This window comes from Arvicola amphibius, chromosome 12 (assembly GCF_903992535.2).
Source record: "Arvicola amphibius chromosome 12, mArvAmp1.2, whole genome shotgun sequence".
Taxonomy (NCBI): domain Eukaryota; kingdom Metazoa; phylum Chordata; class Mammalia; order Rodentia; family Cricetidae; genus Arvicola; species Arvicola amphibius.
The window spans coordinates 83009595-83297952 of NC_052058.2; the positions used below are offsets into that span (position 1 = coordinate 83009595).

At 44.7% G+C, this 288358-nt stretch overlaps 1 protein-coding gene, 1 long non-coding RNA gene, 2 other non-coding genes and 1 pseudogene across 9 annotated transcripts; 4 read left to right on the plus strand and 1 right to left on the minus strand.

Moving 5' to 3' along the window:
• Positions 1-50423: 50423 nt before the first annotated feature.
• On the plus strand, positions 50424-50481 carry LOC119799585. Its single transcript, XR_005282868.1, has one exon. It is a non-coding gene; the product is annotated as a U7 small nuclear RNA (small nuclear RNA).
• Positions 50482-66690: 16209 nt separating this feature from the next.
• On the minus strand, positions 66691-67736 carry LOC119828029 (annotated as a pseudogene).
• An 11616-nt stretch (positions 67737-79352) lies between these two features.
• On the plus strand, positions 79353-82992 carry LOC119827701. Of its 2 annotated transcripts, none has more exons than XR_005287707.1 (4): positions 79353-79538; positions 79649-79706; positions 80598-80862; positions 81969-82992. It is a non-coding gene; the product is annotated as an uncharacterized LOC119827701 (long non-coding RNA). The 2 variants fall into 2 exon arrangements; XR_005287706.1 differs by having other exon boundaries at positions 80598-80850.
• A 4466-nt stretch (positions 82993-87458) lies between these two features.
• Nr5a2 (nuclear receptor subfamily 5 group A member 2) lies at positions 87459-209420 on the plus strand. 5 transcript variants are annotated; one of them, XM_038349206.2, is made up of 9 exons: positions 87459-87789; positions 94942-95030; positions 99613-99750; positions 103399-103517; positions 104982-105123; positions 107426-108069; positions 160295-160414; positions 169052-169199; positions 206312-209420. In XM_038349206.2, the coding sequence occupies exons 3-9, from the start codon at positions 99669-99671 to the stop codon at positions 206557-206559; spliced, it is 1503 nt and encodes a 500-aa protein (XP_038205134.1). In that variant the 5' UTR covers positions 87459-87789; positions 94942-95030; positions 99613-99668; the 3' UTR covers positions 206560-209420. The 5 variants fall into 5 exon arrangements, with proteins under 5 accessions (XP_038205134.1, XP_038205133.1, XP_038205135.1 ...); XM_038349205.2 differs by lacking the exon at positions 94942-95030; XM_038349207.2 differs by lacking the exons at positions 94942-95030; positions 99613-99750.
• Positions 209421-282618: 73198 nt separating this feature from the next.
• LOC119799634 lies at positions 282619-282725 on the plus strand. The gene has a single exon (XR_005282910.1). It is a non-coding gene; the product is annotated as a U6 spliceosomal RNA (small nuclear RNA).
• Positions 282726-288358: the final 5633 nt, after the last annotated feature.

A 288358-nucleotide genomic window follows, 5' to 3' on the forward strand; every position in this document is an offset into this window, starting at 1 on the left:
AACACAGCGGTAGGGTGGAGGCTCCTCAGAAACCTGGCCAGTGAAGATGTGGATGGATTGACGACGGTCATTTGCATCTGTAGCTTTGCGAGCTATGATAATAATAGGCTGTAATGAAACCTGTGCCTGAGGCTATATATGCGCTGATGACCTGAGGGGCTGAGCCAAGAGTCTCTCCACCTGTGTACAGGGATTTTACAGATTCGAAAGAGCGTTAGAGAATTTGGGATGGTGCTTGTAACTTAGAGAAAGTTCTTGAGTGTAAATGAGCTGCACTGGATCTATTTGTGACCACAGGCACCTTCACTGACCGTTTGCTAATCTACAAACATGGCACGGCACTTCTTTGTATCAAATACTGTCTACATAGTGAGTTCCAGAACAGCCAGAGCTACACAGGGAGACCCTGCCTCAAAACAATAATAATAAAAAGACAAAAAAAAAAAACCTATCTAATCACAATTCGATCTTATAAGGCTGCCTCAAAATATCCGCATGGGGACTGAAGAGATGGCTCAACGGTGAAGATGGAGCACCGCACTCGCAAAGGACCTACGTTTGGCTCCCAACACCCACACAGGCTAGTTCACACTGCCTGTAACTCCGACTCCAGAGGATCCTCTGGCTTCCAAGGACACCTGAATTCATATGCACGTGAATACACACACACACACACACACCCCACATAATTTAAAAATAAAATAAATCACTCAGCAACAGTAGCACTCGAGTTTAATCCCAGCACTCAGGAGCCAGAAGCGGATGGATCTCTGTGAGCTCCAGCACTCAGGCTCCAGCACTCAGGAGCCAGAAGCGGATGGATCTCTGTGAGCTCCAGCACTCAGGCTCCAGCACTCAGGAGCCAGAAGCAGATGGATCTCTGTGAGCTCCAGCACAGCCTGGTCTACACAGTGAGATCTTGTCTGAAATAAAATAATAATAAACCTTTAAAGGATATGTGTATCAAGGATAGATGATTTCAGAGTTTCGTGTTGTTTTGCTGTGTCTGGGGTTTCCTTTGTTGTTTTGGTTCTTTGGGACTGAGTCCTGCCACCTGCCTCCGCCCCTGGAGCGCAGGGACTGCAGGTGTGAACCTTCACACCTGGTTCAGTCCATTTTGTTCTACTAGCTCTTTTTTTTGTTTTGGGTTGCGCTTTTTTGGGTTTTGGTTTTCTCTTTTATTTTGTTTGGGGGGGGTGGTTTTTGTTGTTTAGTTTTTGTTGGGGTTTTTTGTTGTCTTGGTTTGAATTTATTTGTTTGTTCGTTTGGGGGAGGGGTTACCTCTAAAGAATCATACTCATGATCTAACCCCCCTTTCTCTGTGTAACAGCCCTGGTTCTCCTGGAATTCACTCTGTAGACCAGCCTGGCCTCCAACTCACAGAGATCCTCCAGCCTCTGCCTCCTGAGTGCTGGGATTAAAGGCGTGTGCCACCACGGCCAGGCATATCCTTGATTTTGTTTCTCCTCTTAGCAGAGTGGTAACAATTTCTCATATTTTAGGATGCCAATGTATTTGTTAGTCATTTGTCGGGAACGGAGATTTCTTGGTGTTAATGATTTCTTAATGATTAACAGAAGCTGTACAAAGAGAGCAACTATTAGAGGCGGTTGTGAACGACTGTCCTCTGGAACCAAACTGCAACCACCCACTTGGGGAGTTCAGCTGCTCCCCCTTGCAAAAGGATTATCCCAGATTGGCTCATTACCTGTTTACACCCCCTCATGGAGGGGTGGGGAGGGTCATAAGACCCTCACTAGTGTTTCCGCCACTCCCTACCACCTACCACGCAACTCAGCCTTCATTGTACGTGGACTGCAGGAGGAGCTGGGGTAAGCAGGCCTGGAAAGTCCTGTCTTGGCTGGGTAAAGGCTTTCCAGGTGCAGTCTGCTGGGACAGAGTGTCCACATTGTGGTAAGTGACTGCTCAGCTGTGCTGTGAGGACACCCAATAGACTCAGGGTTCCCCACTGTGACCTCTGGAGAATAGTACCTATTTGTGCATTTGTGCCGGGACCTTAGAGAGGTAGATGTTGCTTATGTGTTGTCCCCTGCACCCCAGTAAAGGAATTTTAGACCAGAGGCTTCAAAGATGGGCAGAATCTATGAATAAATAATTAAATAAATAAATAAAACTATCAATCATTTGGCAAAAGTATTATTACATATCAACATTTCAAAATATTAATCTTTTACTTCTCTGGAAAGGCGGAATCAGATAACTTTTTAGCAGTTTGTATTTTGTTAAGCAAATTCTCGTAACTGCTAGGTCAGTAGCAAATTTGCCTCTTGAGTTCATCAGAGCAAGATTCGGGGGAAGCTGAAAGTGCAATGCTTGCTTATTAGGAGCACACGAAGGCTTGCTCGCCTCTATTTCATTCAGTTAAGAATTGGCTCCTAGACAGACGGTGGTGGCACGCGCCTTTAATCCCAGCACTGTTGCGGAGGGGGCAGAGGCAGGCGGAGCTCAGTGAGTTTGAGGCCTGGACTACAAGAACTAGTTCCAGGAGAGCCAGGGCAACACAGAGAAACCCTGTCTCAAAAACTAAAACAAAAATCTGGCTCCTACCTCTGCTCTTGCTCCTCTCCTTCCCTGCTCTCACTGGTCTTAATGGCTGGTTTTTGTTTTTTCAGGTTTGTTTGGTTGGTTGGTTGGTTTTGGTTTTTCAAGACAGGGTTTCTCTATGGAACAGCCCTAGTTGTCCTAGAAGCTGCTGTTTTTTATATACTCAGCGAATATCCTAATAATGACTGACACGCAGTGAAGACCTAGTGCAATGGAATCCCAGTGCTCAGAAAGCCAATGATGGCAGTCGCCCAAGGCAGCGGGACTCAAACCCGGGAGAACAAGACCTTTTGCTTCTACTCAATTCTAACACTGTTCACTTCACACGTAGTTCCTGCAAAAGAGTTTCCATATAGTGGAGAAGAAGGATACAGAGAAGTAATATAGACTCTTGTGACCGTGATAGAGAATCTGGGCTAGGGGCCAGTGAGATGACTTAGTGGGTAAGGGCACTTGGCACAAACCATGATGACTCCCAGAGTTTGACTCCCAGAGCCCACATGGAGGAAGGAACAAACAGACTCCCAAACTTGTCTTCTAACCTCTGTATGTGTACACATCCGCACACATATACACAAAATAAGTGTTAAGAGAACTCAGATTTTTATTATAAATACAATGGCAAACATATTTGCAATTATGCTCCATAATAAACACTCATATCTAAAAAACAAACAAGAAAGACTGTGTATCTTACCAGCTTGGAACAATGGTGTTGAAAAGAGACTGCCCCAGAAGCCCCTTGTCAAACTTGTGAATTGAAGTTGCCAGAAAAAAAAAGGTCACACTTCTGCAGAAAATTCTGCAAGACTGATTGATTAGCTGATTGATCGATTGACTAGAACTTTGCAATCAAAGAGAGTAGATCCACAGCCAGATTATCTTGGATTTTCATTAGTTCCCTTGGTAGCTGTCTTAGTCACTGGTCTATGCTGTGAAGAGACGCCATGACCAAGGAACTCTTAGGAAAGAAAGCATTTAACTGGGAACTTACAGTCTCAGAGGTTTAGTCCATGATTATCATGGCAGGGAGCAGGGCAGCACGCATGGCTCTGAAACAGTCGCTGGAAGCTACTTCCTGGTCTGCTGGCCTGGAGAGAAAAAGAGAAACATGAGCTTTTCAAACCTTAAAGCCTACCCCCAGTGACACACATCTTTAAGAGGAACACACCTTCTAATCTCTCTAAGCCTAACAAAGAGTTTTACTCTCTAGTGAATATATATATATATATATATATGCATATATATATATACATATATGCATATATATGAATATGAATATATGAGCCTATGGGGCCATTCTCATTCAAACCACCACATTTTGCTCACTGTACCCCATAGGCTTGTAGCCAGAACCTAGTGCAAAAATGCATTCAGTCTAACTTCAAAAATCCCCATCGTCTATAACAGTCTCAGCATTGTTTAAAAGTTCAAAGTTCTTTAGGTGATGGTGGTGGCCAAAACCTTTATTCCCAGCACTCTGGAGGCAGAGGCATGTTTGAGTTTGAGGTCAACCTGGTCTACAAAGTGAGTTCCAGGACAGCCAGGACTACATAGAGAAACTCTCAAAAAGTTCAAAGTCTCATCTGAGACTCATGGCAAGATTTTAACGCCTCTGTAAAACCAAAATAAAAAAAAAATCACATACTTCCAACATACAAAGGCACAGAATATTGTAGTTATTTATTTTTTACTCTTTGGCTCTTTTGGAGACCCACCACTCAGCTCCCAAATTAGTCACACACATGGAGACTTATTCTTACTTAGGAATGCCCGGCCTTAGCTTGGCTTGTTTCAAGCCAGCGTTTCTTTACTTATCCCATCTACCTTTCACCTCTGGGCTTTTTCCTTTTCTTGCTTCTGTTTTTCTTACTTTCACTCTTACGCCATGGCTGGCTGTGTGACTGGGTGGCTGGCCCTGGAGTCCCCCTCCTTTCCTCATTCCTTGATCCTTTTCTCCACCCATTTCTCCTCCTACTTATTCTCTCTTCCTGCCAGCCCCGCCTATCCTTTCTCCTGCCTTACTATTGGCCATTCAGCTATTTATGAGCCCAATGAGGTGTTTTAGACAGGCAAAGTAACACAACTTCACAGAGTGTTAAACTGTGCGACATGAAAGAATGCAACACATCTTTGCATCATTAAACAAATATTCCACAACATAAGCAAATGTAACACATCTTTTTTTGTGGTGGTGGTATATGCCTTTAATATTCCATAACAGAATATACATTACCATTCCAAAAGGGAGGAAAGGGCATGCGGTGAGAAAATACTGGACTGAAGCAAGGCTAAAAACCTGCTGAGCAAACTCCAAATTGTGTGTTTTTATATCTGGTGCCTAAGCCCTCTTCACAGTCTCCAGGTCTTTCCAGCTTTATTGACTGCAACACACTGGCTCCACACCTGGTCTGCAGTTCTTCTTGGCAGATATCTCACAAGTCTGACATCTTCAACATCTTGAAATCACCAGGCAACTGAGGCTTTACCTTCACAGCTTCAAGCAATGGTCTCTCTGGGCCTCCATGCCAAGACACCCCTGACACACATCTGGCCTCAGAAGCTTTCCTTAGCAACGGAGGGAGATTTCACAACCCCTTTCGTGTATACTTGACTTTAAAGCCAAAACCACGTAACTAAAGCTACCAAGTTCTTCTGCTTGATGGAGCTGGAACTTGGCCCTTTTGCTCAATTACATTTGCTTTGGCTTTCTGTTGTTGAAGTCCCCTTCACTGCTAATGCTTTCCTTAAAATTTTTCACAAATTTGAAGTCTAGCTACATGGGGTCTAGCTCTAAGGCCACCACTCCCTGTATTCCATTTAGCATCAGGCTTTTCTTTAAACTTTTTACCTCCTTGAGCACTGGACTTAGCTCCATTACACTTTTGACTGTTCCTTTTCTCCTCTGCCTTTAATCCAAAACTCTTCAATTTAGCCTCAGGCAAATTTTTTTGGACAAAGGCAGAAAGCTGTTAACAGAAGTTTCTGTCCCACCCAGTCCTACAGTCATTCAGTCCCAAAGAAATACACAGAGGTCTACATTAATTATAAATTGTTTGGCCTATTAGCTCAGGCTTCTTATTAACTAACTATTACATCTTAAATTAACCCATAATTCTTATCTTTGTTAGCCATGTTGCTTGGTACCCTTTATCAGTGAGGCATTCTCATCTTGCTTCCTCTGTACCTGGGTTATGACTACAGTCTGAGCTTTTCCTCTTCCCAGAATTCTCCTATTCTGGTTGTCCCACCTATACTTCCTTCCTGGCTACTGGCCCATCAGCATTTTATTAAACCAATACAAGTGACAAATCTTTACAGGGTATAAGACCATTGTCCCACAGTACTTCCCCGTTTTTTCTTTTCAAAACAAGATCTCTGACTATAATCTCCTTTGTTTAGTTTTTTCCTGACCATTATCCATAACAACTTGTAAACAACACTCTAAAAAAGACAAACATCCATAATCCATTTTTTTGAGGATGTAGGCATTGTTTTCTAGACTACTTCCAATTGATTGGGGCTGCTGATAATCTTATGAAGATCTAAAGAAAATTTAGGATTATGGTCAAGACCTAACTGGAATATTCTATAAGGCTTGATCATCTCAGCCAGCAGTCTTGAGACTGTTCTGGATATAGAACTCAGAGGAAACTCCCACAGAGGTCCTCTGAAATAGTGGATCATCTGGACCATCCACTCCTACCAGAGATTTTTCAGGGGGGTCTTCCTTGATCAAACATGATTTTTCTTAAGCTAAAATGAATCCACAGCCTCTCATTTCCTGTGAAAATAAAAGCAAAATCTTTTCTCCAAAGTAACATATTTTTTAACTTAAGTTTTGAAGTCAAGGCATTTTCAAAATATATGGGTTGGATTAAAAGACCATTGTCCCAAAATAGAAAGCAGCAACATTTTTTGCCAAAATATAATAGTCTCTAGGACACTTACTAATATGTGAGAATTCTGCCAAATTCTAGTACACCTATCCCAATTATACATTCTGGGACTAGAGAAATAGCCACATGGTAAGTTCAGGGTCCCAATGGACCTTCTGTCAAAACTCCATTAGCCACCTGACCTTCATAAGTGCTACTTTAACTGGAAGGCAAAAATGTTTCTTGGGAACTCCCATAATCAGCACTAATTCAAAATCAGTATCCAATATACCCCAGAAATTCTGATTGTTACCTTTCCCCCAGTGTATAGTTAGAGTAAAGATGGTAGGTCCCATGTGGAAGGACTGGACAAAGGCTAACAGTAAAACTTGTAGGTATTTTTATCAAGGTCCTTCTTCAGGGGAACCTGGCCAACACTTCATTCAGGGGTTTTGGGTCTGCAAACTGGTTCATCTGGAAATTGGTTCATTAGCTGAGATTCCCTTTTGCCATGATCCAATGTAGCCTTTCTTTCACTTGTTTTAGAACTTTTCTACTTATATGGACTGTTAGGATTCAGGCATTATGCTGGCCTGCCCCGTCATCTGGCAGGATGCACCCAGACAGTACCCTGGCCAGCCCAGGGTTGTAGGCTGTGGGCAGGTGCAAGAGGTGCCTTTAAGAGACAAGCCCTGCCTACTCTTACCCTCTTCTTTTCTGCCATTTCTCTGAAGAAGCAAGCAAGCCTTTGGCCCCCCCCTCCTCCCTCTGTCTCTCTGTCACTTTATCTCTCTCTGTCTCTCTCTCTCCCTTACCTCCCCTCTACCCTCCTCTCAATAAACTCTGCTCAAACTCTGTCTGCATGGTATATTTGTCTCCTACCCGTGGCTCTCACCCACCAAAAGACCACCAGAGTCCCTCTCATGTCGAAATCATAACAGAGACCAAACACTGAAGTAGGTATCTTCTCTGTTTCGTGTCTGGAAACACCATGATTGATTAGCCAGTACCAAAGTTCATACGAGTGATGTCACCATAAAATTTGCTTTGCCTATGCTGACCACTATGGGTCAGGTCATTATGGACATTGCTTTGTCTATACTACCCAGTATGAAGCCTTTAGCCGTTCAGGGCTACCACTTTGCCCCCGCTACCCTAGGACCCAGTTAAAGCCATTGCACTTAATTCATCCAGCCGAGCACCAGCGTCTCCAGCCCTAACACAAGAAAAGGGGCCACAACAAAGCTCTTCTTGTTTGTGCTGGTGCCCCTCTCACTAATAGTGTCTTCTAGAATGGAGGAAGGGCGTGTCTTCTGGGTCTTCCCATTGTGGAGAATTAGCCCTTACATAGTGTGCCCACTCTAGCATTGCAATTTCCCTGAGCCTTAACGTCCATTCAACACTACACCAAGGTACGTCAGACATCTCCAACTCCTTTTCAGTAGGCCATCTTTCGACAACCATTCCAATAAACTTTTGACCCCTTTAACTGTACACGCTTTCATGTTAAACCTAGAATCTCCACTCAGTGGGCTTGCAACAATAAACTCATCCTGACATAGTTTTATGTTCCTTCCACCATTTCCCCACACCTTTAAAATCCATTCCCACACACATTCCCCAGACTTCTGCTTGAATGAACTAGTAAACTCAGTAAGCTCTTTAGTAGTGCAGCTCACCTCCTCGTGGACTATACTTTCTGTCTCCCCTCTAGGAGCCTGCTTACCCTCAAGTCTAGTTATAGGTCTAGAGGCAACTTACTGATGGTCCCTAAGAGATATCAGTATTGTCTTGCCTGGCATCCCCTTCAGGGAAAGTCACTGTTAGTTTAGAAGACAATTAGGATTGATTTCCTCAGTAAAAGGCAGAAAAGGCAATGTTGGGGGCCTGAGTATATCTTCTGCTGAAGTTAGAGAGAATACTTCCTCGGGTGAGATAATCTCTTGATAATCTAAGGGATCCCTCACAAGTGTGCCTAGCTTTTAGTTATAGAAAAGCAATAAACCACATGTTCATCATAAATATGTCCATATACTATTTGAAGTATGCATGTATATATACTTAAAAATGGAAATATCAGCCGGGCAGCGGTGGCGCATGCCTTTAATCCCAGCACTCAGGAGGCAGAGGCAGGCAGATCTCTGAGTTCGAGGCCAGCCTGGTCTACAAGAGCTAGTTCCAGGACAGGCTCTAGAAACTACAGGGAAACCCTGCCTCGAAAAACCAAAAAAAAAAATGGAAATATCGCTGGGCAGTAGTGGTGCACATCTTTAATCCCGGCACCTGGGAGGCAGAGGCAGGTGGATCTCTGCGAGCTTGAGGTCAACCTGGTCTACAGAACAAGTTCCAGGGCAATTAGAGATATTACATAGAGAAACCCTGTTTCCAAAAAAAAAAAAAAAAAGTGTAACTGGGCATTCTCTTTCAGCTGGCAGTCCAGCTAATGGAGAGCGCCAGTGACGATGGACTTCACTGTCAACTTGGTTCGATCTGGAAACGTCTCTGGGTTAGAACAGCACACCTCCGTGTCAGTGAAGGAGTTTCCAGGGTCACTTTGATGAAGAGGTCTCTGACCTAAGAGATGGCACAATCCATTAATTACTCAGGGGTACTGGAACTGTGGGAAGCTGGGCCTCGTTGGCGGCCATGGGTCACAGAGGCTGTGTCCCTGGGGTCTGTACTTTGCCTTGGCCCCTTCCTGTTACATCATTGGTACTCTTCGGCTGCTTTCCGCCCAGCAGGAGGTGAACAGTCTCCTCCTTCACATACCGTGTCCCCGTGATGCTCAGGCTCACCTCATACCCAAAGTCGTGAAGTCAGCCGACAGCTCTGAACTGAGTGGGAAGTCAACCCTCCCTCCCAAGTCAGGTATTTTGTCACAGCAACACTGTCGTAACTAATAGATTAAGTAACCTCCTATTTGTCTTGTGCCCAGAAAGTAAATGTCAGTAGAGAATTCTGGGAAGGCCCTTGCATTCTAACAAAAGCCTGTGACAATTTGAGGAAGCTGACTTCCTTACATTCCCATTGCTGTGATAAGACATTGTGATCAAGGGAAATTGTAGAAAATTACATGGGGGTAGGGGTATGCATGGAGAGATGTCACAACAATTAAGATCCCTTGCTGCTCTTGAAGAGGACCAGAGTTCAGTTCCCAACACTCACAATGGCTGACTCCCAATCACCTGTAACATCCAGCTTCAGGGATCCAATGACTGTTTCTAATCTCTACAGGAACCCACACATATACATAATTAAAAACAAAATAAATTGTCAAAAAAGAGTTTACTTGGAGCTTGTGGTTTCAGAGGATGAATCCATGAGCATCATGGCAGGCAGCATGGTGTCAGACAGGTAGGCATGGTGCTGAAGCAGTAGCCAAGAGCCACATCTGACCCACAAGCATTAAGCCAGGAGTGCTAACTGGAACAATGTGGAGGCAGAGGCCAGCTTCAACAGAACAATGCTTTTCTTTTGAAATCTCAAAACCCACCTATGTGGCAGGCTTTCTCTAGGCTGCCAACCAGCTCCCAAATCATAACATGGAGACTTATTAGTTATGAATGCTCAGCCTTATCTTAGGCTTGTCCCACTAGCTCTTATAACCTAATTTAACCTGCTTCTCTTCACCTACATTTTGCCTGGGGGCTTTTTAACCTTTCTTTCGTTCTGTATGTCCTACGTTTCCTGCTTCTTCCATGTCTTAGTGGCTGCCTGGCCTGGCCCTGGGTATCTCCTCTCTTTCTCCCTCATTCTCTCTTCTCTTCTCCCTCATTCTCTTCTCTTGAAACTAGATTCCTCCTCCTACTTATTCTCTCTGCCCGCCAACTCCACCTATCCCTCTACCATAGTGATATTTTATTTATTTTTTAATAAATAGAGATTTCCTGAGGATCAGAAAAGTAAAACAGCCACACTGTCCAACCTTCCAGCAATGACACCTGTAGGCAGAGACTGCTCGTTCATTTCTGGGCTGCCCAGACCCAAATAATCACACAGAAACTATATTAATTACAACACTGTTTGGCCAACAGCTCAGGCATATTTCTAGCTAGCTCTTATATCTTAAATTAACCTATTTTATTATTTTGTATTTTACCAGGCTCATGGTTTGTTACTCCTTGCTTCTTGGGCAGCTACATGGTGTCTCCTTGACTCCGTCTATTGGCTCTCTATATCTCTTCTAGCCTGGCTTTACTTGGCTAAGCCATTGGCCAAAACAGCTTCATTCATTAACCAGTAAAAGAAACACATATACAGAAGGACCTCCCACATCATACACACACCTTTAATCCCAGTAGCCACACTAAATTGTCATAAAAACCAGGCGGTAGTGGTGCATGCCCTTAATCCCAGAACTAGAAAGGATTATAAAACAGGAGATAGCTCTCAGTCTCAGTCTCATTTGGGGATTCTTTTTTTGGGTTTTTTTTTTTTCGAGACAGGGTTTCCCTGTAGTTTCTAGAGCCTGTCCTGGAACTAGCTCTTGTAGACCAGGCTGGCCTCGAACTCAGAGATCTGCCTGCCTCTGCCTCCCAAGTGCTGGAATTAAAGGCGTGCGCCACCACCGCCTGGCTCATTTTGAGATTCTTGGAGGCAGGATCGCCATTTCAGACTGAGGTAGAGGTAAGAGCTAGTGACTAGCTGTTTTTCTGACCTTCAGGTTGAACCCCAATTTCTGTCTCTGAGTTTTCATTAATTGTGCTCACTCTATGGCCTAGCTATTAGCTAGCTGTTCAGCTTTTTATTAGACCAATCAAGTGCCTTAGGCAGGCAAAGCAACACATCTTTACATCCTTAAACAACTGCAGCATAAACAAATGTAACACATTTTTACATAGTTAAAGTAATATTCCGCAACATAAACAAATGTAACACATCTTTACATAGTTAAAGTACACCCTCGGTGACACTACTCCTCCAATAAGTCACATCTCCCAATCTTCCTGAAACAGTTCCACCAACTGGGGATGAAGCATTAAAACATGTGAGCCTTTGGGAGCCATTCTCACTCACACCACCACAGAAACATATATTACCTTTAGAAAACAATTTCAAAGTCTGGAATGCTAGTACATACCTTTAATCACCAGCACTTACAAGGCAGTGGCAGGTGAGTCTCTGGAAGTTCAAGGCCAGTCTGGTCTACACAGAGTTCCAGATCAGTCAAAGCTACATAGTAGTTCACCCTCTCAAAAAAAAATTCCACATGCACAAAGACATCCCTACACACATGCACATGTATATACAACACACACACAAGAAGAAGGGCTGGAGAGATGGCTCAGCGGTTAAGAGCATTGACTGCTCTTCCAAAGGTCTTGAGTTCAATTCCCAGCAACCACATGGTGGCTCACAACCATCTGTAATGGGGTCTGGTGCCCTCTTCTGGCCTTTAGGCATACATGCAGAGAGAATATTGTATACATAATAAATAAATAAATATTAAAAAAAAGAGGTTTCCCTTTAAAAAAAAAAAAAGAAAAAAGAAAAATTAAAATAGTGTGCTCTAAAGTACCATTTTTGCATCTTTTATTTTTGCTTCATGTTTACAAAAACATTCTAAGCCATTAAAATCATAATTTTACAAGAGGAACGCAGAATAATTCCTGTCTGAGTCTGGGACAGACAACATAGGAACATACTCATTAAAAGCCTCTGGCAGCAAAGGAAGTGATGGACTTCAGCGACCATAAACACAGAGGAAAGACATTAAAGCAAATGAGGAAGAAACGCTGCCCTCCTAGACATCATCTTAATCAGCCAGCCTGTGATTGACTCCACTTTATTTCCTCCTGTAAATATGATCTATGGAGACCTTGCTCTGCTCTTGGCAGAGGGGATAATATTTCCATCAGACAAGCTTCAGAGATTGCTGAAGCCAAGGAAGATAGAGACAGTGATGCTGAACCAGGTTTACACCTGGAAGCCCAGGACTTCAAAACCATAGCAGAAAGATTGCCATGAGTTCAAGGCCAGCCTGGACGATGAGTGAGTGAGTTCAAGAGACAGACAGACAGACAGATGCACGGAGATTCATGCTATTGTATATCAGGAAAGATGGTGGAAGAGGCTGTGAAGAAAATTGCAGAACTGCTCGGGGCAGTGGGCTGAGGGATGGCAGAACTTGGTCACAGCACCGTTAGCGCTCAGGTAGCTGAGGGGAAATACAATGGATAATACTGAGGAAGGCCAAAGTGGACGGCCGTGTGTGTGAGGGTCTTCCCTACACTCGGGTGAAAAGTTGCCTTCACTGAAATTCTGAGCCCCAAATCCTCCGCAGAACTAAATTGGAGAGGAAAACTGAGGTCACAGTCACCTCATCTCTCCAGTGTTTAGGAAAAGATAGGAGCAACCATGCTTCCCTGGCCCATCCTTGGGAAAACACAGCTGCCTCCAGTATGTAAACACAGCCATCCTCTCGCCTTTGACTTATAGGATGGTATTGGCATAGATAACACGGGCAGAAGGCTGCCACTGAAGGTCATCGGTATTCCTCTCCAGTTATCACAGTGGTGATTACGTTCTCCCCAGAAGCCACTTGTTAAAGAGCGTATTCCCTAATTGCTTGCGTCTGTTTAGAACATGGAGCTACCAAAGGGCAGGTTGTTCGTTACAGATAAAACCAGGCTGGGGGAAACTGACAATATTTAGGGTTAGGACATCATCTCCACGTAACACCGTGAAACAAGAGGGGTCTTGTCACCTCCCAGCACTTGGGACTCTGGAAGCTGTGCCTATTTCTGGTCGACTTCTGATTACTCAGGGTCCTGTAGTGTCACAGAACTTATGGAATGAATGTGTTAACATTGACTGGAATTTTTATATCGATGGGATTTATTGGAATGACTTGCAGCCTGCAGGCCAACTACCCCAACAATGGCTATCTGTAAATGGGAAGTCTAGGAATCTAGTAGTTGCTCAGTCCCACGAGGCCGGGTGTCTCAGCTGGGCTTCTGTATATGCTGGGATCCTGAAGAAGTGGGAATAGATGCACTAACAAGGTGAGGGCAAGAGGGAACAAACCCTTCCTTCTTCCATTGACCTTATATAGGCTTCACGCCCAGATTAAAGGTGAGCTTTCCAAGCTCAAGATTCAGATCAAATGCACGTTGTCTTCTCGCATCGAGATCCAGATCACAGGTGTGCCCTCCATTTCTGGATTGTAGTTCATTCTAGATATGGTCAAACTGACAACCAAGAATAACCATCCGGACTTTATTATTTGACTAAGGGTAAAAATGAAAAGCTCATTTTTTCATTCATCGGGGGGGGGCTGTGCTATTTAACAACTTGAAGCTCCAAGTTCTAGAAACAATGAAGACCAAACCAAAAGAATACACACGTCACTTGCCATGGACTTGGCTGGATATTAGATCCTGTGATGGATAAAGACACGAGCAGGGTCTAACCCCTGTGCTTATGAGGCTTACATTCCAGCAGCAAGCGGCTGTGTGGAAGAGAAGTACCTAGACCAGAAGCGTGGATACACCAAGTGCCCACTGGAGGGACAAAGCATTACAAGAGCATGAAAAGGAGCAGCCATGGACAGTGAGAAGCTTCAGGGAATAAAGACACTTGTTTACAATCCTGGTAGCCAGAGCTTGAGCCCCAAAACCCCACCTCATAGAAAAAGAAAGCCAACTCCTGCAAGGTGTTCTCTAACCTCCATGGGTGTGTTCACGACAATGCACACTAACCTCCATGGGTGTGTTCACGACAATGCACACACTAAATAAATAAGAGGAAAACTCTCAGAATGGGGCAGTGGTAGCAGGAGGAGGAAGAACAGCTGATTCAGGTTTTCCTGGAGGGAGAAGCTTTTTTACCTCTCTCCTCTTTATTGTTTATTTATTTATGAGCAGTAGTGTTTTGCCTGCATACGGTTGTCTGGTACTCTGGAGCTGGAGTCACAGACAGTTGTGAGCTGCCATGTGGGTACTGGCAATTGAACCCAGGTCCTCTGGAAGAGCAGCCAGTGTTCTTAACCACTGAGCCATCTCTCCAGCCCATGGGGAGAAATTTAAAAGTCTTAAATACATAGGATGTTGCTTTGCAGTGAAGGAAGCAGGCAAAAGCACCTTGACTTCAGACTCTATTTTACCTATAGGGTGAAACAAAGTTCAGTTTCCCAAGCCCTAGGGGCCTGAGAACCTTCTAATAGCTGACCCACCTCCTCCCTAAACCACAGAAATGGTTGTTATGCTTCTTTAGTTCTCTAGAAACATCATGGCTGTTCCTAACAACAGAAAGGATAAATGAATCTGATTGGTTGGACTGAAAGGCTTGCATTGTATGTCAGTTGACAATAATGGAACACACAAGGAAGCCCTTAATCTTTGATCTCTGATTGGTGAAAATTGTAAATGTAACCTGGCAACAAATGTTTGTGATTTTTATGATTATAAGCCCCGTTTCTGACCCTCCTCGGGGCTTCCAGGAGAAACAAGACTCCCAAGTCCCTGTCCTGCCTATGTGGTGAATTACTGAAATCTTTGGAACCCATAGAGTTTTCTCTCTCCTTCCTCATGGTGCATAACAGGCTGACTGTATCAGGCAGACTTGGGGAAGAGAGCCCAAAATCTTCTATGTGTATTATTTCAAAACAAGCCAAACGCATCTCAACCACAGACATAATAAGCAGCAGAGCTTGGTCACAACGCCATTAGATGCAGGGTAGCTGGGGGGGTGGGGGGATGTAATGCATAAATTTTAGTAAAAACCGTAAATAATAGGTAGTCCCACCATTTTGTTGGACTTCAGGCTTCTTTTGTTTATTTTTCTTTGCTCAGTTTCTCTTTCCAGGATTCCTTTCCCTTGGTCTTGTCATGGCACCCGATCTTTCCTTTAGGGGATCTCTCTTCTCTGGCAGTCCTGTCCCAGTAGAGCGCGAAAGATGGAATAAGAGTCCAGAAGCTGAGCATGCTGGCCAGCGCCTGTGATCACAGCACTCACAAGCTGATGTAAAAGCATATTAAGTTGGAAGCCAACCTGGTCTGTCATCGCAGGACTATACCGCAAGAGAAGAGAGAGGGAAAGGAAGAAAGCGGGGGGGGGGGGGGGGGGGGGGGGGGGGGGGGAAAGAAGGCATTTCTACAGAGCCGTAAGTCTGGAGGCTGTGCTGAGCTGAGCTGATGAGCACCAGAAGATAAGGAAGTGGGAACTTCTGGGATAGATGAATTGTTCCAACATTTTAAACCAGTTTAAAACTGTGTGCGCCTTCCTGTACTTTGGAAGCTAGCCTGCATGGAGGAAGCTCTCCAGTCCTACCAACCTGGTTTCTCCACATCCTGTGACCAAACTATGTGATATCTGGAGAGTAACCAAGAGCAATGGTGTCAACTTGTCTTGGCTGTCAATTTAACTATATCTGGAATGAACTATAATCCAGAAATGGAAAGCACACCTTTAATCCAGACCTTGAGGCTGGAAGGCACACTTTTAATCTGGGCCATACCTTCTGCTGGAAACCTATATTGGGACAATGGAAGAAGAAAGGATCAGTTCTTCACCTGCTTGCCCTCAACTTGCCAGCACAGCCATTCCTTCAGTAACATTGGAGCCTGCTTCTTCAGGATCCCAGCTCATCCAGAAGCCCAACTGAGACACTCAGCCTTGTGGGACTGAGAAGCTACTAGATTCTTGGACTTTTCTTTCACAACTAGGCATTGTTGTGCTACAGCCTGTAAGACATTCCAATAAAGAGAAAGAGAGAGACAGAGAGAGAGACAGAGACAGGCAGAGAAAGACACACACAGAGAGAGAGACAGAGACAGATTCATTCCATAAGTTCTGTTACTCTAGAGAACCCTGCCTAATACAAATGGCAACATTGAATAAAAGAAAATAAAAGGAGGGGGCTGGAGGGATGGCTCAGTGGTTAAGAGCAATGGCTGCTCTTGCAAGGTCCTGAGTTCAATTCCCAGCACCCACACATGGCTCACAACCATCTATAACTGTAGTCCCGTGGGATCTGACGCCCTCTTCTGATATGCAAATCACATGCAGACAAAACACCTATTTACATAAAGTACATACATAATTAAATCTTTAGGGCTGGAGAGATGACTCAGAGGTTTAGAGCACTGACGGCACCCATGTGGCAGCCTACAACTGTTTGTGACTCCAGTTCCAGAGGACCTGCTGCCTCGTCTGACCTCCATGGTACACACACATACACTCAGGAACACACACATACACATAAAATTAAATATTTTTTTTAAAGAAAATGAAGAATGTTATAAAGGAGAAGAGGAAAAGAATGAGAGATTTGAGAAAATGATTGCTCAATAAAAAAGTATAACATTAGATAAATGTAAAAAGGGGGAATAGAGCCAGGCACTAGTGGTGCACACCTTTATTCCCAGCACTCAGGAGGCAGAGGCAGGTGGCTCTCTGAGTTTGAGGCCAGCCTGGTTCACAGAGTGAGTTCCAGGACTGCCAGGGCTACACAGAGAGACCCTGTCTTGAAAAAGGAAGGGGGAACATATAAGAATATACTACTAAAGTAAAGGGAGAATTTAAAGGGAAAATAACACAGTATTGGAGTGCCTTCTTTCTGGTCCTCTGAATGCAGTCTGGTAAGAAGTGTCTGGTTCTTCTTGCCCCCTCGGTGAGTCCTGCACTGGGTCCTCATCTGTTTCTCCGTGATTTTCAGCTATCCCATCATTCTCTGAATTCCTGATACTCTGCCACTTTCTCTTTCTGGAATTTGGTCTGTCCTATCTTCCTGACTCTTCAAATTCACCACGACACACAGCAGTGGCTTCTCATCCCCCATCTGTACCAAAAGAACTCAAGCAGTGTCTTGATGCCATTTTCTTTATCCCTGCTTTCTCAGATAATACCCAAACTCAACTGCTGCCTCCCTCTCTCCTACCTTCTCCCCCATCCCTCCCTCCATCTTGCCTTCCTCTCCTCTACCTCTGGAGGGGAGAGCAAGTCAGTCCTTTTAGTCACTGCTTGCTAACTTTGTATTATTGTTCAAAACTATTCATAAAATCCTCTCTTCTGAACCTCAAGCTGCCGTGGAAGACTCTCTCCCCTTTTCTGTCGTTTCCAAGGACCTGTTGATATCTGCATCTAGTTCACATTTCCTCCTCATGTCCCACGTCACCACAGACAACTCTCACAGTTCCATGGAAGCAGTTTAAAGCCATGTGCTGCGCATGAAGCAGCCAGTATCTCGGACTTTCAGATACTATAGTTCGAATTGGGAACCCTTCTGCGTGCCAAGGACTGTGCTGATGCTTCTACCCAAGAACTTCTCTGATCCTCCCACGGCTCCCATAAGACATGTGCCACCTTCAATCCTGAGTTACAGATGAGAAAGTGGACGTTTAGAAACTCGATTGACTCTAGACAGAGTCAATCCAGGCTGCCCGACCCCTGAGCCACACTTTATGCCATTGCTTGCAATGCCTCTACATTAACCTCCCAGAATGAGCCCCTCTGCCATAACAGGTTCCCCATCCACATCCAGCAACCTGGGGACAGAGAACTACTCACATTTGAAATCCTAATCTTGAACATTTCACCCCCAGCCTATGCCCTGGTCCTATTCCTAGGTTTCCTTCCACATAGCCTCCACTCTAGGGGGTCCTCTGGTTATTTTGTCTGTTACCCTGAGATGTCCTTTACTTCTCTTTCTAGACCACTTAGCAACTGTCTAAGCAGAATTTGAAACAAGGAGACCTGGCCACATACTTCATCGTCACCTGCTCCCTGGGAGTCCCAATCGCATAGGCCACGGTTACCATCAGCACTGTCCCATTGGGATGCTTCCTAGGTCACTCGCCATCAGCACTGTCCCATTGAGTTGTTATCCCAGCATCACAGTGCTTCAGGCTGGGAGCTCTGCCCCCATTCGTTTCCCTTGTTTTCCTCTCTCTTTCTGAAATCCTTATTTGACTCTTCCACGCAGCCCTTCCAGGATGTGTCCCTTCACTAGCTTCTCAGAATTTTAAATTAATTCTGAATTGTTTTAAGAGCACAAAAATGTTCAAAGTAAAATATGAAAACAAAATGAAGATGAAAACAAAATTTTTATACAAAATAAATAATAAATATGGAATCCCCTTGGGTGAAATTCAGAAAAACCCTTCTCAAGCCTCTTCTCAGGGATAAACATGGTCTTGAGTATAGTGTTCATCATGCTAACGAATATTTTGATAATACCTATGCAATTTTCATGAATATTACATGTGATATAAAACTATAACTCAAACAATCATTTTTCAGGGTGAAAAACTTCATGTTATAAGTTATACATATTATTCAATAACATTCTTTTTGTTCAAATTTCCAGTATTGGTTTAAGATTTATTCATTTTTATGTTATGTATTTGAGTCTTTTGCCAGCTCATGTATACATGTGCACCACAAGTGTGCCTTGTGTCCATGGAGGCCAGAAGAGGCCACAGGATTCCCTGAAAATAGAGTTGGTGGTGATTCCAAGAACCATCTGGTTGCTGGGAACTGAAGCTGGGTCCTCTTAACCACTGACCCTTCTCCCCAGACACGTCCTGCATGGTTTTTGAGAGAACTAAACCACTTGCTTCACTTCTCTTTCTGGTGGACATTTAAGCTATGCCAGCTTGTGGAGCTGCAGAGGTGCAGCGAGTCCTTTGCGCTCTCTCTGTGTGCACCGAGGAGAGTTTCTCTTTCAATTGCTTGAGCTCAGGACAGCCTTACACCCTAGGTTTATTGAGGGGAGCGGGTTGTTTGTTTGGGGTTTTGTTGGTTGGTTTTTTTTTTTTTTTGGTTTTTTGTTTGTTTGGTTGGTTTTTTTGGTTTTTTGTTTGTTTGGTTGGTTTTTTTGGGGGGAACAGGTTATTTGTTTGGGGTTTTGTTGGTTGGTTTTGGGTTTTTGTTTGTTTGTTTGGTTGGTTTTGTTTTTCAAGACAGGGTTTCTCTGAGTTTCTGGCTGTAGCGGCGGTCAGAGGAATTTGGAAATAACCAAAAATAGTCCTTTTAGAATAAATCAGTTTTAATAAAAGGAGAAAGTGGGATACACTTACAAAGCCAAAGCTCCAGCGAAGCAGAGAGTCAAGGGGGGGGGGGGGGGGGGACAGGACGTCTATCCCCAACCCGGTTCTTTTTAAAGGTACCTTTCTCCCCTGGAGCTGCCACGCCCCTGAAAGCAGGGATTGGCCAGCTGCCCCAACATCTGGCTGTCTTGAAACTCACTCTGGAGATAAGGCTGGGCTTGAACGCAGAGATTCTCCTGCCTCTGCCTCGTGAGAGCTGAAATTAAAGGCGTGCGCCGCCACCACCTGTCTTATACTCTAGCTTTTAAAAGGGCATGGTAAACAATGTTTCCTTAAAACATTTTCTTTTCTTAAGATTTATTTATTTATTATATATACAATGTTCTGCCTGCATGTATGTCTGCAGACCAGAAGAGGGCACCAGATCTCATTACAGATGGTTGTGAGCCAGCATATAGTTGCTGGGAATTGAACTCAAGACCTTTGGAAGAGCAGGCAGTGCTCTAGCCCCTCCTTACGACATTTTCACACAGGTATGTCACCTACTTCCCTTTAGCCTCTCTTGTTCTCCCACCCCACTCCCACTGGTCCCTTCCTTTTCCAAATGGTGTCCCTTCTACTTTTATATTATATATTTTTTTCAAATCTACATTCTGTATATGAGAGGAAACATGATGTCTGTTTTTCTGAGTCTAACTGATTTCTCTTAAGATGAAAATCTTCGGTTCTACCCGTTTTCCTACAAGTCTGCTGTGTCTATTCTGAGTTTTCTTTATCCATTCCTCTATTGACACGCATATAAGCTGATTCCATAACAGTCATTTTGAATAGTGCCACAGTATACATGGATGTGCAATTTCCCTGTGATATGCTGACTCAGATTCCTCCAACTATATATCCACGAGTGGCCTAGCTAGCTCATCTAGTGGTTATTTTTTAAAGGAACCTCCATACTGTTTCCACAGTGGCTGTCATAATTCACATCCCCGTCAGAAATGTGTGCGTATCCACACTCCACCCCCATCCTCACCAATTTGTGCTTTTTTGATAATTTCCATCTGACCAGAATGAGATGAAGCCTTGAGACATGTCTACTTGCATTTCCCCAAGGAACACTGAATATTTTTTCATGTGTTTATCAACCATTTACATGTCTTTCAACAACTATTAAAACCATTGCCGTTTGTTGATTAGATGCCTTTTCTTTCCTTCTTTACTTTTCTTTCTTTCTTTCTTTGTTTTTATACTTGGTGTTTGGCTTCTTGAGTTCTTTATAGATTGTACATATTAGTCCCCTGTGAGATGTAGAGATGGCAAGGATTTTCCCCCAATATGAAAGCCATCTCTTCACTCTTGTATCCTTTGTGGCACAGAAGCTTTTTAGCTTATTCAATACCATTTGCTAATTTTTGCTACTATTTTCTAGGTTATTGGTGTTGTTTTTAGAAAGTCCTGGTCTATGCATGTATCTTTTCTTCAAAATCTAAGGGGTGTGTGTGTGTGTGTGTGTGTGTGTGTGTGTGTGTGTGTGTTGTATGAATGTGTGTAAGCTTGTACTGTGGGACAATGATCTTGTACTCTGTAAAGATTTGTCACTTGTACTGATTTAATAAAATGCTGATTGGCCAGTAGCCAGGCAGGAAGTATAGACAGGGCAACTAGAACAGGAGAATTCTGGGAAGATGAAAGGCTCAGTCTGCAGTCATTACCCAGACACAGAGGAAGCAAGTTGAGAATGCCTCGCTGATAAAAGATACCGAGCCACATGGCAAACACAGACAAGAATTATGGGTTAATGTAAGTTACAAAAACTAATAAGAAGCCTGAGCTAATAGGCCAACCAGTTTATAACTAATGTAGAGCTCTGTGTGTTTCTTTGGGATTGAACAGCTAAGAGACTGGGTGAAACAGAAACCTCTGTCAACAAGTGTGCATGTGTGGGCACAGATGCTATGACATGTATGTGGAAGTTAGGGCACAGCATGTGGGAGTTAGATCTCTTGTTCCACTACGTGGGTCCTGAGCCAGCCCATCAGCCCCTGATTCTATACCTTGAAGGGTTTTGCCTGCGTGTCCATCTGTTTCAGGGTTTTAGGTGTTATTTTAAGGTCTTTGATCCATTTTTAGTTAATTTTTATACAGAGTGTGAAAGAGGGACTCTAGTTTTATTCTTCCAAGTAAATATCTAGGTTTTCCTGCAGCATTTGAAGGGGATGTCCTTCTACCAGTGTACAACTTTGACAGATTTATACCTTTTAAAATCACCGAGGACCACAGGTAGTGGTTGCTCACACCTTTAATCCTAGCACTCTGGAAGGCAGAGGTCAGCCTGGTCTACAGATTGATTTCCAGGACAGCCAGGACAATATAAAGAAAATCTGTCCTGAAAAAAAAGTAAAAATCTCTAAGGGCTAGGCCGGTGATGTAGGTCAGTGATGAGCACTTCCCTCACCTGCAAGGCCCTATGTTGCTTCCCCAGCTCTGTAAACAAACCAACAAAGGCACCCAAATACCTTGGGATGGCAAAGAATAAACAGAAATATTTACAAATAAAAACTCCCCAGAATGCAACACATTGACCACACAGCATCATCAATCCTGAAATCTCTGGAAAACCCACTGTATGTGGAGAAAGGAGTGTGAACATCAGCTGCATCCTCGGCACCTCTATGGAGTGTTGTGACCTCACAAGCAAGTCTCAATGGGCTGTGGGGTGTCCGGATCACATTCTGAGCAACCACTTAAGGAACATTCGGATCCCTGAGTTAACATGATATGGCCAAATTGCTCTTCAAGGTGGCTGCACCAGACACACTACTAGGGAGAAATGTTTCTACCAAACTTGTAGAAATTAATGACATCTCATTCTAATTTCCATTTTTCTGTTTTTAAAGTGGTTAAACGTGTGTGTGTGTGTGTGAGTGTGTGTGTGTGTGTGTGTGTGTGTGTGTGTGTGTGTGTGCATGCGCGCGCGCGCGCGCAGCTGGGCATTGAACACAGAGCTTTTCACACATATACTCAGGTACACTCACATACACATAAAATTAATCAAGTAAGTTAATTTAATTAATCAAATTCCTAAACATAAGTTGTGACAAATGCATTTAAAGAGAAACTCTGAGAAAAGAACAGGTAGATTGAAACAAAGAATCACTTTCAGAAAAGAAAAAATATAGACTATGAAATAAAAAAACCCAGCCATTAGTTCAAACAACAGATTGACCATGGGAGAAGAAAAAGCTGTGAACAGAACAATGCTTTAGAAAAAATAATCCAGAATACGGCTCAAACACACACAGATGCACTCACAGGCAAGGAGCTGCCAACACACACAGCACCATGGGTGAGTGTCCCAAGCCGAGCACCAACTGCACCTTCCACGGGACTCTGACATGACGCCCTAGGGCGCACAAAACTACAGACACAGGAATCAGATTGATGCCCGCGCGGAGTATGAGACAGGGATTGGCTGTGAAAGGAAGGATGGATGCAAAGGTTCCGGGATGACCGCACAGCTGCGCCTGCTCATTGAACCATCGAACTTCATTTCCTCAAAACAAAGAATGAAAGTTAACTAGGCACAGTGGCGCACACCTTTAATCCCAGCACTCGGAAGGCAGAGGCAGGTAGATCTCTGTGAGTTCAAGGCCAGCCTGGTCTACATAGCCAGTTCCAGGACAACCAGGGCTACATAGGGAGACCCTGTCTTGAACAAACAAACAAACAAGATTGATAGTTGCAGTATACAAATTATATCTCAATGAAGTGGGATTTTAAAAGATTTTAAGGAGCCAAGCATGGTGGTGCACACCTTTAGTCCCAGCACTTGGGAGGCAGAGTCAGGCAGATCTCTGAGTTTGAGGCCATCCTGGTTTACAAAGTGAATTCCAGGGCAGCTATGGCTCTGTTATACAGAGAAACCCCATCTTGAAAAATTAAAAAAAAAAACAATTTTAAGAGTTGGGCTAGTGGCGTACACTTTTAATACCAGCACTTAGGAGGCAGAGGTACAAAGTCCTGTGAGTACAGGGCCAACCTGGTCTACATAGTGAATTCCAGGCTAGCCAGGGATATACAGGGAGATTAATTAATTAGTCTCTAAATAAATAAATAAATTTGAGAAAGCTAGGAATAAGTGATTCATACCTATAAACCTAGGCCTAAGGAAGCTACGGTAAGTGGATTGTCCTGGGGTCAAGGCCAGCCTGACAATATAGTAAGACTCCATTTCAAAAGAGCAAAATAAGGGTCTGAAGAGATGGCTCATCTGTTAATAGCAATTACTGCTCTTTCAAAGGATCCACGTTTGCTTCCCAACCCCCCTCCCCCCCACACACACACTGACTAATCAGCTACCTATGGATTCTCAGGGAAGGAGAGCCATTATCTTCCGTTGTATACCCACTGAGGAGCCAAGCAGGCTCTGAGAGTGAGTGCCAAACCTATGGTGGCACAGATGGGTTCTAAAACAAACAAAAGGCTATAAATGTGGGAAAGGGAGTAGCAGGGGGCTGACACGGGTGTGAGAGAAATAGAGAGAATAGCTTGACCCCATGGTGGAGAGCATTGCTGGATTCCCTGTGAAGCAGACATGAAAGGCTAGGAGACCGGCGAGGCACACCTCCGTGTGTCTGTGATGGGTTTCCAGAAAGAAATGACTAAGAGGGGTGAAGACCACCCCACAGACAGAGAGCCCCGATGGAACACAAGGGCAGAAAGGAGGGAGACCATAGAGGGCAGGAGTTCCAAATTCTCGGCATCCCGGCCTAAGTTAGTCCACTCGCCGTGCTCTGCCTGCCCTGGTGGACTGAGGAACCAGTCATTCCTTCCTTCCTTTAAGTTATCTTGTCGGGCATCTCATCATCAAATGAAACAACAGCCTAAACAACACCCTTAAAGCCCACCGTTCATAATTCTGCTGACTCGCTGATAGAAACTGTTATTTTTGCAACTTAAGAAAATGTTTGCTTGTGCATCTTCTAGAACTAACATCTGTGATCATGCATCCTCCATCGAGGGTCAGCATCATTTCATCCTCAAACTATCAGGCAAAGTGTGTTTATTCTCTCTCTGTCTATAAGCTTACATAACAGGCCCTCAGTAATGTAGATGTCACTCCACACTGCCCCACGCCAATGCCACCTCCAGCCTTACTCTATTTTTTTTTTTTTTTTTAGAAAGCACAGGGATGAGTGTACATTATCATCTCTTAGAGCAAATGGCACTCAGCTTGACCAAGTTTAATGTCCATATAAAAATCAGAAATGCTACAAATTGAGGCATATAGAAGCATCTCGCATCTCCCGTTCAGGCTCTGCCTGCCATCTGAATCCTCCATCCCCACTGCCAAGCTCCATCTGACCACTTTCTATCTAGAAAGCTCATTCTCGGTGAAATACTTGAATCAGAACTAATTACAGCAGTAACTGAAATGGTCCCGGGGACGCGTGCACTGCACAACAAGGGTACTTTTACTGGATCACTTAGCCGAGCTGCGCCGGGGTCTGTTAATGTGCTCTGCCAGGCTTCACTGCAGACATACTTCAGCAAATGTAAGTCTGCAGTTAGAGTAATAGAGGGCCAAAGGAGCCTGGAGAAATAAAGAGTCAAATTCATCTCCTTGGAAATATGTTTGAAAACAACCCCACTAATGGGAATAAGGGATTGAGGAGGTTCATTTCGGGGCAGATGGCAAAGCTGAGGCCGTTTGTCCCCACCTATTGTCTTTCTGTGTGACCTCCATCTTACTTCGGTGTTCCAAAGAGTCTGCTCAGAGCAAAATGGTGTGCTGGGGGCTGTGGTTTTCATGCTCCCCTGGTGCAGAGCGCCCGATGGAGAGGGATGATGGGCAAGGCTTGGCTTCTTTTTAACCCCATGATAAACACAGAGCTCTCGCTCTCTGGGGAGAAAATGAAATGAAAACAAGGAGAAAAAAAGAGAAAGTAACCCAGTAAGCTATTGTCAAGGCCTAAAAGTCATCAGCTTCTAGATAATGGCATTTAGAAGAAAAGAGGAGAAAACATGCAGACTGTGGCTGAGGACAGTCATGCAGCATGGGAGTCAATACTCCCTGGGCCACAAATCAGAAGGGAGCTGCAAGTATATAGTGGTGGTGGCGCATGCCTTTGATCCCAGCACTCAGGAGGCAGACAAGAGGACCTCTGAGTTCAAGGCCAGCCTAGTCTACAGAGCAAGCTCCAGAACAGCCTGGAACATGTGTACAGAAAAACTCTGTCTTGAAAAACAAAAGAAAAAGAGAAAAAGAGAAGGAAGAGGAAAGAAAGGAGGGAGGGATGGAAGGAGGGAGGGAGGAAACACCAAATTCAGGATAAAATTTACCATTTATAAGGAATTTCAAGTTTTAGTAATTTTAAATCTATCTTACCATCAGATACAGCTGGAAAACTTGGGGTGGGTGGGATTGGGTAAACCTAAATAGTACTAAACATTCCCAGCACTGGAACCTGGAAATTCAGATTACAAAATCCTTGAGGAATTCTGTTGATCAGTTAGGCTTAGGAACCACCATTCTGTCTACCCACCATTTTTTCAGTGGCCATAGATCATGTATAAATTTCTACTGTGGGGCTGGAGAGATGGCTCAGCAATTAAGAGCAATTACTGTTCTTGCAGAGGACCTGAGCTTAGTTCCCAGCAACTACATGACAGCTCACATCTATAGGCACCTGGCAAGCACATATATACATGCAGGCAAAACACCCATCCACATAACAAAACTCTAAAAGATGTTCTACTGTGGACAGACACAACATAATACAGTCTCTGTAAGCTATAACTACACTTAAACTCTTGCTGGAGGTAGGTTTCTTAAGTACTTTTTTATTGCTATGACAAAACACTATGACCAAGGCAACTTATAAAAGAAAACGTTTTATTTGGGGATCACAGTTCCAGAGGGTCAGGGTCCAAGACCATCATGGTTGGGGGCATGGCAGCAGTCAGGCAAGCAGGGCTCTGGTAGCTGAGAGCTTCCATCCTGATCCACAAACAGAAAGCAAAAAGAGATGCTAGGAACAGGCTGAGTCTTTTAAAATCCCAAAGCCTACCCACAGGGGCACACCTTCTCCAACAAGGCCACCCTCCTAGCCTTCCAGACAGTTCCACCAACTGGTGCCAAGTATTCAAACAGATGAACCTACTGAAGCCATTCACATTCAAACACCACAGTGATGGAAGCTAAAAGCTGCGCAAGAGAGATGCCATGCAACAGGGCTCACAGAGAGGAGCTTTCTATTGAGGGAAAGGAAATGGGAAAGGGGGTGGGGAGTGGAGGGAGAAGTCTGACGTCTGGCTACAGAACGAAGCAAACAGGAGAGGATTTGAGAGAGAGAGCCGAGAGAGAGAGAGAGAGAGCGAGACGAGAAGACGATGATGCCAGAGAGAGAGAGAGAGTTGGGCAAGACCCTCCTTTAAAAGGAACATAGAGAAATGCAAGGAGGTGCCTTAGTGGCTGCAGCTGAGGAGTCTCCTGTCAGGACCCCAATGCACAGGCAGGCCCAATACCAGATGCCCGAATACTACCATACAGTAGGGTAAACTTATGGTATTCTTACAATTATTATTCATTTTATGTGCAACTGCGAGTTTTTGCCCTTTCACATAGTCTAGGGAGGGTGTTGGACACCTGGACATGGAGAGTAAAGTCACAGGCAGTCAGTTGTGAGCTGCCATGTAGGTGCTGGGGAATCAAACTTGGTTCTAGGACAGAGCAGTCAGTGATCTTAACTGCTGAGCCATCTGTTGGGGCCATTTGGAGTCAGGCCTCCAGCTGCTCTTCCCTGCTAGAGATCTTTACTTTCATTCTGATTTGAGTTACTGAAAGCTGTGTCAAAGTTGTTTACCAGCTCTACTTCACGAAGCACGTGGTTGCCTTGGCCTTGAGGATCAGAGGATAAGGTTTTCACCTGTTGGCCCACCTGACTGTTGGGTATATAAGCCTCCATGGTGCTATTGATTAAGGGGCTTCTTACCAGTGACTAAAGGTCCCCCCCCCCTCTCTCTCTCTCTCTCTCTCTCCTCTCTCTCTCTCTCTCTCCTCTCTCTCTCTCTCTCCCCCCTCCCTCCTTCCCTCCCTCTGTGTGTGTGTGTGTGTTTCAACCTCTAGCCCCTTGCCCGAAGCTCAGGAACTGTATGGTGCATGGAGCGCAGATGGGGCATGTGCGCTGCAGCCATCTCTCTAGCTTACCCCCAGGAGGGAACTTTTGATAAGTTCCTGTCTCTACATGCTTAGCACTATTGGAATGCTGTTGTCATCCAGTGTGGCCTTGGTGGACGTCCTTCATTAGAGTCCGTTGTATTGCTGCAGAAAATCCTTCCAGCTGTTTTAGGATGTTCCTAGGATCTTTGCAGTTTGAACCCACACCTTCCTCAGGGTGGCGACATGGCAAGCAACATGAATCCTCCTACTGAGCATTGAGAACCTCATTCTGTCAGAAGATACATGTGATGCATGTATGACTGCCTGCACGCGTATGCATGTCTGGAACCACAAAGGCCAGAAGACGGCATCAGATCACCTGAGGCTCTAGTTTACAGATGGTTTGAGCAACGATGTGGGTGCTGGGAATTGAACCCAAGTCTCTGGGAGACCAGTCAGTGCTCTTCAACCTCTAAGCCATCTCTCTAGCCCTGACAATTTAGATCTTAGTTACTTTGGTTTTCAGTTGGACTGTTATAATGAACCTAGAAGAAGGAATTGTTTCTCATAGACAAAAAGTGGGCTTGCCTGCTGTTGGGATCCTTTTTCCTCCTCTAGGCGCCTCATCCAGCCTTAATACGAAGGTTTGTGCCTAGTCTGTCATAGCTTTTCATGCCATGTTCAGTTGGTATCCCTGGGAGGCCTGTTCTTTTCTGAAGGAAACAGAAGGCAGCAGTGGAAACTTGGAGAAGAGACTGGGCGGAGAGAAGGAGAGAAGGGAGGGGAACAGCAGTCAGTCAAATATATGAGAGAAGAAAAAAAATAGTGGTTTGAATTAGGTGGGTTCAAAGTTACTTTTTTGTAAGGCAAAAAAGAAAATGTAAGGGATAATAACACATTGGATCTTCTCAGGCTAATCTGTGTAAGGATGAAGGGGAGGGAACTTCATCATCCTGCTGGTTTGCCTAAAACTGGCTATTCTCTCTAACCCTGATTTCTCAGAAAGTTGGACTAACTTAGCTTAATAACGAGAACATAAACAGGAGTGGGCTTGCTGGGCCTGGGCCACGGCGGCCACACATCCTTTAATTACTCAGAATTCGGGAGGCAGAAGCAGGTGGGTCTTTGTGAGTTCAAGGCTAGCCTGGTCTACAGACTGAGTTCCAGGACAGGCAGGGCTACACAGGAAAACCCTGTTTCAAAAACAAACAAACAAAAATAAAAAAACAACAAAAACCAGGAATGGCTCCATTTTGATTTTGAGTCTTATCTTTGGGACTCTAATTCTTAGAGTTTAGTCCAGAACAGTTGCCTGGGGTTTGGCATAGGTGGCAAAATGCTTGTAGTTTCATGATTCCAAGTTCAAAACTTTATGTTAAAAAAAATAAAGTCTCCTATAATGACCTGACAATTCCTGTGAAGAATTACTATGTATGAAGTCTTACCAGCTAGTGCTGGTGTTTGGTTTTTTTGGGGTTTTTTTTGCCTCAAGATAGAGTTTCTCTGTGTAGTTCCGGATGGCGCTTGAACTCACAGGGATACTTTCTGCCTCCCAAGGGATTAAAGGCAACTGCCGCCGCGCCGCCGCCGCCGCCGCCGCCGCCACCTGACTTGAAATCCTTTCAAAGGGCCAGGCCTCCAGGAATTACCACACACACACACACACCACACACACACACACACGGCCTTCCTACCTTCCAACTATGCTATGGGGTTCCAACTGTGATTTACATTGATGGGCCCTGTTAAAACGGTAAGATACCTAGTGATATGCCTAAATTTCACAAAGCAGCATGATTCTGCAGCTTCTGAATCCACAATCAGGCATGGTATTGCAGGCCTAGAATCCCAGCCCTTGGGAAGCTCAAGTCAGGGAAGTGGTACATGCTGAGACTGGTCTCAAAAGTAAATAAAAAACAAATCAATGTAGCTTCAAGTAATTCCATTACTACGGCCTGCTTCCGGAGTGTCTAGCAACCAGCACTTGGACTTTGATCAAAATCTTTCACTTTCACAATGATTGTTCCTCAGAGAACTTCTACCGATTGGGCCAGTTTGTCAGAGACTGAAGGGAAGGAAGACAGCCCCTGACCCTATCCACAGCTTCGCTCCAGGAAACATTGGCAGCCTGAAGACATAGCTAATCCCCTTATAAATAGTTGTTCTTCTAAATTGCCAGAAAATTGCGAGGATTAAAACACAATAGAGCTATAAAAGTTAATGCCTCCACAGTAAATGTCAGCCACAGTTCTCCTGTGATTAACTTCCTCTCGGCCATGTAAATTACATTATGTCATTGGATCCAAGCCACAGATGGAATGGGAAGGGGGCAGAAGAGCCATCACAAATCAAAACCTGCATGAACTTCACATACAGAAACATGGATATTTAAAAAGCTTCAAAATCATTTGGTCATCACTCAGCCTAGACAACATCTTAGAAAGCTCTGGGCTGCGAGAGGAAGAGGCGAATGTGCAGCCTACCAAAAGCAAAAGACAGACAGGTGAAACACAAGTCAACTGGTTGTGGCACAGAGACCAAAGAGCATTACTAAGCAAAGACAGGATGTTGTTGACGAGAATTTGTCACCCGAAGGACCTGAAAGTCCCATCATCACTGGATCACCAAGCTCATCTGACATCACTGGATCACCATACCCACTAATCATTCACTGATCACCACGCCCACCTGCCCATCACTGGATCACCAAGCCATCATCATCAATGGATCACCAAGCCATCATCATCAATGGATCACCAAGCCCACCCGTCATCACTGGATCACCAAGCTCACCTGTTATCATTGGACCACAATGCCCACTCATCACTGCATCACCAAGCCCAGCTGCCTTCACTGGATCACCAAGCCATCATCATCAATGGATCACCAAGCACACCTGCCATCACTGGATCACCAAGCCCACCCGTCATCACTGGATCACCAAGCTCACCTGTTATCATTGGACCATAATGCCCACTCATCATCACTGCATCACCAAGCCCATCAGTAATCACTGGATCACCACGCCCTTCTGTCAATGTTGGGCCACCAAGCCCCACCTCTGGAGGACCTACTTTCCCCTGGACCTGCACTGCCTCTCTGTTATGGTTGACTGTGACTCGCGCACAATAAATCACTCACTGGGTCCCAGCTCAAAGCTGCGTCTCCAGCTCCTCTCTGGATCCGCCGCATCATTAGAGGATGCAGCTGCCAGGAACAAGCGAACCTGAGGTGGAACTTGGAGCTTGAGTTGCACTCTCTACCTACTTGGTGGCTAATAAAAAGTTGCTTAATCTACTGGACCTTCATTTCCCTACCTGTGAAGTATGGGAGGTGCCGGCTCCTCTGTTGGTAGGAAGATGAACTGGGATGAGAACCTTGATGCTTCTGGCTGCCTCCAGTGTGAATCCCAGTGGATTCTTCAATCTGGACAATTTAATTATAACATAGATCATCCTCACATGAAAAACCAAGGAACAGTTTTTTTGTTTGTTTTTGTTGCTGTTGTTTGGGGGGTTTTGTTTTGTTTTAAGGAGAGTGGTAATGAGAGCTGGCGCACAACCTTTAAGGCCCAACACTTAGGAAGCAGAGCAAGTGGATCTCTAGTTCGAGGCCAGCCTGTCTAGGGGTGAAGAATGGGACTGTAGGGTGGGGGCATTGGGCAAATGGTTCCTCAATTAATGTCACTCATAGCTAAGACTGATGCCCTCAGTTCCAGCCCCAGAACAATGGATTCCTGCAAGTTGTCCTCTGACCTGTACACTGTTGTTCTTTAAAATGCTTTAAAGTCCAGGCGGCAGCTGTAGGCAGCAAGAAATTATGTAGGTCCTAAATGGTGGTTAGCGGCCATGTGGCGGCAGACAGCGGCAGAGACGGCTGCCGGTCCCCCGAGCAGTGGCTGGTCCAAGGCAGGGAGACACATGGCGGGCAGGCAGAAGTCAGAGACGTAGATAGACATGACTTGCAGAGTGAGGTTGAATATTCAGGGGGTTATGAAGGGGGAAGGGAGAAGGGGAAGAGGAGAGAGGGGAGGGAGAGGGAGAGGGAGGAGGGGAGAGGGAGAGGGAGAGGGAGAAAGAGACAGGAGGGGGGCAGACGTGGAGAAGTGGGAGAGAGGCAGAAGCGAAGCTGCCTCTCTGAGAGGAAGAGGAAAAGAGCGCGCTGGCTGGAAGCTGAAGATCAGCCTGCCCTCAGCGGATGGGGAGGGAGTGGGCGCTGGCTTGCCTCTTAAAGGGACCAGGGACCAAAACCATAACACACACTACACACGTGTGCACACGCGCACACGCACACACCCAAATAAGTGTAATTTTAAAAATTAAAGTAAGTAGAATTAAAGTTGCGGCACATTAGAGCACATCTGTTTGTAACAGGTGTAGAGTATTCGGTCTTCCCTTTCAGTGCACCTACAGTAAGCAGGGAGCACAGGCAGCAAGCAAAGTCATCAAGTCTCGGTATGCAGCTTGCCTGCTCTCAGATCTCTTCTGAGAAATAGGGTGAGTTGCCAAGTTGTTGGGTGGACACTAAATCCGTGGGCTGGGCGAGTGTGACTAGCGTAGGCCACATGGTGGTGGGGGGAGATAATGGGTACTTTATCTAGGCTTCGACTTTACTGGGACCAGAGGGTGACAGCGGCACTCATCCTACCAGGGCTTGTCAGCAAAATCTGACAGAATCACTCTTCCGTAACACCCACAGCCTGGGCGGTCACGTTCCTATCAACAGAGCAACTCGTAACTCGCATTTCTTTTAAGGACTAATCACATTATCAGGACCATTTCAGGGGATGGAAGTCCGTCAAAGAGCCTTAGTTGTCCAGAATTCCTAAATGTCCGGGTCACATTGAGGTCTGCTCAGTTGCCTGCTAGATAAGACCGAAAAGGAAAACCCACTCGCCTGTCTAGTACCGGACAGAGCGGCGAGAAGGCAGGTGTGTTTTCCCGCTGGATCCGAGGAAAGGGAGAGACAAGAGTGCTGTGGGAAAAGATCAGCCAGCCTGGGCTACAACTTTGGGGAGTCAGACCAGCCAGCCTATGGCAGCTAGCAAGGGGGATAAACTCTTCTCTTTTCCATCAGTCTCCAGCAGGTGCCCGCCCACTGACCAAAACCAACCACGGAACCAGATGACAGGCAGTCCCCAGGAGGCCCTGGAAGGGGAGGAAGAGAAGCAGGATGAAGGGTGAACTTGCGGGACAAGCAGAAAGTATCCAACACTAGTGGAAGTCAGAACAGTTTCACCTGTCAGGATTGCACCAATGACTCCCTAGATAAAGCTACTTACTTCAATTCCCCTCTAGCAGTTCTGATGTAAAAATGGGCAAGTACCTTAATGCCATAGGAAGCATAATCTCTTAACCCCTCCAACACAAGAACACCCCAAAATATTAGTTTGCAATTAAATCCAGGGGATATTTATTTTCACCCTATAGAGAATGCCTGTTGTTGAGTGGTGACTTTTTTTTTAAGAGGATAATTAGAGCACTCAGATTTTCCTCTTTACAAACCAGGTAAGCAGAGTACTTAGTCTGAGCGGTGACAGGGTTTTGGCTGCTTGTGAGCCCTGGAAATATTGATCAGCTAAAACTATTCGGACACTCGCTCTCCTGAATGAGCTTACTGTAGCCTTTCTCCCTGGCGGCTGGGAGAGCGTCGGCATTTTTTGTTATCATGATAAATTACCCTCCCTGGTAGGTCGTTCTTTTTTACCCAAAGTCCAATTTGCTCCTTCTTTGGGTACAACCTGATTTTTCAAGGTGACAGATTAATTGCTTGCTTTGTACTCCCCAAAAAAAACAAATCGCCAACACTGCTCAAAATACAATCCTGCCACAGGATAGCCCTGGACCATCGCAGTGGGGATGAAGCCCCGGCTTCATAGGCTCTTTCCACACTGGCTCCAAGAGAGAAGGATGGGGCTGGTGTAAGTCACATCGGCGAGTTCATGCAAACTGAGCAACTGTCTGTTGATAAGCATCCCAGTGGTGCCTTCCTTCTTTGGAAGATGCTCAAAATGACACAGCAAAGAGTTTCCTCTGACTTCCAAAGCCAGATGGATGAACGCAGACTGAAGTGATGAGCCAAGCCACAAAGGAGACTGGGGAAAGTAGGGATAGCATTCCCCGCTGTTGTAAATGGCATTCTACAGGCAGGGAGGCAAAGTCAGAAGGAGGGCTGTAGGTTCAAAGCAAACCTCTGGATTGCAAGTTTCATACCCATCAAGGCTACAAGAATGAGACCCTGTCCTCGAAAATTAAAAAGTAAAACTGAAAATTAAATTAAAAAATAATGAAAGACACACAAGATGGCTCAGAGAGTAAAGGCACTGGACACCAAAGGCAAAGGGAAGAGAAATGACCCTATAATAAATTTATCTAACTTCCACACATGTGCACACACATATGTGCATACACACACATGCATACACACATGTGCACGCACACACACTAATAAAAAAAACAAAATGAAAACCATTTAAGCTAAGTAAAAAGAAATGAAATAAAATTAGGTAAGTATAAATAATTATTAGGAACTATACCTTTTGAGGTTGTAAGCTGTATGTTAGGTTATTTTTAAATTTTTAATTTGATAGTGGGAAGGTGAGTTCTCTTATAATTTTAATTTACATTCCTAAAATTACGATTTCATATCTCTTGACATTTTTCACTCATTTCTTGCCTCAGTTATTGTTTCTCTCTTCTCTCTTCTCTCTCTCTCTCTCTCTCCTCTCTCTCTCTCTCTCTCTGATTTTCATTGTATTTTAGTTGTTTTTAGGTAGGAGTCACTGTTTAACCCAGGCTGGTCTCAAACTCAGAATCTTCCAGCCTCATCTCCCCAAGGACTGGTGTTACAGGTATGCCACACACTTTGAGTCCTTTGTTATTCATTTGTTAATATTATCTATATACATGGACTAATTGTTGTCTATAAAAAAAAACCACAGTGAATGAGAGAAAGATACCATGTGACAGAGCTCAGGCTCAAGTGGGGAAGTTTTTTTTTTGTTGGGGGAAGTGAATGGGTAAAGGGGGGAGGGATAGAGGAGAAACCGGCCTCTGGTGACAGGACCTGCAGAAAAGAGAGAGGAGAGAGAGAGAGAGAGAGAGAGAGAGAGAGGACACAGAGAGACAGAGAGACAGAGAGACAGGCAGAGAAGCAGAAAGAGAGAGAACAGAAGAAAAGAAGAGACCAGAGGTGGGCAAGGCCTTTATAAAGGGGGAGTAGCCCAGAAGGTGCTGTTAGTGGCTGCAGCTGAGGAAGCATCCTGTCAGGACCTCAGGGCAGGCCAGTACAGGTGCCTAAAGACTAACACTAATCATGGGTCATTTATGTGTTACAAATGTATTTTCCCAGCTTCTCTCTACTTGGTCACCCAGTGTATGATATAAACCTATAGTATAGGTTTTCAAAAGTAAATCTGGATAGTGGCACATGCCTTTAATCCCAGCACTCTGCGGCAGAGGCAGGAGGATCTCTGTGAGTTCGAAGCCAGTCTGATCTACAGATGTGAGTTCCAGGATAGCCAGGGCTGTTACACAAAGAAACCCTGTCTTGAAAAACCAAACAATTAAAAATAAAAAGTTAAACAAATAAATCTGTATATATATATATATATATATATATATATATATATATATATATATATTTGTAGTGATTAGCTGTGGGCCGGCTTCCCGCCCGCCCCTGCTCTCGGCCACTGGCTAGCTTAAAACCCGATATAACAACACACAAACTGTATTCTTTTAAAACACTGCCTGGCCCATTATTTTCAGCCTCTTTCTCACATCTTGACTAACCCATATCTAATAATCTTTGTAACACCATGAGTTACCTTACCGGGGAAGATTCAGCATGTCTGACCTGGTGGCTTGCTCCATCGCATCTGGCATCTCTCTGAGGAGAGGCACGGCGGTCTGCCTCACTTAGGAGAGGCGTGGCAATTGACTGAGCCATCTACCTCACTTCCTTCTTCCTGTTCTGTCTACTCCACCCAACCTATGTTCTAACCTATTAGGCCAAGCAGTTTTCTTATTAATTAACCAATGAATCAACAGATTGATAGAAGACCCACCTCCATCATATATTGAAAGCTGACACACAAATAATGGAAGTTAATCTCTCTCTGTGTCTCTCTCTATCTCTCTGTCTCTCCTCTGTCTCTGTTCCTCTCTGTCTCTCTGTCTCTGTCTCTCTCTGTCTCTCTCTCTGTCTCTCTCCTCTCTCTCTCTCCTCTCTCACACACACACACACACACACACACACCAAACCAAACCAAACAAACCCTAGTGGCTAGCCTTCATAAGACAATTGCCTAAACTTTCCCCTGGACTTTTTATTGTTATTGAATCAAACTAGACCAAATATCAGAAGCCTTGAACAAACTGGGTGCCTGGGTTTATAACTGGTTTCCTCAGAGATGCAGAGAAAGGCGAGCATAGCTGCTGCAATTACCAGGCTTACCCCAGCTGTGCTGGAGGGGAGCGCGTTAGCACAGAGATCTAAAGCTGAAAGGTAGCACTGTGGTACTCAGTGGAACTAACTCTACAGGCCACCCTGAGAACGACAGCAAGTTGTTGGAACATTCATTTCATCTCCTACTGTGTGCATGGGGACTCTTGAAAAATCAGGGGAGGCAAGCCCTTGCCCAGGCTGTACAGGCCCTAAGTTAAACCATCCACCCCCCGTCACCCTCTCCTCGCTCAGCATGAGGGTGGAGAAGGCATTGAAAAGCCACTGGACAGGTGTGTGCTGCTGCTGGAACTGAATCCGACAAGGAAACGGAGGGTGATGGGGGTCCAGGAGAGCACGCCACCTGCTCTGGCCCTCGGACTCACCACACAGTTAAGTGAAGGCTTCACACATGAGCAGATTGGGCAACCTGGACCCTGTAAAAACCTCATTACCTCATCTCTACAGAAAAGTGTGGTTTCTTCATAAGAGCTCTTAAGGCTTTCAAGGCTCTTTCTATAAAAATCCTAAATGATAAACGCAAGTTGGTTATGATTATTTTCATTCTTTATCGTTTATTGAACCTAATATGACCTCTGTGGATTCCAATATTTAGCTTTAAGGTTTCATTTCGAATAAAATCATGTCTGATCATTAGTTCAATATCAACGATCAGAGAACAATAAATTTCATAAAACACCAATTCAGTCTGGACATTAAAAAAATTAGCTGAGATTGGTGGCTCACACCTGTAATTCCCTGCATCCAGAAGACCAAGACAGACCATGGCGCGGTGATGGCACAGACCTTTAATCCCAGCACTCGGGAGGGAGAGGCAGGTGGATCTCTGTGATTTTGAGGCCAGCCTGCTCTACAGAGCAAGTTCCAAGAGAGCCAGGGTTGTTTCACAGAGAAACCCTGTCTCTTAAAAACAACAAAAACAACAACAAAAAAAAGACTGCACCTCACAAAGCAGTAGGGGAAAGAAGAAGGAAGGAGAAAGAAGGAAGAAATAATTACTTGGGCTAGAGGGATGGCTCAGTGGTTAATAACACTGACAGTTCTCCCAGAGAACTCAGGTTCATTCCCAGCACCTACATGGCAGCTCACAACTATCTGTAATTCCAGGATCTTGACACTCTCACACAGACAGACATACAGGCAAAACACCAATAAAATAATAATAATAATTTAACAACAACAACAAAAAAAGAAATACATTACTCAATCCCCTGCACACCACACCACAGACACACACAATTGACCCAAATTTATCCCAAAATTATTTTTGGTTTGTCTTGCTGCTGTTTTGTATTTCTCTTATGGTTTTTGTTTTTGTTTTGATTCATTTTAAGACAGTTTCATTATTTAACCCAGTCTGACTGGAACTTAGAATCATGCCTCTATTCCCAAGTGCTCCAATTACAGGAGAGAGGCACTGTGCCCACTCAGAGTAGTAAACTGGCTGCCTCACCCTTCATGGCAGGGATTGGACCCAGGGTCTTAAAACACTCAAGGCAAGTACTCTACCACTGAGCTACAAACCCAGCCACCAAAGTTCTTGTTAGAAACCACAAAAGCCAATCACAGGAAAAAATATTTAAATTCTTATTTGACAAAGGAGTCTGTAGTTCAGCTAGTAGAGTGCTTGCCTGCCCATGCACGTAACTGGGGGGGGGGGGGGGAAGGATCACCTGCCCCGGAAAAAAGCAGAGGTGCACACCTATAAATCTCACTACTCCGGAGGCAGAGACAGGAGGACAAGAATTTAAGGTGGCCTGGCGGATGGTGGCCACAGGCCTTTAATCCCGGCAGAGGCAGGCAAATCTCTGTGAGTTCAAGGTCAGCCTGTTCTACAGAGTAAGTTCCAGGGCAGCCAGGGCTACACAGAGAGACCCTATCTTGAAAAATTAAAACAATGAATTCAGTGTGTGTCCTCAGCTACATAGTAGACGCTCTCTTAAAGACAAACAAGCCGGGCAGTGGTGGCGCACGCCTTTAATCCCAGCACTCGGGAGGCAGAGGCAGGCGGATCTCTGTGAGTTCGAGGCAGCCTGGTCTACAAGAGCTAGATCCCGGACAGGCTCTAGAAACTACAGGGAACCCTGTCTCGAAAAACCCAAAAAAAAAAAAAAAAAAAAAAAAAAAAAAAAAAGGACAACAAAAAAAAAAATGCAGAACAGACAATATGGCTCAGTGAGAAAAGACACCTGCCGCCAAGCTTTATGAACTGAGTTGGATCCCAGGACCCACGGTGGAAGGAAAGTTACCCTCTAAACCCCACACGATGTACACATATGTGTGCTTGCAAGCACACACACACACAGACACACACACACACGTTATTTTTAGACCTTCAAAAATAATAAGTAAATAAAACAAATTCTCACTTATTGTTCAATTTAACAAATGTTCAGTGACCGAAGTGCCATGCTCTGAGCAGAGCACTCCATATGAATTCTTGTCATGGTGGTTGCTGTGTGGCACCTATCTGTTCTGAGCGTTCCCTCTCTTGGAGGCCCACCTGAATTCAGATCATCTGTTAATAAGCATTTGTCACAGAACTGGAACGTTCAAGGCACTGTCCTAGGCATTTTGGAGGCTGTAAAGATTTCAACACAAGTGATTATTCTGCAAGATAATATAGAACTTGAAGTCTCGGAAGCACAGCGGGGGCTGTAGCCATTCACAGGCAAGAGTGGGCACATTTCTGCAGGAATCCACAGAGGCGCCACTGAGCTAGGACTGTGGCTTAGAAACCAAGGCAGATCTCTCTCCTTCCTTCCCCACTCCACAGAAACCACAGAGGACTTTGCAGGGGGCTCAGGGACCCCCTGCAGCACAAATGCCCCCCCCCCAGCACTCAGGTTTGAGGCATGGGATCTCTACTCTCTGCTCCCTCACCCTCTTTTTGACAATTTGTGTTCTGCTTCATAATATCACCTACTCGGGAATCCATTCCTATGTGTGTCCTGTCCTAACCCCAGCTATTCCCATGTCTGCTCAGAGCTCTTAGAGAAGCCAGAGTAAATTCTCCGGAGTTGACCCACATAAGGAAATATACATCAGTGTCTAAGACGTCTATCACCATCAGCTAGACCTGGCAGTGTGAACCAAAGCCACAGGTTCAGAGAAGAGGTTGGGGTGGAGTCTCTCATGGCCAAGTTTTAGTGGTCAACATGAACAACCCAAGGAGAACTTGTCCTGGAGAAATGACTAACCAACACACCTGTTGAGGTGACTCACACCTGGAGCCCTAACACTTGCTTGGATAGCTGCAGTGAGATTAGTCCTGAGACCGAGGTCAGTCTGGGCTGCCCAGTGAGTCCCAGGCCAGAGTAGGCAAGAGTGAGAGACACTGTCTGGTGGGGGGGAGGGGCATTTTGGTGAATTAATTCAGTAAAAAATAAAAATGAAGATGGAAAAGAAAATACTTAATCGTATTTAGCAGCAGCTGTATTTCCTCCCAGTATCTCTGGCACATAATTACACCTTTCACTTCAAACCCACTTGTGTTTTTCCAATTAACATTTTGTCAATGAACTGTAATAACATGTTATCCAAAAAGAAATGCTTCTATGGATCTGTAGAATTTTCCAAGGTCCTATCCAAACCCACTGTGCACATCCACAATTTGGGAACAGAATTCCTCCTCTCCCTCCTCCTCCTCCTCCTTCTTTTCCTCTTCCTCCTCCTCCATCAGTTGCTTCTGTTTTCTTCTTGTGACCATCAGAAGTTACCCCTGAGATAACCTAAAGACCTGCCCTGAGCAGACTTCACTGCGCATTGGTTGATGTGAAGAAACCTACCTCAGGCTAGAAGCTAGAAGCTAGAAGGGTAGAGGTAGGATGAGTCACAAGCACCTGTCAGAGTTCCGTTTACATCTCCTCTGGGCATAACCACCTCCCAGGAAGATAAAACCCAAGCTGATCCCATGACCAGGGAGCTAGAGCTCTAGTGGAGATAGCTCTTCCTCAGGATGGCATATGACAGTGACTCTCAGCCTTCCTAATGCTGCCACCCTCAGCTCCTCATGCGATCTCCAGCCATAAAAGTATTTCGTTACTACTTCATAACTGTAATTTTGCCAACTGTTATGAATCATAATGTAAATATTCTGTGATTTCCAATGGTTTTAGGTGACCCCTGTGGAAGGGTCATTCAAACCCTCTAAGGGCTGGAGACCCACACAAGGAGGAAGGATAACTTATGCAAATTGGACTCATGGACCAGAAGGCCCACACCAGGTAGATGTACAGTCTAATCAGCCATGAAATCATCATTATGGGATTCCATCCAGGGCAGCCTTGAGTGCCCCCACCCCCAACACCTACTGTGGAGCTGGTGGAGTGAAAACTCTGGTGGGGGAGGAGCGGGTCTTAACATTGCCTGGCCGCAAGCTTCGGACTGCGGTAGCGCCGCCTCCACACACTACAAGAGAAAGCCATTTCCTAAAGAGAAGGCTCTCTGAGGCACTGAGGCAAGGAAAGGCCGCGCCCTTGCAGTTTGATGGGGGGTCAAACTGACTTTTTCCTTGATGAACTCAAACTCATATTGAAAATAAATGTTTTTTTTAAGTTACACTAAGTGTTTTTGTTACTGTGCCATAGAGGCACATAGACACTTGAAGGTTTGCTACCGCGCTCCATAAAGACGCCTACCGCAGGGCTGCCCGCCTCCTTCCTTCCTGTTTACTCGCAGCCTCCTTTCCCAGATGCTGCCTTCTCTTGGTTGAACTAAGGAACAACCTATCTAGGCCAGCCATATTTTTTTTGTTTTTTGTTTTTTTTGTTTTTCGAGACAGGGTTTCTCTGTGGCTTTGGAGGCCTGTCCTGGAAACTAAGCTCTGTAGACCAGGCTGGTCTCGAACTCACAGAGATCCGCCTGCCTCTGCCCTCCCGAGTGCTGGGATTAAAGGCGTGCGCCACCACCGCCCGGCCCAGCCATATTTTTTGAACTCCTTCATCTCCAGCCCTCTCCAAGTCTGTTCAATTTTACCTTCATAGTCTTATCCAATCTTTTTTTACTTAGCCTCATCCCAATTCTTCATGTTATAATAACGCAAAACCCCATCTGATCTAAGGAGAACAAAATAGTTGAAGCCAGGGATGTGTGTTCAGGGGTAGCCTGTTTGCCTAGAGTGCTCGAGGTATTGGGTTCCTTGTCCATCACCCCTAACACTGTGTGTAGAAGAAGGGGGTGCAATGCTGTGTGTTGGTGGTGGGAGGTACCTGAATTTTGTTTTCCCAGTTTTTTCTTTTATATACTGTGACTTGCTACTTAAAAAGGGAAAGATAAATAGAAAAGAATCTAAAAATTAGTTTTAGCTAAATTCTGAAGTGCTGCTGCAGCAGAAATAACCAAGATGTGACTTTCTAATGTTTAATTAATTTATACAATATACTTATCGCTTCATGAGCCTAACTTGAAAACCTTTTTTAACAGCTGTGTGTAAACACTGTACCCATATTCCAGAAGCGGTTCCAACTAAACTGTATAAGTTATGGATAAATGTTCTCGGAACCTTCATCTTCAGTCACAAGATATTTGTATTCTTCTTCCTAAACCATCTTCAAAATTAGTTCAGTCATTTTTTAGCTTAAAATACATGGTTTTATATCCTGGATTAAAAAGGATATGTCCCTAAAAGTGCCATTGCCTACATCCTAGGGGAAGAGTCTGTGGTTTACCAGTATTCAGCAGTCAGAAATTGGTTCAGTAAAAAACATTTTTATTAAACCATGCATTATGCAGAACTTGGCAGTATTAGATAGCAAGATATAACACTGAAATCTGGCTTCTAGTAACTTCCAAGTCACTGAAGGAGAAAAAGACACATATATGGACCCACGTGCAAGACCACACCCAGTTTGCACAACTCCCTGGGTTCCATTTCAAGCAATGAAAATCAAACCAAATGAAACAAAGCAAAAGAAAAGAAAAGAAAAGAAATAAAAGAAATGTAATGATAAAGAAACGGAAGTGTGGCTGGGCAGTTGGGGAGGGGGCGAAGGCAGGTGGATCTCTTTTAGTTTGACGCCAGCCTGGTCTATAAGACCTAGTTCCAGGACAAGCTCCAAAGCTACAGAGAGAACCCCTGTCTCAAAAAAACAAACAGACAGACAGACAGACAGACAGACAGACAAAAAAAAGAAACAGAAGTGAAGTATGCACGTGGTGGAAACCCAGCTGAGCAGAAACAACTGGATCTTAGCTTTCAAAGTGAGGTCTTTTAAAATAAACAGCTTTGGGGTCAGGCAGTGGTGGTCTTAAAACCCAGCACTCAGGAGGCAGAGGACAGGCTGACCTCTGGGACCTGGAGGCCAGCCTGGTCTACCAAGCTAGTTCCAGGATAGCCAGACCAGTTACACAGAGAAACCCTGTCTTGAAAAACCAAAATAAAAAAATAAAATAACTTTAAACTAATAAATAGCTTTAAGTTAAAAAAAAAATACTAAGAAACAGCTCCCTAGAAGGTATACTTGGAGGAGGATGTAATCTCCACCCCCTCTGTTTCAGCAGCAAACAAACAAAAACAATGCCCTGTCACTAGGCTGCCATCAGTGCCTGGTTATCAAGCAGGAGGTGACCTGAGACTTCACACTTGTAGTAGCCTTAGGCTTAGAAATCCTAACCCTCCTGATTCCCAGACTTCTGCTCTCCATTAACATGTCTGAATGGTTTACCACTCCTGGGTTAACTTCCTCCTTGAGCCCAGGTCTAGGTCTCAAGAGAACGGTGTTCTTTCAATCACTGTTGTTATTGACAACCTATCAGGCGCTGGGGGGGAGGGGTATTCACTTGATTCTTAAGGCATTCACCTTTTGTCTACACGTGCAATTAATGCCTTCCAGTGGTGATTATTGATTAGAAATCTTGCATTGCACTCCCTCGAGCCTAGTGACCCGGTTGGCTAATTTACAGGACTGAGAAGTCAAAGTGCCTGAGTTCAAATCCTGGCTCTTTCACTTACTATTTGCTCTTAGATAGACTAGCTGCTCAGCCTCTCTGCACTTCAGACGAGCGTTAATAGTGCTCTTAGGTTTGCTGTGAATTGTTGTACAGAGGGGGACCAGTAAATGTCAGCTGATTTTAGACATCTCGCCTTTGGGTTACCAGTGTGTTCCTTGTATGGGAGCTTAATGAAGAAACAAGCTTGTTTATTTTGGTCACACCACACTAGGATAGAGACTAGATACTGATCATCTTTTTTACTCTCCTTTGTTTTGAGATTTATGCATATTTATTTTTACGTGTAGGTATTTTGCCCACATGTATTGTCTGTATACTGCATGCATGCAGTGCCTGCCAGAGGCCAGAAGAGGGTCTCAGATGCCCTGGAACTGGAGTTACAGATAGTTGTGAGCTGCCATATGGTAGCTAGGAACTGAACTCAGGTTCTCTGGAAGAACAGTCAGTACTCATAACCATTGCTCCATCTCTCGAGCCCCACGCACTGAATCTTTAATTCACGCAACAAAACTCTGAGTACCTGCTATGTGGCTCCAATGCGCAGGATCTAACGCTTGGGGCTAAAGAAGAGATTATAAGGAAGGAAAAGGAAATCAGGGAATCTAATCCTGGGCTGGAGAGGCAGCTCAGCAGTTAAGAGTGCACTGTTCTTCCAGAGGACCTGGGCTGGGTTTCCAGCACCCATGCGGGAGCTCAGACTTGCCTGAAACTCTGGTGCCATGGGCTCTGAGATGTTCTTCTATCATCAGGCAGGCACGTGTACACATAAGTACATGCAGATACATACACATAATTTCTCTTTTAACTTTAAAAAAGATTAAAACAATTCTGCAGGACATAACCAAAGTATTTGGGAGTTAGAGACAGGATACAGATTTTAAGGCTAGAGTTGGCTACAGAGTAAATTTGAGGCAATTAAGGGCTAAATAAGACCCACACACACACACAACCTCTCCCTCTCTTCCCTTCCCCCTCCCACCTCTCCCCCTCCCTCTCCCCATTCCCCTTCCCTTCCATAACCCACTGGATAAACTCTATACCCAAACTCTCTCTGCATGATACATCTGTTTGTCTCCCACCAGCCAAGGTGACCCGCCAAGTCCTCGGGTCACCCGCTGCTTCCCCTCGTGGGACCGGCCGTCCCCCTTAACTACCCTTATATCTTCAAAAAATAATAACACTACCACTCAACTGCAGCCCCAGCCCTCCGTTTTGTTGTTGTTGGTGGTGGTGTGGTTTGTTTGTTTGTTTGTTGTTGAGACGGGGTCTGGGTACTGGGTCCTAGCTGGCCTTGGAAGTCTGCCCAAGCCTCAGTCTCCTTAGAGCTGCAGTTCCGGTTGTGAATGGGCACTCCCAGGACGGGAAGGGACGGCTGGACGGTGCGGGTGGGGGTGGGGGTGGGGGCGGGGGCGGGGGTGGGGTGGGGGGTGGGGTGGGGTGTATGTTAGGTACTGAAGATGCCACCGACACTAGTGATCCCAAACAGTCCACGTGAATGACTAAACGTGAGGTTTAGTCTGAACCTTCTCCAGTGTGGGGCTAAAGGTATGGTTCATTGGTGAAGTACACTTGCTCTTGCAGAGGACCTGGTTTCAGTTCCTACACCCAACCTAGTACCCGCCCCCGCAGCTATTAAGGTCTCAGTACCCCCATGATGGCTCACAACCGTTGGTGACTCCGGTTCCAGGAGATCTGATGGCCTCTTCCGATTTCTACGGGCACCAGGCACACACATAGTGTACAAACATACATTCAGACTAAACTCCCTAACATTAAATAATAAAAATTTAGATAACATTTTCCAACTGAAGACCATAAAGAACGACCCATGTGGAACAGAGCTGTAAATCCAGTCTTCCCTAGGGCGAGGCCTTGGTACAGAAATGAGGGAACTATCCAGAGTGGCTGCTTGGAGTTAGGGTATCTCTTTGCAATACCCAAGAATAGACTCATGCTAGGCAAATGCTCTACCATGGAGCGATACCCCAAGTCACCAGCACTTTTCTTTTTTTTATTAAAAAAAAAAAAAAGCCAAGCGGGTAGTGGCGCACGCCTTTAATCCCAGCACTCAGAGATCAGGCAGGCGGATCTCTGTGAGTTCAAGGCCGGCCTGGTCTACAGAGTGAGTTCCAGGACAGGTTCCAGAGCTACACAGATGAAACCCTGTCTCGAAACCAAAAAATAAATACAAATAAATTAATTAATTAAAAAATCTTAGCTGGCCCTGGCAGCATGCACCTGTAATCCTAACACACTGGGAGCAGAAAAATCATCAAACGTTCAAGGGCAGGGCAGGTTAGAGTGTATCTGAGGTCAGGTTAGCTACATAGCAAGAGCCTGTCTCAATAAATAATTAAAATAAAATTAAGAAAATCAATAACTAAACAGAGCTGCCACAAACTCAGGCTATCCGGGAACTTGCTGCTCCCCTGCCTTGACCTCCCTAGCAGCTGGGATTTTTCTTTCTTGGTTGGTTTTTGTTCTTCAATTACTCAAGGTGAACCCAAGCCACCAAAGAGAGTTGCCAGGGGAACTTGCCAGAACTAGTTTGCTGGTGCTTAAAAAGAAAGCAACAATGTTGCAACTGTAAGAATTAGTAAAGGACTACCTCCTTTATCCCTGCAGCCACGCATGTGGGAATACGCAGGCCCCTCGGCCAGTATCCCTGCTAATGGTAGCTCTCTGAAGGGAAATCAAAGTGGGCTCTTTAAGGATGCCAGGCCTCTTAAAAGCTTCCCCTCACACCATCTCCAAGGAAGAGATGTAGGCAGGGAAATGAAGAGGAAGGCTGAAATTAGCCATTAAATCTCTTTGGGTAACCCCTGAAAAAATATTTAAATAAATAAAATAAAGTTTTAGCATCTAATGACCAAACATCTGAATCACTAAAGAGGTAGTCTATAGTCCCTAATGCCTGAAGAAAATAAAGTCAAAATAATAAAGTCAAAAGCAAGTGTGATGGCAATTATTCAGAGAATTCAGATATTAAAAAAGTCACTCCAAATACCTATTTCAAAAGAACATTAATCTTACATTTGTTTGTTTGTTTGTAAGACAGGGTGTCTGTGTAACAGCCTTAGCTGTCCTAGAACTCTGTAGACCAAGCTGGCCTCAAACACAGAGATCAGCCTACCTCTGCTTCCCAAGCGCCACCACCACCAGGCAAGAACTTTAATCTTTTTAATTCAATTCTTGCCTTGATTTTAGCCTAAAAGGGCGTCTTTCCACTGTTAAACGGAATTTGTAGGAAGCTATTGAGTTGGATTGTGTTCCAGCACTGGGCTCAATAGCACAAACCAACATGGTGTTGTCCGTGCTACAGGACACAGTTCCCTTGGGTGTATTCTCATCACTGAGTCTCTGTTGCTCGGAGTCTAAAGGATAAAACCCTCGGCAGCCAGGGTTCCTTTTACTCAATCACATTTCCTATCCGTAAACCTGTTCTAACTCCGATGCATACCCATATGCTAATCATTTGGGTGTTCTGTTTGTTGTTTTGCATTTTTTTCAAATAACTATTTTGTTTGTTTATTAAGACAGGGTCTCGCCCTGTAGCTCTGGCTGCCCAGCAAGGCACCATATAGACCAGGCTATCCTAGAAACTCACAGCAATCCTCCTGTCTTTGCCTCCTGAGTGCTGGGATTAAAGACATATGCCACCATGACCATCTTGAATAAATTTAAATTTGTAAATGTAAACACTAAGTTTTTCATTTTTTAGCACTACTGAGAATGGGTGGTGGATTTTTCTTCCCCCTTACTCAACAACTTTGGCATTTTGAAATAATGCGTAAGTGTGCGTTAGTTTGTTTTGTTTTTTAAGATGATTTTCTGTGTGTGAGCATTTTACTCACATGTATGTATGTGTATCACTTACATGCCTGTCCCTGTTGCCTTGTGTCAGAAGAGGCCATTGGATTGCCTGGAACCAGAGTTAAAGTCATGAGCCATCACGCGGGAGTTAGGTGCCAAATCTGGGTCCCCTAGAGGAGCAACCAATGTCCTTAACAACTGAGCCATCCAAGAGGAGGGGTGTAGGGGGCTGAGAGGCACTCAGCGGCTGAGTGCTCCCTTCTGCCTATTCTCCCCAGCCTCTGGGACCCACTGTTCTACGCTGAACTTCTCCAAGACCAAGGTTTTGTATTGTTTTGCTTTTTTTTTTTTTTAATTCCACATATAGATGAGATCGTCACCCAAGAGCTCATGGACTCGAGTCCACTCTTATACGTTCCGTGGACCTCAACAAATGTTTTTTTTTTTTTTTTGTTTTTTTTTTTTTTTTTTTCGAGACAGGGTTTCCCTGTAGTTTCTAGAGCCTGTCCTGGAACTAGCTCTTGTAGACCAGGCTGGCCTCGAACTCAGAGATCCGCCTGCCTCTGCCTCCCGAGTGCTGGGATTAAAGGCGTGCGCCACCACCGCCCCTCAACAAATGTATAGTGATTTACAGAGCAGACTCGGTGTCCCTACGGTCTCCCCTACTTCCCGTCCTGGCTCCCAGAGTGCCAGGGACACAAGAACAATGTAAGTGCCCAGTGCCAACATGGCTGCAGCGCAGCCTATGCTCAGATTCAAGAAGCTTCGGGTACGATGAATTGAGAGAACTAACACGCAGGTTTTCTCTGTTCCTTTAGCAGCTGGTCACCTAGCAGGTGAAGCTGTTCTGTCCCAGGCACAGGCTCTCCCTCCAGTCTCTCCGCCCCAGCCGGCCTTATCTAATCACTCTCTCCTGTGCGCACATTCTGTTCTTTCCAGTCCCTTGATCTGTCTTTAGGCTGCTTCTCACCTCACTGGAACGCTCCTCATTTTTTTTCTCCTCTACACCCATCCATCCTTCCAACCCAGCCGCCTCCACCCAAGCTGCTATTGAATCCTCCAGTACACAGTGTTGCCTTCCCCCAGGAACACTCTGCCACTGTGCCCTTTGAACCCCCGGTGACAGCTCCATCATTTGGCCCTGTTTAGATACTGGCTTTTACTGCTAGTTAAATTTTCATATGCACAGGTCTGGCCTCCTCCGCTGAGTTGTTAACACCTAAAACACAATGGCTCTGTTGTCCCCTCCAGGGAATGTGTAGTCCACTGCAATCGACAGAGGTCTCTGAACTCTGCACCTATGGCATTTCCACCAAAATGGCAGCAGAAGACTCGGAAGTTTGTCTCTTAATATATTTCAGTGCAACTGGGACAGAATCATAGACCTGGGTCTCTCAATTTCTTGTGGCTGATCCTGACTTAGCTTCCAAGGCAGCTTCTCAGCCAAGATTCTAGCTTCACTCAGTAACTGAGTCACCCAGAACTAGCCTTCCCCTGGCTCCGCACGCCACTGGTTCACTGTGTTGCACAGATAAATAGCTGAAATTGTGTATGGGAGACAAATTTCAAACCACTGGAATTGTGTACGGCAGACAAAATTTGAACACCCGGGCCTTTCAGCCTGCCCTGGCATGCTGTCACGAAGCCCCTGGTTCTCATGAAAAAGAAAGTACTTTGAAAGTATCTCGGTAGAAATGAATTCATCTGGGGTAATTCTCTCAGGTATTCTATAGCTGTGAAAACAGCTGTCACATAAAACACCGAAGGTTGTGTGTGCACACTGGGGGTGCCCTGGCTTGGCTGATGGAAGACCATTTTCCTCTTATGAGCTACTTAGTGCTGTCCAAAGAAACCCTTCTTCAACCCCGTACCTTAGAAGAAGAGAAAATCTGGTTGGTGACCATAGGCCAGCTTTATTTTATTTACTAAGGTAAGATTTATAGCTTCAAGTAAGACTAAACTCATGCACTACCCACAATTACCTTGCAAAACAGAATAAGCTTTCTAAGCTTCTTCGTAATCGCTGGACTTTCCAGGAACCATGAAAATTCCGGGGCACCCCCTGTTCCCACAACCTTAAAGAAATGGTCAAGTCACCGTGAGGAGTGAGTGGGAGAAACAGTGCCTGCTGGAAAGGTGGTGTGTGGGAAATGATCTCTACACAGCCTGAAAGGGGAGGGCTCTTTCTGTTGGTTTTGAGGCCCCTTGCTTGGCTTTCTCTCCCCCAGGCTCATCTCTAGCTTGCAGCCATCCTCCAGCTGAGATACAAGTGCAAGTCATCACACTCACCTGAGATGGTAGTTTTATTTTTTAATTATTATTATTGTGACATGAATTTTTGTGTGTGCATGTGCAGAGGAAGCCGAAGGACAACTTGCAAGAACTGGCTGTCTCAGTCCACTTTGTGGGTTTTGGGAACTGAACTCGGGTTATGAGTTGAACTCTGAGTTGGTGGGAAGCCCTGGGACGGTCTTGTTTGATGGCGGGTTTTGATTTATTTGTGGGTTTGTTTGTGTTTTTTTAATGTACTTATTGGTTTTTAGGATTCTTTTAATATAATATATTTTGACGATATTCTTTTCCCCAACTCCTCCTAGTACCTCTTCAGGAGGGAAGAAATAAGTCTATGTGGAAAAGGAGGCAGAAATGTTTTAAGAGCCAAAGGTGGTGGATGACTCCAAGGCAACAGAATCTTCCAGACACAACAGGACCGGTGCTCATGTGAACTCAGAGGGACTGAAACAGAAAACAAAGACCCTAATTCAAGCCAGACGAAATCCCAGCACCGAGAAAGATACACAAGAAGAACAAGCTTACTCCATCGGGGTCACTGCATCTGTCAGTCAACTCCAGGACAGGCAGCCATGTTTTTTGTGTGTTCTTTTGTTTGCTTGGTTGGCTTGGTATTGTTTTTCTTTTTGGTTTTGTTTGTTTGCTTTAATTTTTGTTTTGTTTGAGGGAGACACAAGGTTGCTTTTCAGTGCACTTAGACCAGCAGATAACTCTGTGGACAGGAGTTTAAAAAAAAATAATAGTGATGTATAAGATCAGATATCTAAATAGGATAATAAATAGGATGATTGGCTTTCAAGACCGTTAGAATAAGTAGAGAACACCAGGTATAATGGCGCACGCCTTTGATCCTGTCACTTGGGAGGCAGAGGCAGGTGGATCTCTGTGAGCTCCCGTCTCTAAATAAACAGGAAGAAAGCTGGCTGGCGGCACAGAACTAACAACCAAGCCCTCAGGAGGAAGACACAGGAGAATAGCTCAAGTTCAAGCCCAATGTTATTGGTCAACCTTATCTACGTCTGTGAGCTCCAAGTCAAGACTATCTCAAAGGACCAAAGGAAACTAAAACAAACAAACAGGAAAACAGGTGGGGCTGGGGTAGAGTCAGTCGATAGAATGCTTGGCAGGCGTGCCTGAGATTCTGGCTTTGATTCCAGCACTGAAAATAATAATAATTCTTAATAGTAGTAGTAGTAGTAATAATAATAATTAATAATAATAATAATAATACAATCATCCAGAAACAACAAAAGGCAACTATACAAGACAAAATGAAAAGACAAAACACCAAAAAGAAATATAAAATATATTCAGTGTTACAGCTCTTTAAGAATTTGTCTAGCAGATTTTCTGACTTTTGTCAACCCCCATATTTATAATATGTATATATGCCACCCACCAGACTACCACCACCACCCTCCCTAATGGATAAGACATTGTTCAACAAAGCCAGTGACATACCACTGAACTGCATCCTCATCCCCATAGTATTTTTAAAGGCATATGTTTCTTGGTTTTAATTATGAGCACACATGACTCTCCGTGTGACTATGTGCACATGGGAGCTGGTACTTGGAGGCCGGAGGTATCAGATCCTCTGGGAGTTGTAGTTGAAGGCAGGTGTTGTGAGCCACCTGATATGGGTGTTGGGAATCTGAACTCACCCCTAGAAGAAGAGCAAATGAACCACTGAGCCATCTCTCTCAGCTGATATTTTAATATATTTTAGGCAATAAATACACATTTTCAGAGTGCTGCAGCACGCTGCCTGCTCACTTTGGCCTCTGGGCTCTCAGGAGTGCGGAACACGAGCTGGACTTTCTTCAGTGACAGAAAAGCTCTGGAAGGCAGACTGTCTAGAACCACAGCTGCTGGCTGAGCCAGCGAAGCTCCTGAAGTGTCGCGAGAACAGCTGAGGAAACAAAGCTAAGGGGGAACGACTCGTTTACGAGTCTCGAAGTGAAGCGCGGGGTTGGCTCAGCCATAGACTTGGTTCTGCATGTGCAAGACCGTGGGTGCAACTCTCAGCACCGAAATAAATAAATAAATAAACAAAGCAGGATATAAATCCAGCACTAGAGAAGCTTACGGGGGGTGGGGGGGATTGTAAGTTTGTGGTCAACAGGAACTACGAATCAAGGTGTGTGTGAGTGTGTGTGATACCAACTGGGGCTACAAACCATGGTGTGTCTGCATGTGTCATACTAGTGGCTGCCAGAGCTCAAAAGTAAAGAATACCAATCCATTGCTCAATCAATGCTTTCCTGTTTTCCCAGGCTTGAGATTCTCATCTCTAGAATCTGAAAAGTCATTTTCAGTATTAGACATACATATTCAAACCACCTCAGCTCTCATTTTTCAAAGACAGCAGGGCAACTGCTTCATCTAAGATCTAGCTTCCGTTACTGTCATGTGACCATTGACGTAATATCTGGCTGGTGGGTTGCAAGCAGAAGTCATGTGTGAACATCACAGAATGGAGCCATGAGATGCACCCTGAGCCTTCTGTTGAAAAAAAAAAAAAATGAGGCACTAATGACTCATGAAAACCAAAGCGATATCTTGGCTCCTGCAGTCAAAGCACATGCCAAGAGAGACAAGAACCTTAGGTGTTTTGTATCCGTGGAGCCAGCATAACCAAGCTGGGTTAGCCATGTTGAGTGAGAGAAGAAATTCCTGTCAGCTGAAGCCACTGTTATTTTGGGCGATCACAATTCAGAGCTGAGCGCAGTTCAAACCAGCATTCTCATTATGCTTCACTCAGGAACAATTGCTGCGCTCCTTGGGAGTGTTTTAGGACAATCTTCATCCTAGATGGCATTATTATCCTCAGAAGAACTACGTTCAGATTAGGGTCTGGCTATCTGTGCTCATCAGGTGCATTAATACAATTGGGAAGGCTGCTTTCTCCTTCGGCAAGCTCCTCCAGCAGGTGCAGAATCCGGATCTGCAGCAGTGAGCCTAAAGTCAAGAAAATATCACTCGCTTACCACCCTTCCCCCCCCCCCCCCCCCCCCCAGTGACTGGGGAGACTCCGAGACTAGCTGGAACAAGACAAAACCCCCGAGAGGGAAAGGACTCCCTCCAATTGTCTGCCTGTCTCTCTGCCACCTGTCTCGGCCGCCTGTCTCTCAGCTGCTGTTTCCCTCTGTCTCTCCTTCTTTCCCACCTACCCACGCTGATTACTTTTCTCCTTAGTAATCACAGGAGCCAATAGCTCTTGCAGGTAAAGGCTGGTCCTAGGAGAGTAGGAGAAAAGACGAAACGGGCTGGTTACAAATGCAATTTCAAAACATATTTGTTTGTCGTCTTATCCTAAGATTTTTGTTTTGTTTGTTTGTTTTAGGCAGGGTCTCAGGTAGCCCTGGCTAGCCGTAGCTGCTAGCTGAGCTAGCCAAGCACCTTAAGCGTCACGAGAACAACTGATAAAACAACTCTAAGTTGAAATAACTTGTGTACACTCTAGATACAGCCTAAGTTTCACCTATGTGTTGAACTTCCAGGTAGGAGCATGAGAATTAGAATTACTGAGCAAAAAAAAAAAAAACCACAGAGATATAGGAGAAATAAGATACGGAAACACAGAACAGCATAGGGAGGGACATTCAGTAAATACTGAATCAACCTCATTTATTCTCCACATGCTTACATGCTTCTTTCCAGAAAGGGGGGGGGGGTGCAACAGACTTCATTAGCATGATATAAGGAGTAGACTTGAATCCTCTGAGCTTTGGTCCAGGTGGAGCGGATCCATCCCTATACCCAAAATACTAATTAACCACACCCTCAGTCAGAATCTCTCACACCTTTGTAGCCACACCTGTTATCAACAACTTGGAGAGAGCAAAAATAAGCTCAAACCCTCTGACCTCCAGTCAAGGCGGAAGAGGCTCACGACTGTGGGTCCTCCCTCACACCTATGGAGTCTACAGAAATACACTTTCTGAAATTGTATTCACTTACTCATGACTATCAACACATTAATGTGTGGCTTCTAGAGGCAGGTCTATGTGATACAACTTTATTCTCCTGGGATGTTATTGTTGGAAGCTGGAATTCACTTGTGTGGTACAGTTGCTTCCTGGTTTCCATAAAGGCTTGGTTCCAGACGCCTCTACAGGCACAAGGCCATACAGTCCTCTATTTTAAAAAAATGACTGCTTATGTGCAATCTATGGGACATTCTCCTGTATGCTTTAGATCATCTCTAGATGCTTTAATACCTAAGATTATAAAGGTTGCATAAATTAAGTACTAAGAACAAAAAATTGTGCCTGTTTAACACAGGGACAATATATTATTTTGAGTCTGAGGTTGGTTGAAACTATGATGCAAAGAAAAGCCCCAAGATCTGGGGCTGACCGTATCTGTGCCATGTGTAAACCAGCTGTAAAGCAACCGTATGAGAGGGAGGGCGTGCGCTTCCATCCACACGGCGTCTAGTTCGCTGTCTTCCAAATATCGGAACAGGGTATAATGGAGAACTGAAAGAGAAGACAGACTGCTTGCTATCAAAGATGTAGTATTAGGATATGTGTACAGTTGGGCCTGGTGATGGGAGGGCTGGGATTACTGTGAATTCAAGGTGAGCCTGGCCACACTACGTAGGAGATCCAGGGTTTGGTTGTTTGGTTTGGTTTGGTTTTGTTGTATAGGCATACACAGAGAGAGAACCTCTACGGGGAAAGGTGACAAGTTCACTGGAGAAGGCAGAGAGTTGGCTTCCAGCTGGGGACTTCAGTGTGAGCATTCCACTTGGAGTGACCTCTTGTTGCTGATTAACTGCCTGTGCATCTGCCTGAGCCTCATGCTCAACTGAAGAAAATTAGAAAATTAGATTTTACAACTTCCTTACTAGAGCACCTGAATACTGACTTAGAGTGAGCCCTCGCGAAATAATAATAGTGGCTGGATGGGTGGATGGATGGATGGATGGATGGATGGATGGATGGATGGATGGATGGGTGGGTGGATGGGTGGATGGATGGGTGGATGGGTGGATGGGTGGGTGGATGGATGGGTGGATGGATGGATGGGTGGATGGATGGATGGATGGATGGGTGGGTGGGTGGATGGGTGGATGGATGGGTTGGATGGATGGGTGGATGGGTGGGTGGATGGATGGATGGATGGATGGATGGATGGATGGATGGATGATGGGTGGGGTGGGTGGATGGGTGGATGGATGGGTTGGATGGATGGGTGGATGGGTGGGTGGATGGATGGATGGATGGATGGATGGATGGATGGGGTGGGGGATGGGTGGATGGGGTGGATGGTGGATGGGTGGTGGATGGATGGGGGGTGGATGGGTGGGTGGATGGATGGATGGTGGATGGGTGGATGGGTGGGTGGATGGATGGGTGGATGGGTGGATGGATGGGTGGGTGGATGGGTGAGTGGATGGGTAGGTGGATGGGTGAGTGGATGGGTGGATGGATGGGTGGATGGATGGATGGGTGGGTGGGTGGATGGGTGTGTGGATGGGTGGTGGATGGGTGGATGGATGGGTGGTGGATGGGTGGATAGGTGGATGGGTGGGTGGATGGGTGGATGGATGAGTAGGTGGATGGGTGGATGGGTGGGTGGATGGGTGGATGGGTGGGTGGATGGATGGATGGATGGGTGGGTGGATGGATGGATGGATGGATGGGTGGGTGGATGGGTACAAAGAATCGCAAACTTTCTATCTCCAGTCTTCACCCTCCTCCTCTCCTGTATGTCCTAACTAGTCCCCTAGATAAGGCTGCTAAAATCAGTCTGAATGGAAACCTCTGTAATGAATACAGACACTGACATGAAAGAACATCAAGGAGAGGCCATGAGGCCATTTATCAAAGAGAATTTCTGAAGGACCTAAGAAACAAACCCATGCTGAAGTTCAGATCTTCTATGGCCAATTAACAGAAGTTAGGTGAGAGCTAATTTGCTCTGATCTGCAGGTACCAACATCCCAAGCTTTATAGCCGAAGTGTAAAAACCTCCACAACAACAGGGTCCTCAGAGATTCCTCCCCAGGCACAAATTTGGCTACGGGAACAAAAGAGTGAGAAGACAACACTCAATGTCATCGGTATGCAACTTGCTGGTGAACTAAGACCTAGCGGGAAAGAGGTGACGCCAGGCATGATTGCTTGTGCCTGTGATCCCAGCACTCAGAGGCAGAGGTGAGAGTATTGTTTTGAATTTGATTCCAGACTAAGGCTACACAGTGAGTTGCAGAGCAGCCTTCCAGCTGTGGAAGTATATAGTCTAATATCCTGACTCAAAAACCCAAAACCAAAAACCAGTCAGAAACAATTCCGTTCCTACAAACCAAGCCCACTCAACAGAGCCAAGAATCACCCTTTCTTGAGGGTATGGGTGACCTGACCCAATAGTTTTCTCTGAAAGGAAGACCAAGTATAGTCAGATTTTTCTTTGGACTGCCGGTTCACAAATAACGACACAGAGACTTATAATTATGAAAGCGTGGCCTTAGCTTAGGCTTGTCCCACTAGCTCTTACAAGTTAAATTAACCCATATTTTTATTCATTTCCATTCTACCACATGGCTTTTACCTCTCTCCCATTCTGTGTGTCCGACTCACTCTGCATCTCGATGGTATCTCCCCTTCTTCTTCCCAGAGTCTTCTCTGTCCCTGGGAGTCCCAACTAACCTCTTCCTGCCTAGATATTGACCATTCAGCTCTTTATTAAACCAATCAGAAGGCACCTTGGCAAAAATACACAGTGTAAACAAATATTCTGCAACCTCCAAGCCTCCAGCACACAAGGTTCTGGGGGACATTCTACCCTCACACCCCAGCATTGATGCTGGGCAGCTCATTGATGGCATCTATCCCTGAGAAACAGCTAGACTCCATATCTCTGAGTGAGTAGGGAACTAAAGCACTGTGGCCAATATAGCAAGGCCAAGCCTTGTGTGTTGCTGTCATGTTTTTTGACTGCCTCACCCCGGAGTCCTGGCCTCTTTGGTTAATGTGGAAGGGGAAATGCGTTCTGGAGAGCATGGTCCTGGTGACTGCTTTGGCCCAAAATGTAACATAATCCTGCTGGGCGGTGGTGGCGCATGCCTTTAATCCCAGCACTCGGGAGGCAGAGGCAGGCGGATCTCTGTGAGTTTGAGGCCAGCCTGGTCTATAAGAGCTAGTTCCAGGACAGTCTCCAAAGCTACAGAAAAACCCTGTCTCAAAAAACCATTTTAAAAAAGTAACATAATCCTCGTATTCTTTTGGCCAAAGAAATTCAAAGTGGCGAGTGTCTGGTGTCTGAATCCAAGCACTGGGAAGGTAGAGGCAGAAGAATAAGGAGTTAAGGATCATGACTGACTACATAACAAATTCAGGGCCAGTCTGGGATGCATGTGATCCAAAAAAAAATTTTTTTAAAGAAGGTGTATATGTGTATGTTTCTGGAAATCTGGTTTTCTCTGTAGACTGGACTGGCCTCGAACTCACAGAGATCCGCCTGCTTCTCCCACCCAAATGCTGGTATTAAAGGCTTGAGCTACCACTGCCCTCTGGTTTTCTCTCGCCAACTACATGGCTCATGATCTTTCAAGAGAGGATTTTTCTGAGTAGCCCTGATTGTCTTAGAACTTGATCTATAGACCAGGCTGGCCTCTAACTCAGAAATCTACCTGCCTCTCTCTCCAAGTGCTGAGATCAAGGGTGTGCACCCCCACCACCCAGCTGAAACATCAGCATCCCTTATCTCTGCCTTTATCCTCTTTCATCTCACACTGTGTTAAAATTTATTTATTGTTTGTCCATGTTTGTATGTATATTTACCTACATTTATTTATTTTTTTTTTTTTTTGGTTTTTCGAGACAGGGTTTCCCTTTAGTTTCTAGAGCCTGTCCTGGAGCTAGCTCTTGTAGACCAGGCTGGCCTCGAACTCAGAGATCCGCCTGCCTCTGCCTCCCGAGTGCTGGGATTAAAGGCGTGCGCCACCATCGCCCGGCTCATTTACCTACATTTATATGCACTGCGTGTGTTCAGGAGCCCTCGAAATCCAGAGGACACCAGATCCCCTGGAACTGAAATTACGGACAGTTTTCAGCTGCCATGTGAAACGCTTGGAGTGGAACCTAGTTTCTCTATAAGAACATGCAAACACAGTATTTCCCAGCATGCTGTCTTAGTCAGGGTTACTGTCACTGTGGTGAAACACCGTGACACAAGCAACTTGGGGAAGAAAGGGTTTATTCGGCTCAAGCTTCCTCGACTCAGTTCATCATCAGAATAAATTGAGACTCACCAGGCAGTGGTGGCGCACACCTTTAATCCCAGCACTCAGGAGGCAGACAGGCAGAACTCTGTGAGTTCGAGGCCAGCCTGGTTTACAAGAGCTAGTTCCAGGACATCCAGGACTATCACACAGAGAAGCCCTGTCTCGAAAAACCAGTTGAGACTCAAGCAGGGAAGGAAACCAGGAAGCAGGAGCTGATGCAGAGGCCATGGAGGAGCGCTGCTTACCAGCTTACTGGCCTTAGCATCCCCTGCCTTATTGGTAGCCTCATCATCTACCATCTGTGCCGTCGGAACCACGTTGTTAAGCATCTCTGCGCGTTAACTTTATCACAGCGTAAAACAGAGTGGTGTGGTACTCAGCTCACAGGGATACTGTGAAGTCAAAAAGATCCATAAGTTAACACTCTTGAAACATATGTGGGATGTGACAATAATTAAGAAATATCCACACTCACTATTCTCAAAATTAATGGTGTTAAGTACTTCAGTACTGAACGCCATCACCAGCTGACTGCCCAGAAAAATCTGCCATTGTAGACTCAAAGCACAACGGGCTGGTGTTCTGTGCCCGTCTCTTAAACACCTAACAGGCAAAGGGACGGGTGAGGAAATAAGAAGAAGTAATAGACTTTTCCTTACCTCTTGACTTTAGTTATTTTTTTTTTCTACTCCAAACTATTCCTTTGGTCAGCTATGAACACTTCTTCCATAATGGATAAGTGTGACAGGTGCCCCCACACATCTTCGTGAACACAGCGAAGGCAGGACATGGGACTTCACACTCCCCCGGCCCGGCAGCTGACAATTTTTTGCAATGCAAATTCTACAATGCGAATTAACTCTTCATCAAGGGATCATAACCCATTACTTTAGTTATTATTATTATTTTTTTTTTTTGGTTTTTTTTCGAGATAGGGTTTCCCTGTAGTTTCTAGATCCTGTCCTGGAACTAGCTCTTGTAGACCAGGCTGGCCTCGAACTCAGAGATCCGCCTGCCTCTGCCTCCCGAGTGCTGGGTTTAGTTATTTTTTGTTACTCTATTTCTAACCAGATAAGAGGCTGCTTAAGCAATTTATAGACTAATACAAGAAATACTCTGAAACTCCGAAGCTGAGGTTTGTAAATTCTGAGTGAAAGTAGCTCAGTTTTAGTGCTAGGATGTATCCAAGCCCATGTGCACAGCAGCGGCAAAGAACCACTGGTCATGGACCCTTTCCCTGAGAGCTTTACAAAGGGCATCATCTTTCTTAAGGAATTCAGTTTCTAAGTAGAGGATAGCGAAGAATAATGCAAAATGACAGCAGATTGGCCCAGTCTATGCTCAATGAGGGGCAAATAAATTTCCTCCAACACAGACAAAGCCAATTAAATAGCTGAGCCGAAAGCAGTTTGTATTTTTGTGACTCAGTGGTTCTTACTCTAAACGCAATTACCCGGGAGCTGCCTCACAAGGGAGCGGAAGTCAGGATGGGGCCTTGGAGAGTGTGCTTTTGCTGACTCCCGGCTCCTGGATGGTGGTTAGCCTATCACCCCCAATTCAGCTGCGCTTCTATTTCCTGACCTGAAAATTGGGGCCAGTAGGTGAAACAAGCAATAGATGGGTTCTGAAAAATAATTAATCTACAGGAAGGGTGGAATGAAGCATTTCCTAACACTAAAGAAAACGCACCATGCCTTGAGTTCAAGTAACTCAAAGCACGGAGACTCCAAGGGTACAGATTAAAATCTACTAAAAATCCCAAAAGAGAACTAAGGCAGCCCCAGGCAGGTTCACAGGAGACTTCATGACAACATTTCATGGGGTTCCTGAGTGTTTCACCGTTCCAACAGGACTAATCGTGTTCTTTTGTTCTTGGTTTGGTTTACATAAATATTTTTATATTAATTAACACTCAAATGGGTGTATACAATAAGCAGGTTGGTGCTACGATACAGCCTGGAAAAGTTATGTAAAGCCTTTCAGGTAAGGGACGGTGTGTTTATTTCATCTGCAGATGATAATAAACCCTTTGTTGTTACAACTGTCAAACAATAATAAAATTAATTACCACTCAAGCATTACCTGAATTGTGCAGCTTCCCAGAAACCTAGCCACCTCCAGACTTCTACCTGACTTATTGCTCAATTAAAAATAGAAAAGAAAGTCAGGTGTTGTGGTACATGTCCATGATCACAGCAGCACAGGACAGGAGAGGCAGAGGCAGGAGGTTCGGTAGTTCAAGGACAACCTCAGCTACTGCTGAGTTAGAGGTCAACCTGGACTACTTGAGACCCTACCTCAAAAAAATAAAATAAAATAAATAATAGACATATATATGGGCTGAAGAGATGGCCCTGCAGGTAAGACCACTGGAGGCTTTTGCAAAGGCTCCGAATTCAGTTCCTAGCATTCATGTCAGGTGACTCCCAACCACTTGCAACTCCGACTCAGAGGAATCCGGTTCTGGCTTCCTAAGGCACCTGTACTCAGAGACACATACCCCCCCCCCACACCATTAAAAATAATAAAAACAAATCTTATAAAAGAAATTGAGATTTTTAAAAATCAAAATGGTAAAATTAAAAATAGAAAACACACCAAGAGAATTGTAAGGTGTGTGGAGGGATAAGGTTCAAGTGTTCTTCTTAGTCAGTTAGAGGAATAATATATCTTTTGTGGCTTGAAGCTTTCTCAAGGTCTAGAAAATAGACACCTTATATTAAATGGCGCCTTAAGAGACACTCACCTTGCGATGGGTTGGAGGCTGGTACCAATGAACATACTAATTGCCACAATGTGACTCTATCCTTGGCCAGTTGTGTTCCAGAAAGGACGGCGGTGGGATGCTGAATGTGAGCTACACTGAGGTGTGACAGATTAGCTCGAGTCAACACAGCATCCTCATCAACTCCAGTTCCTTAAAAGCCTCCTTCCACCTGAATCCTTTCCCTGTTTCTTCTTAGCAACCCATGGAAGCCTATATAATTCTCCCCGAATAAAAAGACTTCATCTGAAGGTGGCCTGAAGGTTAATGGTTAACCCCTTTGTTTGTGGTTCCATGAATATAGGTCACACCAGCAACGAGTCTTTAGACAGAAGGTACATAAAGAGGTAGTAGATGGTGCAGGACCTTATTACAACATGTCCATCAAACCCAAAGGGGCAAACAATGCGTCTGATTGATTTTTTTTTTTTAAGTGTAGCTGCCAGCTACCAGATAGCGTTAGCCTCCAAACTTCATTCCAGACTAAATCAGGAAGCTGAGCCAAAAGCTTCACTGACTCAACTCTGGGGACCAGCCTCCCTAAGAGCAAAATTCTATTCCATGCCAGATCTGATCCCCACCCCCAGTCTCCTAGCCTGAGTTGCTAGTGACTCAGAAATGTCTGTGCAAACAATGGCCCCAAGGCTGGGCAGGCTTGGTGAGAGGAAGAAGAGAACCTTCCGACAGCACAATGTGCTTCTTCTTTCACCGTTTCTTTTCAGTTCTGGGGGAGAATCCGGGGTCTTGCCTGTCCTAGGCAAGTACTCTACCACTGAGCTCCTACCCCAGCCCATAGCTGTCATTTTTGTCTTGTTCTCTGCTTCTTTGTTTGAGATGTGGTCTCTCTATGTAACCTTGGATGGCCTGAAACTTGCTCTGTAGACTAGGCTAGCTTCAAACTCACAGCTATCTGCTGGGATTAAAGGTGTGCACCACCACACTCAGATAAATCTTTTGTTTTTTGAACCTTGTCACTTTCTCTCTTTTGGTTTTCTGGTTGTTTGGGTTTGGGTTTTGTTTGTTTGTTTGTTTGTTTTTTGAGACTGGATCTCTCTGTGTAGCCCTGCCTGTCATGCAACTCATGCTATAGACAAGGCTGACCTCAAACTCAGAGATCTGCCTGCTTCTGCCTCCCAAATGCTGGGATTAAAGTCATGTGCCACTACCGCCCAGCAAGTTATCTGGTTATTGCAAATTTCTTTGGTACTTGTTGAGGTGGGATACAATTTCTCATTTCCCAAATTAATATTGTTGTGGTCCAAGGCTCTGAATCAACCCAAGCAGACACAAAAGGTTTCTGCAAAGCAAGATTTAATACAAGGCAGCACAATAAATAAATAAATAAATAAATAAATAAATAAATAAGGTCGGTACCACAGAACTGACTTAGGAGCTGAACTGTGACCCCAAATGTTAGCTGAAGCAAGTAATTAAGCACAAAAATCACAAATATCAGTGACAAGCTATAGTTACAATTTTTTACCAATCAGAATTTAAAGGTTAGGGGCTTTCCTTAAGTGTTCCATCACTGCCAACTGATCTACAAGCTTTTCAGTTCAAGCAATCAGATTCATCTTTTGTTGTTGGGCGCAGCCACAATGCTTCTAGAGAACCAAAGATGCATAACAACCATTTCTATGATTTAGGGAGAAGGTGGGTCAGCTACTTGAAGGTTCTCAGCTCACCCAGGGCTTGGGAACCTGAACTTTGTTTCACCCCACAGGTAAAATGGAGTCTGAAGTCAAAATGAAATACTTAGGTCAAGGTGCTTTTACCTGCTCCCAACAATATCCCATCTACACCCTCCTCTCAGTACCAGTATTTGGACTGTCAGAAGCGCACTGCTGATTAGTGATCTCAGCCAGTCTTGCACTTGTTATAGTCCTGTGCTGTTGACTCCCACTCTCCTCCCCGGGGTTCACATTCAGGGTGGGGATCAGAGGAGATGCTAAGTGTGTGTGTGTGTGTGTGTGTGTGTGTGTGTGTGTGTGTGAGGGGGGTGCAGCATACAGCCCCTGGGGGTTGCAGAGGCTTAGACACAGTCAGCCAGCGGTCTCCAAAAACAGATACCAAGTTTCCTTTTTCTTTGAGGTGCTATGCATGATGCTGGGGCCTTACACATGCTAGGCAAGAAGATGCCCTGTCCTAGATCCACACACAGGAAGAGAACGCCATCGAGAATGCTAGCAGAGTTACCGAAAGCCCATGGACGCGATTCTAACCATCACAGCCAGAAATGTGGAGGCCATGTCACTGAAATGAAAGTTAAAGGCGAGAGTTCTGTAAGTCTTATGAATATGTTCACATATATTTTGTGTGACAGAGGTTTCCAGGTGTGCCTTAATTATATGAAGGATGACTTTACTGTACAACAAAAGAGTTATAAAGTCAGAACTCTAAAAGCGAGTAAATAATGACCTTAGGTACACTTAGACCTTTTTTTTTTTTTTTTTTTTTTTTTTTTTGGTTTTTCGAGACAGGGTTTCTCTGTAGCTTTGGAGCCTATCCTGGAGCTAGCTTTTGTAGACCAGGCTGGTCTCGAACTCACAGAGATCCGCCTGCCTCTGCCTCCCGAGTGCTGGGATTAAAGGCGTGCGCCACCACCGCCCGGCTTAGACCTTTTTTTTGTACACTTTTCTTTTTGTACACTTACATTTTCCAAACAGATGAAAATCCTGAGCTGGGCGGTGGTGGCACAGACCTATAATCCCAGCACTAGGGAGGCAGAGGTAGGTGGATCTCTGTGAGTTAGAGACCAGCCTGGTCTACAGAGTGAGTTCCAGGACAGCCAGAGCTCCCCAGAGAAACCTTATCTGGGGTGGGGAGGCTGATATAATGAAAAAGGAAGCAAGGGCTTAGACAAATGCTAAACCCTCTCCAATCCAAGTAAGCCCTTCTTTAAACACATCTGGAGCTCTGAGGAGGTAGCCCAGGCCAGCATTCCAGCATTCCAGCATTCCAGCATTCCAGAGACTGAGGCAGGCAGACCTCTGAGCTCAAGGTTACCCTGGTCCACAAAATTAAATCCAGGACAGGCAGGGCTACACAGAGAAAATCTGTCACAACAACAACAAAACAAACAAACAAACAAAAACTGGTATCTTGGGTTTCTGTCCCCTTTCCACAGAAATGACAAGAATGCTACAGAGGACTAAACCGATACTCTGGCGTCACAGTTGATAACTCTACCATAGTTAAAGTTCATACCCAAGCCAGGTTTCTGGGCACACACCTGTAATGACAGTACTGAGAGGGCTGAGGCAACAGCACCAATAGCTGGGGGTTTGAAAACAGCCTACACTAAAGAATGAGGACCTTTCGCAAGAAACTCACAGACGTGAGCGACCAAGTCTGGCTTTCATACTCATCGTGGCAAATGTTTCTAGTGAGAATGACGGGATTTGCCCTGTCCTGTGGCACAACGGGGAGTGTCAACAAGTGACACTTAGTCTAGGGACACTAAAGAGAGCTCTTCCCTGGCACCCTGGAATACAGGTCAGAAGAGAGATCACTGGTGCTCATCCACAGGCCTGCATTCCAAAATCAAAAACAGGAAGGGCAGCTGAATGTGGTGGCTGTTATGCCTACGTCATGAGGAGTCTGAGTTTGCATGCAAAGGCAAAGAGCTTTTATTGCAAGCTCGAGCTTGGGCTCTCCATCCTTTCTGACACTGTGATCGCATTAGGAAGAGCAACGAGCTCAGCTATGGCAGGGATTTTAAGAAGTAAAGGATGGAGCCAGGCAGTGGTGGCACACGCCTTTAATCCCAGCACTCGGGAGGCGGAGGCAGGTGGGATCTTTGTGAGTTTGAGGCCAGCCTGGTCTACAAGAGCTAGCTCCAGGACAGGCTCCAAAGCTACAGAGAAATCCTGTCTCGGAAAAACAAAACAAAACAAAACAACAACAACAACAACAAAAAAAAAAGAGGTAAAGGATGGGAGGGTAGGGGAATTCTGGATTCAGATGGGGGTTGAAATCCCGATTGGGCAGGAGTGGGGTGGCAGGAGTCTCGTCAAACAGGGATTGGTACTGGCATTGCTATAAGAAAATTGGCAACCTATGTGCAGGTTAGGTAAGCTATTCTTACTGCTCTGGAGCAGCATCTAGTACTTGTTTGTCTCAATTCTGAGTGGTCCCCCTCAGGGTACAGTTATTGCAAGGGTGAGGCCTACTTCCAGTATCATTAGTCTGGAGCCTGTCATGACTGTACTAATGTTAAATTAGGTCTCTCAGTGGCCCTCATCTGTTGTGCCAGCACTTAGGGAGACTGAGGCTGGGATCATGAGTTCTAGGCCAGTCTGCACTACTTAGCAAATAAGAGGTGGGGAGAGAAAAGACAAAAACTAAACATCAGCTAATTTTCAATGGTTAAATTTGTAAATTCTAAGGTAATATAAATGCTTCAAATAGACAAGTAAACATCCACACATCCAAGAGATATTTTAAAGTGAAATAAAATGTTTAAGAGATGGTAAGAGCTAAAAGAAAATTTTTTATATTTATAAAGTATATATTTTATATTAGATGTAAAACATAATCATTCCAAGCCGGGTGGTGGTGGTGGTAGTGGTGGGGGCACAGACCTTTAATCCCAGCATTCAGGAGGCAGAGGCAGGTGAATCTTTGTGAGTTTGAGGCCAACCTGGTCTACAAGAGTTAATTCCAGGAGAGGCTCCAAAGCTACAGAGAAACCCTGTCCTAAAAAACCAAAACCAAAACAAAAAACAAAACAAAAAAAAATCATTCCACAGTGGGTTTGGGAATCATTTCCCCCCCCCCCCCCCGACCTTTTCAGAGTTCTAGCAAAGCAGATTTGTCTTGCAATAAGTTTCTCAGCCTTCTACAGAAGAACTAACATATAGGAAATAAATATTATTACAGAAAGACTTCAAATCAGAGCTCTTGAATTCTTCATTGGGACACAATCCTATTATGTACCCGAGGTTGCTGGCCTAGCACTTAGGATCCTGCTGTCTCATTCTACCAAGTTCTGAGATCTCAGCCTTGGGTCATCTAGGAACGGCTGGACTCTTGAAACCATATGCTTCAGCCTCGGTTAAGACAAATAGAATCTGGTGTTTTTGTTTTGTTTTGTTTTAAGATTTATTTGCTTGTTTGTTTTTTATGTATACAGTGTTCAGCCTGCATTATGTATGCACACCAGAAGAGGGCACTAGATCTCATCATAGATGGTTGTGAGCCACCATGTGGTTGTCGGGAATTGAACTCAGGACCTCTGGAAGAACAGCCAGTGCTATTAACTTCTAAGCCAACTCTCCAACTCCTGAATTTATTTTAAAAATGCAAATATATCATAAACACAGTTAAAGGTCTTAAGCTGTTTAGAACATGATTTGGGAGGTTTTCTGGTGAGAAGCATCATTTGAAACATATTTCATTGTAAAGAGAGAGTGTGCTTACATTTCCCGGCTTCCCAGACTTGAATAATCACACAGAAACTATATTAATTACAATACTGTTTGGCCATGGTCCATGCATATTTTTAACTAGCTCTTATATCTTAAATTAACCCATTTTTATTAATATGTATATCACCATGAGGCTGTGGCTTACCAGTAAAGTTCTGGTGTCTTTCTCCTTCAGTAGCTACACGGTATCTGCCTTTCTTTTTTTGTTTTGTTTGTTTTTGTTTTGTTTTGTTTTTTGTTTTTTCAAGACAGGGTTTCTCTAACTTTGGTGTCTGTCCTGGAACTAGCTCTTGTAGACCAGGCTGGCCTTGAACTCAGAGAGATCCTCCTGCCTCTGCCTCCTGAGTGCTGGGATTAAAGGCGTGTGCCACCACAGTCTGGCTTCTGACTCTAACGTCTTTATCCTTGCATTCAGTTTAGTTTTCCTGCCTACCTATCTTCTGCCCAGCCATATGCCCAAGCATCTTCTTTATTAACCAATGGCAATAAAACACATTCACAGTATACGGTGGGGAATTCCACACCACCTTAACTTTAACATAGAAAAATTACATGTAACAAAGTATCAAGCAAGAATTATAGTTACAATATTTCTTTGTGATTCTAAAGTTTTATCTCTAATTTATCTTTTATCATGATTAAGGAAAACTATAACTATCTGTCTTCAACTGCATCAAAGACTCCAGAAGGATATAATATTACCTAAGTAAACAGGAAGTGCATTGTAAACAACTCCCAAAGCTCTAGAATTCACAGAGACATCTCGGTGTCTGGACAGTCCCCCAAAGTTCTTCTGTAATACTGGGGCATCCATCTTCAGCCCACAGGCCCACAGTATCTGGCAGACTTTCTCACGAAGCAGGAAATTTGAAAGACTATTTTGCCTATATTGGCAGTTTGTCAGTCATTTTCTTCTGTATCCTGCAAAATGTCTCACAGACGCTTTCATGAAACAGGAACCCTGAAGGTCTATCTCACCTTCTTTTGGCAAGTCTAGCAGTCATTTTTCTGTGGGTCCTGCATGTTCCATTTTTTGCCCAGGATATTTTTTCCTTGTGTCTTGCTTTTTTTGGGGGGGGGAGGGGAGGTGGTTTTCTTTTGTTTTTAATAACTATAAATTGAAGCTTAGGGAAGCTTGTTTTTGGACTGGGAAACAAAACTAAACAAAGCTTTTATAGTACTGTGTGCAAACCTGACCTCATTTAGAAAGAGATGTAGTTTCATGGCTAGAATTCAGCTTCTAGCATGAATGATGCAGGTGTGGTTCTGGGGGTGCTAAGAGGAAGCGATGGCATTGTTGACAAGGTTATAATCTGCTGGTGGCATTGCTGAAAAAAGCCCTTGCAAATTTCTAAACGACATGAAATTCCGTGAGGGTTCTCTAATGCGTCTTACAGGCCAAAAAGGGAAGAAGGTTAGTAAAATGCCTCAACAGAGTTTGAGTAAAATACTGGATTTAAGAGTTACTGGGATTAGGTATTTAAAAATAGGGTTGTAGGCTGTGCATTATGTTTACAATAGGTCTCAAATTCAAACTATAACACACCACTTCACAGGCCACGAGCATTTCCAGGTGCTTTTCGTTTTGCTCAGTAGGTGCTGGCAGAAGGTGTGCTCAATCGTTTTCCAATATAGATGCCCAGCCCCAAAGCCACCATGTGAAAAAGGAAGAGAGACGGGATGAAGACCTTTAGGAACTCTGCAGAGAAAACTCCCCCTTTCTTCATGGCTCCACTGTTCCTCATGCTTAGAGATACAGCACGTTTAGGGTGTCTGAAACAGAACTCTTTGGGTGGGATGTTTTCAGGTCTGTTGGACCAGTCTGATACCCAGTCTGCCCTTTTCTACAAAGCCTCAACTTCTTTCTCTCCTACAACTTCTTCTTCTGACTGAGAGCTATGGTCCCTGCTGGTGTGCATCTCAACATCAAACATGATGTGTCCATCTTCTTGTGGTGAAGGGCTGTCACAGGGAGAGCTGCCTCTTGAGCGGCTCTGTCCGGACTCGTGCTGTGCGTCCAGAAGGATCTTCTCCACTGTGGATTGAGGAAGAGGAAGGGACGTGCTCCAGCCCCCCCCCATGGCTGCTGTGCATAGGTAGCTCCACCCAGGAACTGTTGAGGTTGGCAGGGGCTGCTCCTCTTCCTCATAGTTGTTGCTGTTGTGCAGGGGTGGCCGCTCAACTAAGTGAGACATGGTTGGGAGACTGGGAGCGCCTAGGCCGCAGTATGACAGTATCTGGCCCTGCATGTCCAGTTTATACAGTACACCATCAAGAAGTCCAGGCAAGAGCAGTTTCTTGCCCAATGGGTAGCCTTGTCACATTGAAGGAAACTTCCATAACGAGTTTCTTCAATGCCCATCAACTTCTCTGAAGTAATTGGTGCTGCCGGAAACAGATATGTCTCACTGTTGAGAAAAAAAACTAAGTTCTTAAAACATTTTAAATGCCATATTCTGTATTTTTGAAGTGTTGAAGATGATCTATCTAACTGAAATATATCTCTGTATATAGAGAAAATCTAACTAATATGACTAGAAGTTTGATTATTATAGATGACTATTAATCTGTATTACTACACATTTTTAAATGAGCTGCATAAACAAAATACCTTAAGCAAGAGCAGAATACATATGTACAATGTAACAAAATTGACCTTAATTTTGTATCTGTAGACCAAGATTCATACCAATACAAATATTCATCTCTAAATCATATCCCCTCTTTTTAGAAATTGACTACACCATTAATCATTTATAACCAACCCTTTTAAAATGAAAATAAACTTTTATAAACAATTATTTTGGGAATTTGGGTGTAGTTTTTTCCTAACTGCTTCCTGCTGTTTGTTGGGCAAAGTATTTTTAGGGTTCAGGGGGTCTTGTTCCATCAAATCACATTAGCTTGGAAGGAATCCACAGGTTCCTATCATCTGTGGGGAAAAAAAGCAGAACCTCATTTCCAAAGTAACATATCCTTAGACTCAAATTTTGAAGTCAAGATACCTTTAAAATATATATGTTGGTTTAGTTTAGCAGACCCCAGAACCAAATGCTTCTCTGCAGTTAGCTCATTAACAGTCAAAATCCAAAGAGAACACAATAATACAAGTAATCCAGACTCTCTGTGAATGTTCCATCTTTACATGTCTTATATTTTTCTCTATTACTTTTTAATATTTATTTTATTATCTTTTATATTTTATTTTTATCCTTTAATTTTTATCCTTTTATTATTATCCTTTAATAGTGGTGGCATGAATGGTCTGGCTCCTTTGGGAGGTCCTGCTACAGAGCAGTTAGGGTTTGTGAGCAGAGTGCCACAAGTTGCTTAATGGTGACACAGACCCGCTGCATCCCTGGAGCTGGGACAGTGAGCATGACTCTCAGAGGCAATGGACATACTTCTGCCATGTTGGACAGGGCAGAGTCAACAGGCAAAGCCACAGCATTAGCCTTAGCCAAGCTTTTTTAGCATTTAAACAAAAAAGCATTCCTGATCAGAAAATGATTACAGATATGCACAATAAAGACAAATTCAGACAATAATAAACCTCTGAATAGGTCACAGCATGTTTTAAAAATGTACTTAGGCTTAAGAAAAAAAAGAAACTGGATATGGGCAGTTATATAAAGAAATAGTTTTAAAAATAAAGTCTTTAAAGAGACAGTAAAAGTGCCCTGTAGCAGGACCTCCCAAAGGAGCCAGACCATTCATGCCAACATCATGAATCAGGAAGCTGGCTCTTAAAGAAGGCACATGTCTGCTTGCTGCCAGCAAACAGAACATATTTGGGGAAAAAATGCAGCTACCAAGAAGCTACACTTGGTTCCTGTTTTTGTGGTCTAGAAGCCCTCTTTTTTTTTAAGCATTTTTAGGTCTTATGTGGATCCATGCCCCAAATGGTGGGCGCCATTTGTAAAGGGAGACTGTACTTACATTTCCCAGCAGCTCAGACCCAAATAATCACACAGAAACTATATTAACTACAACACTGTTTGGTCAATAGTCCAGACATATTTCTAGCTAGCTCTTACATTTTAAATTAACCCATTTCTATTCATCTATGTATCACCATGAGGCTGTAGCTTACCAGCAAGGTTCTGGCATCTTTCTCCTTCAGCAGCTACATGGCATCTGCCTGACTCTAACTTCATTCTCCCTGAATCCAGTTTAGTTTTTCTGCCTACCTATATTCTGCCCTGCCATAGGCCCAAAGCATCTTCTTTATTAACCAATGGTAATAAAACATATTCACAGTATACAGTGGGGAATCCCACATCATTTCATATCATCGAATATGATGTATAGAAAATGCTAGCATGCTAGCATGAAATGGTAAACGCTGTTACCCCAGTAGGTGATAGCCTTGATCGTCAGACCAGAAGGCACCTAGATTAGTAAAGCACATTCTGATGTGCCTTCCAGAGCATTTTCAGAGGCCGCTGTCTCTAGGGCAGCAATCAAGGAAGATAGACCTGCAGGGGTTGTGATGCCCTGTCTCACAGGCTGCCCCAGATGGAGCAAGGTAGACAGAGGAAGCTCCTCAGTGCATGGGAGTATCTCCACACTTCTGGAGTATCTGTGTCTACTGCTGCTGTCACTGTCTACGGACATCAGACTCCACCTAGACTTTTGTCATGAACTCTCTGCAGGGAGCCTCAAGTTTTTCAGCCCCAGACTGTGGCTGCACTGTTGCTGCCTTTCAACGTGAGGTTCCCAGCTTGGACTACCCAGCCTTCAACTGTGTCAGGCAATGTAATAAGGGCCTTTTATAAGTTTACATGTTGGCGTGTTCATTGAACCCTGACTAAGATAATTAGCCTCTTGTGTCTCAGAAATATTGAGGAGTGGATGGGTCATTAAATTGTTTGCCAACTGGGCATGGTGGTACACAGATTTAATCCCAGCACTCGGGAGGCAGAAGCAGGAAGATGCTGAAGTCAGCCTGGTCTACAGAGCTAGTTCTAGGACAGCCAGAGATACACAGAGAAATCCTGTCTCACAATGGGGCTGATCTAATGGGAGCTCACCAAGGCCAGCTGGACTGGGACTGGTGGAGCATGTGATCAAACTGGACTCTCTGAATGTCACTGACAATGAGGGCTGACTGAGAAGCCAAGGACAATGGCACTGAGTTTTGATTCTACTGCATGGACTAGCCTTGTGGGAGACTAGTCTGTTTGGATGCTTACCTTCCTAGACCTGGATGGAGTGGGGAAGACCTTGGACTTCCCACAGGGCAGGAAACCTCTTAGGACTGGAGAGGGAGGGGGAGAGGGAGGGATAGTGGGGGGGAAATGGGAGGAGGGGAGGGGGTGGAAATTTTTAATAAAGAAAGAAAGAAAGAAAGAAACAAAGAAACCCTGTCTCAAAAAAAATGAAAAAAGAAAGAATTCTCGGGCTGGAGAGATGGCTCAGAGGTTAAGAGCACTGCCTGCTCTTCCAGAGGTCCTGAGTTCAATTCCCAGCAACCACATGGTGGCTCACAACCATCTATAACGAGATCTGATGCCCTCTTCTGGTCTGGTGGCATACATGCAGACAGAACACTGTATGCATAATAAATAAATAAATCTTTAAAAAAAAAAAAAAAAAAAAAAAAAAAAAAAAAAAAAGAAAGAATTCTCTGCTCCCCTCAAGAAACAAATGAAGTTTAATCTGAAGTACAAGTATTGTAGATTCCTAAGGAAAATAGAAATGAAACAGTATCTGACTTGGTATCCACCTCTCTTGCTCTGAAAGTCTTACTATGTCACCTTATGAAAACCATAGGCCCTGGCTCATGCCTTTAATCCCAGCACTTGGGAAGCAGAGAAGGCAGATCTCTGTGAGTTCGAGGACAGGCTGGTCTACAAGATCTAGTTCCAGGACAGGCTCTAAAGCTACAGAGAAACCCTGTCTAAAAAAAAAAAATACCCACTCAAAAAAAAACTATTTCAAATATAACCCCAAAACCTTCAGATTTATTGATCCAACCTTAGGTATTACTTAGATATCTACTTTGCTTAGCTAATAAGAACAGAAAAGGTTAGGCAATCTGAGTGGTATAGTTTTTTAATTTACTCAAATGTAGTTTTTTTCACTCTTTACTCTTTGGGGGCCTGCCACCCAGCTCCCAAATAAACAACATACACACAGAAACTTATTCTTTCTCAAGAATTCCTGGCCTTAGCTTGGTTTGTTTCTAGCTAGCTTTTCTTGACTTAAATTATCCTGACTACCTTTTGCATCTGGGCTCTTCTCTTTCTCTAGTCTATGTACCTTTCTTTACTTCTTACTTCATGGCTTGCTTTGTACATGGTTGGTTGGCCCCTATCAGCTTCCTCTCCTTCTTTTGCTCCTTCATCTCGCTGTCCTTAGATTTCTCCTCCCATTTATTCTCTCTGCCTTCTAGCCCTGTCTATCCTTTCTCCTGCCTACCTATTGGCCATTCAGTTCTTTATTAGACCAATCAGGTGTTTTAGGCAGGCAAAGTAACACAGCTTCACAGAGTTAAACAAATGCAACATAAAAGAATGCGACACATCTTAATCATTAGACAAATGTTCCACAGCATAAACAAATGTAACACATCTTAAAATAATATTCTACAATACTGGGCATGGCAGTGTGCATGGGCATGTAATCCCATAGCCAGAATAAATGCTGTGATTTCAAAGTCACCCTGCTCTACATAGAAGCCTTATTTCAAAAGTAGGAAGCAAGCCTGATGGTGGTGCATGCCTTTAACCCCAGCATTCAGGATGGCAGAGGCACGTGGATCTCTGTGAGTTCGAGGACAGCCTGGTCTACAAGTGAGTTCCAGGACTCTAAAGCTATACAGAGAAACCATGTCTTGAAAACAAACAAACAAACAAACAAACAAACAAATAAATAAATCAGAAGAAGCAAAGGAGGGAAGGAGGAGAGAGGAAAGGAGATGGGGGCAGGCATTGGAAAGGGATAGAAAATGACAGAAGTGCCCAGGTTTGAGGGCACACATCTTTAATTCCAACACACAGAAGACAGGGTCAGATGAGTCTGAGGTTTACATAGTGAGTTCTGGGGCATCCTGGGTAACACACCTTGTCTCAAAACAACAGAAACAAACAAACAAAAATCAAGAAAAGAGAAAGGGCCACTTTATATAATCTTATATCCAAAGCCACAAGCATCAAGACAGGCCATTTGGAGGTGGGTATCAACCTGCAGAGAATTTTCTCCTGGAAGGGAACAGGAGTTTGTGACAGAGAGGAGACAGCAGATGCAAAGGTTTTAGTTTATTAAAGTTAGTCAATGCCTTACTATTTCAAAAGCCAGTCTGTCAAAGAGAGCAGAGGGTGTCTGTGTCCCCTTCATCACAGCCCATCTTTCTCAACAGCTGCCATGGGCCCAGTATAGCTTTATTAGATTGCCAGCTCATTTGGAAATTAACGTTGACCTTTTCTAATTGAACCTTTCTAGGATGATAAATAAATAAATAAGTAAATGTCGAGCCTTATGTGTTTCAGGGTATTCTGGGAAACAGTGGCTGATCCATCAGACATGGTCACCACTGTTCCTTAGGTGATTTATTACCACAGTAGCGACCCCGACCCATTGGGTTTCCAGTTTAAATTTAGAAATCTTCATCAGGGGAAGGGTGGTGGAAGTGATGTTAAAAAGCAGCCATACATTGGTGGTCAAAGAACTGGCTTGTTAATGGAACGGCGGGGCTGCATCCCACCACCCGGCTAGCTTTACACCCGAAATAATTACACGGAAACTGTATTCTTTTAAACACTGCCTGGCCCATTAGTTTCAGCCTCTTATTGGCTAATTAACCCATATTTAGTAATCCGTGTAGCACCACGAGGTGGTTGCTTACCAGGAGAGATCTTAACCTGCGTCCATCTCGGAGAAGAGAGGCATGACGACTGCCTATGGCGACTGCCTCAAGCGTCTGCCTTCTCTCTCCCAGAATTCTGTTCTGTCTACTCTGCCTACCTAATTTCATGTCCCATTAAAGGGCCACGGCAGTTTCTTTATTAACCAATGAAAGTAACACATAGACAGATGACTCTCCTCCATCACTGGCTAACATGCTCACATTCTGGGATATACTTCACTAAGGCTGACAAGGCAAAACTTACTCTAGTCTTCCCCAAGATCATGCTTGCCGACAGAGACATTAGGATGTGACGAGCAAGTGTGACAATAGGCCCCACTGTTTCAGCCACCCCCAACCTTGTGATGGTTACATGATTTCTCCACCTCAGTTTTGTTTTCGTTCTGTTTGTGTTTGAGTTCAGTGCCAATGGGGGCTACGTACAGAGTTCTAGGGCCAGCCTGGGCTACTTAGTGAGACCCTGACTTTCTTTGTTTTCCTATGCTTTGTTTGTTTTTGAGACATGCTATCACTTAGTAGCCCAGGCCGGTCTCATACCCACAGTCCTCCACGCTCCACCTACGCCACACCCACCCAAATGCTGAGATTGCTGGCATAGGCCACCACGTGTGCCCAGCTGAGCACAGTTCTTCATTTTTGAAATGAGTGTGACGGCAGGGTCATAGGACTTCCATTCCAGATTGCTATGTTTGTTGTCGTCATTCTTGAGACAGGGCCTCACTGACTAGTCCTGGCTGACCTGGAGCTCCCTAGAGAGAATTTACAGGGACTCATTTCTCCTCCTGTGGAATCTTGGGACTAAAGGGATTTGCCTCTAGCTGCCTCTGACAGGGATGAGCTGCAGACAAGCCTAGCCAACTATGAGAAGTCCCTACCCATGCTGGATTTTAAAAAGAACATAAACTAGGCATGGTGACATAAGTCTTTAATCCCAGTATTCGGGAGGCAGAAGCAGGTGAATCTCTGAGTTCTGGGCCAGCCTGGTCTACTGAATGATAGCCAGGACTACATAGAGAGATCCTGTCTAAGAAGAAAAGAAAGATGAAGGAGGAGAAGGAGGAAAAGACGAAGAAACATGAAAGTATGTTTTTCCCCCTTGTAATGAATTAAATAGAGAAAAAGGAAAATTCCCCAAATGTTCCCACCCGCCCCCAGCCGAGGCTTGGGCAGGCTCTATATGAGAGTTTCAAGTCCCACGGTATCACAATGAAGGCAAAAAAATCAGGATCTGAGAGAACAGGTTCTGTCACCAATCCATGGGTTCCCCAACAAAAAGGATTTCCCACGGTTCCTTCCCTAAACTGTGACTGGAAAGCATGGGCATCCTTGGCCAAGCCCATTTGCCTCGGTATGGTGGTGGGGGTACAGAGCTGGGATCAAATCTAGGGCCTTCCACGTGCTAAGTGTGGGCTCAACGCTCGAGCTCCAGCCCTCACTCCTCCACCCTCAGCTCTAGCTTACCTGAGAACTATATCATCCTCTAGGGTTTCAGCTTCTTGGTGATGGAAAGGCATCTTGTGTAGAGATAAAATTGGTTTGTGTTTGGTCGCTTTGTTAAGGTGCCCATCTCATCCGCCACCCCAGTCTATCATTGTCCTCAAAAATCTGCTCACTGATGACTCAGAAGCAATGAGAGGGCAGATGGCAGATGTGGCTCCCTAGACCATGTAGGCCTTGCAGTGGGAGGAAGAAGGGCATGGCCACTGTGTACTTCAGCTGGGGACGCAGAAGGCAGGCTCTCTCTATCATCTCTCTAAGGACACTCTGCCCTGCTGGCTGTCATGCCCTACAACAGAACTTTGTCCTTTACAGACCACTAGATAGCTCTACAAGAATGTCAATAACCATCTGACAAACTATGAAAGGAGAAAAGAATACCGGGAACTAGGCCGGCCATGAAGTTTACCACAGAAGCTGACATACCGCTTCATGGACTTGACAAACCCTGAAGTCAGATCTGACCCACGCCCCATTAAAGGCCTGCGAAGAGGAGTGATAAGTGCCTCAACTCTCAACTGGACAGGGGTCCCAAACCAGTCCTTAGCAGCCCGTGGGCCTTGAGCAAACACCTTCACAAGCCTCCAGTTTTCTCTCCGTTAATTGTTGTGAGGAGGGACTCGGGGAAAGGGTCATTACCATTTCCCTAACCTGGGTGCTCCTAAAGATTCGGTGAGATCATCCTCATCAGAACTCAGCCAGGCATCACACGGTGGGGACTCAAAAATTAGACACGGAGGAGACTGTGCCGTTTATAATCCTTATGCTCATGAGGCTGAAGCAGGATGATCCTGGTATAATGACCACCCAGGGCCATGCACAAACACTGTCTCAAAAAAAAAAAAAAGTGGGCTGGAGAGATGGCTCAGCGGTTAAGAGCACTGCCTGCTCTTCCAAAGGTTCTGAGTTCAATTCCCAGCAACCACATGGTGGCTCACAACCATCTGTAATGAGGTCCGGTGCCCTCTTCTGGCCTTCAGGCATACATGCAGAGAGAATATTGTATACATAATAAATAAATAAATATTAAAAAAAAAAGTAAATGCATCGAAAGACTGTGCAAAAACCCATTGAAAAATGTAAGCAGCGGTCTATCATGGGTGTGCCTGACCATGCTCCGTGTGTGCAGCCACAGGAGGCCAGCATCACGTGTCTTCCTTCATACATCTCCTTTGTTCAACTTTTTTTGTTTGGTTTTCGAGGGAGGCTATGATGGATCCTTATCTGGCCTGGAACTCACTATGTAGACTAGGTTAGCTTCAAACTCACAGACATTGCCTGTCTCTGCCTCCCAGGTATGGCATCAAAGCTGTGTGTGACCACACTCTTAAATTTTACCTTATTTTCATTTGATGATGCTAGAGGTTAAACCCAAGACCTCGAACAAGCTAAGCACACAACCCGCTGCTGGGCTTTAGCCCCAGTCCTTTGTTTATTCGGTTTGTTTGTTTTATTTTGGTTTGGTAGGAGGGTGGCAGCTGTCCTGGAAGAAGCCAAAACAAATGCAGGGAGCCCTTTGGAAGCAGAAGTGATCTTCTGGGAAGTGATAGAGGGCATTTACGTGCCAGTCAGTGAGTTAGACACACCACGCCATGTCCACGTCATTGTCCCACCATCCCAAGAGATGGACCACGCTATAGTTATGCCAAGGAAATGAGTAGCTTCCCTGCCCTGGAGGATCAGCAGCAAGAGGCTGAAGCACTCTCCAGCAAGAGGTGACCCCAAGCAGGTTAAAAAAAAAAAAAAGGACTCCCCGTTAGCACTAAGTAGGTAAAACCATAACATTCTCTCCTCTTAATTATTGTGTCCATACAGGTAAGTCTGTCAGGCCATGGCTTCCCGAATAGTGCCAAGGGACTAGGAAAACTGGGATGCTAAATATTTAGTAGCTAAACATGGAAACACAGATAGATCTGAGGGTGTATCAGAAGGTGGAAGTCACAGGAAGACACTTGCCTGGTGTGTACATCATCATGGCAAGCAAGCAGCAGTGAACCTGCCACTCTGAAGAAAAGTGAGAGAGTGTTACAGGATCTGCCTGTTGCAGAGTTCATTCAACCCCTCAGCCTGCTGCCTCAGCCTCCTGAGAGCCGGGTGTACAGACTCTGCCCCATCCCTGACTCTGAAACTCTTCTTGGTTTTGTTATTTCAGATACGAAATATGCTCTGGGTTTTTCATTTTCTTTGTGCTCATGTGGAAATAGGGTGTCCCCTGGAGCTGGACTTGCAGATGGTTGTGAGCTGTCATGTGGTTCCAGGGATAAACCTGGGTCCTCTGGAAGAACAGTCAGTACTGCTACCCATTGAACCATCCCTTCAGTCTCTAGGATGTTCTGCGCTTTTAAACTATTTTTTTCTTAATTGCAGTGTCAAGAATTGAACTTGGATCCTCAAAAACATTGTGTAAGAGTTCTATTACATCTCAGACCTATTGTTTTCCTTTTTGGCTTTATTCTTTCTCAAATATACTGTAAACTATAATATAAAGTGTGTCTTTACACTATTATAGCCAGTAGATAGACATTTGACTCATCATAGATCACTTTATTAAGAAACAATTTCACACACACACACACACATACACACACACACACACCCCAAAACAAAAAGAAACAATCTCGATGGTACCCTACGCTTTTAATCCCAATACTCAGGAGGCAGAGAAAGGTGGATCTCTATGAATTCAAGACCAGCCTAGTCTACAAAGTCAGTTTCAGGACAGCTGGAGCTGTTACAGAGCAAAAAAAAAACAAAAAGAAAAAAGAAAAAAAAATATTTCACTGGGTGTGGTGGTGCACACCTTTAATCTCAGTACTCGAGGGCACAGGCAGGTGGATCTCTGCGAGTTGAAATGGTCCACATTGTGAGATCAGGCCTCATACGATGATGAGAGATGGGGGCGGGGGTGGGGAGGTGAGGAAGAAAGACAATTTCAAGGAGCAGTATTTGAGACTCCTCTTTAGCACTTGGGAGATAAAACATGTCTTTTTACCTACACTGGCCTCCAACTCCCAGAGAGTCGACTGTCTCTGCCTCCCGAGTGCTGGGATTAAAGGCGTGCACCACCACCCAGCTAAAACATTTCTTTTAAAGTACTGAGCGAAGACTGAAAATTGAGTTCTGTGACTTCACACAGATGTAGCCATATCCAGTAGTTGGGGCCGGAGAAACAACTGGCAATTGAATGCTTGCTCATGCCATCTGCCAGATAATGATAGGTAGCATATGAAGTTTAGCCCCGTGAATCAGGAGTGTCCAAGATCCACCTTGATGGGCAGTATTTAAGTAATAATGACCTTATACCTAGAGAAATTGCTTTGGATTCTGGGAAGTTCCTTTAAAAAAAAAAAAAAAGTTTAGATCCTCTGACTATTTGCTTAAATGTTTTGCTTTGGTTCTGGTTTTTCCAGGACAGGCTTTCTCTGTCTATCTCTGGCTGTCCTGGAACTCACTCTGTAGACCAGGCTGCCCTCAAACTCAGAGACCCACCCGCCTCTGCCTCCCAAGTGCCGGGATTGAAGGCGCACACAGCCACACCCTGCTCTGCTTAAATGGTTTAAGTGAACCTACAACAGAAACAAAGCAGGAGAGGGTTTGTTTCAGTTCCTCCGAATAAGGCGCTGGCGGCGGGTGTGAAAACAAGTGGAACGCTGCACAGCCTGTAGAGAGGAAATCTCCAGCATTTTGATTTCCAAAAGACTGACTAGGGCTCTGTTTAATGATTAGTTCTGTAAGAAATGAGTTGTATTTACCTATTCGGAACAGTACCGAAGAAAAGCCAGTATCTTTGCAGCCAGCTGCTCCATTTCCCACAGGTACTATAAGAACGAGTGGAAAATCTTTACCGAGTCACTTCTCGCTCGAACCCACAAGCCCACCACTTTACATAATGTGCCAGTGCTTAAGGGAAAAACACTGATAAAAAAAAACAAAAACACCGTGCCAACCTTAGCCTGGATCCTGTATGGAATCAGCAAGGGGTTCCTGGAGAAGATGAACATTTAAGCAACAAGTAGGCAGGAACTGAGCAACTCCCTGCTTCTAACCTGTCTGCGAAGCTCCTGGTGCCTGGGGTAGTCTATTGGAATGGGTGACATCGGATGCTTGTTCTTCCTGACCCCAGATAAGTCACATTCTTAAAGGGACTTGCTGGCATGTTCTTGCAGGCTGTTCGCTGTAAGTCTAATTTTACGAGGATAATAGTCCATAGTAGATATGCCTCCATAGCCCTGGAAGCGTGCACTCAGGAAGTTTACAGTGACTGTAACTGATTAACTGATCTTTAACATCCTCGTGCAATATGGGTTCAGATGACATCGTGGAGTGCCTTTTGGATTTTGGCAGAGATGCCTTGGAGTCATTAGTTATCTGTCAATCATTTACAAATCCTCTCTGAAATCAGTTAGCAAACAGAGTCACCATTATAAACGTGTGTTCTTGTAAATGTGAGTCACGGTAAGTGGCGATGTTGATGAGTTCAGAGGGCGAGGAAGGTGTTTAAATCCGAATGTTGATACAGAAGATGCCCACATTCGCCCAGGAGAAAGGGTGAGACTGTCCCTTGGTTGAGAAAGATAGTTCCAAAATCGAGAGGCTGTGAAGTATTTTGTGTTTGCCCCCAGAGTCACAGGTAAGCTGCTGAATGTTGAGGCTGAATGCTAAGCACCTGTTATTTGAGCCACGTGTGAACGACAGAAGTATCTTTCAGTCTCTCAAAAAAATGTGTTCCTTTCTCACAAGGTACCCGGGTTCCTATTTCTACTAAATTAGCCTGAGAGATAAGCTTCAAAGGACCAAGGTAACTCATTAATATGTTTCCGCAGCATGCCAGTAAATTTCATAGGAAAGCGAGTGAAGGGCGGCACTTAGCAGAGTTCTGGTGGCGGCTATTAGGCAACCCTCCAGTGATGCTGTCATTAGCCTTTTCCAAGCCCTTCAAAAAATCACCTGTTAGTCAGAGGTGGGCGGCACAGCAGGGATCCTCACAGGTGTGAGCCACGCTACGTGGTAGAAACACTCATTTCTGATGACCTTTCCACACGTATGAGGGGTACTGGGGATCACCTGTATATAGGCTAAGTCATCTAAATGTGCCTTGATCTCCTCTTTCTCACAAAACACTGTGTTCTTTATGCATGAACATGTGTATCGTTTTTCTTTATAGAGAATTTCAGGCTTAATGAGGCCAAGCATTGGAGCTGGAGAAATGGTTCAGTGGTTAACAGCACTGGCTGCTCTTCCATAGGACCTGGGTTCACTTCTTAGCACCCACATGGTGGCTCACAACTGTCTGTAACACCAGTTCCAAGGAATCTGGCATCCTCACACAGACATACATGCAGGCAAAACATCAATGCACATAAAATAAAAATAGATAAATCTGCCAGGCAGTGGTGGTGCACACCTTTAATCCCAGCACTCGGGAGGCAGAGGCAGGTGGATCTCTGTGAGTTCGAGACCAGCCTGGGCTACAAAAGGTACTTCCAGAACAGGCTTCAAAGCTACAGAGAAACCCTTTCTTGAAAAAACAAACAAAAACAAACAAAAAGATAAATCTTACAAAACAAAAAACAAACAAAACCCAGTAAGTCAAGCATTACTTTGCCCCAGGAAAAGGCAGAGCAGTGAGTTCAGAGCTTTCTTTCTGAGCCCAAATACCAAGCTGTTGACCACCATGCTCCTTGACCAGCTTTCTGCCAGCAGGGTCTCACCATGTGGAATGCTCAGAGGGGTTGCATGTGTCTACCCAGACCACCTGGCTTGAAAGGGAATGAAAGCTACCACCAGTATGTTGATGGGACCTGAAAGCCAAGGCTGGTCAGTGACTGGATGCTACGCTCAAGTTTGAGTCTCCAGAGCGAGGGCAGTGGTGGGAGAAGCACACCATGTTCCAAAGTGTTATACACATGAACACACCTGGAGAAGTACATGGCCCTTCTCAGGTCAGAGAATAGGTATTTGGTCTCAACTACAGTCTTATTTTGTAGTCAATATACCTTAATCCCACCAACTCTGGAAGCTAAAATGGGAGGATGGGAAGTTCAAGGGCTGGGTTACATAGTGAGTTCAAACCCATCCTAGACAATCCTAGATCTTAGTAAGGCCCTACTCCAAAATAAAAATTAAGGTCAGACACGGTGATGCAAGCCAGTCATTCCTGCACTTGAGGGAGGAGTGGAGGCAAGGGGAGCAGAAGTTCGAAACTAGCCTTGGCTACACATCCACCTGGAAGGTAACCTGGGCTACGTGTCTTTAAAAAAAGACAATCAGATTGGGGCTGTAGCTGAATAGTATAGTGTTTGCCTGGCATTCATGGGGGTTCAGGATGCAATGCACACACATGCAAACAAGCATTTTGAAATCACCATTTATTTATGGGCTGCAGTGTAGCTCAGTGGTGGAGCATTTGCCTAGCATGTGCATGGTCATGGGTTTGATCCCCAGCACTGGACAAAAGGTGATACAAACTATATATTTAAATAAAAACTTAGGCAGATGATGAAGAAGGGTCATCTGTCTATCTGTTGTTTCATTGGTTAATTAATAAAGAAACTGCTTGGCCTGATAGGACAGGTTTTAGATAGGCGGAGTAGACCGAACAGAATTCTGGAGAAAGAAGGCAGATGCTTCAGGCAGTCACCATAGGCAGTCGCCATGCCTCTCCTCTCTGAGTCGGACGCAGGTTAAGATCTCTCCTGGTAAGCCACCACCTCGTGGTGCTACACAGATTACTAAATATGGGTTAGTCAAGATGTGAGAATTAGCCAATAAAAGGCTGAAACTAATGGGCCAAGCAATGTTTAAATGAATACAGTTTCCGTGTAATTATTTAGGGTGTAAAGCTAGATGGGTTGTGGGACGCAGCCCCGCCACTCCAACTACAGGTAGATGAGACCTGACACAGTGTTAACACAAACAGCATGACATGCATTGATTGTGGGGATACTGGACTTAAAGCTCATAAAACAGTCTTTGCCAAGATGCTTCTCGGACCAGGGCTAACTGTTTGCTTAGCTGATGTGAGCTACCCTGTTTCAAACCGCTTCCTTTCCATGCATAGGTAACAACTAAAGCTCACCTTCATAGGATCACATGGATTCCTAACCAAGATATCTTCAACACCTGTCTGAGCCACATTCACAGCCATGGCCACTTCTAATTCCGCCGTCCAGAGTTCACCCAGATCCTAAGCCTTCCAAACCTGACAGCCTACTTTGAAGAAGCGCAGGAGGAAGGGTCAGTCCCTCTTTTCTTACCACCTGATGTCTCTCTGTGCAACATGTTTGGTACCCTGTTCCAGCATCTCAACTGAAATGGCACCGGGGGGTGGAGGAGGTGTGGGAGGTGGAAATGCTACAGAAAGCAGAACCAAGAACAAAGAGGAAAACATAGTAAATTCTACAATACAAACCTTGAGACAAATAATTGCTGGATCTATCCTGTGATGTGTAAAATGTAGTTTTCCCTAGCTCCTTCTGTTTTAAACTCACTGTGTCCCTGATGGATGACTCTGAGCTCCTTCTGCCTCCTAAGACCCAGGTGTATGCCAGCAGCTTCATGCATACGAGACAAACATTCTAGCAACTGTTGTGTGAAATTGTGTTTCAACAAATGTTCATATGCTGAGGCAAAAATTACATGTACACATACACCCGTTTAAAAGCTAGTTTAAGAGGGGTTCTGTGTAGTATGCATAGCTTAGAGCAAGGAATACTGGGAAGTTTACATACATGTGCTTTAGTTACCTGGATAAAGATTCTCTTCCAGAAGCCTGATGGAACAAAACGCATTTCAAAAACTCACATAAAACCAGGCAGTGGCTTACATGCGCTGCATGCCACTGTATCTTCACCATTTTAGAAAAGGTCCCTTCCCTGTTGACGGGCCCCACCATAGGCATAAACACTGACCTCTCTTCCCAGCCAGAGCTAATGGTGTCCCTTGATCTCACAAATAATGTAACTTTTTCCCTTGTGAGATCTTTGTCTTCATAGAAATTAAAACTAGGACTTCAGCATCATTGGAATTCTGATTTAAGCAACAGAACTACCTGGGTTTTGATGTGTTCATTAAGGAAAGAAATGTGCCCACTACTCTATCCATCTGTCATTTTGTTTGTTTGTTTGTTTGTTTTTCAAGACAGAATTTTTCTATGTAACAGTCCTGGCTCTCCTGGAACTCACTTTGTAGATAGAACAGGCTGACCTCGAACTCACTGAGATCTGCCTGCCTCTGCCTCCCAAGTGCTGGGATTAAAGGGAATTAAAGATGTCCACCACCACTGCCCAGCTTCACCTGTCACTTCTTGCTAGGCCTCACAAACTCCAAGTCTTGGATTTTTAAATTCTTGGTTTTTTTTAACATTTACTGCTTCGAAGACAAAAGAATTGCACTTTATCCAAAACCAGTCAGTCTTCTAACTAACTGACAAGGCATCCCTAAGGTTGGGAGGTGCTTGGGGTTTTTTTTGGGGGGGGGGGCGTTCTGTTGCTGTTTGTTTGATATGGGGTATTACTATGTATACCTGGCAGATACGAGATTCATTATGTAGCCCAGGCTGGCCTCATACTCATGACAATCCTCTGACATCTGCATCCCAGGTTCTAGGATTATAGTTGTGAGTCACCATTCCAGGAGATACATTTAAACATAATCATGACAGGGCTGGAGAGATGGCTCAGTTGTTAAGAACACTGGCTACTCTTCCAGAGGACCTGGGTTCAGTTCCCAGCAACCACATGGCAACTCACAACTGTCTGTAACTTCAGTCTCTGACACCATCACACAGACATACATGCAGGCAACATATCAATGAACATATAAATAAATCTAAAAAATGAAAAGAAGGAGAAAAACAATCATGACAAGAGGTGGGAAGCTTTGGAGCTAAAATCTTGGCTTCCAGTGCTGATGAATTCCGTAAACTCCAGAAAGCACTTGGATTCTCAGAAAGTTTGGGAAAGTTTCCAGCCATAGGACATCTCCTGGAGCTTTGTGTCTAGTGTCCTAGGAGGAAAGAGTGACTGACAGAAGTCATTTCAATCTCCCCACCCCATCCCGCAAGTCTCTTTAAGTTGCATCAAACTACTAGACCCGTTATGTTGTCTAGGGTTCAGCAAGATGGCTCTGCAGGTAAAAGCACCTGATGCCACAGCTGAAGCCCTGAGTCTTGATGTCGGATGCCCTTCTGTATATGTGTTGTTTTTACTGGTTAATGAATAAAGTTGTTTTGGCTTAACAGAGTTAAGTCAGATGGGAAATTTGAACAGAGATAGAGAGAAAGAATAGGTGGAATCCGGGAGATGCCATGTAGCTGCCTAAGAAGAAAGATACCAGAACCTTACTGGTAATCCACAGCCTCATGGCGATACATAGATTAATAGTAATGGGTTAATTTAAGATGTAAGAGCAAGTTGGGAATATGCCTGAGCTGTTTGCCAAACAATGTTGTAATTAAAATAGTTTCTGTGTGATTATTTAGATCTGGGTGGCCGGGAAACAAAAGTGCAGTCTCTGTCTACAGAGTCTGATCGCTGGGACCCATAGGGTAGGAGAGGACTGATACCCAAAAGATGTCCTTGACCTCTACCTCGAAGCTACACCCACCACACACAAACCACTAATACAACAACTAATACAATAAGAAATTTAGTTATGTTTTCTTTCTTGTTGTTTGTTTTGGTTTGTTGGTGGTTTCCCTATATAGCTCTGGCTCTCTGGAGCTCACTCTGTAGACAAGGATGCCGTGAACTCGAGATCTGCCTGTGTCTGTCTCCCAGTAGCTGGGATTAAAGTCATGCACCGTGGGCGGTGGTGGTGCATATCTTTAATCCCAGCACTCGGGAGGCAGAAGCAGGTGGATGGATCTCTGCAAATTCGAGACCAGCCTGGGCTACAAGAGCTAGTTCCAGGACAGGCTCCAAAGCTACAGAGAAACCCTGTCTTGGAAAACAAAACAAAACAAAAAACAAAACAACAACAAAAAACCCAAAACAACAACAACAACAACAATAACAACAAAAAGAGATAGTTCCAGGTACAGGCTCCAAAACTACAGAGAAACCCTGTTTTAAAAAAAACACCCATAATTCTTTATAAAATCATGCACTGTCACAACCTGCCTGGCCATAGTTATGCTTTCTTTTCTTTTCTTTCTTTCTTTTTTTTTTAAGTTTTTCAAGACAGGGTTTCTCTGTAGCTTTGGAGCCTGTCCTGGAACTAGCTCTTGTAGCCCAGGCTGGCCTCGAACTCACAGAGATCCGCCTGCCTCTGCCTTCCGAGTGCTGGGATTAAAGGTCTGCGCCACCACTTTATGCTTTCTAAAGTGTTACAAATGTATTCTGACAAGAATATTAGCATTTAATACAGTTACTTTATGAAGTAAAGCCTATCTCTTTTGTTTTTCGAGAAAGGGCTTCTCTATGTAGCTTTGGAGCCTGTTCTAGAACTAACTTTGTAGACCAGGCTAGCCTTGAACTCACAGAGATCCCTGCCTCTGCCTCCTGAGTGCTGGGATTAAAGGTCTGTGCCCCCACCACTACCACCACCACCACCACCAACAACAACAACTTTCCTAAATACTTTGGAAGAAAACAGCTGCTTTGCAGAGCACTGTGTCCTTTAACATATACACAGGAGATTTCTGGTGTGTCATGCTGTTGTTTGATTGTTCAAAGAAAATAACAACAAAGAACTGACAAGCCTCAATATTATAAGATTTTTTTAAAAAAATGTGTGCTTTTTGAGACTGGAGAGACGGCTCAGCAGTTAAGACCACTGACTCTTCTTCCAGAAGGCCCAGGTTGGATTTCTAGCACCCACATGGTGGCTCACAACCATCTGTAACTCTTGTTGCAGGGGATCCAAAGTCCTCTTCTAATTTCTTTGGGCATCAGACACACACCTTTTGGTTTTTGCAAGCAAAATATTTCTACACATAAAACAAAAAACTTTAAAGATGCTCTATTATTAAAAATTAAAATATGGGCTCCTCTTCCTGGATGTCTTGTAACTAAATGTCTAGTGCGTGTGTACACCCTGCCTCCACACACACAAGTCCACGCTTGCACGCCACCTCGAGGGAGTGTCCTTGCAGAAGCCCACCCTTCTCTCTCTTCTCTCCGCTTTGCCCCTAGTAGTGATGGTGGGAACTCCAGCGGCCCTTTTTGTAAGAGGAGGCAAAGAGAAAATGGTCATGTAAAAGGCTCCTCAGCCCCAGATCCCTTGACCTCTAACCTAGGGCTTCTCGACCCTCCTAAGGCTGCCACCCTTTATCACAGTTCCTCCTGTTGTGTCCGCCCCAACCATAACATTGTTTTCTTTGTTGCTTCATAATTGTAAGTTTGCTACTGCTGCTAATGGCAGTATGGATATCTGAGATGCAGTAAAGCTACCATGCCACCCCAAGGGGGTAGAGACTCACAGGTTGAGAACCACCACTCCACACTGTGTTTCTTTCCTTTCTTTTTGTGTTGTTTGTTCTGTTTGAAACACTCTCACCTTGTAACTATGTAGCTTTTATTGTCCCAGAACTCACATGTTTTTTATGACTGAAATTTGACTAAATGCAATGGAAAAACAAGAACCATTTTTATTTTTAAAATGTCTACTTCTTTTTTCATAAAAGAAGTTTACAGCCAGGCATGGTGGCGCACACCTTTGATGTCAGCGTTCTGGAGGCATATGTAGGTGTATCTCTGTGAGTCTGAGGCCAGCCTATCGACACAGCAAGTTGCAGGTCAATCAGGGAGACCCTGTCTCAGAAAAACAAAACAAAACAAAAACCCAACAAAACAAAGAAGACATTACCTAAGGAAAAAACCCAAGGTTATATTCTGGGGTCCATAAGCTTGTATACATAGTGTACCATCCGCCCCCTTCACATACAAGTGAACCCTTCCCTAATGAACACATACATAGTCATAAATGCAGAACTATTTATGAAAATACAGTGCGCATTTATCCTTTTGCCCAGATGTTATCTCAAAGTGTAAGTTTTACCTTATGGAGGGGAAGAAATTGCCCTAGCCCATGACTAGTATATAAACAAGATAGTTAATTCCTCATCTAATGAATAGACAGGATTTATTTTTATGTCAATTGATCAGATTATAAGTAAATGGCCATGAGCTTGGAAGTGCTACCTGTCGAGTTTCAAAGTGTCAATCATATCTGCAGTCATGATTTCAGGAATTAATGTCAGCCAATGTTATCATCTAAAATGAATTTGCAGAGGTCAGAAGAGGCCTGTCTGTCCGCCTCCGGGCCCAGAAGCAGTGACATCAAAGGGGGCATGTGACAGGCTGGTTTAGTTAGTGAATTTAAGGTAGTTTGGGAGTTTTACCCACTAAGTGTGATCTCCTGACCCCTCAGATTTATGACTTTCCACTCTCTGGGCTGCAGAGAACCCCTCCTTTTCTGAGTTAATCATTTCTTTGCCATTATCTGCCAAGAGTTCTTATCTCTCTTGCTGTCACTTTATAACAGGGTCCTCTTATCAACCTGCCCGGGGTCACATGACCAGTCAAAGCCTATTGAAAGCTTCCTTTCTTCTGATTAGGAACCATCATGAAACTGGAGACATGGTTTACAGCAGGTCACTAATGCTGGAAAAAGTACAGAGTCCAGGGGAACATGGGCTCGCACCTTTCTGAATTCTGGATTTTCCCCCCCTTTTTCTTAACTTTCACTAAGGGAATGAGGGTTACTGTAGTCTGAGGCTTCCTTCCCAAGGTTACAAAATATGACAAGCTGCAATTTTTCTCACGCTCCATGATTTCTGCTGTAAACCAAAGGACTGCCAATAACCTCGCTAAGAATGTCTGCTAGTTCCGATACTGGGGATTTTCAAGAATTTCTTAAGCATGGATTTACAGCTATTGGTAAGTAGGAAGCCACTGTCTTTATCGTCTGGCTGCTTTTGCTACTACTAATGGATTTGAGTTTTAATGCACTTCCTTTCCTATGGTAATTACTAAAAGCACACAATAAGCCCACACATATATCGTACGTTTACTTTTCTTGAAGTTCAATGAAGCATATAAGTATTTCAACACATTGAATATCATTTATTGTGTCCGGTATTTGAGGATGTCATTATATTAAGTCAACTCTGCTAGAATACTCTGCAGGGATTTTTGTCTGTTTGCTTTTGTTTTTTCAAGACGGGGTTATTTTGTGTAGCCCTGGTTATCCTGGAACTTGCTTTGTAGACCAGGTTGGCCTCGAACTCACAGAGATCCACCTGCCTCTGCCTCCCAAGCACTGGGATTAAAGGTTTTGCACCATCACTGCCCAGCAGGAAATAAAGTTCTTAATCATCTACTTCAGCCTTAACAAGTTCTGATCATTTTGAATCAACCATACGAAGTGAAATTTTGAACAGTTTGAAACAAGCAGATTGCACTGATTGACCATTGACCGAATGACCTACCAGGAAGTTTCTCAGCACTGGGACAGTGAGATGTGTCATTCACTGTGAAACTATAGGAAAAAATTGCCCCTAGCAAATCAAAGTCAGCACGAGAAATAAAGCCAGACAATTATTAAAGGGTTTCAGGTGGGGAGGCACTATGAGTGTGACTTGCTCGTATCGGCACATGTCCTCCCGAAGACGAGTGGAACCTAGAGTTTGGGCACTTACTTTTTACTTACTTTTCTTTTCCTTCCTTCCTTCCTTCCTTCCTAAATTTTTTTTTGTTTTGTTTTTGTTAGGGTTTCTCTGTGTAACTTTGGAATCTGTCCTGGCGCTCGATCTGTAAACCAGGTTGGCCTCGGCCTCGAACTCACAGAGATCCACCTGCCTCTGTTTTCCAAGTGCTGGGATTAAAGGCGTGTGCCTTGCCTAGAAAGGCAAGCACTCTTTCACTGTGCTACACACCTAGACAAATGAAGGAATCTTGGGTTTTGCCATTGTTTGGGGAGTGGGTGGGAGGATTGGGGCTGTGGGTTTTGTTGTTGTTTTGTTTTGTTGTTGGACACAGAGGGTTGTATTAAGTAGCTTTGGCTGTCCAGGAACCTGCCCTGTCTCCTTCCACAATGCTGGAACTGTAGGTGTGAGCCACCATGCCTGACTCATTTTTAAAAGGGGACACACACACACACACACACGCACACGCACACGCACACGCACACGCACACACACACATTTATGTAGAGTACCAAGTTTGGTTATTTAACCGCAAAGATTACCTTTAGTTAATCCTAAATTAAAGGCAAGGGAAGCGATCTCTAGTGGGCTGTGACGTGACTGCTGGAGACCGCCGCCTCTGGACCCGAGCCTGGGTAGGCCCTTCTTCGAGGTCCTTGCTCTATCAGTGGTCGTCAGCCCAGGCTGATTTGTCCTCTTCCCTGGGGGCAGCCAGCTGACTCCACCTAAAGCAGTGATTGCGGGTTTTTTTTTTTTTTTTTTTTTTATGGTTCAGCTACGCCCCAAAGTATCAATTGAGGAAATGTTCACTAAGAAACGTTCTGTACTTAAGAAAAGGAAAGCACTGGGAAGCAAGTGCCAGAGAGAGCATGTGGCTCTTCAGACGTCAGGAGGGTACCAGAGCTTTGCAAACTTTGAGGCCACCGCTAGCAGTGCACTCGCGCGGAACGCAGCGGGTGTCCCGGCTCCCTGGCGAGACGGCGCGCGCCCGAGGCTCGTACCCGCGCAAGGCTACTCGGGCTCGGTCACACAGGGCTGTCAGGGACAGGGAAGGCGGGCTCAGGGCCCACACACGTACTACCCCCGCGGGGCCCCCTACTCCATAGGGATATTTAAGATGGTAAGGCAGCAACCAAAGAGCAGACCGCAGTCGAACAGGAGCTGTTTTTCACCCACAGCACCAGCAGTAGCAGCTCGAAAGCTGTGCTGGGACTGAGGCGCGATGGAACCAAAACTGGTGATCAGACCTCCGATGGGCTGCTGGGGTCTTAGCCACCCAGAATTGTACCAGAGGAGCCTTGTCCGCCCTGGATCAGCTTACACTCAAACCCCAGGCTTGCCTAGGCCCTTCAGGTTGCCAGATACAAAAAGGACGAAGGTCGCTAAATTTTCCCAAAGGAGTTGGGCAGGGGGCGGGGAGGGGGAGTGTTATCCCTCTTGGGAGGGAGAAGAGAGAGGGATGGGGGTCGGGAGAACCTTTCCTGCATTGTCATTGCAGCCATCTAGGCATACTTCTGGCATTACAGTGGTTTGGAGGGCGTTCCCGTGGGCCACATCTCAGCAGCTATAGGAACCCAAAGGCGCATTAGTCACCAAGGATCACTCTGGGAGTCTTGGCAGCGTGGAGCTGTCTAAAAGGGCGGTGAGGCAGGAACCTGAAAAGGCTGAGCCCACTCCTGAAGGAGCCCTGAACTTTCCACGAATCTTTTTCACTGCACAGGGCAGGCCCACTGAGATGAACGGCCACCCCACCCTCAGGCAGCTGCAGTGTCGGGTGCTTGAGTAGTTGGAGGAGTTGGCCAGCGGCACGCAGCCCACGGTGGAGTCTAGGTGGGGTTTCCAACGCCAAGCTCAATTTAGTTATACATCTTTGAGACTTGAAACACAAATTCAGAAAGCAAGAAAAGACTCATGGAGAAACAGGCTTGGCCATGCTTTATTCTTTATTTGACCCCTCTATCTGGCCCATGTGCTGGGGTTATCTTGAGTTCGGTCTTGAACTTGAGCTGAGCTAGAGAAAGCCTCAGGAACAGACTCCTCAGGCATCAGATAGACACTTTTGTCTATCAGATAATACCCATCATCCCAAACCCACATGGACCTGTTTCTCTGCCTGATGCTCCAGACCCAGAAAGACAATTATCACATGTACTCACTCATAGGTGTTTTTAAAACATAAAGCAAAGAAAGCCAGCCTACAAACCACAATCCCAGAGAACTTAGACAACAATGCGGACACTAAGAGAGACTTACATAGATCTAATCTACATGGGAAGTAGAAAGTAGAGAAAGACAAGATCTCCTGAATAAATTAGGAGCATGAGGACCTTGGAGGAGGACTGAAGGGGGAGAGAGAGGGGAGAGGCAGGGAGAGCAGCAGAGAAAAATGTAGAGCTCAATAAATATCAATTTAAAAACAAAACATAGCATTGATCAACTTGTCTGGTGAGTTCAGATTATCTGGATTTCCCAGGCACAACCTCTAAAGATACTGTTGCTCGGATCCCCCCCACCCCATCCCAAGGACCTTGTCTCCTAACTCCTGAATTCCCTTGAAGCCAAATGAACCTCTCAGAGAAGTTTTCCTTCCAATAGGGTGATGGTAAGGCAGCAACCAGAGAGCAGACCGCAGTCGAACAGGAGCTGTTTTTCACCCACAGCACCAGCAGTAGCAGCTCGAAAGCTGTGCTGGGACTGAGGCGCGATGGAACCAAAACTGGGTCTGGATTACCTCACTCAAAATAATGTTTTCTAGTTCCATCCATTTTCCTGCAAGATTCAAGCTGCCGTTATTCTTTTCTGCTGTGTAGTACTCCATTGTGTAAATGTACCACATTTTTCTAATCCATTCTTCGATCGAGGAACATTTAGGTTGTTTCCAGGTTCTGGCTATGACAAGCAAAGCTGCTATGAACATGGTTGAGCACATGTCCTTGTGGCACGATTAAGCATCCTTTGGATATATACCCAAAAGTGGTATTACATTTTTTAATAGTCTTTCGGTTATGTTTTGGTTGATAAGCAAAGATATCTAACTTTTAAACTACAAATAACTTTAGCAGTCTGGCAAGCAATTTTGTCTAGGGATAATGTTATGATCAATAAGGATGGTGTCAAGCCCTACAGGATGGATAATTTAGCTGGTACTGCCCCCCCCCCCCAGAGGATCTATTTTTAGTTGTCCTAGAAGATGAGTTCCTTTTTATTCCAACTCCTAGGCCAAGAGGAGCTTGGGTGAAGTTAGGGGAAAGAGAGCCACAGCACGGCATGCTGTGCTCCAGTCTTCCGTGACGGTTACTCTGTAAAGCCCATTTTCTAACTAGATTATAGACTCTGAATGTCAGCAGAGTGGGCTGTAAATAGAACCCCAGCGAGGTATCTCCCATCTGCTCCCTCTCTCCCTTCCTTCCACTGGTATTCAGGGACTATAACTTGAAGTTGGCCAGACTTTTCCAAAAGATGCTTGTAAGTATTCCTTTGCGTCCTGTAATGGGAATCAGATTTGGATCCCTGTAGACTTCAAAGGGGTGAAATGAGAAAGAAATTGGCAATAACCTCTATGGAGGTAAAGGGAGAGGAGAAGGAAGTATTGATGGTCTTGGCCTAGGGTTATTATTGTATAGTGCACTGTGGCAATGCACATGGTCACTGTATGCTTAATAATCTAAGGAAATTCACAGTGTCTATGGTAGTTACAGGGTCAGTATGAGGATGATGGGGTGTCACTTGAGTGACCGTGTTTAGAAAAAAAATCTAGCTGGGCAGTGGTGGCACACGCCTTTAATCCCAGCACTCAGGAGCAGGTAGATGTCTGTGAGTGGGGAGAGAGAGAGAGAGAGAAGGAGGGGGGGGTGCAGGGGGAGTAAATGAGAATGAATGACACTTTTATTTTCTTGTCTTTTGTTTTGGTGGCGTGAGCCACCACCACACCTGGCCACAGTTTTAGTTTTTAAACACCTTTGATAAATCAGCTATCACTCCTATCACTCCAGTGGGGAGAAATGCTGGATTCCTTGCTCAGAATCTGAACAGTGCCTTTTTCCCTCTCAGCTCAATATCACCCCCTCAAAGGACCTCTGTAGGGACACACAGAACAACCGACTGCTAGTTTCTTCTTTTCAAGACAGGGGTTTTCTGTGTAATAACCTTGGCTGTCCCCAGTGGGACTCACATTGTAGACCAGGCTGGTCTCAAACTCACAAAGATCTGCCTCCCTTTGCCTCCCAAGTGCCAGGATCAAAGGCGTGCACCACCACATCCAGCCATACCCACTACTAGTTCTTAAAACCTTCCAGGTTTTCTAGACAAGAAACACTGCAAAAGACATCACTGATTTTGCCTCAAGTCTTGTTCACTCTTTCTACCTCTGTTTCTCTAGGTTTTGAGATAGGTTCTCAGTGGGTAATGAACTAGCCTCAAAAACTTGTTCTTGCTGGGCGTTGGTGGCTCACGCCTTTAATCCCAGCACTCGGGAGGCAGAGGCAGGAGGATCTCTGTGAGTTCGAGGCCAGCCTGGTCTACAAGAGCTAGCTCCAGGACAGGCTCTAAAGCTGCAGAGAAACCCTGTCTCGAAAAAAAAAAAAAAACTTGTTCTTGTTCTTCAGCCTCCTAAATTTGGGATTACTGGCTGGCCACACATGGCCCCAACACCCTTAGTCTTTCTTGTGCGATTCCGAGGATGGCACATTGATAGGAAGGTGCACCCCAGGTCCATCCTAGCATCTTTTGGTCACACACACACACACACACACACACACACAATTGCCTTCCACGTAGAGGAGCATTGACAGCTTTAAAATGTCTATTTATATGAGTGTTTTGCCTATATGTCTTCCTGTGTATGTGTACCTGGTGCCGAAAGACGGCCTCTGACCCCGTGGGACTGGAATTACAGATGGCTGTGAGATGCCATGTGGGTGCTCTGGAAAAGCAGTATTCTTAACTGCTGGGTCACCCCCAACTGTGAAGCCTTGGTAAACCTTCCACCTCTAAAACTATCCCTCCCTAGTTGGGTGCCCCGTGCTCAAGAGATAAGTCTTGGTTTTTTTTCCACATTGCCTTTTTTAGACAAAGGGCTTAAATTGATCTTCTCTATATTCCCTGTACATTAAGCCAATCGCTGTCTTATCTGGAGTCAGGTAGTCTCTCTCTTCTCTTTCAGCTGCCTAGCTGCCTCTCTGTCTCTCCCTCTCTCCCTTCCTCTCTCCTCTCTCTGTGATGTTTTGAGCCAAGGATTCTCTGAATGGAGCCTGTCCTGGTACTGGCTCTGTAGACCAGGCTGGCCTCGAACTCAAAGAGATCTGCCTGTCTCTAGCCTCCCAAGTGCTGGGCTTAAATTAGGCGTGCGCCACCGCCTGGCCAGGTAGTCTCAAAGTAGGGTCTCATCTGAGAAAGCAGCAGGACTCTCCCTAAGAAGATTCTTCTTGCCTCAGGATCTCTTCTTTAGTCCGATACAGATGAATTGGTTGGTATCTTAGCCTCTTGCTCTAAAAGACAAATTTCTAGTCCTCAAGGCAGGGAGGAGAGAAATGTCAGGTGTTGCCTAGTTTATTTCAGCACGGACCTCTTGGCCGGCTGGCGGACTGTCCTTGTCAATTCCAAGTGTTGTTTGGTCTGGTCCACATAGCCCAGGTCTTTTCCTCACCCCAAAGCTTTGGAGACCGGATCTCCTTTGAAGATGCGAGGCGCGCTTGGCCCCCGTGTTGAAGAAAGTTCCCAGTGACATCATTTTAATTATAAAGAGCCTTAAATTCCGAAAACGGAGGTCAAAAATCTCCAAAAGCCCTTCCTTTCTTTCAGGGCAAGGATGGGAGGGCGTCGCGGTTGGAGGTAGGAAAGTAGGGATTACTCTGACATTTGTTTGGGTTTGCCTTTTCCACGCCGTAACGCCCGGGAGGGGGTATTTATTAGAACACTCCCACAAGGGATTGTGAATCAGTGGATTTGCCCAAAGTCTGACTGGTTACCTGTCCTCCCCACCCCCCCGGGGGGGGGCGGGATGTCCACCCCCGCAGCGGGCCTGAGTAGCTTATTTGATTCTGGCAACACAAAGGGAGTTTTAAAAACATTTTTAAAGCGGGGGGGGGGGCGACTCACTTCGAGCTTGTGTTTTGTTTTGCAAAGTTTCGACGAACCCTAAGGTGTTCCACAGCCTTCAGCTGTGCTGAAACACAGCTCAGTTCTTTTGAAAACAAAGCGCTCCGGGTGAGGGCGTGAGCCTGGGAGTTCAATCCCCAGAGCCCGCAGGCAAAATGCAGTGTTTGCTCAACTGACTTTTGCTGCTTCTGGTGGGCTTTTCAAGTGGGAGGGATGGGAAAAATAAGGAAGCTCGAGCTTCAGGAGCTGATAAATTCGTTTCTCTTTTTCCTTGGACTGTCGCGGCCAGGTGAAGAAGACTTTTAAAAAAACACAAAAGCCTAGGATTCTTCCCTCGCCTGAGAAGTAAATGATACGTAGATACGTAGCACAAGAAAGGTAACTTTCCTTGCTTCTTTTTAAAACACCAGAAAAAGAGAGGGAGAGAAAGTGGGAACCGGGGAGGAAGCCTTAAGACTTTTGTTTACCAGGATAAAGTTTTGCAAGTTTGTTGCTAAATTGGGCGGGTCGCTCGGAGATTCGTCTTCCCAGGTGCTCCGGAAAGCGGTGTCTGCTACTCTGCTGTAGAGCTCAGGAAATTTGAATTGGTCCTGAAAATGTTGACTTTTTTTTTTTTTTTTTTTTTGCTGCAGCCTGGAGTTGGGTAGGCGCTCCGGGCGGACGGGCACTTAGGTCAGGTCAAGGGCAGGCTGTTCTCCGTGTGCGCTCCAACCAGCGGCGCGACCTCGGGAGGGGAGAGGGCCGGAGGAGAACCCGCGGCTCCATCCTCTTGGGTGGGGAGTGCGAGACCTCCTCATCTCCAGCCAGCTGGGTGAATGGGGCACGCACGGCCCCGGAACGCCTAGGCTGGATAAAATATGCCAGGCCTGCGCTTCTCGCGCTCATCAAGGCTGCGGGAGCCTCCCCGAGCTATCATCCTTTGTAATTGCAACCGTCAATCAACACTTGAAGACAAAGTCAAAGCCGGGAAGGGCGAGCCCCGGAGACTACCCTTGCTGGAAAGAAGGAGGTGCGGGGGAGGGGTGAGGAGGGAGAAGTTTGCTAAAAGTTGACCCCGGAGTGCCAGAGAAATTCGGAACGCTCACGGTAGCTATGGGGAGCTTGTCTTTAAGTATCTTCCACAGGAAGGCCGAGGTAAATTCCTACCTGGGCTTCCATAAAGAGGCTAAGTGGCATTTGATAAAAGATAGCCTGCGGAGGCCCAGGTTATGCTTGATGCATTCTGGGGACCATGCTTACCTTGGCATCATCGGCATTTTGGTCACAGAGGTCTTGATGTACTTTCTTTCATCCCAACTACCTCCTCTTCCCCAGCCATTTAGTCTTTTAAACCTCATTTGAAGCCGCAGGCATCTTGAACCATCCGAGGTAGTGGAAGGTAGACACCCTAAGCTCCGCTTTTTCTTGGGTCTTGGGTAGAGGGAACAGTCTTTGAGACCGACGGACGCGGCCAAAGTCACGGAACAAGCTGGTCCCCTGCTTCAGTGGGGTCGCTACCACCTAACGGAATTGAAGGGTGAAGGACCCAGAATGCGTTCGGGGGTAGTGTTGAGGGCATTGGGAGGTAGCACTCTGAGGGCTGGGAATGAGCTGGGAAGCATGATTCCCTCACCCCTCCTTCAGCGTGAGGCTCGGCCACTCCCCCCAAACTTGAGGAAGACTCCGGGAAAACGTGAGCGTGCCTTTGAATTTCTGACAAAAACCCAGCTCCTGTAGATTTCCCCACCTTGAAAACCGCCGGCGGTGGTTTTAGACCCTGGAAATCTGAAATGAGGCTGATTCTAGGTAACTCTTTTCTACTGTGGAGGTGGTGGGGGTCAGAGTCCCCTTGATTTCTAGGAAAATTCTGTCGGGTATGTGAGTGTGTGTGCGTGCGCGCGCGCGCGCGTGTGTGTGTGTGTGAGTGACAAGGTCTCACTTATGTAGCTCTGAGTGACCTGTAGTAACTATAGAGACCATGGACCCAGCTGAACTGCGAACTCACAGAGATCCTCTTGCCTCTGCCTCCCAAGTGCTCGGATTAAAGATGAGGTAGGCACAATACCTGGAAGAAAGGCAATTTCTCTATTCTTCAGATCTCTACCGTTAGAAGCACTTCAGTTGGTTGCTAGACAGAGGCTCTGCCTAGCTGAGATCCTCAGACCTAGGGAAGGCCAGAAGCACCAGTTTAATGTCTAAGGCCAGATTCTTTTCAACTTTGTCTTCAGTACTTTATTCCCTGTCCTCCCCTGCCCCCATTTGTGAGGCTTTTTCTTGGAAAGTCTACCATCGGGAAGATATGAAGGCCCCCTTTGACCTTTGGCACCCATCACCTTGTCTTTGGAAGACATGCTGGAGGGAGAGGACCACAAATTGAGCTGGACGGGGAAGCCACTAACTTGGCCTAAGCAAGTCCTTTCTGGCCCAGAAGCGCCACCGCAAAGTTCACCTCACTTGGGTCAGCCTCAGCTTCTGGTTCTGGCTAGTTTCTCTCTTCTCTCTCTCTCTCTCTCTCTCTCTCTCTCTCTCTCTCTCTCTCTCTCTCTCTCTCTCTCTCTCCTCCCTCCTTCTCCCTCTCCCTCTCTTCTTTTTCTTTCTTTTGCCACAGTAAGATCACGAGGGCCTGCCAGAGTTTTATTTCAGTTTCCTGCAAGTCTGGGAGCCCCCCTTGGTACCCCAAAGTGCAGACCAAGCTGGAGTCCTGCATTCTTTCTTGGCTGGTGCGTAGAAAGATAATGAACAAAGGCCATTAGAACTCTGAGAATTGCAGCGAGTGGAGGCTGTTTTAAAAAAACTTTGAAATAAAACTGACTTCTTAAGTTTGCCTGAACTCCAAAGTAAGGCAGGCGCTGAGTAATGATTTGAGCCTGGAGATTTGCTCCCTTTCTGAACTATGTAAGAATATGTATCTGTAATTCAAAGTGATGTCTTAAATAACGGGCAATAGTGAAAGTATATTGACATTGTGACTTGATACTAACATGAACACTTGAGCTTAATGATCACTAATATAAGCAGATTCAGCCCACTCCCCCATACAAACTAATTGGCAGTCCCCCTCAATTTTTGTAGCTAGAAGGGACTTGGTTGGGCCACATTGGTTTTCTAAGAACCCTAAAGATGCTGCAGAAACTGAAAATTAAACAGTTTGGATTCCGAATGTATATATAAAAGTAAAAAGATAAATCAGTTTAGAGAGTCAATATATTTGAATTGCTAGCCAACAGTGGATAGGCCACCTCAAATAAAAGTCTAAGCAATGATGGGGATAATTTCATATTCATTAAATACTAGACTGGGCAGTTGATGTGATTTCTATGTCATTTAAATAGAATAAATTCAAATCTTTTGAGATTCAAATTCACCCCCTTGTGGGTGGACTCTGATAATTGCCCAATTGCATGACAGACCCTGGATGTGGAGCTTTTTGAGCACGTCTTGGAAGCTAGGGAGAATGTTTTTCATTTTGTTGGGAAGAAATCTGAAAACTTTGAAGATGTGGCTGGACTGGTGGCTTAAGAGCTGGCATAACAGATGGTTCTTTTAAACTTTTTCTTTAAAAAATTCTGCGCCTTGGAGGTGTTGCGTGGATGAGCCCCACCAAAGGGACTTTAAAGCCGGGGCTGATCTCTCCATCCTGCGTGGGAAAACTCAGCTCTCACTGAAATCAGGAAGTCTTTCACCAAGATAATCTGGGACCCAATTGAAGTGTTTTTCATTAGCGGGGAGCTGGGCTGGAGAGCAGCCTGGGGAAGCAGAAGTGGTTGTCATTTACTCAAAGTCTATGCAAGTGAGAGAAATCTCAGTTACTTTAGTTGTCCCTAAAGTGAGCCCCAGCCCTTGGGTTCTTTAGGGCCCAGCCACTCCTGGCGTGACTCTCAGATTTCTGTGCGCAAGGAGGACCTTGATAGCGGGATCAACCACCCTCCATTTATAAATTCAACATACTTTTTCTCTTCTAGGTGCTTTATGTGGGCACTTCATTCCTATCGTCGGGTCTCCTCTTCCTCACACTTACGGGAGGACCACCGACACTCCCACACCACAAACCTTCTCCTTGCCTTGCCTCCCCTCTGCTCTTTTAAATGGCCTCTCAACCTTCACATCCTTGGCCGTTTCGCTCAGACACAGGTCGCTTCTCTGTAGCTAGAAACCTACTAGCATTTACATTCCCCCCCCCCTCCCCGCCCCAGGCCACTGTGAGGTGGGAGTAGATTAAGGCGGGGTGAAGAGGTTGGGGCAGGCACCGAGGCCAGAGCTTCCTTATTGGCTAGCCACTAGTGTCCGACCTGAGTCCGGAATCTGCGCCCCCATTCACTGTCTCACCTCTCACCGCCCCCACCCCCACCCCCTTACCTCTCTTCTCCAGCGGGTCTTCCCCTTTCCTCCGGCACTGTCATCCTCACCCTCGGGGCTGGAAAGGGTGGCTCTCGACCGGAGGGGAGTGGGAGGTTGGAACTTCAGAACTCCACACTTGTGTTTGCAAGCGAGCAAGAGAGACAGAGCTGAAGGAGATAGGGGAAAGGGGCGGAGAAGAGAGGAGAGGACGGTAGAGGTGGGGAGAGAAGTGAGGCGAGAGAAAGAGAGAGAGAGACCCCTGCCGATCCTGAGCCAGAGGGCGGGTGCAGGGAGGGGAAGGAGTCCTGGAGCCCTTCAGCCGCTGTAGCAGTAGCAGCTGGCGGCCGCCTCTGCTGCCCTCCGGAGCGCGGCGCGCACAGATCGCTGTCCCGGGCAGCAGCGCCCTGGCCGTCGCTGTCTCCGCCTTCGGCGAGCGGAATCCCGGCAGCAGGACGCGCTCTTCTTAGTGTGGCTTGTTAGCGGGGATCTCCCGCAGGCAGCTCAGGAACAGCGCTGAAGCTGCGAGACCGGACAGGACTCCGAAGTCCTGCCTGGCAGCTCCGGCGACCGGGTGGGTGAGCGGGCACGCTGGTCACCCCTTCTCTCTGCCTGCCGGAGTTGAATCTGTGCTGCCCGTGTCCAGGTGCTGGGCTTCCGGACCGACACCGACACCCCATTCCCGCCCGCTGCCGCCTTGTCATGCTGCCCAAAGTGGAGACGGAAGCCCCAGGACTGGCCCGATCGCATGGGGAACAGGGGCAGATGCCGGAAAATATGCAAGGTAAGGGATTGCGGTGCGGCGTTCCAGCTCCCGGCTTTTCCATCCTCGGGCTGACCCTGCGGGCTTCAGCCTCCTGCGGCATGGACACCAGGGCAGCCAGGCTGGCAGGTCTTAGGCTGCTACAGGCTGCCGGGCGGGCGGTGAGCGGGCCTCGGCCTCCTCCTTAGGAGCAAGCATAAAAGTTAATGGCACTTGAACTAGGCGGACAGTGCTTTCTCATCAATATCTAATTGGCCACTTCTAATTAAGTAGAGAATTCGAGCTCATAGCCAACTGGAGCTGGGACAGCTTAACGCTAAAGGGTAGCATGGGACAATCTTTCTGAGAAGCGGAATCTCTCACTGGGCACCCCGGTTCTAGGTTGTTCGAACTGTCGCACACATTAATGCTCCCGTGTAGAGGGAAAAGATTGACTAGGAGAGCCAAGTATATACAAGAAAAGATCACAGGAAAGCAGTTGATGTTAGAATCTGTGAGCACCCCGAAAGCCTAGCCGGATCCAGCAGCTGCCTAGGATTTGGGCAACTCTGAAACTGCTGGCATAACTTAAAAGCACACCTCAACTCCATTCCCGCCCAGCATGGTGCCAAATGCAAGGTTGTGCTCAGGATTAGCTCATTGCCTTGTCTGTCCCCCAGCTGTGACTACTGCTATCCAGTTGGCGTTCCTGCTCATGGTTGATATTAGAAAAAGATTCAAATCTCATCTGCTGTATTTTCTTCAAAACTTTTATCCTAGCTACGGGCCAGGGTAGGAACAATGCTAGGAAAGGTTCTTCCATCTTCGCCCCTACCAAAGTTCAGGATGTTCGGGTCAGCCGGCTTGTGATCCCCGAAGCTTCCTGCGGCCCTTCTGCGCGAACTTGGACGGATCAGAAGCCTTGAGAGCAGTGCTTGGGGCTATTGCATTCTATAGTTATGGGTAGGCTGTGTGCCCCCCCCTTTCCCCGCGTGCTCTGGTAGGGAAACCTAGGGTTGTCTAGCCGCACAGGATAAAGGGGTGTCAGGCATGTGGGTGGGCCATTATCTTGGGTGATCTTGGGGTCTCTCTAAGTCCCCGAGCAGCGCTGTAGAAATTCCCCGGCCGAAGTCCCCAGATAAACTTTTCGTTCTGCTGCTGCTGCTGCTGAGAGCCTGTTGGCCGAAAGAGGTGCACCTGGGGATTCCTCCGAAGTGCCTCAGGCCGGTTTCCTGCGCTCTGCCCTCCAGCCCTGCTAAATTTCCTCCCGGCAGGAGGACCGGGTTCTTGCTACTTCCTGCCCCAGAGCGGACATTTGGGATAGGCGGTTGCGGACGCGGGAAAAACAGCGCAATAGAACGAAATACAGAGTATACGGACGACTAGAGAGAGATATGCCCTGGTAGCTTTTTTTTTCCCTTAAATTTGAGAGGGCCCTTTTTGCCTCCAGCTTCCAAGCTTGCCTTTGTGCAAGGCGCTAGTAGATCCAACCCTAGGTTGCTTGGCCCTGGGTTTGAAAGTAGCGTGGGAAAAGCCTGGTGCGGCTTCAGCAGTGGTTTTGCTCTCTGAGCTGAGCGCACCCGCGCCGGGAGATTTCACTCAACAGTGTAGCTCACCCCTACTTTGACTGGGAACCCAGAAAGAATCTCTCACTAGATTCTCAGGCAGCATGGGGAATGCAATTTAAGGGAAATTCTCAGAGAACCTAGCTTTTCAAGGCTCGGTTGTTCCCTCTCCGGGCTCCCAGGGTGGATTTGGTTCAAATCTTTATTCAGGTGCCGCGGAGGAACCTGCGAGTAACAAAACAAAACCCAAAGCAATGCCCTGGCCTCTCAGATGTACCTCTCCCCACTCAGACTCTAGATTTTACCGGAAGATGGGCCTCGGTTTTTTTCCATGTGGCATCTCTCAGATGAGTACGGAGAGTATAAGTGGTTGCCAATACGATACTCTTAAATGCGAAGTTAGAGTCTACTTTGTTGTGAGAGAACACACATCTGGTAAAGCCCTGCCCCCCCCCCCCCCCCCGCTCAGAAGTGTACCTGGAACACAAGTCATTAGTTTGCAAAGCCTCTTAAATAAATTTCCCCAACCCCACAACTTTTCCCAGACCCCCAGGTCCTGGTTCCCTAGAGTGGCGCTGCCTCTCACTGAGAGTTGGAATTCAGGCTGGCAACACTGCTGAGAGGCGCGCTCAGCAACCCTTGTTTCTAAGTTTCCGAGTCCAGTGACTGCCTTTGCTGGAGCCTTTTCCCGAGGTCTTTGCAAACTGTTGCTTTCTCTCAGGCCAACTTAAGTAATAGTCTACGGAGAACAGACACTCCATCAAGACTCGGGTGTGTGTGTGTGGGGGGGTGAACTGTTTTAAAAGAATAGGGATATTACCTGGTAATTAAAGAGGCATAGTAATTTGGCTATGGGGGTAGGGGTTATTTCTCCATTTCCTTTTTAGTAAACAAATCTGAGGAAACCTCTGCCAGGCTGTGGGTACCCCTCCCCCGCCCCGCCCCTTGCCGTGCCACTGATTAACTTAAAGCAAACTCTCTTTGGAGTTTGTGCGCCTTTGGATAGAGGAGGGTTGAGCAAGGGGCCCAGAGCCCAGTGCACAGAGGGTTTAAAGAGGGTGTGGGGAGCACCGGAGCTGGCCGGTTATTCAGACCTGTCCCTTGCCTGGATGTTGGCCCACCCGTGCTCTGTTTGCCAACCATTTGGGAGTTGGGGTGGGGGCTTGACCGAGGTGGTTTTTCAGTCTCATCTGATGGGTCCTTGGGGTCTGCTGGCCACTGACGGTCACGTGTCTGGGGCGTTTGTGGATTAGTGTCCCTAGCCATAGTACTCCCCACAGTGAGCCAGGATGCCTGGCCTGATTTCTGTTCAACCGGGCAATCTCGGAGGTGTTTATGCTTTGCAGTGCTTATGGGAAACTTGTGACATTCCTTACCAAGCTCTAGAACTTTGCTAAACCGTCGTGTGTGTTTCTTTTCCTCGTCTGTTTCTGACCCCCTTCCGGGTGTCCTCTCCTCTTCCTTGTTTTTATTTTCACAGGACATTTTCAAACGTGAGGAGATGAAAGTGGCCAGAACAGAACTACAGTCAATACGGAACTGAATGTTTTGATTAATCTAACAGACTTGAACCTTGGGAGCCACAGGCTGTTGTGGGGTGGGGGGGGGCAGTTTGCTTCTGAGAAGCAGGTTTCTGAGGCTTCATTGCTCTCCAAGTAGCATGTGTAAATTAGCATTGCTAGCCTCGCAAAGTGAGGTATGCTTAAAGCCACCCCCTTCAAGAGTGTGCCAGTCACTAACAGCCTGATTTTACTCTCTTAGGCAAAGGTGACATTTTGGGATGTTAGAGGCTTAAAAGAAAGATGAGGTTGTTGCTTTGGATGGTTCAGTGCTTCTCTTCTGATCTGTTGTTGACTTTTGTTGAACAGTGGTCAGTTTAAAATGTTAACCAAAATAGTTGGAATTATTTTTAAATTTAAAAACTATGAAGTGCATGTTCACTGATGCCCAGAGGTGTTTTCCTTTTATTGTGTAAAAGTAGTTCTTTTTAATGCCAGTTGGGTAAAATTTTATATTTTTCCTATGATATTTGGTCATCAACCACCAAAACACCTTTGTTTTTCCAGCTTTATACTTATGTTGGAAATTAATAGGGCACGTGTACACATTTCTCTTTTTGTTTCAGTGTCTCAATTTAAAATGGTGAATTACTCCTATGATGAAGATCTTGAAGAGCTATGTCCTGTGTGTGGAGATAAAGTGTCCGGGTACCATTATGGTCTCCTTACCTGTGAAAGCTGCAAGGTTTGCGTTTTTTTACTGCTACCAAAAAATAGAATGTTCAGACCAGAAAACAAACCACTGGATTGTCCTTCAAAGCTAAACTTAAGCTGTTTCCTTTTCTTTTTTTCAACTAAAAAATGGAGGGAAGGGTGCCAAAGGGAGACTAGTAACTTAAAATATGTTTGACTTAGTTCAAAAGGCAAAGATACCTATGCTCTTTAGAAAACTTGCCAGTCTGGTGGCTTTAAACTAGTTTATTGTGGCACAATGATGTATCTATAGGAGGACTTCGTTTCTAACAGTCCTAAATATTGATTCTGCTTGATTTATATATATTTAAAACATCGTTCTTGAAAGGAAACATGACAGTGTATCCCAAGAACACTTTAACTTCAGAGTAGTCTGTGCTTCAAGTTGGAATCTTTTTCTTAGTCCAGAAGACATGAAAATCTGAATTCCCAACTGCATTGTTTCATCCTGATAGATTCCAAATGTAATTTAAAGTTTTTTTTCTATTGGAATTTATATCAAGATACCAAGAAACAAGATTTTTAGTTTCTGATTGAACAGTTTTCTTAAGTGTATCATGTGACTTATTTAAATGCAGGGAATTTGTGTACGGTCACTATCCTTTATTACTACTCTTGTCAAAATCTTAAGGATTTGTGTCAAGGGTTTTTATAGTTCCATAAATTCAATTTTCTGTGTTTTTTTTCTCAATATACTCTTTGAAGTAGAAAACTGCCTTTATTTCAACCACTGCTAGGAACCTCCTCCCTTCACTTTCCACAACAAAATAAGATCGTTCGTTTGTAGTCAGTCAGATAAGCAAGAATACGAGGTGTCAGCTCTGTATGAAAGCCCACACACTGTATCAAGGCAGGCATGAGCGTTGCTTCAGTTCAGCTCCGTGGGCTGTGCGCGTGTCCCTGCACGTGTGCAGATCGTTTCTATTAGTTGAATTTTTAAAACTCAGTTCCCACCCTTGAATGGGTTCCAGTGGCATTAGGAGCATTTCCCCGTTTTGCTCTTGAAGTCCTTTTCCTTTTAACTGTCGAGTGTTGACATTTGTAAAAGATCTGAGGTATTTTGCTATTCATTCTAACGCTGGCATTTTACAATGGTCTGTGACCAAAATGGCTTGATATTACCTAAAAACAGTGCAGGGCTCTGTGTCTTACCTCTGTTTGGAAACTAGATTTAAAAAAAAAAAAACATTGGTCAATACAATATAGAGTGTATTTTTTTTTGTATCAGAACAAAATGGTATGAAATTGACATAATTCTTCAGGAATATGATCCTGGGGCCAGAAACTGTTCCCTGAGGCCAGGCATTGATGTGGAGGGCTGTTCTTACTGAAATGTGAATCAACCACAGGACCACATAAGGGCTCACTGGCACATTGAAAGGGTTTACTGGCCATTTCCTTAGAGCACAATAATAGGAGAAGCAGGTTTTGCCTCACTGTTTTCTCTGTCTTGTAGGGGTTTTTTAAGCGAACAGTCCAGAACAATAAAAGGTACACATGTATAGAAAACCAGAACTGCCAAATTGACAAGACACAGAGAAAACGTTGTCCTTACTGTCGATTCCAAAAATGTCTAAGTGTTGGAATGAAGCTGGAAGGTAAGACTCTGCCCATTAAGTCTCCCGGGACATGGACTTTAGAACACTGTTCGTGTAGCATTGGGACATTCCTTTTCTAGCCTGTTAACACTATCGAGAAGGATGGGAAATATTTTTTTTTGTTGTTGTTTCGTCTGTCGTTAAAACCTGGTAACATCTACTGGGGAACAAAGAGAATATAGAAGTTGTTCTGGCCTTGTTAGTTTGGCGTATGATATATTTGATATCGAAAGTCAACAAGACGGAAGCAACTCTGCCAAGAAAAAAATGCAATTAATTTGTAAAGAATTGAAAAATGAAATGGAAAAAAAAACCTTAATTCTTTCTAAATCAAGATGCTCTAGTATTTTTTTAAGAATACTATGCTTGTCATACTTGTTATTCATTTGACAGTTCTTGAGAAAAGTTAGTTTTACATTGTGAAAGGATTTCTTATATAGACGTTTATTTTTTAATAGCAGAAAGGTAGACATCTATTTCTTTTTTAAAGGAAAAGGTAATGACTACGTCTACACAGTTCAACAACTGGGAAGCAGACAGCATGCAAGGCGATGGACTCAAATCACTAGCATTGAGCCCAAGAGAATGGTCCTTAAAAAGTCCCACTGAACTGTTGAAAAGTGTTGTGGGGTTCAGCTTGGCAGCCAGCGGGGTTAATATGTGACCGCTGTAAATAATTTGTACTTCATGACTGTTATGGCGTGCTACTATTCTCCAGCCTTTGACCTTCTGGCCTCCCACAGATTAAACAGACTGCAAATAACGTAACATGGCATCTGGGGGACCAGCACTGATCTAGGATGCTCTTCATTTGGTCGAGGAGACACAAGCTACTTTTATTTGGAGGTTTTCTGTCACCTAGAACTTATTCTTGGCCGATATCCTAAAAAAAAAAAAAAAAAAAAAAAATTTAAATGAGTTGTGTTTGGGGGTAAATCTGCCAGATTGCTAACAAATTTGTTCAACTAGAAGCAGCCACTTTGGTGAGCACAGGGGCTACTTTCAGGAGGAGAGTGAGAAGGGAAATGACGGATGCTTATTAATTTTATCATCAGTCCCTTTCGTTGCCAAACAGTGGCAGATGCTAACTCCAGGAGCTGAGGACGGAATGCTGCAACTCAGATGACGTCATTCCTTCCAGTGTCACTTGATTTTCAGTGACAGAAAAGAGACTGTGTGTTTTTAGCCTCGATATTTAGCTGTGCTTATTGTGTGTGAGTTTCCCATCATGGCCATAGAACAGCAGAAGGTTTGATGAATTATCTCATTGGAGAACGCATATGATTCTGTGTAGAATTGTGGGTGCTTAGAATTCACAGTAAATTTTTGGTGTGAATGCTAATCCTAAGGTTGAAAAGCTCAACTTGACCTCCACTCTCAGCGTGTCCCAGACTGGGAAAGGGTGCTGGGTTCTGTCCAGTCACCGCTGGCCACTGTGGTGGACCTGGAGAGCCCTACTGACAGCCACACCACTGTGGCTCAACAGTGCCTCTGGACAATTTTGCAATGACTTTGTTAACTCTGACCAATCCCACTTAAATTCAAAGCATGGCTGGTTGTTTTCTGAAGTGGTCTCATCAAGTCTAGATGAAAGGGGTTTTCCAAGAGCCTCCACCTAACTAACTTTTATAATAAAGAATCAAAAAATCTTTAGGAATGAGGAAGATACTGGGAGAAAAAACTACTTAATCTAAAATGGGCTTGTTTTCTTCTCCTTTAAAAAAAAAAAAAAGAAGAAAATGGTGCTTGCCTCATGTACACAAACCCACTCAGATACACGGCAGGTATACAGTTTTGGCTTCCATGAGAAGCCATGGCATAGCTTGCATACTAGAAGCTGGCCCACCCAGAAAGGAACCTGCCCCCCATGAATATTAAAAATCTTCTGTGAAACTTTTTAGTCCACAAAGGACTAATAGTTTCTTGGGTACCCAAAATACGTTTTGATAACAAAACCCACTTAAAGGAAATGTCAGAAGACATTTCTTTTTGTTAGAATATCTGTGCTTTTTTTTAGCAGGCGGTGGTGGTGCACGCCTTTAATCCCAGCACTCCAGAGGCAGAGGCAGGCGGATCTTTGTGAGTTCAAGGCCAGCCTGGGTCTACAAGAGCTAGTTCCAGGGCAGGCTCCAAAGCTACAAAGAAACCCTTTCTCGAAAAACAACAACAACAACAAAAAAAACCACACGTGCACACACATACAATTCACTTCCCATGAATTATCAATGTTTTGGAATGCCTAGAGATCTTGCAGAATGCTACTAACTCTCTCTTATACCCTGCCTTTCTCCTCTGTCAATAGCTGTAAGAGCTGACCGCATGCGAGGAGGCAGAAATAAGTTTGGGCCAATGTACAAGAGAGACAGGGCCCTAAAGCAACAGAAGAAAGCCCTCATTCGAGCCAATGGACTTAAGCTGGAAGCCATGTCTCACGTGATCCAAGCGATGCCCTCGGACCTGACCATCTCCTCAGCAATTCAAAACATGCATTCCACCAAAGGCCTACCTCTGAACCATGCTGCCTTGCCTCCCACAGACTATGACAGGAGTCCCTTTGTCACGTCTCCCATTAGCATGGCCATGCCTCCCCATGGCAGCCTGCAAGGTTACCAACCATACGGTCACTTTCCTAGCCGGGCCATCAAGTCCGAGTACCCAGATCCCTACACCAGCTCGCCGGAGTCAATGATGGGTTACTCCTACATGGATAGTTACCAGACAAGCTCGCCAGCCAGCATCCCACACCTGATACTGGAACTTTTGAAGTGTGAACGAGAGGAGCCTCAAATTCAAGTGAAAATCTCGACTTTCTTGCAGCAAGAGCAAGCGAACCGAGGCAAGCACGAAAAACTGAACACATTTGGGCTTATGTGCAAAATGGCGGACCAGACGCTCTTCGCCATCGTTGAGTGGGCCAGGAGTAGTGTCTTCTTCAGGGAACTGAAGGTATGCCAAGTCATGACCTACCCTCCTCTCAAGAAAGATCTGACTAGGTTTCTGACTGCCCCTTATGCTCTCGGTGCTTAGAATAGGTTTTCCTTTTGTGTATATTACTTAAGGAAGAGAGCGTTTTGTGACCATTACTGCAGGGTTACTATAGCTTGACTCGATAGGGCTTTCGTTCTGTGTAGCTCCCAGTTGGGGCATGGTGTTTAACATGACATTAAGTAGTTTTGATTTCCATATAGCAGAATGCACTCAGCGCTTTTAACTCTAAGAGACGGTTTGTCTCCCCCCCCCCCCAATATAACATGAAACAGCTACTAAACTCATTTTTTTAAAAATGGTCAAGTCACAAACCATCTTATAATGATGTCATCTTGATGGTTTCTTTTCAAAGGAGAAAAAAAATGCCTGTATTTAACTGTTCGGGTCTTGCAAAGTGCAAATGATACCACTGGTTGGTAGAGTCAAGTAGGCATTTACTGTTTGTTTGCCTTGACATTAGGGTGGTAAAACCATTGTTTTCAGAGCAGATGCCAATAGGATGCTGACTGCCGTTGCATGGGGAGTAAGTCAATGGTGAGTGCTTGTCTGCTGGGTTCCTTGCAAATCTCTGTGGTTTCAGCAAATGGATTGGTACGTTGTAAACACAGCAGCTGTTTGCATAAGGATCTATGTTTAACTACATAATTATTTTATTTCCCGAAACTTAAAACTGAATTAATACAGGAAAGTTATTTAGGAGTTTGGAATCTGAGTGATGACCAAGCCACATTTTGTGACTAATCATTCCATTCCCGACATAAGCAAAATCCTAACTTTGATTTTTCTCAGGCCTTTTCATTATAAAAAATCAACATGGTGCTTCTGCTGTCATGGTGGGGGAGGTGACGAGGAGTGTCTGTGGCTTCTGATACCCAGCGTGATGTAGACTTTCAGCCGAAAGGCTATTAAAATGGGTTGTGCAGATGGGTAGGGAACCATGAAGCTGTGTGCTGGGGGAAAATAATGTTTGTCGGAGAAGTCTTGCAGTACCAGCACGTATGTGTGTGGAATGGAAACACCAGCAGCGCCGGCAGTGCACCCTGCCCTTTATTCTCCTGACCTTTATTGCTACCCAGAAAGGTGGCTGAAGGTGAAGCGACCTGGCTGCAGGGAGCAAACAGAAAGCTCTGAGCAAGCATGATAAGGCCAGGTGCTCTCAGAGTGGTGTAGACGCACTCCATCACAGCATCCTTTATTTGAAAAGCAAAAACCAGACACTTTAATATTCTGGGTGCTTTTATATTCAGAGCCATGTCCCTAAGAGGACAGATGAGCTACTTAAAACTGAAAGTGTTTTTGCCTGCAACTGGAAGGTGAAGTGGCATATATAAACGAGGAAAGCAGAGTAGGAACAATTAGGTGGACTCGAGCTGAATGGGTCTGTAGCTGTGTCTGCCACGGGCAGGGATCAGGCTTTGCCAAGTCTTGGTGCTCTCGTCTATAAAACTGCATGTGCTGGAGAAAGAGCGATGCTTGTGTTGAGGTGATTCTGCAAGGAGGGACATGAGTGCATGCGAAAGGCGCTGAGCCCTGCAGGTCTGACATACTGAAGGCACAGTGAGGGGTACTTTCTTTATCATAGTTGCTTGATAAAAGGCTCAGTCTTGGTCTAACAATCTTATATTCAATCTTACATTATTAACGTGGCACTGGGAAACAGTATGAAGTCAAGTGTTACTGGATGGTATGATTGTATTGTAATGAATAACCAAAGCAACCCATAAAATAGCCAAGTAGCAAGTTGTATAAGATGAATATGAGGTTGAATGAGATAGATACCTCTTCCTAAGGTTTCTAATAATTTTTGTAAATAATATTTGTATGGAATTCCTGAAAGGAAAAACAAAAACCAGCCTGGTATGGATGCATAGTCTTGTGATCCCAATACTCAAAAGGTTGAGATAGGAGGCTTTCAGTGAGTTCAAGGCCAGCCTGGGGCTACAGAATGAGAGCCTGTCTCAACTCAAAACAAAAAAGAACAGCAAAGTTCTTTTAGAAACACAACTGAAGAGATGTGTGTTTTAACAATCAGCAACGGAATAGTTATGTGTATTAGTTATGATTATGTGTACACACACACACAAAAGAAAAGGTTAGTAAGTGCATGAGGCTAGCCCCCAGTTAGCCTTCAGGGATGCGGGGAAAGTAGTCAGTTTTCAGATCCTTCCGTTGCAGCTAAATCCTGGAGTGCGATTGATTCTTCCCAAAGGCACGGGACTTCAGTGTGCCTGAAACATCAGCGTCTTGGTTTGGAATGGGGCGTTGACATCTTTACACTGCTGTTTAATGCGCGTGGCCGGCTGTCATCGTAGGAAATAAATTGCAAAGGGAAAGTAAAAACGGACAAACCCCAGGGTACCTATGAGGGCTGGGAAAACCCCCAGGGGACAGAAAACCAGGACCCACTCAATAACTCAATAACTTCAGGATGGCTTAATCGAGATGCCAGAGGAGGATTTTTTCTGCTTGTGTATAAATTTACTTTGTCAAAAACAAAACAAAACAAAAACAGCAAGTTGGGTGGTGGTGGCACACGCCTTTAATCTCGGCAGAGGCAGAGGCAGGCAGATCTCTGTGAGTTCAAGGCCAGCCTGCTCTATGCAGTGCCTTTAGGACAGGCTCCAAAGCTACCCAGAGAAACCTTATCTCTAAAACCCACAAAAAAAAAGCAAAACAAAACAAACAACCAGAGCAGGTCCTTGGGAATGGGGGTGGGGTGGGGTGGTGGTGGATTCAGTTTCAAACCTATTAAAGTATGACCTTCAGTAGGAAATACCTTATCACTGGAACATGGTATACCAAACACACCTTGCACATACTCACGTACACACTCGTCCCTGAAGCGACGTGCCACATGCTGTTCTGTGACCCCCATGTCACACTCACTCTAGGACTCTCTGTTCTTCTCCCATCTCATTTATTTCATGTTTTGTTTTGCTTTTTATTCTGGTCATGACCCACTAAATTGATTTCATGACCCACTAACCACTCATGACCCGCAGTTGGAGAAGTATTGCTCCGGGGAAGGTTTTGCGGTCCAGTCCACTGGCTGTCCACACCTACCTGTCACTGCCATCTCAAACCGGCTTCTTCCTGGCACGGGCTCGAAGATATGCCTAAAGCCTGTAGTCCAAGTCTTTTTCTTTCTTTCTGTTGAAGTTGTGACTTTTAAGTCTCCTTTGGGAAAATGTATGGTCACCTCCAGGCGCTTGTTGTTTTCTTGGTACTGTCAAAGTAAATGGCCCATCAAGTGATACCCTTAAGGAACAGATTGCTTACACCCCTTACACCCCCCCCCTCCAGAAAGCTCCTGGAAATAATAGGATAATAAGGCAATTTTGCCAACGACCCCTTGATCACATGCACAGCTACACTTCCTACCATGTCAGAAGGAGAGAAGACAGATTTTATTGAGGGGAACAGAAGGGGTGTTGGGTAGTTTTGATCTTGCTTCCTATCTGGGAGGTATGTGTGAAAAGGGGTTCAGTCACAAAGCATCGGGAGTCGACCCACAACAAAAGGGGGGCTTGAAGAGCGAGCGCAATAGGAAAAGAAGGGGAAGGATCAAGGGGACACTTGATTGCCTCCGCTGGCCTGGTTTTCATTCTCAGACAAGAATAACTTTGGTCTCCAACATCCTAAACATTGGCACCTGAGTAGAGAAATTAGAACTCTGCCCCTTGTCACTTTTGAAAAAGCCCAAGTAGAATCCACAGTCCCCATTGCCTAGAGAGAGTTCGCCTAGGTTTTCAGAGCCAACGCTGTCCCTCTCTGTCTCTTAATGTGTGTGTGGCTGTGCATGTGTGTGTTTGTGTTCGCACGTGTGCATGTCCACACATGCCTGCTGCACGTGTGGTGGCTAGGGTTTGTGGTCCAGGGCCGCCCATCGTTCTCCACTCTCCAGCTTCTGTATCCAGGCTTTTCCCAGAATTCAGTGCAAAAGCAGTGAGTCTCACTGTCCGCCAGTGCCACATTTTCTGTCTCTTCCTCCTGCACAGCGATGGCATGTTGGCCATCTCATCCACTCAGCCTTTTACCTGGGTTCTCGGGAGGGGTTGGAAGCAAACACTTTATCTACTGGACTGTCTTTCCAAAGAGTGTTGTTTGCCCCTGATGAAGGCAAAACTGAGACTCGGGGTCAGAGAAGTAGACTTTCTGTTTGTCCCTCCCTAGTACACACGGGGGAGGGGGAGCAGAGAGAGAGAAAGAGGCAGAGACAGGGACAGAAACCGAAAGAGACGAGCAGACAGACAGCAGACACATACACACAAGCTCTGACCTTTGACTCCCAGACCACAGACCTTTGCCAGTAAAGCTAAACGGATCTCTGGGTTATCAGAAGTCCATCACCACCACCATTAAATTACTAATAATCAGCAAGACAGGTTTTCCCTGAGCCCAGATGACCCCGGAGAGGGAATGAGTCACTTTAGAAAGCCTCAATAATTCTTTTCAGCCACTGGGGAGCCATTTCGTGTAGATCTACCAGCTAGTGCTTCTTCTGGGCTTTACACAACCTCACTAAGCCCTCCCTCCCAGGCACTCGGGTCCCGCGAGCACGCTCATGCAGTCCTGTGCTCTCAGCTTGGGATAGGCATGTGCAGTGTGTGCTCCTTCTGCCAGAGAAGATGGGCGGAAGGAGAAGCAGGACTGAAATCCAGGTCAAATGCCAGCCATACGGGACATTAGCCTCTGGCCCTCTGAACTTGTTTCACACCGTCCTGTGTTCAGGATGGACTTAACCGCCCCATCCTGCTGGAAAGAGACCTCCTTGCGAGAGAAAGAGAAGGCAGGTCCATTTCCCTCTGTTCTGCATCACCTGTGACTTGAATATCTATCTCACAAACGTCGGTACAGTGAGAAAATGATTCCCACTTTGTTAAACAACTAACGAATCTGGAGTATCTATTTGATCTTTTAATGAGACCAGATGTCCTCAGAGGGTTCTGGGAATGGATACAGAAGACCTTCCCCTCCATGAATGATTCTGATACATGTAGGAATAAAAAAAGTCTAAATTAATCCTGACTGAAACTCGTAACTAGCATTTCTGTGGAAAATAGGTCTCAGAGACTTGGGGAGTTTGTGTCAAAGGAATTCAGTCATGTTGAAGCCAGCTCTTAAGTGTGGTTTTCTCTAAATCAAAACAGCAGAGGCGGGGGCAAGATTTCTCTTTCTCTGATCCATTACAGAATTTCTAAGCAGAGTCACATTTATTTTTAACATTAACATTTCTTCTTCCCTTTCTTTCTTTCTTTCTTTCTTTCTTTCTTTCTTTCTTTCTTTCTTTCTTTCTTTCTTTTCTTTCTTTCTTTCTCTGTCTTTCTTCTCTCTCTCTGTCTCTCTCTGTCTGTCTCTCTCTGTCTGTCTCTCTCTCTCTCTCTCTCTCTCTCTCTCTGCCTTTTCCTGACAATTGGAACCAGGAGTGGCTGAACCAGTTCCCCTGCTGAGCCTCACTTACCCCGTTTCCAGAACCTTAAGCAGACACTTCACCAACTTTTGCTTCACTTCTCTGAGTACAGCACAGTTAATCTGAGATATTAATAAGATAGCAAAGAAAGAAACTTTTAATCTTATTTTCCTACTAAATTTCTCAAAGCAAATCAAATTAAACCCTTTACTGCTAGCTGCTCATAAAACAAAAGCCACAATAAAAGAAATAAATCGTGCATAGATTTATGAGGCAATGGGGAGACTGGTTTCCTCCACTAGAGGCGGATAGTGATGTTTTCTTCCATCTTTGTAAATCTGGAGAATGGGTAAGCCAGTCAGTTTGGTACCCTGCCTTTGGGCTCCCTTTTGGTATTGAATTTCCAGGCTGATCTGAATCCTGTGCTCTTGCTGATGATGAGGGAGGGGGAGTAAATAGAAAACTTATTTGAGAATCTATGAGGAACTTGTTATCTGCATTACCTTCTCAGCTCACTGGAAGACTGGGTAGATCAGCTCTGCTTGGCACTGCTTCCTGCGTGGGTAGTTGGTGCTCTGGTTAGTTCATTGGTAGGCAGTTGAACATGCCCATCTGACAGTAGGGAGGAATATTCTTTATTATTATTATTATTATTATTATTATTATTATTATTATTATTATTATTATTTTCAAGGCAGGGTTTCTCTGTAGCTTTGGAGCCTTTCTTGGAACTAGCTCTTGTAGACCAGGCTGGCCTCCAACTCAGAGATCCACCTGCCTCTGCCTCCCGAGTGCTGGGATTAAAGATGTGCGCCACCACTGCCTGGCTGTATGTGGGTTTTAAGTTTCAAAAGTTATTTGTGTGTGCATATGCATGTGTGCAGGCGCACACATGTGGAAGTCAACAGCTTCTGGGAGCCGGTTCTCCTCCCACCATGTGGGTCCCCAGACTACATTGGTAGTCTGTTTTGATGGCAGGTGCCTTTTACCTGTTGAGCTGTCTCACTAGCCCAGTACCTCAGGGTTTCTGTGAAAGCATCACAGTCTGTCAGGGTTCACATCTGTAACCCCAGCACTAAGGAGACTGAGGCAGGATGGTAAAAGTTCTAGGCCGCCTTCCTATATAGCAAGACCTTGTCTCATACAAACAAAACAAAACACAAGGGACACCTCGAAGTTTCCATCCACTAGTAGCTCATTTTCATTAAAATACAATTTCCCAGCCCTTCCCCAAGCTTTATTATTCTCAGGATGCAGGTATGTGAACAGTTCTATCAGCCTGCAGAATTCTTCTAACTCCCTGTTAGTAAACTCCTCTCTGTAATGCCAGTCCCATGGTATCCGACACCCTCATCCAGAGATGCATGCAAGTCAAACACCTCATCCTTATCTTTTATTTTTTCTTTTCATGGTTCTTTGAGACTTTAAAATAGAATTAAGGCTAGATGTTAGATGTATGGTGGTACATGTGGATCTCTGTGAGTTCAAAGGTTTGTCTGGTCTGCAGAGTGAGTTCCGGGATAGCCAGGAATACAGAGAGACCCTGTCTCAAACAAAACAAAACAAAAAATCCCCACAAAAACAGAGATTAAATTGCTTTGATAGTATACATTTGTAAGCTGCAAGTTTCATTTAACCTTGCTAGCCTGTTGAACTTGATGTCCGCCATAGTGTAGCAAATGTAGCCTTAACCACAGGGACACAACCTCCCTGGAAAACCAGCATTTTGCATTTAAGAAGAGTCCTCAGGCTCAGCAGTTAAGAACACTGACTGCTCTTTCAGAGGACATGGGGTTCATTTCCAGCACCCACATGGTGGCTCATGACTGTAATGCCAGTCCCATGGTATCCGACACCCTCATCCAGAGATGCATGCAAGTCAAACACCAGTGCTCATAAAAAATAAAAGGAAAAACCCCTTGTTCTAAAAGCCAATATCTTACCTTACACTGGCTTGGTTTACACAGCTAGCAAACTTCCCATTCCTCTTAGTCTGTTGGTAATCTAATTGAGTTTGGGGAGAGAGCATCAGGGTGGGCACTACAGCTGAGACATCTAAGAGGAGGAAGCTAGGTCAGGGGTGTGCCGGCGGCTGATGGGGGAACAGTATGGTTTGCCTGGGTCAGGTGGTGAAGAGCAATGGTTTTTATTGGGTCTGTACCGCAAGCCGAGTGCTGTGTTGATAGACCTTCGCCTGCTGTGAAGCCAGTACAACACACCATATGGGTCTTTTTGCATTCTTGAGACAGGGACTCAGATAGCTCAGGTTGGCCTCAAACTTGAACATTGTGTGGCTTAGGCCTGCCTTAAACCCCCAGTCCTCTGGTCTCTCCCTCTCAAGTGCTGGGATCTCAGCCTGGCCTACCACGCCAGGCTCCTCCCATTCCAGGATCATATGATCTCTTTTTGTTCAAAGAGAAATAAAGAAATTCTGGGTCACAGTTCACACAAAAGATATTTATTCTCAAGGGGATATCTCTGTTCCTCATCACACTTCTGAGCCTTCCAGTTTATAGTGATAGGAGCTAATTATTTAGTAAAAAAAAAATGTAAGCTGGGCATGGTGGCGCCTACTTGGAAAGCCAGCACCTGGAAGCCTGAGGCAGGAAGATCACAAGTTCATAGACAAACTGGGGCTCGTAGGGACAACCCTGTCTTAACTAATGAATGCCTTCTCGGGCCAAAAACCATTCACTTCTTTGTTTTTTAAAAATAACTCAGGCCTTTTAATCACATAATTTGTTCTTAAAGTTAACATGGCTGACTGAATGAGTTTGGAGGTGTAGGAAGAAGGGGAGCCCTTTGTAAGCTGTAGAGTGCTTCCTGTCACCATTGCCACCACCCACACCTACGCACATAGGCCTTAGATGTTGATACTTCCTACTGTGTAGGGTTCCTTTTCCAAAGTGGGCTCAGGGATATGGAAATTTCATTGCTTTTTTTAAAAATTTTCTTCCACTTCAGGGTGCCCGTTGTAGGAAATTGAACATAGACCCATGTGCTAAACTTGCTTCAGAACAGACAAGTGTCTGATGGGGAACAGGGGTCTGTTCTGGAAACAGCTTTACGTGTAAACTGGCCCACACCTGGAGGCACAGAGAGAGGGCACCAGGTGTGCAGCAGCAGGGTGGTGGTCCTTCCTACTTGTGAATACCTGGGTGGGCTATGCCTGCCCTCTCCAGCCTCCCAGGGCCAGTGCCATTTCCTTACAGAATAGTCTGTAGGAGTGGTTTCGTCAGAAGTGGTTCCATGCCTGCTTGCTTATAGCAGTGTCCTTGCTTACTCTGAGGCATGTCCCATCCTTAGCTGGCAGATCTGCTGGTGGCGCGCCTGCTGGTGTGAGCTGCTCAGGGATAGGGAGGTGAGATTGCCCGTGCTTGAGTTCCTGGATCCTTGTGTGTGCCCAGCATCCATGGGTAGCATGCTAGCGAAACCAGCAAACATGACTGACTCATGCTTGACACCCCATCGCGCACTGTTGAAGGACTTTGCCCCCTGAACTTTAAGGGAAATAGATCCTTTTATGTCCCGGGATGACTAAAGAATGGCTTCGCACCGACTTGTTCTTCTGCAGCTTGGGGAGTAGATCACACGGGAGCTTAGCATCTGTTTGCAGGATGGCTGCATGGGAATTGGGTGTTTAAACCACTCCTGATGCTCGAGACATCCATCTCTAACCCAAGAATGCACCCCCCCCCCCCACAGTCAAACACAAGGACGGACAGTCCGTCACCTCCTCCAGCATCTGGCTACTTCTCCGATGTCTGATGGTAAAACCTGATTCTAGGCCGTCTCATCCCAGACGAACCTGGACAACCAGGGCGTTGGGAGCCCTGTTGGCTGTTTGGGATTCTGGTCTAGACTGTCATCCGCTTTACTCTCCACTCTTCTCTTAGTCGTTCAAAGTCTTCTCTCTTCCCCGCAGCTTCCTTTATTCTTTGTCTTTTCTGCCTTAGGATCCCAGGGCCTTGGGATTTGGTTATGCTGCTTCGCAGGACGGTGAACCACCATTTGTCTGGCCCCGCCCTTAGCTCTATGGCGGTAGGCACTCTCAGGAGGCTGATGGATGAGATAAGAGAAGCAGTTGAGGAGACAGCCCCAGGTCAGGTGCAGCTTTGCCACAGCCAGAACTTCCGTTCCATTCTTCTGCTGGGTCACTGTCCTTAGAGGGTGCAGTGGCTCTACTGCTTGTATGCTTTCCCACTGATGGGCCAGAGCGGAAGAAAACTGGGCATCAGGCCTAGCAAGCTGGCTTATAGACGGGGTCTGTATCACTCATAGGAAAGTGACTTTGAAATTTCCCCTCTCCAGGGCATGGACAAATGAGAACAGAGTATATATGTGTGGATGAAAACCCATTACTTCATATGCTAACTTTAAACGGTAAAGGGACTATTCTTTTAGAAAGTAAGGACCCCCCCTCCCTTTTTGTTTTTAGCAGCCTTCTGGTTTCTTTGCTTGACATGTATTTCAGTGCTGGTCTCTTCGCCATGTTTCTATCCAGTCCAGCAGATTTCTCCCTTCCTTGGGAATCACATTCAGATGCCATGTGATTTACCTACCATGACCAATTCTATGATTTTTTTAAAATGTGGTGTGTGTTTGAGCTCAGGGTCCCTTACAGGCTAGTCATGAACTCTGACACTGTGCTACTTCCCAGCCCCAGTTCGTCATGTGTGGTATGGTCTAAAGGAATAGCCAAAAACTGGGGGAGAAAAACCTGAGAACTCTAAAGTCCCCAGGCCCTTGAGTGGTACCTCCGGTCTCCTCGGACCGCACTACACAGAGGGTTAACTTTACACCCAAACTAGATCCAGCTTCTCATTGTGTTGGAAGCTTTTCCTTTATAGGAGTAATTCTCCTAAGGTCTAAAGCCTGCCCTTCGCTGAACAGGGAGAGGCCAGCAGAGTCACAGTATGGACCTGGTAGAAACTGGACTTGTGCTGCTTTCAAAGCCCACAGCAAGACCACCTGCCAGGAATTACAGTTTACCCCAGAGCAGCATAGCCAACGATTTTGCCATATATACCTGGTTAGCCTGGAACTGTGTAGACCAGGCTGGCCTTGAACTCCAGATAGCTGTCTGGTTCTGGGATTAAAGGCTAAATTTCTAGAAAAGAAATGTCTCAGATAGCAGATACATGCTGGCTAAGTATGCACAAGATTTAAGAAGAATCAGGTCGGTGGTACAGCCTGCAATTCCAACCTTAGGCAGGCAAAGGCAGGGGCGTTGGCTAGTTTCGAGCCATCTTGCTGCATGTATATAGAAAGTTCCTTCTCTACTTAGTCTCTGGCTCTTTTTCTCCTCCTCCTCCTTCCTCCCTCTCCCACCTCCTTGCCCTACCTCCTCCCACCACTGCCTGTCTGTCTGTCTCTCCCTCCTGAGGTCACATAAACGCTAGGCAGGTACTGTGTCATTAAGCTACACCCCTTATTTTTACTATTAGACAACATTAAGCAAGTATCCTGTTCTCAGTGGGAGGGAACTATCTCAAAATGACATTTTCAATTATTTGCTTTTTATTATTTTTTTACTTTTTTGAGACTTTTTAAATTGCATTGTTTGTCCTAGAACTCACTCTGTAGACCAAGCTGGCCTCAAACTCACAAAGATCCCCTTGTCTTTGCCTCCAGAATGCTGGGGTTAAAGGCATGCACCACCACTGCCCGTCTTCAGTGATTTCTGGACAAGTGCTGCTTATTTTTTTTTTTGTTGTTCTGATATCTTCAACTTAATTTGGTAGTGGATGATGGTGTGTATATACAGGTTTGGGTACCAGGATGATGGCGTGTACACACAGGTTTGGGGTACCAGCTAATTCTGCTTCTGCGTATCCCGTTTTCAGACATGTTCTCTGAACTTGGCTATCTAAGGCATGTTTTATTTTGACCACTGGATCCTGTCGACTCTGAAATCTACCCGAGCTTCGTTGCCGCACGCATCTTTTCACTGACTTGCTTGTTTGATCTAAAGTTGTGATGAATAAGAGGCTTTACTTACTGCCTAATTAAAAAAAAAAAACTAACTAAATATTACATTTCCCTTGTACAAAATAATGATATAGATTAGTGTTTGTGCAGAAGCATTGGTAACAGAATTCTTCAAAAGTTTTCCTTTGGGTGATGAAAAGCTCTTACATTATTTTGACTCGCTAATCAAATGTAATTGGGTAGCTTGAAGTGCCTTAGATTCTCCTTGTACCATTATCAAAGCAGGAAATGTAACTCACGGAGCTGATGAAAGGCGTCTCTCACGGCATTCTTTCAATTATAGATCTTAGGGAGCAAATGAAAGCTCGGCTCTGCTGCGGAAAATGCCGAGGTTTGAAATGCCCCTTAATGTTAACTGCGGTTTTAGCTAGTTAACACGTTATTATGGACTTTAATTGATTCTTACTCCAGCTCCAAGGGAAAAAGGCTGGATCTATTTGGCACGGAAATTAAGGGTGGGAAGATGCTGGGGCACAATAATCTTGCTGTTGACACTAGATTCAGATCACAGCAGCTATCTGCAATGGAAACAATAGTTCCTGCTCCCGTTTGAGATGACATGCCTTTAAAAACATTAGCGTTTGGTTGTAGCTGAGAAATGCCTAGAAATAGGAAAACACATCCTTCACTGTAGCATGGCTTCAGCTCAGACTAGCCTGAGTGATGTCATTCAAACGGATGCTAACGTAAATTTTTCACACACACACTTGTAAAACAGTAAGTTAAAAATGAAAGCCACATACTATACCTTCATCTCAATAGGAGGGAGCACTTTTTCTCGTTAGTTCACACTCAGGTCAGCCCTGAAAGTCTGCTCCAGTTGAGTAGGTGTGACTAGGCTTGATCCGTGTATTAATTCATTTGTTCACTCATTCATCACACAGATAGAATTACCATGTGTTAATCTCTGTGCTGAGTTTTTGGAGACTACGGCAAGAGAAGTCTTGACTGAACACCTGCCAAGTCCCCTGGGGTTCATTTGTTTCTCAACATCAACATACTCCCTTAACAATAGAGATGCAGCCTCTGAGCATGGCACCAGGTTCAGACTCTGACGTCCTGTTCTCATGCCTGGCTGTGTGGCCTGCGAACAATCCCGTGCTCCCATCGCGGTTCGCAGTGACATTGGCATCAGGCAATGTAATTTCCGAAGACTGCAAGCCAATGAAGATGAAAACAGAAGGAAGGCAGCTTGTCTAGAATGTAATACAAGCCCTTTGAAGAGTATCTAAGCCAGCACAGGAGGGACAGAAGTGGTCAGGGAAAGAGGGTCTGGAGAGGAGAGTCGGACTCCAGAGCCAGATGGGAAGGCAGAGGCATAGCGGTACTGCTGCCAGAGAACAGCTGGCACAAAACAGATGCCTTGGCTTTGGGGAGTCTGGTTTAGTTTCGCTGGAAGGTGGACTGTCAGAGAAGAAGCAAGGGAAAGCTGGGCAGATTCATGGGGGCACTAACATACGGCTCTGCTTTTGTTTGTTTGCAAGACAGAGTCTTTCTACATAGCCCTGATTGTCCTGAAACTTACTATGTAGGCTGGACTGCCCTTGAACTCACAGAGTTGCCTCGCAAGTGCTGGGACTAGAGATGTGCACCGCTAGGCTCAGCTCTGACATAGGTTCTGAGGTACTGATTATTGTTGAAGGCGAGGAAAGCCACCAGACATTTAGGCAGGGGACACTGGAAGGACTGAAAATATAACAAAAATACCTACTAGACAGAAAATACTTTCTCAGTATAATTTCATTTCTTTATTCGTGGCTGTTTTGGGGGAGTTGTATCTTAGTGACTTTTTTGGTGGTGGTGTTTTTATTTTGGGTCTTGGTTCGTTTTTTTGAGATGGGGGAATCTCAGCATGGAGCTCAGGTGGGTCCGGAACTCTCAGTCTTCCTGCCTCAGCCCCCAGCGTGCTGAGCCACAGGTGGGGGCTACCAGCTGACCCACCTTGCCAGCATTCAGTTGAAAGTACATTTGCTATTTGCACCTTCTGATCTGCTTAGATTTTGTTGCTGCTGTACAGAAGGAATGTATGCAGGTGACACCTTGTAAGTGCTAAATTACTCGTTATTCTATCCAGGAGTCAGATTACTGCCGGGCAAATTTTGGTTATTGGCTGACATGTAGGTATTTGAGGTCGTGGTCATTGTTTCATATTTAATTTAAACGAGTGTGATGTGTTAACATTTCTTCAAGATAGCCTTCTTTTTGACCAGAAAATATTTTTTTCTCAACCCTCAAGTTGACGTATTGATTTTTATTTATTTCATAGTCAATTTAATGACCCCAAGTTAGCTTTCCAAGTGCTGGTACACATGGAGGGGGCTGTCTAGCCCAGTGGACCTAAAGTGACCACATTGGCTTTGAAAAATCAGAAATGCTTATTGCTGCATCTGACCCCAAATGTGATGAATTACTCATTCATTCAACACATGCTAATGAAATCCCACAGTACCCCAAGCCCAAGCCCTGTCCTAGAACTGGAGATACTGCAGCTAACAGATCAACAAGGGCACTCACTGCCTTGCTCCCGTTCTAGGGGGAGGGAAGCTGATGATAGATGAGCTAACAGAGGAAATGTTAACTGACAGAACAAATAAGTGAGCAGAGCAAATGGCGGGAGGCCTGGAGCCTGCAGCCAGCGCCACTTCTGAGGTGGCCAGTAGGAAGATGTGACCCTTGAGCTAAGTTCTGAACAGCAAGAGTAAACCAGCATCAACAAAGACATGGTGTCCAGGCACAGAGCAGGCGGGGTAGAAAGCCTGGGATAGGAACTGGCTCCAAGGGCAATGCCAGGTCGAGGACAGAGGGCAAAAGATGAAAGCATTTGAAGAGGTCCAGCTCATGGATGACTTTCTTTTTATTTGTCTGGAACAAAAAAAAAAAAAAAAAAAAAAAAAAAAAATCGTGAAATTTAAGCAACGTAGTTAAGTCAGCAGATTCTCATTAAAAAAAAAAAAACCTCACTACTCGGGCTCCAGGTGCAGAGTGTGCTGCATGGGTGCTGGAGAGGAGACAAGAAGCCCAGAGGCCACCAGGGAGATTAGACAGCCCGGGAAAAGAGCAGAGCTGAGGGTGCATGGACCCGTGCAGAGGTTGAGGTAAAGCTGACAGACACTGTCAGGAGGTATGGAGAGAGGTTGAGACAGGAAAGAGTCAGTTTCTGGTTTAAAGACTTGGGAAACAGAATCTCCAGGGACTAGCCCTAACATTTCCCAGCCATGCAGAACAGGCAAACCCCGACCTGGGTCTGCTTTCTAGAAGCCATTGATTTACCCTTCTTCCCATTCTAGAAAATCTAGTGTAGCAAGTGAATCCATCCATGCCTCTGGATTCAAGCTTTCCCCAGAGCCCACTCAGAGTCCTCTGCTAGTGTCCTTTGATCTATTTCAGAGGCCAAGAAGAGCCCTCAAGATGTTGTACACACAACTCAGGTCCTACCTTCCACAGTATATGTCAGTCCCTTGGAGGCTGTCACTAGGTGAGCAGGACCCATTGTTTGGTCATTGCCTTGTATAGGATTGCTTGTTGAACTGAAACTATGGGGAAAACCTACAAAAAGAACTCGGTCACTGAGAGTCCCAGCTTCTGTCAGTAATTAGGCCTCTGGTCTGGTCAACAGGCTTAACTAGGCATAGGCACCAAATTCAGCAGGGAAGCAGCTAAGGATAGATTCTACCTGTGCCACGTGACTCTCCTGGCTCTCAGATTGTTTCTGAGCTCCAAGAAGCAAGAAGCTTTGACCTCTTGTGTTAAAATGATGATAGGCTAGTTTTTAACCCCACCGTGCCCAGTGCTTAGTTTCTTGTCAAATCGACAGAAGCTACAGTCATTTGCCAAGAGCAAATCTGCTGAGCAAATGTTCCTGGGTGCCAAGAGAGTGCAGGCTGGGCAAGCCTCGAGGAGCAAGTCAGTGAGCAGCACTCCTCCTTGGAGTCTGCTTCCACTCCTGCATCCAGGATCCTGGTGTACTTGAACTCCTCCTCCCTGACTTCCCCCAGTGATAGTGTTAACTGGAAGCCTAAGAGGAAATCTTCCCTCCCTAACTTGCTTATGATCATGGTTTATTATCATAGCAACAGAAACCCTAAGACAGTACCCATGCCCTCATGCTTGCTGGCAAGCGCTCCATCCCTGAGCCACATCACTAGCCACAAAATGGATTTCTTCAGTCTGGGTTCTCTAGAGAAATTTGACCCACAGGTTGTGTCTATGCTTTTCTCCTTATTTCTAGTTACTCTAAATGGTCTAAGCTTTTATCCTTCACCATTTGGTTTCGTTATAAGAAGTCTTTTACTTTCTGTCCTCCACTAACACATGCTATCCAAGATAGAGGAGTCTGTGGCCTCTCTCATCTCCAAGAAGAGCAGTGGCTGGTCTTTGGATCAGAAAGAAATCTGCTGGGTGTGGTGGCCTTTGACCCCAGCACTTGCAGGGAGGCAGAGGCAGTCCGATCTCTTGAGTTTGAGTCTAGCCTGGTCTATAAAGCTCAGTCTCATGGGCTACACAGAGAAGCCCTGCCTCAAAGAAAAAGCAATCAATTAATTAAATCCAGAGAATTACCTACAAAATTATAGAGGAACATAAAAATGTTGACACCAAAGTCTTTTTATATCTTATAATCCTTAGGTCTCCTGGTATTCCAGTAGGACTAATACTTGGTACTTAATTTACTCTAAGCATTTGGGGAGGTGGGGAGAGACTGTCTTAAGTTGGAAGAAAGCTTCTCCCCTATCCTCTTAGTGCAAGTAAGCAGTGGTATTTTGAAAATCCCTGGTTGTGGGTTTCTCTGCCAATGAAATAAACCAAATCCAACCCAATTAATAAGACCAGGTTTAATCTGAGCAAGGCAACCCCTGGATGATTCTCAGGGAGAGGGGGATGCAGAGGGAGAAATCATGTGGCAGGGCTATGGGTTAAGGTTATTAAGCAGGTTTTAAACATTTTAGGGTGTTTCTGGTGCAGAAATTGATTTCTGTGCTTCAGAAGAATCGCATGGCAGACTGAAGTTTGGTTTGGCTAAAATGCTTAAGCGTTTTAAAGAGTTTCAGATTTTGGATTCTTTTTTTTTTTTTTTTTTTTTTTTTTTTTAATTTGGGGATATTTGCACATACATAGTGAGATACTTGGACCAGCATTGAGTAATCTCAAACTTTGGTTTTATTTGCCTGGTTTCGCCTTCTCCATATGAGACTGGAACTGTAAAGTGACTGAGCTAAGAGGACATTGGAAAACACCTCTGGTTGTATGTGTGCATCCATGAGCACGTATGAGAGGGGCTGTTGCTGACTTCAGATTGGGAGCTAAACACATCTGAATGAGGCTCTTGGTCTTCTGAATGCTAAAGGTCAGCAAAGTTATAAAGGCAGGGCGCCCTGGGTCCCGTCCTCAGCACATGTACACCAGGCATGGCAGCACACAGCTATCTAGTTGAGGGTCAGATGGTCAGGGGCACTCTTGGCTATTTAAAGAGTTTCAATTTTATCTGGGATATGTGAGACTATATCTTAAAAAAAATCTCCAGGCAGTGGTGGTGCACGCCTTTAATCCTGGAACTCTGGAGGCAGAGGCAGGAGAATCTCTGTGAGTTCAAGGCCAGCCTGGTCTACAGAGCTAGTTCCACGACTGGCTCCAGAGCTACCGAGAAACCCCGGCTTGGAAAAACAAAACAAAACTAAACAAAAAAGTCATTTGATTCTGACATTGCTAGAAAGATGAGGCGAGCGGTTCGAGTTCCTGTAGTTTCGGAGGCAGTATAACTGACGTAAGTGTGGAAGTGACCAAAGGAGTAATTGGTACGCATCCTAAGAAATGTTTTCCTGTTCTTAATATGCTGTGGGTACACATGAGTTGAAAAACAATGCGGCTGAAGTCTCCTGCGTTTGTTGTGGACTTAGAATTCTTTTGGTCTTCGGTTTTGAGGAGTTCATTCTGTTAAAGAGAGACAACAGCTACTGGGCAGTGCTGGTGCACATCTTTAATCTCAGCACTCAGGAGGCTGAGGCAGGCAGATCTTTGGGTGTTGAGGCCAGCCTGATCTGTGGAGCAAGTTCCAGGTCAGCGAGGGTTACACAGAGAAACCCTGTCTCAACACCTCCCCCCAAAAAACCACAAGACAGATCACAGCCTATAAAAATTCTTTGAGCTTGTGTGTATGTTTCGTTTTGAGATAGGGTCTCACTACGTAGCCCTAACTGGTCAGAAACTTACTGTATAAACCAGGCTTGCCTTGAAACCGCAGAGATCTGCCATGGCCTGCTCCCTGAGTGCTGTGAGCTGTCGTACCCAGCTAAGCCAGTCTTTTTGAAGGGTCTTAATGATTCTGATTTTGAAATAGTCACCAGAACCTGCCTATTATTTTCAAATGGCCGCCTGGAGTCTTCACCAGCTTCTCAGTGTTAAAACTCTGCGCAGAAATCTACCGAATGTGTAAGTCTGAATTGGCTTTTTTGTTTTGTTTTGTTTTGTTCTGCGATTATCTCTTCCTGTGTGTGTCAAAGAGCTTGTAGGATGCATAGAAGGGTGTCGGTTTGGGTGGGTGGCTCTTACATAAATAGGAGAATTCTGAAAGAGCCTGGAAGCCATGTCAAAATGTGTTGACAAACCAAGGAACAGTTGAAGAGTTCGAACCCTGGAGCTGGAGGCAGGAGAGACATGAGAGTTGGAGACTAGTTTGTGCATACCAAGACCCTCTCTCAGATTATCCGAAAGGCTGAGTAAATAAGTGAATTACTAAATCCGCCTTTCCTCGCACACGTCCCTTTGCGAAATTATTGTCTTTGAGCAGTTAGTTGACTTTCTTTATTGTGAATTCTTTACCCAGATGGTAAACTAGTGAGAATTCTTGATTAGTCAATTAATTTGTGTTTAAACTGCTTTGTTTAATGTTCTCTGATTTGTAAATCAAATGCACCAGATAGATCACCTTCAGAGATGAGAATATCCACAAAACATCTCATGAGTTTTTTGCTGTAGGCTTTTCCCACAGCTTTGAGTCTGATCCCCCACTTCACATTGGGAAGAGTGGAGAAGGCCTAATATCAGTAATTAGCTGCGAGCGGAAAGGGCTCGGTGCACAGATGTGATGCTTCCCAGACTCTCTGAGCTGAAGGAGCATTTATTTCCCTTTAACTTCTTCACAATTAAACATCAGGCAAAAGCATACTAAAATGGTACTTAAAACAACAGCCCTCCCCCCATCTGTTATTTTCAAGTGAGGGCAAATACGACATTAAATTACCTTGTATTGAGAACTGGACAAAAAATGATTGCAGAACTGCTCCCATTTTGACTCAGTCGCTGGAAACGTTATTAGAAGAGGGCCTTTGAGACTGGGTGCGCTAATTACCTGCCGACTATTACTCTAGTAGAGCGTTTTAAATGAAAGCCCCCTTTGTGTTCATTCTCGTGGATGGTGAGGTGGTGAAAAGCAGAGGTTTTTCAGTTGGGACCGTGGCGTCAAAACCACCTGTGCTCCTCAGGCCTCCCCCTGCTAAGCAGCAGGGTCCACCTTTCTTTTTCGCTGGAGGTCTTAAAAGTTGACCAAGTTTGAAAATGCATCCAACCTGCCTCAAGTTGAGCCGTGCAAAGGCAGCAGCCCGCACTGCAGAGCAGGGCACAGTGGTCATGGAGTGCTGGCCCCGGCTGGCGGGATGTACAGGGTTTTTTTTTTTGGAGTTTTAGATGTGGTGAGGAAATGGCATTGATGTGACTGTCCTCACAAAGGGGAAAGGTGTCACTCACCAAAACCCAGTAAATGGACCAGGTATCTGGGAAATTTGTCTTTTGCTGATTCTGGGTGCTTTGTACCACAGAAGATCACTCCAGCTTCACAGGGAGTCCCAGCTGACAGCATTCTGAGGAAACATTAAATCTACTGTTACATAATAACCACATTTTACAACAATCAGACATATTTCAGTGTATAAACACATAATGAGCCGACTACAGTGGCAGTCTAAGATAAGACAAAACGGGGGTAATTTGAGAAAGCAGGATTTACCGCCTCACGTGGGACTCTGAACCAAAACACAAAATGGCCAAACACCCCCACCCGCGCCGAAACTGTTTTGAGTTAAGCCGGAAGTGGGAGTGAAATATTTTATTGATCTAAATATAGGCTCTCCTATATTAAAAAAAGCTATTTACAACCGATTTGTTGCTAAATAAAATCTTGGATGGACACTTTTAATTACTAAAAAAGCAAGAGAACAATAAACACGGGAAATATAAATGAATAAAGTGTTCGGAGTCGGGTTGTTCGCGCTATAAATAGCAGCCGAGCTCTGCCACTATTCTTAGCGAGCATGAACAAAAGAAGATGTCCCAAAATAGCAAGGCAAGCACCTCTCCCCGAGCGAGCCTCGCCGCCCTCGGCATCAGAAACCCGTGGATTCAGGGGGTTAATTGATCTTGAAAAGGACATTTCCATGCTGTCACTTTGCCAAGGAAATTCTTTTCCTGACCTGTTTGTAAAACTGGCGGGCTGATGTTTCCTTTGGGTGACACAAGGTGTGATGAAGAATTTTATCTTTACTTCCTTACTAAAACCGGCTCTGGTGGCTCGCTTTTCTGTTAGCTTATTTGGTTGTTATCAGACGTTGGGCAGTTGGCAGGTTAGCAGTATATATAATAGGCAGGCTTGGCCACTACTCACATTTCAGCTGAGCCCCCCTGGCCTTGGTTAAAACATTTATAAACACAGGTACTGTGTGCTGGGCACACCTTTCATCCCAGTACTCATGAGGCAGAGCCAGGTGGCTCTCTGTTGAGGCTAGCCTGCTCTACATAGCCAGTTTCAGGATAGCCAGGGCCACGTAGTGAGACCCTGCTTCCAAAAAAACCTAAACTTACATATACACCTAGATGTATGTTCATCTTTTTGTCTGTTTGTTTTCCTGATATGCCATGCACAGAGCTGAGCTGACAGGAAACAAGATAGATAAAAACACCTAGCCCATGCTGGGCCAGGATAACAGACTTGTAAAGAATGTCTCAAAAGTAGCTGCTGTATTACTTACTTTATAAGGGTCTTGTGTGGATCAATGACGTGTTGGAAACAACGAACAATATAAGTTTATGCTGATATTATCCCGTGGAACACACATACCACTATTAAGCCTCTGAAAAAATGACTTTATTTTAAATTATATGTGCTTGTATGTCTGTGTGTGGGTACACATAAGTAAAAGCTGTTGCTCTTGGAGACCAGAGGTGTTGGATTGGATCTTCTGGAACTAGAGTTACAAGTGGTTGTATTATTATCTGACATGGATGTTAGGAACCTAACCTGGGTCCTGTGTAAGAGAAGAACATGTTATTAACAGCTGAGCCATTATCCAGCCCCTCCCCTATTTGAGATCTCTCTCTCTCTCTCTCTCTCTCTCTCTATATATATATATATGTATGTATATAGTGAAAAGATTTTATATATTTCATATATAGTGAAAAGATTCAAATAGGAGAACGTTTAGTTCTAATTTCTGATATTTTAAATTTTTTTAAAATTTATTTTTACTTAACATACATTGATATTTTGCCATGGGTGTCAAGTCCCCTGGAACTAGATTATAGATAGTTGTGAGCTGCCATGTAGGTTCTGGGAATTGAACTCAGGACTTCTGGAAGAACAATCAGCGCTCTTAACCACTGAGCCATCTCTCCAGCCCCCCTAGTTTCTGATTTTTAAAATTAATTTCTTTTTTGACAGCTAATTATGACCCTGATTATTTGAGAATCAATCCTCACACTGTAGGTAAAAGTGAAAGCAACAAAAATTTCAAATATATTGATTGGTAAAAAAATAGTCAGTGAAAGACTGATCATTCTCAAGAATATATTGGTGGGTTTTTCAGCATTGAAATTCTATAGTAATTATAGAAATCAATATCACTTACTCATGAAGTGTATTTACTCTGGTGAGGATCATTTTCTAGATAAAACAAGTGATAGTTACTCCTCAGCAGAAGGTTGCTTGTCCCTATCTGCAGTCAGTCAGTTCAGTTTCTATTTCATTTAGAGTTCTAATCAGCAAGTGTATGTTTTTATCCCATGTGTTATGGATGTACACGTGTTCACAGTTGATTGTGCACATGTGTGAGGCTTTTGGTGTGTGCACATGCTTAGGAAGATCTCAGGTCGACAGTGGGGGTTTACTTGATCATTCTCCATGTTATTCTTTGAGGCAGGGTTTTCCTTCCTTCCTTCCTTCCTTCCTTCCTTCCTTCCTTCCTTCCTTCCTTCCTTTCTTCTTCCTTCCTTTCCTCACTCTCTCCCCCCTCCCCTCCCATCCATTTTTTTTTTTTTATTTTTAAGAATTTCTCTGTATAGCCCCTACTGTCCTGGAACTTGCTCAATAGACCAAGCTGGCCTGGAACTCTTGAGATCTGCCTGCCCCTGCCTCCTGTGAGCTTGTATTAAAGGTGTGCACCACCTTTCAAGGCAGGGCAGGGTGTTTCATCGAACCCAGAGCTTGCTCAGGTCTCCATGATCCAGTCTTCTGAGTGCTGAAATTACAGGTGGTTACGATGACCCCTGACATTTACAGGGGTTCTGAGTATTTGAACTCCAATCCTCCAGCTTATTCAGCAAGTGGGATAGTGTTTGTTTTTGTTTTTGAGACATGGTCTCTCTACATAGCCTTGGTTGTCCTGGGACTCACCATGTAGACCCGGTTGGCCTAAAATTCACAGAGATCCACCTGCCTCTGCCTCCTTATTGCTGGGATCAAAGGTGTGTTCCACCATGCCTGGCTGTGCACATCCAATGTTTTAGCCACTGACCTCAAACAAATGGGTTTTGATTATCTGTAGGGAGTCATGCCAAAGAGGAAAACAATATAGAGTAGAATTTGCTCCAACACATCTTTGTAGAATAAAACATTAAAAAGTATATATGGTTGTCATGTGTTGGTCACATACCCTGTTTGACATTTCCCTTAAGATGTGAGCCCAATTTTAACCAAGAAAATTTTAACCAATAAAGTTCCAACTGTAGCAACAGGCAGATCATCTTTGAATGTGCAGCATAGTTGAAATATGTGTTCATTCAGAATTTTCATTGAAAACAACTTTTGTTTCCAGTGTGGGTTTTGTTAAAAGTGCAGTAACAATCTGCCTCCTGCACGGGGCAGGGCTAACGACAGGCTAGCCTAGTGTCCCCACTGTCGCCACAGAGCACAGATAGGGATGCCAAAGCAGAAGACTCAGTGGGTCTTTCCTTACCCTTGAACGTGGGGACTTGAGGGCCTACTGGCCAGGTGTTTTTATTAGGCTTATGTTGCCAGATTTGCAGAAAATGTAAGCATGACAGTATAAATTTAGGGGGAAAAATAATGCGAGAGCATTTAAAAGGTCTTGATTCGTTTATTTGATTTGTTTTTTCTTTTTGCTAAGACACAATAGCATTTAGTTATTATGTTGGCTTAGAAGAGTTCTTTGGTATCCCATTCTCAATTTTTACAAGAAACTAGCTGCAATAACATCTTTAAACAGAAAACCAATTTTAAGTTGAGGTTGGGTGAGAAAGTTATATGAAGATTGAATGGGGACCTCAATCCAAGGACATAGCAGACAAGAAGTATTTTCCTCTCCCTTCTCCTCATAAGTAGTCTTCCGCATGGTTGAATGTGCTAACGTAACCCCCGTTCCACTATTTCAAAAGATACAGAACTTCCCAGCATGATGATAAAGTTTTCCTGTGTTCCAATAATAAAACCTCGTTGTACCAGCGATTTCCAGTTCCTTTGTGGCTCCGCGATTTGTGAAGACCAACTAACTCGGAGGTGCCCTGCCACAGTATCAGTGTGGGAGTCGGAAACAGATGTTCATGGGACAATGCCATTTGTTGTCACTGTCGATACTATGTGGCAGCTTTCCCAAATGAAATTGTTTGTGGGTGGAAAAGAATGTAAGCAGTGATTCATGCCCAGGCGCTTTTTTTTTTGCTGGAGTCTAACCATATTTGTTTAAATCGTAGATCAGAGAACATTGGTGGATTGAAAAACAGTTTTAGATAACTTAGACAAAAGTAGCTTCCTTTAAAAAAAAAAAAAAAGACTGTTTCAAGAAGTTTACTGAAAATACTAAATGCCTTTCTTTTCCTGGAGAGTTCGAATGACATTTGACATGTTCTCAGATTCGGTATGTTAGAGTGGACGTTTTCAAATTACATCTCTCAGAGTTTCCACTACATGTGGTGTCTTAACAGTTTTGCTAATGAAATGAGAACAGAGAGAAATATAGTCAACCGTGAAGTAGAAACATTTTCGTGAGCTCAGGTGCAGGCTCTCTCCAGTATTATAGGAGTGTCCACTGGATCATTTTAATAGAAAAATGGGTTTATCTGTGAAATTTAGATATTCACAGAGACGTTTAAAATACACCTGCAATGAACTAGATACAACAAAGAGACCTCAAAGGTAGGTCCACCTTGCCACAGAGTGCCTCAAAACAAGTGTTCTCAGGAAGAAATGAGAGTTTCTAATGAGAGTTTCAGGCAAGTCTGTCATAAAATTAATTTTATAGAAACTAATTTTAATCCATAGACAAAGGATTTTGGGCATTTATTCACACATACAGATGCCTGGGACTACAATTGTTTTAAATGCTTTAATATCCTTTTAAAAACATATAGATTTCTCAGTTTGGTCTCTGCATCACAGAAAAATTATTTTAAAGGACATAAAGCTCAAGGAAAGGGTTGGCTACTATACCACGTGTACAAGAAGAAGCTGCAGTTTTCGCTGTTCCCTCTTTCCTCATCTGCCGGATCCTACATCACTGTGCACCTTGGGCACTCTTCCTGATTCTCACAATTTTTTATTATAGCTTGATAATTTAGAATGGTTTTTAGGCAGAGGCAGGCAGATCCAAGTGGATTTGAGGCTAGCCTGGTCTACATAGTTCTAGGACAGCCAAGGTAACATAATAAACACCCTGTCTCGAGCACACACACACACACACACACACAAAAAAAAAAACCCAAAATCTTTTAAGGTTTCAGATCCTGTTCTGGATAAATAATTGTTAATATTGCTTGGAATTTCCAATGCCTCTGAATGCCAGGTGGAAGTTATTATTAATTTTCCCAGGAAAAATCCATATACCAATAATTTTGCATGCGATTATAGAATGTCACTTGGAAACCCGGCACTAAGTACAGGGACAGACAGAATCCCGTGGCTGACTAAAGCCTGGTGTTTCCTGTTTGGTAAAGATTTAAGCAGACATTTCAAATTTCTTTAAACTTTTCCAGAACTTTCTTTTCTTGGTAGTGCTGTGGATCAAAAGTTGGATTTCATGTATGTTTTGTAAGTACTCTACCACTGAGGTATGCCTTTAGCCTTTCTTATCATTTTAAGGCTGTTTATTATTGTGTGAGTGTGGGGGGGAGTGAGGGAGAAAAGAGAGAAAGAGACAGAGAGTGAGGGGGGAGAGAGAGGAGGGGGAGTATGAGAATAAACACGTGCACCAGAGAACCACAGGGAATGGTTCTCTCCCCCTTTGGATCCAGTCCTGGATTAGATTCAGGTTTGCACGGAAAACACCATCCACTGAGCCATCTTGCCTAGCTATTTGTAATTTTTTTTTCTTTTTGGCTTTTCAAAACAAGGTCTCTCTATAGCCCTGGCTATCCTGAAACTCTCTCTGTAGACCAGGCCGGACTTGAACTCGGAAATCAATCTACCTCTGCCTCCCAACTGCCGTGATTAAAGGCGTGCGCCAACACCAGCCAGCTTTTGTGTGTAATTTTAAAATAACTTAGTTGATACATAGTAATTGCACATTTATTTGAGGGTTGCCATGAGACTGTGGCATATATTCATGTGATTTTTGTGTATGTGTATGTTTGTTTTACAAGACAGGAGCTTGCATCCCAACCTGGGAGTCAAGACCTTGTGTTGTAATCAGTTTCTGTTCTTATATCAAAATTTCTTTCTTTTTTTAACTTCATGTGCCTTTGCATCTTTGTGTGGGTTAATGCCATGTGTGTGCAGGTCCCCACAGCAGCCACTAGAGGGCTTCAATCCCTAGAGGCTGGAGTTACAGGTAGGTGTAAACTGCTCTGTTTGGGTGGCTGGGGTGGCCAGCATGAGCTTGACCTCTGAACTGTGGAACTGTCTCTAACTAACTGATGTAGTTATCATTTTTAATTTGGAAATGAAAATGAGTCAGGGGCCCTAGGGTGGACTATTCTAAGGGCTTTTTGTTTTCTGGACCCAATAGGCATTATTACTTTAGCACCAGATGATAGGAAACCTCATACTTGGAGTAATACATACAAACTGAAAATTAATATTTAAGATTTATACTGGTGATTTCCTTCTGATATATATCACTCTGGTTTTTAAAAAGCCAGTGTTAGGCAATTCTACATTTTCCTAAATTTTAATCTCATTTGGAGAACAGTTTAAGACTTTTAAAAGTGACTTCACACTTTTCATTACATCTTTAGTTGTTATCACTTTTAATACTATTAGACATGATATATAGTAGACATTACAGAAAAAAAATAGGTAATTCCATTTTTTTAAGGGACGATGTAGTTATGTAGCCCAGGCTAGCCTAGAAATTACAGTCCTCCTGGGTAATAAAATTGCCCGCATGTGCCCCAACCTGACTTGTGGCTGATTTCAATGAACAGTGTGAGCGTCAGAATAACCAAAACCAGTTCTTTGACCTAACAAAAATAGAAGCTGTACCCAAACTTCCTCTCGAGGGCTAACTGGATTTAAGTACTCAAGCTAAGGAAGTCTTTATGAACTCATTGGTGCACTTTTTCCCCTTGTCTCAGCTCCCTAAGGGTGAATAGATAGGTTTGTGTTGCCTAGGGCCGGCTTCTGCCGCAACAGCCAGGAGCCATCAAGAGGGCAGAAATTCTAATCCCGGTGTGGCAGGAAAGGCCCCAGTTCTACTTGACAGAAAATGATTTCAATTAGGGGACCCTTAGTCCACCTTCACTGTTTCACTGGGAGCAGAATGTTGTTGGCACAGGGGGAAATCCTTGGACACCAGATAACCTGCTCAGCGTGTGGGGCGCGCAGTTCCTAAGAACGCTCTGAATCCCATCTTTGATCCTGGGCGATATTTTTCTCTGTTATGTCACAGAGGTCACCTGGCTCGTGTGTGACAAACTGCCTGCATAAGTCACGGTGCCACTGGCAGAGATTTGTAACCATGCCCCTGGTCCATTGCCTTTGAGTTATTTCCCAGGTCCACTCCTTTACATTTCCACTCTGTCGGAAGATGAACAGGGGACGGGAGTAAAACCAAGGGCAGGGGCTCATCCTGAAGGACAAGGGGAAACAGGTGGAAGGTTAATAGCCCTGGAGCGATTCCACAAGCCTCTCAGGCTTGATATATGGGCCTCGGGCCTAAAACGGGCATTGGCTTTCAAAGATATATTATTTCATTTGAGGAGAGGCACTCCGGAGTCCCTGCGTTTGTCTCCTGATAGATGAGCCTCTGTCCACAATTGGTTATGGCGTGTGAGTTTTCCTTGGGCCCTGCTCCCCTACATAAAATTTTTGCTGAGCCCTCCAGCCTAGCCTCTCCTTGCCTTTAAGAAGCAGACAACTGCAAGCTCCTTGGCGCAGTGCTGGGATTTTGTGGTTACTTTTAGTAGATGCTTCCCTCTGAAACGTGAGGCAAGCACCCTGTGCAAGAAAGACAGTTGTGTTCTATTATACACTACCTGACAAGGGCGGCGTCGAAGAGAGAGAGATCCGAGCATGGGGACCGGTCTCACAAGATGGGCTATGTCGAAGATTCAGCCTTTTAGATTTTAAAAGTTGCTTGTTTAGTGATGGGTACCAGTCAAGGTGGCTTTATATTGTTTGTCCCTCATCTCCCCTAATGCTTTACCCTATTTTAAGATAAAATAAAAATGTTTTCAGAAACTTAGAGGTGCTTTGGAAGGAGAAGGGGACAGTTGGGAAAGGATGATTAATTTTCTTAATAAGCCAACTACCACGCAATGTTCTCTTTCACTGTGTCTGATAGCTGAAATGCTACACAAATAAATGAAGCTGGCCACTCGCTGATAGAGACAGTCGCCTGAATTAACCCACGTAAGCCATGCTACAGAAGAATGTAAGGCTGAAAACAATAATAGTCATAATAAAGTCTCAGCCTCCCGGGGTTCACGGGGTTAATATTCATGAAAATATTTGGAATTCTAATAGGCTTCAATTTTTAGTATTTTGAAATTAATGATTAACCTGGTTTGGGGTGTGTGCGTATAAAGCCTTTGACTTTATAATGCTTGATGATTGCTATACTTGCCTTCCCCAAGATAATGCTTATTTTTATGGCCAGCATTAAGGGAAAATGAGGTCCATAAACTCACTGTCTAAACAAAAGCTGGTTTTTCTTTCCAGTTCTTTTCGTTTTATAATGCCCTTGTGTCTGGTGAGTTCCCACACCACCACCACTGTGTGAGATATCAAAATTCTATCCGAGAAGATTTTTTTTTTTAATCCTGCACAGCTTTGTCATAAACAAATTCTTGGCATGTAAAAAAAGCTTGCCACTTTGCATTATTGTCCTGGACCCCACAGTCCTTATCTGTAAGAGGTGATTTAGTCTGATATTGAGTCGCAGTATTAATTGATTCTGGAATGTGTGGGACTTCTGCATATCGAATTATCAGTCTTTTATAAGAAACCTTTATCACAGTCGTTATTTGCATGAAATCAAGACCAAGCTTGCCCAGCACATTCTAACCCTGGCTCCACTCAGCACTACAAAAACAAACACAAACAAAACAACAACAAGAAAAACTCAGGTCCCATTCTTAGCAGAAGGAGGCAGCATCTGGTTACTGGGTTCTTTTAGTAATGGAGATGTTCTTTTCTTTTTCTCTGGAATATTGCCAAGTAGAGGTTAGCTCAGAAGCAGGAAGGCTGGAAAGGCATGCTTAGTATCTCAGGGCAAAAATGGAATATATCTTAAGGAAAGATTGCTAGTCCTAAATTGCATAGAGTTGAACCAGGGGTGCCGGTAGACAAGAGTCCATGCTGCTACTTGTTGCTGGGATACGTGCAGAAGAGGCTGCTAAGCACTCCCGTCACCAAGTCAAAGTGCCACAGATAAGATTCTCCCCACAGAGAATGAGGTTCCCAGACACTCAGCCATGCCTTCCCAGCCAGCGCATCCTATGGTTATGTTGGTCCGCTCCTGGCTAATGACAGAAAGGCTTCTTTTTGCTTGTTTGAAAGTTCGCTGATTTCATTTCAGCTGTGTTCACTGTCCCAAATGGTATTTTCTGCCAGTAGCATCCAGTCCTGTGGTTTAGGTCAAACCAGGCAGAGATCAAACAGGAGAAACCGCATAGCTGGCTAAAAAGGAAGCCCGTGGAGCGTTAGTAACGCCACTGTCCCTGCATCTGTCAGTCCCCTCGCTCAGATGGACACTTCCATAAACGGATCCGCAGGAAGCAAACTGTTGCAAACAGCCTCTTAATTGCTCATTTGCAGTCGGAACAAAATGCTAAATGCAAAAGGACGGCAAAGCCCATGGCATCTTCATTGAAAAATGAGTTCTTAAGACATGTAGCTTCTTATTACCGCAGAATTAGAATAACAAATGCACCCAGCGTGGAGCCAACATAAACTTGTCTGATTTTGATTCACCCTGAGACCCAGTCAGCCGTCCTGTCTCTAACAGCAATAGACTAGGCATGCTTCACACTCTGTTTGTTATTCTATACTGTTCAGTTAATGATATATTTGGGTCTCCATCACACTTTGTATTTTTACACGTAATTACCCATATTAAAAAAACACTCATTAGTGTTCTGTTCCACTGACTTAATTATGCCCCTTAATTAAATCTTGACTAACTGGGGGTCACCGCAGTGTCAGTGGGTTTTGTCACTGTTTGTCAGCAGGTGTCTGGTTCCATCTATTACTGGTTTTCCTATGGCTCGACTCTATTGAAAAATTGGCTTTTTTTCCCCTCCCCCCCCTCCAATGAGTTCTCATTGGAGGGAAGGAATAGCACATTCATGACAGGCTGCACCAAAGCATGTGTTTGTAAAAGGAAATTTTTGCTTTCATTTGTCTGGGAAAGTTCCTTGGATTCGGAGAAAGATGCTGAACAATATAGATTGCAACGTGCTCTTTTTTTTTTTTTTCTGTACGGCTGGGTCTCCCTGTGTAGTCCTGGCTGACCTGGGACTTGTTTGTTTCGACCAGGTAGCTTTAAACTCCTAGAGATGTGCGTGCCCCCTGCGTCTGTCCCCCCCACCATGTGATGGGATTAAAGGCTTCCTCTGCCATGTCTGGCTGACATGGACTGTTGAAAAGATTGGTATTTGCATTTTAACAATTGTCCTGTATGAGTCTCTGACTCTGAAACTTCTCTGAAGAACAGACAGAGACTCTTCTCTTGGTGGTGGTTGGAGGATCACATTAGGTGCTGTGTGCCAGCATGTTTAGCTGTTGTCTTAAACGGATCTGTGACATGCCTGGAAGTGTAGTGCAGTGGTTGGCAGGAGTTCTGGGTTCAAACCCCAGCGCTGCAGAGAATTATGAATGGCGGCACACTCCTGCGGTCCACACGCGTGGGGGATGGAGACCGAGGATCACCCCACAGAGCGAATGCGGTGTTTCCGGGGACCCTGTCTCCCTCCAGCTCTTATCCCCACATAACGGGAGGGCTCAAGCTGAGAACAGAAAGTCTGAAGTGCGTTCAAGTGACCTCATTGTTTGGAGGGCCTGCCACAGTGAGCTGCTTTGCTTCCCAGTTTCCCATGGAGTGTTTTACACTCATGACTTTAGCCCGTTACTTCAGGGACACACAATTCCCATGTTTCTGTGTATAATAGGCATCTAATGTTGATCTGAATAATTGATTAGTCCGCCCAGGCTTTTGCCATTAGTTGTCATCTTCTCCACATAACCCCTCAAAACCCTGCCTGTGTACCTAAAAAGGCCCCCTTTTAAATTATTAATGGATTATGTTTTGCTTTTAAAAATTAGATTATTGCAGTACTAGTGATTGAACCTAGGGCTTCATATATGCAAGGTAAACTCTCTACAATACTAATTAGTTTTATTTTTAGCCATAATTTTTTGGAAATTACACTTTATATATGTATTTATATGTAATATATATATATTTACACACACTTATAAATGTAGGGTAAAGCTCATGCTACAGTGGGCACCTGGAGGTCAGAGGACCCCCCCTCCCCATGCAGGCCCCAGGGATAACCACTCAGGTTGTCAGTTTAATGGCACTTACCTTTATGCAGTGAGCTATCTCACCATCTCTATAGTGATATTTGTTTTTGTTTTTCCAAGGCAGAATTACTCTGTGTAGCCCTGGCTGTTCTGAAACTCACTCTGAAGATCAGGCTAACCCTGAACTCAGAGATCTGCCTGCCTCTGTCTTCTGAGTGTTGGGATTAAAGGAGTTCACTCAACTCCTTTAGTGGGTTTTTAATCTTAAAAGACATGGCAGGCTGCCTGAGAGCCATTTTTTATTTATTGTTGGACTGGGATGACCCTTCTAATATATGCTTGCAAAGATTAAACCCATACCACTTACCTCTGAGGATTTTAGTCTGGAAGATTTTGGAATTTTTGGAATACTGATTTTTAAAGTAACACATATTTTCACTTTAAGACAAGAGCTCACAATTTTTGTACCAGTTAGTACGTTCAGCTTATTAGAACTCAGATGTCTTTTTTTCTTTCCAGTTAGCAATAATCATGCCTCCTTGGCTACGGTACTGCGACTGTGCAAAGCTTAGAGCTCAGATTTCTAATAGTTTATATGAGCCAATATAGAGTTCAAATAATTCACAAACAACATAAAATAGTGTTTCAACCTCAGTGCCATCTTGGAAAAAATTGCACCTCTGTTGATTTACCTGTAATACAGTATGTATTACAGTATTACCTGTAATACAGTATGGATAAAGTAAGAAAATACATACATAGTTCAACTTAATTTATTTTTGAAATTCAAATCAATTCATTTTATCCTGGAAAAAAATCAATTGCAGTTCTCACTTGTTATCCAGGTGACTCTCCTTTTGATACAGGGACTCCCTGTAGCCCAGGCTATCCTAGAGATCACTCTGTAGACCAGGCTGGCCTCAAATCAGAGAAAGATCCACCTGCCTCTGCCTTCCGAGTGCTGGGATTAAAAGATAATTCTAAGTACATTTGAGGTTTCCCACGTTCCCGACCACCTTGGACATTGGCGTGTCCACAGACTTTTCACCAATTCAAATGATGAAATAAAAATTCTTCATGCATCTTGAGGATTCCAATGGCATCTAATTGTTGCTAGATCTGGAAAGACAGGGCCATGTGTCACAAAGCAGCAATGAGTACATATTTCATTCCGTGTCATAGTTTAATAACCACAGGATTGGCAGATACCCATTTTCCATTTGTTGTTAGTCTGTTTTGTTTTGGGGTTTCATAAACCAAGTTGGCCTCAGACTGGCTACGTATCCAAGGCTGGCCTTGCGCGCCCAATCTTTCGGCTTCTACCTTCCAAATGATGGAGTTACAGCCATGCATAACTGTATCTGGTGTGGCCATTTATTCTTTGGGTCCCATTTTTCATTTAATAAAGATCAAGCATCAGTTGTATCCAGGTAATGTTTTTGAGCTTGGAAACTAATTGCACGTGAAAAGCCTAGACCCAATACTTTGAAGAAGAAGAAGCACTTTTAATCTCTATCAGTGACTGTATGTCTTTCAGATAACGGCTCTAATGGGTTGAACCCTTTTCTAAGTTAGCAACCAGGCTAACCAGGGGGTTTAGACAGAGGGTGTGTCTGCTTCCTCTGCTGACCCTTATGACGCCGCACCGTGATGTTTGAGGAGTTGAAGCTTTTCCTGCCTATGTTCAGGGTTTTTTTTTTTTTTAATTAGTTAGTGTTCTATTCTTGTTTGGTTGATTGGTGTGTTTGCTTGCTTATTTCTTTGTTGGAAACAGCCTCTTCCAGTATAGCCCAGGCTGGTTTTTCTAGCCCAACCTCCCAAGTATTGGAATGTCAGACATGTGCTACTGTGCCGGCTGTTAGGGTTGTTCCCTGAAGGTCACAGTCAAGGGAAAAAACAGTGCTTCTAGGGGAAATAAATTTCCGTTTGTGCGTATGCGCACCTGTGTGTGTGTGCACATGCATACATGTGTGTGTGTGTGTGGTGTGTGTGTGTGTGTATACATATGCATGTGTGAGTGCCCTCGAGTGCACATTCCAAGAGTTGGCTTGCTCCTACCTCGTTGAGGCAGGCTCTCTCTTGTTAGCTAGCCAGTCCATCTTGCTTTAGAATGCTGGGATTGCAGATGTCTACAATGCATCCAGCTTCTTTTCTTTTCAGTGTTATTTTAAATGCTGGCTGTAGGGACCACACTCAAGATGTCCCACCTTCAAGGCAATCGTTTTATTCACTAAGCCATTTCACTTTTAAGTGATAGACACCTCGTTTATTTTGTTTTTTTTTTTTTTTTTGGAACACAGAGGTTTTCGCTGTGTAGCTTTGGCTATCCTGGGACCCAGAGGTCACCTGCGTCACCTGCCTTTGCCTCGCTAGTGCCGAGACTAAAGGTGTGCACCACCAGCTCAGCTGTGAATACCCAGTTTATAACTTCAGGGGAACTTAGGACAAGATGATAGACATATGAGAAGAGACAGTGGAGGTAGTTTTAATTTTTCCTTTTCTTATCCTTATCCGTGTGTGTGTGTGGGGGGGGGGCATTTAAGCCATGGTGTACATACTAAGATGCTGTGAGTTTAGTGCTGTCGTCCTTGGGGATAAGCACCTTGCTGCACGGCGCCCCCTTCACAGTGCATTTAAAGGTGATAGGCTCTAAGAATATTTCCCCATTACCTAAGATTTCATAGAAAACTCTGTCTCGTGTAATCCTCAGAATTGTCTATTGTTTATCAGATAGCAAGTTATATTATGCAAGTTTATTGACAGTGCACGCATTTCTTTGTAGTAACCTCTCTTAATTAATCTAGTTGATAACACGAGAGCCATAAACATCTTCAGTGTGTAAAACATGCAGTTCTGGGCAGAGAGCACGCTAACTGGAGAAGAAACCAAGTTCGCTTACACTGGAGGACCAGGTTTCCCGGCACAAAATAGCCGTGCGGCTGAATGTCTGGTAATCAATATGTGACGAAAGTTCCATCAGAGGGCTCCTTCAGAGAGGTCTCCAGGAGGCCCCCAGATCGTGTCCCCAGTCCATAAGAAATCCTCTGCCTAGGTGGAGGTATCCCTGGGTGTGGGAGTGCCCCCCCCAATCCTTCCTAGCTGCAGGTTATTAACTCAGCTGTTTGCAGGTTGTTTCTTCAGCTGTAAAACATGCTGTTAACCTCTTCCAGAGAGCCTACTGAGGATTAAATGACTTAACGCAAATCAAGTTCCTGGTAGATAGGAGGTATTCAAGCAACGTCAATGTTATCCAAGCCTGAAAGGCCCCGGTGCATTTGATCTGCTCAAAGAATGCTTAATGTTGACTCAAGGCACTGGGTTCCATAGCAGAGGGCTCCTGGTTTGGAAACTGCATGCATGTAAAGTCAAAATCCCGTACATGACATTTGTTTGTGTGCACGGTTTATCAAAATTCTGAGACACTGTGTGGGTGACTGGCCTGTACCTCTTGGGTCTGGCGTAAGATAAGCTGGTCACCTCTGATGGGGAGGTGGCGGGGGGAGAGAAGTTTTTTTACTTAGGAGCAGTGTGGATATCCGTCAACCTATCCAGCAAGGGGGGGGGGGGGGCGTACGGACGGACGGACTAAACCCTGCTTGGAAGTGGGAGAGAAAAAGAAAAGAGCCACTGGAGCACAATAGGACTCATTTATTGTTAAGAGCCATTTAGCCTTTCTTTTATTAGTATGCCAAACAAGCCTTATTTATGCCAAATAATTAAGTCTATTATTAATGGAAAGGTATGAGGGTGGGGAGAGAATGAGTTCCGGAAACTTTTTTAGAACTGAAAAGCTCACTAATTACCTTACAATATGGCAAGAGTATTCAATAATAGACGTCCCGTAAAGGAGGGTCACATCTCAGCAAACTCGAGTCTTTTATTTTTATTTTTATTTTTTCTGTAACCCTGACCTAGGTTAAAATCGGGGATGTACAAACAAAGAAAATTTTTAGTCTCTGAGGTAGCCAGAGGGGCTTTATTGAGTGGCCTCTGTCTCTTATCTCCCGCTGTAGGCTTCGCGGTTGTTGGCTAGGACCTCTGTTAGCTGTCCAGCATCTCTATGTCCCTGTACTCCATGTATTTAGCTCTGTTTTTGTGGTTTGTTCATAATGTTCGCAATGTTCCATTGCACGTAGAGAAAAACATCAAACACCCCAGCTAGGCAACACACCAGCCGTGTCTTCCAGCCCTTCGTTCCCCCAGACCAAAGCTCTTGGGCCAACTGAAATGGAGCCTCAGAGCTGTTCCACCTCATAGACTCCAGGCCAGGCCAACGCTGCTAACATAGCCTTTTCCCCAAGCGCCCACATAGGTGTCCCCAACCTTGCTCATGGCCTTTTGAACCGCAACCCAAACACCGTTTTGAACCTAGTTGTCTCTAGAACTCATTTATGATGATATGAAAATGATTGAGGTGGATTTAAAATAAATAGGGATCCTCAAACCTTTTGATATAAGGGTGCTTGGCATTCTTGAAAACGCCCATTCGGTGGGTCTAGGGGTGGAAATCATGTCTCCCACGTTCCATGTACTTGCTGTACAACCAAACTCCACCACACAGCTGTGTCAGTTATGACTATCAAAATTAATGTGTTAAGAGCTAAAACCAGAGAATCCCCAAAGCAAACATTCCGTTTGCCACCAGTGTGATGATGTCATTACATCCGCAGCCTCCAGGTACTCCCAAGAGGTGGAGGGTCAGGCGAGTTGAGGGCAAATGACATCTTGGTGTAATTGAGAAAACAGTTTTAACCTCTTGTGCTCTTTGACCAGATTTAGAAAGCTACTGTCTTAAATATTACCTATCACTCTTGATGTGGGTTGAAGTCTGAGAAAGTCTGATACCAACTGAATACAAACCCCTAATAGAAATTTCTTTCCAGTTTAGGTTTTCTTTTTTGTAGAGCTGGGATGTCCTGCACTGACCTTTATACCCAGTTTCCATTTTGCAACAAGCGGTGGTGGTGCTCGCTTTTAATCACAGCACTAGGGAGGCAGAGACAGGCAGACCCCTGTGACTTGGAGGCCAGCCTGGTCTACAGAGGGAGTTCCAGGACAGGCTCCAAAGCTACAGAAAAACCTTGTCTGGAAAAACCAAAGAAAAAGACTCTAATAGTGGCCGTTATTTGTTGAGCCCAAGTTTTGTCTCAAGCGCTCTTTGCACATTAGCTCAATCAGCCCTCACAACAACGTGGGGGGCAGTGCATCAGTATTTCTTAGAACTTGCCAGAAGTGCGAATAAACAAAGGCTCAGTTGGTTAATCTGTGCTGTCTGCCCAGCTTCACCCGATTCTCTTAGCTCCTTGAAGAGCCTGGGTTTGTATCCACTATTTGATCCCACAGTAGTCACCCTTGCTGTCGGAACAAATGACCTCCATCTGCATTCCTGTGCCTCAGATGTCAGTGTAAGAACACAATAGCGTGTTAGACGATGCTCACATGATCACATCTCGGTCTGTTGCAGCTTCCTACAGACAGACGTTTATTCAAAATGTGGTGCAGCAGCAGTCAGCACTGTGGGCTGAGAGTTCTGCTGAGTCACCTTGAGGTCTCAAGATGGATTGTAGGTGTATTAGGCTGTGAAAACACAGATTTTTGTTTGTTTGTTTGTTTTTCAAGGCAAACGTTGGCTGCCCTGGAACTCTGTTGACCAGTTTGGCCTCAGAGATCTGCCTGCCTCTGCCTTCTGAGTGCTGGGACTAAAAGCATGCGCCATCACCGCCCGACTAAAGCATACAGGATTTTTTATTGTTTTTATTGAGCTATATATTTTTCTCCGCTCCCCTCCCATCTTCTTTCCCCTCTCCTACTACTCTTTTCCATGGTCCCCCATGGTCCCAATTTACTCAGGAGATCTTGTCTTTTTCTACCTCCCATGTAGATTAAATCCATGTATATCTCTATTAGGGTCCTCTTTATTGTCTAAATTCTCTGGGATTGTGAATTGTTGGCTGGTTTTTCTTTGCTTTGTGTCTAAAAAGCCACTTACGAATGAGTACATATTCTATTTGTCTTTCTGGGTCTGGGTTACTTCACTCAATGATGTTTTCTAGATCCATCCATTTGCCCTCGGATTTCAAGATGTCATTTTTTTCTGCTGTGTAGTACTTCATTGTATAAATGTACCACATTTTCATTATCTATTCTTCAGTTGAGGGACATTTAGATTGTTTCCAGGTTCTGGCTAGAATCATAAAGTTTTAAGAGAAAATAAAGTCGAGCAGGACTTTTCCTGCCAAGAAATATATAGTACTTGTAATAACAGAATGAAAAAAAATACACTCTTAAAATAACTTTGTTTATGACATCATAATTACACACATATTCTTCATGACCTCCTCATTTGTAAAGACAGGATATATTTTCTGTAGTCATCTTTGAGGTTGGCCTGCAGTGTGCTTTATTAAAAGCAGGCAAACACTGAAGGTCCCCATGCAAGATTGTGGTCTGTGGGAGAGTCTAATTTGTACTCGGGAGCAAAGGTCATGTGGAAGAGCTCATCAATGCACTCACTCCAGGATGAGATCAATCTCCATACTTCACCATATTGATCTGAGGGCTCCTTGGTACTCCCCTCCTTGAACTGCTTGGATGGCGTGTGAATGGAGACAGATAGCTCTTAGCCTGAGGATTCTATCAGGAAGGATGCTCTCCCCCTCATTTAGACAGCCTGCCTGTCTCCTAGCATTAGGATCTCCTTGTTTAGGAAGAACTTGGGTTTAGCAGAAAATAGGTTGCCTTTCTACTGTGGACAGATTTCTTATTTCTGAAAAATGTCTATGAAATGCCACTTCCAGGGTCAAATATGAAAGGCAACCGTAGTCCTTTGTCATCAGAACTTTGAGAAAAGAGTACTGAGTACTCACTTAGGGAAGCTGTGGGGCTGGGGAAACGACAGGAAGGATTATACTAAACCCAGATGACTGTTTTAATATGCCAACTCCTGGAAAGGCAAAGGGTCCCACCAAAGAGGACGCGGTTTGTTCGTTAGACTCGGCCTAAGTTCCTCTGAGCTTCTGGAGCGATCGGAAGATGTCTGTGGTCCTTGATCTGAATAGCCAGGTTTGGGCTGCTGTTGAAAAATGTACCAACAGGCCAGGCTCAAATGGTGTAGAAAAATGCTGTCTTGGTGCAGGTGGCCTTGGGCTGGGAGCATGGTTACTCTCTCCTGTGATAGAACCATGATTGTTACTGGATATCATGTAGGAAAAGGTCTTGAATCGTCATGAAGACTTTAAGATACTTTTTGGCCAGGAAGAGTAACAATTGACCATAATAGCAAGTACTGCGTGCTGGATCTAGAGACAGTTTGCTTTCTAAATTGTCTGTGGTGGCCCTGTTACAAAGATGATCTCTCACAGACGACTATTAAGAGATTCTGATCATGTGATACATGTTTGTTACTCCAGTGATCAAAACCCTACCTATTCCACAAGGCTGTTTCATCCTTGTATACAATAGAGAATTTATGAGCAGCTGTATGAAAATTTGGGATGAGGCAAGGGAAGTGTGTTTTGCCCACAGTAGATGAGTACCCTAGCACTGAGGGACATCCCCAGCCCTTGGCGTGTGGAAACAGAACTGCATGACAATGGCTGTGTCATGGTTGTCTTCCCCATAGGTGTATGTCTGTCTGTCCAGTGTAAAAGCCCTTGGCTAGTTAGTTATTCGGCTTCATGACTTGACTGAATCACCTTCTTGTGTATCATAAATCAGCCAGCACACTCCGGCTAAGCAGCCTGCCAGCTCCCTCTTGGGATTCACTGAAGAGCATAGCACGGATGAACAGGCATGTGCCCGAGAAGCCCCTGGGGACCACACAGCTCTGTCCCTGAAGAACACTAGCCCTCCAGTAACTGTGTGTGGACATGGGAATCGTAAACAACTTCTTCCTGTTAATAGCATACCTGTTTTTGTGGAGCCCTACATCAAGCCGATATCTACAGTACGAAACCCAGAGGGAGGGATACAGTTCTCTCCATCCCCCCTTTTTTTAGAGGGAGCAAGGACTCCATCCTTAACCATTCCTATGAGAAAGCTATTCTTTGTTACAACCAGTATTTCTCTCCTTTTTACATGGGAATAAGTGGGAGTCCTTGTACTCTGTTCAGCTACCCACATTGCAGTGTGTGTCCTGTGACCAGTGTATTTGCTATTCGTAAATTATTAGATCTTGCTGGGTTCTCTTTCTTCACTACATTCAATGACAAAAACAGTAATTGTAGATTTTATTCTATCATTTGTCTATCTATCTCTCTGTCTGTCTGTCTGTCTGTCTGTCTATCTATCTATCTATCTATCCTATCCATGTTTTTTTGAGACAGGATTTCTCCCTGTTTCTCCTGGAACTTACCCTGCAGACCAGATTGGCCTGGAACTCAAAGAGATCCACCTGCCTCTGCATTCCGAGTGTTGGGGACTTAAGGCATGTGCCACCACCACAGTTTTAGACTTTTACTAAAGAGTGAGTAAAGAATGCCTGGACATATGAACAATGAAAGGAACTGGCTTGGGTTAAGCTACAAGATCCTTCTTTGCCTTGTGGGGACATGCCCAAGTTGGCAAACCTGTCTCATGGATGAGTTTATACTGAATGAGTGTTTGGGAAGAGAGTGACAGCATACAGATTGCAGATTCTTTTTAAAATTATTTGTTAAATTCTTTTTACATGTTTATTGACTTGTTTGGGGAGGGGTCATGTACCTTCCACAGCTCTTGTGTGGAGGTCAGAGGACAGCACGAAGGAACTGGCTTTCTTCTTCCACTGTGTGAGTTTGGGGATTGAACTGAGGTCATCATCTGGGTTGGCAGTGAGTACTTTTACTCCTTTATCTATTTCCTGGCTCAGCTTCTTTTTCCCCAGTGGTTCTCAATCTTCCTAATTCTGTGACTCTTTATTACAGTTCCACATGCTGTAGTGACCCCCAATCTTTAAATTTTACTGTTTATGAATCCTAATGTAAATATCTGATATATAAGATGTCTGATATGCAACCCCTGGGGGCTGCAACCCACAGGATGAGAACCACTCTCTTAAGATGTAATTGAAACAATATGAAAATAGAGATTATGGTAAATGTGCTCTTAGGCACACTTTCTTTACATACAAGTACAGAAGAGCTAGGCATGACTCTAAAGTTGCTTCCTTGAATGTACAGGATTTGGCTTTAATTGGCAAAGTAAGAAACTAATTGAGACTTGTGTTTGGTGAGTTCCTGATAATAGTGACCCTGCTTTAGGTCTGCACATGACTATGCCGAGCGTATGCAGCTAAAAGGACACTGATTTTGAACATAGTCACTAGAAGTCCACTCATATATAGGTCTTCTGCAATTGAGAGGTTTGGTTATTACAGTGAAGACCCCCTAGGGGACTGTCTTAGTCACTGTTCTATTGCTCTGAAGAGACACCATGACCAGGGGGTCTTCTAAAAGAGAGCATTTAACTGGAGACTGGCTTACAGTCTCAGGTTTAGTCCATTATCATCCTAGGAGGGAGCATGGTGTCATGCATGGCACTGGAGCAGTAGCTGAGTGTGAGATCCTGAGCAGAAAGAAAAAGGGGAAGGAGAAGAAAGGGCAGAGAGTAAGAACGAGCGTGCACCTGGGCCTGGCATGGACTTTTAAAAACTTCAACCACCACCCCCAGTAATACTTTCTCTAACAAGGTCACACCTACTAACCGTTCTAATCCTTCCAAGTAGCTACACTCTCTCACTCCATGGTAAGCATCTGATAGGAGCCTATGGAGCTCTCCGTAGTCAAGGCACCACAGGGACCAAGAAGCTAGGAGCCTCGCTGAAGCCATGGGACAGGGCTAAAGGTGGTTTCACATGGTAGACCATCAAGGCCCGCGAGGGCCGGGTGCTTCCTATGGGTTGCTGGTGGAGCGCCGCCCTTTCCTGGGCTGGTCTCTTAAGCTACTAGTAAAAACACACCAGGGTCAAATTAAGTTCTTACTTGTCTAAGAACCAAGACAAGAATCAGGTTAACTCTTTGTTACTTAATCACATACTGAAGTTTGGGATGTTCAGCAACAGATGGCGTGACCCTTTATCTCTGTCAGTTTCTGTCATTCCATGGAAAACTCCCTTCTTCCTTCAGAGCATAAAGCCAGACCTCCCACCCCGTGGGATTAAGCAGACACCAGCCCTCCACCCTCAACTGCCTTCACAGTCTTCCCCAGGCCAGAGAGCTTGCAAAGTTCTGTTATTTGGTGTCTGTTTTTGCAACTTTCCAAAGGTCTTTATTTCCCACGTCATAAATGTCTTTTCATTTGAAATGGAGAAATTATATCACTGTTAACATACTTCCCTCTAGGAGGTAACTTGGGATGATGTCAGCCTTCTATTATTGACAAAATGATATAACGCGCTTATTAGGAAGAACCATTTATTTTGGCTCGTGTCAGAGGTTAGAATTGTGGTCGAGCCTACTGACGTCTGGACCTTTGGTAAGGTGATGGTGCACAGAACTATTGGAATCTGCTCATCCACGATGATGGGGCGCATCTGAACAGCCCATTCAAGGGGTGTTGGCATCCCTCCTTAGGTCCCGTCCCGCAAAAGTCCTGTCACCAATCAGTGTCACCATCAGCTGTGAACCAAACCTTTATCCCAGGAATCTCTGGGGAACCAGTAAGACCCAAACTATAGCCGTTTGTAAGTGTTTTTTTTTTTTTTTTTTTTTTTTTTTGGTTTTTCGAGACAGGGTTTCCCTGTAGTTTCTAGAGCCTGTCCTGGAACTAGCTCTTGTAGACCAGGCTGGCCTCGAACTCAGAGATCCGCCTGCCTCTGCCTCCCGAGTGCTGGGATTAAAAGCGTGCGCCACCACCGCCCGGCCCGTTTGTTAAGTTTTAAGACTAAAAACAAGAAGGTTGCTCATTTCTCTATGACTGTGGAGTTAAATTGCACTTCAGTGGGATTCCTGGACTCCTCTGCCCTTTCTTGTACGTGTAGTCAATGTACTGAAATTATAGTCCACCCATCCTGAATTTCTTCTGCAAAATGAAGTCATTGAACCAAAGGTAGTTACCGGGACATTTCTGCCTTGAGCAAGTAAATACTAGTTAAGTATAAACTATAAGCACAGGGCTAGGATCAGGGTGTGACCCAGCACAGATTTTGAGACAACCTGAGTGGTAAGTGTTGGGGAATGTCATTCATATTGCCAGTGGCAGGGCATTTTCATGGGGACTGTTTGGCATTAGTGCGTGATGTTTAGAGCACTGGGATAAAAATTTCCAGACATGCACTGTTTTTTAATGACCTAGAAATGACCTTTCTGCACCTTGAGATCAGACTTCAAACCTGGAGCTCTCAGCCCATGCCCGGCTCTTTGGTGACGACCCTCATCTCTGATCAGAGCAAACGTACATTTGACATTGTGGTGACCCGAAAGAGGCATTTAAATAACGTGAAGGGACAAGTTCATCCTGTTGTGTACTCCCGGGGAACCTGAAAGAAAAATTCTCCTAGGAATTTTTGTGCCCGCCCAGAGAATTCCCATCACCGAATCCTCCCTAGGGACTGTGGCTTCATTTCTGTCCTAATTTTAGTTGTGTGTTTTGCGAGAGATGTTTAGGCCGTTGGAGTGGTGTTTTTCTTTTTGGCTAACTGCCTGATTGAAGCAGCCAGCCAAAAGGGACCAAGGACACATAAGCCTCTAAACACTTTTTTTTTTAAAAAAAAAAAAGACTGAAATGCATACTAGAAAGGACAATTGTTAGTGACTGTAGAGGGCGCAGAGGATGCTCTGGAAAATATCGCCCAGCTTGTCTCTTCCTCCCCCACCCTGTCCTCTCAAGGGCCTCAGTTGTACTTCTCTATTTCACAAAGAGTGGAGCAGCCAGAACCTTCTGCCATTCACGCCTTAATCTAAGATGCTCGGCGGTGGCCTTGTCACATCCCTGGTGGCATGTTTGTTAAGACGATGACTGGAAGGGAGAATGCAGATACAACTTCACTACCTGATTATGAAGATCTCACCATAGCCACAAATCCTTTCTTGACACTGTAGAAAGCCAACAGAAAATGCACCGTCTTCTTCGAATTTCTGTTGCTGAGATATAACGCCATGACCAATAGCAACTTTGGTTTATGCAGCCATTTCTAGGGAAGACTGTTTGAAAGCAGACTTGGTGATATCTGGCATTCTGGCTCTTACAGTGTTTCTGGCCCTTCTTTCCAGATGTTCCCTGAGCCAATGCAGGCGAGGTGGTACTGGTTTGTCTGTTGGGACTATGTTTCCCATGATCCGTTGATCTCTGCATTGTGTTCGGTTTTGTTTTGGAACAGTGACAATATAAACAGACCTGCTAATCTGGAAGAGGGAAAGTTTCAGAGGATCCCATACTCAGACAAAAAACTAGAGGCAACTAACGATGCTTGGAGAAGAATTCGCCTCTCCTAGGGATGAGACCCTGGATTGGTTATTCAGTACATAGCGGTCAGCCATGAAGCCATATCCAGAAACCACAAACTGGATCATCGTCTTTCAGCATTTGGTCCATCGTGTAGGGAAGCTAGGGCAGGAACTGAAGGCAGCACACCTGGAGGCAGGAACTGAAGCAGAGGCTATGGAGGTGTGCTCCTACCAGCCTACTTCTCATGGCTTTCTCAGCCTGCCTTTTTATAGCATCTAAGACTCCAGCCAGCAGTGGTACTGCCCTCAGTGAGCTGGGCTCTCTCACATCAACCAAGAGAATGTACCACAGGCTTGCCCACAGGGCAGTCTAGTAGGTAAATTTTCTCAGCTGAGGCTCCTTTTCCCCAAATGACTCTACCTTGCATCAAATTGACATAAAACCTAACAGCAAATCTCCTTTAAGGGGATTTTCTGTTTGCATATCATCTTCCAGATCAAACAGGTGAGGACATAGGAGATTTCAGAACTGAAGAATAGGAAAATAAGTAGTAGCCACCAGCAAACACCACTGTGCCCAAGAAAGAAAAGGCTCTACAAAGTGTTTGACATTGTCTGCTGTACCCATCATCTGAACTTCTTTCCTTGTCCTTCGCTTAGCATCTCAATTCTTTTTCTTTCGGTTGTCCCTGATTTACATGCCTCTCATTTGAGGGACTCACCAACAAAGCACGGCTGGAGTTCAGCGCTGTTGAGTTCTTTGTCAATTGAAGTTGCAGCCCTGACCATAGCTCCTTTGGCCATGAAGTCATACAATTTTGTGTACTAGTTGACAAGGCCACGTCTTATTTCTTCTATTCTTTGTAAGTTCTCGACATAAGAACCTGGTCTCTGATGCGGGTCAGTGTTAATGCCCTCCTTTAATTCCAGCACGTGGGAGACAGAGACAGGTGGATCTCTGTGAGTTTGAGGCCAGCTCTGATCTACAGAGCTAGTTCCAGGACAGACTCTAAAAGCTACAGAGAAACCCTGTCACGAAAAACCAAAAGAAAATAATTAGTCACTGAGGCTGGGCATAGTGGCCCATGCCTTTAATTCCTGTGCTTGGGAATAGGGCAACCATGGCTATATAGATTAACCAAACCCTCTTGGTGGGGGTGGTGGAAGCTGTGGACCAAACTGGGTCACATATTTATGAAGTCTTCAGGGTGCCCAGAATATACTGTTTAGTTTTATTACTCATTAGGAATGTACTTATAATCTGCCATGATAGTGGTTTTAGGTTAATTAGTCCCTATCTTTTTTAAAATATTTAAGTATATGTATGTTTTGTCTGCATGTACGTCTTCATACCAGAAGAGGGATTTGGATCTTACACAACTGTAGACAGTTGTAAGCTACCGAATGGGTACAGGGAATTGAACCCTGGACCTCTGGAAGAAGTAGTTGGTATTCTTAACCACTGAGCGATCTCTCTAGCCCCATTAGTCCCTATTTTTAAAAAAATTCTTCTTAATATCAGGCCCATTGAGCAGTGGTTCTCAACCTGTGGGTAGTGACCACCGTGGGAGATATGTATCAGATACATACACTGTGGTCCATAACAGTAGCAAAATTAGTTATGAAGTGGCAACAAATTTCTGTGGTTGGGGGTCACCACAGGCTGAGGAACTTGATTAAAGGATCACAGAATTAGGAAGAATGAGAACCACTATCATAGGTTCAGGGGCTTGGCAGAAAGTGGAGTTTTAAGAGAGAGAGTGTGTGTATGTGTGTACACAAGTGAGGGTTTTATGCATTAATAAATGATTCATTTTTTAAATTTTATGTGCGTTGGTGTTTTGCCTGCATGTGTATCTGTGTTAAGGGTGTCATATCCCCTGGAGCTGGAATTCCAGGCAGTTGTTAGCTGTCCTGTGGGTGCATGGAATTGAACCTGTGTCCTCTGGAAGAGCAGAGTGCTCTTAACTGCTGAGCCATGTCTCCTCCTGTGGGTCTAGGCATTTTTCTTGGATGTGTGCCTGTGCAGCACTTGTGCCTGGTGCCCGCGGAGGCCAGCAGAGGGCACCAGAAGCTCTGGAACTGGAGTTACAGGTGCTTGTGAGCCACCACGTGGGTGCTGGGAACTGAACCCAGGTCAGAGCTCTTAACCACTTGGGTATCTGCTCAGCTCTCACACAGGTTATGAGAAAGGCTCTCTCCATGTATCCCAGGCTGGACTCCGGGCTGAGCCTCTGGAGAGCTGGAATTACAGGCATTCGCCAAACATACCTGATCTGAATATGTGTTTCTCAGTAGCGATATTCAATATTTATACACTCTGTGCAGCTTTATCCATCAAACTCTGAGTTGTCTCTCAGGACTTCACATTTACTCCCTGACATGAGCACGGCTTTACTGAAAGCAGTGCTTCGTTAACGTCCCTGGAAAACAGGCATTAGGCAGTCACAGACAGTCTGAATGCTCTTCGGAAGCACAGGACTAAGGAAACGTTAACGCCTGACCTCCTTCCTGGAAGACTGGTGAGCTTGCTGTGGGATCTTTGCGATTGCGAATGTCCATGGTTGGACATTGACTGCTTCTCTGAGTGGCCCTGAGGTGCAGGACTGATAGGCCCCACCGAATGGCTCTGGATGGGGTTCGTTATTTTTTGTTCACAGACATTTTTTTTTTGCCATTGCCTGGGGGCTGCTTCTCTCCTCCACTCTCTGCCCCATCACCATGGCGGGGGCCAGCCTGAGAGGACAAGCCATCCTGAGACAGCCATGCCCCTTTATTCCAGGTTATGGTGTTGTTGCTGGTAGGAAAGTTTCGGTTTTTGGCTCTGTCCTCATGAAGGATTATTGCCTGTAGTTTAGTTTTTTCAAGTCTATAGACCATCATGTTTCCGACCCCCAGTTTAAGAATTTGGCAGAAACCAGCATGTACAGGTGAAGTTGTTGTGAGGGAAGAATGCAGGCATGACCAACATGGATGGAGCTGGTGGGGGGAGGGTTTCAGAGGAGCAGCTTTTAATGGCTTCTCAGGGACTTGTGCGCATTCTTGGCAGAGGTGTATAAATATTCCTGGCCACTAAAATCATGAGCATTTCAAATCCTGGCTTTTCAGTTTAGCCGAGCTCTGTTGTGAAAATTTACATAAATTTGGTGCTTGCAAAACAGTGATCAGTTTTGTTCAGCCTGCCTTACCAAATGTTGTGGGAATTAAAGGGGGTTCATGGATGCAAAGCTTTGTTTTATTTGCTTATTTTTAAACGTATAAACATAGCTGGGCCTCATGACACAGGTCTAATCCTGCTTCACTGGGAGGCTGAAGCAGGGGGATCTTACATTCACTAGCCGTATGAGCTCACGAAGTAAGTTCAGGAAAGCCAGGGAAACTTAGGGCCTGTGTCAGTCAATAAATCAAGCAGTCAGAACTAACCAACCAATCAATCAACAGAAATGATCGGGAATAGCTCAATCAATAGAAAGCTTATATAGCATGCATGAGATTCTAAATCCAATATCTAACTCCCCAAAAGTGTTAATGTGGTCCATAAAGTCCTTTTGTAGGGAAAGCTTCGGAGATGAGAGCTTGGCACCTTGTTTCCTATTGGTTGCTCTAGCCCGGTTTGCTCCCAGGGAAATGACAGCAACCAAAGGTGATGCTTCTGATGGAGCCACGATGACATGGAATAGGAAGGAGGTTTACCAGAAATCCTTCTTAGTGTTACTGAACCCACATACAAGGTGGCACATCTTCATGAACGGAGCCGATTATTGCGATCACAGGCAAATCTCGCGAGCCGCTGGCTACTGCGGCCATCCTGGCTGTGAGATCAGGCCGCACACTGATAATTGTCCAGTGTACACCTGTCCACACACTCCGGTGTGCTGAAGCACCATGGAAGAGGGTCTGGGGAACATGGAAGAAGTTCAAGTCCAGACAAACAATACAAACTGGATGCTTCTAATATCCACCTCTGTGATGGATTTAGTCTCTGAATCCCAGCGTCTGGGGAGTTCTTGGTCTTGACCTGAATGGAAGAGGAGTGGATGAAGACACCTCCACCCCCACCGCTGTGGCTTGTGGGAATGAAAAAAAAAAGTCAGACAATAGTTAAAGCCCTCTGCCTTCTGCTCCCCTCCTTGGTTTGGAGAGTTCACCTCCATGGAAAGCTTGTTGGGGGGGGGCCTTTGTCACCCCATTGGAGACGTATAGAAAGGGCCAGGATAGCTTAGATCCCGATATGTTGTTTCCAGATAGGTCCTCGGCCAACAGCAATGCATTTGGAAGCATGCTGCGCACCTCCATGCACTCTGCACAATGCACTCTGGAGCATGGCATCAGCCGAAGACATTCACTGGCTCTTGCTTCTCTGCTTCAGTCTTGTTTTTAGTGCTTGCTTAATTATTGTTAATGTGAAATCATTTTTTTTCTTGGACTTTATAGCAGTTTACGATACGGGTTTCAGATAGCCATCTGCGCTTATTAGAAAGCACTCAACGATTAAGGTAGCCACGTGCCTGCATTGCCTGAGGCAGGTTCTTATTGAAGTTTGTTGAGTTGACTTTTGGATGGTCTTGATTTTTCCTCACTGTGTTTGGATATATGTATATACATGTCACCATAGTATCAAAATGAAATGGCGACCCCCTTCCAGAGATTGGTTTGTTTGCTTGCTTTTTGCTAGGAAAAAAAAAAGTACCTGGGCATTGTTTGTAGTGATGCTGAAGTGTGTTTGAATAGTAGCGCCTGTGTGTGCGCTCGCGTTTTCATTTATTTATTTCTTTTGCAGGAATGATTAGTGGGTAAAGGTCAGAGGACAATTGACAGGCCTCTGCTCTCTCCTGCCCCATGGGTCCCAGGGATTGAACTCAGGTCATCAGGCTTGGCAGAACCCACTGGGCTATTTCATCAGCCCGTTTTTCTGTTTTGTTTTGTTTTGTTTTTCCTTTCATTTAAGAACTGTATTTGGATTCAGAAGTTATTCTAACAAAGTAAGGGGAGGAGAGACTTTTTTAAAATAACATTCTACAAGTTCTGGGCATGGGGGCATATGTATTTTCTCAGGTTGAGAGATAGGCAGATCTTTGAGTTTAAGTCGAGTCTGGTCTACACAGTGAGTTCCAGGATAGTTAGGGCTACATAGAGAGAGCCATCCCCCAACCAAAAGTCAAGGATGGATGGACGGACGGACGGACGGACAGCCAGATAGATAGATAGATAGATAGATAGATAGATAGATAGATAGATAGATAGATAGATAGATAGATAGAGTTCTACAAAGTGAGTCTGTCTATTCCCACCTTTCTGTGACCCTGGAGGGTCAGTAGAATGGGCCTTTGGGCATCTGGTTGACAGTCTGCTCCTGTGGCTGGTGTTTTAATTTGGGCATCTGGTTGACAGTCTGCTCCTGTGGCTGGTGTGTGAATTTGGGCATCTGGTTGACAGTCTGCTCCTGTGGCTGGTGTGTGAATTCTCTCAGAAGCACCGATTTTGTCTTCTTCATCCTGTTCCTCACCTCATTTTAAACACAGGTCCTATGCACAAAAGTTGATGGTCTGAAAGAAGAATTAGGTTTATGCCTACTTACCCCCCTTCTCCAATTCAGTAGAATGTCTTTCTTCCTTTTTTAAAGCGCAACTGCAGTGACTCATAGTTTATGAAAAGCCTCTGCAGCTGAGAAGGGGAAAGGAAAAAGTCGCTCCCCTAACCAAGAAGCTATTCTCAATTGATACTGGCTTGGAGAGGGCAAATCTGGTTTTTCGAGTTGATTGACACTGGGTATGTCAGCCATACTCCAAGGCAGGGTCCACGTTCATTAGTAGTAAGCTAAGAGAACTCTGTGTTTTCTGTGTTTTGTTGTTATAGTTACGGTGTGATTTCTTGGGGTTTTTTTTGGTGTGGTGGGTATGCTTTTATTCATTTATTCATAATTATTTTTAATTAAAGAGAAAGTAAAAGGTACATGAACTTGATTTGGTGGGGAGGTAGGAAGGATGTGGGAGCAGAAAGGATATGGCCAAATCTAAAAACCAAAATAAAGCAAACTCTCTACGAGAGGGAAAGTGAATTATCAGTTCTCACCTGTTCAAAGTTGGGGTGTGGGTGTGTGAGACACGAACGCTTGATACCTTGAATGTGGAGTTGAGAAAGAGACGCACATTTTTCTTCTTCAGGTTGACTGCCAGGCCCTCTCTCAGCACGGGAATGCTCACACTTCTAATGATGAACAGGCCGGGGCGTGGGAAGCCGTGTTTCATTGCTGTGTGAGCCTTGTGTACCTTTACACCCTCATCTAGAGAGTTTCTCTGATGAGTAACTCGTTTCTGAGATAAGCCCTTGCTTTTATTGCTGCCGATAACCCAGGCTTACAGGGAGTGCTGTTGCTATCCACAAGTGACATTTTGTTCTACAATGGGACTGATAGCTAAACTGGTCTCCCCAGATGCCACCCGAAATATTACAGCATTAATGCTAGCAAAATTTTCTTATTAAAAAATAAGTTGGTTTTTCCTTCTGACTCCTTGGTACTCATCTCTTCAAAGCTCACTTTATACGTAAAATTAAATATATGCATATATGTGTATACACACATATTTCTATACACACAGAGATAAAGACATACATATGTACACTTGTGTGTGTGCATTAGAAAGTGCCAGCACTTGTCACCTGGCAATAGAGAAGATGTCGTCTTTTCCCAGCCCCTTTATTCCTGTGTGTATGAAGGCGGTATTATGCAGAGCAGCATGAAGCTGCACTCTCGCCAATTTCAAGAGGTCATAAACTAGCACAGAATCAATTATGGAAAATATTGCAATAGAATATTGGTGTAAAACCTCTTCATGGGGTGTCCAAACAAAGGCTCAATTGCTCAGGAGGGCTTTTGAAATTATCGCCAGTCTGGAAGTCCTTCCCAAGGCCAGCTTCAAGTGCAGACCTGCACGCACATGTGAGGAGGGACATCCGCACATGGATACTGCATCTGACAATTGCTGGTTATCTTAGAAGGGCCAAAGGAGACACTAGCTTACCCTGCGGGGCTGGCACCTGAAATATACGGTGCGAAACTGAAGGATCGCAGAGGTGAAAATGATTCAGGCATTTGTTCCTTCGTTTCAAAAGCACCACGTGCCTCTTAGAGAAGGGCAGGCAGATAAACAATTAGGATTCACTGGGAATCAGGCAGGTTATCGGAGACTCTCCAGAGAACAAATGGTGTCACGATCATATAAAACAAAAGGAAAATCAAGATGACACTCAAGGGAGAATCAGACTCTTGTCACCGATTCCATCAATTTCCAAAGAGGTGGGCATGGGATCGGGGGTGGGGGCCGGAGAGAACGGAGCAGATTTGAACATGCACCCTCAACGTTCTGAAGGACTAGGGAAGGGCGAGTTCTGTGCCACAGTTCCACTTGCAGTCTGTTACAGTAACCGTGTGGCTATGTAACAGTGCACTCGGTCGCAGTAACCGTGTCTCCTCTGTTATATGTGCAAAACGGGTCATCATCAGATGAAAACGAAGGGGGGGTGTGACCCAGGAAACATGCTTCTTCATGCCCACTCACCCTCCTCCATCGCCATGACAGTCCCCTTTACTCTCCCCCCACCCCACACCTGTTTCTCGAGACAGGGTTTCTCTGTAGCTTTGGAGCCTGTCCTAGATCTAGCTCTTGTAGACCAGGCTGGTCTCAAACTCACAGAGATCCACCTGCCTCTGCCTCCCGCGTGCTGGGGTTAAAGACATGCTCCATCACTGCCTGGCGTCCCCTTTACTCTCTCTTCATTTAAAAGATTTATTTTTATCATTTTAAATTATGTATGTATATGTCTGTATGTAGACATGAATGCAGATGCTCAGCGAGGCCAGGGGAGTTAAGATCACCTGACATGGTTTCTCTGAATCCTGGAAGAGTAGTACGGAATCTCACTGTGGAGCTCCGTCTGACCTGGAAGTCACACCACGCTGGGATTGAGCTCACAGATCCACCCCCCTCTGCCTCCCAAGGGATTAAAGGCGTACTCTGTCATAATCAATTTTCTTGCTGTGTAACTAGATTCTTAAGCCAGAATCCCCATTCTGTACCCATGCGTGGACTTTGGAGGTCTGCCTGACCCCACCTCCTGGATGTTCCGTACAGTGCTATCCTGTGTGGTTATTATTGGAAAGATGATGTCAAAGTACAGTGTTTTTGGCTTCCCAGAAAAGAGTGCTAAATAAATAACCAAAGCCTCATATCAAAGTTTTTAAAGTGAAGGGAGCCAAATTGCTATTGTAGACTGATAAATCTGAGATGAGATACTGATAGCGTATGGGGGTGCAATAAAACCCCAAGGAGCAGCCTGCACTTTGCTCTGAAATCACCCTTCACATCCGACAGAGAGCGAGAACTGCAGTCCCCTCTGGGTGCAATGACATGCCTGTTGCTGGGTCATCAGGACACAGGGCTTCACCTGCAGTCAACCCTCGACAGAGGATAAAGTACCTAGGTACTGCACCCACCTGCCCTTCCCCTCACCGTGCCACATAGCACTCTGGCACAGCTTCCAAAGAAGAAAGCAGACGCTTACTGTCAACTACCCCACTGGGTGTTGCACCAAGCAAATGATTTCCATAAAGGCAGGAGGGGATCCGCTTACCTTGTTTATCCTTCTATCCCCAAACTCCACACTTAGTCTCACCAAATAATTGACCCAAAAATAGCCATTTGGGCTTGTTTAGTAGTAAAGCGTTTGCCTAGGGTCCTGGGTTCAAATCCTGAAAACACAGTTGGAATTCTTACCTAGGAGTAAGGAATATCTCTTAAAAAACTCAATATGGCCACTGTTCGTCTGTCTCCAAAGATCCCTCCGGCTACCCTGTTCATTTTTTTTCTGTTTGGCAGCGAGCTATGATGTGTAACCTTTACATACATGAGCATGGCCTACTTGGGATCATTCCTTTCAGGGTTTTCTCAAGACCATCCTGGCTCCTGTCCCTCTGATAACCAAACTCCAAGAACTCTTGTAATGCCAGCTAGAACAATCTAATGGCGCGCCTTCTCTTGGAAGCCCGTTGATTATACTTAGTTTATACTCTGAAGTATTTGTCTAAATAAAAATCGTGTCTTCCAGGAGCAGCAGCGCAGATGCCAAGCATGTGTCTGAGTGGTCACTGACAGGACCCCCTTACTTGTTGGTTTTCTTGCATGGAGAATTACACAAAACCAAAAAGGTAGCAAGTAACACGCTCTTGTTTTCCAATTGCAGGTTGACGACCAAATGAAGCTGCTTCAGAACTGCTGGAGCGAGCTCTTGATCCTTGATCACATTTACCGGCAAGTGGTGCATGGGAAGGAAGGGTCGCTCTTACTGATAACTGGGCAACAAGTGAGTATCCAGATCAAAACAAAGCAGGACAAAAACAAAAACAAAAAACTTGTTATTAAGCACATTCAGAGTGGCAGGAGTCTAACTAGGTCAGAAGCACTCTTGGGCTTCAAAGGGAAGGACTGGCTGCAAGTAATTGAGAAATGATGACTCCTGGCACGCAGTTCCTGCTCTGGTACAATGTTGGGGAGGGAGCAGTATCCACAGCTTTCTGCCTCCTTCTGCAGCGTAGGGAGTCCTGCACAGGGCCAGAGCTATGGCTAAATCAGACTCGGAATTTTGAATAGTGGTTTTTTTTCCTTCTATTTTTTCATGAACACACCGTATCTGTATGCTAGCTAGCCAGTTTAATTCCTTTATAAGCTGGAGCGTCCTTGTTTTGTCGGTGATAATGATGATGATGGTTATGGTCGTGATGATTGTGCTAAAGAGAAAACTCATGCACGTTGGGTGAGTGTTCACTGTCGTTGAGCACCCCCCACAGTCCCCGAATCTTTGCTGTTTTGGAATGATATCAGTGGAAGAGTCTTAAGTTAAATGTCACGTGGAGTCAAAACAGCTGGCTTAGAGGTACGCACATGAGAAGGGACAGGGGTTCCCTTTTTCAAGAGGGAAGAGCTGCTGTGAAGTTAGACTTGATATTTGGTGAATCCATCAATACTTCCTGGGTGCTGTGCCGTGTGCTGCTGGTCTCTCTTCTGAGGCACTGGTGTGTATTGGGAAGTAAAGGAGAAAATACTCCCTGTCACTTTGGAACTTAGTGTGGTAGCATGGGGTTGAGAATAACAACCTCACGCACTAACCTGTGGTATACTGGAGCAAAGGAAGCTGAAGAAATAGAACCCAGCAGGAAAACGAGTGCACGCGTATTCACGGATATGTATTTCAGGCGGGGCCTAATAATTACAGAGGTAACAGGAGAGTTGTCTGTCCTTCTTGAGAAGGTAGCATTTGAGCAACACATGGGGAAGCAGAGACTGCTGTGTAGCCATCTAAGGAAAGGGAGGAAAATGGACGTAATGCTGACATTTTAGGGTGTGGGTAAATTCTCCTGGTTTTGTACCCTCCTCCCTGCAAATGATGGGTCGACTGGTAGTCTAAACTCATGGTACGCAGTGAGTTCTTGAGTCCATTTGGTCATCGCTCTGCAGGGCAGCATCGCATCGTTCAGCCGGGGTGACTCCAGCACGCAGGCGCTGTGATCTTTTACGTCCAGTCATAAATGTTTATGTGCTGTGAAACCACAGCAGCGCATATTTGAAAATGGAAGGCTGTCTCCACACCATTTGCCGATTATTAATAAATCACATTTCCCAATCCAATTAAAAGCAAGCACCATTTCAGAGCTCTGGTCGACTGGATCAACTCGACCGTCTCCATCACTATCTGGTCCTTGTTCTCAGCATCTCTGGGGAGAAGAACTTTTGAGATGGGACCATCTATTTGACTTCCTGGGCCTCCGAACCTAATTTGGTGTTTTCCTCCTGGGACCAAAGTCTTCAGATGGAACCTACCCATTTTTGAGTCGTATCATAGGATATATCTGTGACTATTCCCACCCTTGCCCAGCTAGAGGCTATATTAGAAGTAAAAGACACAACTCATGAATGAATTCAATCTCTCTATTTTTTTTTAATAAATGGGGTTGTGCCATTTCATCCCAGTTCTTGAGAAATATTCCTTACTCATTTTGCCTCGAGTGCCACCTAAAGTAATAGTAATTACTGTTTGAAAGTACACCTATTGTCTCTCTGACTCTTTTTTGAGACGGTTTCACTGTAACTTTAGAGCCTGTTCTGGAACTAGCATTTGTAGACCAGGATAACCTCAAACTCTGCCTTCCAAATGCTGGGATTAAAGGCCTGCACCTACACCGACCCACCCAGCATCTCTCTGATTTGTAATACCAAGCACAGTCACAGAGTAAACAGTGTTAACCCCTGCTGTCAATTACTGCCACTCCAGACAGTGCGTGCCAATGGAAGGAGGGAACTCCCTGGCCTGTTCCTTACACCTTTCCTGCAGAACAGTACATTTCCGCCTTCCCTGTGCCAACAGCCTGATGATGGCTCTTGTTACCAAGCATTCTCATTTATGGTATCTACGGGAGAAGGCTTTTACCATCTATCATAGAGCAAGCAAGAGAAGCATACACCCAGGCCCCTGCAGCTACAGAGAAGGCAAGCAAAGAGCCCACAGGAAGACTTGTGGAGCTCATGAACTTTACAAGGGCATGAGAAAGATCAGGAGGCAGGAGGGGGTGAGACAGCCACTGGAAGACGGAGTGTTGGTTCTGAGACTCAAGCCCAGAGAAAAAGTGTCTGTGTGTGTGTGTCTGTGTGTGTGTGTGTGTGTGTGTGTGTGTGTGTGTGTGTACATACACTGAAAGAATGTAACTTAGGGCCTCACACATGTTCTGCCATGAAGCACTCCCCCAGGTTTGAAAAGAATCAAGTTGATAAGTGTCTGCTTCTAGCATCTACTATACCATTAAATATATTAGCCAAGTAGATGACTGTGCATGAGAACTATTATATCTCCAGCCCAGAACCTGAGTAAAATAAGCTAGCCACGCTCCAGACGCTAGCCTCGCCCACACCCTCATCTTTCTGCTTCCGCTTGTCAGAGTGGGCTAGCAACAATGACCTGCCAGTCACTAAGCTCCTTCTTAGGCCACTTTCTAAATCCTAAGTACTTCTTCTTAGAATGATAAATATTCTTCAGATAGCAAAGGCGGGAGAAGAGGGCTAGTACAACAATGATTAATGTAATGTATCCTGTATGCCAACATTAAGGAGGCCGTCGATGCAGTGATGTAAAGAGGAGGGATATATTGAGTCTAAGAGTCAGCAGTATTCTAGGGAAAACAAATATATTAAAGTACACGGTGGGAAAAAGAGCGTCTTCCGTCCTCATTATGTCTACAGCTGAGCAAAGGCAGGGACAACTTTAGGGACAGCCTGTGTTTTCCTATGGGGACAGGTGGCTTTTTGAAACAGAATTGACTGTGTAGCCCAGGCTGACCCTAAATTCATGATCCCCCTCTTTCAATCTCCTTGCCGCTCAGACTATTAGCACAGACTTCTTAACTTTGGTTTGGGAATGGTAAGAGTACACATGTAAATATGTGTCTGTATATTTATGTGTATTTCTGTGTATTCTGTGTACATATGTGTGCATTTGAATCTCAGTATGTCAGGACAGCCTGTGTACCCTTTTTAGACTTTACTAGCCACACCATCCTGAGAAAGTCACCCTACCTTTCAAGTGTCAGTTTCCTTCCCTCCTCGGCAGGAGCCATCGTGGTACCCGCATGAGAAAACAGCGATAGAAATGACAGGAAGTAGTTGTGTAGTACTACAATAAGAAAGTAAGTCTTGGAGACAGCGCTGACATGGAAACATAGCGGCCCATTCCCATGAATTGTCTAGCGTGCAGACTTTCACACCTATATTCAAGTCTGGTTCCTTCATGCATTGTATCAAGGTCATGCTGATGTTGGGGAAGAAATTAAGGTACATGATATCAATAAAGCATGCAGAACTCTCCTGGGGCTTCATGGTTGGCACTCACCCATAGGTGAGGAAGATGCTTTTTCATCTGGGTAGACTAATATATGGAGCACAGATCAGAGCTGTGAGAGGAGAACTAGACACCTCCCCGCAGCGTGGTGCGTAGGGATAAGAAAGGCCCTTCCTCCATCTGCTCGATCACGGCAGCAACTGTTCTTTGAGGGCTTTGCACTGTGCCGTTCTCAAGCCCCCCAGCACAGTCAGGTGCACTGTAGGATCTTCAGAAGAGAACGAGTAATCAGGCCATGTGAGCTGTAATGAGCCCTCGCCTCCCCAAGCTGCTTTTGACCATGGGATTTTATGACAGCAACAGAAGCCCTAACTAAGATGAATAAAATCTTGACACAAAGAGAACCCTAGACAGTCATGTCCTATTGCCCTGAAACATATGTGTGGTGGCCAAACTCTGGCCAACTGAGGGATGCAAGGCCCAGTGTTCTTGCTTTCCTCTGCTGTCTGTGGAGTGCTGTAATGAACTAGTGGAACCGCTCCAGCAGAGGAGGGAGAAAAGACTACCTACATTGAGTTGTAAAAATGAGGTGCACTCTGGGGGTGGAGCTTGGTGGTCAGGTATTTGCCTAAATGTATGTGAGGCCCTGAGTTCAATTCCTAGCACCACAAAGAGAAAGAAAAGGAGGGAAAGAGGGGAACATAAAAAGTTACAAAGCGGCAAAGTATGATGTCCCCAGGGAACTATCTTGAGGCCTGAAGAGAATACAGATACGATAGCACAGCTTTGACCTCAAGCCTGGGGGACAGCCCCTGTCTCAGGCACCATTGGTGGAGCTGGGGCCTTCCGTCTCCAAGCTACTAGTACTAGGAGGTGTTTAAAATTAGCTTTTCTTAAAGACTTTGCTTTTTAAATTCATGTTTTATATGTTTTCCTTCCTACCTTCCTTCTCTCTCTCCTCCCTCCCTCCCTTCCTTCCTGTCTGATTTAAATACAGGGTCTCACTATGTCTGGTACTTGTTCTGTAGACCAGGCTCATCTGGAATTCACAGAGAGCCACCTGCCTCTGCCTCAGGGGTGCTGGTATAAAAGTGTGCACCACCATCCTTAGCTACTTGTGTATTTTCATCCAGCATTGATATAAATGCAGATTATATATAACTCTGGGACAAAAAGGAAAGCGTAACTATCATTAATATTCAGTGCTGTCAAACTATTTGGCTCGTATCTTATATTTATGACAGTTCTTTTAAAGCTATACACACATACATGCACATATACCTGTGTATGTATCATAACAGAATACTCTGACATGAGGTCAGATTTTAGTATTTGCATATTGTGCCTAATAAAGAGTCACTGTAATATCATCCTAAGGGAAAGGTCTACTGTGAGCTTAATACCCTGTCATTGTGCACCGTATTAAAATGACAAGAACCTTACAATATCCAAGTCATCAAAATTTTGGACATTAGAACTAAAAGCAATTTAACTTAAATTATCTCTGCATCTTCGGAATGAGTGGAATTTATCCAGAGGGGACACGGGCTTAGAATATTCTTCGGTCTCCCCCCTGAATTTAATGGCATAAAGATTACATGTAAGAGAGCAATCAATTAATTTTACTAAGTACATAAAAGACAAGGCCAGCTGCTCCTGAAATGAGCACAAACCCCGCATCCAACAATGAAAATATAATTATGTTTGCAATAAAATGTAAGGAAGTTGCAGGCCTGTGATTTATCAGAAATGAATCCTCGTTCCCCTTCAGAGGTGTGCAATTTGATAAATTATCCTTGGAAGAAATGTTGTCAGAGCCCCCATTTAATAAGCATGTTTGAGCTCTCAAATTAGCATGTAAATAAATGTACGGCTATAAAGGTTGAGATGCCAATTGATTTCGCGAGGTATATCTTACTAAAGGAATCTCACTAAACAGATAATCCCTAGGAGCCGACTGAGATTCCTTTCATGTGGTGTGTTATGTTTTTAAATACGAAATTCTCCTATTCAAACTTACATAGACCTGTTTGAACGTTCACACACACCTCATTAACTAAGACTATATGTTTACATTTCATTTTAACACAGCATTCTGAATCAGGGCTTGACCAGTGGCTCTTCTTACCATGTACTTGTGTGTATTAAGAAGCATCCACAGTGTGTTCAGTTGATACCTAGCTTCCATACCTCAATACTGGAAAATTAGTATGGTTCTTACTGAGATTGCATCCTCATGGCCACAGAAGAGATGGACACCTTTGCTAGCCCACCTGCCTTATTTAATGACGATGACACCAAGGGGTGGAGTTGGTGTCTGACTTTCCCAACTGTCTTTGTTCGTGAGGGCCATTGTTGAGTCCTGTCACCTGTCTCTTTCTCTAGTTTCTCCCATCTTTGTCATCTCATTGGCCCTTCCTGCTGTCATTATCCACCCAGCCCATTTGCCCCTGCAGAATTTCTTACACACTGAATTCCCCTTATCTGAAAATGTTTGGACTAGAGCGCTTCAGAGTTTTAAGTGCCAGAGGGTTACGTAATATAGAACAAGGGATAGACCCGGTTCTCAATATGCAGTTCATTTGTTTCGTATGCACCTTATGTACACAGCCCAGAGAGGATTTTGTCTGGTTCTTTTCGGTGAGTGCATGTCACACAGAATCTGTCACTTGGAGCTGTCCTGCTGGTGATCGGAAAGTTTTAGCTCTGAGGGCGTTTCATGTGACAGGGTTTCTAGGTTTTTTTGTTTGTTTGTTTTGTTTTGTTTTGCTGAGCCAGGGTCTCATGTAACCCAGAGTGTTCTTGAGCTACTACGGTTTCTTCTGCTTCAGTCTTCAGATGAGTCTTGAGGCTTAAGGGTGTGAGCCACCAGACTTGAATACTCGCTAGGGCTTTTGTATTTAGGATGGTCAGCCTGTGTTATACCAGGAGCAAATCCTGGCATTTACCTTTGTTTGACTGTTGGTTGAAATTGTTGTCTCATCAAGTAGGCTTGGTTGGCCTAGAACTCACTGTATAGTTCAGGCTGGCCCCAAACGCTGTGGCTGTCTTCCTGTCTCTGCCTCCTTCATTATGACAGGTTAGTTTTTGTCAGTGTGCCCATACTAGACCCATCTCTCAGACTGGCCTGTGGCCGAGTCTCTGGGGATACTTTCTTGATTAACAACTGATGTGGAAGAGCCCAGCTCCCTGTGGGCAGTGCCACCCCCCAGCAGGGTTATAGAAGCAGACAGAGTCAGTTGCTGTGTCCTCCCCCAAGGTCTCTGCTTCCGCTCGTGCCTTAGCTTCCCTCCTTGATGTCACCCTGTCCTAGGATATGAGTGTTGGGGTTGCCAGTGTATGTGCCAACACATCCACCCTTTATTAACGTAGAAAGTACCCCTTTAAAATGCTGGCTTGATGTCACTCTCAAGCCTGAAGTGCCCCTGTTGTTCTCTGTATGGTTCCCCCTGCTCATTTCCCGCCCCAGGGTTCAAGCTGCCTGCAGACTGACCCTTCCAGGCATTCTTGAGATCACCTGAAGGAGCTCATAGAGTGTTCGACATTTCAGTTGCATGGGTAGATGCCAGCCCAGGGTGTATGCAGAGCAATTGGATGGCACAGGGCTTGAAGCCCCTTGGTCTGCATATCAGTGGTTGCGTTTTCATGCGCAGTTGACTCTCTTGTAAGCTGATTGACACCTTTGGGGGGCGGGGGTTCGTCTTTCCACTGACTCATAATTTTCCTACTCTTGAAAAAGATTTCTTTACACCCCGTATTCTCTAGTTATAGCTGAAAATTCAACTCATCATATTTACACAATAAAAAAAATCCATTCTGCCTTGTTTTTAATTGCAAATCCTCCCCAAGGGACTAGTTCTCCTGCATCGGAGGCAGCCCCGTGCCTTCTCCGGTGAAGCAAGTGCAAGTCAATTATGGTAATGAAATGTCAATAAATATAAAAATTTAATACAGACTGCTCTGGGTGAGTGGCAGATGAGGACTTGCCTCCCAGACAAATTTGCTGCTCCTGCAAAAAATTAAATGCACCTAAAAGAATGTCTGTTGCTTAAGAGCTCTCCAGAAAAGCAAGGCTGGGAGTGCCAGCTACCAAGTGGGTCTTCCCAAACTGCAAATTCCGGAGCAGAGACGGGACCTCTGAGGACAGCCATCCTCACCTTTGTTAGTATAAACTGAGCTGCTTATATCCCTGTGGATAGTAAAGATGGGCGCCTCTCAGCACGCTTTACAAAATGAAAATGGAAATAAGGCTTTTGGGGTTTGTTTTCCAGATCAAGAAACTATTCTGCATAAAAATTAGGACATGCGTCAAGGGGAGTGGTGGAGATCAGTTTGGTAGAATCTAATGTAAGCATCTCAAACTAACAGCTTTTGTGTCGGCTTCTAAGGAGGGCTGGTAAAGCAAATGAATAGGTTCAGAGTCCAGCATGGAGACGCTGCACCGGGAAGGCTGAAGCAGGAGGATGATGAGTTTGAGGCCAGCTTGGCTACATCGTCAGGCTCTTTTTCTAAAAGGGTCCTTTAGTCACCGCACGTCAGTACCTTAATCACCTGCCAGCAAGCAGCCGTGCACCACGATTCTCTCAGCTGTTTCCCAATGCCAGTGACACTGGACATCCACCATTGTTTTCCCCATGTATTAGTTAATGTTATTGCGTACAAGTAGAATAATTATGTGGCTCATTTTGTGGGTAGCGTATTTGTCTTTTGAATTCATACTTCAGAATTGTAAATAATTACCTTACATGAAAATATTTTCGCTGCAGAAAAGCAGGTGTAGGTACTTGTAAAATGTAGGCAATAAAAACTAGTCCCTATGGAAGTCATCGACTTTGGATTTTTATCAGAATAATTATGACACATTTTACAGGAGGTCTCTCCAACTGCTTTTAAGAGCAAAACTTTCCCTGGTTGTACTGGTTCGTTGCTGTCAGCTTGCATCGCCTGTGAGAAACGGAGCCTCAGTTGAGGAACTGTCTCCAGGCCATTGGCCTGTGGCCTCTGCTTCGCAGTCCTGTACTGCAACCTGATTTTTCCCACGGTTCCGAGTGATCTCCGCCGGAGCTCTGTGTCGTGAGTCCTGCTGGTTGTCACAGCTGCGATTCTGTGTTACAGGTTGACTTCTCCAGCATCGCCTCCCAAGCCGGAGCCACCCTCACCAACCTCATGAGTCACGCACAAGAGCTCGTCCTGAGACTCCGTGCCCTCCAGTTTGATCATCGAGAGTTTGTGTGTCTCAAGTTCCTCGTGCTGTTCAGCTTAGGTGAGCAAAGATTTTTTTTTTCCTTCCTTGTCCATTCAACCAAACATTATTTTCAAATGCCCAATGCTGGGTGTCTTGATGTTACAGATATAATGCATTTTCTTCAGGGTAATGAAATCTTTGGACTTGACCATGCCTTCGCGTGTGTTCTTACACTTAGCCCTTTAGCAGATGGGCTGGGGTATAGAACAGGAGTGGTTCAGTTGGAGTTTCCCCTGCTGGGCAGGCGAGCAATGGACAGGTAGCAATGCCAAAAGGCACAGTGGAGACAGGAAAAAGTCACTTTCCCAAGTTGGACCCATCTTTCTGCCATTCATGTTTGAATATTTTACCTTTTTTTGTGGTCTGTTCTGCCTTCCAACTCCTCTGTTGCGTTTAGCCTTGGAAAGTGGGGGTAGTAATTAAAAGCCTGCTTTTTACGTTTCTATCGGGATTCGCTGGAGAACGTTTCTAGCAGAATGCCCCATTCTCTGCACATATAAAGGATAGTGGCTGTCAAAGGGAAAGATGCTTCCTTCGCAAGGGTGTGGAGTAGAAAGATAGCTAAGCAAGATAGATTAGCTAAATCAAGGTTCTCAGCGAGCCAGTTGAGAAAAATCACCCCTGCTTGGAATAAAAAAAGGATTAAGGAGATGGATTTTTATTGACTTCAAAGGAACAGATTTTTCTGCCTGTCCCTTACTTGATTTCTGTATTTTTTGTTGGCTTAACAAAGCCAACTTAAATAAACTTTTTTGCCAAGTCCATTCATTCTTCATTGGCAGAAGGCTGAGGGAGGCAACTTCTCTTGGACGAAAATAATGACAGAAATCAGATTTACCAACATATGTTTTTTCTTTAATCTTCAGTTGTAAGATAGTTGTGAATACATATCCAAAGAAATATAACAATAACACAAACTGCAAAGTGAAACAGATGTATCCGCCATTGGGCCGCTTGGTTTCAGAGTTCCTCCTGATAGCCCCACACGGCTGTTGCCGATAAAGGAGGAGCGTGAAGCCTCCAAACTCGTGCAGTCAACGTGGAAAAGAAAAAGAGCTTTTTTTTTTGTAGCTTGGAAAGTGTGATGAATACAGCAAAAAGAAACGCACTTTAGATAAGAGCGTTCAAAGCTTCCAGTGGCAGGAGCAGGGCCCTACGTGGTTTCTCTATTAACACAACAAACAGGAAAGTTCTGATTGAGGAAGTCTGGCTGAATACTAAGCTCTCAACCCAGTGACGTTTGAGTGAGTGGCATGAAGCTACATGTGAAGCTGTGGTGCATGCCTTTAGTCCCAATACTTTGGGAGGTGGAGGCAGGAGGATCTCTCTGAGGTTGAGGCCAGTCTGGTCTGTATAGTGAGTTACAGAGCAGCCAGGGGCTACATAGATAAACCCTGGCTCAAATAAATGAAAACAAAACAAAGAACATGAATTATCTTTAGTTTTCCTGATGTAAAGAAACACTCTTACATTTATTCATTTTCTTACACGTTTAAGTGTTCTGACAGCATGTATGTGTGTGCACAGGGGCATGCCTGGTACTCGGGGGATCATTAGATGTGCTCTTCTGATATGGGGGCTGGGAATTGAACCCCAGTCCTCTGACAGGGCAACAAGTTCTCTTCGCCACTGGGCCACCTCTCCAGCCCCAGAGTTCATTACTGTCATCTTACCTTCATTGTTCTCTAAATTACTATGTTCTCTGCCAGTCCTGAGGAGGCAGGTGGACCTTAACCACCCTCGACCTTTGACCCTTACAAATGCTCTTCTGAACAACGGTATTTATCAGAGCCTCCAACACACACTTCCTTGTTCCCTGGCTGCTCGGGAAGCACACAGCACTGAGAAAGAGCCAGCCTACGTTAGCTGCTGAAAACTTGCCTGCTTACTGCTTGAGGAAGAAAGGGAAATAAGAGCTTTTGATCACAGGTATAATAAGTTTAGGTCAGGAGTTCATTTTTAAAGGAGTAGTAAAAATGTAATTAGCAGTAGAATTCAGGTGGTTTCCAATTTATGAGTGGAAAACTTTCTTCATTAATTTTCCCCCTGGAAACAATAGATAATTACTTTTTTCAACCCTATTGAGTTTTTAGCTAATGAACTTTAGATCCCAAGTACCTGTTTCATCTGTACCTGAGAAGGAAGTTGTGCGAGGGGGGGCCACTTTGAACCCCCAGTCTGTTTCCTAAGCCAGGTGCTCGTTGCACAAACCCTCAGCAAACCTCGAGCCTTCTGCAACTGAACCAAATAACACTGGGATCCCAGCTCTGCCCAGCATTGCCCCTGATCAACCCGACAAACCCCATGCTGCAGTAGAGTAGCTGAAGGCCGGAGGCCCTGTTGAGAGGTGGTTGCGCTCTTCATTCTCGCGTGAGAGATGACGTTGTCCTTCCCCGATATAGTCAAGGAGAGAAGATGGGATATGATCTCATGCAGGTACAGCATCTTGAGCCACAAGAGCAGCCAGTGCTGAAGTTGAAAGGCAAGAGGAATTGAAGGAAAGGAGAGAGGGTGAAGCAGGAGACAGGCTGGAAAGGTAGGCAATCGCCTGGCCGTCAAAGGACGGGACTGGCCTTGGTCTGTCTGCTAATTCCAAGATTGCGTTGGGCATAGAGTAGAAGAGAAGGAGGTGCCATGAGTCACCGTTTTAGTCACCGGGGAAGCACAGCAAGGGGCTGTGATGTGAAAGCTGGCTCGCCAGCTAGTGTTCGTGTGACTTTGTGGTGATAGCATGGATTTTCCTACTTCGTGGGGGTCTGAAGGGGAGTGGAGACACAAACCAAGGAGAGCTGCTAGGCTGTGGCAGACAGTGTTGGGAAGCAGTGACCCAGGAGGATATGTAGGAATAGTAATGGACAAGTTTAGTCAAAGCAGCTTCCAGGAATAGCCACTCCCCTCCTACTAGTCACCCACTAAATGACAGGACTAAAAGAAGTCCACTTGACATAGTTGGTCTAGCTAGTCAAGAAAGGAAGTGAAAAGGAAAAATAACAATTCTCTCAATATCTCTTTTGTGTGTAACCTACGATAGACCCTAAAGAGCTATCATGGCTAGTTATGTGTTCCTTAAGTTATGCCAAATTGGGGTTAGTGTGCACAAGGCCCTGTGGTTGGATCCCCAGCTCCACATGATCTAGTTTTGATGAAAACACACCCGTGGGGGGGGGGGGGGACACCTGTGATCCAAGCACTGGGAAGGCAGATTCAGTAGTTCAAGGTCATTCTCAGCTATACATATCAAAGTCAGCTTTGGGATACATGACCTACTCTCAAAATACATACCTGCTAAATTACCAAATTAGTTACATTTTGTTGCCTAATAATTTACTTTGTGCCCATTGATATTCTGACAGAAAAGAGATGTCGGGACTCATCTATTTGTTTGAGGGTTTATTTAACTGACTCACACCCCTGCTTCTTTCTTACAAGGAGTTAAAGTGGCTGATAAAGCCTACTGTCAGCTGTCAATGCAGAAGTCAGTGTTACAGAGGATGAAGTGTAGAGGTAACTTCCTCTCTACTGTTATGGACGTAGTTCACACAAGTAAGATTTCCACAGCCTGTAATCTGAAAACGAGGGCAGAACTGGAGAGTGCTTGGTTGCCTTTTACGAATCCTGAGTAATGTCATCCATGTTAGGAAGAATATTAATGTGGCTTAAGCGCTCAGCACAGCAAGTCACCGAAAAGTTCCAGCTAAGATGCTACTTCGGCTTGGAGATTTTCTTAGCCTGGAGGCTGGATGGTGCGACGCCCAAGCCTTTGTTGTATCCCTGATGAAAAAAGAAAGACCTGGATACCTGTTGTATTTTATATCCCGAAATGAGCACCTCTGGTTTCCTGTACACTGCCCTCTTCTCTGATCAGATGCTAGTTCTAGAAGGCCTTGTGACATTTATTTACCTCCTGTTGTTTCTCTTGAGGGGGAAATAGCCAGATGTAAGCAGTGGCTAGCCTCTGCCTCAAGTCTCTGTAAGTGTAGAGTAGCACACAGAAGGGACGGGCCTGCTTTTCAGTTGCTTCTGTGCAGTAGAATCCGGCTCTGTAAGTGGAGCCTCCATTGATGTTAAAATCCTTCTTAATGTTTTCTTTACATACAGAATTCAAGCCCATCACCAAGTGTCCAGTTAGGGAGCTACAAAATGTTTACTGATAAAATATGTGAAATATAGGCGCTGTTTCTTTTAAACTCAAAGCCTTTGCCAAAGTAATTGTAATGATTAATAGTTTAGCCAAAGGTTGCATCTCATAGAAACCTTGGAATTTCAACTCTGTTCTATCAGTTTCCCTTCTCCAAGTTTGAGATGTTATTGATCAGCTCTTTGCACAGTTAAATTGCAGAAAGGAATATTAATGACTAAAATCTGGTACTACGTGGACATCTGTTTCAAGTAGCGACTTAATCAGGCCAGGTTAGGAAACAGTAGGGGAAAAAAATCTCTTGCAGTTCTTCCCTAGTGCCGGTGGAGTCTTCCATCTAGTAAAACAGATGAGAACATCCTATCTTTATTCTTCCGTTTTAGCTCTTTGCTTCATCCCAAATTTCCAGCGTTGACTATGGTGCCCGATTACACATCACACACAACCCAAGAGTCATCGCTATAGAGGCAACAACCCTAGGCAAGATGGGTTTGGTTGTCTCAGGGAATGATGCAGATAGGATGTGTAGAAAGGTTACCGTCCGTAACTGCCTTCACCTGTCTGCGCCCAGGGTCCTCCCTGTGGAGCATGGATGGAGGTACGGAGGACACAAGGCCAGAACTGTGTTTGCTAGAGAGTGGTTTGCTCCAGCCCAGGTCTCTTCTCATGCTTCTGAACCTGCCCCTTTATCTTGAAGGAGTACTCACCAGATCCAGTCTCTACAGGATCAGAGAATAAATTCGGTAGGACTTGATCAAAATGAACCTTGAGATGATGAAGGAGCTAAGGAAAAAACAAACCCCGAGGCATTGTGAGGAGACCAGAGCATTTTTTTTGACCTTGTTTGCTGTGGCTCCTTTAAGCGGACCCTGTCTAGAGCAGACAAAGGGGGCTGTATAGTGAAGCTTGGACTCTTATCTATCCCGTCAGCGTGCTGTAAAGCTGTGTATAGTCGATGTTTTGCTTCTTGTACGCTACCTGGCAGATAGGCGATTTTAATAAATATTTATTGCCTTTCCTCCCAATCTCTACATTTGAAAAACTGTTTTAGGAAATGAGATAATAGTTAAAAATAATAATTAAAAAAAGCAGAAGCACAGGATTTGGAGAAAGATAGCATAGAAGGTCGAGCCCATGGAGAAAAACTAGAGGATTTGACATGATTTATTGGAGAGAAATAAGGCTGTGTGTTTACATAACGAATATAGTAATTATAATGAAAATGATAGAGACTCTAGAGAGTCCCTTTTCCTTTATGGCATCACCAGCATTACAGCACTAGGAAAATGAAATACCACAATGAGCCATACAAGAAACATTCCCCTCCCCTTCAGGGGTGTTAATAGTAAGTATCTTCACACGAGGCCACAATTTAATGTCTTTTGTTTTGTTTTTGTTGTTGTTACTGTTTTTTTTTTTCTTCTTTCATTTCCCCCAGCCCCAGGCAGGGTTTCTCTGTGTAGCCCTGACTATCCTGGAACTCACTCTATAGATCAGGCTGGCATCAAACTCAGACATATGCCTGCCTCTGCCGCTCTAGGGCTGAGATAAAAGATTTTTGGTCTTTTAAGATAGGATGTTCCCATGTCGCTCTGGCTGTCCTGCAGCCCCTTCTGTTCACCATGCTGGCCTCAAACTTAGACCTCTGCCTCCCAAGTACTAGAATTAAAAGCATCCCCAGGTAATTTAATGTCTTTTTTATAGAAAGGGACCTAAGTGAACACCCCACTCCAGTTTTATATATAAAGAAAGAAAGTAGATGATTTACTCAATGTTTTAGCATGGGGTCAGGTCTGGGACCGGTAGCCAGCAGTGTTGATGAATGCTTGCTTCTCGGTTCTGTGCACTTGGCCTCTTCTGAGATACTGGAACCCATTATCACTGCCTACATGTAGAGACGTAGATGGCCAAATAAGAATAGGGCAGTTAATCGAAAAATGTTGTCTAGAAGAGAAACTTTTCTTGGAGACCAGCAGGAACCTACTTGGAAAAATTTGCAAACTCTGTCACAGACGTAATGTTTAGGTGGATGAAATCCATTGGGGATAAGCGTTAGACTGAACCTGTGAATTCCATCTTCAAGAGAGAGGCTTCTGACTCTCCTAAAGAGCTTGGTGGTAACTCTGATCATGCAGCATGCTGTCAACATTGTATTAGTAAATAGAATCACACATGTTTACTCTCTGAACAGTGCATATGACTTAGCCTTTGGGTAATGTGCAGTAGTCTGCAGTTTCTGATGTGTGGTATTTGGTTTTCCCTGTTTGAGTTTCAGCCTCTGATGCTTCCACTTCGATAAAGATCTTGTGCTTGGCTCATTTTACCTTTGTCTCTGAAACGTGATCCTCTTGATGGCAGGACCCAGTGAAGAGTACCGCGAGAGCTTTTTACACACAGTGAATCACAGCAACATGGGGTCGGCAGGCACTGGCCTTTGAGCCCAAGCCAGTCAGAGTCAAAGAATCCCATACAACCTTCCTAGACAGAAGTGTGTGCTGCTGCTGAGGTTGCATGTTTTACTTGGAAAGGAAGACCTTATAAACAGGCAACTATTCCTCTCCCCTCTCATCAGACACAGCAGGGACCTACTGAAGAGTAAACCTTTGATCATTAGATGCGGTTTCAAAAGGTTCCTTCCTGTCATTTCTTGGGCCATCAGGCAGACCTTCTTCTTGCTTGCCTGTGGTACCTGTTGCAAGTCCTGTTGCCAGGACTCCCTTTTAGTGCCAGTAGGGAAACTATGAAATGTCTTCTGTGGCTGGCAGCAGCTCTTGTCACTGCCCACAATGCCTTCATGCCATCTGCTCAGTGGCTGGCTCCTCCTAGGCTAGGGCTTGTCTTGAGCAGTGGAAGGTCCACACTGGTGGCTTCCACGGCAATGTCACATGCTAATTCAAGTCCAGATGTCAGCAAGGCACTGGAGTGTAAATCTGGAGGTTCCTTTTCCACCTGAGTAACTACTGCCAGTTCCTGAATAACCACTCAGAGGCTTAATATTAATTATGAAAGTTTGGTTGATGGCTCAGGCTTATTACTAGATACCTCTTAGATTTAAATTGGTCCACTTCTATTAATCTGTGTGTTGCCCCATGGGCATGGCTTTATGTCACATCTTGCTTCTCCAGTAGCTGCTGGCATCTCTCTAACTACACCTTCTTTCTCCTTGTGTCTGTCTGAATTTCCCACCTAGCTATAGTCTGCCCTGCCATAGGCCAAAGCAGCTTCTTTACTAACCAATGCTAATAAAACATACTCACAGCATACAGAGGGCCTTCCCACATCATGGCCCTGGTTGACCGGCCCCTCTGGGTTGTCTGGTTGGAAGAGGAAGTGTTGCTCTGACCTGGGCTGTGCTCATGCCTGATCTTCCTGAGTTGCCAGTTTCAGGAGGGACAGGTAGGGGCCAGAGTAGTGGGTGTCTTGGTGCCTCAGTGCCTCCCTCAGCATCAGGATCAGCCTCCACGCATCTTAAGCATGCTGTGGGGAAGGAAATACCCATGGGTTATTTCTCTTATGAACCTTATAAACCCACATTGTGTTATGTTTGGGAGGAGCTGTTTCTTTATTGTCTGTCATCAAGCAAAGTGTCCCCATCATATCTAAGGAAAGCAGCAAAAGCAAAGGAAAGAACAAATTTCACCTTTTGCTCTTTTACGACACTAAATCCAGTCAGTGAAAGAGACTAACAAATCCAACCGAGGAATTTGACCCCATTGATTAAGTTGTGTTTCTGTCCTAATACGAAAGGAATAATTTCTTTTCTTTATTAATCCAAGGAGGGGGACACCAAGGGGACCATTTGCTGGAAGGCAGATCCAGAAAGGGCAGGAATAATCTAGGATTCACTCTAGAAGCACCAGTTAGAATGTTCAGGGGGTGGCTGGCTGGATGACTCAGCAGGTAAAGGCATCTGCCACCAAGTCTGATGACCTCGTGCAGGACCCACTTGGTGAAACAAGAGAAAGGATTCACTCACGCACACACGCACGCACACACGAACGCACGCGCACACACGCATGCACTCACACACACGCACGCACACACACGTTCTCAAAGGGATTGAAAACCAGCAAAGATCTACTTCTGCGCTGTAGTTTGTGACTGCGTATTAAGATAAGCGACGTGTTTCCTGAAAGCTGTTAAAAAGTCTTCTCATCTTCCCATTCTCTAGCAGGATGCCACCCTTTTGCAGGCTGGCATGCTGTTTGCTGTGTAAAGATCCTCCTCTAAATCCTATTAACGCAGTCCAAAACACACCTGCCATTGATGACTCCCCCCAGCGTCCAGTGATGCTGTGTATTCATCTCCCATCTTGCCCCTCATTCACTGGTTAAATTGTTCCTTGTGAAGTCAGATAAGCAAGGAAAACATCCCCGGGTTCACTGTACAATTAACATGCGGCCTCCGTTTTTACCTTTTTTAATCTATGATCTTCTAATTTAGCAAAGCACTCACTAGACACTTGTCAACTGGCTGTGCATATCTTCATACTGTGGCCCTGCTGAGGTATCTGCAGCAAATAAGCACCTCCTAAAATTTATGTAATCATTTGAAATTCAGAACGGATTGATTAGCATTCAGGAGATGCCGTGGTTCGATATTTATGCCATAGAGATTTGGCAGAGGCAAATAACGGTACATAAAGCTGATGCTTTCCTTAATTAAATGCAGTATAATAGGTGTTGTGTGTGGGTTTTTTTTGTTTGTTTGTTTTTTCCCTCTCAGTGAGCAAAGCAGTTTAGCCATGACCAGATATAATTCATTTTGGAGTTCTAAGTGTGAACTTAATCAATACGTATTTACCACTGCTGAAGAAGTGATCATCATTTGTTATCTGCTGGCACAGGAATATAATTGCCCAAACAGCATTCATTTCAGCATATTTCTGAGTAGACTATGCTTTCAAATCTTTAGTAAATTTTAGTTATTAATGCATTACTGTCGTTTTGCTAACTACCGCTATTTAGTGAGTTGAGTTTTCAGAGACTTGGCATGGTAGCTTGAGCCTAACCAGAAAGGCAAATAAAGGGAGAAAGCCCTTTGCTCCCGACATTTCTTTCTGCTTCGTCATGCCGGCTGCTCTGCTCACACCTCAGAGGAAATGTAGACCATAGTCCTGCCCAGCAGGGGTGAGCTGACATCAGGGTCATCCCAGATCAGCACACCAGTGAGCCCCAGACCCCAGCACCTTGGGGTCTAGTACGGGACAAGTCGGTGGCTCACCTCTGAGCCATTTATCTATCAAAGCTTCTTCTTAGTTTACTGATCAGATCCTATGAGTCCAAACTTGTGTCCTGACAGTGTTTGGCTAAGAGGTTAAATTCCTAACAGAGCCCATATGACCCAGGAGGTGAGAATGAATAGGAAAGAAGAGATTTCATCATTTTGAAACACTGCTGAACACCTGCTACCGCAAGACTATCATGTTAGGCCGTGAAGGACGTGGCAGCAGATGGCTTTTCTAGGGCCTCACATGTTCTAGACATGATCTTTCAGATCTTGGGGACATCCTTCCAAATACGGCATGGTTAACCAAGCAAATAGTTCAAAGTCCACTGTTGACTCATCTGCCTTTGTCCCCTTTCTCGTAGCTTTTCCCAATGAACCAAGGGATGGCCCTCCCTACCATATACTGTTAGTGATGAGGCCTCTTGTCAGCTCTCATTGAGGAAATTGAGAACTCACCAATCCCTGAGCCACACAGATTTTGAACATCTTCTGTCTCGGGTTTGGAAAGGTGGAATTCTAAAACATGAGCTCAGAAACTCTTAACATTACAAGCCTGTGATGCTGTCAGTCACATCAGAACAAGGACACTGAGACTGACAGGTTACGTGACCTGAACCCGCCTCTGTAGAGTCAGGATTGGAAGATTCTCCTCAGGAAAGGTCCACAGAATGGACTTCCGCAGTCAGGGCAATGCTGCTCTTGTGTAGAACCTAGATTACGGGTTTTTGTTTGTTTGTTTGTTTGTTTGTTTTTTTATCTGTTGGGGCTGGGCATGTGGCACAGTTTGCTAACTATCTAAAAATGTCATCCATTGACAGAACGCGTGTCCCAGCACTATATTTGCCACAACACTGTTACATTGGGACTCAGCTGTGGGTTCTGTACAATCTGGGTGCTTGATATTCAGAAGACATTAGTTCTCCTGTGTTCAGTCTCACTTGGATTTTTCCAGTTTCGCTGAGGCTGTGAGGAACTGTGTGACACACACCCACCCACCCACCCCCCCCCCCCCCACACACACACAGTTCCAGTCTGGGCAGTTATGCCTAATTAATTAAGAGTGAATGAATTAAGAGTGCATTTCTGTTGTGTGTCATTTGTCCTGTGTTGTTTATAGTAGAAGCATTGATAGCTCATTGGCAATAATCCTTTTTCCAATATTTATCCTAAGAGAAGTATTTCTTATACTACTATTACTAATAATTATATATTTTAAGTATGTATTCTTTCTACATTTCCCCCCGTGCTTTATATACACAAAGGTTCTTTTTATTTTAATTTAATCTTTTTGGAAGTGTCTTTTTTTTTTTTCAAGGCAAAGTCTTATATATCTCAGGATATCCCCAAAGTCCTGATCTTCTTGCCTTTACCGGAGAACTTTGAGCAACAAACATAACAGCTTTTGGAGGTTCATTTCTAGCTTTTGCATGACTCAGTTACAGGTCAAGGATCTGTAATTCTTGGAACTGACTAGAAACCTTCTTGCCCATAAGCTACCAAGTTTCTGAGCGGTCCTCACAGCTGAGAGCCTAGAGCACACTAGGCCAACAGTCTGTCTCTGAGTCACAATCTAGGAGACTTGTTTCTATTTTCTTCAACTTGTAGTGAAGTCTACTCATCAAACTTACCATTCTATATTATTTTACGCATGCAATTAGATATATAGACATTGTTGTAGGGTCTGTCACTACTGTCCTCTCCTTCCAAAATTGAAACTCTGTCCCCATAAAGGTGTAATTCCCATCTCCCCTTCCCTCCAGCTCTGGAGCCACTTTTTGTCTGTTTTTGTCTGTTTTTGTTTGTTTTTGTTTGCTGTGCAGTAGCTCATCTGAAATAATCCTTTCTTTCCAATATGCATCCTAAGAGAAAGAATTTTTAGACTAGTATTACTAAGAACTATATATATTTAAGTATGTATTCTTTACATCTTTATTTAGGAAGTGTTCTCCACATTTAACACCAGGCTTTGCCTGTCACATGGCATTTGTTTTATAGACTCTGCATAGCTACTGTGCCAAAGGCCACACATTGACTGGGTCACTCACACCAGGCCTACTTCCTCACCCTGTGCCACATCTGGGAAAGTCATGTGATTTGGCCCTGAAAGAATAGTGCCTGAATGAGGCAGTAAGAAATGGAATCATTCTTAACTAGTTCTTACCAGGGGTGGGGTGGCCGTGGTGGTAAGATCGGCAAGCTTGAATTTGGACTCTTTTTATGCTGTTTTGGGTATCTGTCTCATTGTTCATACAATCCGGATATACATAAAGCATCGTGAATATTAAATACTAGCTATGAAGAATTTAGCAAAAGGTCTGGAGATTGTGTCAATAAATAGTTCTAAAAACATCTGTCTTCCCACTAGTGAAAGTCTCCAAGTGAAAGCTGTTTATTGGGAAATGTCTCTTTTTAAAGGCAGTCTTTGGGGTACAGATATATAGACAAGGGGCTTTCTCCTGCCATCATAACTGTTTGGTGTTTGTTTTTTATTGTAGTTTTGATTTTTCGAGATAGGGCTTCTCTGCGTAGTTCTGGCCGTCCTGGAACTCACTCTGTAGATGAGACTGGCCTTGAACGCAGAGATCCACCTGCTTCTACCTCCGTAGTATTGGGATTAAAGCTATGTACCACCACTGCCTTAACTGGTTTGTCAACTTCATTCCAAGCCCCCAACTTTAACTGATTCTATCCACTGTTCAGAGATATTATTCTAACTTCTAACATTCTGAAATTTGTCAGATGACACAAACTCTAGCCATGTCCTTTAAATCCATCCACCATCCACCCACAGTGCAAACCAGAGTCAGGCAGCAGAGGTAGGGCTCTTCCCGCCTTGGTGCAGGGCCTAAGCAATGATGCTGGCAGAGAAGCAGGCCAGGCAGTTCCTCAGCTCTGCCCTTCAATTTTCCACACACAAATAGATGGAAACGCTCCTTAGATTCCTTGAGTAGCCTACGACAGCTGCACAGTTCTCTAGATCTACTGGTGGATAGTCTCTCAGACGAGTGGTTTAATATAAATCAGTGGTCTCAAGCATATAAAACGTGAAGGCTTCACTTAGGAAGCCTGTGTTATTAGGAAATAAAGCCCTGGATAACTTAACTTTTTTTAAAGGAATTGTTACAATTTGAGGACTTAAAACCTGTTAGAAAAATTAGCTTTGTTCCTGGACAAAGCCCAAGATAAATCAATCAATCAATCAATCAATCAATCAATCAATCAATCGGCCAGAATAGTGCCCCATTTGTACTATGTGCAATACCGTCTAGTGATAACCTCAGAAGCTTCCCCTTTACTTACTGCTAGCCTCAAATTCAGGGGACCAAGTAGAGTCAGAGAGTAAGCCAGGCCCACCCACTGGCACATCTCTGTAATGCCAGCGTCTGGGACACATGAGGCACTGCTGACCATTAAATCAACAAACAACAAATAAATTTGTGCATGCTTTTATTTATTTTTATGGTCAAAGACTTGAACTTCAAAATCCAAGAACTTGGTCCTACCACCTAGAAGCAGAGCGGTTGGGATACAGGAAGGTGGGGCTATTTATCCTCACCTGCAATGCTGGGAGTCATCCTGAGTGACAGCTTCCCAAGCTAATCAAACTTCAGACCGTGACACCTCTGCTGTAGGCCCATGTGGGTGCAAGAATCATCCTTCATTCATTTCTTCCTCGGACTTTGTGTTGCTTCTTTGACAGGGCTCCATTGATCATTTTCTGTTGTAATTGTTTTGTGCATCCCACAGCTCTGGAGTTCTCGTTCTGGGTTTCAGGCACCTAGCATCGTTCTTGGAGCATCATTCCTGGAATGCCATTCATAGGAGAAAGCAAAGCTCGCTTGTTTGGCCTGTTTATTGATGACAGCCCATCTCACTATTGTGTGTGTGTGTGCAGCATGGCTTGCCAGCACTGTTTTTGAGCAGCACAGCATTCTAAGACACGGTTCCTATGATATCCTTAGGCAGAGAGGTCCAACAACCTGTAACAATCACCGTGGTGGTAAGGGACAGAACTGAGCTCGGCACAGTTGAGCTACCAAAGGCCAGATTTTCTGCACTCCTTTTCTGGCTAGTTGGTTAATGGAAACTGCAAGGCAATCTCCACATTTGTCTATAAAAGACAGTGGTAACTCATTTTGAGTAGACTAGTCAGAAGGTTGGACGAAGTCAAATCCTCCTAGAGTTTCCTTGAAAGTAGAAGCCAAGTATGTGCCCAACAACTTACCTTTTCCTATGTCCCACTGTAGCCTGGCGGCTTTCAGTGTTTGCTCTGTTTCCCAGTCTGGGAAATGGAGTCATTAGTTTGATCACTGGGAAACCAGAAACACTTTAGAAATTACAGGCGCTGAATGTTTTATGCTGGCCAGCTGCGTCTATTAAGATTATTTTTTTTCAGTATGAAGAAATGTCTAGGAATGAGGCTCCCATCCTGATGGCTCTGTGTGGTGACCAGAAGGATCAGTGGTCACAGCTTCTAAGCCTGAATTCACAACAGGTTCTGGCTTTCCTAATGAATGAGGGTCAAAACATGCATTGCTCATGATCAAAAAACCTGAAGAACCAGAAAATAAAAGAAAGCCAGGAAAGAGTTTTAGTAATTAGCAATTTCTCCTAAAATTAAGAGAAAATAACCTGTTGTTGTTGGCCACAGGAATTCCGAGATAAATGGAATATCCACATGTGCTGGCAAGTATCCAAGGCAGCGTCTGTCAGCGGAGCTGGAGGCCCGGGATACTGTAACTGTATTAGTTCTAATTATAACTTCCAGGAAATTCCTCTCTCCGTGAGGTGGCTGCAGCTTATCCTTGCCTTAGAAAAGAATACAGCTTTTAGCATTTAAAAACGTCTTACTGCCCTCAGTGCTCTGGGCTCTATTTTCCAGATTTCTGTTTTGAGTTGAGAATGTTTGGAATTCTTGGGAGACCTGGGTCACCTGTTGCCACCCCTCACATTATTCCATTAAATGACAAACGCCACGAGTTAGTGGTGTGCTACCCGATTCAAGGATATTTAAAGAATTTAAGAAATCATTCCTCTCCATATCTTACTCATTTCGTTTCTCGAAATTTGTGACTCATTCTCCTGTACAATTTGGCTGTACTAAATGATATTTTAATGCAGAGTAAATATGAGTTCCTGTTATTCCATATCATAATCAATGCCATCATTTTTTATAGTTCATTGGAGTAGGTTACCATTCTTAGATTGTACTTGCGATTATCAGTGGCGTTGAGCATCCTTCTACCCATTTCTTTAAACTGTCAAGCTCATGTCTTTAGCTCACTGGGAAAGCGCTTTCTTCACTCAGTCCCAGGGCCATCCTCCTTCTATGGGAAGATGGATCTGTGGGTTCTTTTTCTTTCACAGAAGTGGGCGTGCTCGTCCATGCTTTACTCCGTGATGCTGGTGTTTGTGTTTCCTTTAGGAAATCCTTCTCAATTTTTAAAATGTGTGTGTGTGTGTGTGTGTGTGTGTGTGAGAGAGAGAGAGAGAGAGAGAGAGAGAGAGAGAGAGAGAGAGAGAGAGAGAGAGAGAGAGAGAGAATACTTATTTATTACAATGTGATCCTTTTCCATATCTTCTAATTAGTTAATAGCCTCATATCTAAGCATTGCCTTACTATTTGAAAATGGATTTTCTATAGTTTACTTTTGTGGAGCGACGAACACCATAGTACAAAACTTAAGATAACTATCTTGATATTTAGACCGTCAAAATGCTTAGACTTTATTGTTTTTGTGTAGAATGCATGAGCTTTTTATTTTTCCTACAAAGTAGTTAATTGTCCAAATACTAGTTATGAATAAATTGCTTTCTCATTTTTTAATGGTCTGTCTTCCATATATTCAAAATGTGTGTGCGTGCACGCACACACACATACACGTGGATCTCTGTGAATTTTTTATCTTATGTCATTGACCTTTTTGGTTATTTCAAAGCAAATATGTGTTTTAATCCTTCCTATAGAAATCTTTACAATCTTTTCTTTCCTTTTGCTTTTATGAGACAGGGTCTCTCTACATAGCCTTGGCCGTTCTGGAACTTAATATGTAGACCAGACTAGGCTGGTCTCAAACTCACTGAGATCCACCTGCCTCTCCCTCTTTTATTCTGGGATTCAGGGTATGCACCACCATGCCTGGCTCCTCTAGTGAATCCTGATAAATGGCTAATTGGTCTCATTTTTAAAAGCCTTATTTATTTATAGACTTTTGCTGTTCCATATAAATTGTAGGTTTGGGTTATCACTAAGGTAGGATTTTGGTTGGAACTGAGTCATGTTTAGAAATTGATTGGGGGAAAGTTTTTTACTTCCCAGAACTGAGTCCTCATTTCTGAACGTGGTTTTATCTTCTTCAGTTGGTGGGAGTATGCTGATAGCCTCAGGGAAGCTATCCACAGATACACTTTGCTTATAATTCATGCTTGTCTAGCGTCTTTACAGAGTTTGTTATTAGAATTCAATCCTTTCCTTTGGCATCTTCTGAGTAGTATTAGGTGGGTAAGTGTCTCATAAACCACCAGGTTCTTTTATTAGTGAAATGACTTTTCTGGAATTTTCGCTGGACTTTGTCTTTCCCCATATGGCTTATATTACTTTGTTGACTAGATGATGTTAACTTGGACCTGTGATAACAATTGTGTCTCTTATAAGATAGTTATAAAGTCTCAGAAATTTACTACGAAAAGTTTTGTTTATAAAGGAAGGAAAGAAGAAAATAACACTGTTGACCATGAAGATACAGAGGTATATTTTTCTTTCTTTGCCTTCTATTTCAGTAGATTCCCCCTCTTTATTAGTTTGTTCTCATTTTAGCTTCTTGAGTTGAACATTCTCTACATCTGTTTCCAGCAATACATTAATGTTTTCCATCAGGGTTAGAAAGGTACCTCTTGGCACAGCCATAGCAACCATGCATTTCAGGGAGTCTAGACGGGCATGCTTGTCAACCTGGGAACTCTAGGGGGCGCCACTCACGTAAGAGTCTATGTCAGAGCCTTCTGTGGTACATAACCTGAGAGTGGCCCTCTTTCGTGGTTCTTTAGTCACCTCTAAATATTTTATATTTCTATTGTCTTCTATTGTGGTTTTAAAAATCAATGGTTTCTCCAGCAATGGGCTTTCAAATTCCCAAACAAATGTGAGCTTGGCTGTGTAATGTGATATTTAGTCAATTTTTGGAAGTTTGGCTTATGTAATACAATATATTTGTCAAGTTTCAAGTTTTATTCACCTTCATCATTCTGATCATTTGTTGAGGGTACAGGTTCCTGCGGAGGACACAGGCATAGTATCCCCTACAGCTGGAATTATAGGCAGTTAAAGTCGCCTGATGTGTGGGTACTGGGAACTGAACTCACATCCTTATAAGATGGCTGAGCCATCTCTTCAGCCCTATGTATCATTTCTTATTCAGAGATTTTGTACACGAATACAATGTTTTATATCTTCTCCCCCACTTCGTCAACTCCATTTCTTGCAACTCTACTTAGCTGGCTAAGGGTGCTTGCTGCCAAGTCTGATGGCATGAGCTCAAACCCTGTGACACACACATGATGGAGAGAACCAACTCATAAATTTTCCGCTGACCTCCACATAGCATGCACATGCCACACATCATACACACATGTGCACACGCACGCAGCACGAGACTGTGCTTTCATTTCCCAGCCACCCCAGGCCCAAATAATCACGTAAAAGCTATATTAATTGCAACACTGTTTGGCCAATGACTTGGGCCAGGTCACCCTGCACTATGTGGTGCAACCCTGGTCAAAAACAGACAAAACAAGGTCTACCTGAACTTCTAGTTCATTCATGTTGTTTTCCTTGTGGATGACTTTGCCTTTGTGTATTCCATTGGCTCAGTGAAAAAGCTACAAAAATGAAGTAAAATTGATCTCTGTGCATGCAGTGACAGCGTCTGCGTCCTCTCGGCATTTTCTGTCCTTTCCTCCTTCATCTTCTTGTCTCTAGCTGTGCTTTTTAGTACTGTGTGTTCCTAGCCCTTATTGGGAGGGTTTATAAAGAAACAAGGTGGGATGCAGCCATGGATGGGCTGCCAGGAGGTTCACCCTCACCCAATGCTGTCCCAAAGGTCAGTGATGAGCTGTAGCCTCAGAATTGGTTTCTGGGGTCTTCTGACTGTGATATAACTCTTATATTATAGATAATTAATATATATATATGTATATAATATAGACATAAAATATGCAAATGTCTCTTTTTATTATACTTGTGACCCAATACACCTGTCTGTCAGCCACTGACTCGTGGCATTCTTGAAAGCACCCAATAGCTGTTCACACCTGTGTGTTCACCCTCAATACACACCAAAGTACGGTGGAGGAGGGCAGAGAGGCTCCCGAGTGCTGCACCCTGGCAGCTTTCAGCAGGGCAATAGCGCGATCACTCAGTGCCATGGCCACACAGCACACACCCCTGAGCTCCCGCATTGCGAGAGCTGCCCGGCACAGCCTAGCACAGCACCGACCATGCAGCGCAGCGTCCTGATGCCCGCTACTGTGAATCCTGAGCCTCGGTTTCCACATTATGAGCTCCTGGTCATCACTTAGGGCCTACATGGTGATTCTTTACAGGTACCTGCTTGGCTCTCTTGATGCATCCCCCCCGCCCCCCCCCCCCATTTAGCGCCATACAGCAAGTGCTGTATCAAAGTGATTGTATGAATGAAGTCTGCAATGTCCAAACTGAGCACAGAGTAGAGTTCACACAGCCTGTAGATGGGTGGGTGGGTGGGTGGGTAGGTGCATGAATGAACAGTGTTTGCCTATAACGGGCAGTTTGAAAGGTGTGTTAACATCTTACCACTGTTTGCAGTTCATTCAGTCTTGAGACGGGTGACGGACGGAAAGCAACCAAGCCAAGTTGAAGGATACGAGGCCAAACCCTCTCCTGCCTCCCTTGGCGGATGCCTGGCAGGGGAAACAAACAATTGTACCGTCTGTCCAGGCAGTTAGTTAATGGGGAGAGCATCCCCATCTTGTTTTTATGACATCAACTGGTTTAGAAGAAAGACAAGTGTCTAAGAGTCCAGTGAGCATCATCCATATTTAATGCCCCATGCTATCACAGGCAAACTACTTGGATGCTCATCAGCACCACTTAAAAAATGGCTTCTTGTTAAATAATTAATACATGTGATGGGGGAAGCTTCAAGCAATGCTCAGAGCTCCAGTAATTAATGGACCGGTTACAAGATGCTCATAAGATGGCTTAACCACTAAAGCGACCCCATAGGTTTGAATGTTTTAACATTAAGCCCGCGTGCATAAATGGTCAGAAAAGGAGGTGTGTGTGTGTGTGTGTGTGTGTGTGTGTGATTATTGTAGAGCTCGGTGGGAGGTAGGAGAGAGAGGGTTATAAGCTATCACGCAGTTTGGAGGCCTTAGCTATTAAAAGACTTTGTCAGAGGATCTAGGCCTTAGTCCCTTCCTCGTGCCCCAAGCATCCCCTTCTAATTACATTAAAAGCCGCAGTACTCGATGCGCCGAGAATGCACAACCTTTCTGTTCTGGGTTCTGTTTTACTCCCCTCCTTTGAGAATTAAGGATGAACCTAAGCCCTGTTTGTTTGTTTTCTTGCTTGTTCTCTATTTATTGTTGGCTCTTCTTGGAAATTAACCTGGGAGCTTTCTTGGAGGGATTAGTCGGCAGCGTCTCAGTTCTGGGAATTGAGAGAGGAAAATGGCCCCATGGCTGCTCACCAACAGGCAGGTCCCCACTCAGCCCACCCCACCCCCTGAGGAAAAGAGAAAGGCTTCGGCAGATGAAACATTGTCTTGCGTCCTTCTGCGCCATTCTGGGCAGTCAGTCTGGTAGGAAGTATGGGGCGATAATAGGACGGTCTTTTCAGAGAAAGCCCTGGGTTTCAAGTTAGCAGGAACCATCTATCAATTCTTAGGATTATGCCATGATTTACTGTCAGAGCACCGTGTATTCTGTGATTTTCTGCCTCCTGTGAAACATTGTGCTTTCCTTTTCTATTGATGTATCAACTATAATAGTTACAAGCAGCTACAGAAAAATCAATAGCCAGCTTTCATTACTGTGTACGTCAAGTCAAGAGCCGCATGCGTCAAGAGCATACCTTGTTACATACTCGCCCGCCCGTGGAAGAGGGCTGCGCACTACTGTTCTTTCCAGGCTGAACGAGGAAAATCAACTTAGGGAAGTATAAGCATACAGATTTTATAAATATGGTTGTCATAAATATATATATGTCATATATATGTGATTGCCTTCTAAATGAAAGCATAGAATTCTGTAAAGGGTATGGATAGTTCAGTCCTTATGAAAGGAAAGCATTCCAAAATGAGCCAAGAGGCTGCTTGCTATGTTTCTGTACTTTTCTTCGGGTCATCCAGGCTGCAGGAGTAAGCAGTAGGACATGGTGGTGTGCTATTAACATGCCCCACTCCCAGACAAGCAACGAGCCTAAGAGAGTAAGAAGCTGATGTTGCCTGGGCCTCAACCAAAGCTCCATTCTTTCAGAGTGTGCCTGTTGGAAATCGAAAGGGTATGGGATTTAAAAGCGACACATGTGTATTGTGTTTGGGATCCTATCTAGCTACCAGATAGTACGTGCAAATCAAGATCCTATCTAGCTACCAGATAGTACGTGCAAATCAAGATCCTATCTAGCTACCAGATAGTACGTGCAAATCAAGATCCTATCTAGCTACCAGATAGTACGTGCAAATCAAGATCCTATCTAGCTACCAGATAGTACGTGCAAATCAAGCTGGCTGGAGACTAAAATGCATTTGCGGTATTCCGGGGGGCACCGGGGGGGCTGCCCGGATCATGCAAGGATTCCTTGTCAGTAGTCCATGCTGGTTGCAGCTGAGCATCCTGGGAAGCCAGCAACAGGCCCTCCAACCCTTCTTCAGTACCCCTTTCTGGGAAAGGCTTGCATTGCCTAAATTAGTTAGCTAATAGTGACATCAACGAGATTAAATTATCCCTCCTCTTTCCAGTGCTGGACTTGGAACTTGTATCCTCACCGCATTAGGCAAGCACTTGACCATGCATTGAAATCTTCTATGAGTGTGTACACACACACACACACACACACACACACATTCTACATCACACATACCCTCCTATCTTCCCCTCTAGATAATAGGAACACGCCACTCCACCTGGCCTATTACTTACAAGTTTAGTAGTTAGAACTGTAAAAAAAAATTGTATAATTTATGTTTTTGTTTCTCTGTGTATGCATGTCATATGGTTGGATTTCCTGTGGAGGCCAGAAGAGGGTATCAGATTCCCTGTAGTTAGAGGTACAAACAGCATTGAGCCACTTGGTGTGGGTGCTGGGAACACCGGAAGAGCCACAAATGATCTTAACCAGAGAGCCATCTCCAGCAACACCCCCCCCCCCCCACACACACACACTTAATAAACCTACTTTCAGTTTAGTTTATCCTAATTATAATCGAAGATGTGTGTGTAAACATCATACTTCCCCTAGATAACACTTAGGCTCTCGGTAAAAGAGTAGTCTTTCCAAATGCTTGCGTATTCGAAAGGGAACTGGGGATTGAGCTTAGCCCAAGCCTCTGAGTTCAGGCCCCAGCTGGGGTCGAGGGAGAGAACCTTCCACGGCACTCTGCACAGCCACCCAGGGGGGTGTTTGCTCTGGCTTAACCCCCTTGCTCTTGCCGGAGGGGAGGTCAGAGGGTGCAGACTCCAGCAGGAAAGGGGCAGGATGTTATAGACAGCAGGGACTTTCCAAGCTGGCTGTTCTGAGCTCCGTGGGGCCACACTGGTGGGGAAATCCAGAATGACAGCAGGCATGCCACCCACCCACCTGCCTGGCTCCTTGCCAGAGGGGTTGCTGGTCATATATTAGTTATTTAGCAGGCTTTAAAGATAGATATTCTGGAAAAGTCTCTTAAGGAGAAACTGTGAGCATATTAAGAATCAGGCAATAGCCAGGTGGTGGTGGTGCACACCTTTAATCCCAGCGCACAGGAGGTAGAGACTGTGGGGGATCTATGTGAGTTCAAGGCCAGCCTGGTCTACAGCCAGAGCTGTTACACAGAGAAACCTTGCCTCTAAAGTTGAAAAGTGAAAAGAAAAAAAAAAAGAATCAGGCAAAGATGAATGAATGGATTTATAGAGAAAGAAGAAAGGAAAGTAGCTTTGTAGACGATCAAATGTGAATCAGGTAAAGACAGCTATGGTTACGGTTTCTTCCACGGGCCACGTAAGATTTGAATTTTATTCTCAACAAAAAAATAAGAGGCTTATGTTTAGTCGTATTCACAGAAATGTCATTCTATGACCTCACCGAATTCTTCAATTAGTGTTGTATTTTAGTGAATTAGCTAAGCAGCAGCATCCGGTCTTTCCTGCCCCACAAGCGCACTTTTCACGTTGAAGCCTGCATCTCCAGAAAGTGTCTTCCAGATCCTCAGTGCAGAGCCTCTTCGGCCTCAGCCCAGGGTCCTGGTGTGGAAGTAGCTGGCCTGCCCTACAGCTGGTGGTGTTTCCTGCCTTCCCACACGCTGGTACCTGTGCTCACCCGGGACACACTCGGGCAAGGGACAGGATTGCGCATGCACCCTCTCCTGACTATGTCTTGCCCAGTCACAGGCACAGACTCGCATGCAGTCTGAGAAGTGACCAGTTAGCTGGGTGGATTCGGCAGCCCTCACTCACGGCCACGGAACAAAGAGAAAGGCTCACTTCTCACTGATGTCCCCCAGGTGCCCACGGCATGAAGGTAGATAGATAATCTCACCTATAGGGGCCTACTGGAAGTTTCAACCAAGCATTTGCGAGTTTCTTGTTAATGACCAGAAAAGGCAGATGATTACAAAACAGTGTATTTATAACACAGTGTTCGGTGTGGTGACTACTACCGAAGTGTGTGCTTCTCTGCCTCTTTCAGAGGTGTTAAAAAGATGCTTCATTTTGCTGTCTCAGTAGGTCTGTACATCTCAGCAGCTCACCACTGTCTGCGACTCCAACACCAGGGACCGCCACCCCCAGAGGGTTGTACACCGGGGTTCAGCAACAGCTGTGGATGCAACTCTGGTACCAAGATGGGGCAGGGTTTCGGTGGTAGGAAGTGCACCTCATCTCCATGCCCATCAAAAAACTTAGTCTTTAAGAGACAAAGGGCAAGGTAGAGATGGGGGCATAGAGGGTGGAGTTTAGACGGTAGTGGGAGCTTGGTTATTAACCAGTGTTAGAAGAGATCAACACCATTGAATCTTAAGCATGAAATCAGATAATATCAACACAGGTATTTAAATACGCATCGCTGAATTAGTATTAGTTAATACATCATGGATCCTAAGCGCCAAACCTTTCATCACAAACTAACACTGTTTAGACGCCCCTGCTAGGTGATCTGTAAGTCCTCCGAATGGGCACACTCTCTCTCCAGCAGGGCTTTGTGCTCAGGCTAGGCCTGGAGTAGACTGAATTCTTGGTTTCCTATGAGTTAGGTGATTGGGAATTTGTGTTAGACAAGTGTTCAGAAAAGTAAACAGATACTTCCTTCACCGGCAAATAGTCACACATCAGTCTTCTCTTGAAATTGGATTGCAGAGAAGTACATTCTTCTGCAGTTAGCCCTGCCTTTGACCAGGATGGCCTACAGCTTGCTCCTTGTGATGAAGTTCACTGTCTTGGACCTAACAAAGCTATCTTCAATTTTCTGTTAGTCTTCAATCTATAGATAATCGCAACATCAGATTTTACGTAGTCTTTCAAATCTTCTACATTGAAGGAGAGAAGAACTCATCTTTCAGTTACAGCGGGAAAATTGAGTTGGTGGAGGCTACCCTGACTCTGGCATGGTTATAATTGTTGATTCCCTAGGAGGCTCATGGGAAGAATATTTGGTTTGTCTTATCCTTAAGCATAAGATCCCATGAGGCAGTCAGGGTTCCACAATGGTAGCCTAAGCTGAGCGAGCATCTGGGGACCTGTGCACTCCCCTCAGAGAAGGACAATGGAAAGGTCAGAAGAGCTCCTCTTTCTTAGGGCTGGTGTCTGGAAGCTGGTGGGTGGGTAAAAAGTCTTACATGAGCTACCAAGACAAGGACTGGGTCGCCTAACAGGGACAGTTGTTCAGGGAGAGGAAATGGCTAATGCTGTTCTTTTGAGCCAGGTACTGTAGTCATTACTATTTTGGTTTTTCTTTTTCTTTTATTTTTTTAAGTTCATCTTGAAGGCGAGGAAACTGAGATGGAAAGGTAGTTTCTTAAACCAGAATAATCAGATATTCAGATTTAAATTTCATTATGATTGCTGTCTTAGCAAAATCTACAGTTTATGCTCTTAAAATCTTCCTCAGCAGAAGACAGGCCCCTGGACTAATCTCTCTGGTAGATCCCTGCCACATGATTACACAAATACGAAACAGATTGGTGATACAGATTTTCTGTCTTTCACAGAGAAAGACAAATCCATGAGCAATTGAATGAATTAAGTTATGTCCAAAACCTAGATAAGTATTTGGCCCTAACGATCTTGTTAGGTAACCAGTTGTTCTTTTAGCGCCCCACCCTGAAGACCCTCTCTCTTATTTTTTTCAAGCCAAATTATTCAAGCTACGTATTGGTTTTCTGAATAATTTTTCCCTTCTTTTCAACCTCTGTCTCACTGAGCAGAATTTTAATAAGCTAGGGGAAATGATGTAATAACAGGCAACACATGCGTCTAACTCTTAAAAGGTGGCTTTATTTGAGCTTCAGTCTAATGAAGCCCTGGATGCTTAGGTCTGCGTGTGCGATAAGAGTTCTCACAGGCCCCCACATGCAGAGTTGTATGGATTGTATATTGTCTTCTCTTTAGAGGAAATGGGAATAGAGCATCCCAAGTAGAAGCCTCACTACTGCGGAGTTTTTCAACATGGCAACCAACAGCTAGATGTTTGTGTAATGAAGAAATGCCATTTCAAGCTGGGCAGTCTTGATTAAAGGGCACAGCCTTTAATCCCAGCACTCAAGAGGCAGAGGCAGGCAGATCTCTGAGTTTGAGGCCAACCTGGTCTATAAGAACTAGTTCCAGGACAGGCTCCAAAGCTACAGAGAAAGCCTGTCTTGAAAAACAAGGAAAGATGAGGGAGGGAGGGAGGGAGGGAGGGAGGGAGGGAGGGAGGGAGGGAGGGAGGGAGGAAGGAAGGAAGGAAGGAAAAGAAAGGTAGGTCATTTCAGTAACTTCAAGCCAGTGCTTTCTCTGAGTAATGGGTGCTAGAGCTATGTAAATGTGAAGTAATTATAGTAACATACTTTAAAGGGAGCAGAGGGCACGGAGAGATGACTTAGTGGTGAAGGGCAATGGTTGCTCTTCCAAGAGGACCATGGTTTGGTCCCCCACACCCAAATGGCGACTATAATGTATAATTCCAGTTTCAGGTTTTCAGATACCCTCTTCTGGCCTCTGAGCACTGAAATGCACATGGTGCTCAGATGTACACACAGGCAAAACAAATGCTTTTCAGCTGCTCATGGAATAGACCATAGATGGGAAGGCCCTGGCAATAACGTGAAAAACTGATTTTTATTCACAGAAAGCCAGTATTTTATAAAATGCTGATGCAAAAGCAGACACAGTGGGATGCTTGATTCCCTGATGTTCCGCTTGTGCTGTTGAAGATGAGTTTATTTCTCTTCAGAACCCAGACCAGAAAGCAAACATCAGATCTAGCATCTCAAGTATGAGGTTCGGACTGCTCACTCTTCACTGGTGACCAGTCGCCAAGTGCCATAGATGTTTGAGCTTTCTTTTCTTGTTGCAGGGACTTAGTTTTTTTTTTTTTTTTTTGGGTGGGGGGGAAGTTTTGAGGCAGGCTCTCACCCTGTGACTCAGACCAGGCTAACCTTCAAACCTGAACTTGAACTCAGACCCCAGTGCCAGGATTAAAGGTGTACACCACCACACCCACCCCACCTTGTTGTTTTGTGTTGTCTTGTTTTGTTTTTTATTTGGAGCTCATGTTTGAATGGCCCTGCTAGGATTAAAGGCAGACACCACCACAAACTCCTTTTGTTGACATTTTTATTCTAAAGCAAGGGTTATCAGCCTGTGAGTCATGGCCCCTTTGGGGGTCAGATATCAGATATCATGCACATCAGATATTATAATTTATAACCATGGCAAAATTACAGTTATGAATTAGTAATGAAATAATTTATGGTCTGGGGTCACCACAACGTGAACTGTATTAAAGGGTTGCAGCATTAGGACGATTGAGAAACCACTGTTCTGAAGCAATAAGTATTTATTCTTTTTAATAGCAAGTGTATTATTATACACTAGGGTTCCCATTTCTACCAGAATGAAAGAAAGGAATGAGAATGTGGTTCTCCCACTCTCGGAGCCAACCATACCCCCCCCCCCCACATGATACCTTGGAAGACAAACCACTGTCGAGATGTGGCCACAGGACTGCATCACCCTGGGGTCTGTTGCTGGGCAGGCACACAGGCCAGGGGAGGCTGCTTCTGTCTCCGGCTGTCTCCCTGCCCTCTGACCTTTGTGCACAGGCAGCTCCTGGCAATCAGGTCCTGGTAATGATATGAGCTTCACACAACTCGGTTATTTTGTATAATAATGAATGCCTTCATTCGTCATCACCATTTTGGAAAGATTTTAAAGCAAGTATTGTGGTACTCTTTGGTCTCACTGGAAGCCTTCCTCCTTTTCCAGTGGCTTCTTCCTGCCTTTCCATCTGTGCCTATTTTCTTGCTGAAATGGTCTCCCTTGCTCTCCTGAGAGCAACTGGCTGCAGAACAGGCTCTGAGCAGCCTTGTGTAGGTAGCAGAGCCCAGAAACAGCAAACAGCTCCTGGCAGTCTAAACCGCAGGGTATCTTGTGGATGGACTTGTATTTCAAAAAAAGATTTCTATAAAACTCTGAATTATGAAGGAGTATTGATTGTGCGGGTAGAATTATCTAGAAGACTCTTGTCTTTTCTAGACTTGTTACAATATAGAGAAATGTTCAAACAAACTATTTATTCTCAATGTAGTACCTTGAGAATACATATAACCTCCAACATGCCTGGTCCATATTATGTGCTCAAATGTTACCTTTTTTTCTTCTTAGCTATAACCTTTCTGTAAGGTAATACTACTCGCAAAGTACTACCAGAGCTAAGCAAAGCGAACCGGAATTGGACTGATAGGCACACGTACCCAAAATAATATTTTAATTGGCTGAGCTAATATTTGATCCAAGTTCATAAAAGTTTGAAGTCAGATAATTAAATGCAAATACTGTCTTCATCCCAAAGACGATAAGAATGCCTTTAAGCTAATATTTTTAACAAGAACTGTTCAGCTGCAGTCTCTTGTAAATTTTATCATACCTGAGGCAGTTTTCCTCATTCGATTAGCTGGAAAGCTGAATTTATCCCGAGGCGAACCAGACATCTAGTACAGGCTAAACTCCGCAACTGGAGCTTAAATTTGGCTTAATATATCCCCACTTGGATCTGCCTGTTTAATTCTCTTTCATATGATAACGTTGGTTTATTCATAGTCTTGACTTGCCACCTGAACAAACCGAGCCTCATATCTTATTCTAAGAAAATAAGAAAACTTGGCAAAAAACCACCGAAGTTCCTGAATGGAAATCAAATGCAAATGTGGCTCAAAACCGCTTCAGAATATGGCTGTGGGAAGGGAGATGTGGCTAGGGTTTGTATTGTAGTGGATTAAGTAAAATGATGCAGATCCCTGAGTAGCTGCACCAGGTCCCGAGACCACGCTGCAGGTCCCCGTAGTGGCGGCAGGCAGCGGATCCCTAGAGCAGCCAGTCCCAGGCAGGGGTGGTGCAGTTCTCCAAGTGACTGCAGTGGGCCATGAGGGGCAGCGAGTCCCATGCAGGGAACCAGGTGGTGGGTGCAGCCAGTCTCACGAGGAGAGACAGGCAGGGAGCCACGCTGTGGGTGAGAGACAGACAGATAGGCACACCATGCAGAGTGAGGTTGGATATTTATTTAGTGGGTTATGGATAGGAAAAGGGAGAAGGGGAGAAGATATGAGAGGGGGGGGGAGGGAGAGGGACAGGGAGGGAGGAGAGGGAGAAGTGGAGAGAAGGGAGACAGAAGCTGCCTCAGAGAGAGAGACAGATAAACCAGAGTGTCTGGAAGGATCTCCAGACACAAGCACGGTCTGTGTGTATGTAATAAGTATGCAAACACATTGTTTAACTTGACAAAGGCCAAGACATCCTCCTAGGCTGGAGCTGAGCACGTTGCTGTCCTGCCACTAACAGACACGTGGCCTCGGAACACTGAGTGCCCTGATGGGGAAATGGAATGTGTCACCGAGTCATTCATAGAGAATGGTGTATGCCCCGATCCCGGGGATCAAGACCAGTTAGCAGAATGAAGGTGAAGGAAAGGAAATCGCAGTTAGAGGGGCCAGCACAGGTCCAGGCTCAGGCCCATCTAAGAACAGTTGGTAACAGGGGTGAAATCAGGCTGGAAAGTAAATGCCAGATGAATGTCTTTAATCTTTAGCCCAAGGGCAGCAGCAAGCCATTGGAGAATTTCAAGCGCACAATCAGATTCCCATTTAAAGTCATCCTTCTGACTGCCCTGAAGAAAATGGATTGGAGGCAGGCAGCACTGGAAGAATTGAGAACAGTTAAAGAGGCTGCTGAAGCAATAAAGGCAAGTTATAGGGTGACAGAGTAGAAGATGGAGTTGAGACGTAATTAGGAAGCAGATCCAAACGGGCTTGGTGGTGTGGTGACTGGCAGAGAGGAACTGTGAGTGTGTCTCCGTCTGAGGCTTGTGGTCTAGTCAGACATCTATAATTGGATGGATTCTGGTCCGGGAAAGACAGGAGAAGTTCAGGTGTAGAACACTGGCGATTGGGCCGAGTTGTAAACATTGTGAACGTAAAGGCTCCCCAGCCATCTGGGTAGAGAGGGCATAGTTATGCCTAAAGCCAGATTTATTTGGCAGCCTCAAGCATGAGCATTGGCAGAGCTTGTGAAGATGCTGAGCCACAGTAGAGAAGGATATCCCACATGGGTGGAAGGGTCCAAAGGATGTGAGAGACACAGGCACGTCAGACACGGCACCTGGCAAGACTCCCAATTGACTCTGTTTCCCCGGACAGCACAATACATAATGGAATTGGGGTCTCTGTTGCTTGCTGTTATGAAATAATTCTATGCAAAACCAAAGGCTGTTGTGAATTCAGTGTGGAAGAAGGGAAGCATGTCAAATTTTGAAAAAAAGAGGGGGTGTGGGAAGAGATGCTAGTTTGGAATATTCAGGAAGCTGTTACTGTTCTCATCTGCCTGGTGCTAGGGATCCAACAGCAAAGACCATGTCCTTTCCTTTACTGCCTTTCTAGAAGGTGAGAAAGACAACTTTTAAAAAAACCTAAAGAATGCCCTTGACTTTAGGTACTCATTTTTTTTTAATTAAAAGACTGTCCCTCTGTCTTTCTGTCCTCAGTGAAGTTGATGGTAAGAACACATAGACCACCCAAGGACTGCATCTCACACAAGCAGTGAGCTGTGCTTATTAGAGCTTATGCACTGCATTCAATTGCTCTTACTTTCCACAGTGCTGGAGATGGAAGCAGGGCCACATACATGCGATGCAAACTCTATCATAGCCCTAGTCCCAGCCACATCTTTTTCTTTTCCCATTTCTCTCTCACACACACATCCTTGGTGTGTCTTATGTGTGAGTGTGCACGCGCATGCAAGTGCTGTGCACATTTATACATGTGGAGGTTCAGAGTCAGTGTTGGAAATTCCTCTGCCTCATTCATTGAAGCAGGTCTCAGTCAACCCCACACCCATAAGGCCAGTCTTGCTTCCCAGCTTGCTCTGGGAACGCCCTGTCTTTGTCTTAGGAGGTTGCATGTATAAGTCGGGTGCCATTCCCTCTCTGCTTTTTGTTGTTGTTGTTTTCCCCTTTGTTTGTTTTGTTTGTTGAGATAAGCTCTCTGTACAAATCCCTGGCTGTCCCAGTACTCACCATATAGACCAGGATGGCCCCAAAGTCACAGATATCTACTTGCCTCAGCCTCCCAAGTGCTGGCCTCCCACCCAGCATTTATATAGGTTTGAGGGGTTCAGACTCTGGTCCTCAATGCTTATTGGGCAAGTGCTTCAACCACTGGTTCATCTCCTCAGCCCAACGAAGTTTTAGTTAAGGCAAAGTATACATAGAATTTATCTTAATTTTCTCTGTATATGTTAAACTTTATGCAGTTGTTATTTTCTTTATCTATGAGGTTTGGGGTACTTTTCTTTTTTTGAGAAGTTTTGGGTTCATAGCAAAATTGAGACAAGTGCAGACTTCTTTTTTCCTGTCCCTTGCTTCCCCCATCCCCAGCATCCCACACCGGAGTGGTACCTCTACCTTTTGGCTGCTATGAATAACGAACGGTTGAATAAAATTTACTTTGCTATAATTTAAAGGGGGGGAATGAGGAAACAGGGTGTTTTAAAGAATGCAAAGCTTTGTAAAGATTGCTTTCAAAAGTCTACTTTTGAGGAGATGACTTCAGCAAAAGAACTGAGGAAGCCACTCTTGCATGCGAGAGCGAGGGTCATCTGGCTGAGAGGACCAGGGATATAAAGTCCTGAGGCAGATGCAAGCTGTGTGTAGAGACAAAACAAGGCAAGAAATGTGGGTCGCTGGCTGGGGCAGATGAACTCTTGGGGTTCATAACTATATGGTATGGTAGACTCAGAGTTCTGGACACTGCTCAACAGAGGAGAAGCCTGGCCTGTTGTAGCACAAGGGAGCTAGTTCAGAAACTTGTGCCAGTTCGAAATGTATCCCCAGAAAAGCTACCTTCTTTCCTCAAAAGAAGGTGTCTTCAATGCAGATTAGTTTGGTTCCCATTTTTGCTGGTACATCATGTCAGATTACAACTATATACTAGTGTCTGAAATTAATAATTCATACTTTGGACCAAAATTGATTATAGAAATTTGAAGTAATATTCAGATATTAGGTACAAATAAGTGATGAGCTGTGGCCTAATGTGGATCTACTGAGTTGTTAAAAACAAGAAGTCGGTGTCTGCTCTTCAAGTCTGACCTTCGTTATCAAGCAGAATATTAGGGGTGTGGGTGACCATGACGATCTTTAAGTTCAAATTTCAGTGTTCACAAATGCAGAACCTTTGGTCCTGCCTAGTGACATGCCCATGTCTCCAGAGACAGTCCCAAGACTAGAAATGAAGACACATGGTCAGTCAGGAGCCCCCCTTCCCAGTGGAGCACAGCTGCCTCTTGGAAATGGGGTGCTTCTTTTATTTGAAAGTTTATTGTTGTTGTGTGTTTGTGTGTGCCACGTGTATATGTAGGGCCTGGGAGATGATCAGAGGACAGCCTTGTGCCGTCAGTGTGTGTCCGTTTCAGGTCTAATACTCAGGCTGTCAGGCTTTCCAAAGTATACTAGTTACTTTTTGATGCTGAAATAAACACCATGACCCAAATAGACTTGGGAAGAAAGGGTTTCTTTGGGCATATGGGGGATATATCATCATAGGGAGGCGTGGCAGCACGAGCAGGAAACAGAGAGGTCACGTTCCAACCCCAAATGTTGAAAGCAGAAAAAGTGAACTAGAATGGGTTGATTTTATAAACTCTCAAAGCCCACCCCAGTGATATTCTTCCTCCAGCAAAGCTGCGCCTTGCCTCTACTTCCCCAAACAGTACCACCAACTGGGAGCCAAGGAAAGATTCACATCCCTGAGCCTGTGAGAGAGGCTTCTCATTCAAGCCAACACATGCAACAGGCCCTTTACCCTCTGAGGCACCTCACCAACGTTGCTATAATTTTTTTTCTGTAAAACAGACAGAGGGAAAACATGCTTGCAGGTGACATTCTCCATGCGCCAGTGCTTCTTGAGCTCTGTGTCCTAGCATGTCACATACAATGTAAAACACCATGTGTGTTTGGCCACTGAAACTCAGATCTAAAGGGACAGGGGAACGAAAGTGGTTACCTGAAAACTAAGATTTATTTCTGTATTTTGTGCATATGGGTTCTTTGCCTGCATGTTTGCCTGCACAACAACAAAAGCCATCAGATCCCGAGATACAGTTGTGAGGGGCCATATGGTTGCTGGGAATTCAACTCAGGACCCCTGGAAGAGCAGCAGCCAGTGCTCTTAACTTCTGAATCATCTCTTTCGTCCCGTGTGATCTTTTTTTATTGAGGGAATGAAGCCTCAAGTACTCCTTGAGTAATTTTGGAAAATGAACCATTAGAGGTTTTTTTTTTTTTTTTTTTTATGGAAAGTAAGCCGTAGGAAAAATGATCAGGTTTACTGATGGTGAGAAAGACCATAGCCACCTGCTGGAAGCAAACACAATCTCCACATGTCATTTGAATAGGAAAGCAATGCTCACTTAGGAAGGACTGTTTAACTGTGGAAGTGATCTTTGAAAACAGGGAAGTTACTCCATGTTTTGCACGTGAGCAAGCTGGCTCTGAGGAGTTGAGTGCTTGTTCCTGGGGCCGGTTATGAAGATGACATTACACCACCATTGTCATTGGGTTTTGTTGAACTCAAATTGGACCATGGGATCAAATGGTCTTAAAAACTTCCTTGGTCTTTGAGACATTTTTTTTTCCTGAAACCCGCATGTGAAAAAGTCAAGGACACAGGGACTTCTTGGCACCCTCACAGCCCAGATGGAAAGGGTGGGGTAGGCCCCGATGAAGGGTAGTCCTGTGGTATGGACTCGAGGGTCCATATGATGGGGTGAGCCATACCTGCTCATAAATGGGGGATCTGCTTTCCTCACTGGACCACTAAACCTTGAGCATTTTCTCTTGAAAAATGAAAATATTGACTGGTAAGATGGCTTAGCAGGTCAAGACACTTGCCCGGCGGTAGGAATTCGATCCACAGAACCAATATAGAAGTGGAAGGAAAGAACCAACTCTACAAAGTTGTCTTCTGACCTTTGAGCATGGAGTTTTGGCCCGTGGCCCTCTCCACATCACATATACCCACATATCAGTGGGAATATGAATATCTTCTCCATGAGATTTTTATTTAGTTATTTATTGGGTTTTTCAAGACAGGGTTTCTCTGTAGCTTTGGAGCCTGTCCCAGAACTAGCTCTTGTAGACCAGGCTGGCCTCGAACTCACAGAGATCCGCCTGCCTCTCCCTCCCAAGTGCTGGGATTAAAGGTATGCGCCACCACTGCCCGGCTTTTTTTTTTCCTAATTGCTTCTTCAGTGAGAGATTTATTTTTTAAGGAAATAACTAGGCACACTGATTAGTGCCTGATAAGTGTTAACCTGCCTGTTATTCTCTGGGTCTTCCTGACATCTTGGAAACCCCACTGAATATCTCCCAAGTCTGGCTTTGATGAGATCGTGTGTATCTCATCTACTCATAAATAATTCTTGGTAAGTGGTCGCTCAGCAGAGCCCTCACAGCCTTTCTGAGCCTTCGCACTGACACCTGCACTCTCAGCTCCATGTCCCCGTCAAGACTCTAGACCACCAGCCCAGCCTCTCTGCTGGATCTAGACCACCAGCCCAGCCTCTCTGCTGGATCTAGACCACCAGCCCAGCCTCTCTGCTGGATCTAGACCACCAGCCCAGCCTCTCTGCTGGATCTAGTCTGCCTTTGTATTTCTGGCCATCACCCCAACCCTTCTTTCCTTGAGTAAATTTTGTTAATTCAAGAATTAGCTTTCTCTCCAACTTCCAAAACTTACAATTATTCAAATATATCCCCTTAAAATACTTTTAAACCTCCCCCATAGAAAGTTCTTTTCTCCGTATCAAAGGAAAAGGCCTTCTGCAGGCAAACCACGTGACAGTGCCTATATATTTATATCCCGTCATTCCCTCCAAAAGCTTCAAGGAAAAACAGTCCGTCTCTCCCTCGGTTCTGTTTTATAAAAGACTGTGTCTCAGGAAAAGACTCTTAGTCCTGGTCCCCACCAGGCCCCTTGCTCAGCAAAAGGCCCATCTCTGAAAGTGTGTGCAACAGCAAGGTTGCTGGCTCTCCCGTGACAGTGACCAGGGAGGCCAAGGTTCATCTTCAGAGAGAGCCGAATCCTGCAGATGACAGAGAAGTCAGCGTAGTAATATATTCAAGAAGGCCTAAGGGTTTACTTCTCAATAAGGATGGGAAAGAAAACCTGAGCACCCCACTGTGGGCTTATCATAATGTGCTTCATAGGAAAAGTTGGTAATTAGTCCCTGAGTGCATAAAGTAGAATAGAGAAGCGATGGATACTTGAGGGAATCTCCGAATGCTCCGGCCAGTCATCACATGTTAAAGGCTGTAAGAAAGGGTTGGGGTGCCTCCACCCGTCTGCATACAGTCTCCAACACTGAATCTAATCAACAACTAGTGCCCTTTAGATTGTCTGAGAATGAAGGTTAGGGAAATTCCAAGGAGTGCAGAGTGCCAAACGCAAGCTGTCTGAGATCAGGTGTGAAACGCCCCAGAGCTGGTGGGAGTTCTGGCGGGCGTCACTCTTCCTCCAGCTGGGGCTGCTGGAATCCAGATGTGTCACAACTGGATACTGAGGGCATTGAACTGCCCATCTCAGCACTTGCCGATTTAAATCGATTGCACTTTTAAATGTTCATGAAAGGAGATGAACTTACGTTTTAATTCAATGGCTATTGGAGGGGTGCACTCAAGTTTTTGAACCCTTCCTAAAGAGGAAATATACACAAACCATATCAGAAAATTCCAGGTTTCCTGGGAGGAGGTGTTTTCACCAATATTTTGGTATTTACCATCTCTTGTGTTTAGGTCCTTGTGAGCTCTTCTCTATGGACCGTTTAGATTAGGTGAGAAAACCAAGGTTTATCTGTTAGTCCCAGAGATTAAATAGACACAGGACCCCAGGAACGAGCTGCAGTTCCCATGGGACTGCAGGCATGAATTCAACTGGGGAATTGAAACTCTCATTGGGAAAGCACATACATCAAAAGTCTTGCTATGTGGACCGCAAGCTTAACCACAGTGTGATGATTCGTGAATATTATGACCTTTAAAATACTTTACTGCAGTAGTTTTTAAAGAAAAAATCTATTGTATATATTAAATTTTTCCAAAAAATTAGTTTCTAGTTGAAAAGGAAAGCAGACTGGCTCACATGATCATGGAAAAGGTTATTTCACAATTCCAGTTACTCACCGTGAAAATGCACCAGCAATGTCAAGGGACAGTAATTAGTGTATCTTCTGAGGCTCCCTGGACCAATGCGTGGTCCTCTCCCCAGCAGCTTGTAGTCTCTGGAGAGAGATGGACAGCTGATTAGACGGAGCACAGCGATCCAGCCACTGCTTGCCAGCAAATGGGAGCCAGTTCATCAGCATTGCCTCCGTTTTCCCTTTCTCTTCCTCTCAGATTCTGGCTATGTGCTCCAGGCTGGCACGGAATTCAGGCCTCCTGCCACTGCTGCTTCTGTGCTGAGATTACACATGTGTGCCACCATGCCTGGCTTTCCTTTTCTTATCTTACAGTTTAAGGATATTTGCCCCCTGCAGAGACAGAAGTCTTTGGGAGAATTAATAGCATACATTTTATTATATTTAATGCTAAAAATCATTGAAGTAGCTTACGGAGATAATTTAGTCATGTGTGTACAACCCTGATAATTTGGGGGGGAGTGTATTTGGCCAAAATATGTGAAACCTATGTGCTTTCCTCCTATATGGAAAGCTGGAAATGTTTTGAACTTTTCAGAGAAAGTACCAATTTGGACCAGTATTCTCAGAAGTTAGCAATAAATGATAATCTGAAATTTTTTTTTAGTGCTCAGTTTAGAATAGTGGTATACAAATAATGTTTCATACTTGTTTCAAAAACAACTTTCCCAAAAAACTCCTCTCATCTTCTATTTTATATTCATAGTGCTCAAATTCCTCCATCCTCCTGCTGGTCCCTGATGGTCCCCGATGGTTCTAGCCTTTCTGCCTCATGCGCATCTTTCACCGTCGTGTGAATTGATGCGTAGTTCACTTTAAATCACCGTAAAGTAGCTCCATGTAGAGTTCTCTTTCCTACTGAAGTAGAACATGTTGAAGGGATTTCTGATCGTTTACACTTGGTAATTTTTGAACCACACATAACTCTAGATCATAGCCATATTTCTAAACATTTCTAAGTAATTTGAACCCAGTTTAAAAATATTTCACTTTAAGTTGGAAGTATTTGGTTGGCTGTAAACTGCCGTATGTGCCAAGTGCCAGGTGCCACAAATGGTACAAAGCTTCGGTGTAGCATGTGCCTGGCTGTCTCACTCTGGCACGTATTTTTATCCCCCCCCCCCCATATCTCTCTCACTTTGAGCTAGGATTTGGTCAACAGCTCCATGTTATGTATCTACTACTTGTCAATTCCTTGCTGATCTGAATGTAGCCCAGAGACTTGGTGATAGAGAAAGCTGCTAGTTGGAACAGGGTCACGGTTCAAATATAAACACGCAGATCCTCCCGAACACAGTGCAGTGGCACACGTAAGGTGACCTTATTGCAGACTCAGATAGATAAGAGGAACACAGGCGTAGCACAGCCTAATTTAACGGTGCCTAACATACTGGTTGTGAGTTACTATGGTAACAGTGACCTTTCATCTAGCACATTTAACCTTTTACTCATTTTGCTCATACATGGTATTTGGTTTACTTCAGAATCTTGTTTATTTTTCTCCAATTAGAGAAAAAAAAAGGGCAAGGATGGCTGTGTCTGTTTACATACGTTCCTTACACAGAGTAAACACATGCACATCTGTATATTTTTTCCAGCAGCTTCTATACACACTTTGTTAAAAAAAAAAAAGTTATCCAGGGAACATAAATAAACTCTAGAAGTGAAATGCCGGCATTCCATCTTTCCCGCGTCCATCATCTGTGTGCATCTGTATGTGATGCTGTGTCTCTTCCTTATACAGTATGTGGAAGGACCTCCAGGGCAGATGTTTTAAAAATGGATGATCACCCAGAGTTGGGCAGGATGAATTGCCTGTGTCCAGCTTCTTCATACCCGTGACCAGGAGAAAAAATAAAATAAAAAGAGTCAGCCTTATGAAACTGCATTCAGGTTAAAGGGCACCAGGCATCCTGGCTTGTATTCTGCCTACAGGACAAGGCTTTAATTTGATAAAGATCATTAGTCACTGAGATATATATTTGAGAGAGTTCCCAGTAGCGAATCTTCAGTTGGCAGTCACTGGGGTGTACCAGATGGTTCATTAGCATAGGCTAGACAAGTCAAAGGCTTTCAGAATCATTTAGAAAATGTCAAACAGAAACAAGAACCCTGTCACTTTTTATTAGAATTAACTACATCACACCCTGGACACAGATTTCACCTTGGGTCAGAAAAATTAATACAGAATTATATGAATTGTGTAATATACTGGTTTAAGATAGGTCTTTCTCTAGGGACTCATTTGCTGGCAATATATTATGATCCTCTACGTTAAGAATTCTCGAGTCTTTCCTTTTGTAAGATATGAGAAGAGTTGACCTTGCTCAAAATCCATTGGTGTCTAATTGATTTGAGGTATGCAGAATTTCAACCAGACCAGCTTGCAAAGTTCTCTTGCGATCCCTTGCCCAGAAAGTGTGCTGAGCGGGGCTTCCTGAATGCTCAGCAGTGTAGAAAGCACACTTTACAGCAAGAGAACAAGGCAACCGTGAACCAAACATTGCTTTAGTAAATGGGAATCTAAAAGGAAAAAACAAACCACAAAACCATGTCATTGAAATCTTGTCTGTTTTTTTAAATGCAGATGTCAAGAATCTCGAGAACTTCCAGCTGGTGGAAAGTGTCCAGGAACAGGTGAATGCTGCCCTGCTGGACTACACGATTTGCAACTACCCACAGCAGACAGAGAAATTCGGACAGCTACTTCTTCGGCTGCCAGAAATCCGGGCAATCAGCATGCAGGCTGAAGAGTACCTCTACTACAAGCACCTGAATGGGGATGTCCCCTACAATAACCTGCTCATTGAGATGCTGCACGCCAAAAGAGCCTAAGTCACCACCCCTAGAAGCTTGCTCTTGGAACACAGAGACCGGAGGGAGAAGAGGAGGAGGAGGGAGGAACAAGAAAACATAATACTCTGAACTGCTCCAAGCAATGCTAATTACAAACTTGGTTTAAAGACACTGAGATTTTAAAAAGCTTAATAATCAAATACTTAATAGCAAAGAAATGATCTATCAGGGTATTTGTACTGCAAACTGTGAATGGAAAGGCTCCCCATCCCCAGAGGATTCATAAGAAAGACGTTGTCATGGGGTGGTGTCATGGGGTGGATTGAACTCGCAGACAAGAGTCCAATACCACATCACAATAGAAATGGACAGAACGTTCCTTGTATATTTAAACTGATCTGTTATTAAGAAATTCAGCAGTTGGTCGGTGTTACTAATTGGACGTGTCCAGAATTACTCCATGGTGAAGCCACACAACTCTCAAAGCATACACGGGCTGTGCCTTGGCAGCCACACCCCCCTCCTCCCAGAAGGCCCCACACCTTCCGACCTGTGAGCTCTGAAGCTATCCTAAGGACTTCGTTCAGCCACACCCAGTAGTAGCTCCACTAAATCATGCGTTCTGAATGTCCGTCTTAGACCTGCCAGCAGCTAATCAGGGCAGTGTATAAATATGTCAGCTTGCCATTTTAAATGTTCTGAAGTTGTTTTTGTCGTGTGTTCGTAATTTAACTAAAGCAGGCAGTATCCCTCTTCTATATAAGCATCCGTTTAATATTAAAGGAAATAAAATTTAAGCAGAAACTCCCAACAAGCAAGCTAGATCTTATTTCTGCTATTTTTGCTGAAATACAGCTTGGGCATGGTTGGGTTTCATAGGAGTTTTTGGCCAAGAGGCTTGTTAGCACACATCCATCTGTGTAGTCATCAGGGTTTGTAGTTCACTTAAAAAAATAAAACACTAACATCCTTTGCTGGGACGCAAAATAGTCTAAGGAAACGGAAAGTCAAGCACGTTAAGCGATTCCAAATGAAAGTAGATTGCGCTGCAAAGGCAGCTGACTCAAGGTTGGTTGGTAAAGCACCCCCTAAACTTGGGGTGCAAAAGCAGTGATTCTCACAGCCTGGAAAGACAGTGAAGTCATTCACATCTCCTGTGAAGGGCAATGGAAGAGCACGGTACTGGCCTAAGACATAGACCAAAGTCTGCTGTAGAACAAAGATGCTGGAGGGCAGAGGTGGCAAACTCTCTCCAACCGATGCTGTCAGTATTAACACGCAATGGCCGCAGGGAAGGAAGCCTTGCCTTACTTCCTGGCCCCAAAGGGGAGCTGTGCAGATGGGGATGAACACTTGTTGAAAATAAAGTATTACTACTTTAAAGTCAAACAAAATATAGTGTTTACATTCTTTAGGTCCTGGGGGGAGTTGGGGTGACTCTGCTACCACAAGAAAGCAAAAGCAGTCATTTCTTTAGTGTTATTTCTCTGGTTAGTAATTATTTTTCACAGGACGTAATTACTGTTATGTCGTGAGACACTAAAATCAAGAATGGGACTCTCCTTTCGTCTTTAATTTGTCGAGATCAGCAGCACAATCACTTGTAGAAACTGTAAAAAAAAAAAAAAGTATCTCCCTGTTCTTAATTTTTTTTCACAAATGTTTCTGGCTTTTGGAACAGTTTATTTATATTGTATATCATAGTTTCAACTAGAAAATTATGCTAATTTATTGTTCCTCGGGTTCCCCTTTGTATAAGATAGAGTCAAGACTGAAGAAACCAAATATGTGTTTACTATAGCATGTCTTCAAGTTAGTGGAACATAGTTCAGTGGTATAGAGGGTCTTAATGATTAAAAACCATCCACTTGATTACATGTCTGCAGATTCCCACAATCTTTCTGTAGTTTATTTAATAGCCATTGTAAATCTCATGACTTGTAGCTTTTTCTTGTTTTGAAGTCATTTTATCAAAACAGAGTCATACCTGGTTTTCCTTTCCAAACATTGTAAGTTGTATACCAAAGATATTAGTTATTACTTCGGTGTGTACAAAGATTATTATTTTATTACACTTGTTAATCACCTCTAATATCCATGAAGGATGCACATTAGCTGTGCTGGGCATTGACTCTCAGTGTTATCTTCATGGTTCAAAGAAGGATGGAATCATTAATCAGAGCTCAGATCCAAAGCATTAAATCCAATAGAAGCATGGTTGCGCCTCCCAACTACAAACCAGGTTGGATAAAGGCGCACGGGGAAGGAATGGTGATGTCAGTGGTTTTGGAGAGAGCTCTAGCCCATCTCTATGTGGGCAGAGGCTAGAAGGATGGTTATTTGGAGGGTTTGTAATGTTGAAAAAAAAATCCATGTGTCCTTAGTTTAAATGCATTGTACTCCCCACTGAGCATTAAGCCTAAAGTTGTCAAACGCTGCTCTAGTTTACCCTGAGACTGGTTAAAAGGCCACAACGGCCACGTCCATGCAGAGGGCAGAAGCAGGTGCTGCTGCCCAGCATCCGAGGCCCTTTCAGAGCTGGCCAGTGGTCTGATGTCAGTTGGTAGCCAGTTTGTAAGGTAGCCAACTGCCTTATCAGTTAGTCTTACTGAAGACGAACTCACCTGGGAAGGTTTTCAGCTGAGCTGGGTTTCCCGCCGTTGGTCTCTGCAGACAGTCTGTAACGTCTGAATCTTTGGATTAGGGCTCTCCCGCAGATGCCTTGGTGGACTTGAGTTCATGCCGTGTTCAGAGTGTGAAGTCGGTTTCTCATTGCCGTTTGCTTTCTGTATCAGTGAAATACATATGGTCATGTCAGTTCTTGCCAGGAATTTCTCAATATGGATTTTGTTTTTAGTATTTCAATAAATATTGATATGCCCAACTGGTAACTTTTAAAATCCTTTATGTGGTCCTTGTGTTGGCTATGAAAGCATCTAGTAGTTAACGTGTCCAAGAATGGCATCCAAAGACTTTCACAAGAATACTTTGTGTGTAAGGCTCCGGATGCCTGCAAATGACACAGAACGTTCAATCCGTGCATCAAAGTTTCCAGCATGAAAGGAGATGTTGGCACAAAATTCTCAGTCTAACTTTGTCTACTAAACAATGTCCTAATACCTTTCCTAAGTGCCCTTGCAATTCAGATCCTCAGAACAGCTTCATTTCAAAGCCCTTTCAACAAACCAATACATTGGCCAGAGGAGGACTAGAGCAAGATGGTGTTTGATTTTGTAATTAGCAATGCTGGAATCCATGGCTTCATTAAGGAAGTCAAGACTTTGGCAGAATACTCCTGTCCAGTAGGAGCAGGCTGAATAGATCAGACTCGAGCACTCGGACAGCTTTTGCCAATGTCTCTCTTAGCAAAGATACTAGGCATCAAAAGGCAAAAGTAATAGAGAAAATTGGGCATCAACTCAGAACCGGGGCTAGAGGCATAGCTCTAGGCTAAAGTACCTGTACAAATATGAGGGCCAAAGTTCAAGGCCCAGATCCCAGTAAAAGGTAGATGAGGCACCCCATCTGTAACCCCAGCTTGCAGGGTGAAGACAGGATGCACAAGACAGGATGGCTAGCAAAATTGAAAGAAGATGCCCAAGGCGACCTCAGGCCTTCATATGCCAACACACAGGCATGCACATCACATACACATGTAAACAGACCATTACCCTCAGCTCAGAACCCTAAGAGCTTTTATTCCCTCGGTTTAAAAATAAAATGTCTAAAAAATGTTAAGAATTAGGCCTTCAGTACTACCCAGCTTTTGGAGACTGAAAGCCAACTAAAACTACAAAAGTTCATTTTGGAGATAAAGCATACACTATAAAGCACTGCAAGAGTCACGAACCACTTCATTATAAAACATCCAAGGCCAGCCTCCCTTTGCCACCCTTCCCTTTGCATCCTCCACCCGCTGAGGCCGGAAGGATGCTTTGGTCCTGCACCAGGCATTCTGACTTTATAGGATGTACAGAAAATTACCAGTTGGATGCATCCACATGTGTGTATACACATCATGGAACTGAGATTTTTAAGTAACTAAACTGCTCTCCAAATCCCATCTCCCCTGTCAACTCCCCCGGGGAACTAAATGATTCTTGGCATGTCACAAAAAAAATGCAAACATATATTCACGTTTAATTGAACTGACTTACACCGTTTTTACATATGTAGCCGGGTTATAACCCAGATCAGCTAAGGTGAGAACATCGGGTGTTTTAAATGTTTTTTTTTTTTTCAAAGCAGGAGAGTTTGTCCAGAGTCTATTGGCAGCTGGCAGAGGTCATTCTGACAGAGCCAAGGGGGCCCGACTTCCAAACTTAGAATAACACACCCCAAGTTGCTAAGTCCACTGCAGCACAGTGCACCCAAAGGGGTGGAAAATCCTCGTGCTGATGTGCATTTGGTTGTTCTGTTGGACATTCAAAATAACTTTAAGGGGGTTTGTACCTTTAACTAAGTTTGACATTCAGTTTGAAGCCATTTCTGATGTATATTTTTATGAGAACCATGTGGAGACTTTGTTCCCCAGAACCCGGGTCAGAAAGCGCCAACACTTAGTGATCTTGACATTTCCCTGGGATAATACAGAGCAATTTTCCTCACCGCTGAACAGGAAGTGTATAGTTTAGTCACTCAGAATAAATATTCTCGGAGAGGTCTAACTGCCCCACGTAAGCATTTGTTTTATGTTAAGTTAGGAATTAATAACGTGGTGAGTGGTGTCGGGCTATGCTTGTGGTTTTGTTTGAAGAAGCGCCTTCCATGTTAGTTGCTAAGAAAGGGAAGGTGCCAGAGGGGGTGTTAGAATTAGAACTAATTGCTGGGTTTGAAGCTTAACTATCAAGAACCCAGTAGGATGCAGAGAACTGGGCTCTACCTGTCCCGATCCTCAGATCTGAGGCTGCATCAGGCGCTTTGGCCACTCCCAGCTTGAGCTCCCAGCTACATACAGCTACAAGTCATGTTTCAGGTTCTCACTAAGACCCTATTAGTTGAAAATAACCGAGGGTGCATTGCTAAACCTAGTTAGTTGTCTTAGCACATCAACTTCAGAGACAATCACTCGAGGGTAAGCCAGTGCCATTCCCCCATCCTCTTTGGTCTGGGACATCCTCTGAGGTTTAAGACCAGCTCAATTAGCAATTGCCAGGCTACAGCTTCCCTGTACTTCTGCATCAGGGGCTGAAGCCTTGCCAGGTTTCTCCCCGGCAGTCCCCTGTGCTCCTTCAGTGCCCTTGTTCCCACAAGGCCTCAATATCTAAGACCCACCCACCCATTCCTTTCCCTGCTTCTCTCAGATCAGATTCCTCATCTGGCCTCCCTGACAGCAGATTAGGCATTTCAGGCCTGAAATTATTTGGCAGATTCCCGGCTAAATGCCTGCTGTTTGTCCATCCAGTTCCAACCTCACCTCATGCAGCAGCCAGCCCTATAGGTTCATCCCAATACAACCTTCCCTTACCACTCCCTTACACTCTGAGTCTAGCCTTTCCAGCCCCACCCAGCCCCAGCCTGCGCAGGCTGCCCTTCCTGCTTCTGTCCCCTGGATTGCTGTTCACCATGGCTGGTGAAATCCAACCAGACACAGACCCTTACCCCCATCCGGTGCAATTTACCTGAGACACACACCTCTGTGAAACAGGTTCTAGTCTCACATTTGTTTCCCTTATCTGACCCCTGCCCTCACCAAAAAAGTAAAACGTAAACAGGACCATCAGGGCAAGCGCAGTGACTTGCTATTGCCTCTGGCTCAGTGCAGACATTGATAGATCCATCCTATAATTTCCACACACAAAAAATGAAAGCTCCCTGACCCACAGACCACACTAATCCTTGGGCTAGTTTTCTAAAACTTAAAATACCAGCAATAACTAACAAGAAAAGGCTGGGTGGTGGTGGTGCACGTCTTTAATCCCAGTACTTGGGAGGCAGAGGTAGGTGAATCACTGAGTTTGAGGCCAGCCTGGTCTACAAGAGCTAGTTCCAGGACAGCCACCAAAGCTACACAGAGAAATCCTATCTCAAAGCAACAACAACAACAACAAATAGGGGTGGTTTTTCACTGGGGGAGTGGGTGGCTCAGACTTTTATAGATTCTGGCCTGTGATGAATGGGCCCATTGTTTCTCACCTGTAGAGAAATGGTACCCCATGGCAGAAGCACTTGATGAGGCAACTGTTCCATTGAGGCCAAAAAGCAAAACCAAGATAGGAAGAAGCCTGGGGCTCACAGTTCTCTTCTGTTACCTGGGAAGCTCCCACAAGGCCCCACTTCCTAAAATTCCCATTACCCTGAGGATCAAGATTTTAGCTCATAGATCTTTAGGAGACATCCAAGATCCCAACTTCAGCAGTCTTCATCGGCTCCACAGAGGACCGTGTGCATCTCAGGGTGGAACAGTGCCCATCCAAGATGCTCACGTGCCCCAAACACACGTGAGCAATTCACTCCCGTTGTTAACTGATGGTATTGTGACGGTATGGCTTTTCTTGGGAAGACACAAGTAAACGCAGACCAAAGAAACAGTTCCGCCTTCATGGCAGACCAGTGGACTCACTGGAGACACAGGAGCATGGGAAGCTCGCAGGTAGTGACACCCCTTGTAAGTCCATCTTAGTTTGCGAGATGATCCTCTAAAAAGTGCACCCTTGGAGCTCCCTGGCTAACTAGCAGTCAGCTCTACCGAGCTGTATTGGGAAGGGAGGGGGTTGTCATTTTCTGAACTTATGTCCAGTAAGTTTCAAATTGCCTTCCTCCCTCTCTCCAAGAAAGAATTCTTTCTTTTTTTTTCTTTTGGTTCTTTGAGACAGGGTTTCTCTGTGGCTTTGGAGCCTGTCCTGGAACTAGCTCTTGTAGACCAGGCTGGCCTCGAACTCACAGAGGTCCACCTGCTTCTGCCTCCCTAGTGCTGGGATTAAAGGTGTGCACCACTACCACCCGACTGATTTATTTCAATGTAGGAGACACAACCATGTCCTAGTTCCATTTTTGTTACTGTGATAATGGAAACGCGACTTATGGGAGAAACCATCGCGCAGGGGAGTCAAGGACTTGAAGCTATTGACCCCACTACACTACATCTACAGTCAAGAGCTGAGAAACAAATGCATGCATGCACGCATGTCACTTAGCCGAATACTCTTACTTAGTCAAGGGTCAAAACCCAGGGAATATCGCTGCCCATTTTCAGAGCAGGCTTCCCCTCATCGATGAAGACAGTCATGACAAACCTCCACAGGCATGCCCACAGGTCGACCTTACTCAGACATCCCTCACTGAAACTCTCTTCCCAGAGATTCTAGATTGTGTCAAAATGACAATTAAAACTAGCCATCACGGCTGGGCAGGGGTGGCACGTGCCTCTAATCCCAGCACTCAGGGGTTGGGGGCAGAGGTAGGCGGATCTCTGTGAGTTTGAGGCCAGCCTGGTTTACAAGAGCTAGTTCCAGGACAGCTGTTACACAGAGAAACCCTGTCTTGCGGGGGGAGGGAAGAAAATTCAAAAACACTAACCATCACATGCCTGCACACTAGTCCAAAGAACTAGGCAGTGGAAATGGCAGTCGGTTCACACAAAGGAGCCTGCTGCCTGAAGAAGCAATTGTGAGAAGGGCTAGAATTACCCTGTGTGGCCCCAGAGAGGAGAAACCTATCTTGAAAGATCATATCCCAATGCAAAGATGAAAGCAACAACAACAACAAAAAAATGCTAATAATCAAAGTGGTCCGAAACGTAGGCCACCCTTACTGGAAGCCGAGATCTTCCAGGAACTGCTCCGCTCAAGGCCAGGCTGGGCAACAGAGCTGAGGATGTGACTCTGTGTGGAGCCGCTAGGCAACACTTGACTCTCCAGATCCGACGGTGCCCAATAAGGCCAGACAAATAGCTTAGCCAAAACTTTGAGAAGAACCCTCTCCCCCCACCCACATTCCAGAAACAATCTGCTTGAGCCTTTCAAGTTTGCTAGAATGGTGTCACCCCGAGAGTTGAGAACCAGCTCATGAATTCGCAACGCTCATTTCAATACTTATGATGTAGGAGAGAAATCACAGCCTATGAGACAGGTCAGACCGATTCAACCCCACATACAGGCAACGGTTAGCATGCTGGAAAAGACAATGTGTCTACTCTTTGAAAAGCTGTATTTAGACTTTCAAAACCCTTCTCCACGGAGTTAGAGATGGCACTCGGTGATGGAGGACTTGCCTGGTACATACGATGCCCTGGGTGGGATCCTCAGCACTGTAAGCAAAACCCACTTTCCCAATTTCCGCTTTGTGGTGAGAGATTGTTGGGGGCTGCAGACCCCTGGCCCCTTGACTTTCTTTGCCCGTCTTAGACCCTTTGCCTGCTGGAGTGGACTGAGCAAAACAGTTTACCTGTGCCTGCAGCTGCTCTGAGCATGAGACCCTGATGGCAGGGGAGTGGATTCTGGTGAGGCCTGCAGCTGAAAGATCCTGAGAGCTGGGGCATGGCTATCAGTTAAGGATTCCTATACAAGCTTCCCTGGAGCATAATAAACTTGGCATTTTTTAAAAATGTTTTTTTTATTGATATTTATTCAGCTCTACGTTTTTCTCTGCTCCCCTCAATGCCTCTCCTCTCCCCTCTTCAGCCCTCCCCCAAGGTCTCCATGCTCCCAATTTACTCAGGAGATCTTGTCTTTTTCTACTTTCTACTTCCCATGTAGATTAGATCTATTAAGTCTCTCTTAGTATCCAACTTGGCATTCTTGTATCAAGGATGACCCATATCCCTGTGTGCTCCATCTGTCTGCGTGTGCGTGTGTTTTTAAGTCTCCAGCTTAGTTCCTGGCTCACGTACCGTCCTGTAGTGCAGGCGCTACACCCACTTATGGCTCTCTCCTCACACCTAGTCTGAGAGGGTCAAAAACATCTTTTCGAGCATGAAGAGCTGAGTTTGGACCCCAATACCCACATGAAAGCTGGGCATGGTAATGTGCACCTAGAGCCCCAGCACCGATGGGCACAGGATAAGTGGATCCTGAAGGCTAACCAGCCAACCTATCCAGCTGCAAATGACCAGCTTCAGGTCCAGTGAAGAGATTCAGTCTCAAAAGAAATAGTGGAAAATGAAAAAGATACCCCAGGTTAACTCGTGTGCATGAATGTACTTTCCTCATACACACATGCACACACATGCATGCAAACACCACACACATGCAAGCATGCGTGACTATGCCCCCTTCATACACACAAAAGCATGTATGCATACACCCTCCTCATACACACACACATGAATGCATCCCCCTAATACACACACATGCACACAAGCATGCAAGCAACACACACATGTGCATGCATGAATGCACCCCTTTCATACACACAAAAGCATGCATAAATGCACCCTCCTCATACACACACAGTCAAACATTCAAGAATATACCCCTTCACGTGCACACATGCGCGCATACACACACACACACACACATACACACACACACACCACAGACACGCCCATGGTTAATGAATCATGATGCTGGCTCTTCCAGCCCTTCCTCATAGCTCCCATCTAACGAAAGAGAGCACACTCTTCTTGTGCCACTGAAGTTCACTAATTCCTAAAAGCACCTGAGGGAAAATCAGTTTGCTGAGTTGTATTTCTCACTTAAGCTATGGCTGAGTATCTATGTAGACTGTTCCAGGTGGTGACCTCACTGAGGAAATACACTGAACATACACCGAGGATAACAGGTGAAAATCGGATCTCATTTGAATCAACACGCTAAACAGGGAGTTGTGTACAGTGGTAAATTTTCCCTGGTCCACCAGAACCCTTTCCCCCCACTCAGTGCCTGGCTCCTGAAGACTCTCCTCTTCCTGGTTACCGCTGTGCCCATGTGAGAAGGGTGGTGGCACTGTGGCAAGGAGTGGGAGCAAAGGGTAGGAGTGGACCCTTCTCCTGCGGTAGAGACGAGCACATCCCTCCAGTAATCCTGGAGCGCAACAACTTGGACGTCTCCCTGAGCAACCTGCTCGTGTCACGGGGCCAGCTTCCGAAGGAGAAAAATGTCAGTTTAAGCCACTTTATCTTGGCATTTCTTTTAAAAGATTAGACTGTTCTCTAAGACTCATCTTAATTTTAAATGAATGTTTAAGCGCAGGTACCTGAGGAGGCTAGAAGAGGGTGTCGGATTCCTTTGAGCTGGAAATACAGGCTGTTCTCAGCCACCTTGATGGAAGTTCTGGGAACCAAAACCAGGTCCTCTTCGAGTGCAGAATATGCCCTTAACCACTGAGCTATCTTTCCAGCCCCCTTGGACTTTATCTTACTGTACAAACATGGTTAATACTCAACAATCTTCTATATTTTAAGACAGACTTACCACGCAGCCCAGGCTATTGCTTAACTTCCTATGTTCCTCTGGCTTGGCTGAAAACAACCCCTCCTGCCTCACGAGTGCTGGAATTACAAGTATGCACTAGCACAACCTTATGATTTAGGCCACTAAAGATTGCTGCAATTTGCCTAAGCTCTGAGGCTGCTAAGTGTTGGAGCACCAGGGCTCTGTGACTGCAGAGCGGGTGGGGGCACTAACTAGGCAGAGCCTTCCCTAAAGCACACACCAGACCCTCTGAAAGCTGCTGTCCTCCTGCAACTGAGAGGCTTTTTGTGGGTAGGGGGCCGTGGGGGTTTATTCAAGACAGGAATTTTCTGTGTAGCCCTGGCTATCCTGGACATAAACCAGGCTGACCTTAAACTCACAGAGATCTGCCTGCTTCTGCCTCCTAAATGTTGGGATTAAAGATGTGCATCTCCATCACCCATGAGAGTTTTCTTTAGGGCTGAAAAGAAGCAATGGTGACAGGTAGGCTTTTTTAAAATCCGTGCCATCAAAATCAAAACAAAACATTTCTCAACAAGAACTCCAATGGGCAGAGTTCTAACCTTATAGCTGTCTGAAACAGCCTTGTGCAGGGGTTCTCGCTCAGTGGCAGCGCACGTGGCTCATCTGTGCAAAGCCGTGAGTTCGATCCCCAAAGTTACAAGATAAAATATAAAACCAGAGTGTGTTGCGCAGAGGTTTGAGAATGTGTGCAACACCACCTTTGAGTCTTACACAATGAGGATACAGAGCCAGGAACCTCTCTGTACCACGTCAGTAGGAAATGGCCATCTTTTCCCCAAACATGAGTCATTACTTAAGAGCGACACCAACTGTCTCCTACCTCAGTTTGATCAGTGGCTTCCCATTTATTTGCCTACAGACTCCTTTGAGAATGTCCTCTACACATGAAGTATTGGGGAACATGCAGATGAGAAGCCGTGCTTATGAAGAGAACACAGGTTACATACATGTCTTCGCGGCTCACCTCCCTCCACCACTGGCAGTCAGCAAAGCACTCCCTGTTTAAAAGTTTCTGTTCCAAAGCTTTTACCCGCAAAATACGTTAGGCCAATGAGGAAATGTGTGCCACAGAGGGGAAAGAGCTTCTATAAATAAGGTGGGAACACATGCGGTGCCTCCAAGTGTTGCCATAGCGGGTTTTATTTCCCCTCTGTTCCCACACTGTGGTCTTATATTGAGTATCAGATATCTCTGCGGCCATTGTGTGGCCTGGATTCCAGCCAGGCTTCCTGGGAAGTGTACAGTCAACGCTCACTTCTTCGCTCCATCTCACTCAAAGGCATCTTAAAGTTGGGGGGTTGGAGGAGGCCACCCAGTTCTTTATCAGAAGCGCAACACAGGGTCGGTGCCTGCCCCATCTGTACCTGTTGCCACTCAGAAACAGAGGGGTGTGGATGATTAGCAAGGACTGGGTCCTCATTTCATTCCATCCCCTCTGTAATTCCCATAGCACCCATGCAAGCTGAGCACAATTCTAGCCGCAGCACAGGCCCGACAACACATCCCCTGGTGTGTATTAGGAGCTGCCTTCCACAGTAAAGGTCACACAGTTGGTCACAAGCTGGGTGGGGTGGGAGGGGTGGGAGACAAACAGACCTCATCAGACACACAGCCCAGGCTTCTAGCCGGGAGTCACACCCTTCATTTCGGGTTAACGCAGAATCTAGAAACAATTCATGACAGAGGCAATAATTTCTACCTCTCCTTTCTCATCACCTGACACCTGGGGACCAGTCTCCACTTAATCAACCTCAGCTGGGACATTCCAGAAGCAAAGGGCAGAAAACATTAATTACTTTAGGTATGCTTCACTGTGTGTGAAACATGCAAACCATGTACGTCTCACTGAACGCACCCGTGTGTTTCCCTATATACACCCCTGTGTGTTTTACTACACACACACACACACACACACACGCACACACCCTTGTGTGTTTCCCTGCATGCACCCCTGTGTTTTACTACATACACACACACCCATGTGTGTTTCCCTACAGGCACCCCTGTGTGTTTTACTACACACACACACACACACACACAAACACACACACACACACCCTTGTGTGTTTCCCTACACACACCAATGTCTGCTGATTTCCCTTTGATGTTTTGCTTTGATTTTTGTTTATTTGTGTTCTGGGGTGGGTGGATTTTTAAGACAAGGTTTCACTATATATCCTTGACTATCCTGGAACTTGCTATGTATACCAGGCTAGCCTCTAACTCAAAGTGTCATGCCTGCCTTGGGCCACCCCAAGTACTGAGATCAACAGTAACCACCACCACACCTGGCCCACTCTAATGTAAAGGGAACTCAAGAGAGGAGCTGGTTGGTTCAAACGCTGGAGTGCAGGTTTGTGTCAAAACTGTTACCAGTCAAAAAAAAATTTCATAGAAGGGGCAGTATTTAAATATGGATACTGTTTCCATGGGCATAAAGTCTGGCTAACAGCTGCTGAGAGATGAGACATGGGATCACAACCCACAAAGAGGGAGAGAAAGGAAGCCAGAGGTGAGGGTCTGGAACAGACAGGGATGAGCTCAAGCATGGAGGAATTTAAATGTCAAGAGTAATAGAGGCTGGGGAAGGACGCATGATGTGGGATTCCCCTCTGTATGCTATGAATATATTTTATTACCATTGGTTAATAAAGATGCTTTGGCCTATGGCAGGGCAGAATATAGGCAGGCAGAAAAGTAAACTGAAAGCAGGGAGAAAGAAGGCGGAGTCAGGCAGACAGCCATGTAGCCACCCAAGAAGCAAGAGCTAACAACCATGAGCCTCGTGATAAAATGTAAAATAATAGAAAAGGATTAATTTAAGATATAAGAGTTAGTTAATAAGAAGCCTGAGCTAATAGGCCAAAGAGTATGTAATTAATATTAAGCCTCAGAGTGGTTATTTCATAAGCAGCTTCTGGAACAGGCAGGTAGAGAAAACCCAGTCTGGAGGGGGGGGGACCAGTGGGAGGGAGAATATTTGTAGCTACCGGCACAGTTACAGTAGTTGAACAAACAAGCCCATAAGCTAGGGTGAACAAGGAACAAAAACTGCTTCTCTGCTTCTGCTGTGAATGCTGTCACTGTGCCTTCTTGCTCTGGGAATACCTAATAAGACATCATTGTGTTTGAAGATGATACCAATAATTATAGCTAAATGCCACAAAGCCACATTTCAGACAATATACAATGATGGTCCCATAAGACTGCATCACATAGAGGCATAGGTTGTAACCATCTTGATGTATATAAGAACATTTTGCAACATTCCCACAGTGCACTCCCTAGGCATATATTAAAGCATGCCTATGTACATACACATATGTGTGTATACCCACTCTGTTGAAGCATCCCAGACAGACCAACCATGCTTGCTCTTGCCAGGTGCAACAGGAACTCGGGTGAGTGGTCCTGTTGTAAATGTCCCAAGAAGGGGTTTTCCATCTCCACTTTGATTCACGGTCCCCAAAGATGGCAATTTCCTGTTTTCCCAGCACGGCAGAAATCTTCCCCAAATATAGTCTGCAATGCAGCAAAGCCTCATCACAGACACAAAGATACCAGGGGGAATCTGGCATAAGAGCTGCTGCTTACTCAAGGAAAGGCGGGACTGTACATATTTAACACATGCTCATGCCTGAACACAAATGCGTGGGAACGAGAAGCCCCCAAAGCCTGCTTATTTTGTAATCAGAAAACACTCCCTGTAAGTCATCTGTTTGCTCCAGGACTCTCAGAACAAAAGAAAGCCCTGTATATTTCTACATATTTCTCAATAGCGGCAAATGGAAAATGGTTCTAGTCACCCCATCAGTGCTGGGGGCGGGTGGTACATGATGTCACTGGCATGGGTGGGGAAAGAGTGTGGCAGGGAGTTTGCCAACACAGGGGCACATCCATCGGTTGTGTATCTTCTAACACCCCCAGAGACACGAGAAGCCCACAAGGATGGGCGGTGATGGTAAGTGCTCAAGTCAGGTGTCTGTGTCGGCAAACCAGCTGCCATCTTGGTTGTTCCCAGGTTGCTGATTCTCCTTGATGTCTGTGCTTTGGCAGCTTCAGACTGTATCTCCTCTTGGGCACAAGAAAGTGGTGTTTTGCCATTCTGTGGTGAGAGTAAAGGCAGCAGTGGTTCTAGTCCTGGCCCTGATGACCAGGGGCAGCAATCTTTCCTTCCCTTCCCACGGCCCAAGCGAATGACCTGCTGTGCTTTCAGGAAGAACAAGGGAGCTAGCTCAGTGAAAACAATGCTTTCCATCCACAAGGACCTGAGCTGGGACTCCCAGCAACCGCTTAAAAGCCAGGCGTGTCAGCATGGGCCTCTGGCACTGGAGGACAGAGGTTAAACAAGTCCCTGAAGCTCGCTGGCTCAGCAACCTTGCCAAAGGGGTGAGCTCCAGGTTTAGTGATGGATCATGCCTTTAAAAAGAAGCAATGTGTGTCTGGGGAGATTTATTTTAACTCTTACTCTTTATTCTTTGGGGGCCTATACCCAGCTCCCAAATAAATACATGGAGACTTACTCTTTCTTATGTATGACCAGCCTCAGGTTGGCTTGTTTCTAGCCAGCTTTTCTTAAATTATCCTATCTACCTTTTGCCTCTGGGCTTTTATCTTTCTCTGTTCTGTATACCTTCTTTTCCTTCTTACTTCATTGCTGATAGGGTAGCTGGGTGGCTAGTCCCTAATGTCATCCTCTCCTCTTTTCCCTTCTCTCTCTTCTTTTTCTCCTTCTGTTTATTCACTCTGCCTGCCCACCCTGCTTATCTTTTCTCCTGCTTAGCTATTGGCCATTCAGCTCTGTATTAGACCAATAGGTGTTTTAGGCAGGCAAAGTAACACAGTTTCACAGAGTTAAATAAATGCAACATAAAAAATGCAACACATCTTTGCATCATTAAACAGATATTCCACAGCATGAAGGAATGTAACACATCTTTAACTCAGCTCCCACAATAGGAGATGGGTCTGTGGATAGAGCACTTGCTGTGTGGATGGAAATTTAGAGTCCCAGAACCATGTTAAAGTCTATTAATCTAATATGACGGAGGAAGACATAGGGGATCCCTGGGGAAAGTTGGCTAACTAGACTAGTTAAAATTAATGAGCTCCAGCCTTAGCTAAAGACCCAGCCCCAATAAATAAAGTGGAGAATGATCAACAAATATATACCATGTCAGCTTTGAACCTGCAGCACCCACACATGCAAACCTGCATGCAGGCTGAACACACACACACACACACACACACAATTTAAGAAGCTGACTCAGTAATTAAGAGTGCTTACTACTCTTCCCAAGGACCTGGGTTCAGTTCTTGGCACTTATGTCAGATAGCTAACAAGCACCTGTAATTACACACACACACACATATATATGCATATACACACACACACACACACACACACATATATATATATATATATATATATATATAATGCTGAATAGTATTATGTCAACTTGACATAAGCTAAAGTCATATGAGAGGAGGGAACCTCAATTTAAAAAAAATGCTATAAGATTGAGGTGTACAAAAGCCTGTATGTCATCTTCTTATTAGTGATTGATGTAGGAAGGGCCAGCCCATTGTGGGTGGTATCGTCCCTGCCTGAACTGGCCTTCCACAGATTAGTGAATACCCCAACTATCATCATAGCGCCTTCATCCAGTAAATAATAGAACCAGATGCAGAGATCCACAATCAAGCATCAGGCTGAGCTCCAGGAATCCAATTGAAGAGAGGGAGGAGGGAATATATGAGCAAGGCAGGTCAGGATCATGATGGAGAAATCTACAGGGACAGCTGGACCAGGCTCGTGGGAACTCATGACCAACAGCTGTCGAGTCTCTGTGGGACTGAAGTAGGCCCTCCATATGTGGGAGACAGTGGTGAAGCTTGAACTATCTGAGGGGCCCCAGTAGGACCAGGATCTATCCCTGGTGCATGAGCTAGCTTGTTGGAGCCCATTCCCTCTGCATGAGCTAGCTTGTTGGAGCCCATTCCCTATGCATGAGCTAGCTTGTTGGAGCCCATTCCCTATGGTGGGATGCCATGCTCAGCCCCAATTCAGCAGGAGGGTTTGGTTCTGACCCAACTTAGTATACCAGACTTTGCTGATTCCCCATGGGAGTCCTTACCCATTGGGAGGGGTAGGTGGGGGATGGGCTGGAGGGGAGGAGATGGGGACAGGAGGAGGGGTGGGAGGAAGAACTATAGTTGGAATGTAAAATAAAGAAAAAAAAGATTTAAAAAAAAGAAAGAAAGCAGGCTGAGCAAAGCCATAGAGAGCAAGCCAGCACTCCTCCATGGCCTGTGTATCAGCTCCTGCCTCCAGGTTCCTGCCCTGCTTGTGTTTTCGTCCTGACTTCCTTCATATGGAAGCCTCAGCGTGGTTAACCTACTGGGGGTCACTCAAAGAAAACTGACTGTCCCTCCCTCAGAAGCCATCAGTCAGCAATAGCTCCTCAGCTAGAGGCGGAGGCTCACAAGCTCCTCGTCCTGGTACTTACTTAAACGTTGGCTGATTCATGAAGGCAATGGTCCCCTCCCCCATCCTCAACTCTGGTTTTCACAGTCTTTCTTGGGCAGAGGGGACATAGCACTATTTTATGTATTGTCCCAGAAAACCATGCTTCTTGGTAGCATTGTAAATGGATTTTACTTGAGAGCAACTAAAAGAAAAAATACACCAGTCTTTGTAGCCAAAGTGCCGCCCTCGCGGTCACAGCTCCTCACGTTCATTTTCCAGAGCCCCAAATCCTTGGGCCATGGCAGGCTTATTGCCCCAAGTACTTCACCCGTGATTAACAACATTCAATAAAGAACTGTGCCGGGTGCACACCTTTAATCCCAGCACTCGGGAGGCAGAGGCAGGCAGATCTTGGTGAGTTCAACGCCAGCCTGGTCTACAGATCAAATGTGAAGACAGCCAAGGCTACACAGGGAAATTCTGTCTTGAACACCCCTCCCCCCCCAAAGAAAGAAATTGTTTATGGATTCACCTCAGTGTGTGTTCTAACTGGCTTTCTGTGGGTGTGATAAACACCATGACGCAAAGCAACTGGGCGAGGAAAGGGTTTATTCCCTCTTACCTTCCACAGTCCATGGTCCAGCAAAGCCACGGCAGAAATGGTGGAGAAACGCTGCTTACAGGCTTGTTCCGGTCCAGGCTTACTCAGCTACCTTTCTCAAATGCCCGGCTCACCTGTTCAGGGATAGATCCACCCACAGCGTTCAGGTTGGATGAGTTAGTAATTAAGAAAACACGCCACAGGCTAATCTGGTAGATGCAGTCCCTCCATTGAGATGCCCCCTTCCCAGGTGTGTATGGGTTTCTGTAGTTGACAGGAAGTGTGTCTATATTTCATATTCCACAGATAGGTCTCTGTATGCAACATATGTGCTAGTTTCTTGTCCTCAGAGGCTCCTGATTAGGAAGAGCTGGTTTGATTGAGAGTAGGCATTGACAACTATAGCACATATTCCAGATTCCTGGTTTGTAAAGTTTTGGTGACGTCCGTGACACACTTCACACTAACCTTGGAGCTTCATCCATGCCCACCATCAAAAGACCAAAGGGTGATGTCTTCTAGCTAGCTTTTGCAGAAACAGTTCTCTGATGTTTGGCTTTAGCCACAAGTTTGGGATTTGGGCTGGTGACTTAAATAGCCTTCAACTTAAAATGTATTTTATTGGTTCAAAGTGGCACAATCTCTCTAAAAGCAAAAATGGCCAGGCAAGTTCAAAGAGCAGTAATATAGTAGAAGGAGGGCCACACCACTCATTTAAGCCTTCATGTGCTGACTGACAGTTCTTCAGAGTCACACAGGCATGGGCAAGGAAAGAAGGGTCAGTTAATCTCACAGGGCTGCGGTTTATTAGCAAGTCTGGTATTGAATGTTACAAGGAGAAGCAGAGTGCTGGGGGCACAGCCCGGTGCAAGAGCACTTGCTGGACAAGCAATTCCCCAGCAGCACAAAAAGAAGCCAAACTTAACAGTTGTTGGTAATAGAGGAGGAAACAGCAGGCTCTAACCAGGTCTCACTAATCTGACATCACTGGCCTGTGGCATTCCCTCCATGCCAACTCTTTAAACTGCCTTTTGTGCCTTTACTCAAACAATACTTAGGGAGCCAACATGGCATGCAAAAGAAGCAAGAACCAGATGAACCGCCTGCTTCATAGAGCTTGAGATTTGATGGAGGACTCTCATTGGTTAATAAAGAAACTGCCTTGGCTTTTTGACAGGGCAGGATTTAGATAGGTGGAGTAGACAGAACAGAATGCTGGGAAGAAGGGAAGCCAGCCACCAGGACAGACGTGCTGAATCTTTCCCGGTAAGCCACCACTTTGTGGTGCTACACAGATTACTAAATATGGGTTAAAGCAAAATGTAAGAATTAGCCAGTAAGAGGCTAGAGCTAATGGGCCAGGCAGTGTTTAAATGAATACAGTTTGTATGTTGTTATTTCAGGGCGTAAGCTAGCCAGGCAGCCGGGAGCAGGTGGGAATGTAGCCCGTCACCTCATCACTACAGAGATTCATGGGAAGAGACAAAAAAGAGGCAGAATACGAAACCTGAGCCACATCAGGCCATGGTGTTAACTGTCAGGATGGACTATAAAGCCGGATAAGGAGACAGAAGGCGACAATGGGGAGAGGGTGTGCCCCAGGAAGGACTCTGCCATCAGAGACACCTGCAGAAAGACGGAGGGGCTCCTGCACATCGAAAGGGTTTCCCAAAAGGAGAATAGATATGTGCAGCAGTGCTGAGGCAGGGGCATTGCTGCCCAGGCTTGAGAAACAGCCAAGGGGAAAGGTGACAGGGCGCATCAAGGAGTAATGTCAGAGGGTGAGGGGCCATGGCACAGAGAGAATGGGGAAGAACAGGGTAGGATTTGTTTTGGCGCTTTCGTGAAGGGATTGTGGGGCAGTGGGCTGGATGGAGGGCTACGACTGGAAGCTGCTGTCAGCAACGGCTAACAAACATGACAGGGATGAGTGGGCAGCAGTTTCCAGAACATTCCAAAGTAACACCCAGAAAGTTTGCTAGGATCGGACAAAGGGCTTACAAGAACCGGGTGACTGTGGTCATTGGATATTTCCTCTCTTATACACAGAATATGGATGAGTGACCGCAGAAAAATCCTGCTGCAGCTTGAAGACACACTAAACAAAGGTGTGGACTGGTGCTAGATCTGCAAGCTTGAGGCCAGCTGTACAGCCCCTCCTCCTGAATTGGCGTCCCAGAGGACATTCGCGAGTCCTCTGTCCTTGGGTATATTTCCTTTGTCTCCATGGTCCCACACCCCCTGTTTTGTTTTGGGAAGGAAGTGGGTTTTTCTTGTTTTCCCTTCAGCAGTGAAATTTGGGGCTTTATTGTGCAGGACAGAGCACAGTTCTGCCTATCCACCCCCTGAACTTTTGCCTGTTAATGCCAAGATCCCTGGCAAGCCCCTTGTGATCTCTGCTGAGTCTGAAGAGAGTGTAATGGGAAAGCTGTAAGCGTTCTTACATGCGGACATCATGGTTGACAGTCTACCTTACTCTGAGGGTGAAAATCATCTGGGGTTCGCCGCTAGGCTAACTTTTCCCTTCTTAAATATCTTTTTTTTTTCTGAATAAGGCAATTGATACCTTTTCTCTCCCAGGAGCCTGTATAAAACCTTTTGGGTCTTTCTTTCATATTTATATATTTAGTTTTACTTTTATTGAGCTATACATTTTTCTCTACTCTGCTCCCTTCCTGTTCCTCCCCTTCTACCCTCTGTGACCCCCACACTCCCAATTTACTCAGGAGATCTTGTCTTTTTCTCCTGTGTAGATCCATGCATGTCTCTCTTAGGGTCCTCTTTGTTGTCTAGGTTCTCTGGGGTTGTGGACTGAAGGTTGATTTTTCTTTGCTTTATGTCCAAAATCCACTTATTAGTGAGTATATATTACATTTGTTTTTCTGGGTATGTGTTACCTTACTCAATATGATGTTTTCTAGATCTACCCACTTGCCCGCAAATTTCAAGATGTTATTTTTTTCTGCTGTGTAGTACTCCATTGTGAAAATGTACCACATTTTCTTTATCCACTCTTCAGTCAAGGGGCATCTGGGTTGTTTCCAGATTCTGGCTATTACAAATAATGCTGCTATGAACATAGTTGAGCCTATGTCCTTGTGGTATGATTGAGCATCCTTTGGGTATATATCCAACAGCAGTATTTCTGGGTTCTGAGGTAGATTGTTTTCTAATTATCTGAAAAATTACCATACTGATTTACAAAGTGGCTGTACAGTTTGCACTCCCACTAGCAATGGAGGAGTGTTCCCTTTGCTCCTCATCCTTTCCTACATGAACTGTCAGTGCTTTTGATCTTGGCCATTCTTACAGGTATAAGATGGAATCTCAGAGTTGTTTTGATTTGCATTTTTCTGATGTCCAAGGATGTTGAGCATTTCCTTTTAAGTGTCTTTTAGCCATTTGAGATTCATCTGTTGAGAGTTCTCTATTTAGGTCTATGCCTGTTTGTTTGTTTATTGGATTATTTGTTCTTTTGATGTCAAGTTTCTTGAGTCCTTTGTATATTTTCGAGATCAGTCCTCTGTCCAATGTGTGATTAGTAAAGACCTTTTCCCAATCTGTAGGCTGCCGTTTTGTCTTTTTTGACTGTGTCCTTTGTTTTACAGAAGCTTTTCAGTTTCAGGAGGTCCCATTTATTAATTGTTGCTCTCAATGTCTGCACTACTGGGGCTATATTTAAGAAATGGTCTCCTATGACAATGCATTCAACTTTACTTCTCACTTTCTCTTCTATGAGGTTCAATGTGGTTGGCTTTATATTGAGGTCATCGATCCATTTGGGCTTGAGTTTTGTGTATGGCAATATATATGGATCTATTTTCATTCTTCTACATTTTGATATCCAGTTATGCCAGAACCATTAGTTGAATATGCTTTCTTTTCTCCATTTTGTATTTTTAGCTTCTTTGTGAAAGTCAGGTGTTTATAGGTGTGTAGATTGATATTCAGGTCTTTAATCCAATTCCATTGGTTCTCCTGTCTGTTTTTATGCCAATACCAGGCTGTTTTCATTACTATAGCTCTATAGTGGAGTTTAAAGTCAGGGACTGTGATGCCTCCAGAAGTTCCTTTATTGTACAGGATTGTTTTGGCTATACTAGGTTTTTTTTTCTTTACCATATGAATTTGAGTATTGTTCTTTCAAGGTCTGTGAAGAATTTTTCTGGGATTTTGATGAGCATTGCACTGAATCTGTAGATTGCTTTTGGTAAAATTGCCATTTTTGCTATGGTAATTCTACCTACCCAAGAGCTTGAGAGATCGTTCCATTTTATACTGTCTTCTTCAATTTCTTTCTTCAAAGTTTTAAAGTTCTCATCATACAAGTCTTTCACTTGTTTGGCTAGAGTTACCCCCAAGGTATTTTATGTTATTTATGACTATTATAAAGGGTAATATTTGTTATGATAAAAATAAAATGCCACAGGTCCCTGAGCGGCCTATGGGCTATGAAAGGCAGAGGATCCCAGACAGGGAACCAAGCAGTGAGAGAGAGACCATGGCAGGCCATGGGCAGGGCAGCTAGTCCCATGAGGAACCATAGCCACAGCAGGTGAGACAGATGGAGAGGCATGCCATGCAGAGTGAGCTTGGATATTTAGTGGGTTATATAGGGAAATGGAAAGAAGGAAGGGTGATGGCAGAAGATACAAAATAATCCCACACTAGTTCAGATTTACATATAATAAAGGGTTATTTATTTAGGGGAGACTTACAGATCACTATCCTAGATCACAAGCCTCTGCATGAATGGGGAACAGGAACAGAGTCTAACAGCTGGGAGTGAGAGCCAGAAGCAAGAGAGCCAGTGCAGGCTTTCCAGCTGCATGTATAGTATAAGAGACCATTCCCAAGTGGAGTGGTATCTTGAAGGCTATTGGCTGAAGGAGTGGAAGGAGCTCCCACAGCACTTTCCCCCCTTTTGTTTAAATAAGAGAGTTCCAAACCCAATACAAAACTATATACACTAGGAACAGATATCAAGTTTAAGATTAGAATTACAACCAGCATAAACAATATTAGGCAAGGAATATATGCAAAATGTTTTAATAAACATTTTATCCTAAGGAGTCTAAGTCTTGTATTGTAAATAGCTTGGGTAGATCATAAGAGGATGATAACTACAACTATCTAATCTTCAACTTCATTGAAGGCCTGAGAAGGGAGATATTACTTGAGTAGGAAGGAAGTGCAATCAAGCAGCTTCCAAAATGTGCAGTAGATGACAAAGACAACTGGCTACCCGAGCAACCATCCAAAGTCTCGTTTGCAATGTTGAAGCAATCAGCTTTGGCTAAGGCTTAGAGTAACTGACAGACTGTTTTCAGAGGCAGGAAAATTTTCAAAATCATCTTACCCTGTCTTGGCAAGATTTGACAGTCTTTTTTCTTGTATCCTGCTTGTCCAATCTGGACATAATGCACTTTGTCAGTGGTCAAGGCATGGGCAGTTTCTTGCCCAAAGGCCAATTGTGCCAAGTGGAGTGTCTTTGGTGGTCAACACTCTTGGGAATAGATTGGTACCACCAGGAGCAATTGTGTCTCACATCAACAGAATCATAAGTTATTTAAATGCCATGTTCTACAGAGCTTTGAAGTGGTTAAAGGTTACCTGTCTATGCAGAATATAATCTCTGTATCTAAAGAACCTAATTAGTCTGACTGAAAGTATAACAAACATGAGTGACTATTGACCTATAATACTTAATACCCACATAACATAAAGATTAAGACTTCATATCAGAATATTAAACAATCTTTAAACAATTCTTCAGTAAAGGAGGACAATAATCTCAAATGTAAACAATATATAAATATCTTAATCAGTGGTAAAATATATAATGCAATATGATAAATATATCCTAAAATTGTATCAATATACAAAATGTCTTAAACAGAGATAGAAACATGCATGCATACATACAATATGACAAAATAACTTTGCATAGGTGTACAAATATTGTAAACAGAAATAAAAAATATAATTTGAACTTGTATCAATATACAAGAAACCATACCAGTGTAAATTGTCAATAAATAATAATTCACAAGTATTCACTCTATTACTCACTATTATTGCTATTATTAGTGTGAATAAGTTCACACTAAATTACGTATTATCTCGTTCAATCTTCTCTTTTTTGGAGACCTCTAGGCCTACATAATTTCCACCCTAACCTCCAACCCTATGGGAGAAATAATCAACCCATAAATGGTGTCTCTAACCATGAGGACAAACTTTGTTGGTAGAAGGGACATCTCTTTCTAGAATTGCTTTCTGCTGTCATGGGGGCGATATTTTTTCTATGAGATCCTGTAAAAGTAAAATGACGGTTAAGTTTCAATATTTTTGTTTTGTATAATTACAAATGGTCTCTGAATAGTTGATAGGGTCTTTTGGTTTGTTTGTTTGTTTTGAAGTTCTTATTTGGAATTTTGTCTAGAACATTGTAAGAAGGTTCACCATTTCTGCAGCTGGTACCCAAAAACTGGTCTCATAGTAGTGCTATCAGCATCATGACGTCTTATCAACTAGGTGGAGTCATTGTTGTGGGGCCCCATCTTCTTCCTGAAGCTTCAAATATTACTGCAGGAAAATCTACTGTTCATTGTGGAAAACCTAAGCATTTTTCATATAAACATAGATTCAACGAAAGATACAACATAAACAAAATGGGCATGGAGAAAAGTAAAACATTTCCTTAAACTCTATCTTCTTTCTGTCCCATACCAGATGGCTCCTGACATGAGACAGAAATTCTGAATTTTTCTTTTAACAACATGCTTGGAGTTAGAGAAGGATAGCCATTGTCCAATTCCAAAGTCAGCTCTTATTTTTAAGTAGAGATGTATATGTGTCCAAATAATCAAATTTTACCATGCAGATAATACAACATCATAAGACAGATTTCTCTTTGCTTGTTGATTCCTTCTGGATAGCTATCTTTTTATCTTTAGGCATTTAGATGTCCACGGTCTTTCCACTCTTTGAAGATGAATATTTTCCTGCAAAGACAAGAACAGAACCCTGACCCAACCCTTGTGAGTTTTGTTTAACACTTGTATGATTGTCACCTCTGTGGATGAGCTGTCATTTCTCTTTCTCAAGAGGTTTTTCTTTTTCAAACTGAATCTTTATTGATTTTGATGGTATCCATAGCTTTTTTTCTCCTGTGGAAACAAGAGAGTAACCCCTTCCCCAATGTAGCATATCTCCTGGTTTTCATTGTGAGGTCAGCACATCCTTGAAATACAATGGCTGATTTAATTCAGAAGTTTTTTCCTATTATCCAATGTCTCTCTGCTGCTGTTGTTGTTCCTTTCTCATTAGCAGTATAAGAAAATTCAAGGTTAATAAAGCATTATGCAATCTATTTCTGGGGGCATTTTCAATCCCTTTCTGTTTGTTTAGCATATCCTTTATAGTTTGACTTTTATTTTTCTATAAGTGCCTGACCTGTAGGATTGTTTGATATACCTGTAATATGCTTTGTAATAAGCAAAAAAACTGTTTCATTTTCTTAGACACATATGCTGGACCATTGTCTGTCTTTATTAGCGCAGCTATACCCATGATGGCCATAACTTCTAATAAATGTGTGATTACCGAATCAGCCTTTTCTGAGCTCAAGGCAGTTGCTCATTGAAAACCTGAATAAGTGTCAATGGTGTGGTGTACATATTTTAATTTTCCAAATTCTGTAAAGTGGAATACATCCATCTGCCAAATCTCATTCCTTTGAGTACCCATGAAGGTTGTGGTTGGGAGCTGGAAGGGGAAAACTCACCACCGAAGCTATTGATGTGTGTAGATGTAGGCGTTTAAGCAGATAGAACACAGAGCTGTTGTAAGGAAACCTGGTTCCTGAGCCCAGGGTTCCACGTGTCCTCAGCTGGCCCGTCCGCAGGCAGGAGGGAACATGGAGAGCCTTGCCAAGTCACAAGCACCAATGTTATAGTAAAAATAAAACAGCACCACCAGTTCCCGAGGGGACAGCAGATCCCAGGCAGGGAGCCTCGTGGTGGGTGAGAGACTTTGGCAGGGCATCCAATCCCACAAGGAGCTGCAGTGGGTGAGAGATAGAGACCCATTAGGCATGCCATGCAGAGAAAGTGGGTATTTATTTAGTGGGTTATGGAGGGGAAAAGGAAAGGGGGAAAGGGGAGAAGGAAGAAGAGCAGAGAGAGAGAGAGAGAGAGAGAGAGAGAGAGAGAGAGAGAGGGAGAGGGGAGAAGGGAGAGAGAGAGAGAGAGAGAGAAAGAGAGAAAGAGAGAGAGAGAGAGGTGGGGGAAGGGGAGAAGGGAGAGGTAGAAGCTGCCTTTTTGGAAGAGAGACGGAAAGGGAAGGGCTCAGGCTGGAAGCAGAAGGAAGATCTGCTTGCCTCAGTGGATGGGTGAGAGAGTGGGAGGGGCTTGTCTCTTAAAGAGACAGGACAGACCATTACAATATTCCTCTGATTTCTTCTCAGCCCGTTTATCATCTGTATAAAGGAGGATTACTGATTTTTTTAAAGTTAATCTTATATCCTGCTACATTACTGAAGGTGATTATGAGTTCTAGGAGTTCCTTGGTAGAATTTTTGGGGTACTTATATATACTATCATATCATCAGCAAATAGTGAGAGTTTGTTTTTTTTTTACTTTATCCCCTTGATCTCCTTTTGCTGTCTTATTGTTCTAGCTAGAATTTCAAGTACTGTATTGAATAGATATGGAGAGAGTGTCCTTTGCTCCATATTTTCACTGTCCCAGTGACTCCTTGTTCATAATTTGCTGGTATGTATAACTATGACCCTTGTATAAGCAGAAATGCCCTGTGTCTACAACAATATCAAATGCAAATTTGATGAGCGTCCATACTTAACAAATGTGAATGTATTTTTCTCATTAAAAACTACTCCTAACATTGGTACACTATGGTTTTAGAAAGAAAATGTTTAGAAATTAGCTTAGAAGCCAGTGGGTGACCCCAGTATTTGAGAGGCTGAGAATGGAGAGCCACTACTAAGCAAAGGTGAGAAGAAAATGAACTGTAGGCAAGTGGCTAAGATGCCTCAGACAACCTGCAGCAGACAGGAGCACCTTGGGACAGCTAGGCCCAGGCTCAGTCAGAAACCAGTGTGATCCTCAGGGCAAAAGCTGGGCTAACCTGAACTTTAATCCATGGGTTCAAAAATGGCTGTTCAAGAAAGTGTAAATAAACCATCTGATCAACAAAGCAGACATTCAACTCAACGATAAGCAACCTTCAGGGTGAACAGACCTGGAACTGCCCTGAGTGTACTGGTCTCGCTTGTTAATGCCGTATTAGACTTGGAAATTACATTCAGATTATGTGTAAATAATAATAATACTAAAACTCCTGTAAATCATAACAACTCCCATTTGTCTAGTAGGTCATCTTCCTCCAACTGATTAGTTTGCCAGTTAATTTCACCTTGTGTTAAACACTCCGGAGCCTTACCCCATTTTACAGCAGAGAAACCTGAAGCCAAAAGACAGGAAACTGGCTCCAAACCACACAGGGGGAGTCAACTATGTGTGATAATTTCGTTTTGTTTTTAATTACAGGGCAGCTCTTTGCTCCTTCCAAGCAAGTTTGTGCTCTCCAAGTATAAATACATTTCTGCCACCACAGAAAGCTGGCAAGTTTTAATTTGTTTTCCCACAGGTGGGCAGTCCCTGCTCACAGCCATTGGCCCCCACACTCCTGAAAGCCATTTCCTCTTTGAATCACATGCCACAGCTGGCAACAGATGACAAGCGACTTAGAAAACCAGATAAAAACACAGCCTTCTCTCCGAGGAAACAAACAGATTCAGAGGGCCTGGGACAATGGAAGCTACAGGAGAACAGGGAGCATGACCTGGCACCAGGCTCCGTAGCCAGAGAAGGTCCCTGGAGACAGCCCGATCTCAGAGCAGTGAAGCTGGACATGCTTGGGGTGAGGGTGGAGGGGGAAGCCTGGGGTGGTGGTAGAGAGGGAAGTCTGAGGCACCTGTTTCTCTAAGCCATAGAGACTCTCAGTTTTCAATGAGCTTGAGAGTCCTCCTCCTAGGGCTCTGTGACCATCACTCCAGGGCCACAGTCTTTGAATCCTTGTATCTAGCAGGATATTAGCTTTGCTCCACCTTCTTCCACTGAAACCCCAAGTCTCAGAGCTCCCCTCAACCCCAGTGACTCTACTGTGTTGGTTGGGTTTTCAGGTCTTCACTCTGGGCTACTGCACCCAGTTACTGAAATGCTGGTCTGAGTGTTTCTGGGAAGGTATTTGGCAGATGTGGGAAACAGCCACAGTAACTTGACTTTATATAAAAAGAGTGCTCTCCGTAGTGCAAGTGGGCCTTACTCTAGCAGTCGAAAAGCTAAGAAAAAAGACACTAACAAAAAAAAAAAAAAACAAAATCCTCCTTCCACTTTGACACACAACCCCAGGCAGTGAGACCTCTGCAGGGAAGAGAAAGACTTGGCAGAGGACTTTGAGTCTTGGGGAAGAATAGATGAGCAAGGAAGCAACATTGGGGGCAAATGCACGTCAATCTCTCCCCCCAGGCAGTGCACAGGCAATGGTAGAGTGGCCATGAGGAAAAGCTGCAGACTGAGAACTCAATGCTCTCCATAGTCTGCAGACACTCGCCATCCTTCCTGGAGAGAATGCTGGTCCTGAATCCACAGCTACTGCTACCTGCAGGCACAAATACTTCTCCTGCCTTGTTCCAGCACCATGTGCCGACCTGAGTCTCTTCTTAAATATCACATCCTTGAGCAGCTTAAATACAGTCAGTCCGAAGTCGATGGGCAATCTTCTTTTATACGCATCTAGTTCTCTTCAAGTCTCAAACAAAACAAAACAAAAACAAAACCAACAGGGTCTGGAGAGATGTCTCAGTGGTTAAGAGCTCTGCCAGTGGACCTGAGTTCTACTCTCTGAACTTATCAGCTCATAACTATTTGTAACTCCATTTCCAAGGGTTCTGACACTCTTCTGACCTCTATTGGCACCAGACTAAAAGCAGAACAAAGACATACATGAAGGCAAAACACCTATACACAATAGGAAAAAAAAAAACAAAAACCAAAGAAACAGATAAAGAGATCCCAAGTTCAATATATGTTAAATTCATCCACCATGTTATTCAAGCCCAAACTTGGAAGCCTAGCCTATAATATTCTCTGTGTGTGTGTGTGTGTGTGTCTGTCTGTCTGTCTGTCTGTCTGTCTGTCTGTGTCTGTCTCTGTCTCTCTGTCTCTGTGTGTGTGTCTGTCTCTCTGTCTCTGTCTCTCTCTGTCTCTCTCTCTCTCTCTCTCTCTCTCTCTCTCTGTGTGTGTGTGTGTGTGTGTGTGTGTGTCTGTCTGTCTGTCTGTCTGTGTCTGTCTCTGTCTCTCTGTCTCTGTGTGTGTGTCTGTCTCTCTGTCTCTGTCTCTGTCTCTCTCTCTCTCTCTCTCTCTCTCTCTCTCTCTCTCTGTGTGTGTGTGTGTGTGTGTGTGTGTGTGTGTGTGTGTGTGTATCCGTCCCTCCCTCTTCTTAGTTTTGATTCATTGCCAAGTTCTCCGGTTCTTATTTCAACAGTGACTCTCAGATATGCCTGTGTGTCTTCATCCTGGTCGTTACCCTAACTCAGGCCATCACTCTGATTTGCACCACCATGTCGGTCTCTTGGCTGGTGCCTTTGCTGTAATGCACCTCAAATGCCCCCTCCAAAGTGCAAACCTCACCATCCTCTCTAAAGTTTTGAATGGGTGCTGCTAGTTTGATAAAGCAAACATGCTCGCTTGTGTCGTGTAGCTCTTCTACCAGCCCTGCCAGTTTCACTGACATCTGTCACGCTGCCTCAAACTAGCATGTCCAAGCACCATCTAGCTCCCCTCCTCCTAGGGCTGCTCTCTGTGGGCATTCCTGATCTCTCTTCCTACCTAACACTATTGGAGGAAGGGCAGCTTCAGAGGAAAAGCAGCATCACTGAGGCTCTTGAGTCACAGAGAGCTAATGACCAGGACAGCCTGGGTGAATGTGGCCTTGGCAGTGTGGGGACCTTGAGCTGACAGCTGAAGGTCCAGGAGCTAGAAGCTGTTGGCCAATTGTGCCCTCATCAGATGGGTTACAGGTCATGACTGCCTAACACCTCAGCCCAGAAGACCTTTTGAAAGAAAAACTGAATCAGCAAGAGGAGAAGAGAGACACATAAAAAGGGTAATGAGTGTATAGATATGGTTTAAAAAACTATATATGTGTATGAAAAGGTCATAGTAGAACTCATTGTTTATAGCTGGGCGGTGCACGCCTTTAATCTCAACAGAGGGAGGCAGAGACAGGCAGATCTCTGTGAGTTTGAGGCCAGCCTGCTCTACACAGTGAGCTCCAGGACAGCCAGGACTACACAGAGAAACTCTGTCTCAAAAACCAAACCAAAAAAAAACAAAACAAAAACAAAACAGACCCTCGTCATTTTGTGCAATTAATATACACTAATAAAAAGGAAAAATACCTACCCAGCTCTAATTTTGCATATTAGAGGAAAAATATTTCCCTATGTTTAAACCTGACTCCTAGATTATGAGAAACCAGAGAATACTGAATGCTTTCATAAACTCTGTATGCACTGTTATAATCATAATCCTTGAAAGACAATGAGATTACTTTAACCATGCTATGTTTAATAAGAAAGAAAGGTATACTGAACTAGTCTGCAATATTTTGAGTAAATAACGAAACAGGGTGTGCGTCTACCTCTCAGGACAGCTATTCTCCAGAAGCTTGGGCAGGGCAGCTCAGAGGTAAAACACTTGCCTGCTGTATGAGAGGCTCTTCGTTCTAGCCCTGGGACTGAGTGGGGCAGAGGCCAGGACAGAAGTTCCTTAATGAAGTAAAAATTGAATTATCTTCAACCTCCATTCTGAGAGTATACGCAAAGGCAATGACAACCACACTCAGACACCCGTACTCCTGCGGTCATTGCATCCACACAAGAACTGCATAAAGAGGCTGCGGTCCATGCGCACAATGGAATTGACCAGCCTTGAGAAGAGAGCCCCTGCCACATGGAGGAACCTGAAGGACATCAACCAAGAAAGTAGGAAGAAAAGTACCACATGACTTCCCCTTTACACAGGATCAGAAAGCAAGCAAACAACCAATTGGCATGCTCTTCCCCCGCCAAGACACCTGTCCCGCTCCCAGCTTCCCTCCGTGGACTAAGGCTCTTCCTGTAGGGCTGAGGTCTGCAGGGCTTTTCGCTGTCCATTGGTGTCATTTTTGTAAATTATATATTATATTTTATATTATATAATATATAATATTATATATTATATAAATTAAATTATATATTACAAGTTATAAGTAGGAATACATATGTATAACGTAGACATGAATAATGGGCTAATATAAGTTATAAGAGTAAATAAGTCTGAGCCAATCAGTTTATAACTAATATAGACTTCTGTGTGATTTAACTGGGACTTAATGGCTGCAGGACAGGGTGGAACAGAAAACCTCAGTCAACATGTATATATATGTATATATAAATATTTGGTAAATATATATGTGTATATATGTATGTATTATATATGTGCATGTGTATGCATGCTGTGGAACAACCCTTTTGTATATTGAGGATTTGTCACTGTTGTTGGCTTAATAAAGAAGATGACTGGCCAATAGCTGAACAGGATAAAGTTAGGCAGAAAGGTCAAACTGAGAATGATGGGAAGAAGAAGGGTGGAGTCAGAGAGAAAGTCACTAGGAGATCCAGAGGGAGCAAGACATATTGGAGGACAGGTAAAGCCATGAGCCACATGGCAATACATAGATTAGTAGAAATGGGTTAACTTAAGTTGTAAAAGCTAGTTAGTAATAAGCCTGAGCTATTGTCTGAGCATTTGTAATTAATATTAAGCCTCTTAGGGATTATTTGAGAGCAGCTGTGGTACAAGAAACATCTGCCTACATATGTATGTGTATATATACACACATATATATGGAATATACAAAAATGTCAAGAGCTGGATTAGATGTATTTGCTACATTCTCCATCTTTGACTTTTTATCGACAACGAAGAGGCACATCAATTCACCACAACCTGGCATTTGTGTTCACTGGGGGAAACTTCACTCTCCACGCTTCCCTGACTACTCAGAGTCATCAACCTATTCTCTGTGTCCCAGGCCAACACTTCTTCAACCCTTCCCCGGACTACAGTCAGCCCATCCAGCCCTTAGCCGTCTGTGGGTTTCCCTTCCCCACCATCCAAGCAAACCCTCCCTTACCCCACTGTTTCTTGCACTTCTATGCGACTGCTTCTGCCGTCCCAATGTGCCCAGTTGTTTCTCTGGTTTCTAATTCTTCTCCTTGAACGATCCTCTGAGGGCTCTCAGCCCTCTGACAGCCTCACATGCATCTAGCGTGCTACTCCAGACGAACCTTGCAGGCAAATGGTTAAATCCACACTCTTTAGTCAGCAGCCTAAGGTTTGACAGGTCGGCCTTCCAGGCTGTGTCATCAGCCTTCCAGGCTGTGTGCTACAGGTTGGGTGGCACTGGACCAGCACTGCTGTAGCCCTGGCCTCCTCTACCCCGGTCTCTATTTAAATCACCCCACACTCTCCATTAGTTCCACAGCAAGCTAATGTCTAAAAGCAAGAACACATATTAGTACCTAATAAGCCAGTTTCCAGATTGCCTTTAGCTGAAATCAAAGGTACAATTTGATGGATTCTAACACAGTTTCTTACCGATGTACTTGAAGAGGCCCATCCAGTGGGGCTAGGAAAATTTTCCTGTATCCATTATGCTGACCTCTGCAGACACAAAGTCGGGAACTTTCTTGTATCAGGACAGAATGTGCTGCATTTCAATAATTAAGAAATGGAAAGGGGAAGACATAAAAGAGCGCGCGCTCTCTCTCTCTTTCTCTCCCGCCCTCTCTCTCTCTCTCTCTCTCTGTGGCTCTCTCTCTCTCCCTCTCTCTCTCTCTCGCTCTCTCTTTCTCTCTCTCTGGAAATAAACAGCACAGCCAGGCCCTTAGCCCAGCCCCCAGCTGAGCTGCATATATTTGACTGAGACGAGGAAACTGTGCAGCCGTACAAAGCAATGTCCAGTGCAAAGTTTAGAAGATGCATACACCTGGTTTATTTTTATTATAACCTCACCGTCTTGTTTTTTTTAATCTTTACTTCTTTCGCTTCTTAATATAAATTACATATAGGTTCACCATTTAATTACCAGTCCTTTTTGTTTCAATTCTTTTCCTCAAGTCATGTTGTTTTTTCCCATCAACTAGAGGGGGAAGAGATGGTTTCGGACAGAATCTGTCTCTGTAGTCCAGGCTGATCTTGAACTCAGTCCTCCTGCCTCAGCTTCCCAGGGGCTTATGCCAAGAGCACCCTGGAAAAGCTATCAAATGGCTTTCCAGTTCGGGAGTCAGTTACGGGACAGGAAGATCGAGGTGTTTCTAAATTGCATGGTAAAGGATGAGTTTAAAAAAGAGCTCTTTGCACCAGGAGGAAAGGCCAGCAGGAACCAGCAGGAACTGTGGCGTTTGGACAGTGCTTAGAAGCCCCTGGGTTACTCTGTAACAGACAATCCTCGTCTTTAAATTCCCCTAATGACGAAAACTTGGTTGTAGTAATTATTTAAGAGCTCCTTGAGGAGAAGGAGGAAGATAAAAGTCTAACTACCTGATCAAAATGAAAGGGCTCTAATTTCACGGGGATTTGCATAGCTCACTGGAGGTTAGAGATAATAGCGAAGCCCATAACTGTTTTTCCTGTATCTCTTTCATTCTATTTTAACAATCTAAGTAACGACATGGGATGGTGTTAGGGGCTGCAGAGGCTACTGGACTTTCTTTCTCGATTTATTCCGAGTTGGTATTAAGTGGGCAGGAAGCTCCCTGTTCTCCACAGGGCAGGTCAAGGGCTGGTCCAGCAGCAGCCCTTCACCAAGCTGCTCTCATGGGCTCACACTTTTCTATGGCACAGGTGACAGAAGCCGCACTACTGAGCAGCAGACATGGCTTAATGGTTAAGAGCACTGGCTGCTCTTTCAGAGGACCCAGGTTTAATTCCCACATGACCCCTCACTACTGTCTGTAAATCCAGATCCAGGGGAACCGACACCTTCTTCTAGCCTTCAAGAGTACCAGTCATGCTTGTGGTATGCAAACATACATGTAGACAAAACACTCCCACACATAAAACAAACAAAAATTGCACTCTGGTATGAGACCAGTCACTACATATGGCTTCCATAGGCCTCAGTTTGTCTACCTGCGAAATGACCATGTATCACAGAATGGCACAAGTCCGTCCAGACTTAAGCGTCTGATGTTGGATACATGCTGAATCTGTAAGTGTGTTGCCTGAATAGATTGGTAAACTCTGTGAGGGAAAAACAAGCTAACTATCCAACCGCTAACATTTTAACATAGGGAGAAAGAGGAGATTTCTGATGCACAGAGATGATACAGAAATAATTAAACATATATACAAATCCTAACTTCATTTGTCATCCTTGGTTTTTGTTGCTTTGAGACAGGGTCTCACTCTGGCCTCAAACTCCAGGTGATCTTGTGAAGGGGAAGACACTGGACTTAGTGTGCGATTTCCTTTTTCTCCTTTTCTCCCCTTCCTGTATTTTGAGGAGAGTTGGAAATGAACTTCAGGCCTTAGCTACATGCTCTGACACTGAGCGATACTCCTACATCTATCATGTCTGAATTTAAAATGCGAATAAGGGAGTTGGGGTAGTTTAAATGTAATTGGCCCCCTTAAGCTCATAGGGAACGGCACTATTAGGAGGTGTGGCTTTGCTGGAGTAGGTGTGGCCTTGTTAGAGGAAGTGTGTCACTGTGGGGGTGGGTTTTGAGATTTCATATATACTCAAGCCATACCCAGTGCTGGTTAGGTGTGCAAATAGGCCCAGTCATCAGCAGACAGGCTGGGGAGATGGCTCGGGTGTAAAGCTGATTAGGTGTGCAAATATGCCCGACCATCAGCAGAGGGGCTGGAGAGATGGCTCAGTTGTAAAACTGGTTAGGTGTGCAAGTACGCCCGACTGTCAGCAGAAGGGCTAGGGAGATGGCTCAGTTGTAAAACTGGTTAGGTGTGCAAGTACGCCCGATAGTCAGCAGAGGGGCTGGGGAGATGATGGCTCAGTTGTAAAGCGCCAACCTTGCAAACACAAAGATCTAAGTTCAATGGCCGGAACCCATGTTAAAGGAAAGAAGCCAGTTGTGGTGACACAGGTACTAGGAGGTGGAGACAGGAGGACCCCTGGGCCATGCTGGTCAGGCTGGCCTACCTGGTGTGAGTGATCTTGTCTCAGTTTTTCAAAGGTAAATAATGCCTGAGGGGGAAAAAAAACCAGTGTCGTCCTCTTCACATGTACACAGATACACACATACACATGTATGTATGCCTATACATGTGTGTACCTATCTATACACACATGAACACTGACGTAGGTGTGTCTTGGAACTAATGGGCCAGGTAGTTTCTTATTAACCAATGAAATCAACTCAAACAGAAGACCCTCCCACATCAGAACACAAACATGTACATATGCACACACACAAATGCTTTGGAAATGAGATGATATTGACAGTGTTCTGGGATTCCAAAGTTAAAATCCACATGATCTTGAGCATATTTTTCTTGAGACAGGGTCTCTCGATATAGCCATAACTGTCCTAGAACTCACCCCGTAGACCAGGCTGTCTTCAGATTCATGGAGGTCCACTTGCCTTTAATCCCCACTGCTAGGATTAAAGGCGTGGGCCGCCATGCCTATCTATAACCTCAAACATATTGAACCTCGAGGAATTTAGTCAATAGCTGTGCTTACAAAAAGACACTGAGCTGTGTGTCCAGGCCTGTCCGTGACAGAACTGGTTGACAGCCATGAGCAGGAAAGTAACTGAACACATTATGGTGCATCCATCTTAAGGAGATACTAAGTGGCTTCTAGAAAACATTTTTGCATGTTGACATGGAAAAAATATCAAGACTTACAAAGTGAAAATCACACTATAGAGTAATATAAATAATACAATAAAAATTCATTTGTAAAAAAGAAAGGAAAATATTATCTGATGGAGGAAGTATATGTTAAGAGAGCCGTTTTCTACAGCTCTATGCTCTGTCATGCTAGGGACAGGAGACTAGAACTCATCTAACATTCTGTACTGTGATCACTTAAATTTAAGACAAAAAAACTTTTAAAGGAAGAAATAGCCTTGAAAAGTGACCGAGTGGCTTTGTCACAGAATGGCCATAGGTGGCTGGATATAAGGACAATAAGGACATGCTGTGTCTTGAGGCCGGTGTGGCCCATGGCTTCATGGGAATTGAGGATGGGACAGTATAGGGCTCTGTAGACATAAGCCCTTTTGTGGCCAATCTGCTCTTTTTGCCTTTAAAGCATCCCTTTCCCTTTCTTTTGGCAAGAAGACCTGCTCTCCTTTCAGGAACTACTTTCCCTCCACCCATGACCTCCAGTTCCGAGACTGAGCATCATCATCCCTGAAGAACGGTCGTGATGGTTTCCAAGAGAGAGACTGCCCAGAGATGGCGGAAGAGCACTGCCACCCACAGAACATCTACTACAGCTTGTGGACAAAGGAGATACTCTCCTCTGAGAGCACAGCAGCTTGTGGACAAAGGAGACACTCTCCTCTGAGAGCACGGCTGCCCCAACAAATGCCTGGAACCGATGGGTCCATTGTCACCAGCACCTAGGTAGTCTGAAAATGCAGCAAAACCCAGGGAGGCAGACTGTGTGATGAAAGACAGGGTCCTGTGGACATTGAACATCTGCCGAAGAGTCTTCCATTTTATGAGCTTGTAATCCTCACTCCTCCCTGAGCTGCTGGGAGCTGGGTTCCTCTCAGTTTCCTCACAGAATCTCAAAAGATAGAAGCATCTTGGGAATTTGTTCCACAGCTGGTGGTGCCCACAGTACCCTCCGGCAGCATTTACCCCGATGCTTTCTGTTCTTCGGTCCCACGTGTCCTCACCCTCCCACCCCTCCCAGAAGAGGGAACCAGAAAGAACAGAACCTCAGTGACACCCTTGTAGAACACCACACAGGACTCTTCATATTTATTACTCTGATTCTCGGTGTGTAAGTACTTCTGTTTGGTGTCAGTGTCTTAAAGTGACGGAGATGGGGACTGAAGACATGGTAAATGTAAGCTGCCTGCTCTGTAAGACCTGGTTTTGTAGTCTTGGAACCCATGTAAAAGCCAGGTACAGTGGCATGTGCGGGAACCCTAGCCATGGGAGGGCGGAGACAGATGAATCTCTGGAACTCATTGGCCTGCAGGTCTATGGAACTGATGGACTTCAGTTTCAGTGAAAACCTGTCCCCAGCAAAAAACTGAGGAAGATGCCCACATGTCCACATGCATAGACTTACATATGTGCACACCACACACACACACACACACACACACACACACTCATCCCATGTAGTCTTAGTTTTAGTAGCTACGATATAGGTATCTTATCTAAGTTACAATATAGGCATCTTACAGATATAAGACAGTCACATGCCAGTTCTATAAATTCCAATGTTTCTTCAGGGGTGGGCATGGAGTAACCAGTTTCAGTGGTCCGCTGTGCACACCAGGAAGTCACGTGACAAAGGTGCGCATAACTCCACTGCATCCACAGCTCCATAGTCTCTACTCTTGGTGCAGAACTAAATTTCTTTTATTTTTTTAAGTTAATCTCTAGCTCATTTGCAGACACTACCAACCCGGGAACATGGCGGCCAGGAAGAGACAGAAGCTGTTTGGAGGCAGCCATATGTTTCTCCTGTCACTACCACCTGCCCGGTAATGGTCAGGACCCTGTTAGCTCAGCAAGCTCAGGATAGAGTCGCTACCTCGGCATCTGCACCCCACCCTCTGCACCTCACATTCATTGCCAACTCCTCCAGCCATCTGGCAATCTTAGGATCACCTGCCCTGAGAGGAAGCCTCACTCCCTTGCCGCACCTACCACAGACCCAAACCTGTTCAACAAGCCTGACACGGAAACAGTCATAACGAGACACCTTACAAGTGGTCTGCCCAGATCAAAGGGCACAGGAAAACACCATCTGTTAGTTGTGAACATGCCTCCTGTAGCCTCTCTGCAGAGTGACAGGCTGGCAGTGACCCATGGCAGCTATGGCTCCATGCAGTGCCCCTGTGTCTGGCTGTCAAGTTTGGCAGGACTCTGGGGACCGCAGAGGCATTTCAGTGTTAGACTTTTTGGGTCTCAACGATCTCAAAGGCAGGCCACAAAACAGAGGCGAGGCAAAACCCAAACAGAAGAGGCCTCTGGTGTGTGACGCTTAGCTATTCTTCCAGTTCCACATCTGTGTGGACTCCAGGTGTCACAACAAACACACAGCCTGGGCCACTCATCTGAATACAGGGCTGCAACCAGGAAGACCTGGATTTGGTCTCTGTATTTTCTCAAAAGATAATAGGCAAGCATGACGGGCGTAGGTGAGGAGACACAGCCCTGGAAGCCGATATGGCGAGGCTGTGAGAGTTTAGACTGACACCCTCATGGGTTAAGTAAGAGGACTGGAAATGCTCTGCCTTCCTCTCCTTCTTTCCCTCCCCCCTTTCTCTTCTTCTTCCTTCCTTCCTCTTGCATTTCCTCCCCTCTCTCTCCTTCCTTCCTCCCTCTCTTTCCTTCCTTCCTATCTTCTCTTCTCCCCCTTCTTTTCCCTTCCTTCCTATATTTCTTCCTTCCTCCCTTCTCTTCCTTAAGTAGTCGGGCTGGAAGACAAGGCCTTGCCTCTCACATGCTCGGCAAACACTGCCACCGAACCACATTCCCAGTCTGTACTTTCTTCCAGCAGGTCTCTGGTCCCGGTGGTCCTGTAACTACTTCCCAGCGTTCTATCTCTGTACACACTTGGAGAAAGATACATTCAAGCTTGGCACTGACACAAAGCCTTCTCTGGCTTTTCTGAAAGCCCAGTGGATTTGCAGTTGTGCACGATACCCCATAGCCCCCAAAGCCCACACGGCCGGCAAGGGCAAGCCACCGCACTGACTGTGGTGAGCTGACTGGCAGGTAAGCCTTCAGCCTACGGTCAGGATCAGGCTTATGCAGATTGCTTTTCCAGCTTTTCTTCTGCTCTGAATACATTCTCCTGAAGCCCGGGCTCCAGGCTCTACTGGTAACATTGTACCCCTTCTCTCTCCGGCTTGATCTTCCTTATTTCAATCCACCCTACACACCACCACCTCTACCAAGACATGTGCTCTCTGGATACAGAGAAGCGGGGTCAAACCATCTTGGTTTTTACTTCCAAGGGGTGAGTGCTAGCCTGAGGGGCTGCCGGCAGTGAGAGCACTGAGATAGGATCCGTTATCCATATCATCCAGCCGGCTTCCCCATGTCTGCAGAGGCCGTCTAGAAGTCTACCCACTGTGGCCCTATGTCTGCTAGGTAGATATTATGTCTAGAATGTTCCATAACCTCCCCAGACAGCACCTCCATGGGGGGGGGGAGCGAGTGTTCAAACATGAACCCATGGAGGACATTATGATTTACAGCATGATAGACTTGCTTTATTTCTTGCACTGCTGTTTCTATTTTTCATAGCTTTAGACGTTTTCTTTTAGGGACCATGGGATTTTCTTCCTTACCTCAGTATCTACAACCTAAAATAGGTCTCTATTGCCTTATGCGTTTAATCTGCCTGAGTAAATTCAAATTGTATATAATAATGAATTGTAAGAAATTCATATTCATTTTTTAACTAGAGAAATAAGCTTTTAGGATCTGGAAACAGAAGTATAATTACAAACAAATTGCTGTGAGTTTAAGGCCAGCCTGGTCTACATAGAGAGTTCTGGGACAGCCAGGGGCTATGTAGAGAGACACTGTTTCAAATAGATAGATAGGTAGATACAGACAGACAGACAGACAGACAGACAGACAGACAGACAGATGATAGATAGATAGATAGATAGATAGATAGATAGATGATACTAATTGTTAATGGAAAATGTTTAAGGTAGTTTGTCTAATTTATCTTTCCCGAAAGCATACACACACACACACACACACACACACACACACACACACACACACGAATGCCATTTTGGCTCTCACGTTACAGGGGCCAGCCTTTAACATAGCCACCCTCTCCCTTGCCTCACTCATGCTCCAGGAAGTCCCCAGTCTCTCCCCATATTGGACATGCTGGCCTAAACCACCAATAGCCTACGGCACAGATGAAGGGGCGGAACCCCAAGGCTACCTGGAGAATAACAGCACTGAAGCTCCTTGGTTCCTCCTCACCCATTCATTCTAAAGGATTCTCAAAGGGCAACTCGAATCAAGTGACAGGGAACTAAGGCCACCTGCTGACAGCCCACCATGTGAGTGAGCCTCCCCCGAGTCAAACTTTCAGAGGACTGCACACAACGGCAACTTCCTGAAGGAAGCTGAACCAGACCATTTACCTCAGCCTCCACTGTGTTCCTGAGCCAAAGACTATCCGTTGTCACAAGCTGGGGGTGAAGCTCCGTGCTATAGCGCTTGGCAAGCAGGCAAGAGGTTGAGGAGCTGTTCCCCAGCACCACCAGGAAAGTAGAGGGGAGCTCTCTGATGTCAAAAGGCTTCAGTGTTGTTGAAACTGAATTTGGGGATGGTCTGTTGTGTGTCATTTCATGATGGTTCTGTCTTCACATGGAGGTTTGTTGCCTGGAGACGTATCTTGGCAGAGTGCTTCTGAAAGGCCCTAGGTTCCATCTGGGGAACAAAAGGAAACTATTACCTATGTAAAGAATATGTTGTTTCTGTGACCAACTAGACAGTTGAGAGCACGGTGTAAAAGTAAGTAGCTCTATGGAAGAAGGGTCTCAGTAAATTGCCAACGGTGACCTGGACTAAGTGACCTCATTTGTACAGTCTGGGGAAAATATTCTAAAACTCAATCCCTGAGAAGAAAACAATATCAAAGGCACCATTGTTTTAGGTCTTGCTGATTTGTTTGGAGATCACAATATCTGTGTGACTCTTGTGGCATATGGCGAAAGCAAGCTAAAGGGATTGTCTGTGTCAGCACCTAGTCCAAGCCAGTGTCACCTCTCACTTAGCGTACACTGAGCCTCCAGTTAGTGTCCTCACGATCTCTCTGTCCCAGTGTGTTCTGACAGAAGCCAATGTTGTCTTGTTTAGTTTTTGACTCAGGGCATCTCTATGAGGCCCTGGCTGTCCTGGAACCAGCTATGTAGACTACACTGGCCTTGAAGTCACAGGGATCTACCTGCAACTGCTTCCTAAATGCTGGGATTAAGGATATGTACCATGTCCAGCATAATACGCCTTTTTAATATTCATGTCTACCATTGATTCAAAAATGATAGAAGCAAACCAAAGCGAGGCCTCAAGCAGGGCTTTTGGGCCTCACGCTTTGGTCCTGCCTTCATCCTCCAGCCTGAACCCAGAGCAATCCCTGAACCTTCATGCTCTAGTAGCTTTCTTCAAACTAAGTTGCCTTGTCTGAGCTTGTCTCATGTCATCCCAATTCCGAGCCTTTGCACACACAAGCCCTACAAGCTGGTTCACCTCTCCAGTGTCCCCCCTCCACATCCCACACCCCGCATCCTCTCTCCAAACTCCATCCTCATCTTTAAGATCTGTTTGGGAGAAGGTTGTTGAAGAAACCCTTTATTGATGCTTTCACGTAGGACAGACTTCTAGTCGCCGGTTTGTTGGAACCCTCTGCGCCCTTCTAGTTTTGACTGAGTAATTACTTAATTCAAGTGTGTCCCACACCCACCTGTGAACAGAGTCACCCATGCTGTGCTTGTGTCCTACACAAAAGGAAACTTGGCTGATGTCAGTGGCCAATAAGATTCATCCTGGGCTCTGCCTTCCAAACCGTACATCACACATCTTTTTGTTCTTCTGATAGTGAGGTGGAATGGGTCGTTTATAGCGTGTGTTCCTCATCTGGGCCGCCAATGCAGCCCCCACAACTGCATGTGCAGCCCCCACATCTGCATGTGCAGCTCCCACATCTGCATGTGGAAGATGTTGAACAAACTAGTCACTTAATTTTCTCATTTATTGACCGAAGGCCAGTTCAGCCAGAGTCTTCCTTGATTTGGGGATATGTTAAATGCGCCTAAGAATCATCTTTTACATCTCCTCAAGTTTTCTATAGTCCAGCATCGTGACTGAGTACTCCTATAACTACAAGTGCTCATGGAGAGGGCACCACACCAAGTGAATGAAGTCTGCATGTGAATTCATATAATCACAATTAAAGACCGGTTGCTTTACAAGAGCCCGAAAGAAAAGTGGGTTTTAAAGGGAAGATAGTTCCATCAACTTTCAGATGATTCTCAGATCTTCCCTGAAACATCATTCTTTTTCCACTGCAAATGAAATTATTTGAAAGTTAATTTTTCTACCATAAAATCTTCCAAGACAGCAAGCTGCAAGCATGGCCTTTTCTCTCATTCTGATTTTTTCAAACATACTTTTAACTGGGAGTCTCTAGGTTGAGGGGTCCACACATTAATACAAGTCAGAGGGTGTTATTGTTTCTCCATGTGTGATTGTGTTCACATTCAACCCTCGTGATCGTTATAAGAACAAACCCCAGCTGCTTCAATAATCATCCACGTGAGTGGAAGGGCAGGAGTGACGTGGTCACAGTTTCTGGCCTTGCCATGTTTTGCACAGATATAATCATGCAAACATGTAACACCACGTGATATAGGCACCCTGGCTCCACAGGCTCAGCATGGCCGAGTGTACCTGCACTCCCCAGATTCCAGTCCAGCTTGTTCACTCTCCTCTGATTCCTGCAGAGATGGCTTTCTGGTTCCTAGTGAGGAGCCCACTGCTTGTTCAGGCCTTTTGGTATTAAGTTGCTGTGTGCTGCTCTTTATCACCTCGTCTCAGAATCTTCTCGCCCTCTGGCTGTCTTCACTACAGCAAGCCAGTAAACACTGAGGCTTAGGTTTCCGCTATCATATTGAGCACAGGCTAAATGCTGAGCCATGCCAGGCCGTGCAGATAAGGCAGAGAACATCAGAGACATTGGACCCAGGCTTTCTACCTAAGTTCTGGGAAAGACAAACCATCAACTATTAGGGAGAACTGTGGTCACGAATGGCTGGGTGACCTGGCGCAGCAAGTGTGAGCAGCTGGTATGAACAGCGTTTAAGATGAGACTACAGAGACAAGAAAGAACCAACTGTCCAGAGATGGCCAAAGTTGCTGATTTGTGCAAAGTCATCAAACTGGTACAGAAGCCAAAATCTATGGTAGAAGATGATGGATGGTGTCCCATGCAGTCCTTGTAGTCAGAGCTTCCGGCCAGAGAGACTGCATTTCCTTCCCAGTGCAGTAAGAAGCCTTTGGAAAGCTGGGCGGTGGTGGTGCACACCTTTAATCCCAGTGATGGGGGAGCTACCCAATCCCCTTGTTTGAGGGGTGTGTCCCCTGGGGGGGGTCAATACCTTTAAAACATCCGTGTGCGTTTGTTTTTGCTCTCTTTGTTTTCCTGCTCTTCGCTGGAACTCTGGCTTTGTAAGTTTTCTCCTTTTCCACCTTTGATTAAAGCCGAATATTTTGTTTTAAGCTAGCCTGGTTAATTCTGTTTGTCATTCGTTTACGCCGCTACATCCCAGCACTTGGGAGACAGAGGCAGGTGAATGTCTGTGAGTTCGAGGCCAGCCTGGTCTACAAGAGCTAGTTCCAGGACAGGCTCCAAAGCTATAGAGAAACCCTGTCTCACAAAAAAAAAAAAAAAAAACAAAACAAAAAACAAAACAAGAAAAAAAGAAGCCTTTGGAAGGATGGAGGCAGCATGGTCATGGGGAAGAATGTGGATTTATTTGTACTGATAATGAAAGCGGAAGTCAGGAAGGAGACCCAATGCTGATGGGGAATTTAGACTGAGTTGAGCTTTTAGTCACCAACAGAGCCACCCTCCCAAGGCCACGTTCCTTGTCACAGTCCTGGCCTTTGGCAGCACCCTGAAAAACAAGAAAACTAAAATGTTTTTTCAGAACTGATCTCCCAAATGTCACTTCTGGGTGTTGAACAGATGGGAATGGAGGATGAAGAAGGCCTAAAGGGGAATCCTGAAAGCCAGTTTTTTGTTGTTGTTGTTGTTTTTCTTAATTTTTCCCTTTATAGCTGAAGAAACATGGCTTCCCTAAACAGAGATCACAAAATCAGATGCATCAGCCTGGCCCAGCTCCAGAGTCAGGCCAACAAGCCTGCTGCCACCCTGCTTCCTGAAGTCTCACTGGGGTGCCAGGCTTTGCATCTGTAGAAACTAAAAGAAAGCACACAAGTATCACACATAGTTTGTTGCTAGGCACAGCATCAGCATGCCCTTCCCCGCATGAAAACCTGGTCCAGGCACGAGTTTCAGGGCAGTCAGAGCAGATGTCTTCGTTGCCCTTCACGTGCGGTTCAACCTCACCATGCCTGGGTGAGCCTTTGAAGTCCATCCAATCTTCCAGAACTGCTTTTCTGAGCGAGACATCTCTGAGAAGTTCAATTGTGCTTGAGTCTGAAATCATTTGCCATTTTCCTGTCCCTAACACACAAGTCTCTGTGTGTTGATCTAACCAACTGGTAGTGTTTTGAGTAATACATCATGAGGCCAATGGCGCCTTAACGATGTATTACATTAATATATCATCAAAGCCATGGCATTGTTATGATATATTACTTTAATACATCATTGGAGTGCCATAGCTTTAATGATGGATTACTCAAAACCATAGCAACAGCTAGAAAGATCAAGATAAGTTTTGTATTTTTAAACTTATTCTCAGTAAATATGATTTTTTTTCTTAAGTTTCCACAGTAAAGTATGTGTTCAAAGGAAATCTGAGACCATGGCTCCCATGATAAGCATAACCAGGCTGTTTCCTTGGTTGACCTTCTGCACTGTTTACTTACTCAACACCCAAATCTATACCTATTTCAAAATTTATTTAAAAATATCTAACTAGGCATGGTGGCTCATACCTCTAATTCCAGAATTTGAGAGTCTAAGGCAAAAGGATTGCTGTGATATCAAGGGTAGCCTGAGCTATTTAGGGAAACCCTTTCTCAAAACAAACAAACAAACAAACATGAGCTGGAGAGATGGCTCAGCAGTTAAGAGTACTTTCTGCTCTTGCAGAGGACCCAGGTTTGGTTCCCAGCACCCCAATGATGACCAACCATGTATACTCCAGTTTTAGGGAATTCAACACCCTCTTCTGGCATCCACATACATACACACAAGCAAATATCCATATGAAATAAAAATAAAATATTTAAGTAAATAAAGGAAAGTAAAATGCACATTTAATCTCACAAAAACAATGTCCCTATTGAACAAAGAACTTGGTAAGATTGCCAGAGTTCTACAATTACACATCTATCGTGGCTTCCTCTTCTGATGAGTATCCATGCCTTTTCTAACACACTTTCCAAAGGATCCTATGCTGTCTAAATGGTGGCATCCCTCAGTAAACTGTTAGGGGTGTTTTTGCTTTTATACAACAATACTTTATAAGCTAGACATGGTTGCTCACACCTATAACCCCAGGACTTGAAAGGCTGAGGCAGGAGGATTACTGCCTAAGCAACAAAGTGAGACCTTGTTTCAGAAAAAACAAAAGCAAAAACCTTCCTGATCTGCCAGTATCTCTACATTTTCCTCCCAATTATCATACAAGTGTGAGGACATACACATGCAGGAGGAGGAGAAAGCATAGATAGAAAGAAGAAAAGGAAGGAAGGAAGGAAGGAAGGAAGGAAGGAAGGTAGATAGACAATAAGTGCATAGATAGATGATAGATAATAGATAGGTATGATGTGGGATTCCCCTCTGTATGCTGTGAATGGGTTTTAATACCATTGGTTAATAAATAAACTGCTTTGGCCTATGGCAGGGCAGAGTATAGCAAGGCAGGAAATCCAAGCAGTGATAGATGAAGGACAGTGAAGTCAGAGAGACACCATGTAGCTGGCAAAGGAGAAAGACACTAGAACCTTGCCTATAGGCCACAGCCTCATGGTGATACACAGATGAATAGAAATGTGTTAATTTAAGATGTAAGAGCTAGCAAGGAATATGCCTAAGCTATTGGCCAAACAGTGTTGTAATTATTATAGTTTCTGGTTGATTATTTGGGCATAGGTGACCAGAAAACAAACAAGCAGTCTCCATTTATATAAGTAGGTGGGTGGGTGGATGAACAGATGGATAGAAAGAGATAGATAGATAGATAGATAGATAGATGGATGGATGGATGGATAGATGGATGGATGTTGGGATCAATTGGAGTCCTGGCCTTCAGCTGCTCTTCCCTGTCTAGAGCCTTCTAATTGGAGTAACTAAAAGCTGCACCCTCCCTAGAGGATCAGAGAATGGGATTTTTACCTGTTGGCCATTGACTGCTGGGTATTTAAGCTTCCATGGTGCTATTAAAGAAGGGCTTTGTACCAGTGATTGGAGGTCCATGTGTCTGTCTGTCTCTTTGTGTGTTTCCTCAACCTCCAGCCCCTTGCAAACTGAAGCTCGCAAACTGAATTCTAGCTCATAGAGCGCAGACGGGGGGAGGGGGGAGACACACACACAGACGGATGGACTCAGTACACGGCAGATAGATAGATGATAGATAGATAGATAGATAGATAGATAGATAGATAGATAGATAGATGATGGCTAGATAGATAGATGATAGATAGATAGATAGATAGATAGATAGATAGATAGATAGATAGATGATAGATAGATAGATAGATAGATAGATAGATAGATAGATAGATGATGGCTAGATAGATAGATAGATAGATAGATAGATGATAGATAGCTAGATGATAGATAGATAGATCTCTTCTAACTGGTAGCCTTGATCTTTCATTAGTTTTGGCACAATAAAAATTGGCCAAGAAACAAGAGTAATAGAACTTAAAGCACTACAGCAGATAGAGTATTAGTATGAATAAGAAAAATTTTAAAGCTTATTTCATGGTAAATCTCAAGTGTTTAACCAGAGTGAGGTTCTACTAAAAAATGGTATGAACAGCAAACACGTATGTAGTATAGAAATACACACATGCACATGCATGAGTGCATGCGTGTGTGCCCAGAAAACCAGACACTGGGGTCAAGCAGCTAACCCAAGCAAGCCTCCTTAATGAAGACCCTGAGATTCTAATAACCACAGCTCTCTGAATTAAACTTTTAAAAGTTGATTTTTAAGACAACTCAGAGCCAGGTATACACTGATGTGAATCTGTAATCCCAGAGAAGGTGAGATAGGAATAGCAGGTTCAGGTCAAGATCCCTGGGGTACATGAGACCTTGCCAAAGAAGAGAGGAGAGGTGTGACTGCATACTTGGGAGACTGAGTCAAGAGGATCTTGATCAGCTTGATCATGAGGTTTTTCTTTTAGGATACCAACCAGCTCCCAAATCATAACACAGAGACTTATTATTAGTTTCAATGTTCTGCTTACCTTGGGCCCATTTCTGACTAGCTCTTTTAACTTAAATTAACCTGTTTCTCTTTCTGCCTTTTGCCTTGGGGCTTTTTACCTTTTCTTACTTTCTTGCTGTCTCTATGTCTGTCTTGCTGATGACTGCCTGGCTTCTTGCCCTAAGCATGTACCCTGTCCTCTCCTCCTCCTCTTGTTCTTCCTCCCCAAGCCTAGATTTCTCCTCCTATTTATTCTCTTCCTGCCAGCCCCTCCTATCCCCCTCCTGCCTAGTTATTAGCTGTTTAGCTTTTTATTAGACCAATCAGATGCCTGAGGCAGGTACGATGAACCAGATGCAACATATTTTTACATAACTTAATACACATCCTTACCTTGTTAAACAAATGCAGCATAAACTAAAGCAACACACCTTTACACAGTTAAAATAACATTCTATAGCATAAACAAATACAACACATTTTGCCTAGTTAAAATAATATTCCACAGCACTTGACCATGAGTTCAAGGCCAACCTGGGTCCTGATACCATTTCAAACAAAGAAAGAATGGGGTATGCTGATTACAGTTATGATATCAGCACACCAGAAGCTGAAGCAGGAGAATTCCAAACCCAAGGGCAGCTTGAACTACACACAGAAACCTGGGCTCAGGAAACCAAGGGCTGGGGATGGAGCTCAGTGGTACAGGGCTTGTCTAGCCCTAGGGTTCCAGTCCAGTACTGCATATAAATAAATACAATAAAAATAAGTGTAGAATCAGTTATTTAGAGAAAAGTAATCCATTTCCAGGCAGAAGTAAGAGCATGTTCCTGAAGTCTCTGAGATGCTGTAGGAGTTCCTTCTGTTTGTGTGTTGCTTTCATTGGTTAATGAATAAAGAAACTGCCTTGGCCTAGTTGATAGGGTGGAACTTAGGTAGGCAGAGAAGACAGAACTGAATTCTGGGAGGAAGAAAGCAGAGTCAGAGAGATGCCATGGATCCGTGGCTGGAGGTAGATGTGCTGAAACTTTTCTGGTAGGCCATGACCTCGTGATGATACACAGATTGATAGAAATGGGTTAAACTAATATGTAAGAGTTAGCCAATAAGAAGTTAGAGCTAATGGTCCAAGCAGTGTTTTAATTAATACAGTTTCTGTGTGGTTATTTCGGGTATAAGCTAGTTGGGCGGCCAGGACAAACAAACCGCCTCTCCTTGCAACACTGAGCTTGTCTCTCAGGGTGGGTTCAATTGCTGCAGAGCTCAGCACCGTTGAGGCAGAGCTGCCACCCAGCACCCCCAATTTGATGGTCACTGTATCTCTCTTACCCCACTCTGTCTGGTCAGGCCGTCTGAATACCTCTCAGGGCCGAAAAGTCTTTCCTCATCCTATGACTGATTTGGGAATTGAATTCTCTCTGTCTCTTCATCGAGGGACGGCTGTGAGGTTGCTAGCTGCGGGAAAACAGATGCAGCAAGAAGCGATGATTCAGCACACACTTCTTCACGCCCGCCCCGTGCTCAAGATCGGGGATCTGCTTAGTCTCAATCAGCACACAGAGAAAAAAGGGCTGGGTAGAGCCCGGGGAGATTCCCACAGAAGACAGAGAACAGCAAAGACCCTCAATGGGAATATGACGCTCCAATACAGTTAGACCAGAGGAAAAGAAGGTGCCAAAGATGCTCGCAGTTTGATCTTGGAGGTAAAGAGAGAGAGTGGTTGCTTATACACCACAATGAACCTCAAGGCGCCGAGGGCCCCCAGAGGCCTACAAAGTACTGAGTGACCCCCAAAAGCTCAGCAACACATTCAGGGGAACTCATTATCGGGCTTGGTGATCATTTCGTGGAAAGTAACCACTCTTCCCATCTTCTGCTCTGGGCCCCAATGATGCTTCTTTAAAGCCACAGGCTAAACCTCTCCTCCTCCAGGAAGCCTTCTTGCCTTCCCCGAGCCTGGGTCTAACTTCCTCCACTTCTGATCCCTTGCAGCTGACGGTCCCTTCACTTATTTTACTCTTTATATTATCGCCTTTCTATATTACATCCAGTAACTCCAACTTCAACAACTTTGGAGGGCTGGGGTAGATTGTCAGATAGTCAACTGCTTGCCATGCAAGCATGATGTCCTGAGTTCATCTTCAGTACACGTGCATGCATGCACGTGCATGCACACACACACACACACACACACACACACACAGCATCCTTTGCTCCGGCGAAGCAGAGGATGGCAGGACTATGGGACTCGCTGCAGTCAGTCTAGCCTCATTATGAGTCCCTGGTACCAGGGGGACCCTGTCTCAAAGAAAGAAGATAGACAGCTTCTGAGGGATGACATGGCTTCCACATTGCACACACCTGCATGCATACACACACACACACACACACACACACACACACACACTGTGGGGACACAAGTGCCTTCTCTGGGTGAGATGAGAAGTAGAAGGGGTAAAAGCATTAGCCCTTAGGCCAAAAGATAAAGCCCGTAACATATACACGCTGCTCTTGCAGAAACACCTTTTATTAAGTAGCTGCTTTATAAAAGGGGGTCCAGGGCTGGAGAGATGGCTCAGCGGTTAAGAGCACTGACTGTTCTTCCAGAGGACCTGAGTTCAATTCCCCGCAACCATATGGTGGCTCACAACCATCTGTAATGAGATCTGGTGCCCTCTTCTGGCATGCGGGCATATATGGAGGCAGAATGTTGTATACATACTAAATAAATAAAATCTTTAAAAAAATAAATAAAAGGGGGTCCACAAAGTCAGAAGAGACTTTATTGCCATACTCACTGTAAAGACTGAGGACATTCCCAACACCACCGTGTATACTTATATGGACAAACTGGCAGAGTATCAGTTACAAGCAAAGATAAAGGAAGTGGCATCAGGTAAAGCTCTGGCCCTAGTCCTTTAAACGAACTTGTAAAATAAAATATTTATCTCCCAACCTCTGGCCTCTTTTCTCATCCCTACCTAAGTAATTTTTTTTCCTGAAATTAAATCTGTTGCGTCATTTTAATGCATCATTATAGAGAAATATGGTTAGCACTAGCCAGAGAGAACACGCAATCTGCAGTCAGCTCTAAAGCACACACACATACCATGTACACTACAAACTGGTGACGTCAGTCTGAGTTTCAAAAGGGAGTTAGGAGCTGACAGGTCACTGAAGCGTTCTTTAAGAGGCGCGATGACTGGCCAGTCTCCTGAGGACACGCGTCTTTCTGTCCACACCAATTCACAATTAATGTCAATAAATCCACATGTGGGGGAAAAACAAAGATTCTGCCTTATTTCTACAAACCAGGCATTCGCTCAGAGAGGACCAAATCTCCACCATATTAGAAAAAGTCCCTCCCTGCCAAATCATTTGTCTTTAAGCTTTGAAAACTGCACCCTTCTTGCATGACATCGTCTGCCAGCGAGCCGGTGGAGTTAGCAGTCTAGCACGCTCACGCAGTAAGTCAGCTTTTCTAAGCCCTGCATGGAATGCACGCCTTCCTCCCTTGACTAATTCAAAACTACACAGGAACGCTTGACAGGAAAAACACGCATGAAAACTCCCCTTCCTGTCAAGGTCAGGATGCAACATTTTGACTTCGCATCCAGTGATCAGATTCCTTTCCTTTTCTACTTTCCAACGACGGCAGAGAGAAGCAGCGGGACTCTACACTTCCGAAATTTCACGGCTGGTGCATTCATTAGGTGGAACAAAGTGATGTCCACGTGACATTCTTCAGAGGCCAAATACTTCTCCCCAGGAAAAGAAAGATGTAGCAGGCCCTTATAGCTCTAGTCTCCTCTTGCCCTTCCTTCCTGCCCGTGCCACATCCTTTGTTACCAAGATAGCTTGTTTACAAACTCGCAGCTCAGTTACTGAAAACAAGTGGCCCGGGCTTCACCTGGGGTGTGAGCCAGGAGCTAACACAAGCGCCTAGGAAGAAGCTGTGCTCAGCCTCAGGTTCTAGTGGGAAAATCGGAATTTGCAAAATTGTTCCTTGGATTGAAGAATTTCTCTAGAGTAACGGTTGTACTGTACAAACTACAGATGTTTTGAATTTAATTTCTCTCTTGATGGTGTGTGATCTCCCATAATGTTATAGATTATGGAAAACAATGTATCCACATATTACTTTTCTAAGTACTATCGGCGCATCTCGTCAAAACCCAGAGCACTTACCTTGTGTTCACAATGCATGAGGCCATCTCCGCACAGCTCAGTCATCCTTTGTGTCCTGACCCTTGCTCCTCCCCTGGAGCACTCTCCTGCCACCTTGGCCAGCCAGGGGAGTGGGCTATTTGTAACCAAGTTACAAACCAAGCTACGCTTCCTTCAGGAAGCCTCCCCCAATGTCCACAGCTTTACCAGGGTTAATGTTTTTCCTCTGTGCCCTCGCAGTCCAAGGCACTGCCTCTTAGCAGAATATTTATTACATGGCAGTGAAAATGGCTACTTCCTTCTCTAACTCCCTCCCAAGAGTAAGGTTACTTGGGGATGACAGGACACACTCGGTGCAATAGCTGAATGTGACCCCGGAATGTAAACATTCTGAGAAGGTATGGAGAACAGTTAGGACTTAATCCTACCGCAACAGCTCAACGCCCACTCGCCTGCTTCCCTTCAGCCACATGTTCTGGGCCACGTACTCCCTCTAGTCTTTGAACAGCCGCAGTTCTTTCCCGCTTAAGATTTTATTCTCTGGGTCTTCAGGGAACCAAATGCTGCCAGTCGTTCAGGTCTTGAGTGTCGCCCTCAGAGTCACCCAGAGGGGCCTTGGGAACTACCTGAGCACGTGATTGCTATGTACAGCTAACGTTACCATTGGATCTTGGCGCTCCCTCTCAGAATTTCGATGAAGATGGACAGAGATGATGCTTATATTATTCTCAGCTGTGTCCCCAGAGTTGGCAGCTTTAGTGGCATAGAATAGGTGCGGAATGGAATAAAGGCATGCATGATAGAAAACTCTGGGCCAACTGCTGGACAATACGCAGAAAGTGAGAGACCTTGGAACACTCGACCCTAAACGGGATGTCTCCACCAAATCCCTCCCTGCAGAGAACCCTGCAGAAGAGAAGGTAGAAAGAGCCTAAGACCCAGAGGGGATGGAGGACACCAGGAGAACAAAGCCCTCTCAGTAAACAAGATCAAAGTACGTGTGTACACACAGAGACTGAGGCAGAGCACACTGGGCCTGCGTGGGTCTGCGCCAGATGGGGTCCTAGAGCTGAAAGGAGAAGCAGCATTCACTTCCGTCCCTAACTCAGAAGCTATCTCCAATTGATAGCCACTTGCAAATGAAAATGTAGTTTTCTCCAAGGGAGTTTCATGGGCAAACAAACTACTCTGTAGGCTACATAGATGGCCAACAGAAAGTGAACTCAGTGGCACCTTTGGTGGTGACATGACATAATGTCATGTCAGAGCTTTTTTTAAAAAAAATCTTTTTTATTTTTAGTTTTAATTTATTTTTATTTTACATGGCAATGCCTGCATATATGTCTGTGTGAAGGTGTCAGATCCCCTGGAACTGGAGTCACAGAGAGTTGTGAGCATCTATATGGGTGGTGGAAAATTGAATCTGGGTCTTTGAAGAGCAGCCAGTTCTCTAAACCACTGAGCCGTCTCTCTTGCCCATTATTTTTATTTTATTTATGTTTTTATTTATTCATTTCTCTCTCCCTTTGCCCTTCTGGGACTATGTGGCTCTCTGTGTCTAAATCTGTTTCTTGTGCCTTTTCTTGGGCTCTGATTGTTCAGTCTTATTCCAATCTGTAATTTTTTGCTTTATTTTATTTTGTTGTTATTCCTTATAAGACTGTTTTCTAATGAGAGACAGAAATATATGGATTCAGATGAGAGGAGAGGCAGGGAGGAAACTGGGAAGAGTAGAGGAAGGGTAAATCATAATCAAGATATGTGAGGGAGGAAAAAAATCTATTTTCAGTAGAAGAAAAAAATAAGGGCTAGAGAGATGGCTCAGAGGTTAAGAGCACTGGCTGTTCTCCCAAAGGTTCTGAGTTCAATTCCCAGCAACCACATGGTGGCTCACAACCATCTGTAATGAGATCTGGTGTCCTCTTCTGGCCTGCAGGCATATGCAGACAGAACACTGCATATAATAATACATAATATATATTATACATATTATAATATATAATATTTAATATTTATATATAATATATAATATTATATAATAATAATAGATAAATATTTTTAAAAAGAAAAAGAAAAGAAAAATTTGGATCAAAATTTGTCATGAAATTATTCAAGAATGCTTCAAGATCAGTCCAGGGAATCTCTGGGTGGACAGCGTGCAATGAGAGTGCAGGTACTTTGAGCTTGCAGTGTCTCAGAGGAGAACTGTTGCCCACCGTCTCAGGTATGGGAACTCAGCACCAGCTGGTGGTGCCATCTGCAGATGTTTAGGTGCAGCAACCTTCCTAGAGGAAGTCATCACTGGGGGTGTGCCTGGATATTAACAGCTTCCCGCCCCTTCCAGGCCACTCTTTTTGCGCTGTGCTTATGCTCAAGAAGGGACCTCTCGGCTTCTTGTTCCAGCCACCGTGCCTGTCACTTGGTGCCATGCTTCCCTGCCATGGTCGACACCTGTCCCTCTGTAACTGTAAGCCCAAATAAACTCTTCCTACTAGAAGTTGTTTGGTGGGTGGTTTAAATGGGAATGGCCTCCATAAGGCTCATATATTTGAATGTTTGGTCCTCAGGGAGTGGCACTACTTGAGGGGGATTAGGAGGTGTGGCCTTTTTGGAGTAGGCATGGCTTTGTTGAAGGAAGTGTGTCACTGGGGGTGGGCTTTGGGGTTCCAAAAGCCCAAGTCTAATCCACTCTCAGTGTCTCTCTCTTCCTGCTGCCTGTGGGTTCCAATGCAGAACTCTCAGCTACGACTTTTCCAGCCCCGTGTCTGCCTGTGCGCAGCTGTGCTCCCACCATGATGATGATGAACGAAACCTCTGGAACTGTCAGCCAGCCATCAGTTAAATGCTTCCTTCTCATAGGAGTTGCCTTGGCCGTGATGCCCTTCACAGCAACAGGATGGTAAGATCCCTGGCTGTGGCGGTTAACACGGCGGCAGAAAACTCTTTACACTCTGTAGTCACTCTGGGTGACAGCAGGACTGTGGCATCTGGAAGGACTTGGGCACCTTCTATAGTTGACGGTTGAGGTGCAAACCTGGTTGAAAGGGGAGGTCACTCCATGGGGAAGGCATATTTAGTCTGCACCTGAGTACATGCAGACCCTCGATCTGCCAGAGTTAGCACAAAGAAACCTCAGAAGGGGACCAGGACAAGGTTCTCAATGAGAACAGTCATGGAGGTAACTTTTACCAGAATTACATCAGTCAGTGAGCTCCGAAATTTGTACCTCTTGGTGCTTTTTGGAAGACAAGCCTCTGGAGGAGACCTCGGGGCTTCTCGGAGCCCATGCTGGTTCCAGGACCTGCAGCAGCACCCATGAGACTCACTAGAAACCTCTGTCCATCCCAGGAAGGTCTTTAATCAAGCTAACAAATATCCTTATACCTTCACAAGGCAGCCTGCCTCCCTGCTTCTGGAGAGATTTAGTCTGGAGAGCTAGTGTTGCACTGGGCCTCAGAACCGGCAATGGCTCAGTTAACCATCCCAGGCCAAGCTGAGTGAGACAGCCCAGCTGAGATGACTCTGATTCTGAGCCTAGGCTCCTCTGCTCACCAACTGTGTCATCTGAGACAAACTACCTTACGTACTCCTTTTTAAAACCTATCATGAAAGAACCAGGGCTAGGTAGATGACTCAGTGGGTGAGAACACTCAGTGGGTGAAAACATGAGGACCTAGGTTCAAATCTCCAGTAGTCATATCAAAAAAAAAAAGCAGATGTCCCCAGTCCATACGGTGGAGACAGAGATGGGAGGATCACTCAGCCTCACTGAGCTCCAGGTTCAGTAAAGACCCTGTGCTGAGGGACTAAGCTGGAGGCCGGTACAACAGGACACACCCCTCTGTCCTCATACCTACATGTGCATGTGCATCACACATGGCAATAGAGAGAGAAGAGAAATGATACCATCTCAGCATGATTGCCAGGGCTCAAAGAGGTGAATCGACTAAATTCGCTAAGGTGTATGAAGCCTTTCGCCAAGAGGAAAGGGTCATTAAATAGCAGCGATTAAAATTGTTGTCCCCCTCAGTGGGTTAAAGAGGCTGCTCTAGCGTTCTAACCTTTGCTGACGAGAGAATGGTGGCTCTAAATGTTCGGTTACACAAACCCATTTCTCAAAGAGCTTTGTCCAAAGTCCCAAGCTCACGTGACTGCACTCTGGTCCTCTGGTTCCCTCTGAGACAGTGTTTAGCAGTTATGGGTGGATAAGCTGAGATGGCATTTTATTAAGGGCATGGCAGTACTTCTCTAAGTGGAATTATATTATGTATCCGCAGGATGAGGCTCTCCACTCTTGGGCTATAATTAGGTAATGTCCATTAAATAGCAGTTGCACAATTTCCTTGTAACTTACTGGCACGCCAAATTATAAGGCTGTGTTTTTGAAAATGTTTTTGCCTGTGTTATTTTTCCTCTGAGTCCCATTGAAGCCCAGGTCTCCTGAACTAGAACACAGATTCACTGCTCTTTAGTCTATCAGAGAATAGGTTCTGTGATCATCTCACCATAGCCTAGATTTCACACACACAGAAAGGTTTTGTAGCAATTGAGAATGAGATAAAGCAAACTCAAGCTGAATTGATTTCTGCACCTCCTCAGAAACAGTGACAAGAAGTATGATGGAGCCGGGCGGTGGTGGCACACACCTTTAATCCCAGCACTTGGGAGGCAGAGGCAGGTGGGTCTCTGAGAGCTCAAGGCCAGCCTGGTCTACAAGAGCTAGCTGCAGGACAGGCTCCAAAGCTACAAACCCTGTCCCAAGAAAAAGAAGAAGGAGGAAGAGGAAGAGGAAGAGGAAGAGGAAGAGGAAGAGGAAGAAGAAGAAGAAGAAGAAGAAGAAGAAGAAGAAGAAGAAGAAGAAGAAGAAGAAGAAGAAGAAGAAGAAGAAGAAGAAGAAGAAGAAGAAGAAGAAGAAGAAGAAGAAGAAGAAGAAATAATGATGGACAGAAAGTCTAAACTGTAGAGGTCTCCATCAGGTCCCTCCCCCAGGGAGTGTGAGGAAGAATGGAAGGAAAGACTGTAGGAGTCAGAGGAGCTGAAAGACTCTGGGGGGGGGGGCGGGGGGAAGATTCCCTACTGAATCAATAGGCAGGGCTCACAGGGGCTCACAGAGACTGAAGCAGCAAGCACTGGGCCTGCAGGGGTCTGTGCCAGGTCCTCTGCATATGTGTGTTGTTGTTAGTTTTGTGTTTTTGTGGCTCTCCTAACAGTGAGAGCAGGGATGTCTGACTCTTTTGCCTGCTCTTGGGACTCTTTTCCTCCTATTGAGTTGCCTTGTCCAGCCTGGATATGGGGGGTTTTGCCTTGTCTTACTGTATCTTATTTTGTTGTGTTTGGTTTTTGCCTCTTGAGGGCCTACTCTTTTCTGAAGGAAAATAGATGGATAGGAAGTGGATCTGGGGGAGAGGGGAGATGAGGGGGTGCTGGAGGAGTGGAGGGGAAGGGAAACCATAGTCAGGATATGTTGTATGAGAAAAGAATATATTTTCAATTAAAATTTTCTTTAAAAAGTATGACTTTGTATACGAGGCTCTATGACATTAAATTAATTATTATAAGATTGATTAGCGGGACATACACTATTGAGGATGAAAATTCTTAGCTCATTGACAGATACAATCTAAGGGTCTTTTAAGGGGCCAGCTTTGGGGTGTGTGTGTGTGTGTGTGTTTGTGTCGCTCAGGATGGAACCCAGGGTTGTATGCATACAAAGTAAGCATTCTGCCCCTACGTCACTTTTTGATAATAAGAGAAAAGTGATTCTGGGGTTGGTTTCACTTTCAGTGCAAATGTAAGAAAATAGAGGTCTTAGGGGCGGAAGGTTTCCTCAGGAGTAGAGCATTTAGAGCATTTGCCTGACATGTGCAAGGCCTTGGGTTCAATCCCCATCACAAAGATGGAAGGAAAAAAGGAAGGAAGGAAATTTTTTTAAATGTTAAATTTGGATACTTTCTGAAAAATAAAAAGCAGATATTTTCAGAAGGATCACATCATACACAGAAGTATGTGTTTGCATTCATTTAGACAACTTACAGCTAGGCACTATCACATGAGAACTGAGCAGCAGTTGCTTAGAAATATGTAATTTACACAATCCATTAATAAGCCTCAAAGCAGCATAATAACAGCCCAACCCTAGCACTGAAGCACTGAGTCGGATGCAAAGTGAACTGTTTGTCCTGTTCAAGCCACATCCTACCTCATCACTGATAATGGATGCCTGAAGCCCGAGGCCACTGGCGCTTGAGGCTCAGCCACCTCCTCAGGAAAATTTCACAGAGATGGTGAAGAGGGACCTCGCTCTCATTATTGCTCCCCAATTCCTCCTCTGTACCACCCAAAGCTTCATTTGCATTTCCATCCAGGTACACCTCGCTCAGCTCCTCGCCACAATTACAGCAAGCTTGGTAAAGACTCTGACCTGGGTTATCTTAGTAAACCTTATGAAAAATCAATGGTATTCCACTGTCTGGGAGGGCTGCTCCTCGCTGACTTGTCAGGGAGAGGGGAGACTCTATCTATCCCCAAATCTAAAGGAGTCCAAGCTAGGGTCCTCTCTTCATTTTCTAAGCTGGGGTCCAATGCACAGAAATTTCTTTTGTTTTTTTTTGTTTTTTTTGTTTTTTTTTTTTTTTTAACAAATGGCATTTTGCTGTGCATGGCACATGACTGGAATCTCAGTGCTAGGTGTTGGAAGTGAGAGGCCCAGGCATCCAAAATCTCACTAGGCAACAAGACCAAGTTCGAGTCCAGCCCAGGCTAAATGAAATCCTGTCTCAATGAATTAATGAGTAAATCTTTTCAAGACTTGAAACGTTATGCCAATAAACTGGGAAGGAAAACAACAGAATAAAGTTTGCATAGCCTGTCTTTCCCTTGTTCTCAGTGGCTGTGCCCCAGGGCAAACCCAGGAAGCTGCTGTGGAAGATTAGCTGACCTCTGCGAAGAGGAGACAGGTCTGAGGAGTTGTGCCTGGAGAGAAGGGGAACAGTACTGGTGCCCGGGGGACACACCACACTCAAGAGCCCAGACCTCTCAGAGGCTGGCATCCCAAAGTTGCTCACCCACCCCTTCTTACTCAGGGCTTTGTTGGAATTTTGCATTTTCAAAGGAATTGTAAATGACTCCATCATGACCAGCACTGCAGTTCCTTCTCTGCTTCCTGCCCATGAGGTAGGAGATTCCACAGATTTTGGTCCAGGAAGCTTTAAAAGAAAAATTTCAAGTCAACTCAAGAACTGAGGAGACTACATTTATCTAATATGGCGAAGGTTTTAGTTCAGTATCCAACACTGATGTCAGAGAAAGAAGAGAGAGGGAGGAGGGAGGGAGGGAGGGAGGGGGGAGGGATAGGGAGGGGGAGAGAAAGAGAGAGGAGAGAGAGAGAGAGAGAGAGAGAGAGAGAGAGAGAGAGAGAGAGAGAGAGAGAGAGAGAGAGAGAGCACTGAGAAAGCTCCTTAGCCAGCCTGAAGTCACAACGTCCAGCACTGTCTTCCTCTCCACCCTGAGTTCTAGATCTGAATACATCACAACTAGAGGACACCTCCACTTGACTGTGGATCCTTCAAATCCTAGTTTTCACAAACCTGACCTTGTGGCCACCTCCCCTGCTACTTACTCTGTAGATAGCTCAGTGACATATATTGCTATTCCTCAGGTATCTTTGGCCAGAAATCTGAGAGCCTAACTAGACTCTCTCTCTCCTTCTCATGACCCCAGCTCACCTTCAGAGCCTTCAACACCTCTTCTGGACAACCACAAGTAGTTTCCTAACTGTCCTGGCGGCCTTCTGGATGGTCACAGATGTGTATGATCAACACTCACACCATAATGCTCTGCCCAGAAAGAATGCTGACTCCATTTTTCTAAGGTTCTTCTGTGACTCCATCAGGGTCCTCTACCTGTAAGGCAGAGCCCAGCTCTTCGGTGATGTAATCTCCAAGTTCATATATAATGCTATTTCAAGGTGGGGACCTGGGGGGATGGTCCATGCAATGAGAGGAGGTCATGGGAGTAGGGTCTCCACAGCAAGGCTTTGTAGGAGAGAAGCCCCAAGCTCACACACTTGTTCTTCCTCACCACATTCCTTCCACTGGGTTAGGATGGAGCAAGATGCCACTTACCAGATGCTGGCTCCACACTTCTGGCTTTCCAGCATCTAGAACTGTGAGCCAATGAGCTTCTATTCTTCCTAAATCACCCGACAACAGGTATTGAGTGAGCGACAACAACAGAAAAGTGGAGTAAGATGAGGAACCAAACCCCCTTCCGTTCTTCAGCCTGTTACCACCATTTCCACAGCTCTCTGTGCGATCTAGGTCATGCGTGCCCAACAAAAGGAGTTGAGTCAAAGATTCCTTAAAAACAACAATAAAAACCTCTCTTGAACCAAGGTCTGACAACCTGGATTTGTTCTTTTTAAAATATGCTTTACAAAGACAGAGGGCTGAAGAGATGGCTTGGCAGTAAGGTCCTCTCATTGCTCTTTCAGGGACTAGAGTTTGGTCTTCTTCACTCACACTCAGAACCTACATCATGCAGCTCACCACAGCCTGTAACTCCAGCGAGCGCCGGCATCTGTGCCCTCTGCAGGTACCATGCACATGCCTCCCCATTCACATAATTTAGAAATGAAAAAAAAAACCCATTATTTTTTTAAGACATTATTTTTTAAGACAGATTTTTAAGTCCACAGCCCATTTTTTTTTTTTTTTTTGGTCAATAGTGTCTGCCTCCCCTTTGACCTTCCTAATGGGGAGGCAGAATAGCTGAAAAGCCCAATAGAGTTGATCAACTTAAACATTCTATGCCTGGCTGAGGCCATGGTCCCAGAGAGATCAGAGCATTAAGAAGAAACAAGAAGGGGCTGGAGAAATAGCTTACCATATATATGGTTGGGGTTTTCTAAATATGGCAACAGAAAAATGGAAGCATTTAGGTAAGAGCCAGAAATAGGATTTGAAGCCACATGACACCATCCTCAACTATCAAATTGCCCTTCTAATCACTTAAAATCTCTCTATACTCTGGTTTCTCTTCAGATCATAAATATCCTTCACCTTTTAAAAATTCCCCAAGCGCGCCCTCATTTTGCCGACAGAGGCTTCACAAGCCACACCTTACTTGCTGACTCACCCCTCCCTTCCTCTGAACAGGACCGTCCCCTAAACCCCGCCTCTTCCTGCACAAACTCTGCCCTACCTTATCCTACCTTTTGCACATTTGCCTGTCTGACTACTCCTGTTTGTGCTCTAAGATTCAGCCAAGCTTTGCCTCTTCCCTAGATCTTTCCAGGCATTAAAAGTTAGAGCTGACTATACCTAAGGATTGACTTGGGAATATTAGAAGCTACTTACAGCTTCCAACACGTACAAAGTTAATAAAATGAGCCGGGCGGTGGTGGCAGCACGTACCTTTAATCCTAGCACTCAGATGGTAGAGACAGGCAGATCTCTGTGAGTTCGAGGCCAGCCTGCCTGGTCTACAGAGTGAGTTCCAGGACAGCCAGGACTACACAGAGAAACCCTGTCTCGAAAAACAAAAAAACAAAAATAATAAAATGATTTTAAAATTGCTAAAATAAAAAAAAAAATCTCCTGAGTCTGTGATCAGCAAACCTGGTAAAAAAAAAAAAATCCTAAGCATAATCTTTAAGACAAGAGATTGGGGGAAAGATAAAGTACACCGAGAAAAGGCAGCAAGCCCACTCTCCTAGACAAGAGTTACTAGAAGTCAAGGCTTTCTCAAGAAAAGAGTCAACAAACGTCTTGGCAGTGAGTTGGGAAAGTCAAATTTAGTTACAGCATTATTATCCTAGAAAGGAACTGGCCCAGTAGGCCGCTCTTCTCAGACCGCTCAGCTTATCTTGATGTGCCCCCTGAAGGGAATACAATTTTTCTCTGCCTTTGACCTTGATTGTCATGGGGAAAAGGCTTAAATGGGATGCTTTTCTTGATGATAGATAAAACAAGTGTACCGAGGCATCACACAACGTGAGTGCGGTTCTCCACGGGTTTAAGTGTTTAGTCCTTCTGCGGCCAGCACAGAATCATCCCCTTTCTGATGAAGCTCTGTTTATAAATATGGCTGATTGGGGAGTACTTGCAGAGATACGGGGTTTTCGCTGCTTTATAATCAGTTACTCACAGAGCACAGGATCAGAACGACTCACGAAGAGCCCCACTCAGGAGAGAGACGCAGAAAGAATAAAGTTCTCTAGTTCTCTAAACATAAATAGTTCCGAGCTGCTGATAAGGGGGAAACCTTGCAATAACGAGGACTGTTTGAAAGAGCCGTGCAGACATCCAAAACTGGAGAGGAAACACGCCGGGAACGCAGCCGAATCCTCCAATGTTAGAACTAACAGATACGCTTTACAAATCTAAAATTTTGATCCTAAATCCATTTCTTCCTGGGAAAGCGATGGCAAAGTGTGATGGGGCTCGTGTTAGCAAAGGTGCTTCTGTCCTAATCAAACAGGCAGGCGGTACACCGCACACGTCCAGAGTCACTAGTCTTTGGGTTCCTCCCCCCACCCCCCCCCCCCCCCCCCCCCCCCGTTTATATCGGATGTACTTTACTCCCTTGACTTTTTATTACGTGTTACTGCGATCACACCATATATCAAGTATGTTACAGGAGACCTAGTGTCAGATTAATACAATCTTCCCAGCTTTAATCTTGGGCTCTTTTATAAATCAGAATGCAGTGTGCTGAAAGAGTCTCTCTCCCCTCCCCGTGAGGCGCAAACATCGCCCTTAGAGTGATAATTACAACATAAACCGCAAATGAGCATTTAAAAGCATGAAATCAAAACTATAGAATCAAAATTACTCAGAAGCCATCATCTTCAATCAGGCTTCTGTCTGTGTTTTCAAATCAGCCTGCAAGAATTCATTTTAATATAATCTATACGTTTGCCATTCAAACATCTGAGTGGCGCTTGGTGCCTAGGACACAGCCAGCTCCCAGGAGGGAGGGAGGAAGTGAGAAGCTGGGATGGAAGTTCATATTCTTTTTTGTTAAGAGGCATTTTTAGATTCAAGAGAATCTAAAAGAAAATACAGGGTTCACAAAAATGATCTCACATAATTTAAAATTGGTTGAAAAGATTAGGTTTTTTTTTTTTGGTTTGTTTAGGTTTTTGGCATAATTAGAAGAAAGGGAAAACTAGATATCCTTCTGCTAAAACAGAATAGGACCAGATTCTCACTGCAGAGTCTAACTTAACATATCTAGATTTGATGTTTTGATAAAATGGACCACATCAACTAATGAGCGCACAAACAAGACCATTCAGGTCCGGCTTCAAGGAACTCACCTTTTAGCTGACATGATCACAGGTGCTTCCAGAAAATTCTGCTTGCTCCCAGAAACTCCTGTCCAGCAAACCAAACCTTCCAGTTTCAGAGCCTTATTTTCTCAGCGTATACTGTTACCTCAATATACAAACAGTCCTAGGGTAAAATGACCATGTAGTAGTGTGTTATTTATATTCAGTGATGAATGAACTTATAATCTCACAAAGTGTTATAAGGGGCAGAGAAATTATGAAAGCCCTGCATACAGAGAGAAAATGATGACCGAGGATGCCACTCAACCATCACTAATTCCATATTTGCCCACAACCAAGGCAATTCCTAAATTCTGAGCTATTTAGGAAAGAAAAAAGCATTAAAATTTCTTTGAATAAGTATTCAGGTTAGAAATGGTGTTAACCTGAGTTTTTATAGCCCAGACCCCCCTCTACAGCAATGTTATCTACCCATCTGGTTGGCCAGTTTGTTTCACGCAGGCTGTTTAACTGGACTCCGAGACGCATATATAAGTGACATTATCTTCCCTCTGATGACGATAGCAAGTTGCATGCTCAAAGTAAGGCAGGAATTAACAAAATTCCAATCGCTTACTAAGATGATAAATAGTGAGCCAGCTTGAGGAAGAGATCTCCCGGGGTGTGCGGAAAAACCTGTGGCTGAAGGCGAGCTCGCAGGATGTGGGGCTCTGCGCAGGCATAAACAGGAAACCCAGCAGCTTGCACGGGGACTGACAGACAGGCTTGAAATGGCTTCTCCGAAGTGGGCACCGTGTTTAACCCTTGGCAAAGGCAGGAGCTCCTGTTTGTTACATTTTATTTTCACATCTGGGCCATCCCTGTCCTCAAAATCCAAAGCCCTCTGAGACAACTATGAACAATACCATACACACACACACACACACACACACACAAAAAAACCCACAAAATTAACTTCTTTAGTTCAAATAACAGAAGTGTAAATGATATTCTTGTTGCTTGCATTCTGCCTCCTGGGTGGCATTTAAAAAAAAGAAGAAGAAGAATCATTGTCAAGGCAAGAGTTTCAAACTCTTAACAGGATAGTTTGTTCCAGGGAAGGCTGTCACGGGCCTTGTGTATCAGCATTGCTGTATGCAGGGGTCCACACCACCTTTCTAGGACAATGTATTTCTCTTTAAACTTAAATATGGGAGCCAAAACTTTGAATCTCATATGTTAACACAAGGAAGGTCAATCAATATCTCTGTAAAACATAGAAAGTCAGAAGCTGCTTAGCAAGTTTATCAAAGTGGCCCCATTTATCAGATCTATTGTGATGATAAAATATTTCCCAGGACAGTAGCGAGGAGTCCGGAGTGACATGCTCATGCTAATTTCTCACTGAGGATGGTACACGTCAGAGAACTTCAGCTCTGTGTCATGCCATATGATATCACTCAGTCGCGTCACAATCTCACCCCAAAACAAAGGTTATTTCTGCAGAAAACAAGGTCAACAGATCATGTTTTCTTAAGCATTTGAATTTAATCGTTACGAGATAACTCTTTTTCCCCCCAAAGCTTTATTAAAAACCTGAAGTATGGTAATTTCATGGCACAACAAACGCTGATTAATTACTTTAAAGGCATAAAATTAAGCCTAATGTGACATAAAATGGTGTCTCAATAATCCGCTTACACAGAAAATAATTGTTAAGTTTGCACTTGGGAGAATCCGCTATGTTTTTTTACCAGACCATGAATTTTAGGACAAATTAATAAGTAGTATGCTATTAATATCTGATTTGTTCAGGTAGAAGAAAGTGTAGTAAGCAACAAGTGAATCCCAGGACAGGTTTCTAGATTCTTCTTTGGTTCGCTCAAGCATGGAGACCCTTCATCTTAGTACTGTTATCAGTGGCGAAAACAGCCCCTTAACAATCCGGTCTGGGCATCTGGAATGTCTAAGGTCAAGCCACAGTGAGGACAAAGGAAGAAGGCGGTAAAGTGTAGGGTTCTCACTTATGCATATTAATCCTGAATAGACAGGACCTGATATCCCGGTGCCTCGGAGGAAGAAAACAAAACCATGACCACGTAAACATCCCCAGTGAGGAGCCAAGGAGACTCGGAGGCTCTGTCTGCACAAGGAGATAGCGGGTCCCATCCGTTCATCCATGGCACACCCCCATCAGGGAAGAGGGTCTGCTTTGGGGTTATTGGGTGTGGAGCAGAGAGTATAATTGATGGTCAATAAGACAGAACGTGGGCAAGGCGCTTAACACATGGCGAGCTGCATAACTGGTCAACACCCTTCATCACTTCCCTGACTTCTTGGTCTCCGTTTTCCTCCAGGGCTAAGTGCCTGAGTCCCGTGCAACAGGAGTTTATAAAGGGCCGGTCTTGGCTAGGGGGGAGAGTCGAGCACCTCAGCGGTGACACAATATAAACTTCGCTCCATGAAATCCTGGAAGCTGATGTAAACAGCTTTTAATAGCAGCGAACATTTGTCCCCTTTGTTTAGGCCATCTGGATGTCCCATTGTGTTCAGTCAACACTCAGTGCCGCCGGGTGACAGTTGATATATGTTAAGTACAAGCAAAGTGCCTCGGTCCACTCTGGGGACCTTAAAGGGAACTTTTCAGTGTTTTGTGGAATATTCTGTCAGATCGCCGAGTCGCCTGCATCCTTAATGGCTGCGCGCCAAAGTCCTCTGGCCTTTTTTTTTTTTTTTTTCCTTTATCAAAGGAGAGTTTTGCTTTGAGTGTTTGAAAGGTTAGGGAAATTATGCCAAAGTTCTTCCAGGCAGCCTGGCGAGCTCCAGCTGACAGGAATGAGTTTCAATATGGAGGAATGAATAAAGAACTCCTGGGATCCTAGGAGGATCCAGGCCTTGCTTGTTTAACGTGCAGCGTGACTGACAAACAAGCCGTTAAAGCACCACTGCCGAAAGCCTCGCCACAAGCAGGAGGCAGCTGGTTCTCAGAAAAGATTAGTCCTGACGAGGCACCCTCACCTGCGCCGGCCACTGCACGGTGCCCTGTGCACATGCCCGGTCCGCTTTCTCATGCAAAGTGACCTCGCTGCTCATCCTGACGGGGCCTGCCTCAGACTTACTCAAGTGAGAAACGCCACAACAAAAAGAGAGCGCCAACTAGGTGAAAGCTACCGTGTAGAAAGATTACCCAAGCCGAGTTGGTACCCTGCGCGGAATGAAAGGGCTTAGAAATCTGCCCAGGGGCTCGCCACAGCTGGTTTGGCTATTGCTGGAACATCTGTGGCTTGCTTAACAATGTGCTTCTGGGCTCCTCCCGCCCACGAGAGTCGCCGCTGCCTGACTATGGGTGAGTCTTCCCGCAGAAAGGCCGTCAGAGAGCAAGGGGTGCTGGAGATGCAAACACAGCCCTGGTGTTTTCTTTCTGTGTTTTGTGACGTCATTTTAAAAATGGTTGAGTAAACAGAATTTCACTTTCCTACAGAAGATGTAGCAACTAGCTAATGAACGTGAAACAACTTGATCTTAGCTTGGTGCTCCGAGGGGAGGCATAACGAGCCCTCCATATCTGGAGCCCTGCCAAATCTACACGGACAGCGGAAGAGAAAGGCAGAAATCCTGCGTAAGGGAAATCTCTGTAACACTGGGCACCAGCACCTCCCCTGTGCCCTCACTTTCCTTCTCTCGTATGCATGAGACAGGTAAAGACGAGCCTACAGCAGAGACCAAGCCACGGGAGAAAGATGCTCACCTCAGAGGTGGAGCTAATCCTCTTAGACTTCTCCAGAGAAGTGACCGGTCCAGCCCAGTCATAGCTCAACACGTGCAGGCTGGGAGCTGTAACTGAAATCCTCATCACTTGAGGCTGTTATACTTACTAGCAAATAAGAACTCACAACATTATAGTTTTAAAACACGATAATTTGGCTGGGGGTAAATTTCAGTGACCAAGTACTTGCCTAGCTTGCTTGAGGTCCCGGATTCAGTGCCTACCTCTGGGGGAGGAGGGTATTTTACTTTAGAGGAGAAATCTCTATGCTCTATTGAACAAATTCTACCAAAGAGTCTAAGTACAATGTGGCTTAGTTAACGTGAAAGCAAAATAATCTTCCCAATAGCCTCTAACATGTGCCTTCATCGCTTCATTTTTTAATGGCTACAGAATTAAAGAAACCCCATTCACAGTTCAAAAGACAAGAATGCAAAGGAAATCGCTAGAAATGCGTTCTTTCTTGTATCTGATATTGAATGAACTCTATGTGCATCACCGTGTACCTGAAGGAACTGTTCTGAGATGACCACTAAAGTGTCCAGAACAGAACAGCAGTTGGCTCTTCACAGAAACACAGTAAATCTTCTCTGAATGGATAAACGACCTCTTAAAGGATCCCAGGCAGAGAACTCCATGACTATAATTCTGAATCTTAGGAAGCATCAAATACAATTGTCCCAGAAATTACACCTGAGTCTAACCAAGCATTAAATAACAGACAGCAGACAGTTGTGGTTGCTGTTCTGTTGTTTTAATGGGGATCCCTTTCATCAGAACTTAACAGATTTCAAAGGATGCTGAAGTAAATTGGACTAAATCATTGCTGTTTAAAGCCTTTTTTCATTTATTTATTTATCGGGAGGGTGGGGCCCGCACACGCCACTCTGTACTTTTTCTGTAGAGGTCAGAAGCTAACGCTCAGATGTCTGATCTCTCCTTTTACCCGGTGGGTCCCAGGGATCAAATTCAGGTCATCAGGCTTGGCAGCAAGCAGCTTTACCCACCGAGCCAGTGCACTGGCAACTGGTTTCTATTGTTAAATTCATCATCTTCCATTCTCATTGTACCTTACATGATAGATGACGGCATATGTGCTTTTATATTCATTATTTCACTAAAATAGCCCATCTTTCTCCACTTTCTAAAACACAATTTAAAGCATATTGTCTTAAGGAATAACTGTAATGAATTTCTAGAATCGTATTTTTCCATTTACTCCTACCTCTACCAAACTAAGCTATATCCAAAATAACATATACGTCATATGACGGGTTGAGCAAATCATGTGTATGGTATGTTGTACCCAAAGACAACCAGAGCATCTTCCATCCTTCAAGCTCGGTGATTCTCCATTCAGGAGACTAGGTACACGGCTCTCTCCCTTGAACCCACACTGCTTACACCGCTTCTGCCAACGGTGCAATATCAATATGACTTTCGAGGCTGGAGGTGTTCATGTCGTGTACTCCTGTTCCCTCATGCAGCATGTTTCCTGTGAGAGCCCAGCCATCAGCTTGCGGGTGACCCATGCTGCCTGTGTGGAGTTTCACATGGACAGCACATGGTTCCTAGCTCCGGTGGAGTGCCTAATGACACTGTGTAAAGCTGCCAACCATCGGAGCGTCCACCCTGCACACAGGTCTTTCGGTGTTCCTCCTTCGCACCCGGTGATGCCACATGGGACAGAGATGAGCCCTAATAAAACTGAGAAAAATCACCAACCGCTTATTATAGACCACAGTTTTGCAGAGTAGATAGCAGATAGAGTTTCTAACGTTAGTTTCAGCAGCCTTCAAGGGAATGTGTATGCTAATAATCTTAAATGGTTGGTAAGCTCTTGTAGCCGCTACTTGTAGCACTTAGAAGTTATAGGTGATTTCAGTTCTAAAACATGGTGGATGCTCTGTTGTCATCTACAAAAACAACGAGCAATTTCGGTTTCTAGAAGCTAGATATAATGAAGATTCTAGAAAATGACAATGTGGCTTCAAACATTAGGCCTACTGATATAATGATACCAACTGAGTAAACTCAGCCAGAGAATTATTTTTTAAAATTATAAGACATTTCCCAGGACATAAAATGCAGTTATTGATCAAATGAAAGACTGCAAATGGAAAAACACTTTGTGACTCGTCAATCACCCTAAGAGAAGTTCGGGTTCTAATGCGGACACACAAACTTATCATTTCAAAGTCTAGCAGTTAGCTTCAGTTAGAGACATGCTCAGAACATTGTAAATAATACATTTATAAATTCATTAATCCTTTTTAAAATTCCAGGCTAATGAAAAATAGTGCATTTTTAAACAGCTACTTTGGCAGCAGGGGACTGGATTAGATGACCCCTTAAAGTTCTTCCAGGGTCTGTGAATCTGTAGAATGCAAGCTGCCCCGCTACTCGCAGACACCAGATCACAGAGGACTCAAAACATCTCATTTCATTTATTTAAATTCCATGCTTGATACAAAAATGAAAGGGCCTGCTTTGATGCCTGTATTAATGAAGTTCTAATTCAATAATATTTCATAATACTATCTGTGTAAAGATTACTACTTTTGCAAAAACTCAAATGCTATTTGCCTCTGGGTTTACAAATTACTACTGAGTATTTCTAATTTTTCAAATGGAGGCATCTTTGAAGAGTCCTGAGAAAATGTGCAATTATAAATCAAGAGAACACAATCTCCAAGAGAGCATATTACTAAATAATCATATTTTATTTGGGTTCCAAAAATAGATAGTAAAAAAATTAATAATATTAAAGAGATATTAGAAGGACTTTTTAAAAAATCCTACTGAGGAGCATTTGTTTTAAGTATTAAATGGAATCATATTAATATTCATGACTTTATCTGCATAACATTGGGAAATGCCCTATCTGACGCCTCAATTTCCCGTATAAACGTGTGCTTAAATATCGGCTATCTGAAACACAAAAGCCCACAAGCTTCTCAGGCAACTAAAACAAAACATCCAGAGGAAATTTTGGTCAAACGGAGTCACAGGAGCAAGCCAGTGAGCCACAACATCCGAGCCCTACCATGAAGTGTCACCTAGTTTTTTAAAAAGTGAAGATGCTAATTCTGCTGATGAAGATATTGTTTTCCCCCTCTTGTGCCCTATTCATTATGCAAGGCTGCAGAGTACGAAGTGAGGATGTGTGATCCGGGCCATCTAATGATCTCCCACACCTGCTCATCTGGTACAATTTTAATTAACACTCCAAGGAGGTTTGTCAAGAGTAATCAAAAACATTGTCGCTTATAAAGCTGTGGCAAGAAATCAATAGTTTTCATCAGAAAAGGTAAAGGCTAGCATAACTGAGCCATTTAATTGCTTCATTCCAATAAACAAAAACTGCACATTTTAATGACTTGATTCGGGAGATCAATATCTCACCGCATATTGCATTAAACAGCAACATGTGGTGGGATATTCGTAGTCATTTCCATCCTGCAAGCAGCATTCCTCTTTTTTATTTCATCCCGAGTGGCAATAGGTTGCCGCGCCTCCGCGGTGCCATGATTTATTTCAAACGAGTGACCTCTAGGGCCGTAAGACTAGAACGGGTGACTAGTTCTCAATGGTAAAGCTACTGGCACTTGACAAAGAGCCTGAGGCAGAATGAATTTACTTCTCTTTTCCTCAATCATCAACAGGCTCTGCCCTGACCCCCGTTCTGACTCTTATAACAAGAGCTCCTGTCTCAGCGTGAAAAATTTACTGTCGCCTCTACTTCTCATCGAGCTCGAGTGAGGGCTTCTGTCACCTTCAGTGAGCTGAGTCCGGAGATCTAACTAAGCAGCGGTTCCAATTTAAAAACTACCTAAGTGTGTTTCCTATAAAGCGGGCGGCGGCCGCGGGCATCTGTTTCCAAACGGCACGATTGTCTACAAAGTTAAATCTTCGCACAACGTTTAATTCAGAGCAGCACCGAGGCCCCAAAACTCGCTTATTGATGTGATGCCACGGACAGCATGAAGCGCTCATTAATACTGCAGACTTGGAGAGCTATGTGTTTATTACTGGTGGCCATTAGAAGCCTGAAGAAGATGGGGTACTTAAGTCATTCTGAAGGTTACTTGAAAATAGAAATTCCAACTAACCACTGAAAAATACTGTCTGTGATAGGTATAAACCCCATCCCTCCGCGTTGGGCCACAGAAACACAAAAGCATGCAAGTCGCAATAAAGACATCAGATTAAACAGGGTAAGCTGGCTAACACCTGTGGTGTATCTTCCTGACAAGTTACTAACGGTGTAGCCCGGGGTCCTCAGAAAGAAAAGAGGAAAAAAAACAGAAAAAAGGACAAAAAAAGGAAACATAAGCCCCCAAGTATCTAACGCACGTGACTTTTAACAATCACCTTAAAATAATTAGGCAGTCAAAATGAATGTTTTCAAACCCACATCAACTACAAGGCAATTAAAAGGCTGGCGTTGGATGGTTTATTCCATCTTGGTATCGCCTTACGCAAAATTTCCACTCCCTCTTTAATTTTCAATCCTTCCACCCTCCCTGCTTCACAGCCCCCGGCTATTGGCTTTTACAATCTGTCCCTAGGGACTGAGGAGTTATTACCCCTGTCCATGGAGGAGAAAGGGATGTTAGTCCCTTGTCGCCCTCGCAGGCTCCAACAGATTCCGGGCTCTGATGGATAGCCTTCATTGGCGGGAGGCGGATGCAATGCTGTTAGTCCTCACGCTTGTCAGATCCGTCTACCTGTGCCACTGGTATTACTTACTGGAGTCACAGTGACACTCGTTGTCCCCAGAGTCGACAGAAAAAAAAACCCTAGAGTCGACGCTGCCCTGGGCATTCTGCCACCGTGGCAAAAATGGCACAATAATGCCCAAGTGCCACAGCAGGGGGACTCGGGCTCCTGTGCCTTCACATCCTAGATGCAAAAAAAGGGGAAGGGCTAGGAAACCCCTTCAGAACTGCACCTCTGAAGGAGGAAGCCTGAGAAAGCCAACTAAAGGCGGTTGGAGATGTGTGCCAGCGCTGGAAGATGCCCTGCCATCTACTCGGGTGATTCTGAATTATTCGGTCCCTTTTGCTAGGGTTCACAGTTGCATCATGACTTAGAAACATGAACACCACTACCTGAGTTTCAATTTGCAGGTGGCTATGTGTATGCTCTGTCTCATCCAAAATTTGAGTAAGTGCTTCAATCAATTGCCAAAACCACAGTCATGGTGCTTTTCTGCGTTTTTTTTTTGGGGGGGGGAGGGTGTTGGGAGTGTAAACGAAACAGTGTTTCTCTATATAACAGACCTGGCTGTCCCGGATGGAACTCAGTCTGTAGACCAGGCTGACTTTGAACTCACAGAGATCCACTACCTCTGCCTCCCGAGTACTGGGATTAAAGGTGTGCGCCACTCCTGCCCGGCCAGTCACAGTGTTTTATATGGCTAGAAAAATACCAATTTGTTGAATGAAATGGTGAGTTCCCATCCTAAGAGATGTCTGGTCAGGTTCTAGCGGGGCTTTTCAGATGAAGAAAAGCCAGCCCTTCATGGTCTCCGTTTATAGTCTACAGCTCACACCTGTCTGTCTCACCTGTCTTCACCAAAGGTGGCTAACCAATAGGCACCAAGCACAAGGTGCCCGGCCAGACCTGTCTGACAAGAGAAGCCTCTGGTCTTCCTGAGGTTACTCTTGGTCACCACAGATTGGTCCAGTGACCCAAGAGTCTCATCTCTTGACCTTATCAACAGAAAAAAAACAAACAATAGCACACTTCTGGGCCTGCACCTTCAACAACTTTACTTCTATGCAAATTATCTTCGAGTACAACACTTATCCAATGCTCAGAGTCAAATGTACCTCCAACTTTTTAGATTTCGGCAACACCCCAGTACTCACAGAACCTGGAGGGAGAGCCGAGCTAGCCGCAGACAGCAAGACGCTTTATGGTATCTAGAGACACCAAGGATTACTGCATTTATTCATACTCGTTGGCTTAATTAAAGGTCATTAATGGCCGCGCATCTACTCAGGTGAGTTCAGGCTGAGTGAGCAAATGAATTACCTGACACCTGGTTCTCAGAGCTTTGTCTAAATGTGAGCTCAACTGTTGTAGGACGCTAAAACATCCTTTTAAAAAAAAAAGGAATGTAATCAAAAATGGCACAGAATTCTGGCATGTTCCTTTTGTACGCCCACAGAGCACACATTCGATTCTGAAAACTATTAGTGGCTGGTCTAGAATAAGGCTGCAAAGGGCAGCCAGACATGCATGGGATGGGGACAGTAGGAACGGGGAGGAGGAGGGAATTCCATTCATACCTGGTTCATTAATGAATAGGGAAGCATCCACTGTGCAGTTTATGTCTTATGCCTGCCTGAAACTTTCCTCTTTTTTAAATTATTAAGTATTTTTATGTGCATTAATGCTTCACCTGCATGTTTGTCTGTGCAAGGGTGCCAGAACCCCCGGAGTTGGAGTTACAGACAGTTGTGGGCTGCCATGTCGGTGCTGGGAAATGACGCCAGGTTCTCTAGAAGAGCAGCCAGCGCTCTTAACCCCTGAGCCGTCTCTCCGGTCACCCGAAACTCTTCTGAGAGCCTAGGATTGGCACAGATGTCACGTCTCTGGGAAGGACATGGCTTTAGCACGTCAGTACAATCCTACAGTCTCTTTCTCAGATGCCTCTGCTATCTCAAGACACCAGAGAAGAAAGGCGCACAAAAGGCTGCAGTGTGTGGACAAGGTTGGTGTTTGCTTGAAATCCTCTCTGAAGAAAGTTTTAAACTATAGGTAAAGCACTTTGCATAAAGAAATACTCATCGTAGACAGCTTCTCCCTCAGCCCTGACAGCCGATTCCCCTCTGCTCACAGTTCTTACTTTATGAGACGAGCCCTAGGGAGGCTAAGTAGGGTGGTGAATGATGTCAGACAGCACCTACTGTGCCCATGTGCTGGAACCCCTTCTGGTACACACCACTTTGGCTTGTATTTATTTTCCATGACTTAGGCCATCAGGGTCCTGCTTTCCTGATCATTGACTACTAGCCCGGTGAGCATACCAGAATGTCCCACGCAGAGAGCAGGCCCCACCACCACTTGTCCCCATCCCTATTATTCCTTACCCCTACCACTCAGCTCCCCCCACCCACCACCTGTAAGCTCAATAGTTCCAGAATCTTCTGGAAGTGTCAGATTCATTACAGTCTCATTTCTCAGATGTGAGTCAGAAAGACAAACAGCCCTCTTCTCAAGATGGTGTCTTGAATTCCAGAGTCATGTTGTGTAATACCGAACACAACTGTAGTTTGAATTTTCGTACCATGATGTTTTCAAACAGTGAAAATCTGCTGTGTTTTATTGAATAAAAAAATATGCATGGGCTGGGTGGTGGTGGCTGCCTTTAATCCCAGCACTTGGGAGGCAGAGGCAGGTGAATTTCTGTGAGTTCAAGGCCAGCCTGGTCTGCAAGTTCCAAGACAGAACTACACAAAGAAACCCTGCCTTGAAAAACAAAAACAAAAACAAACAAACAAAAAAAAAACATGAAGCAACTAATGACTACCTGAAAAAGAATTGGCCTCTCCCAAGGATGAATGCCCTTATTGGCTGTCCAGTGCAAGGTCAGCCTTGAAACCATGTATACACAAACAACAAAAACATACCCAGCCAGTTCTGTTTCTATATATTTATGTATAACAAATATAATCAAAGAAAAAGAGGCCATCAGCTTGAGAGAGGGGAGCATGAGAGGGGTTTGAGGATAGGAAATTGGGAGAGGCTGAAGGAAGAAAAGGGAGGGGGAAGTGATATAATTCTATTTCAATTAAAATATTAAAAATATGTAGCTGAGGGGCTGGAGAGATGGCTCAGAGGTTAAGAGCACTGGCTGCTCTTCCAGAGGTCCTGAGTTCAATTCCCAGCAACCATATGGTGGCTCACAACCATCTATAACTCAATCTGGTTCCCTCTTCTGGCATGCAGACAGAACACTGTATAAATAATAAATAAATATTTTTTTTTAAAAAAAATATGCAGCTGAGCGGTGGTGGTACATGACTTTAATCCCAGGACCCAGGAGGAAGAGGCAGGAGGAGCTCTGAGTTTGAAGGCAGCCTGGTCTACAGAGTGATTTCCAAGACAGCCAGGGCTACACAGAGAAACTGTCTGGGGGGAGAGGGAGTATATATAAAAGTATTAATAATGAATTCTATGTCTTAAATATAGCATTTTATACTCTCAGCCCATCTCAACTTAAACTATAATTTCCATCAGAAGTAGTTGATTGTGGCAGCACATACCTATAACCCCAGGATTTAGGTGCTAAGGCAGGAAGATTAGCACTTTAAAACCAAACTGGATACATCAGAAGACACTGCCAAAAAGAGAGGGAGAGAGGGAGGGAGAGCCATCTATGGAGGGGGCTCTTGGATCATTATTCTACTCTGCCAAGATAGCAAAGGGGGGTGGAGTCTAGACAAGCAGGTGGAGCATTTTCTTGATTAATGACTGATCTGGGAGAGTTCAGTCCGTTGTGGCAGTGCCACCCTTTGGGCAGGGGGTCTTTGGTTGTGTAAGAAAACAGGCTGAGTGAGCCATGAGGCATCATCTAGCATTACGATGCCTCAGAACCCACCATGGAGATGGGTGCCAGATTCATGGCCTGGAAACTCCAGAATGGTGAGTAGAATAAACTTCTCTTCTTTATGATGTTCCTCAGCTCAGTTAGTTCACTGTGGTTAACCGAAAACAGTTACTACACTAACACCCTCCCCATAGCCGCATCATGCCCCTTTGAATACCCCAAAACTGCGAAGCTCTCAGTGAACCTTCCCAGATCCCACCTCAGTCACTCGTCACTAGTACCTCATGCCAGTCCCTTCACCACCCTTGCCATAAGATGGCGTCATATATTCCATCATTGTCTGTCTAGTTCTGCAAGCAGGAGCCAGAGGGCAGTGACCTCACCTTCCGTGCTCACTGCTGAATCCCCAGAACTAGAGCTGAGCCTGAGCTAACTAACCTGCCCCTCACTCAAAACATTTGTGATAATGGACAAATGAATGAGTGGACAGCTGATACATGAGCCAAGAGCTACGTGCTGCTCATTTTAAAATAAGAGGTAGGGGCTGGATATAAAATAATAATAATCGGGGGCTGGAGAGACAACTCAGTGGTGAAGAGCATTTGCTGCTCTTGCAGAGAACCCAGATTTGATTCTCAGCACCCGTGTGGCAGCTCACACCTGTCTATAAAACCATTTCCAGGTCCTCTGATTCCCTCTTGTGGCGTCCATGGGCACTACAAGCATGTGGTGTCCAGAAATACATGCTGCAAAATACCTGCAGTGGTTTCAATAATAATGGTCTTTACGGGCTCATATATCTGATACGTGATACTAAACAGTTATATTTAAGTCATTTCAGAAACTTTTGGGCATTCTTGTTCTAAACCCAAGCCAAAATACATTTAATTTTTTTATTTTTTATTTTTTTTTAGAAAATATAAGTAAAGATCTTATTGGGTTTTTTGGTTTGCTTGGGTTGGGTTTGGGTTTTGGTTTTGAGACAGGATCTCACTATCTAGCCCTGGATTGCCTGGAATTCACTATGTATGCCTCAAACTTATAGAGGTCTGTGCCTCTGCCTCTCCAAGTACTGGGATTAAAGGTGTATGCTGCCATTCCCTGCTCAAGTAAGTCAAACTACACTTAAAAATTTTTTATTTATGTATTTGTTTATTTTCATATGGATACTATGCCTGAATATTTGTCTGTGCAGCATTGCTGACATCTTAGGAGGCCAGAAGAGGGCACTGGGTCTCTTGGGGCTGGAATTCCAGACAATGGTGAGCAGCCCTGTGGTACTGAGAGCAGCCAGTGCCCTCAACCACTGAATTGTCTTCCAGCCCTAGTCCACAACTCTTAGAATCCAACATTCTAGGGCCACAGAGGTGGGTCAGTGGGCAAACCGCTTGCCACACAAGTGTCAAAACCTCAGATCTAGTGCTCGCTTCGGCAGCATATATACTAAAATTGGAACAATACAGAGAAGATTAGCATGGCCCCTGCGCAAGGATGACACACAAATTCATGAAGTGTTCCATATTTTTACAGTTGGGATGGAGGAGGAGTAGATATTGGAGCAGGGAAGTATATATCTTAATTAAGGGAGCCATTTGAGGGTTGGCAAGAGACTGGATTCTAGAGGGGTTCCCAGGTATCCAAGGAGATATCCCCAGCTTGTTCCTTGAGCAGCTGAGGAGAGGGAGCCTGAACTGGCCCTATACTATAGCCACTCTGATGAATATCTTACATACCACCATAGAAACTTCATCTGGCGATGGATGGAGATAGAGACAGAGACCCACGTTGGAGCACTGGACTGAGCTCCCAAGGTCCAAATGAAGAGCAGAAGGAGAGAGAACATGAGCAAGGAAGTCAGGTCTGCAAGGGGTGCGCCCACCCACTGTAACAGTGGGGCCAATCTAATGGGATCCCACCAAGGCCAGCTGGACTGGGTCTGATGGAGCATGTGATCAAACCGGACTCTCTGAACGTGGCGTATGATGATGGCTGACTGAGAAGCCAAGGACAATGGCACTGGGTTTTGATTCTACTCCATGTACTGGCTTTGTGGGAACCTAGTCTGTTTGGATGCTCACCTTCCTAGACCTGGATGGAGTGGGGAGGACCTTGGACTTCCCACAGGGCAGGGAACCCTGACTGCTCTTTGGACTGGAGAGGGAAGGGGAGGAGGAATGGGGGAGGGAGAGGGAAACGGGAGGAGGGGAGGAGGTGAAAATTTGTAATAATAATAATAATAATAATAATAACAACCTCAGATCTAACCCTTAGAACCCACACAGGCACCCAAGAGATGACCACACAGCTGGCAGCTTGCTACTCTTCAGAAAACATAAGTTCTGTTCCCAACACCCACATTAGGTAGGCCACAACTGCCTGTGACTCCAGCTGGCCTCTGCGAGCGCCCTCCCCCCTCCCCCATTCCACACACATGGCATACACTCACATAGGCATAGACAAAGATAAAATTGGAACTAGAAAGATGGCTTACTAGGTAAGAACATTTATTGCTCCTGCAAAGGACCTGTGTTTTCTTCTGGCCTCTAAGTATACCAGGTGTGCATGTGATGCACAGGCAAACACGTGAAACACACACACACACACAGTGAATAAATTATAAATTTAAAAAGCAAACAAATGAAAACAACAGCTCAGAAGGCAGAGGCAGGAAGATCTCTGTGAATTTGAGGCTAGCCTGGTCTAGTGAGTGCCAGAACAGCTAGGGTTACATAGAGAGACCCTCTTTCAAAAGATAGACAAATAAGAGAGCCCTGCTGAGAGCTGGATACAGTACCATGCATTCTGTGAGACTCCCTGGAAGCTCATGGGCCGTCTAGTCTGGCACACACAGGGCAGACATCAGAGACCCACCTCAAACAAGGTAAAGGATGAAGACCAACCCTTAAGGATGTCCTCTGACCACACATGAGCGCTGTGCCATCTCTGAACCTGCACTCACACACACAAATGTGCATGCACACAATATATATACATACATCTTACACACGAACCCATAAAATAAAATGAAATCTTATTTTTTTAAAAAAAAATTTAACATTTAAACACAACACAAATCCAAATTCTATGTATGTGGATGAATAATGATTTTAAAAAACAAAGTCTGGGGCTAGAGAGATGGCTCAAAGGTTAAGAGCACTGGTTGCTCTTACAAAGGTACTGAGTTCAATTCCCAGCAACCACATGGTGCTTCACAACCATTTACAATGAGATCTGGTGCCCTCTTCTGGCACGAGGGCATACATGCAGAGCACTCAGACATAAACTACAAGATAAAAAAAAATGAAGTCTTTTCTTTCCTAATTAAACCATATACATGTTCCTATAATAGCAGAAAACTTTGTATGTACAGAAAAAAATGCTATTATTTTGTAACACACGATAGCCTCAGATCTGCTGAGATATCTCAGGCAGTGTTAACTGACATTATTACATGCACAGTGAAGCAAACATGCAGTATGTTCAGCCTCAAGGCTGCAGTGAAGTCCCACAATGCAACACGGGCAAGTACCGTCAGAACATCACGGATTTATTTTGGTTATTGTACATTTAGAAACCTTTCACTCTTGCCAAGTTTTTACAACCGCCACTTAGAGTTAAGTGACTCCTCTGGGTTATGGCACAGTTTAAGAAACTGGGGTTCAGTCGGGTGTGGTGGTGCACGCTTTTAATCCTAGTATTTGGGAGGCAGAGGCAGGCCAATCTTTGTGAGTTTGAGTTCAGCCAAGACTACATAGTGAAACCCTGTCTTAAAAAAAAAAAAAAAAGACAAAGAAAAAAACAAAACAAAACTGGGGTTTAGGGACGAAGAAGTGTCGAGGCCTAGAGTGGAAAGGGCAAGGGGGGAATGTTTGCTGAAGAGTAATCTCAGCTATCACAGCCGGTCACACCCCAGAACGATTGCGTCAAAGGTAAAATGAGGAGCCAGAGCCAACTGCCAGCCTCGCGAGACACGCTACAATTATGAAGTCATTGAGAATAGAGAAAACAAACAACGGTATCCTATGTAATCCCAGAACTCAAAGTCACAGATAAGAGCCACCCCTGAAATTGATTTATAATTGAGATGCTGCTCACTCCAGCAACCCTGCAGCAGGCACCACGGTGAGGAACAGCTGGGATTTATTTGCCGTGGAAATGCATGCGAAAAGAGGCCTTCTAGAATGCCTGGAGACAGCGCAGAAAGAAGCAGGCTGGCAGGGGGAAGGATGCAGAAAAAAGAGAGAAAGGAGCTGTGAGTGCATCTTAAGAAAGAGACTTAAGAGCAAATTTTTATCAACATGGTTTGGACTTATCATTTTGTTGTTGTTGTTGTTGTTTGAGATGTGGTTTCTGAGTGGCGGTGGTGCATGCCTTTAATTTCAGCACTTGGGAGGCAGAGGCAAGGAGATCTGTGAGTTTGAGGTCAGCCTGGTCTACAGAGCGAGTTTCTGGACAGCAAGGGCTGTACACAGAGAAACCCTGACTCAAAAAAAAAAAAGGAAGGAAGGAAGGAAGGAGGGAGGGAGGGAAGGAGGGAGGGAGGGAGGGAGAGAGAGAGAGAGAGAGAGAGAGAGAGAGAGAGAGAGAGAGAGAGAGAGAGAGAGAGAGAGAGAGAGAGAGAGAATAGCCCCGTGATCAGGCTTACCTCAAATTCAGAGATCTAGCCTCTGCCTCTGTCTCCCGAGTGCTGGGATTAAAGGCAAGCGCCACCGCCCAGCCATCTTCAGGATTTTACACATGCCCCTAGAAACATTTCCCTTCTTTGGCTATTCTTTACTAACCAGTTCCAGGGACATCAGAGCTGAGCCTCCACTGTCTGGAGTCATCAGCAAATTCCCACCCACACACGAAGGCCAGGCCTGTGTCTGGCCCACTCACCGTTTTGTCCTCAGTCCCTAGTACACTGGAGGTGTCCCAGAATAGGTGCTGAATGACACTCAAGTTGAAAGGCATCGAAAAGGACCCACTAATTCAGGATGACTCCTTCCTGTTCACTGTGTGCAAATACATTTACACTGTACAGGCTCATATTTAAGATGTTAATTTCAAAATCAGCATGTTCAGAAGCCATAGTTCCTGCCGTTTTTGTCCAAATCTTTTGCCTTATATTTCTCAAAGGCTGCTAATTCTAAGACTGTTTCTACAAAAATCTCTCTCTCTCTCTCTCTCTCTCTCTCTCTCTCTCTCTCTCTCTCTCTCTCTCTCTCTCTCTCTCTCTCTCTCTGTCTTTCATGCATGTGCTCGCACTGTCTCTGAAAACAGTGAAATTCAGCCTGTCAGACGCTGGTAGCAGACACCTTACTTCTGGTTTTCTCGTTCAAATTGCAGCGTTGCCATCACCGCTTCCAGGAAGGCCTCTAAAATCCATCAGCACTTCCATACAACCCAGAAGCCCTCTTCCACCCACACCAGTGCTTATACACACTCATCATTGCTCACAATTGTCACCGTTCACACTGGTCATCACTCACACTGGTTGGTCACCATTGCTCACCCTGGTTGTTACACGTACACATATCCCATTGTGCCACTAACCATTATCTTGCAAGCAAACTATTATTGTGCACAAAGCTGCAGGGGGGGGAGGATGTCCTTCTGGCTATGTGTTGCTTTCATTGGTTAATAAAGGAACTGCTTTGGGCCTATAGCAGAGCTGTAGGGGAACATTAAACGGAATTCTGGGCGGAAGGGGGTGGAGTCAAGGACGCCATGGAGCCACTGCCAGCAGAGTCGGACATGCTGAAATTTTGCTTGTAGGCCACAACCTCGTGGTGATATACAGATTAATAGAAACGGGTTAAATTAATATGTAGGAGTTGGCCAGTAAGAGGTTAGAGCTAATGGGCCAAGCAGTGTTTTAATTAATAAATATCTGTGTGGATATTTTGGGGCTAAGCTAGCTGGCAGCCAGGAACTGGGCAGTGGGAACCACCAACAAGCCTCTCTCCTCCTGGGGATGGGGGGGTTGTTGGACCAGGTGTAAGTAGCAAGTAAGATGCATGACCTTTGCCAGTCTTTTTGATTCCAGTTTATGGCCAACCCTCAAATCAACACAAGCACTGGCATTCCCGCGTTCCTATCTGCAGACCAGGATGGCACAAACACCACATCCACAGGCATCTATAATGAGATTCGAAGGTGACTATGAACATAGCTCATGTTGCAGGTACAGCACCTAAATTTAACAATCATCATTGTCATCCCTTTATATAGGAGAGCTGAGGCACAGAGAGATTAAGCAAAATGCTTAAGGTCACATAGCTACTTCTTGACGAGGTCAGATGAAGAAGACACTCGGATCATCAGGCTTGGCAGCGGTGCCTTTGTCCAGAGTCATCCTGCCGGCCCTAACTAACAAGATTTTAAGGAACAGCTTCACGTTAGACTTGCAAGCACGTCGGCATCGCCCAAGTGGATAGCTCTAATTCTCCGCAAATGAAGAGGTAGATTGGCTATGATCACCACACTCTTGCCCCTTTTGACCACCAGCTTTGCTAGAAGCAGAGGCATCTCAGTGTGGCCACATCAGAATTCAGATCAGATGAGTGCAGTTCACAGGCTTGAAGACGAGGATCTGGAGGGAAGAGGCACAATCACTGCCATTTTTATGCCCTTTTCCCAAACTGCTCCTTCAGCTTCCCTCTTTCCGTGCCCAGCCCCATTGGGCACACAAACACAATGGCACGTAACCATGAGAACCCCTGCACACTCCAGCTCTGGGGTTAGAGTCAGGAATGGACTCCCCTGAACACTCAGTTACTGAGAAAATGCCTTGAAGCTGCTACTCTCACAGTTCCATTTAAGAGGAGGAAATTTTTATAAAATACTTTCATTACTGGCATTGTCAGAATAGATCCTTAAAGCAGATGTGGAACCAGTGAGAAGACTCAGCAGGTAAAGGTGCTCGCTGCCAAGCCTGACAACCTGAGTTCAAACCCAGGACTCAGGTGATAGCAGGGAGGAATCTACTTATATGGGTTCTTCTCTAGCCATACACAGAGACACACATGCATAAATACATGCACACACACAAACCCATACAAATGTAACAGTAAACAAATAATAAATAAACAGAGCAGATGGTTTTGGAACTTGAATGTTCTTAATCAAAACAGAAACCTGACCATCAGAGAAAATGTACAATCCAGGTGGTGAACAT

Coding starts and splice junctions, on each gene's coding strand:
- Nr5a2 (XM_038349205.2), top strand. CDS start 87,726: ATGTCTGCTAGTTCCGATACTGGGGATTTTCAAGAATTTCTTAAGCAT. Junction 105,124..107,425: donor TGTTGGAATGAAGCTGGAAG/GTAAGACTCTGC, acceptor CTCTGTCAATAG/CTGTAAGAGCTGACCGCATG. Junction 108,070..160,294: donor TCTTCTTCAGGGAACTGAAG/GTATGCCAAGTC, acceptor TTCCAATTGCAG/GTTGACGACCAAATGAAGCT.